This window comes from Nerophis lumbriciformis, linkage group LG01, assembly GCF_033978685.3.
Source record: "Nerophis lumbriciformis linkage group LG01, RoL_Nlum_v2.1, whole genome shotgun sequence".
NCBI classification, from domain to species: domain Eukaryota; kingdom Metazoa; phylum Chordata; class Actinopteri; order Syngnathiformes; family Syngnathidae; genus Nerophis; species Nerophis lumbriciformis.
Genome location: NC_084548.2, coordinates 18613553 through 18901910, shown reverse-complemented (window position 1 = coordinate 18901910; position 288358 = coordinate 18613553). Strand labels below are relative to the sequence as shown.

Sequence of the window (288358 nt, the reverse complement as noted above, 5' to 3'; positions counted from 1 at the left end):
CGAAGTTTTTTTCAAAATTTTACCCATCACGCAGTATCCCTAAAAAAAAGCTTCAAAGTGCCTGATTTTAACCACCCGTCCATTTTCCTGTGACGTCACATAGTGAAGCCAACACAAACAAACATGGCGAAAAGAACAGCAAGCTATAGCGACATTAGCTCGGATTCAGACTCGGATTTCAGCGGCTTAAGCGATTCAACAGATTACGAATGTATTGAAACGGATGGTTGTAGTGTGGAGGCAGGTAGCGAAAACGAAATTGAAGAAGAAACTGAAGCTATTGAGCCATATCGGTATGAACCGTATGCAAGCGAAACCGACGGAAACGACACAACAGCCAGCGACACGGGAGAAAGCGAGGACGAATTCGGCGATCGCCTTCTAACCAACGATTGGTATGTGTTTGTTTGGCATTAAAGGAAACTAACAAATATGAACTAGGTTTACAGCATATGAAATAGATTTGGCAACAACATGCACTTTGAGAGTGCAGACAGCCCAATTTTCATCAATTAATATATTCTGGAGACATACCCTCATCCGCGCTCTTTTCCTGAAAGCTGATCTGTCCAGTTTTGGAGTTGATGTCAGCAGGCCAGGGAAGCTAGGGTCGATAGGGGGTTTAGCTCGCTCATCTGCGGGAACAAAATGCCGCCATTGCTTGCCGTGCTACCGAGGTCCTTTGTCCCTGAATTGCTCACACACTCCGGCAGATTCAATGGGGGTCTGGCGGCAGATTTCTTTGACTTTATCGTTGCAAATGCATCTGTTTTGAGTGTCGCAGGATATCCACACATTCTTGCCATCTCTGTCGTAGCATAGCTTTCGTCGGTAAAGTGTGCGGAACAAACGTCCAATTTCTTGCCACTGTCGCATCTTTGGGCCACTGGTGCAACTTGAATCCGTCCCTGTTCGTGTTGTTACACCCTCCGACAACACACCGACGAGGCATGATGTCTCCAAGGTACGGAAAACAGTCGAAAAAACGGAAAATAACAGAGCTGATTTGACTCGGTGTTTGGGAAAATGGCGGATTGCTTCCCGATGTGACGTCACAACGTCATCACTCCGAGAGCGAATATTAGAAAGGCGTTTAATTCGCCAAAATTCACCCATTTAGAGTTCGGAAATCGGTTAAAAAAACATATGGTCTTTTTTCTGCAACATCAAGGTATATATTGACGCTTACATAGGTCTGGTGATAATGTTCCCCATTTAAAGAGGACCTACAGTATGATGATTTTAATCTACATTTAAGACACTTACTTGTGGCCTAGATAATGACGCGTTAACTGTAAGTTACTTTAACGGCGCTATTTTTTTTAGCGCGCAGTCATGCGTCCTGACTCTTTTCCTACCCTCAGTTGATTCCGTAGTGTGGAAAATGTAATGAAGTCAAGTTACTGTGCAGCCACAAGCTTTAAAAATAGCGAGCAGAAATGCACAACAAATAAATGACATTATGGAAATCTCAGATGCAAAGCCATGGCAAGTCGTTCTCCCGACAAGACTGGACTACTTTATCTTCCATCGCCCTGAGACGACATCATTGGAGCCAACGCCTGTTGGTTGACTTTGCCGCTTCAGAGAGGGGGAGCTTCACGTCCGTGTTTAGATTACAGTTGAGTGCATTAATAACATAAATTGTATGTTGTTACACTAACTGCTTTAGTAAACTGGAATAAAAGCTCAGCAGGAAAAAGACAGTTGACAAGAAGTTTAGAATCACCTTTCATGAGTTTCATCAAGACATCTTTTTTAATACCAATCACATCCTTTACAATAATAGCACTCCGCGTCACATACGGTATGACCACCATAATAAAATGAACAATGGTTTTACATTATGTTCAAGCCTTGTCAAAGATGTTTTGTAATGTAATCTCACTAATCTGTGATTTTTCTACCTCAGTAAATGTTTTGTGGCAGATTGAAATAAAGTGTACCGTATTTTTCGGACTATAAGTCGCAGTTTTTTTCATAGTTTGACCGGGCTCCAGTGCGACTTATATATGTTTTTTTCCTTTTTTATTATGCATTTTCGGCATGTGCGACTTATACTCCGGTGCGACTTATACTCCAAAAAATACGGTATATACTTTTGTAACCTATTCTGATTGATAGTCCTCAAATAGAGAATGTTTAGCAGACTGAATATTACATCGTATTAATAGAGAATGTTAAAGCATTGTCATGCAGAGATATAAATAACATTAACGTGTACAACATCAAATGCACAGAATATCAGAAGCATTTATTCAGGTAGAAATATCCCAGATTACATTACCAAACATCATTGACAATCAAAGCATGATCGTAACTACCGTATCTTTTGGAGTATAAGTCGCACTGGAGTATAAGTCGCACCTGCCGAAAATGCATAATAAAGAAGGAAAAAAAACGTTATGCAATTTTCATAAACTATGAAAAAAACTGCGACTTATACTCCGAAAAATATGGTATCTATATTTTGTATTATTAATGTGTGGAACTGGTATCTAAACATAGAAGTGTAGCTCCTCTCTCCTGAATGCAAGTGCTTTTATTAAAGGAATATATATTCTATATTCCTACAAAATACATAATCTGCAGGTATTTTTCTATTGTCATTAAAAGTGTGTTTATGTCCATTTTGTGTTGAGCTGTTTCAAAAAGCATAATGTTTAAAAAATATTTGATTAACTAATTATCCAGTCATGGTAATAAAAACTTGAAAATCATCTGCTTAAGGTACACTTATTAATGACGAAAAATTATATTGATCTGTAATTATTGCGATTAATTTTAAGTTAACTATGAACAAACTGTGAATAATCACAATGCAATATTTTAACTGTTTGACAGCCCTCGTAACAATCCCCTATCACAAATGGGCAAAAAAAAATCAGAACTGACCTGCAGTGTGAACATAGCTTAATACTCAAACACCTGCCAACTCACACTCCTTCCCTACTTGAGAAGTACCAGGTTAGAGGTTCCCTTTGTTAGGCTGATGAAATGACAGAGATGCATTTTTCCCTTTTTGTGTAGGTGCAACAACACAAAAATAATGGTGTAATGAAGAAAATATGATCAGTCGAGACAATGTGCTGAAATCCAATGATGTCTGTCTAAAACAGTGGTTCTTAACCTGGGTTTGACCGAACCCTAGAGGTTCGGTGAGTCGGTCTCAGGGGTTCGGCAGAGCCTCCGCCGCGGAGGTCAAGACACACCCGACTCATCGTGTAAATAAAAACGTCTCCCTATCGGCGTATCATGGATACCCCAGACAATGTTCCCTCTAATTTTCCATACACGTGAGCAAACGCAAAAACTCCTTGAGCATTCAGTGGAGCACATGTGAGCTACGTCAGACGTGCACCTGTCCCAAACCTGACTAAATAACAAACTGAGATAGGCTCCAGCACCCCCCAGCGACCCCGAAAGGGACAAGCGGTACAAAATTGATGAATGGATGGATGTTTTATTATTATAATGAAATGACAGCAGTCATTTCCATGAGATTATTTTCTAATATAAGTGTTTTGGCCCACTTACAATGACAATAACGTGTTTTTCATGAGTTGTGTACTAGTATTGTATGTCTGGGTGGAAAACGAAGAAAATGAACGGACTTTGCTGTGAAAACGACATGAGAGTGGCACTTGCCAAGGTGAAGCCGCGCATATCTGAACTGGTCTCTGAAAGGCAACAGCAGAAGTCACACTGGTTTGCAGGTGTGTAATTTGTTGTGAGTTCATGCACTGTGTTGGTTTTGTTCTTTGAACAAGGTGATGTTCATACACGGTTCATTTTGTGCACCAGTAAAAATGTCTTGAATTTGATGAAAAAAAAACCATTTTATTTTTCACTAAGAAGGGTTCAGTGAACGCGCATATGAAACCGGTGGGGTTCGATACCTCCAACAAGCTTAAGAACCACTGGTCTATAAGCAGAGTGGTGCAGTGCTGATCAGTTCAGTCCAGAACTGTTCACGTTGCATTTCCACTGTGATTCTCAATAAATTCAACAACGAAGAGCTACAGCATAGATCTTGTAGAAAGGCATATTTGTGATGTTCTGCATATACAGTTAGGTCCATAAATATTTGGACATTGACACAATGTTCAGTATTCCACCTCTGTACAACACCACAATGGATTTGAAATGAAACAATCAATATGTGCTTTAAGTGCAGATTGTGAGCTTTATTTTGAGGGTATTTACATCCAAATCAGGTGAACGGTGTCGGAATTACAACACATTTTATATGTGCCTTCCACTTTTTAAGGGACCAAAAGTAATTGGACAATTGGCTACTCAGCTGTTCCATGGCCACGTTTGTGTTATTCCCTTATTTATTTTTTTCATTTATTTCATTTACAAAGAGCAGATAAAAGGCCTAGATGGCATTTCAAGTGTGGTATATTAATTTGGAATCTGGGGAGGTCACCTCTCAATATGAAGTCCAAAGAGCTGTCATTATCAGTGAAGCAAGCCATCATTAGGCTGAAAAATCCAAACAAAGCCATCAGAGAGATGGCAAAAGCATGAGGTGTGGCCAAACCAACTGTTTGGTACATTCTTAAAAAGAGAGAATGCACTGCTGAGCTCAGCAACACCAAAAGACCACAGAAAACAAGTGTGGTGGATGACAGACAAATCCTTTATCTTGTCAAGAAAAACCCCTTCACAACAGTTGGCCAGATGAAGAAAACTCTCCAGGAGGTACAGTAGGTGTATATGTGTCCAAGTCAATAATTAAGAGACGACGTCCCCAGAGGAAATATAGAGGTTTCATCACAAGGTGTAAACCATAGGTGAGCCTCAAAAACAGGAAGGCCAGATTTGAGTTTGCCGAGAAACATGTGAAAGAGTCTGTGCAAATACCCTCAAATTAAAGCTCAAAGTCTGCACTTAAAGGGGAACATTATCACAATTTCAGAAGGGTTAAAACCATTAAAAATCAGTTCCCAGTGGCTTATTTTATTTTTCAAAGTTTTTTTCAAAATTTTACCCATCACGCAATATCCCTAAAAAAAGCTTCAAAGTGCCTGATTTTAACCATCGTTATATACACCCGTCCATTTTCCTGTGACGTCACATAGTGATGCCAACACAAACAAACATGGCGCATAGAACAGCAAGCTATAGCGACATTAGCTCGGATTCAGACTCGGATTTCAGCGGCTTAAGCGATTCAACAGATTACGCATGTATTGAAACGGATGGTTGTAGTGTGGAGGCAGGTAGCGAAAACGAAATTGAAGAAGAAACTGAAGCTATTGAGCCATATCGGTTTGAACCGTATGCAAGCGAAACCAACGAAAACGACACGACAGCCAGCGACACGGGAGAAAGCGAAGACGAATTCGGCGATCGCCTTCTAACCAACGATTGGTATGTGTTTGTTTGGCATTAAAGGAAACTAACAACTATGAACTAGGTTTACAGCATATGAAATACATTTGGCAACAACATGCACTTTGAGAGTGCAGACAGCCCAATTTTCATCAATTAATATATTCTGTAGACATACCCTCATCCGCGCTCTTTTCCTGAAAGCTGATCTGTCCAGTTTTGGAGTTGATGTCAGCAGGCCAGGGAAGCTAGGGTCGATATTCTTCTCTTGATCATCTTCGGTGGCATAAGGGAATCATCCAGGGGGTTTAGCTCGCTCGTCTGCGGGAACAAACTGCCGCCATTGCTTGCCGTGCTAGCGAGGTCCTTTGTCCCTGAATTGCTCACACACTCCGGCAGATTCAATTGGGGTCTGGCAGCAGATTTCTTTGACTTTATCGTTGGAAATGCATCTGCTTTGAGTGTCGCAGGATATCCACACATTCTTGCCATCTCTGTCGTAGCATAGCTTTCGTCGGTAAAGTGTGCGGAACAGACGTCCAATTTCTTGCCACTTTCGCATCTTTGGGCCACTGGTGCAACTTGAATCCGTCCCTGTTGGTGTTGTTACACCCTCCGACAACACACCGACGAGGCATGATGTCTCCAAGGTACGGAAAACAGTCGAAAAAACGGAGAATAACAGAGCTGATTTGACTCGGTGTTTGAGAAAATGGCGGATTGCTTCCCGATGTGACGTCACAACGTCATCGCTCCGAGAGCGAATAATAGAAAGGCGTTTAATTCGCCAAAAGTCACCCATTTAGAGTTTGGAAATCGGTTAAAAAAATATATGGTCTTTTTTCTGCAACATCAAGGTATATATTGACGCTTACATAGGTCTGGTGATAATGTTCCCCTTTAAAGCACATCTTGATTGTTTCATTTCAAATCCCTTGTGGTGTTGTACAGAGCTGGAATACTGAAAATTGTGTCAATGTCCAAATATTCATGGACCTAACTGTATATAGTACATATAGTACATATAGTACATATAGTAATGGGGACGGCGTGGCGCAGTGGAAGAGTGGCCGTGCGCGACCCGAGGGTCCCTGGTTCAATCCCCACCTAGTACCAACCTCGTCATGTCCGTTGTGTCCTGAGCAAGACACTTCACCCTTGCTCCTGATGGGTGCTGGTTAGCGCCTTGCATGGCAGCTCCCTCCATCAGTGTGTGAATGTGTGTGTGAATGGGTAAATGTGGAAGTAGTGTCAAAGCGCTTTGAGTACCTTGAAGGTAGAAAAGCGCTATACAAGTACAACCCATTTATCATTTATTAGTAGATTCCGGCTATTTGCAGGAGTTACAATTTGAGACCACCCACCAATGGCAAATAAAATGCAAGTAATTGAGAGGCCGAAACAAAATGGATCGATTCGATTCTTGGATAATTTGTGTTAAACACACACAATATATTTGTGTTGGAATGGATGACATTAAAATCTGAAAGTTTCAAAAGTAAAGTCAACATTTCATTTTTTTTTTTCGTCATCTGTTGATCGCCTGGCTGTCTATTTGGCACCAGAAACAGACAGAATCTTAATTGATCTAATCTGGTTTGCGCTCGCTATTTTCCACAGATACATTATAAATCCTCCCCCACTCCGCCTCTCTCCCTTTACCTCCCTCACGCTTTAACCCCCCATCTGCCCTGACCTACATGGTAGTCACATGGCCCCGACTCCCTGGCTTGTCATTTTATGGAAAATCTGCAGGAGATAAAGCCACGGGGTTTAAAGTGTTATCCCCGCCTGTCCTTTGAGAAGGGCTACACACTGAATGAGGTGTTATTGCATCAATGCTGTTGGACACTCACAGGCTGCAAAGAGGATATCTTCCTCTCTCTCTCTCTCTCTCTCTCTCTCTCTCTCTCTCTCTCTCTCTCTCTCTCTCTCTCTCTCTCTCCCTCCACCCCCATTCACTTTGATTGGATTTATTTGAGTGTCACCACTGTGACTTTGGGGGATTTTTCTTTCCCTGACACTGTCTTTGCATGCTTGCTTGGGTTATTTACTTAACTTGTCCAGAAAAATGAACTGTGATCCGCAGCCTACTAGGCAAAGACCGGTGCCTCATGCTAGTTTAGACACCTTTACAGGCTCACTCGCACTGGTCTGCTTACCTTTGCCTTGGCGCTGAGGGTTTAGTTTTGCACTGTGACCGAGTCCCCTTCACACTGTTGTCTGCCTGTACGTTTTTTTCTGCTGCCCTTGCCATTCAGCCAATTACTGCAAAAGAGCTTAAGCCATTTTATCTTACTGACACCCCTCCCCTCCTCCTCTCTTGTTCCTAGTATATGTTTATATACAGCTGTTATTTGAGACCTGAAGGATGCAATTTAAAGCCTCTGTTTTATTTATTTATTTATATATTTTAATTTTGTGATAAGTTCATGTGTTTGGTCATGAGTTCCCCACAATATCTGGTAGTGTAAAAACTTTTAGATTTTCAAATTTGATATTACTAAGAACCATATTTTTGGGGCTGAGTAGCCCAAAATTGTACTTTAATCAAAGTACCGTTACTTTAAACTAGTGTTTTCCCGATATCAATTTACTAAAATTATTATTACCGTATTTTTCGGAGTATAAGTCGCACCGGAGTATAAGTCGCACCTGCCGAAAATGCATAATAAAGAAGGAAAAAAAACATATATAAGTCGCATTTTTTGGGGAAATTTATTTGATAAAACCCAACACCAAGAATAGACATTTGAAAGGCAATTTAAAATAAATAAAAAATAGTGAACAACAGGCTGAATAAGTGTACGTTTTATGAGGCATAAATAACCAACTGAGAACGTGCCTGGTATGTTAATGTAACATATTATGGTAAGAGTCATTCAAATAACTATAACATATAGAACATGCTATACGTTTACCAAACAATCTGTCACTCCTAATCGCTAAATCCCATGAAATCTTATACGTCTAGTCCAGGGGTCGGCAACCCGCGGCTCTAGAGCCGCATGCGGCTTTTTAGCGCCGCCCTAGTGGCTCTCTGGAACTTTTTCAAAAATGTATGAAAAATAGAAAAAGATGAGGGGAAAACATACTTGCCAACCCTCCCGAATTTCCCGGGAGACTCCCGAAATTCAGCGCCTCTCCCGAAAACCTCTCGGGACAAATATTCTCCAGAAAATCTCCCAATTTTCAGCTGGAGCTGGAGGCCACGCCCCCTCCAGCTCCATGCGGACAGCCTTTTTTCACGACGGGAGGACAACAGGGTGACACGAACTAAATCATCCAGACTAGAGATAAATTGTATTATTATGTTTATCTTACCTCAAAATAAATATATTTATTAATAAAAAAAAAAAAACTAAATACATTTTCACTATTTTTTGCTGAAAACATCATAATTAATTGTATTTTTATTTGTATTTTTTCTGACTCCTTATTACATACAGCCATAGAATTATACAATAAAATAAACAAATTTGAAATAATTAATTTTAAATGATCATAATAATTCATTTAAAATGACCATATTTAATTATTGAAATAATTGCTTGTTTATCAACAACTTTAGCATTTTATTCATTACATTTTGAAGCTCTCAGAAGCCAAGTTATGTTATATTCCTTAATATTTATTTATGCAAGTGTGAAGTATCAATTATCTAAACACAGTTTTGTTTGCATATTTTCAGGATATATATATATATATATATATATATATATATATATATATATATATATATATATATATATATATATATATATATATATATATATATATATATATATATATATATACATATATATATATATATATATATATATATATATATATATATATATATATATATATATATACATATATATATGTATGAAATACTTGACTTGGTGAATTCCAGCTGTCAATATACTCCTCCCCTCTTAACCACGCCCCCAACCACGTCCCCACCCCCCACCCCCCACCTCCCGAAATCGGAGGTCTCAAGGTTGGCAAGTATGGGGAAAAAACATATATTTTTTGTTTTAATATGGTTTCTGTAGGAGGACAACCATGACACAAACCTCCCTAATTGTTATAAAGCACACTGTTTGTATTAAACATGCTTCACTGATTCGAGTATTTGGCGAGCGCCGTTTTGTCCTACTAATTTTGGCGGTCCTTGAACTCACCGTAGTTTGTTTACAATGCATGTATAACTTTCTCCGACTTTCTAGGACGTGTTTTATGCCACTTCTTTTTCTGTCTCATTTTGTCCACCAAACTTTAAACGTTGTGTATGAATGCACAAAGGTGAGTTTTGTTGATGTTATTGACTTGTGTGGAGTGCTAATCAGGCATATTTGGTCACTGCATGACTGCAAGCTAATCGATGCTAATATGCTATTTAGGCTAGCTATATGTACATATTGCATCATTATGCCTCATTTGTAGGTATATTTCAGCTCATTTAGTTTCCTTTAAGTCCTCTTGATTCAATTTATATCTCATGACACACTATCTGTATGTAATATAGCTTTGAATTTTTTGCCGTTCTGGTCGTGGAACGTGGACCAGCTCTATACTCTCGGCAGGGTCCTTGAGGGTGCATGGGAGTTTGCCCAACCAGTCTACATGTACTTTGTGGACTTGTAGAAGGCATTCGACCGTGTACCTTGAGAAGTTCTGTGGGGAGTGCGGGGTATCGGACTGTCTGATTGTGGCGGTCCGCTCCCTGTAGGATCAGTGTCAGAGCTTGGTCCGCATTGCCGGCAGTAAGTCGGACCCGTTTCCAGTGAGGGTTGGACTCCGCCAAGGCTGCCCTTTGTCACCGATTCTGTTCATAACTTTTATGGACAGAATTTCTAGGCGCTGTCAGGGCGTTAAGGGGATCCGGTTTGGTGGTGGCTGCAGGATTAGGTCTCTGCTTTTTGCAGATGATGTGGTCCTGATGGCTTCATCTGGCCAAGATCTTCAGCTCTCACTGGATCGGTTCGCAGCCGAGTGTGAAGCAACTGGGATAGGAATCAGCACCTCCAAGTCTGAGTCCATGGTTCTCGCCCGGAAAAGGGTGGAGTGCCATCTCCGGGTTGGGGAGAAGATCTTGCCCCAAGTGGAGGAGTTCAAGTACCTCGGAGTCTTGTTCACGAGTGAGGGAAGAGTGGATCGTGAGATCGACAGGTGGATCGGTGCGGCGTCTTCAGTAATGCGGACGCTGTATCGATCCGTTGAGGTGAAGAAAGTGCTGAGCCGGAAGGCAAAGCTCTCAATTTACCGGTCGATCTACGTTCCCATCCTCACCTATGGTCATGAGCTTTGGGTTATGACCAAAAGGACAAGATCACGGGTACAGGCGGCCGAAATAAGCTTCCTCCGCCGGGTGGCGGGGCTCTACCTTAGAGATAGGGTGAGAAGCTCTGTCATCCGGGAGGAGCTCAAAATAAAGCCGCTGCTCCTCCACATCAAGAGGAGCCAAATGAGGTGGTTCGGGCATCTGGCCAGGATGCCACGTGAACGCCTCCCTAGGAAGTTGTTTCGGGCACGTCCGACCGGTAGGAGGCCACGGGGAAGACCCAGGACACGCTGGGAAGACTATCTCTCCCCGCTGGCCTAGGAACGCCTCGGGATCCCCCGGGAGGAGCTGGACGAAGTGGCTGAAGAGAGGAAAGTCTGGGCTTCCCTGCTTAGGCTGCTGCCCCCGCGACCTGACCTCGGAAAAGCGAAAGAAGATGGATGAATGGATGGACCCCTTTAATGTCTTAATAAGTTACAACGTAGCAAGACTGTGTGCGCGATTGAGTGAGAAAGAAAAACAATACTACAGTTTGCACGACAAAAAAATGCACAATTTCCAGTCATTTATGACGTTATAGCAAGGCTATTGTTAGCTAATGTGCAGCAAAAACACAAACAACATCTACAACTTGCTGCATGTTTTCTTTAATTATTTTTTTGTAGGCGAAATTGAACATTTATACTGACGCAGTGCATGGTATAAATATTATTTCCCCTAGTCTGCAAGTAAACATATAAACGTTATGCCTCGTCTGACGTCAGGTCAGTTCTTCCAGTGTGTGGTTTGAGTGCGGCCATGTGACTTCCAGGCTCCGTTTGATTGGTTGAATGGAGTCAAACATCACTTGTGCCTACGTTGGATTGGTGAAACAGAGTCGTGTGACAGTGCTCGCTGGAAAAAAGTCTCTCTTAACAGTCTAAACATATTTAGATTATTGATAAATATAATGATTATATAAATAAATGTAGCGATCGGATTTAGACTCAATGTAACGGGGCACGCAAAAAAAGTATGTTGCATTAAAACTACTCTGATCAGTACAATTTATCCAAAAAATTACTTAAGTACAAACCCCGTTTCCATATGAGTTGGGAAATTGTGTTAGACGTAAATATAAACGGAATACAATGATTTGCAAATCATTTTCAACCTATATTCAGTTGAATATGCTACAAAGACAACATATTTGATGTTCAAACTGATAAACTTTTTTTTTTTGGCAAATAATCATTAACTTTAGAATTTGATGCCAGCAACACGTGACAAAGAAGTTGGGAAAGGTGGCAATAAATACTGATAAAGTTGAGGAATGCTCATCAAACACTTATTTGGAACATCCCACAGGTGAACAGGCAAATTGGGAACAGGCGGGTGCCATGATTGGGTATAAAAGTAGATTCCATGAAATGCTCAGTCATTCACAAACAAGGATGGGGCGAGGGTCACCACTTTGTCAACAAATGCGTGAGCAAATTGTTGAACAGTTTAAGAAAAACCTTTCTCAACCAGCTATTGCAAGGAATTTAGGTATTTCACCATCTACGGTCCGTAATATCATCAAATGTTTCAGAGAATCTGTAGAAATCACTGCACGTAAGCAGCTAAGCCTGTGACCTTCAATCTGTACTGCATCAACAAGCGACATCAGTGTGTAAAGGATATCACCACATGGGCTCAGGAACACTTCAGAAACCCACTGTCAGTAACTACAGTTGGTCGCTACATCTGTAAGTGCAAGTTAAAACTTTCCAATGCAAGGCGAAAACCGTTTATCAACAACACCCAGAAACGCCGTCGGCTTCGCTGGGCCTGAGCTCATCTAAGATGGACTGATACAAAGTGGAAAAGTGTTCTGTGGTCTGATGAGTCCACATTTCAAATTGTTTTTGGAAACTGTGGACGTCGTGTCCTCCAGACCAAAGAGGAAAAGAACCATCCGGATTGTTATAGGCGCAAAGTTGAAAAGCCAGCATCTGTGATGGTATGGGGGTGTATTAGTGCCCAAGACATGGGTAACTTACACATCTGTGAAGGCGCCATTAATGCTGAAAGGTACATACAGGTTTTGGAGCATCATATGTTGCCATCCAAGCAACGTTACCATGGACGCCCCTGCTTATTTCAGCAAGACAATGCCACGCCACGTGTTACATCAACGTGGCTTCATAGTAAAAGAGTGCGGGTACTAGACTGGCCTGCCTGTAGTCCAGACCTGTCTCCCATTGAAATTGTGTGGCGTATTATGAAGCCTAAAATACCACAACGGAGACCCCCGGACTGTTGAACAACTAAAGCTGTACATCAAGCAAGAATGGGAAATAATTCCACCTGACAAGCTTAAAAATGTGTCTCCTCAGTTCCCAAACGTTTACTGAGTGTTGTTAAAAGGAAAGGCCATGTAACACAGTGGTGAACATGCCCTTTCCCAACTATTTATGCACGTGTTGCAGCCATGAAATTCTAAGTTAATTATTATTTGCAAAAAAAAAATAAAGTTTATGAGTTTGAACATCAAATATCTTGTCTTTGCAGTGTATTCAATTGAATATGGGTTGAAAAGGATTTGCAAATCATTGTATTCCGTTTATATTTACATCTAACACAATTTCTCAACTCATATGGAAACGGGGTTTGTAAATGCTACTACCGACCTCTGCAAAGAACCTTTCTCAGTGGAATAGTGTGCATGACCTGGTAAGACGAGACAACCGCTGTCAATGCGATGTCAAATGTAATGCAGAGCCACAAAGCACCTGAGGAATGCGTCCAAAGTGCTCTGACATGTTGCATTCTGGTGCTAAAACGACCAGCGCCAATTCCCCGTAAAATATGGTGATAGAATCCAGGGGACTGCTGTGCTCTATTATTTTAGTTTGCATGAGAAGATTTGTTATGTGATTCCACAAAATGTACAATGGTCTTAAAGAAGAGAGAGAATAAACTAAGCCTTGCCTAACAGTGTGAACGGGAAGCAAAACTGCTTCATATGACAAAATAAAGACGTGAACACTCCGAGGGAACGTTAGAATTAGGGTCCTGAAAGATTCATGCCTCCATTTTATTTATAATTTGTTTTCTTTTCTTTATTGGAGTGGAGTTGCAACTGAATATTTGATGATCACTGCCTAGAAGTAAGGAGGTGATGTCAGCAAAGGAAACAAAAAAAAGCAAAGCGAAACAAGAGAGAAATGCTTTTTTGCCAAGTTTGCGCTTTCGAATAAACTCAACTCTCTTTTCACAAGTGGCTTGTTAATTAAATGAGAGGGGAGTTCACTATCTGCAGGTTGTGCTGAGCCCTGGCGAGGCGAGGGCGCGCTTCTCCGTATGCACAGTGCTGGCTGCCGGGCGCAGAACACCATCTGCATTTTGCTGTTAACGCTCCTTCACATCCGAGGGAGGATTAGGAGAAAATCCCCAGGTTTTTTTCACCCAGTTGACAAATATCAGATTTGTCTCTTAAAAAATTAGCTCCATCTATATCTCCTGCCATATGACACACAAAAAGATTATCGGTAATACCCAGCCAGCTTGAGTGTGGAAAAAGCAGATTAAAGTTTCAGTTTGGTCATATTTACCCAGACATTTCAAGTACGAGGCTATGCACGCGTTACACAGCAGACACACACACAAAGTGCCCCATGCATCCCCCCCCCCCCCCCCCCCCCCCCCACACACACACACACACACTGTCCTTACCTTCCACAATGTCTGCCTTGAACCAATTAGACATAACACCTAAATAATTTAGCATTTTCCAGTTGGGCTTTCTCCTCCATGTGTCTTTAAAGCGACACAGTTAGCTGCCAAATGGGGCTAAAGTGAATAAAAGCAGCAGGTGCCTTTTCAGATGAAGCTTTGTACTCTGCAGAGGCTGCTGGGCTGTTATTTTAGCGGCCCACTGGCGGGGAGTAGGGGGTTTGGCTGGGAAGTGGAACTGGCTGCTGACCTGAGACCTCAGCGCTGTCCTGTTAGCAGCAACATGCAAGGCCACTTAAACACTTGATTGGTGTTATGACCAGTGTACGCACAAAGTGAAATATGACTACCGTATTTTTCGGAGTATAAGTCGCACCAGAGTATAAGTCGCACCTGCCGAAAATCCATAATAAAAAAGGAAAAAAACATATATAAGTCGCACTGGAGCCCGGCCAAACTATGAAAAAAACTGCGACTTATAGTCCGAAAAATACGGTATATGTATATATTATATCGATCGATATCAAAAATTATTGATATTTTCAATGTCCAAGAGAAAAATATAATACATGTTAACATTTTTATTTCAAATGGAACCGCTGATTATCATCCCCTCCGCTATCAGGGCAGAAAGGAAAGGAAATGTCAACACAACACAAAATTAAGGAATATGTAAAAATGTAGCCAAAAAGTGCACAGTGTGAAAATGTAAACATAGAGAAACCTGAGAAGAACACATTTTCGCATGTTTACTGCCAAAAACATGCAAAAATGTGTAACATTAAATTTGGTCTGTTTTTCTTATTTAAGTATGGAAATTAGGGATGTCCGATAATGGCTTTTTGCCGATATCCGATATTCCGATATTGTCCTACTCTTTAATTACCGATACCGATACCAACCGATATATACAGTCGTGGAATCAACACATTACGGGACGGCGTGGCGCAGTGGGAGAATGGCCGTGCGCGACCCGAGGGTCCGTGGTTCAATCCCCACCTAGTACCAACCTCGTCATGTCCGTTGTGTCCTGAGCAAGACACTTCACCCTTGCTCCTGATGGGTGCTGGTTAGCGCCTTGCATGGCAGCTCCCTCCATCAGTGTGTGAATGTGTGTGTGAATGGGTAAATGTGGAAGTAGTGTCAAAGCGCTTTGAGTACCTTGAAGGTAGAAAAGCGCTATACAAGTACAACCCATTTATCATTTATTTATCATTTATTATTATGCCTAATTTGGACAACCAGGTATGGTGAAGATAAGGTACTTTTAAAAAACATTAATAAAATAAAATAAAATAAATAAATAAATAAAAATTTCTTGAATAAAAAAGAAAGTAAAACAATATAAAAACAGTTACATTGAAACTAGTAATTAATGACAATTAGTAAAATTAACTGTTAAAGGTTAGTACTATTAGTGGACCAGCAGCACGCACAATCATGTGTGCTTACGGACTGTATCCCTTGCAGACTGTAGTTATATATATAGATATATAATGTAGGAACCAGAATATTAATAACAGAAAGAAACAACCCTTTTGTGTGAATGAGTGTAAATGGGGGAGGAAGGTTTTTTGGGTTGGTGCACTAATTGTAAGTGTATCTTGTGTTTTTTATGTTGATTTAATAAATAAAAAAAATTAAAAAAACAATACCGATAATTAAAAAACGATACCGATAATTTCCGATATTACATTTTAACCCATTTATCGGCATCTCTAATGGAGATGTATTTTTATTTTTTATTTAGCCTTTATTTAACCAGCTAAAAATCCCATTGAGATCAAAGATCTCTTTTCCAAGGGAGACCTGGCCAAGAGGGCAGCAGCAATGTTACATTAATAACAGTAAACAACACATAAAACATCAAATTTACAACATTAAAACTTGCTCACATGACACATGTGCATACAGACAAGGTAGACTGCAGTCCTTTCACAGAAGCTTTAAACTCATTCAATGTAACAAAGGTTTGAAGTTGAATATTCGATTGTAGGTTATTCCAAGCCTTTGGTGCTGAAAACCTAAATGCTTTCTTGCCCAGTTCAGTTCTTACTTTGGGGACGACAAATTGCAGAACATTCATTGAACGAAGATTGTGACTTCCTTGTTTCTTTGTTAAAAGACAAGACAGATAAGATGGAGTGATACAAAGAATGGTTTTGGAGATGAAAACATATGAATGATTGAAGCGTCGAGCACATAAAGATGTCCAGTTAACCATTGAGTATAACACACAATGGTGAAATTGGAAATGAATTTATGTTATGCTGTAACTAATATTTAATTGTTATTAGACCAAATTATTATTTTAAAGTAGCACATTTTTGTTATATATTATTCATTTTATTTATACAGTCGTGCACTTTAGTTCCTACCTGTTGTTTCCGTACATCTGAATAAGGAACGGTCGAGGGTTGAAAAGAAAAGATGAGCGTGAGCGAAGGACTGTGGTCCGTTTGAAAAAATGTGGAGGTGACTTTCCCTGTTTTATCCACAATTTTTCCGCACTTTTAACTTTCTCTTCTCACTCCATGCAGAAAATCTACAGCAAAACAGCGAATTTGCGCGATCAAACATGATAGTTAATACTGTTATGCAATTGGCTGTTTAGGGTCCCTCCCATTGCTCATTGATCACGTCCTGTTTTGCTAAGACCGCAAGTTTCTTTGTTCATGCAACCAACCATGCTTCATTCTTTCTGTTTTTTCCCATTTTTCACATTAAAGGGGAACATTATCACAATTTCAGAAGGGTTAAAATCATTAAAAATCAGTACCCAGTGGCTTATTTTATTTTTCGAAGTTTTTTTCAAAATTTTACCCATCACGCAATATCCCTAAAAAAAGCTTCAAAGTGCCTGATTTTAACCATCGTTATAAACACCCGTCCATTTTCCTGTGCCGTCACACAGTGATGCCAATACAAACAAACATGGCGGGTAGAACAGCAAGGTATAGCGACATTAGCTCGGATTCAGACTCGGATTTCAGCGGCTTAAGCGATTCAACAGATTACGCATGTATTAAAACGGATGGTTGTAGTGTGGAGGCAGGTAGCGAAAACAAAATTAAAGAAGAAACTGAAACTATTGAGCCATATCGGTTTGAACCGTATGCAAGCGAAACCGACGAAAACGACACGACAGCCAGCGACACGGGAGAAAGCGAGGACGAATTCGGCGATCGCCTTCTAACCAACGATTGGTATGTGTTTGTTTGGCATTAAAGGAAACTAACAACTATGAACTAAGTTTACAGCATATGAAATACATTTGGCAACAACATGCACTTTGAGAGTGCAGACAGCCCAATTTTCATCAATTAATATATTCTGTAGACATACGCTCATCCGCGCTCTTTTCCTGAAAGCTGATCTGTCCAGTTTTGGAGTTGATGTCAGCAGGCCAGGGAAGCTAGGGTCGATATTCTTCTCTTGATCATCTTCGGTGGCATAAAGGGACGGTGTGAGCCAAGACATCCAGGGGGTTTAGCTCGCTCGTCTGCGGGAACAAACTGCCGCCATTGCTTGCCGTGCTACCGAGGTCCTTTGTCCCTGAATTGCTCACACACTCCGGCAGATTCAATGGGGGTCTGGCGGCAGATTTCTTTGACTTTATCGTTGGAAATGCATCTGCTTTGAGTGTCGCAGGATATCCACACATTCTTGCCATCTCTGTCGTAGCATAGCTTTCGTCAGTAAAGTGTGCGGAACAAACGTCCAATTTCTTGCCACTTTCGCATCTTTGGGCCACTGGTGCAACTTGAATCCGTCCCTGTTCGTGTTGTTACACCCTCCGACAACACACCGACGAGGCATGATGTCTCCAAGGTACGGAAAACAGTCGAAAAAACGGAAAATAACAGAGCTGATTTGACTTGGTGTTTGTAATGTGTTTGAGAAAATGGCGGATTGCTTCCCGATGTGACGTCACGTTGTGACGTCATCGCTCCGAGAGCGAATAATAGAAAGGCGTTTAATTCGCCAAAATTCACCCATTTAGAATTCGGAAATCGGTTAAAAATATATATGGTCTTTTTTCTGCAACATCAAGGTATATATTGACGCTTACATAGGTCTGGTGATAATGTTCCCCTTTAAGGAAAAACATATCGTCATAGCTCATTATGCAAATTAATCTAACATCACTGCCTCACAATACGAAGGTCCTGAGTAGTCGTGAGTTCAATCCCGGCCTCGGGATCTTTCTGTGTGGAGTTTGCATGTTCTCTAGGGTGACCAGGTGTCCGGATTTAGGCCGGACAGTCCGGATTTTTAATGCCCTGTCCGGCGTCCGGCGCAGCTTCAAGCCGGACACGTATTTGTCCTCCTTTTTGAGGCACATAGGTTTGAAGAGCGGAGTTTTTTCATCTTTGCTGGGCTGCAGCGCGATAGCCAATCAAAGACCGTAAAAATGCCCCCAACGCAGTAACGTATCAAATGATTGGCTAAGAGCTGTGTCGGATACAAATCTGCTTATCATTGGTTAAAAAAGTAAACAAGGGTCCATGTGCTGCTGCGGCATAACATTGACAGAAAGTTAGCATCATGCCAAAACGCAAGACCTCGTTTAATTCTGAATGGATAAAAGAGCACAAATTTATAACGAAAAGCAGTCGAGACTCATTCCATGGCTTCTGCACACTTTGTCGATGTGATGTCGACGTAAGTAGTCAGGGGAAAGCTGCAATTGAACGGCATGCGGGTACGGATAAACATAAAAGTAATAAACGTGCGGCAGGTTCCTTTTCAATGAGGACATTTTTTCATGAAGTTTCGTCGCCCCTGGATGACAAGATAACCGCTGCGGAGCTGTGCAATGTGTACCATGCTTTAAAGCAGTGGTTCTCAAATGGTACCCTGGGGGTATGTAATGTAATGTAAGTTCATAAACTGAACATCAAATCAAGTAGGCTATTCCATTCATTATCATAAACCCAGAGTTTCCCCCATGCCATGATGGTTTGACCCTCACTAAAATGTCTGTCAAAAAGAACTGTGAAAAGAAATGCAACAATGCAATATTCAGTGTTGACAGCTAGATTTTTTGTAGACATGTTCCATAAATATTGATGTTAAAGATTTCTTTTTTTGTGAAGAAATGTTTAGAATTAAGTTCCTGAATCCAGGTGGATCTCTATTACAATCCCCAAAGAGGGCACTTTAAGTTGATTACTTCTATGTGTAGAAATCTTTATTTATAATTGAATCACTTGTTTATTTTTCAACAAGTTTTTAGTTATTTTATATATTGTTTTCCAAATAGTTCAAGAAAGACCACTACAAATGAGCAATATTTTGCACTGTTATACAATTTAATAAATCAGAAACTGATGACATAGTGCTGTATTTTACTTCTTTATCTCTTTTTTTCAACCAAAAATGCTTTGCTCTGATTAGAGGGCACTTGAATTAAAAAAATGTTCACAGGGGGTACATCACTGAAAAAAGGTTGAGAACCACTGCTGTAAAGCATCACCAGTCCTACAGAAGTTTAGACTGCGGCATGAAAGTGGACCGGGAGATTTTCAGTGACTATCCCACAGCTAAAGGGATGGCCTGTGGCCGAACAAAAGCCAAGGCATTGTGCGAGAACGTCATCGCTCACTATTCGGTACAGGAACATACCGACTACATAAAAGAAAACAACCTACCCTTTTCCGTAGCAACCGACGCCTCAAATAAAGGAACAAACAAGTGTTTTCCCATTGTGGTAAGGTATTTTCACTTTGATGAAGGCATCCAACATGTCCTGTTGGATTTTTATAGCGACAGCAACGAAACGTCAGAAGCCATAACAAACCAGCTGCTGGCAAAACTTGAGATGTCTAGCTTAGAGGTGAAAAACATGTCTGCATATGCAGCAGACAATGCCAGTGTCAATTGTGGCAAACATAACAGTGTATCAGAAGCTAAAACTGAGCCAAAAAGATGTGCTCCCTGCAAACTGTTTGGCCCATATTCTGCATAACGCAACCAGATATGCAGCAAGCAGCCTTGATGTTGATGTGGAACATTTTTTGTGGCATTTTTTTAAAATTATATATGTTAACTGCATTTAAGTCCGCACATGTTATGCTTTGTGGCACTCTGCACTTGAAAAGATTCATCTCAGTGGTCACTTTTTGAACACCACAATGTATTGAATAAATACAAATACTGTTAACAAACACTTGACTTTAATATTTTTTCCTATTCAGCCACACAAACATCATCTTTAAACTACTCAAAATTGTACTATAAATAAGAGTATACCAGAGTCCTATGTACACCATAGTAATTTATTGATATGCCGCATAATGTCCTCCTTTTTGGTGTCATGGAAATGGTCACCCTAATGTTCTCCCCGTGACTGCGTGGGTTCCCTCTGGGTACTCCGGCTTCCTCCCACCTCCAAAGACATGCACCTGGGGATAGGTTGATTGGCAACACTAAATTGGCCCTAGTGTGGAAATGTGAGTGTGAATGTTGTCTGTCTATCTGTGTTGGCCCTGTGATGAGGTGGCGACTTGTCCAGGGTGTACGCCGCCTTCCGCCCGATTGTAGCTGAGATAGGCTCCAGCGCCCCCCGCGACCCCGAAGGGACTAAGTGGTAGAAAATGGATGGATGGATCATGGTAACCACACCCCCTCTGCAACAGGTATCTTTGCAGTCTAGGGGAAACCTAGACTTCCAATATAGAGTACAGGCCAAAAGTTTGGACACACCTTTTCAATCAATGCCTCTTCTTTATTTTCATGACTATTTACTTTGTAGATTGTCACTGAAGGCATCAAAACTATGAATGAACACATATGGAGTTATGTACTTAACAAAAAAGGTGAAATAACTGAAAACATGTTTTCTATTCTAGTTTCTTCAAAATAGCCACCCTTTGCTCTGATTACTAATTTGCACACTCTTGGCATTCTCTCGATGAGCTTCAAGAGGTAGTCACCTGAAATGGTTTTCACTTCACAGGTGTCATAGTTTTGAGGCCTTTATGAAAATAGAGAAAACGCATTGAAATGAGAAGGTGTGTCCAACCTTTTGTGGGGCGGTATAGCTCGGTTGGTAGAGCGGCCGTGCCAGCAACTTGAGGGTTGCAGGTTCGATCCCCGCTTCCGCCATCCTAGTCACTGCCGTTGTGTCCTTGGGCAAGACACTTTACCCACCTGCTCCCAGTGCCACCCACACTGGTTTAAATGTAACTTAGATATTGGGTTTCACAATGTAAAGCGCTATATAAATGTAATTCACTTCACTTCACTTTTGGCCTGTACTGTATGTATATATATATATATATATATGTGTGTGTGTGTGTGTGTGTGTGTGTGTGTGTGTGTGTGTGTGTGTGTGTGTGTGTGTGTGTGTGTGTGTCCATAATGCATGTTGTGATGCATTCAACCTCGCCGTGACCCATTTTTCCCCCCACACATATCCACTTTTTATTTCCTGAAAGCCTCTGGTCAGGATTTTAAAATCAACTTAGATCAGATTTTATCAGTCAACGTGTCTTTTTTTCCCTCCACTGTGGTTTGTGTTGTCATTTTCTGTCTTCCTGTATAGTCATACTCTACCCTGACTTGTTGCCTATTTTGTTACTGTTCATGCAGTCATTGGTCAAATATTATTATTTTTTTAAATTTATTTATTTATTTACATTTTGTATTTACATTTTTTTTTGTCCTGTCCAGCTTCTCAGGCAAATCATATAGTTGATGTAGATGCCCATATCGGCTGTTCAGATTGACTTTACAAAAGAGAAGTGTAGGATACTTCTCTTGTTGCCTTATTTGTATTTGACTTTATTAAATGTATTTATATTGGTCAAATATTAAAGTGGCACCAGTGATTGGCCATAATGTTGTTTAGTGATGGGTCCAACAATACTAATGCATTGACACTATATGAAACACAAGGAGTGATACTTTGTTCCTCGATGCCTCGATGTATGTTTCACTTTAAGAAAAAAAACATGTGACCTAATCAACTGCTCAATCAGTTGACTACAAAGTGTCAAACTGTGTTTATTAGGGAGCGCTTCTTCATTTCACGAGTGACAGCTAGTACTAAAATAAGTCGATGACAAGCCGTGTTTGACATCAGTATTTGTCGCCATCATATATTTAAAAATTCCAAAGTGTTGGATAATTTTGATCTTATAGCACTAAATAAGGTAAATGCTATTTTCCTGTTCACTAATTGGACCATTTACACAAGGTTTCATATTCCTTACTGTACAGCTATTTGTTTGAAAAAATGTGTCAGTGTCATAGTGTCAGTGTATTGTCAATACAGTCAGTAAGTGTGCCACGCACTCACTAAAATGTAATTTGCCCAAGCATGCAGCAGCGATGGGTGTATGTTCTTTTGTTGTCGTTGTATTTTTTTGTCACAGGGTTGTACTTCCTTATGTTGAGGTGATTTCATATACCGTACTAAATAATAATATGATACTTAAAGTACTTTAATTAAGTACAGCAAAGTTTTGGTTAAAAAAAAAAACGACATGGAAATAGTGACTTTAGTTTGTTTGTATTGCTTGCATGTATGTAGGTTTTTATGTACATTTTTTAAATTATTGTAAAACAGTTATGGTTTCTGCACTTTAAAAAACTCATGGTGGTACCTCTTATTTCCTGAAGAGACTCAAAGACCTTTGCAAATGGAAATGGAAGAAGATAAACATATTTAAACAGTCAATTACAAACAATAGTTTTTCTCTTAAGAAGCCAGAACAGATTACATGAAAGAGTATTGTTTGTTAATTTATTATTTTTTTATATATTTAATAATGTATTCATAAAACTTTAAAAAAATATTTTAGTGTGCATATAAGTACTTTTTGAGCACATTCAACAATACAATGATGACCGTGATATGAAATGTTTGTATCAATGCATCCCTACATGCATGGAAAGTTACTTCTACAGGCACAATAGTACAGTGGAACCGTGATTTACAAACTTGATTGGTTTTTGAACATGGTTTGTTAACAGAACATTTGTATAGTGAAGCAGAATAATTTCTCATAAGAATCAATGTAAACATGAATAATTCGTATTAGCCTCGACAAAAGTCCCTATTTTAGTAAAAAACTGCACACTTTGAAGACATTCTAATGTATATTTAGAATGTGTGTGTGTGAGTGTGTGTGTATAAATATATATATATATATATATATATATATATATATATATATATATATATATATATATATATATATATATATATATATACATACAGTACAGGCCAAAAGTTTGGACACACCTTCTCATTCAATGCTTTTTCTTTATTTTCATGACTATTTACATTGTTGATTGGCACTGAAGGCATCAGAACTATGAATGAACACATGTGGAGTTATGTAAAAAAAAAGGTGAAATAACTTGTTTTTTTTAAATAGCCACCCTTTGCTCTAATTACTGCTTTGCACACTCTTGGCATTCTCTCAATTAGCTTCAAGAGGTAGTCACCTGAAATAGTTTTCACTTCACAGGTGTGCTTGAAGCTCATCGAGAGAATGCCAAGAGTGTGCAAAGCAGTAATCAGAGCAAGGGGTGGCTATTTTGAAGAAACTAGAAAACATGTTTTCAGTTATTACATTTTTTGTGTTCATTCATAGTTTTGATGCGTTCAGTGACAATCTACAATGTAAATAGTCATGAAAATAAAGAATATGCATTGAATGAGAAGAAGGTGTGTCCAAACTTTTGGCCTGTACTGTATATATATCATCATAGGCATCCGTCCGTCAGTAGTGACGATGGGTTGCGCCTGGGGGAGTTCATTCTTTCTTGCAGCGGCGGCTGTGGCTGTACAGCCCCACTCTGGAGTGACAGTCTCTGGTGCAGTTGGCGCAAACGTATGTGGAGGGTTCTGACACAGGAGCAGGTACCGCGTCACGGAGTTTCCGCTTTTGTCTCCTCGCCTGCAACAAGGAGATGTGTTTCTCCTCGGCACGGCGGGTTCCTGTAGCAACAGTGTGCCTCCAAACGTCGCGGTCTTTTGCAGCTTCCTCCCAGTTGTTGTGGTCGATGCCTGCCTGTTTCATGTCACGTTTGCACACGTCCTTGAAACGCAGTCGGGGGCGACCAAGGGGTCTGGAGCCTGTTGACAATTCGCCGTACAGGACAGCTCTGGGGAGCCGGCTGGGGTCCATCCTGTGGACATGGCCAAGCCATCTGAGGCGGCGTTGGCTAAGCATGGTGAACAGGCTGGTGGAGTGAGCACGATCTAGGACTTCCATGTTGGGAACTTTGTCCTGCCATGAGATTCCCAGGATGCGGCGAAGACAGCGCAGGTGAAAGCTGTTTAGCTGTTTCTCATGTCTGGTGTAGGTGGTCCAGGCCTCGCTGCCATACATCAGTGTGCTAATGACGCAGGCTTGATAGACCTGGAGTTTAGTGCGTGTGGATAGCTGGTTGTTCGACCATACTCTTTTGGACAGCCTGGCCATCACTGTGGCGGCTCTCGCAAGACGGGTGGCACGTTCTGTGTCGAGTGACAAGTCACTGGAGATTGCGGATCCAAGGTATGTAAAGGTGTTGACACATTCCAGAGTCTGATTGTCGACGGAGATGGAGAGTGGAGTTTCAGCATCTTGGCCCATGACATTGGTCTTCTTTAGGCTGATGGTGAGACCAAACTCTTTACAGGCAGATGAAAGCCTGTCCATCAGCCTCTGGAGTCCAGACTCGGTGTGGGATGCTAGAGCTGCATCATCAGCAAAAAGCATTTCCCTCAGGAGGACACTGGTCACCTTGGTCTTGGAGCGCAAACGGGCAAGGTTGAAAAGTTTCCCATCAGCTCTCGTGTGTAGGGAGACACCTTCAGAACATGTGCCGAAAGCAGTAGACAGAACAAGGGAGAAGAAAATTCCAAAGAGGGTTGGTGCAAGAACGCAGCCCTGTTTTACGCCGCTGTGGATTGGAAAGGCCTCTGATGTTCCTCCTTCCCAACAGACAGAACCCTGTGTGTTTTCGTGGAATGATCTTATGACGGCGAGGAGTTTTGGGGGGCAGCCGATCTTTACAAGCATCTTAAAGAGACCATCTCTGCTGACAAGGTCGAATGCTTTAGTGAGATCAACAAAGGCGAGATACAAGGGTCTCCTCTGTTCCCGGCACTTCTCCTGCAGCTGCCGAAGGGTGAAAATCATGTCCACTGTGGATCTTGCTGCCCTAAAGCCACATTGTGACTCAGGGTAGACACGTTCTGCAAGGAGGTGGAGTCTAGCAAGGGCGACACGAGCAAAGACTTTCCCCACGATGTTAAGCAGGGAGATGCCGCGGTAATTATTACAGTCACTACGGTCTCCCTTGTTCTTGTACAGTGTGACAATCTTGGAGTCACGCAGATCCTGGGGGACGGCTCCATCCCTCCAACAGAGGCAGAGGAGATCGTGAAGGTGCGGCAGTAAGGAAGATTTCCCAAGTTTTATGACATCAGGTGTTATCCCGTCAGCACCTGGGGCCTTGCCGCATGCGAGGTTGTCAATAGCTTTGCTGAGCTCTTCCTGCGTGGGTTCCTTGTCAAGCTCCTTCATAACAGGCAGGTTTGCAACTCCATTCAGACCCTCCTCTGACACAATACTCTCAGTGGCATATAACTCCGTGTAGTGTTCGGCCCATCTTCCCATCTGCTTATTGCGGTCAGTGATGACTTCACCAGACTTGGCTTTCAGTGGTGCTGTTTTCTTGATGGATGGGCCGGTGGCTTGCTTTATCCCCTCATACATGCTCCTGATATCTCCCGTGTCCGAGGCCCTTTGTATGTTTGAGGAGAGCTCAAGCCAGTAGTTGTTGGCACAGTTACGTGCCATTCGCTGGGCTTCGCTCTTGGCCTTTCTCAAGGCGTCAAGGTTCCTCTGTGAGGGGTTTCCCTTGTGCTTGAGGAAAGCGGTACGCTTTGCCTCTATAACTGGCTCCATCACTGCAGCACTAGCCTCAAACCAGTCTGCATTTCTTCTCGTTCTCTTCCCATATGTTGCAATGGCTTGGTCGTAGATGGTATCACGCAAGCATTTCCATTTGTCCACAGCACTTTGCCTGATTGATGGTCCACAGAGTGCTTGGTCAAGGGAGGTAAGGAAGCGTTGTGTGACAGCCGGGTTGGTATAACGACTGGCATTGATGCGTGGACGGGCCTTCTGCTTGGTGTGATATATCTGTTTTGGTCGAAGCTTGACCTTGCTGAGGACTAGTGAATGGTCCGTGTCGCAGTCAGCACTGTGAAACGTCCTTGTGAGAAGCACGCTGTTAAGGGCCTCTCGCCTCGTGATGATGAGGTCGAGCTGGTGCCAATGTTTAGATCTGGGGTGTCTCCAGGATACCCGGTGCAGAGGCTTAGTCTGGAAGAAGGTGTTCGTGATGCAGAGCTTGTGGTAGCAGCACAGCTCTAGCAGACGTTGTCCATTTTCGTTCATGCTCCCCACTCCAAAGTGACCAAGGCAGTCTGGCCAGGATTTGTGGTCAGCACCTACCCTGGCATTGAAGTCTCCCAGAAGGAGCAGATGCTCATTTTTCGAGATGGTGGTGACAGCCGCGTCAAGCTCCTCATAGAACTTGTCTTTTGACTCTGGTGGTGAGCAGAGGGTCGGGGCATAAGCACACAACAGGTTTGCTGGTCCACTGCTGGTAGAAAGGCGGATTACAAGGATCCGCTCAGAGCCTTCTGTCGGTGGGTCCATCATGGGAAGCAGAGTGTTTTTCACTGCAAATCCCACACCATAATCCCGGGTTTCCTCCGCACTCTTTCCCTGCCAGAAGAAAGTATAGTGTTTTTCCTTCAGAGAGCCAAAGTCAGCAAGACGCGTCTCTTGGAGCGCAGCAATGTCGACATTAAGTCGGTGGAGCTCACGGTCAATGATAGCGGTCTTGCGCGAGTCGCCAATGAGATCAAGGCTGTCCAAGAGCCCTGTGCGCATTGTTCTGACATTCCAGCTTGATACTCGAAGAGCTGGTATCTTCGTTTTCTTTCTCTCAGTTTTCGCTTTTTTTCTGATCATCTTTGGTGCAATTGTTGACGTATGCTAGCCGTGCTTTACCCTATTCCCCGCCAGGATGATGCCGGCTCTGGCGGGTTGGCACCTAATTGACCGGGAGCTGCCCGGCTTGAGGCGGGCGGTGGCCAATCATTAGTCAATGATTCCTCCCACCGTCGAAGCTGGCGCCAATCAGGTGGAACTTAAGACTGCCAGCTTCCGTGTTGTTTCCTCCCTTTAGGGGGGAGGCTGGAGTGACCTCTCCGTGGCGCAAGCCTGGGCAGAAAGTATGGAGATCTTGGGTTGCCCAGACATCAAGATCCCCCTCTCGGCCGTGACGATGTGGCCCAGAGGAAAGCAAGGCAATACATCTGGCATCGGCTTGGCTGCAGGAGCTGCCGGCATGGGGTCAGCAATGACACCCAGCCGCCTCAGGGGCTCCACTCCTGATTTTCTGTCTGGGTTTACTCCCATAGCCTTTCCTTCTCCCAAAGGTACCACAAGGCAGCGGGTGGGGGGACAGGGGGGATGACGACTATTTGACCCATAGATGGGGCAGTGGTTGGCGGATGCCAGGGCGTGTCCACACACCGGTGGGCCTGCACACCTCGCCTCTGGGGCCCACTGCTGCTCCGAGATCCCCTACAGTTTAGCCGGAGACCGCAAGGTCCCAGTTACCGTGTGTGGCCGCGAGGAGGCACTGTAGGGGTCTTGGTGGTGGAGAGGCTGTGTACCAGCAGGAGGAGGCTTACGCACTCGGCTCCTCTTTTCACCCACCCAGGGGCTAGCTGGCGGCGATAGCTGTAAGCAGAGAGTAGCAAGCAGGGGAAGCATGCAGCATGCACTAACTACAAGCACTTCTGCCACATATCTAACGCACTGACGCATCACACGCACCCTGTGCGCGAGCACTCACACACAATATATATATATATATACTGTATATACACACACAATAAAGGTCCACTGTGGCATCTTTGTGTTTGTCACGACGTGGACTTAGGAGCAGCTTGCTGCGAGGCTTTCGCGGCTCGCTGCGAAGAATGTTTTCCCGTGGTGCAAGCGAACCAGACTGGACATGGCGTGAAGGTAAAGACATGTTTTTAATTCTGACTATAAAAAGAACAAACAAAAAGCGCGCACAAGGCAGAGATACAAACTTGGCTAAGAAAACAAAAACTGACACACTATGGACATGAAACAAAACTACACTTACTGTGACAAGAACTATGGCATGGACCGAGCAAAAACAGTGTATCAAATAGAGCAGAGCATGAATGCAGAGCAACAGGGGTATCATCAGGTAATGTCGCCAGGCCGACTACCCGCAACAACAGGCTTAAATAATAGTGACATGATTAACACCGGTGTGTGAGTCCAAAATGAATCCGGTGAAACCAATGAGTTGTCATGGTGACAAAGTAAGGGAGTGAAAACAGGAACTAAAAAAGTCCAAAAACCAACAGAACATAGCCAAACATAACATGACCAAAACACATGACAGTGTTCTCATGACAATGAAAGACTTGCTGCTGAACAAAGCCCCTACATTGATAAAATCCTCGAATTAAAGTTGCCGCAAGCCTGAGGCTAACTAGCTAAAACACTAGCTCAAAGCGGTTGTCTAGCAACCCGAAGCTTTACAGCAAGACTGTGAGAGTTTGGTTTTTGATTGATGGATTGAAGCTTTTATTAGTAGATTGTACAGTACAGTACATATTCCGTACAATTGACCTCTAAATGGTAACACCCGAATAAGTTTTTCAACTTGTTTAAGTCGGGGTCCACGTAAATCAATTCATGGTAACATGGTCACATTTAAAGTGTTTCTGAACACACAACGTGATCTCTAAGACAGGCGAACACAGCTCTGACCGGTGCAAGGTATGACAATTGTAGAAATAAACAAGTCAGAAGTGCCGCTCAAGCACTTGAAATGTCTGCACCCTAAACAGGATTTGACGTAGTGGGCCCTGTCTCTTCAATATGGGCATGCCACGTGTACAGGAAGTGATGTCATCAAAATGGCATGCAAAGCAGCATGCAAAATGATTGAATGAAGCGTTCGTACACCGAGACATGGTTCGCACACAGGGTCATGGTAGGTGCAATGTAAATGTTCGTATACTAAAAAGGTTGCAAATACTGTAGAGGAGTTCGTAAATCAAGGTTCCACTGTCTTGTAATTTAATTTAAACCTACTCAGTGGCCTAGTGGTTAGAGTGTCCGCCCTGAGATCGGTAGGTTGTGAGTCATACCAAATACTATAAAAATGGGACCCATTACCTCCCTGCTTGACACTCAGCATCAAGGGTTGGAATTGGGGGTTAAATCACCAAAAATTATTCCCGGGGCGCGGCCACCGCTGCTGCTCACTGCTCCCCTCACCTCCCAGGGGGTGATCAAGGGTGATGGGTCAAATGCAGAGAATAATTTCGCCACACCTAGTGTGTGTGTGACAATCATTGGTACTTTAACTTTAACTTTAACTTTAACATATACTTCCAAATGATAGCTGGCGGTTTTATATAACTTACAGTACATGCCAAAAGTTTGGACACACCTTCTCTTCATTCAATGCGTTTTCTTTATTTTCATGACTACCGTATTTTTCGGACTATAAGTCGCAGTTTTTTTCATAGTTTTCATAGTTTCATAGGGTGCGACTTATCCTCAGGAGTGACTTATGTGTGAAATTATCAACACATTAGCGTAAAATATCAAATAATATTATTTAGCTCATTCACGTAAGAGACTAGACCAGTGGTTCTTAACCTGGGTTCGATCAAACCCTAGGGGTTCGGTGAGTCGGGCTCAGGGGTTCGGCAGAGCCTCCGCCGCAGCGGTCAAGACACACCAGACTCATGAATTGATTAACGTGGACTCTGACTTAATTAAACAAGTTGAAAATCTTATTGGGGTGTTACCATTTAGTGGTCAATTGTACGGAATGTGTACTGTACTGTGCAATCTTCTAATAAAAGTTTAATTCAATCAATCAATCAATCAATCGATCGTGTAAATAAAAACTTCTCCCTATCGGCGTATCTCTACTGTAAAGTTAAAATTTGAATGACAATAAAAAAGAAGTCTAAGTCTAAGTATTATGGATACCCCCCAAACAATATTCCCTCTAATTTTCCATCTGATTTGAAAGTGTGTAATTTGTTGTGAGTTCATGCACTGTGTTGGTTTTGTTCTTTGAACAAGGTGATGTTCATGCATTGTTCATTTTGTGCACTATTAAAAAAAACATACATTTGTCTTGAATTTGAAAAAAAAAAAAAAAAAAAAACATTTTATTTTTCACTAAAGAAGGGTTCGGTGAATGTGCATATGAAACTGGTGGGGTTCGGTACCTCCAACAAGGTTAAGAACCACTGGACTAGACGTATAAGATTTCATGGGATTTAGCGATTAGGAGTGACAGATTGTTTGGTAAACGTATAGCATGTTCTATATGTTATAGTTATTTAAATGACTCTTACCATAATATGTTACGTTAACATACCAGGCACGTTCTCAGTTGGTTATTTATGCCTCATATAACGTACACTTATTCAGCCTGTTGTTCACTATTCTTTATTTATTTTAAATTGCCTTTCAAATGTCTATTCTTGGTGTTGAAAAAATGCGACTTATACTCCAGTGCGACTTATATATGATTTTTTCCTTCTTTATTATGCATTTTCAGCCGGTGCAACTTATACTCCCAAAAATACGGTATTTACATTGTAGATTGTCACTGAAGGCATCAAAACTATGAATGAACACATGTGGAGTTTTTTTTAAATAGCCACCCTTTGCTCTGATTACTGCTTTGCACACTCTTGGCATTCTCTCAATGAGCTTCAAGAGGTAGTCACCTAAAATAGTTTTCACTTCACAGGTGTGCTTGAAGCTCATCGAGAGAATGCCTGAAATAACTGAAAACATGTTTTATGTTCGAGTTTCTTCAAAATAGCCACCCTTTGCTCTGATTACTGCTTTGCACACTCTTGGCATTCTCTCAATGAGCTTCAAGCACACTTGTGAAGTGAAAACCATTTCAGATGACTACCTCTTGAAGCTCATTGAGAGAATGCCAACAGTGTGCGAAAAAGTAATCACAGCAAAGGGTGGCTATTTTGAAGAAACTAGAATATAAAACATGTTTTCAGTTATTTCGCCTTTTTTTGTTAAGTACATAACTCCACATGTGTGTGTGTGTGTGTGTGTGTGTGTGTGTGTGTGTGTGTGTGTGTGTGTGTGTGTGTGTGTGTATAAATATATATATATATATATATATATATATATATATATATATATATATATATATATATATATATATACAGTACATGCCAAAAGTTCTCATTCAATGCTTTTTCTTTATTTTCATGACTATTTACATTGTTGATTGGCACTGAAGGCATCAGAACTATGAATGAACACATGTGGAGTTTTTTTTAAATAGCCACCCTTTGCTCTGATTACTGCTTTGCACACTCTTGGCATTCTCTCAATGAGCTTCAAGAGGTAGTCACCTAAAATAGTTTTCACTTCACAGGTGTGCTTGAAGCTCATCGAGAGAATGCCAAGAGTGTGCAAAGCAGTAATCAGAGCAAGGGGTGGCTATTTTGAAGAAACTAGAAAACATGTTTTCAGTTATTACAATTTTTTGTTAAGTACATAACTCCACATGTGTTCATTCATAGTTTTGATGCCTTCAGTGACAATCTACAATGTAAATAGTCATGAAAATAAAGCAAACACATTGAATGAGAAGGTGTGTCCATATTTTTGGCCTGTCCTGTATGTCTTGAATGTACGTTACCCAGTTCTACTTGTGACAGATTGAGAGTGGACACACATGATTAAGATCCACCAGCATGCATCAGAGGGATTTAAACACCCACGTAAGATGCTCTTTAAGCCTCGGTTAAGTCACTTTGTTTTTCCTTACCTTTTCATTATCGAATGCATAATCATCATCATCTGCAGAGTGCAGAGTTGAAGGCCCGGTGCCCTAACTGGTGCCCTGGACGCCAACTTCCACTGCTTCCACTCAAGACCACTGCCCCACCCAGAGGTTGCTTTATGAACACAGGAGCCCCATAAATGAAATTAAGGTGTCAATTAGTCAATTACAGCATAATAACTCTGAGGGCAGACATTTAGAGACAGAGAGAATCTCAGCTAAGTTCATTTCCTGCGGCCCAAGAGCCTAGCGCTTGGCACACGTCACTCCCCACCCGGACTCGCTGAATAAGGGCCCCAGTGCTCTCCCTAATGTTATTTTCCCCTGGATATCTTTTTTGATCAACAATTTCCTTTCATGGGTTTGTTTTTCACATGCAGGCGATGCACTACTTCTCTACCCAATTTGGCCAGGGAGAATTTTATAATTTAGTAATTAAAATCTTTGTTAGGCTTTAGAAATTGCAGCTAATTGAATTTAATGGGGAGATGAATTTCATCTTTATTTGATTAGCGGGACCCCTGGCATAGGTATTTATGGAAAAAACTCTACAAAAATATGCTGCGTGGGCTAAGATGGCATAATAGAATTACACCTAATCCGATTTCACTGTCATGAATTTCACTCTAATTTCACTATAATTTTCCATTAGATAGCTGGTTTACAAATATTTGCTCATCTGCGATGGGAAAGGCTATCTGTCTAAAATGATTACCGAGCAAGCCTTCAGAAATATGTCCCTTTCCCCCCCCCTGCCCCCTCCCTTTTTAAAAACCAGATTGCAAGGGATCAAAATTAGGAAGATTGCATTATGTATGTCTGCATCCGGGAGAGCAATGGGGGAGATATGATGATTACGGCCGGGGGATGAAAGCTGTGTCAAGAAAAATATATTACTCTAAAACATAGGCTTGTTCTATCTACAAGATCTCTGCTCTCAGCACACTGCTGCCAAGTGACACACTATATCATAATTCATGCACCATATAAACACAAACAAAAGAAAGCCATTGCTGGATGTTATAATGTGACATATGCGTCATACAAACTTTGGTTAATTGCTTCCAAGTGTGTAACCATAATGACATTCTGCAGTGATTTTCCTAGCGTGTGTAAGTCGATATATACCCAGCAATTATAAAAATCAAATGGGATCGTGAAGAATCTCGTCAGGAGTGATGCAAATGTTGATCATCAAGAGCTGGTGGTGTATTGCCATCATCATCATCATCATCATGGTGCTGGTTTTAAGTTTGATATTCAGCTCAGCCCTGCCTAAAAATAAATATATAACGCAATATAAACAGACGTGAGAGGGAATAATATCCCACATCATAGGCAAACTCCAATAACACAAGGCTGAACTCTTGTTGAATCCCACTTTGAAAGCCCCTGCTTCAGAATTAAGCTTTTACACGTTCAATTTCCTACCAATTTGACAGCAACATGGCGTTGAATATCAAGAATAAACTTGCCCGTTGAAAAACACCAGACTCTTAATTTGTTGTTTAAAGTTTGATACAGTGAGAAGTGCATCCTGCCGCCCCATCTCCCCAAACCAGTGTTTTTCAACCTTTTCTTAGCCAAGGCACATTTTTTTCATTGAAAAAATCCTGAGGCACACCACCAGCAGAGAACATGCAAAAATTAAACTCAACAGCCGATATTGACAGTGAAAAGTTGTTCTCGCAATTGTTTGATATGAATTCAAACCATAACCAACCATGCATCACTATAGGTCTTGTCACGAAGTAGGTGTACTGTCACATCACGCCGTGACTTATTTTGAGTTTTTTGCTGTTTTCCTGTGTGTAGTGTTTTAGTTCTTGTCTTGCGCTCCTATTTTGGTGTTGATTGTCATGTCATGTACGGATGTACTTTGTGGACGCCGTCTGCTCCACACATCATCATCATCATTTCTTTGTATTCCTTTCATGAAAATGCATATATACAAGCCATATACAGTTGACACTTTCATTGTTTTTTTTCCGTGATCTGAAAGGAGCAGATGGAAGAATACTATTCTTATATTTATCTGCCCCCTTTTTAACACAAATTATTTAGATGACTTTATCACTGTTCCCTCCACCAACACCCGAACTCCAACATACTTGTAATTTTCGTTTAAGCATTTTCAAAATGACAAGTTCCAATCAAAATCAAAAATCAGTTTGATATAATTCCAGTTGTCTCTTTTTGTAACTCCTTTTCAATTCAAAGATATTCTTGCAACTTTTTAAGTCTTTGTCTAGAGAATTCCATGCTTTCACAGCAGCAACAGACAAGCACATTTGCTTCAAATTTGTTCGCACTCTTGGATATTTAAAGTCATACGGCCTTCTGTGATTCTCATCTTCCGACATGAACACAAATAACTTTTGTAAGTCCTTTGGAAGAACTTTATTTCTAACTTTGAACATTGCTAATAGAGTATGCAATTCTACAATGTCTTTTAGTTTTACTAATCCTGACCTAATGAAGAGTGGATTTGTGTGGTCTCTATATCCTACTTTAAAAATGATACGAATTGCTCTTTTCTGTGAAAGAAATAAAGGCATTATGTTGCTGTGATATGTATTTCCCCATATTTCTGCACAATAATTTAAATAACACACTGTAAGTCTTTGCTGTCGTCCAGCATTCTGTTTTTGTTTACTTAGCAGCCAGTTCAGTTTTAGCTTCGTTTTGCATAGCCATCCCTAAGCTTCAATGCCTTTTCTTAGCGGCACTAGCCTTTTGTTTATTTTTGGTTTAAGCGTAAGATACCTTTTTACCTGCAAACCATTGTCCTCATTCCCGACATCTACAAAGCAATTAGCCACCTACTGATATGGAAGAGTATTACATGGTTACTCTGCCGAGCTCTCGACAGCACAGACACTCAACAATGGTACATTTGCATTTGGTTTGCAAAAAATATTTTTAACACAATTACGTATTATGATGATAGTATATATCTGATAGTATATATCCGTATCATGAATCAATTTAAGTGGACCCCGACTTAAACAAGTTGAAAAACGTATTCGGGTGTTACCATTTAGTGGTCAATTGTACGGAATATGTACTTCACTGTGCAACCTACTAATACAAGTCTCAATCAATCAATCAAAAAGGTGAAATTACATAATCTCCCGCGGCACACCAAACAATATCTCACTGCACAATGGTTGAAAAACAACCCCAAACAACCTGTACTCTGCCCGTCGCCCACACTCACGGCCACTCCCTCCCTTTCCATTTGCTCACTCATTCTTTGGTCCGAGCTGCCGGAGACAGCGAGAGGGGTTCGAGGAACACAATCTGACTCCCGGCAAAGGTCAGATTTCTCACTCGGCATGTCTCTGGGCTTTGGGCACAAAAGCCACTGAATTCACATCTTTCAACTGGGCCGTTGGCCTTTGTCCTGGGAAAGGGAGGCTTGCGAGTGGGCCCTGCAGCAGACCAGCCCCTCCTGGAGTGCACTGTCAGGGGCAGCCAAACGTCTGGCCCCGCCGGCCCTTTGACTGATGTCCCCTGCCATGTCCCGTGCATGGCAGCGCACACACACCAACACACTCCACCTTGCCCTCAACATTCTCCCACATGAATCGTACAATACACTGAGGCCACATCAAACGAAAAGCCCCCACAGCTCCTTTTGAAAAGTAATAGTTTGGCCCCTAAGGATGGTAACGCCAGGGCCAGAGGGCTGTGCTGCATGTACCCTTTCCTGCTGAGGATTTTGCTACTTCAATAGAATTTGTCCCCCTAAATCCTCTTCAATGATAAGGTTAATGGCAGGGGTGATCCAACTCTTTCCACTAAGGGCCGCACTCTGAAAAATGAAAGGATTCGGGGGCCATTTTGATATTTTTCATTTCCAAAACCAATACAATACATATTGTAAACCTTGGGGCTCCCCTCAGTTTTGGTGAGTGTTAAAGGAGTCATTAAAATGTGGAAAATAAGTCACATATATTTTTTTTTCTATAGTTTAACTTCAGATCTATCTTGGCATAATTACAATTTTTCATATGTTCCATGCCCTTTTTTGTCAAGAAAACCCTATTTTTATGGCAATTTTTTTCCCCCAGAAAAAATGTTCCAAGTGGAATATTTGATGTTAAGTAATTTGTAAGTTATTTATAACAACATTGCTTTTGGTTCGGTATTGTTTTTTGAACAATGACAGTTTAAAAAAAAAAATCAGACTAACGTTTTTGGGTATCCAAAAGTGTTTAAAATAAGTTGATATATCAATATACATTATATTGCCAAAACTATTTGGCCACCTACCTTGACTCACAGAAGAACTTGAAGTGCCATCCCATTCAATCAATCAATCAATCAATGTTTATTTATACAGCCCTAAATCACAAGTGTCTCAAAGGGCTGCACAAGCCACAACGACATCCTCGGTACAGAGCCCACATAAGGGCAAGGAAAAACTCACAACCCCAATGGGACGTCGATGTGAATGACTATGAGAAACCGTGGAGAGGACCCTCCGCCCCCTAGGGGAGACCGGATGTCGAGTGGGTCTGACATAATATTGTGAAAGTCCAGTCCATAGTAGATGTAACATAATAGTGAGAGTCCAGTCCATAGTGGGGTCAGCAGGAGACCATCTCGAGCGGCGCAGAGATGTTCCCAACCGATGCACAGGCGAGCGGTCCACCCCGGGTCCCGACTCTGGACAGCCAGCACTTCATCCATGGCCTGTGTGTCTCCCCCTCCACAAGGGAGAGGGGAGCAGAGGAGAAAGAAAAAGAAACGGCAGATCAACTGGTCTAAAAAGGGGGTCTATTTAAAGGCTAGAGTATACAAATGAGTTTTAAGATGGGACTTAAATGCTTCTACCGAGGTAGCATCTCTAACTGTTACCGGGAGGGCATTCCATAGTATTGGAGCCCGAAGAGAAAACGCTCTATAGACCGCAGACTTTTTTTTGGGCTCTGGGAATCACCTTTTGCAGCTATTACAGCTTCAACTCTTCTGGGAAGGCTGTCCACAAGTTTGCAGAGTGTGTTTATAGGAATTTTTGACCATTCTTCCAAAAGCGCATTGGTGAGGTGACACACTGATGTTGATGGCTCTCAGTCTCCGTTCTAATTAATCCCAAATGTGTTCTATCGGGTTCAGGTCAGGACTCTGTGCAGACCAGTCAAGTTCATCCACACCAGACTCTGTCATCCATGTCTTTATGGACTTTGCTTTGTGAACTGGTGCACAGTCATGCTGGAAGAGGAATGCTCCAATCCCACATGGATTGGAGCATTGAATTGTCCAAAATGTTTTGGTATCCCGGAGCATTCAAAGTTATTTCCACTGGAACTAAGGGGCCAAGCCCAACTCCTGAAAAACAACCCCACACCATAGTTCCTCCTCCACCAAATTTCACACTCTGCACAATGCAGTCCGAAATGTACCGCTCTCCTGGCAACCTCCAAACCCAGACTCGTCCATCAGATTGCTAGATGGAAAAGTGTGATTCATCAGTCCAGAGAATCCATCTCCACTGCTCTAGAGTCCAGTGGCAACATGCTTTACACCACTGCACCCCACGCTTTGCATTGGACTTGATGATGTATGGCTTAGATGCAGCTGCACGGCCATGGAAACCCATTCCATGAAGCTCTCTGCGTACTGTGCTTGGGCTAATTGGAAGGTCACATAAAGTTTGGAGCTCTGTGGCAACTGACTGTGCAGAAAGTCTTTGCACTATGCGCTTCAGCATCAGTTTACATGGCCTACCACTTTGTGGCTGAGTTGCTGTTGATTCCCAAACGCTTCCATTTTCTTATAATAAAGCCGGCAGTTGACTTTAGAATATTTAGGAGCGAGGAAATTTCACAACTAGATTTGTTGCACAGATGGCATCCTATGACAGTTCCAATCTGGAAATCACTGAGCTCCTGAGAGCGGCCCATTCTGTCACAAATGTTTGTAGAAACAGTCTCCATGCCTAAGTGCTTGATTTTATACACCAAGTGATTAGGACACCTGATTCTGATCATTTGGATGGGTGGCCAAATACTTTTGACAATATAGTGTATATTGTTTTACTTTCGACGCTTAAATTTTTAGATCGGGGTCGCCAACTCGTTGATCGCAAAAATATTGAAAAAATAGATATGTATTAATATGACATCAGTGACACCCCCACCTGGAGAGTGACCAACAGACTTGCCAACAGGCACACATTTTAACCCCTGAACACGCCTCTCTTCAGCCTGTCATCACACGGCTCTCCAAACTACGGCCACCAGTGATGTGCGGTGAGGTTCATGGCTGGTGAGGCACTGACTTCATCACAGTCAGATTTACAAACATATGAACCCTAAAGAGTATCTTATTCACCATTTGATTGGCAGCAGTTAACGGGTTATGTTTAAAAGCTCATACCAGCATTCTTCCCTGCTTGGCACTCAGCATCAAGGGTTGGAATTGGGGGTTAAATCACCAAAAATGATTCCCGGACGCGGCGCCGCTGCTGCCCATTGCTCCCCTCTCCTTCCAGGGGGTGTTCAAGGGGATGGGTCAAATGTAGAGGACAAATTTCACCACACCTAGTGTGTGTGTGAGACAATCATTGGTACTTTAACTTAACTTTAACTTTACACATACAAACTGTAGCACACAAAAAAGCACATTTAATAAAAAAAAACGTGATTATGGTCTTACCTTTACTTATAAATGAAGTCCATGCGCAGCTCCTTTTGAACAAAAGCATCGATAACTTGTTTATAGAAGTCTTCCTTATCTTTCTTCAGTTTTAAAAGTCTCTCTGTCTCGATGGAGATCTTCCTTTAAGTATTACCTCCTGCTTCGATTGAAAGTCCAGTTTAGAAAACTGTTTTATTTTAGATATGTAATCCTCCATGTTAAAAGTTCAGGCGAGAGGAAAAAATAAACGATTGCTGCTAACTGTTGCTGCTTGTTGCCACTTCTTCTGCAGCCGAGTAGTCGCAAGAATGAGCTCTGGGATCACTACTACCACCAGGAGGCGGGATTACTGCGAGCCTCAGCCAGTGCGTCTTCGCAGCCGTTTTATGATTGCTCAGCACAAGAAATACGTTACACACATACAGTTGTTGACAAAATACACTGTACATTATATACCTCAGCTAACTAAACTATGGAAATGTATAATATAATTCATATAGCAATACGGTCTCACTGCACAGCAGGCCAGCAGTTAGCCTAGTCATTGAGCAATCCATGGTGAGGCTCAACTCAGTGACGTGCCTCAACTGGCTGCTGACTCACCGCAAGTCTCTTCTCAGTATTTGAACGGCAAATGTGAAAATTCAGCGATTTTGAATAAAAATAATCTAAAACTGATGAACTTAAATGGAAAATAACTTCATAGTATAATCACTGGATACATATAACAATTTAATTAAAAATATATATTTTTAAATTGTTTTTCTTTCCATGATGGCACGTGAGGCCCCGCCTCACCCGCCTCACCTGCCTCCCCTGACTGCACGTCACTGACGGCCACACACCCCCGAGCACGGCGGCATACTTCACCCGCTCGTATCGCCAATGCGCATGGCAATGACGTGCACAAACGTCATCGAGCTGCAACAATGCATTAGGGCTGCTTGTTTCAACAAATCATTTTCTACCATTCAACATCAAACCGCTCTTACCTAAGCCACGACCATCATCGCTCGCCTGCGACGGGAAGCAAACAAGCCAAATACTAAAGTCTGTGAACATTGCTCCAATTTATATACAAAAGTAAACATTGATATGTGCAAAGGCAGTAATATATATATAGATGAACAAAAATACTACGGTATTAGGAATATAATGACCATTAACAGTTAGCTTCTACAGCTGTAGTGCCTAAAGTGCGGCACAGGGTCCATTTGTGGCCCGTGACTCGTTTTTCAATGGCCCAAGGCACATTACCAAAAAAAAGTGGATTGATTAACGTGGACCCCGACTTAAACAAGTTGAAAAACTTATTCGGGTGTCACCATTTAGTGGTCAATTGTACGGAATATGTACTGTACTGTGCAATCTACTACTACAAGTTTCAATCAATCAGTCAAAGTGCAAAAATTGGTAAAACAGGAAAAAGCACAACAAGAAAAACATATATTATTATTGTAGAAATGTGATTTATTTTACCCTGTCAATGTCTACTCCATTTATTTGTATTTGTTTTTCACTTTCTCGTCTAGTCTTACCGAATAATTTTAGTGTTGCTTGGATTCAAAGATAGTCTGTTTTTGTCAAACCATCTCTTTAATTTATTGATTCATTTTATTATTATCAGCTTCTGTGTGTTCTATTCTGAACAAAATGTGGTTGTTTCATATTAAAATAGTACTAACTTAATTCCTTTGTAACTTAAACATAAGAATTATGAGATTGAACAAGTTTGGTCCCAGTATTCATCCCCGGGGTACGCTGCAAGACATATTTAGAGCTGCAGACGTGTGTTTGCCTAGCTTCATGTATTGCTTCCTGTTAGTTAAGTCGCTTCAAGACAAATGTTTGAATTAAGATATTATAATGAATTGGGTCAAATGTTTTTAAGTGCATAAACACTGCAGCTGCACACTGTTTACGATCAAGTGCATTGGTAATTTCCTCCATTATTTTGATTAATTTTCATTAATTTATGTTGAGATGTTGGCGCTGTATCCTCACTGGTGGTCCACAAGCTTTCCATTTTTTTTTATGAATATGTCTAATCTGTTGTTATATAATTTGTCAATGTTTTTCAAAAATTGAACGTAAGGAACAGGTCTACAGTTTGCAAAATGATGTTTGTCTCCAGCCAACTTTTTCTGTTTCCATATTCTTTGGAAATTTTGTTTGGATTGTTTTGTTTAGATTCACACATAATTATATCATAATTTTATTGCTGGTGCCCAATTTCTATGTGTATGTATCAAACTTCGACGACAGTGATACCTTGGTTTTTAGGAATCTGTTCTGAAACGTCAGACGGAAATTGAATCGAATGTAAACCGAAGCTTTTTCCCCACGGATAAAGTCCACAGTCGTTTTCCTTATTTAATGGTCTTTGAACAATTTTAATTAACCCATTCCTGAGCCATACATTTATTGGAAAAATAAATTTAAAAAGGAATTGTCACTTGAACCATGTAGTGTAAATCCAGCCTAAAACACCATGCAATACAAATACTTTCAGTTTTAAATTCAAAGCCAAGTTTTAACCAAAGAATGTCTGGGATATTGCTAATTATATTTCAAAGGTTTGCCAAAATATTGGATATTTGCATAGATTGAAAGTACACTGCAGCCATTAATGACTAAGTTAAAATAATATATAGTAATTTTGAATCTACTTACAACTAACCCATATCTAATACTGTGTTCACATGAAGTAAACATGTACAATAACCTTTAGGTTTGCAAGATCAAAAGACAGGCTAATTAATCAAACAGCAGTGACCACAAAAGTTAATCGTTTTTCAAAATTGTGCATCACGTATTGAAACGTCAAGCCAAAAAATGTCCCTATGTTATTTCTATGTCTGATCTTGTTTTTGATTTTTGGGGATCTAAAGCATTTTTTTATTGTAAACATTACATTAAAGCACATTTCACTTTGCAAAAAAAATCCTAATGCTGTTTTAAATTACACCATTAACATCACACTAATGATTATCCTATATATTGTTGATGCAGTCTCAGATTTGTGTCTACCTTTATATTAGTTATCAAACAACATAAGGGCAAACCTTTTTACATAAAAATGTATGGTTATGAATATGACCTGGATATATATTCTGCAGAATGTACTGTATGTCTCACTATGGAAACATATCCTTGAGGACTTCATCAGAATCCCAAATGACATTACATTGGGAGTTCATTTCCCAGTCATAGTGACTTCTTCATACAGTAATTAGTGTGTGAGATCCTGCTGTATACTCAAATCAGTGTTTTGCGTTGTTTTTCACAAAATTCTTACTTTTGAAAGGCAAATGGACAATATTGTTTTTGCTGTTTAAAACTAATCACCAGCTCTTTTTCAAAAGTATTAACACAAAGTTATTTCATCATTCGTCTTCATTTCAGTTAATCGCATCCGGATGACTACTAATACTTGGCAATCGTGTGGTAGAATAACCCGATTCACCAGCTGGATTAGTCCACAAATCCATCTGAAAAAGACTTTGGAGAATGATTGTACTGACATGTTGGACATAATTAGTCAATCATATCAAACAATGAGAGTAAACTAAATAGTGCAAGCTTGACAAGCAACCAGAAGTGGAGATGTCCCTTCTGTGAACAAAAAAAATATATTTCAGTATTTTTAGGAAATGTCTAGTTCTGATAAAAATGTTGCTTCTATCGACACACTTCGTATTGTTAGGTTGTTTCGTTATTAGGCCAGCCAATTTGTCCTAGGTCCTCCCAAAACCCTGGTCGAAAGTGCCCTGAACTCCTCCCCAGGGAGGCGTGTGGCGGCATCCTGACTAGATGCCCAACCCACTTCATCTGATTCCTCTTGATGTGGAGAAGAAGTGGCTTTACTCTGAGTTCCTCCCAAATGACAGAGCTTGTCACCCTATCTCTGAAGGAGATCCCCGCCATCCAACTATTTCGCCCGTTTGTACCCGTGATCTTTTCGGTCAATACCCAAAGCTCATGACCATAGGTAGGAGTAGGAACACAGATAGACTGGTAAATTGAGAGCTTTGCCTTCCAGCTCATCTCCCTTTTCACCATTATGGACCAATACAGTGTTCGCATCACTTAAACTCATCCACTTTGGGCAAGATCTTATCTCTGAAGCAGGGATGACTCCCCACCCATTCCAAGTGAAAATCATGGCCTTGGAGGTGCTGAGTATCATTCTCATCGTTCCACCCTCAGCTGCAAACCGATCCAATAAAATTTGAAGATCATGGCCAGATGAAGCCAGACAGACCACAGGATCTGCCAAAAACAGCGACTTAATCCTTCAGCCACCAAGCCGTATTCTTTTGACTGTCCCTAGAAATTCTGTCCATAAAAGTTATGAACAGAATCGGTGACAAAGTTCAGCACTGTATATGTCTAACTCTCACTGAAAACAGATCTGACTTACTGCTGGCAATGTGGCTCAAGCTCTGACTATGGTTGTTCAAGGAGCAAAAGACCTAAATTAAGCAGTCCGATACCACATACTCCTGTACCACTCTTCCCAAATTTCCCAAGTGACATGGTCAAATATCTTCCCCGAGTCCACAAAATGAATGTAGACTGGTTGGCAAACTCCCATGTACCTTCAAAGACCCTGCCAAGAGTATAGAGCTGGTAAACTGTTACACAACCAGGACAAACCTACTGTGCTCCTTCTGAATCCGAGGGTCAACTATCTGGTGAACCCTCTTCTCCAGTATCCCTAAATAGACCTTACAAGGAAGTCTGATTCATGTGATCACACGATAGTTGGAACACACACCCTTCATAAAAAGGGGAACCACCAGCCCCGTTTGCCAATTTAGAGGTGCCGCCCCAAATGTCCACGCAATGCTCCAGAGTCTTGTCAACAAAGACAGCTCCACAGCATCCAAGGTCTTAAGGAACTCTAGACAGATTTCATCCATCCCTAGTGCCCTGCCATCAAGGAGCTTTTTGACTGAAGCCCACCGTAAAGTATCCAGCCACTGCTTCCTCATAGGAAGACATGTCTGTTTGATTTCGGAGATTTTTGCAGTATTCCTTCCACTGGTCCACAGATCCCAAGTCGAAGTCAGCAGCACACCATCCCCACTATATGCTATGTTCACAGTGCCCTGCTTCTCCTTCCTGAGACAGCTGATGGTGGTCCAGAATCTCTTCGAAGCGTCTGGAAGTCATTTTTTTTATGGCTTGCCCAAATTCCTGTCCAACTTTTCACTTCGGCAACAGCAAAAGCTGCACACCACTTTGCCTGTTCCATGGACCAAAAATGTCAATTGGGACTCCTTCGGCTTAACAGAATTCCTCATGGACACCAGCGAGTCCTGGCTTTCCGCATCTACAGGAGCCAACCACCTTGCGGCCACCTCGACAATAGACACTTAACCCTCCACTCTGACTCAATGTCCGCTACCTCCCTCAGAACATTTCTTCCGAAAGTGATAATCATTCTGACATGAGACTCTGCCAGACGATCCGAGCAGACCCTTTAAAATGTGTTTGGGCCTGCTCGGTCTGATAAGCATCTCAACTAACTCACCACCAGGGGGTGATCCGTTGACAGCTCCAAACTTATTTTAATCGGAGTGTCCAAGACTTGGGGCCTAAAGTTTGAAAACACAACCTCCATGTATATTATCAGACTGCGGCCCAGGGTCTCCTGGTTCCAGGAGCCTGCATGAACACTCCTATGCTTGAACATGGTGTTGGTTATGGCTAATCTGTGACAAGTCAAATAACAAAGCAGTGCTTGGTCTCTGATCAGGCGTTCATCCCAATCATGCCTAATTTATGTAATGTACAGCATTTTCCTTGAAGAGTAGACTTAGGCTGAATTTGAATGATCCCACCCAACACTTGACTGTCCCTCTTGGCTCTAGCATCTAGTGCGATGGCGAATAATTGCAAATACGCCCTATGCATACGGACGTTTAAATGCTTTAAAATGTAATATCGGAAATTATCGGTATCGTTTTTTTTTTTTAATTATCGGTATCTGGTTTTTTTTGTTGTTGTTTCTCTTTTTAATAAAATCAACATAAAAAACACAAGATGCACTTACAATTAGTGCACCAACCCAAAAAATCTCCCTCCCCCATTTATACTAATTCACACTCATTCACACAAAAGGGTTGTTTCTTTCTGTTATTAATATTCTGGTTCCTACATTATATATCAATATATATCAATACAGTCTGCAAGGGATACAGTCCGTAAGCACACATGATTGTGCGTGCTGCTGGTCCACTAATAGTACTAACCTTTAACAGTTAATTTTACTCATTTTCATTCATTACTAGTTTCTATGTCACTGTTTTTATATTGTTTTACTTTATTTTTTATTCAAGAAAATGTTTTTAATTTATTTATATTATTTTATTTATTTATTTATTTTTTTAAAGTACCTTATCTTCACCATACCTGGTTGTCCAAATAAGGCATAATAATGTGTTAATTCCATGACTGTATATATCGGTATCGGTTGATATTGGTATTGGTAATTAAAGAGTTGGACAATATCGGAATATCGGATATCGGCAAAAAGCCATTATCGGACATCCCTACTGTTTGCCGGCAGTGACGTAAGGCGGATGCGACAAATGTTTATTTTCAAGATTGTGTCACACGCGATGTTCAGCTTTGCTTGTGATCTTCTTATTTTCTTTCGCCTGTCTTTATCAAGAAGAAGACCGTTTAGAAGACAACGTTTTTGGCGAAGTATGCAAGTGCTGGCGCATCAGCTCGCGGTATCTAAAATGTATTTCATTTTGTATTTGTGTTTGAAGCCAATATTTACGTGCAGTGGCTAAGGTTTGAAGTCTGACTAAAACCACTGGAGTCATTATTATGAAAAACCTTAATCGCGCTTATTACTTACATTTCTACGCTTCTCTGGTTTCCTGATCTGCCATCGTTCTCCTTGCACTCGATAGTGTCGGAAGGTACGTCGCCCTTCCCCCTAACTGGCGGATAATTCGAATGCCTCTTGATTAACGTGACCACGCAAAACCAAGGATGGAGGGCAAAAACAAGGGTGGAGGAGGGGCATTCGAATTGAGCTGATTTTTGTCCTGTTCGCCATGCTTTCTTCACCTTAACGCTCTTGGCTGGCGTTATACCCTACAGTATGGTGCAGTGTTGTGCTCGTACTTATACCCGTTATGTTGTCCTACTATTTATTTAATTCATTGAATAATATTTGCTTATTTACAGCACTGTCCATCACTCTCACTTTCTTCAGCCCCATGGTTGGGGAAAAAAAAGTGTTGTCTGTCCAGCTATTAGCTAATTATTTTTAAGTGAGATACCACATGACGGGCAGATGTTACGAAATGTATTGTTGCAATGGTACACCAACAATTGATTGATTGATTGATTGATATATTTTTATTTCAAATATGCATAAAAACAAGAGCAAGCCTGATCCAATAAAGTGCTATAGACTTAAAGGCCTACTGAAATGTGATGTTCTTATTCAAACGGGGATAGCAGGTCCATTCTATGTGTCATACTTGATCATTTCGCGATATTGCCATATTTTTGCTGAAAGGAATTAGTAGAGAACATCGACGATAAAGTTCGCAACTTTTGGTCGCTGATAAATAAGCCTTGCCTGTACCGGAAGTAGCAGACGAGTAGCGTGACGTCACAGGTTGTGGAGCTCCTCACATCCGCATATTGTTTACAATCATGGCCACCAGCAGCGAGAGCGATTTGGACCGAGAAAGCGACGATTTCCCCATTAATTTGAGCGAGGATGAAAGATTCGTGGAGGACTAGAGGGCAGTGGGAGCGATTCAGATAGGGAAGATACTGTGAGAGGCGGGTGGGACCTGATATTCAGCTGGGAATTACTTAAACAGTAAATAAACACAAGACATATATATACTCTATTAGCCACAACACAACCAGGCTTATATTTAATATGCCACAAATTAATCCCGCATAACAAACACCTCCCCCCTCCCGTCCATATAACCCGCCAATACAACTCAAACACCTGCACAACACACTCAATCCCACAGCCCAAAGTACCGTTCACCTCCCCAAAATTCATACAGCACATATATTTCCCCAAAGTCCCCAAAGTTACGTACGTGACATGCACATAGCGGCACGCACGCATGGGCAAGCGATCACATGTTTGGAAGCCGCAGCTGCATGCGTACTCACGGTACCGTGTCTGCGCATCCAACTCAAAGTCCTCCTGGTAAGAGTCTCGGTTGTCCCAGTTCTCCACAGGCCAATGGTAAAGCTTGACTGTCATCTTTCGGGAATGTAAACAATGAAACACCGGCTGTGTTATTCGGCACACCAGTCAGGGGGTGCATTCTACGGCGGGGGTGCCGCAATACACTGCTTCCCACCTACAGCTTTCTTCTTTGCTGTCTCCATTGTTCATTGAACAAATTGCAAAAGATTCACCAACACAGATGTCCAGAATACTGTGGAATTTTGCGATGAAAACAGACGACTTAATAGCTGGCCACCATGCTGTCCCAAAATGTCCTCTGTCGTCACGCGCAGACGTCATCATACCAAGACGTTTTCAGCAGGATATTTCGCGCAAAATTTAAAATTGCACTTTAGTAAGCTAAGCGTATTGGCATGTGTTGCAATGTTAAGATTTCATCATTGATATATAAACTATCAGACTGCGTGGTCGGTAGTAGTGGGTTTCAGTAGGCCTATAACAGCCTGGGGGGTATCTCAAGCTGGCTTGTTACTCAAATTGTTGCTTGCAATTTAGGGCAAAAAAATTGCCCTAGAGACTGCTTGTGTCTCAAAAAATTGATATGGTGGTACACTTGAAAGATGAAGTACCGCTGTACTATATTTAATGATAGTAGTGAAGCAAGTAAGCATTATATATTTTTTGTCAACCGTTTTGTCTTTAATGAACCTAGATTAGTAATAATTTTTTTAGAATTCAACCAAAACCTGTTTTATGTACATACTTGGGTTTTTTGCTGACAGCACTCAGGAACTGAAGCCAGCACGGTGTTTCATTGCATGCTGGTTCACAGTCATAAACTTGTCCATTTCCTCTTTTCTGCCTCCAGTAAATGTTGGTTAGACACTACCTTTATAAAATACTGGAGTATCCAGCCACATGTCAGATTCTAGACTTTAGTATTATCTTATCTTATAATTTTAAACTCTGCATTCTTTATACCAAGCCGTGTTTACAGTGTATGGGTATTATGTACAACTGGTCCAGAGGCATTTTGCATGCCAGTGCGGAAGAAACTGCCAGGCAAATAAGGGGTTTGACTTATAAAGTATTCATTGTCACCTGGTAACGGCCGGCGTTTATCATTTCACCTGAAATTACAACGAAAACTGATAGCTTATCAGAGGGAGGCGCTGAGATAAAAAAAAAAAAAAAGTTCTAAGGGAAGGTTTTGTATGACATGGGAACTCTTTTTGTGGGACGTTTGGAATTTAATTGCTTTAAGCTAAAAGTGCACAAATGTGATCTTTTCTGTCAACATGTGGTGATTTAAGGACAGCACACACCCAGTAATAAAAAAAAAATATATCAAGAGTGTTTTCTTTCAAATGTACAGTACCTCTTAAGGTACACTGCAAAAAGTCAGTGTTCAAAAACAAGAAAAAAAAATTAAAAAATGAGGGGTATTTTATTTGAACTAAGCAAAATTATCTGCCAATAGAACAAGAACATTTGGCTTGTCAAGACTTTCCAAAACAAGTAAAATTAGCTAACCTTAATGAACCCAAAAATACCTTAAAATAAGTATATTCTCACTAAGAACAAGTGCACTTTTCTTGGTAGAAAAAAAAAGAGACCTTTTTGCTCAATATGTCGAAAAATATTCTTAGATTAAGTAAATGCTAGTGCCATTATCTTGACATAATGATATGCGCTCGGCATTACATTTCTTGAAACCAGCAAACTTATACTAAAAACTGATTTATTGTTCTTAATGGAAAAGCAACAAGGAAACCGCTTGTTACTCTCGGGGATTCCTAGCCACTCAGGCAAATCATATTGTCTAAAAATGCATTTTTCCATCGATAACATGACATCATCGCACCAAGTGCGTGCTTTTTCAGTCAATTAGTGTGCATATATACAGCCCGGCCAAACATTTTTTAATTGTAATTTTGAGGAATTTATCTTAATGTGCATGAACTATTTCTGTTCAAAATTGTTTGAAATGTTAAATGTTTAAATATTAACTGTCAGTTTACTGTACTGTGCCAACTGTACTACACTATATGAGTTTTTTTCATGCTTGAAATAACAAATTATTACTTTAAAAAAGTAGTTTTATACTTGTGAGTGTTGATGACACAGCTTTGCAACAGTTGATATTATAGTTTCAAGCATGTTTTACTCAATATAGGTCATCAAATCTCAGAAAAGTTCAGCATGAATTAATAAAGTCAAGTCATGTCAACAAGCTGTAATATCTTACTGATATTATTTAGGACCAAAACCCTTAAAACAAGTAAAACACTCTAACATAAAATCTGCTTAGTGAGAAGATCTATCTTATCAGACAGAAAATAAGCAAATATCTCCTTTATTTCAGATTTTTTTTTTTTTTGTCCTGTCCAGCTTCTCAGGCAAATCATATAGTTGATGTAGATGCCCATATTGGCTGTTCAGATTGACTTTACAAAAGAGAAGTGTAGGATACTTCTCTTGTTGCCTTATTTGTATTTGACTTTATTACATTTATTTATATTATCATTTGGTGCAGCCGGGCCAGAGCAAGAGGGGATAGAATTTATTTGAGATATGTAATCTTACTTAGATTTCACTTTTTGCAGTGTAGAGGTAAATAACAATTGTTTTGTTCACCCAACGACTCCCCCTACAGTTGCCAAGTGTAATCATCTTGCTAAATAGTCGGTGTAAGTGTTGAATTTGTTTTTAGCTTCCAAAAAGCCAAGTGTTTGTGCTAAAAGAGTGTGGGTATTGAAATGATCAAGCATGCAAACCTGCCAAGTACTAGCATCGTGCCAGCATGACAAGTGTCCTGCCTGGTCCAACAATATAAAGTGATGACATTGATTCCTCCTTATTACAAGGCAGAGTTTCATCAAAATACAAATTTAAGCTAAAAATGAAATTGATCACTACATGCTTTTATTATTTAAGGTGACATTTTATATAGTCAAAACTCCCTTTTACGTACTGGAAGTGAAGTTTGATTTGATTCCACACACTTTAGTGCAGTGTTGCTGATGCATTAATACAGTGTTTTTCAACCACTGTGCCGCGGCACAATAGTGTGCCGTGAGATACAGTCTGGTGTGCCGTGGGAGATTATCTAATTTCACCTATTTTGGGTTAAAAATATTTTTTTCAAACCAGTAATTATAGTCTGCAAATTATGTGTTGTTGTCTAGAGCTTGGCAGAGTAACCATGTAATACTCTTCCATATCAGTAGGTGGTAGCCGGGAGCTAATTGCTTTGTAGATGTCGGAAACAGCGGGAGGCAGGGTGCAGGTAAAAAGGTGTCTAATGCTTAAACCAAAAATAAACAAAAGGTGAGTGCCACTAAGAAAAGGCATTGAAGCTTAGGGAAGGCTATGCAGAACAAAACTAAAACTGAATTGATTGATTGATTGAGACTTTTATTAGTAGGTTGCACAGTGAAGTACATATTCCGTACAATTGACCACTAAATGGTAACACCCGAATAAGTTTTTCAACTTGTTTAAGTCGGGGTCCACTTTTCAACCCTAAATTGATTCATGATACAGATATATACTATCAGATATATACTATCATCATAATAAAGTCATCAAACAAGATCATCACATTGAATTATTTACATTATTTACAATCCAGGGTGTGGAGGGGGGCGGGGGATGGGGGGGGGGGGGGGGGGGGTTCGGTTTGGTTGTTATCATCAGTCATCAACAATTGAGAACAGATAAATGGATATTGGAACAGAGTAGGTCTGACTTGGTAGGATATGGACAGCAAGTAGTGGGCAGAGAGAAAGAGCGAGAGAGCGAGATCAGAAGGCATAAGAAAAAGTATCTGCATTTCTGTATCTGAACTGGCTACAAAGTAAACAAAAACAGAATGCTGGACGACAGCAGAGACTTACTGTGGAGCAAAGACAGCGTCCACAATGTACATCCGAACATGACATGACAATCAACACAAAGAAGGATAAAAACAACTGAAATATTCTTGATTGCTAAAACAAAGTAGATGCGGTAAATATCGCTCAAAAGAAGACATGAATCTGCTACAGAAAAATACCAAAAAAAGAGAAAAAGCCACCAAAATATGAGCGCAAGACAAGAAGTAAAACACTACACACAGGAATAAATAAAAAAAGTCAAAATAAGTCAGGGTGTGATGTGACAGGTGGTGACAGTACACCTACTTTGAGACAAGAGCTATATTGATGCATGCTTGGTAATGCTTTAAAGTCATATCCAACAATTGCGACAACGACTTTTTATTGTCAACTGAGTTTCGTTTTTTTTAAATAATTTCTGCTGGTGGTGTGCCTCCGGATTTTTTCAACGCAAAAAATGTGCCTTGGCTCTAAAAAGGTTGAAAAACACTGGTTTAGAGCTCGGCAGAGTAACCATGTAATACTCTTCCATATCAGTAGGTGGCAGCCGGTAGCTAATTGCTTTGTAGATGTCGGAAACAGCGGGAGGCAGGGTGCAGGTAAAAAGATGTCTAATGCTTAAACCAAAAATAAACAAAAGGTGAGTGCCGCTAAGAAAAGGCATTGAAGCTTAGGGAAGGCTATGCAGAACAAAACTAAAACTGAACTGGCTACAAAGTACACAAAAACAGAATGCTGGACGACAGCAAAGACTTACTGTGGAGCAGAGACGGCGTCCACAATGTACATCCGAACATGACATGACAATCAACACAAAGAAGGATAAAAACAACTGAAATATTCTTGATTGCAAAAACAAAGTAGAAGCGGTAAATATCGCTCAAAAGTAGACATGAATCTGCTACAGGAAAATACCAAAAAAAGAGAAAAAGCCACCAAAATAGGAGCGCAAGACAAGAAGTAAAACACTACACACAGGAAAAAATCAAAAAAGTCAAAATAAGTCAGGGTGTGATGTGACAGGTGGTGACAGTACACCTACTTTGAGACAAGAGCTATATTGATGCAGGCTTGGTTATGCTTTAAAGTCATATCCAACAATTGCGACGACGACTTTTTACTGTCAACTGAGTTTCGCCTTTTAACGATTTCTGCTGGTGGTGTGCCTTTGGATTTTTTCAACGCCAAAAAAAAATGTGCCTTGGCTCAAAAAAGGGTTGAAAAACACTGCATTAATAGGTGTGTCTCGCTCCCCTCATTTGAATGGAGCCAGCACAGGCTCCTCCCCGAGAGAGTTGAAAGGCTAGAAAACTACAGGGATGGAAAAGGCCAGCCCACTGAGGGAGGGAGTAAAAAGAAAGAAGAAAAAAAAAAAAAAAAAAAGGAGTGCAGGGGGCTCCTCTGCCATAATTTCCTATCAGCCTATTGAGACAACATCACCAGCAGCTTGGTCTGTGGTGTGTGCATGGAAGCAAAGCAGAGGGCGAGAGAGAGGCAGAGAGAGAGAGAGAGAGAGAGAGAGGAGGGAAGGGGGAGGCTCCATATTCTCTCACCTACCTCCCCCCTACTGTCAAGCCACGGGAAGGAGGGGCCAGACCCGAAGCTGCCAATCAAATCTGCTCGTGGCAGCCGGCATTATCTCAGCAACAAACTATTGACAGATTACATGTCAAGGAGTTTAGTGCATGATTGAAGGAAGCCCTTTTTTTTTTCCCTCTTTTTTTTCTTATAGTCACTTTTCCGCGTTCTCTGCCCCTCCACTGAGCAACATTTGAATGACTTTCCAACAGAGTTGAGCAGTATTATGAAAGTTACATGTCTGAGAGGATTTAACTTCGACTTCCCTGAATATGGTGAGTACTTTTTTTTTTCCCCCCCTCACTTTGTCAGGTATGTTTTTTTTGTTGTTGTTGTTGTCACATTTAAAGACAGTTAAAGGTGTGCCCTTATCTAGTTTTAAGCGATAGTATGTGCCAGCAAATGCACCCATATAGATAGATCTATATGTATATATATATGTATATGAACACCCGTATTTACAGCTGCCCAAAGGTGACTGCAATATCAAATACGATCGCCTCTTTTCACTCGTGCAGCACACATGTGCTGAAAGTTCACAAGACTACTTTCATTTTCTGTAGCACAACTCTTGTAACTTGTATTTTTATCTTTTTTTTTTTTTTTTATAATTCCAACTCCTCCCTTCATAAAATGTCAGTTTTTTTATGTGCAGGCCAGCATATTTTACTGTACAAATACAGGTGTTGGTTTTCCCCACAGAGGCACTGACAATGCCATTAGGATACAATGAATGGCCTGAGGATTTGTTGCCAAGGGGACAAAGCAAACAAACTGTTTTGTTGCCACACATGTAAATGGCGAAGGGTAGAAACACGACCACCTTTCCAGGTATAATTCGGAGTGGCATGTGTTCCGTGCATCGACGCTCAAACTAAAAAAACGACTTTTATTTTAAAATATGGAGTGGGGTTTTTTGTGTGGTGGTGTGTGTGCGAATGGCACTGTGGCAAAAATGCTGTTCATTTAATAAAAGTCTCATTTATAGACAGCCTTTTGGTTAAGTAGTTTAGGGGATGAACTTGTTGCCCTATTTTGTGTGAATTAAAGCTACTGGGTGGGACTGGACTTTCTACTTTCGAGAAGGACTCATGCTCATAACTTATATACCACAGTAACATTTACTTCTTTCTGTTTTGTCTGTGAGTGTTATGTTTATACGGGTGTGTTTTCTGTTGGCGTTCACTGACTAGTGTATGTGGGTGTGTGTGTGTGTGTGTGTGTGTGTGTGTGTGTGGAGTAGTCTACTGTATATATTCCCTTATTTCAGACCATACCCCATTTATACGTTTTTACAGAACTTTCGGTTTTATATTTGCTGTTTAAAAAAGTAAATTGTACATTCTAACTATATGTAAACACTATACTGTTTATACACTGAATAATACATGTTATAGACTACAGAAAAAAAACAGTTCAGATGTTGAATTATTATCATGCAATTTTTTTAAGCCAGTGAACATTTTACCCAAGCTGTCTTTAAAAAATGTTTATACGACAATCATGAACTCTCTCTGTTAGTTTTTTGTTTTTTTTCCCCTCCCCATCACAAACACACTTCCGCTTGTCACGAAGAAGAAATTAAAGAGATTCTAAAGAGCAGTGTTGATGTTGCGTTTCAGGCCGTGACCACAAACTCGTGCGAGACTCAGACTCGTGGACACGTCCGTCATGCGCGGCCACTTTTAGTCCAACATGTCGCTCTTATCACAACACACCCTAATTTTAAACTTTTTGCCTGCATGGAAGATGTGTCCCCCCCCAATCCCCCCCCCGCTCGTCCCCCTTATGAGTCATAATTTTGATTGCCTTCACCCTCGTGGAGTTGTCTCATTAACCCTTTGTGGCCCTCTCCATCTTTTATAGCCTTCCACAAAACGGGGATGAAACGAGGGAGGAAAACAAGTCGAGGTCTGACGGGCCCCAATAACCTTATATCACAATTTAGCCATAACCTGAATCATTTTGATGTCTTAAGCAATAAAATATGCTGTTGTGCTCCTATTTCTCCTGCTCCTCCGATGACAGTAAATTTACATTTTTTAATTAAACTAGCCAGATTTTTTTTTTTTTTTTTTTTTTTTTTTTTATTGGGGGCTGGGCTATGCTAATGGGAATGTTGTGTACAGCAGATTAACAGAGTTTTGAAATAAATTTAACAGGCAGACATTTGGAAGGGAGGAAAAAAAAAAAAAAAAGTGAGTCATTGTCTTTAACCTCTTTCAAGCCGATTTCTCCTGGGGGTTCCTTGTATTCTGTGAGGAGCCTTGCCAGTGCACGGTGCGCCTCGGCAACCAGGTGATTAGCATTGCCCCTGTCAACCGCTAAAAACATTTAGCCTTCAACAAACATCTTGTGTTATTCTTCAAATCACTGCTAAATACATTCTTAAATTAGGGCGTGATTATGTGATGCAAGATGGAAACAAACAAAAAAAAAAAATGTATTATTTATTTGCATTACATTAAATAAGATACAATATTCCTGTATTGTCCTTGCATTTCAAAAAGTTTTATATATTTCATCTTTCTAGATGCATTTGAAGTAATTATTAGAATATATATTTTTGGGCTCAAAGAGAGGGACTGCATTAGGAATTAATTGTAAAATACAGAAGTTATATGTTTTGTAAGTTTTATAGTGTGTTTGATTGATGTAACGCGCAGCTGTGTGTGTGTGTGTTGCCTGGTTTCAGCAGAGCAGCAATGGGAGAAGAGAGGGGGAACACGGGAGACAAGGGGAGGGAGTAGTTGTGTGTGTGTGTGTGTGTGTGTGTGTGTGTGTGTGTGTGTGTGTGTGTGTGTGTGTGTGTGTGTGTGTGTGTGTGTGTTAGAGCGGGCAGAAAGAGAGGGACAGCTGAGTCCTGATGGAACATGTGCCTAGTCATCAGACACCCCGCACCATAATTACCTTACCCCCCATCTTTTAATACCCAAATCACACCAACTGGCCTTTTTTTTTTTTTTTTTTTCAAACGAGAAAGACAGAGGAAACACGTGAGATCAAACGTCGGAATAAAGTCCAGATGCACGTGGGCTGTCCTGTAGTCTTGCAAGGGTAGTCCAAGTGTTGGCGGCTACTTGATATGGGCCACGAGTAAGGCAAGTAGCATCAACACCCCCTTTCTTCATGGCTGTGCACTCATGCAAAGGCCGGCACCTAATTAAAACCTCAAAGCTCCTTGTCACCAATCTGGAGTAATGGTCTAATTAATACTCCTGGAAGAAATATTACGGAATGATAAACAGGTTGCACAATGGTATCTATTTTTATTTTTATTTTTTAATTGTATGCCTTTTTAGCACAAATCATGTGTTTTGATTAGGGCTGTCAAAATTAAAAAATAATCGCATTAGTTATGTATATGTTAAATACACTGTTTATTTTTCTGATGGTTACCTGAAAGGTGTGTGTTGTTATACGATCAGTGATTAGGTCAATGCAAAGATGAATGAAGAGACTCCGACTTTGGAAAAAAAAATGTGTGCGTTAATATAAAATGTTTAAAAATGTTTCCTGTATGACATTCTGATTATGAAATTGCATTTGTGTCCTAATTTGGAGGTATCCCCCCCCCCCCCCCAGTTTAATTTACATTACGCAAACAAGTAATAACCTGTGATTAATCATGATTAATGGCTTTTTGCCGATATCCGATATTCCGATATCGTCCAACTCTTTAATTACCGATACCGATATCAACCGATACCGATATATACAGTCGTGGAATTAACACATTATTATGCCTAATTTGGACAACCAGGTATGGTGAAAATAAGGTACTTTTTAAAAAAATTAATAAAATAAAATAAGATAAATAAATTAAAAACATTTTCTTGAATGAAAAAGAAAGTAAAACAATATAAAAAACAGTTACATAGAAACTAGTAATTAATGAAAATGAGTAAAATTAACTGTTAAAGGTTAGTACTATTAGTGGACCAGCAGCATGCACAATCATGTGTGCTTACGGACTGTATCCCTTGCAGACTGTATTGATATATATTGATATATAATGTAGGAACCAGAATATTAATAACAAAAAGAAACAACCCTTTTGTGTGAATGAGTGTGAATGAGTGTAAATGGGGGAGGGAGGTTTTTTGGGTTGGTGCACTAATTGTAAGTGTATCTTGTGTTTATGTCGATTTAATAATAAAAAAATTAAAAAAACGATACCGATAATAAAAAAAAACCGATACCGATAATTTCCGATATTACATTTTAAAGCATTTATCGGCCGATAAATCTCTAATCATGATTAATCCAATTTCAACTGTGTGACTAATTGGATGAATAAAAAATGGTAATTGACAGCACTATTTTTATTACAATGGGTTAAACAATTACATTTATAGAATTCAGAAAGTGTCTTCATGCATTATTTAGTACAAAAAAAAAAGTTTTTATACTCTTAAAAAAGCATCTGGTAACAAACATCCATCCCCTAATCTTTCATCTTTTTTTCCTAACTGGACTGCAAAACAAAAATTACATGCATTCAAGTAAAATGTTAAAAATTAAATAACATTTTTTTTTTTTTTTTTGGAACCAAGTAATAACCTGTGATTAATCAGGATTAATCACATTTCAAACATGTGATTAATCTGATTTTAAAAAAAGTATTATTTTACTGCACTGGTTTTAATATAATGCCTTTAAAAAGACTACATTTTGATGAATTGGAAAAAGGGATTTTGTAAAATAAACAAACAAAAAAAGAGGGAATATTATTTTCATACTTTTAAGAAGAAAAAAAAGAAAAAGCTTCCGGTAACTCGTGTCTATCCGCTAATCTTACATGCAAAATTCATATTTCATCGGAGGCAAAGAAAGAGGAACAATCTCCAGTCACTGATATGCTGTATAAGAGGGCAAAAGGGAAATTGAAGAGGTAATTAGCGGAGTGGAAGACTTTGCCGTGTTTGCCTGAAAGCGCGGTCTCCACCGGCCATGAATGAATTTGCATGCTCCGCTTATCGAGGCGCACTTATTAGGGGCGGCTGAAAGAGAGATTAAGCCGGCACAAAATGTGGTGACTAATCCTTTTAAACGTGGCAGTGGGGTCTTTAAGGTGCAAACCGGGGCGGCCAGCGCGCGTACGCTCGCTGTCGAGGAATGTGCAACTTTGATGCGAAGGATGGGACTTTCATCACCTGACCTCCTCTTATCTGCGCAAGCCTCACTTTTAGTCATTTTATTCATAATCTTGAATTTTTTTTAAAGTACTCGGCTTTGTTTCTAATGAACTTGTTTTAACACGGGAGCTTTTTTTGTTCCCCCCTCTGCGCTGGAAGTGAGAAAATGTTTGTTCTGCTGAGTTGCGCGGCCAGTAGCCCCGTCCTCATCCGTAATTGACTGCAAACAGGAAGGTCTAAACACTCGCCCTCCACTTCAGGTTCCCCCCCCACCCTGCTCGTGCTTCACGGTGACATTGAGGTCAGCAGCGATTCCTCCGCTCGGTGCGCGCTACATCTGAAGGCCAGCTGCTCATTTTTGTCTCTGCCAAGGCGAAGATGGAGGAACAGGAGAGAGCGAAAGGAGCAGGAGTTTGCTGTATTTCTTTCCTTTTTTTTTTGAGTGGGTAACTTGATAGGATTACATGGTTATGGAGCCTACACCTGTTAAGAGGCTGTTAGAAGAACAGTTGGCCGTGCAGCTAAGCTTTTTTCTTTTTTTTTCTTTTTATCCGCTGTCCATTCTGTGTTTTCCTGTGGGGATTTTACACAGAGTTCATTCCATGAAGTGCCCTGGGCCGGCCCTAGGCTTTGTGGGACCCTAAATCTTTTTTTTTTTTGTGGCTCCGTTTTGATCTTTGATATCAATTACCGTATTTTTCGGATATAAGTCGCAGTTTTTTTCATAGTTTGGCCGGGTTCCAGTGCGTTTTATAAATGTTTTGTTCCTTCTTTATTATGCATTTTCGGCAGGTGCGACTTATACTCCGAAAAATACGGTATATATTATTTTCATTAGACTCCTGAAAAAGGCCCCCACTCCAAACCACCCTAAACCTTTTTACATGTGCTAAAAAAAACAAGTCATCGACTTAATTTGGTTTGACACTAGCTTTTTAAAACAGGTGTAAATGTGCAAGTTTCCTTTGATGCCATAGTGCAAAGTAGAGCTTATTATGTACATCAGGGGTTCTTAACCTTTTTGACCCCAGGGCCTAACTTTTCCACTACAGTAATAAGTAATCTTTATCTTGATTTTAATCTTATTCAATAATTATATCTATCTTACTTACAGTTTAATAGAATACACCTTGTCAAATGATATGAGACGCTGTGTTAACCTCAAAGATTATTACCAAGGCTAAGGTCCAGCTGATTACAAAAATACATAATTACTAATCAAAAATAGTGAAAAAGAAGGGAGTCATAAAAACTGATTGAAAACAATTATGCAGTGCTAAAATAAATACATTCTAACTAAATTGATAATAAATAACATTCCATCCATCCATCCATTTTCTACCGCTTGTCAGTATGTAATATTATTATTAATAATAATAGCGATGATAATGTTTCTTACATCAACTGTTAATTAAATTTAAAGGCGAATGAAAATCATCTTCACCAATTTAGTCGTAATTTTGGCGCTCGAGAAATATTTCCGGGGCTTAAGTTCCAGACTTCTGTTTGTTTGAGATTGTCATTACTGCCACAAGTGGTGGAAAAGTGTATTACAACTGAGTACTTTGGCAGCCCATATGGACCACAGCTGAAAAAAAACTATATTTTTTGACGGCTCTCTAGGGGGCGCTAGCGGCCCAACAATGGGCCCCCGACCAAATATTAACACTGAATAAGTAATCTTTATCTTGATTTTAATCTTATTCAATAATTATATGTCGTTGTGGCTTGTGCAGCCCTTTGAGACACTTGTGATTTAGGGCTATATAAATAAACATTGATTGATTGATTGATTGATATCTAACTTACTTACAGTTTAATAGAATACACCTTGTCAAATGATCTGAGACCGTGTGTTAACCTCAAAGATTATTACCAAGGCTAAGGTCCAGCTGATTACAAAAATACATAAATACTAATCAAAGATTGTGAAAAAGAAGGGACTCATAAAAACTGATTGAAAACAATTACGCAGTGCTAAAATAAATACATTCTAACTAAATTGATAGAAAATAACATTCCATCCATCCATCCATTTTCTACCACTTGTCAGTGTGTAATATTATTATTAATAATAATAGTGATGATAATGTTTCTTACATAAACTGCTAATTAAATTTAAAGGCGAATGAAAATCATCTTCACCAATTTAGTCGTAATTTTGGCGCTCAAGAAATATTTCCGGGGCTTGAGCTCCAGACTTCTGTTTGTTTGAGATTGTCATTACTGCCACAAGTGGTGGAAAAGTGTATTACAACTGAGGACTTCGGCGGCCCATATGGACCACAGCTGAAAAAAACTATATTTTTTGACGGCTCTCTAGGGGGCGCTAGCGGCCCAACAATGGGCCCCCGACCAAATATTAACACTGAATAAGTAATCTTTATCTTGATTTTAATCTTATTCAATAATTATATGTCGTTGTGGCTTGTGCAGCCCTTTGAGACACTTGTGATTTAGGGCTATATGAATAAACATTGATTGATTGATATCAAACTTACTTACAGTTTAATAGAATACACCTTGTCAAATGATATGAGACCATGTGTTAACCTCAAAGATTATTACCAAGGCTTAGGTCCAGCTGATTATCAAAATACATAAATACTAATCAAAGATAGTGAAAAAGAAGGGACTCATAAAAACTGATGAAAAACGCAGTGCTAGAATACATTCCAACTAAATAATATTCCATCCATCCATCCATTTTCTACCGCTTGTCAGTATGTAATATTATTATTATAATAACAGCGATGATAGTGTTTCTTTCATAAACTGGTAATTAAATTTAAAGGCGAATGAAAATCATCTTCACCAATTTAGTCGTAATTTTGGCGCTCGAGAAATATTTCCGGGGCCTAAGCTCCAGACTTCTGTTTGTTTGAGATTGTCATTACTGCCACAAGTGGTGGAAAAGTGTATTACAACTGAGTACTTCTGCGGCCCATATGGACCACAGCTGAAAAAAAACTATATTTTTTGACGGCTCTCTAGGGGGCGCTAGCGGCCCAACAACGGGCCCCCGACCAAATATTAACACTGAATAAGTAATCTTTATCTTGATTTTAATCTTATTCAATAATTATATCTAACTTACTTACAGTTTAATAGAATACACCTTGTCAAATGATATGAGACCGTGTGTTAACCACAAAGATTATTACCAAGGCTAAGGTCCAGCTGATTACAAAAATACATAAATACTAATCAAAGATAGTGAAAATTAAGGTACTCATAAAAACTGATTAAAAACAATTACGCACTGCTAAAATAAATACATTCTAACTAAATTGATAATAATAACATTATATAATATTATTGTTAATAATAATAATGAGAATGTTTCTTACATAAACTGGTAATTACATTTAAATGCAAATGAAAATCAGCTTCACCACTTTAGTCATATTTTTTGCGCTTAAACTTTTCCATGACTTAAGCTCCAGACTTCTGTTTGTTTGAGATTGTCATTACTGCCACAAGTGGTGGAAAAGTGTATTACAACTGAGTACTTCTGCGGCCCATATGGACCACAGGAGAAAAAAATAAAATCATTTTGACGTCTCTCTAGGGGGCGCTAGCGACCCAACAACAGGCCCCGGCCAAATAATAACACTGAATAAGTAATCTTTATCTTGATTTTAATCTTATTCAATAATTATATCCAACCTACTTACCGTTTAATAGAATACACCTTGTCAAATGATATGAGACCATGTGTTAACCACAAAGATTATTACCAAGGCTTAGGTCCAGCTGATTACAAAAATACATAATTACTAATCAAAGATAGTGAAAAAGAAGGTTCTCATAAAAACTGATGAAAAACAATTATGCAGTGCTAAAATAAATACATTCTAACTAAATTGATAATAAATATTATGTAATATTATTACTAATAATATAATTCATTATTATTAATAATAATAATAATTATTCTTACATAAACTGTTAATTGCATTTAAAAGCGGATGAAAATCAGCTTCACCACTTTAGTCGTAATGTTTGCGCTCAAGAAACTTTTCTATGACTTCAACAGGTTTGAGATTGTCATTACTGCCACATGTGGTGGAAAAGTGTATTGCAGCTGAGGCTTATATGCACCACAGCTGAAAAAACTATATTTTTTGATGGCTCTCTAGGGGGCGCTAGCGGCCCATCAAAGGTCAAGAAACACTGATGTACATCATTATAACATTATTATTAGTGCATCCACTCAGGGTTAAGCCTTCCCTGTTTTTAAAAACTAGTGACGCCTCCGTTTCGAACTTGAATCAAGGTTCCTTGAACACGCCACAGTTATGCTGTAAGTAAACTTAAACATAAATTTGTCCGACGCTGCCACAAATGCATTCATCATATTTTTACCAAATGTGTGAATGCCAAAAAGTGAGCTTTAAAGACACCTGTGTTGAGTGAACCCGGGAAGTGTTCCATGCTTGCTTTGCCGCTACCGTTTTGCATTTTTTGCAAGGGGGTGTGGCCACAGTTACACATTCCTAATTTGATTCAAACAACCTTATTATTGAACTTTGACAACAAACGTGACAGAGCTACATAAAAGGAAACAAATCTCGACAAAAGCCCAGGCAACGATCACGTGGCCCCCCTAGTGGCTGTGGCCGGAATCACCCGCACTGAGTGTTTTTTTGCCAGGCAAGTGGCGCACACTGTCTGGTGACATGCGAGCGCGTGTCTGAGTGTCGGCCCGGGTCGCCCTCCCCTCCCCCGAGACTCATTGTCTCCAGTCCAGTCTTGCTTCCCTCTCTGACCTCCGAGGCGAGCGCGTTAACACGACACAGGCGGCGGGCCAAACAAAGAATGTCATTTTCGTTTTGTTTTTCCACAAGGGTGAGGGACAGGTGTTGGCAGAGTCATAAAATGCCCAAATACTGGTTAAACCAGACGATTTAAATGATTAAGGGTTCGGTTGAAAACATTTGTGCACATTTTAGGAGTGCCAAAGACATGTTGTCAATCAGAAATAGTTTCAGAAGGAGTGGGGAAATGAGTAATGCATAAAATGCCTTACTTGTTTTCTCTTGTTCGTCTATTATTCAAGAGGAAAACAGTGGTGAAGTATTGTCTCGGCCCTGGAGACAGTTTGGAAAGTGGCGATGAGAAAATCACATTGTGGCGCGACGTTTCCCACTGCCTTATTTGGCAATACGCAGCCCCCCGTTTAATATTTCTGCACCTGTTCCTCTATTGTGCCGGAATTTTCTATATTTGGCAAGAAGTTTATACTCCAAACTTCATATTCTCATGTCTATTTTTGTTCTGTTCCTCCCCCCCCCGCCCGCCCACCTCCCGCAGTTGTTCACGAGACAATATTAGAAAACAGGATTCAAAACCCACGAGGAGGTCGAAGCATTTCTCAGTGGGGACTTCTAAATGTCATGTATGATATTAACACGTCGCCTTTTACCACGGGGCGCAAATGATCCTCCCCCTTGAAGCGCAGGAGAAATAAAAAAAAGAACAAAGTTAATAGATATCTCGGGCTAACTTTTAATTGTTCTGATATGTAATCGCTAAATGACAATAAAAAATAAGGTGCACGGCCGCTTTAAAGGCTTTATCTGCTGCTCTGCGCTCAAAGTGTCATGTCCATAACAGCACCACCTTGATCTACAGAGTAAAATAACCGCTTAGGCTTATTGTTTGGACAATATTGGAACTCCCCCCCTCTGTTCCACTCCTCTCTCCCTTGATTCATTTCACCCACTGTCCTCGGCTGCTGGAAAATGGCGTTAATTTTTTTATTACCTGTTTGACTCTCCAGCCTTATTACTGTAGCCCCTTAATGTTCCCTGTAACCGTGGAAACCAGATGAATAAATGTCCGCCAAAGAAAATGAGATGATTAAACAGGTCACCCTTGCAAAACAAATTCGCCTGGTCGAGCGCAATTTGTGTACCGAGCGGCTGTCTTAACAGTTTGCTAACAAGGGGATTGTTTGCCAGCCTCGCTCGCAGAAGAGGGAATTGGGGGGGGGGGAGGAAGGGATGATTGAAGAGATAATATTTTAGATGGCCGTGCAATTTGTCTAATCTCTTTATTCTTGGTGATAGTCAGGTGTTTTGTGTATGATTTAAAGTTCCACCTTCGTCCTTTTTGTTAAATGGCGAGAGACACTTTTTGCTTCCTGCGCGCGTGTGCATATTTAAGCGACGCAGGTCCCATTTTAAATCATGTTGTTGTCAGCGGCATTTGGTGCGTGATTATCAGCAAGTGCAGTGGCAAATAGGAATCCTCTCATTTATGTGGCAACCAATCATTACTGCTAATTGTCCTTGAGGCCATCTGTACTGTATAGGCTGCCTCGTCCTCTGCCCGTGTCGCTGCCGCTGTGTTGGTCATGGATTTATAAGTACTCACCCAACTCAGCACAAAACGTCCGATGCGCTCAGCTGCAGTAACAAATGTTTTTTTATATATATATTTTTTCTACCTCTTAAATGAAATGAAAGCACCAACAGCAAGGATCATTGGGTTGGTGATTTCTATTCTGCTCCACCTGTAACATTCCACCAATCTCTGCTGTGTGGAACACTTTGGAATAGTTAACCCTCATCTGGATTGGGTTTGCACCCAGGTGCGTCAAAGTCATTGTTTTCCTGCCATTTACATATATATATATATATATATATATATATATATATATATATATATATATATATATATATATATATATATATATATATATATATATATATATATTAAGGTTGTACGGTATACCAGTATTAGTATAGTACCGCAATACTAATTAATCATATTCGGTACTATACCGCCTCTGAAAAGTACCTAAATTAGGAGCCTTTGTTTGCCCCCGCGACCCGACCTCGGATAAGCAGAAGAAGATGGATGGATGGATGGATGGATGGATGTTTGCTTACATACTAATAAAAGACACGTTGTCTTGTATGTTCACTATTTTATTTAAGGACAAACTTGCAATAAGAAACATGTGTAATATACCGTAACATTTTTTTGTTAAAATAAAGCCAATAACGCAATTTTTTGTGGTCCCCTTTATTTAGAAATGTATCGAAACGTATCGAAAAAATGTTGGTACCAGTACCAATATATTGGTATCGGGACAACACTAATATATATATATATATACATATATATATATATTAGGGTTGTACAGTATACCAGTATTAGTATAGTACCGCGATACTAATTAATCATATTCGGTACTATACCGCCTCTGAAAAGTACCTAAATTAGGAGCCTTTGTTTGCTTATTTACTAATAAAAGACAAGTTGTCTTGTATGTTCACTATTTTATTTAAGGACAAACTTGCAATAAGAAACATGTTTAATGTACCGTAACATTTTTTTGTTAAAATAAAGCCAATAACGCAATTTTTTGTGGTCCCCTTTATTTAGAAATGTATCGAAAAGTATCGAAAAAATGATACTAATTAATCATATTCGGTACTATACCGCCTCTGAAAAGTACCTAAATTAGGAGCCTTTGTTTGCTTACTTACTACTAAAAGACAAGTTGTCTTGTATGTTCACTATTTTATTTAAGGACAAACTTGCAATAACAAAACATATGTTTAATGTACCCTAAGATTTTTTTGTTAAAATAAAGCCAATAGTGCAATTTTTGTGGTCCCCTTTATTTAGAAATGTATCGAAAAGTATCGAAAACATGTTGGTAATTAATCATATTCGGTACTATACCGCCTCTGAAAAGTACCTAAGTTAGGAGCCTTTGTTTGCTTACTTACTAATAAAAGACAAGTTGTCTTGTATGTTCACTATTTTATTTAAGGACAAACTTGCAATAAGAAACATATGTTTAATGTACCCTAAGATTTTTTTGTTAAAATAAAGCCAATAATGCAATTTTTGTGGTCCACTTTATTTAGAAATGTATCAAAAAGTATCGAAAAAATGTTGGTACCGGTACCAATATATTGGTATCGGGACAACACTAATATATATATATATATATATATATATATATATATATATATATATATATATATATATATATATATATATATATATATTAGGGTTGTACGGTTTACCAGTATTAGTATAGTACCACGATACTAATTAATCATATTCGGTACTATACCGCCTCTGAAAAGTACCTAAATTAGGAGCCTTTGTTTGCTTACTTACTAATAAAAGACAAGTTGTCTTGTATGTTCACTATTTTACTTAAGGACAGACTTGCAATAAGAAACATGTTTAATGTACCATAACATTTTTTTGTTAAAATAAAGCCAATAACGCAAGTTTTTGTGGTCCCCTTTATTTAGAAATGTATCAAAAAGTATCGAAAAAATGTTGGTACCGGTACCAATATATTGGTATCGGGACAACACTAATATATATATATATATATATATATATATATATATATATATATATATATATATATATATATATATATATTAGGGGTGTAACGGTACGTGTATTTGTATTGAACCGTTTCGGTACGGGGGTTTCGGTTCGGTTCGGAGGTGTACCGAACGAGTACACATGCTAGCAGCGACCGGGCTAAGACAACATGTAAAAGCCAGAGCTGGAAGACCCTCCTGCCTCGTTAAGATCTCCCGTTTGGGAACACTTTGGCTGCGCGATACAACAATGGAGGACAGAGGTTTGCCGACATTGTTCAGCAGTTGCTTCTGACAACACGTCAAACATGTGTTGCACCATTCCTGCTTCCGGCTCCCAGACCGTAGTTGAGGAGCGCAGGGGAGACACTCCTCCAGGGCCGATGTATTCTCGGGGGCAACACCCTTCACTTTACCCGGCAGTGGGTCTTCACAGCTCCGGACTCCAGGGTAAATGACAAGTCCGGCGATTAGTTGCAAATCGTGGCTTTATTGAGGTCTTGCACACAGCCAATCCAACAAAACACTAGCCACTCCCCGCACTCACGCTACCGCTCCCTCACCTCGCTCGCCCACACACTCACCTCACATGCTAACCCATTTGAAGCGTCACCACCGATTTCAAACAGCCTCTCCTCGGCGAGTCAGGCAGGGCTAAAGCAATAACAAATGTTTTTATAGAAGCAGATATAAGTCCATATTGCATTAAAAACTAGATTTTGACCCACTTCTATGGTGGAAGAACAATGAGGCCATATATATCCTCTTTCTGCCAAGTTAGCCAGGCTGGGGGGGGGGGGGAAAGTTAATCTGAGGCTGAGTTGAATTGAAACTGGTTAATGTTGCACTTTTTATATGTAGAAGAAAAGTTTTGTCATTTTATTTAATCTGAGCAACAACTTGAGACAGTTTAATGTTGATTAACGTGGATCCCGACTTAAACAAGTTGAAACACTTATTGGGGTGTTACCATTTAGTGGTCAATTGTACGGAATATGTACTGTACTGTGCAATCTACTAATAAAAGTCTCAATCAATCAATCAAAAAAAGCACTTTATATGTAGAAATGTCTTGTTAAGAAACCATTCTGAGCCTTATCTTATTTTATTTTATATATGTTGACCACATTAACCCTGGCAATGGACCCTGTGTGTGTATATGTATGTTATGCCATCGTTTACAAATTTGGTGAATAAATAACCAAAAAATGTATATCTTGTTGTTTTCTTACTGTACCGAAAATGAACCGAACCGTGACCTCTAAACCGAGGTACGTACCGAACCGAAATTTTACACCCCTAATATATATATATATATATATATATATATATACATATATATATATATGTGTGTGTATATATGTGTATATATATATATATATATATATATATGTACAAGCTAGTCTGTCCGCAATAAGAGGATAAAGGAAAAAGAAGGAGCTTATTGATTAAAACGTCGGACTACGATGGCGGACTCGCTTTGCCATATTTGGAGATATACGCTGACACCACCGATGGGGAAAAAAAACGTCACAAATTCTAAACAGCTCGTTTGAAGGAAGTATAAAAGAAGACAAGATTGTTTCATAAATATATCCGCTATGCTTCCATGGTTTAATACACAAGAACAGGTACCAATAAGTAAGAAAAGTTGATTTTGCTAAATAGGTCCCCTTTAAGCATTTACTCACAGCACCAGCATTTTATAAAAAGTGTTATGATTTTATAAGAAAGTTATGTACAAGTTTTACTTTTCCATCTCATTGCCCATATCTGTTGTGCGTTCACAGACCCTTGATTAAAGTTAGAAACAGGTTTCAAAGACAGGGGGCCCTTAACTCCCAGTATATGCACTAAGAATAATATATTAATAATAATAATGGTGTATTATTATGATTCTTATTACGCACTATTGGTAATCATATGTGTATCAGCTAATCTCTACTTTACACTCTAAAGTAACGAGAAAATTGACATATTTATAATTATATTTATGTTAATAATTACAGGTTACATGATGTTTTGAATGCATTGATCTTTGTATTGAATTTGTTGGCACTATTTAAAAAAAAAAAAAAAAATTTTTTTAAACAAATACAAATTATTTTTTTGGGGGGGGGTTTCTAATTATGTTCAAGATATGTTGATCCCGTCTTTAAAAAGTGAAAAACCTAATCAAGGTTTTTACGTGTGATTTGAAAAGTTGATTTCAACCTTTTCATGCAAAAATGTGTTTTTTAGTGCATGAACACCTTTCAATCATGTGTGTACGGGGCAGTGATGTTGGGTTTAGGGTGAGATGAGGGGCCGTTTACAAGTCTTGTGAATGGGGGCTTAGAATGTGGTGCTACACACCTGTTTGCACCATTTGGAGTGCAGGTGGGCTTGCCCAACCGCTCCTTCAAAAAACATAATTGTCTCGTATTAAGTAACAAGAGTAAATGTTCTACACTTTGTTGGTTATTACAGTGAGAATCAAAAGTAGTTTGTAAAATGTCAATGGAATTAATGAATAACAGGAAGATTTATATGACATTTTTATAACAATCTCATTCCCCACCCTTTCCTGCTCCGTCTCCAATAAGAGAATAAAATAGCAGAATTCTTTAACTTTTCACTTAATCACTTTTGGCTTATGGAAAAAGGTGCGGTTTGATCCCCGGCCAGCATCAGAAATGGTATTTGGTGTAAACAAGTGTGAGGGTGCACCTACAGTAATACAAACCCTGTTTCCATATGAGGTAGGAAATTGTGTTAGATGTAAATATAAACGGAATACAATGATTTTCAAATCCTTTTCAACCCATATTCAATTGAATGCAGTACAAAGACAAGATATTTGATGTTCAAACTCATAAACTTTTTTTTTTTTTTTTGCAAATAATATTTAACTTAGAATTTCATGGCTGCAACACGTGCCAAAGTAGTTGGGAAAGGGCATGTTCACCACTGTGTTACATGGCCTTTCCTTTTAACAACACTCAGTAAACGTTTGGGAACTGAGGAGACACATATTTTAAGCTTCTCAGGTGGAATTGTTTCCCATTCTTTCTTGATGTACAGCTTAAGTTGTTCAACAGTCCGGGGGTCTCCGTTGTGGTATTTTAGGCTTCATAATGCGCCACACATTTTCAATGGGAGACAGGTCTGAACTACAGACACGACGTCCACAGTTTCCAAAAACAATTTGAAATGTGGACTCGTCAGACCACAGAACACTTTTCCACTTTGTATCAGTCCATCTTAGATGAGCTCAGGCCCAGCGAAGCCGACGGCGTTTCTGGGTGTTGTTGATAAACGGTTTTCGCCTTGCATAGGAGAGTTTTAACTTGCACTTAAAGATGTAGCGACCAACTATAGTTACTGACAGTGGGTTTCTGAAGTGTTCCTGAGCCCATGTGGTGATATCCTTTACACACTGATGTCGCTTGTTGATGCAGTACAGCCTGAGGGATCGAAGGTCACGTGCTTAGCTGCTTACGTGGAGTGATTTCTCCAGATTCTCTGAACCCTTTGATGATATTACGGACCGTAGAGGGTGAAATCCCTAAATTCTTTGCAATAGCTGGTTGAGAAAGGTTTTTCTTAAACTGTTCAACAATTTGCTCACGCATTTGTTGACAAAGTGGTGACCCTCGCCCCATCCTTGTTTGTGAATGACTGAGCATTTCATGGAATCTACTTTTATACCCAATCATGGCACCCACCTGTTCCCAATTTGCCTGTTCACCCGTGGGATGTTCCAAATAAGTGTTTGATGAGCATTCCTCAACTTTATCAGTATTTATTGCCACCTTTCCCAACTTCTTTGTCACGTGTTGCTGGCATCAAATTCTAAAGTTAATGATTATTTGCAAAAAAAAAAAATGTTTATCAGTTTGAACATCAAATATGTTGTCTTTGTAGCATATTCAACTGAATATGGGTTGAAAATGATTTGCAAATCATTGCATTACGTTTATATTTACATCTAACACAATTTCCCAACACATATGGAAACGGGGTTTGTATTAGGCAAAATCATCAGGCGATATTGTTACTGTGGTGACCCCTAACGAGAAAAACTAAAAGACATTTATTTTATTTGCACGAAAAAAAAATGTTTTTGAACAGTTTGTTGCCATGTATTTGAATTACTGCAAAACACCCGTCTAATTAGGTTTAGGTTTCTGTCAAACTTACATCACACAAATACGTATTTTTTAGGGAGTGGGCAACCCTGTGTGTAGACAGGATGGTGATAGCATGACATCATATCGACATGACAACGTATAATCTGCCAATCCATTCAACAAAGAAGAATGCGACAGTTGTACCATGACATGACCTATAAAGAGAATCCACAAAAATCATAATCCACGATATTTTTATATCTTGTATTTATACAGTTGCACAGAAAGGACATCATAAATTATACTGTCACCTGACAGATTGGTTGTACTGGTGCCTTTCTACCACTTTTGATAATGGAGGTACTGAATCAACTGGGTAATACCGTATTTTTCGGAGTATAAGTCGCACCGGAGTATAAGTCGCACCGGCCAAAAATGCATAATAAAGAAGGAAAAAAACACATATAAGTCGCACTGGAGTATAAGTCGCATTTTTTGGGTACATTTATTTGATAAAACCCAACACCAAGAATAGACATTTGAAAGGCAATTTAAAATAAATAAAGAATAGTGAACAACAGGCTGAATAAGTGTACGTTATATGAGGCATAAATAACCAACTGAGAACTTGCCTGGTATGTTAACGTAACATATTATGGTAAGAGTCATTCAAATAACTATAACATATAGAACATGCTATACCTTTACCAAACAATCTGTCACTCCTAATCGCTAAATCCCATGAAATCTTATACGTCTAGTCTCTTACATGAATGAGCTAAATAATATTATTTGATATTTTACGGTAATGTGTTAATCATTTCACACATAAGTCGCTCCTGAGTATAAGTCGCACCCGCGGCCAAACTATGAAAAAAACTGCGATTTATAGTCCGAAAAATACGGTAGTTAACTATCATACACAGTAGGGAAAGGATACAAATGGCCCCGTGCCTGCGTGGATCTCACATGAGAGGAAAGTGGAGGGTTAATCATTTTGCGATGCCCTGCTAAAAATAATGGAAAGGGTCACTCTACGTAGCAACTGACGCTGTGGTCAAAATTTGAATAGCCACAAAACACATTTTAAAGGGGAACATTATCACCAGACCTATGTAAGCGTCAATATATACCTTGATGTTGCAGAAAAAAGACCATATATTTTTTTAACCGATTTCCGAACTCTAAATGGGTGAATTTTGGCGAATTAAACGCCTTTCTTTTATTTGCTCTCGGAGCGATGACGTCACAACGTGACGTCACATCGGGAAGCAATCCGCCATTTTCTCAAACACATTACAAACACTGAGTCAAATCAGCTGTTATTTTCCGTTTTTTCGACTGTTTTCCGTACCTTGGAGACATCATGCCTCGTCGGTGTGTTGTCGGAGGGTGTAACAACACGAACAGGGACGGATTCAAGTTGCACCAGTGGCCCAAAGATGCGAAAGTGGCAAGAAATTGGACGTTTGTTCCGCACACTTTACCGACGAAAGCTATGCTACGACAGAGATGGCATAGAAGAATATCGACCCTAGCTTCCCTGGCCTGCTGACATCAACTCCAAAACTGGACAGATCAGCTTTCAGGAAAAGAGAGCGGATGAGGGTATGTCTACAGAATATATTAATTGATGAAAACTGGGCTGTCTGGACTCTCAAAGTGCATGTTGTTGCCAAATGTATTTCATATGCTGTAAACCTAGTTCATAGTTGTTAGTTTCCTTTAATGCCAAACAAACACATACCAATCGTTGGTTAGAAGGCGATCGCTGAATTCGTCCTCGCTTTCTCCCGTGTCGTTTTCGTCAGTTTCGCTTGCATACAGTTCAAACCGATATGGCTCAATAGCTTCAGTTTCTTCTTCAATTTCGTTTTTGCTACCTGCCTCCACACTACAACCATCCGTTTCAATACATGTGTAATCTGTTGAATCGCTTAAGCCGCTGAAATCCGAGTCTGAATCCGAGCTAATGTCGCTATATCTTGCTGTTCTATGCGCCATGTTTGTTTGTATTGGCATCACTGTGTGACGTCACAGGAAAATGGACAGGTGCATATAACGATTGGTTAAAATCAGGCACTTTGAAGCTTTTTTTAGGGATATTGCGTGATGGGTAAAATTTTGAAAAAAACTTCGAAAAATAAAATAAGCCACTGGGAACTGATTTGTAATGGTTTTAACCCTTCTGAAATTGTGATAATGTTCCCCTTTAAGATAGTCAACACTCTGCTGCCATTTGGCGGCTAAAGTGAATAGTGCACTTCCCCAGTTTGTCACGTTTCACGTGTCAGGTAAACGGCGACAACTGGGGTTGAGCTGTTGAGTATACCAGTTCTGGCTGGGAAGCTGGAGCCTATCCCACTGATCTGACACATACAGACACAAGGCTTTTTCAGGGGTACCCTGCAACCTTTGTGCTGTGCGAGGCAACAGCGTGAGCACCGTTTAAGCCACATAACTAATCAAACATGTTAAAGTCCGGGATGTGGCTGCGGTGTTCTTCATGGAGGGATGCCAACGCGTGTGCCACTTAAGGGTGTTGCCTGTTTGCACTGATGCACCACCAGCACTTAACGCCTTCTTGCACGTCTCGCTCATGCAGTTCTAACCTATCCTGTTGCATCTCCCAAATATCTGTCCCGGCTTTTGGCCTTGCAAAGACCAAGTGGCTGTAGGTATTTTTGTGCTCGGATGAAGCATCGCGGGCAAGCCTTGTTTTTTTTTTTGTTTTTTTTTCCACTGGCACAGGAGGTATTTCATCCCAATACCAGGACACTATAGCTCAAAACTGAAAAGCACTTATGCATTATTGATGTTTTAATTTGTGCAAATGCCCAAGTCTTTGTTAAGTGATTATAGTGCTAGGGAGATAACAGGGGAGGTACTTTACTATGAAACAAGAGCTTGCTTGCCGGCCGCACTGGGAGCCCATTGGACTAAATCTAACAAGCTTCTACTCTGCTTAGTGAGAGTTGGCTCAAAATATAAACTTGTCTTAGATAAGAAAAGAATCAGCCATTGATCTTTTGGCCTTATTTCAGGTACACTTGTCCTGTTTACAACGCAGGGTTTTATAGGTCTTTTACATCCCTTATCAAAAATTACTTGACGCAAATACAATAGATGTGACCTGAAAAGGCCCCATGTGCAAATAGTCCTCGTGGCACACTGGAGCAGCTGACCTTGGAGATGGAAAGTATTCCCAGTTGTAACGCTTGCAAAACAAGCCAATAAACGAATGTGCTATTGAAAAGTTTGGGTGAATATGAAAGAGATGAGAAGTAATGATTAACTCAGAACAAAGCTTATCTAGGATGACGTTTTTGATATGCAGTAATTCCTATATATGCACTTCAGTCTCCAACTCAAACCACAATTAAATATGTATTCTTACATTTTTATCGTCACTTGATCAGGTTTTTTTTTAGGGGGCTTTTAACTTTTTTTTTTTCATCTGGGGCGTCACTCATTTTCATCACAGTCACAGCTGCCCTCAGTGTGCAAAACATATACTGTCCCTCGCCACATCGCGCTACCAATATTGCCTTTTCACCCCGTCACAGATTTTTGAAAAAAAATGTTAAAGGGGAACATTATCACAATTTCAGAAGGGTTAAAACCATTAAATATCAGTTCCCAGTGGCTTATTTTATTTTTCGAAGTTTTTTTCAAAATTTTACCCATCACGCAATATCCCTAAAAAAAGCTTCAAAGTGCCTGATTTTAACCATCGTTATAAACACCCGTCCATTTTCCTGTGCCGTCACACAGTGATGCCAATACAAACAAACATGGCGCATAGAACAGCAAGCTATAGCGACATTAGCTCGGATTCAGACTCGGATTTCAGCGGCTTAAGCGATTCAACAGATTACGCATGTATTGAAACGGATGGTTGTAGTGTGGAGGCAGGTAGCGAAAACGAAATTGAAGAAGAAACTGAAGCTATTGAGCCATATCGGTTTGAACCGTATGCAAGCGAAACCGACGAAAACGACACGACAGCCAGCAACACGGGAGAAAGCGAGGACGAATTCGGCGATAGCCTTCTAACCAACGATTGGTATGTGTTTGTTTGGCATTAAAGGAAACTAACAACTATGAACTAGGTTTACAGCATATGAAATACATTTGGCAACAACATGCACTTTGAGAGTGCAGACAGCCCAGTTTTCATCAATTAATAGATTCTGTAGACATACCCTCATCCGCGCTCTTTTCCTGAAAGCTGATCTGTCCAGTCCAGTTGTAAATGCATCTGCTTTGAGTGTCGCAGGATATCCACACATTCTTGCCATCTCTGTCGTAGCATAGCTTTCGTCGGTAAAGTGTGCGGAACAAACGTCCAATTTCTTGCCACTTTCGCATCTTTGGGCCACTGGTGCAACTTGAATCCGTCCCTGTTCGTGTTGTTACACCCTCCGACAACACACCGACGAGGCATGATGTCTCCAAGGTACGGAAAACAGTCGAAAAAACGGAAAATAACAGAGCTGATTTGACTCGGTGTTTGTAATGTGTTTGAGAAAATGGCGGATTGCTTCCCGATGTGACGTCACGTTGTGACGTCATCGCTCCGAGAGCGAATAATAGAAAGGCGTTTAATTCGCCAAAATTCACCCATTTAGAGTTCGGAAATCGGTTAAAAAAATATATGGTCTTTTTTCTGCAACATCAAGGTATATATTGACGCTTACATAGGTCTGGTGATAATGTTCCCCTTGAAGCATATTTAAAGATAAATGTATCCTCAGTTAAAGAGGCAACATTTACACGGATAACTTTCCACAGTATTTTACACAGTATATCCCTCTTACTGTATTGTTCTATCATAACAACAACATGACTGCAAATTGTTCGTTATTTCTCTTGGACTGCTTGTGTATATCAATCAATCAATCAATCAATGTTTATTTATATAGCCCTAAATCACAAGTGTCTCAAAGGGCCGCACAAGCCACAACGACATCCTCGGTACAGAGCCCACATAAGGGCAAGGAAAAACTCAGCCCAGTGGGACGTCGATGTGAATGACTATGAGAAACCTTGGAGAGGACCGCATATGTGGGTAACCCCCCCTCTCTAGGGGAGACCGAATGCAATGGATGCCCGCGCTCCGTGGGTGTACGTTTTGAGTGACTTGACGGAAACACCAATCATTTTATTTGTGCCGTTAAAAATAAGTCTTACATAAACTTTGTAATTGTGAAAAATATAGACAATTGTCAAACACAGGTGTTCTGTTAAACCACTAATGGTAATATAAGTGGTGGTGGTGGTGTTATATTGTTTGATTCAAAAAATGTTACTGTGAGGAAGTTGCAAACAGCACCTTTAAGCTTTTTCAAGCATAGAAATGGCTACATCAAAGGTGCAAAAGTGTTGAGAGGGCTTTCATAATATTGAAAAAAACATATCTAGAAGGTCCTAAACAGGTTTTTATGTTTCAAGCTATGAAAATATTTGTCTTAAAATTAATGATTCCTACTTGCGTAAATTCATTTATCGCGGTCATATTCGGAACCAATTAACAGTGGACGACTGTAACGATATGAATGTAAAATTGCCTCATGATGATATTCAATTGTTCTTTAATTGTATTATTAATATTATTATCATTATTGTTTACCAACAAACTGATGGAAAACTTGCTTTGAAATCACAGATCAAGGCATACTTGCCAACCTTGAGACCTCCGGTTTCGGGAGGTGGGGTTTGGGGGGGGGGGGGGGGGGGGAGCGTGGTTGGGGGCGTGGTTAAGAGGGGAGGAGTATATTTACAGCTAGAATTCACCAAATCAAGTAAATGATAAATAAATAAATGATAAATGGGTTGTACTTGTATAGCGCTTTTCTACCTTCAAGGTACTCAAAGCGCTTTGACACTACTTCCACATTTACCCATTCACACACACATTCACACACTGATGGAGGGAGCTGCCATGCAAGGCGCTAACCAGCACCCATCAGGAGCAAGGGTGAAGTGTCTTGCTCAGGACACAACGGACATGACGAGGTTGGTACTAGGTGGGGATTGAACCAGGGACCCTCGGGTTGCGCACGGCCACTCTCCCACTGCGCCACGCCGTATTTCATATATATATATATATATATATATATAAGAAATACTTGACTTTCAGTGAATTCTAGCTATATATTTTTATATATATATATATATATATATATATATATATGTATATTTTATTTATTTATTTATTATATATATATATATATATATATATATATATATATATATATATATATATATATATATATATATATATATATATATATATATATATACATATACATATATAAATAAGAGAAATACTTGAATTTCAGTGTTAATTTATTTACACATATACACACACATAACACTCATCTACTCATTGTTGAGTTAAGGGTTGAATTGTCCATCCTTGTTCTATTCTCTGTCACTATTTTTCTAACCATGCTGAACACCCTCTCTGATGATGCATTCTGCTTCGTCTCCTTGTTGTGTGCGCAGTTGTGCACTGCACTCTCTAAAAGCCCTAGATGTTATTGTCACATATGCATGTACAGTAGATGGCAGTATTGTCCTGTTAAAGAGTGTCACAACATTGCTGTTTACGGTAGACGAAAACGTGACTGCTGTTGTTGTGTGTTGTTGCCGCGCTGGGAGGACGTTAATGAAACTGCCTAACAATAAACCCACATAAGAAACCAAGAACTCGCCCTCGATCATTCTACAGTTATAACGTCATTGGGCAGGCACGCTGTTTATATTGTGGGAAAGCGGACGTGAAAACAGGCTGTCGACACGTCACTCAGGTCCGCATGGATTTCGGGAGATTTTCGGGAGAAAATTTGTCCCGGGAGGTTTTCGGGAGAGGCGCTGAATTTCGGGAGTCTCCCGGAAAATCCGGGAGGGTTGGCAAGTATGGATCAAGGTGACAAGCAGATATTAAAGTTCACCTATTGTAGAATTTATTTCGAAAAGGGTTACAATGACTAAAAAATACATATGTAAGTAATTCAATCGCCCGTCTTGTATCGCTGTTAATTGGTCCCGGACTGCAAAGCAAGAATCACTCATTATAATTCTAATATTTTCATAGATAGAGCATAACAAACTGTTTACTACCTCCTTGATACATTTTTCAACATCCCTTTAATCACCGTCACAGTCTTTTAATCCAAGATAGTAATGCTGCCCTTGGATGAGCCAATCAGTAGTCAAAATGCTGAACAGTATTGGTCTCATCTAGTGGCCAATACTACTGTAGCCTCAATATGTTTTGTTTATTTGGCTTTTTTTATGCTTGAAAATGCCTATCTTAGGCCAGAAAATTGTAGAATATATATATATATATATATATATAAACATCTCCAAAGAAAGCGATCTGGTGAACCTGCAATATGTATACTGTGATATTGCAAAGGATGACTGTAAGTTTATGCGTAAAATAATCAAATTATTGTCAGTTAAGAAGAACTACAGCTACATGCAGAAAAAAAACCATGTCAAAATTGAGCTAGATTTAGCAAGAAAGATGTTTATTTCCAGGCTTTGACGGGCCACATGATGTGGCGGGCCAGATGTGGCCCCTGGGCCTTTAGTTTGACACCCGTGATCTAAGTTTTGGCCATTTTTTTCAGCATTAGTCACTTCCCTTTTCACTTTTTGGCTTTATTCTGGAGGAGACACAGCTTGAGTTGAACCAGCCTCCTTCTTCGAGGTCCCCAGTGTAGGTAGTAACACACACACACACACACACACACTCTCACACACACACACACACACACACACACACACACACACACACACACACACAGTGTCTGCCGTCCCAAAGCATTTACTGCTTTATTAAGCTGTCTCATGAACCCACCAGCAGAACATGAAAATAAAGGGAGGGAGGGAAAAAAAAGGAAAAGCCCATATTACTTAAATGATTTTATGTCATTTGTGGACTAGAAAATGCTAAGCTTTATTGTGTGCACGGGAAAAAAGGAGCCTGCAGAAAGAGGAGAGAAAAAAGATATTGGCTTACAAATTCAGAATTTCAATTAGCGTATGTAATCTGAACCTGCTGGCTTTGATAGGCGCTTTTTTTTTTCATTTTTTTTTTTTCACTTAGAATACAGCAGCACTTGTAAAACATTAATTAACCAGACTTAAAAAAAAAAAAAAAAAAAAAAAAAGGAAGTTAAGTGTAGTTTAAACAGCCTTTCCCCCTTTACGGAACAAAAACAGCTACCTCATAACCACAAAAAAATAAATGTCCGAATTGACTTACTAATACATGAAAGAGTCGCCTTTGAGAGGATGATATCATGTGAGAGCTCAGCCTTTTGCTGCTGAATTGAAATGCATCCCAGGATCAGTGAAACCTAAGCTGTACGCAGGAGAATGAGCCGCTATTTTACTGCCTTTCTGCCTGACATGAGTTAAGACTCTATTTTGGATCACATTGCTTACCATTGATTATGAATTATTTAGCTGACTTGGTAATTGACTGCCAGGATAATGTCATTTCTACCTATTGTAAAAAATAAAATAAAAAGTATAACCCTTTGTCTCAATAAGCACATTTAGATTGAATGTTATAACCGTCTCTTTTTCAATATAAAACGCTGCCGTTTAGCCCCAACAGAGCATTTATACCAAGTCCACGGCGAGATAATGTCTCAGGTATAAAAAGGGGTGTTAAGGATGAGTCTACTTTTCAACTATTATGGAAGAAATGAAGATTTTATGTGGAGTATATAGTAAAAAAAAAAAAAAAAACTGTCCCACTAGTGCACATATGATCTTGCAAAGACTATTGTAAATCCTCTGGCAGTGGTTGCTGAGTACACATACAGATGATACATTAAAACTGCCATACCTCGCACACCCAGCAAAGCTAAAAATCAATTGGAATGGATAGTTAAGCTGGCCCCTAAAAATCAATGAGCAATTCATGTCCTTGATCACAGCGAGTGTCATCCCTCTCAATGTTAGAGGCTGCCCGGGGAACGCACATACTCTTCGCTATTTACTCGCATTCAGCACAAATTCTTACGGGATCGCACGGCACGGCTTCGGAACAAATTATTTATTCCAGGACGGTGTTGAATGACGTTTGGCGATTTTCTAAAGGCCATCTGGTAAATAAAAGGCTGTAGTCAAAATAGCCGTGTCAACTTTCAGGTTGTTTTTAAACTCTGCAAAATGATGCAATCCAAGGACATTATACACCAGGCCTGGAAAGTAGAGATGACCTTACACACACACACACGCACACACACACACACACACACACATATGCACACACAGAAGAGGATGAAAAGTGTGTTTCAAAATAGTAATTTTGCCCTTATTAATGCCATTAGTGTAACAGTCATAGTCGATCAAATCAAGGGATGACCGTAGCTACTCCTCTGTCTCTGCGCTGTGACGGGATCATGTCAGGAACAATTTGGGCATTTTGAGTTGATGAGGGAAGTTTACTGTGCGGTCGAATCCTGCAAACCAAAGGATGCCTACTGCTTCTTTTTATTCCCCCCCCCCTTATCTTCTTATCACTTTGCCCGGACTGTTTACCTCTGCTATTTTATCTGTATAATCTTCCACCAGAATATTAGAAACGTCGTTAACATTGTCTCTTTGTATGATGCCTTGGTCTTTTTGACAGAATGCAGGTAGGCGCAACAAGTCGGGCCTCATATTGATTTCAAAAGTGGAGTTAAAGTGTCATTTTTTGGGGATGTCAAAAATAGCGAGTTAACTCATGTGATTAATCACAAAAAAATTCATCATGAATGTGGGATCTGAGCCGAGGATGTCGCTGTGGCTTGTGCAGCCCTTTGAGACACTCGTTATATATAAATAAACTTTGATTGATGATTGATTGAACACAGATTAATCACGCAGCTGAATTCGACCAACATCGTCCTTCAATGCAGCGCATTGAAGTGAAACATTTGTTCCTGTATGACATTTTTGAAGTTATTTTAAATTAAGCAGGTGAGTAATAACCTGTGATTAATCATGATTACCGTATTTTTCGGACTATAAGTCGCAGTTTTTTCCATAGTTTGGCTGGGCTCCAGTGCGATTTATATATGTTTTTTTCCTTCTTTATTATGCATTTTCGGCAGGTGCGACTTATACTCCGAAAAATACGGTAATCCAAATTAAAGTAAAGTAAAGTTAAAGTACCAATGATTGTCACACACACACTAGGTGTAGTGAAATGTGTCCTCTGCATTTGACCCATCCCCTTGTTCACCCCCTGGGAGGTGAGGGGAGCAGTGAGCAGCAGCGGTGGCCGCGCCCGGGAATCATTTTTGGTGATTTAACCCCCAATTCCAACCCTTGATGCTGAGTGCCAAGCAGGGAGGTAATGGGTCCCATTTTTATAGTCTTTGGTATGACTCGGCCGGGGTTTGAACTCACAACCTACCGATCTCAGGGCGGACACTCTAACCACTAGGCCACTGAAATTCTCAAGTGTGATTAATTTGATTTAAAAAAATATATATAATTTGGCAACGCTAGTATGTTTTATTTGTTAACTTCGTCTTATTTGACTAGATGAGTTAAAAATGTTAGTCCTGACATTCCGTGCGTTGCATGGATGGTGGGGCCCCTCAGTACATCACGGACTTGCTATGCCCTTACTATTCAGGGCGTGGCCTCCGGTCTTCAGGCCAGGGTCTTCTAAAGATCCCCAAAACTTGTTTTAAAACCCGTGGAGACCTGGCATTCCAGGCTATAGCTCCCAGACTCTGGAACAACTTGCACCAGTCCCTCCGTGATCTTGACTGTGTTGAAACTTTTAAGAAACATTTGAAAACTTCTCTTTTTAGTAAAGCTTTTAGTTAATGCACCTTTTAACTATCATTTTTAATCCACTGTGTATCCTTTTTATGATGTTGCCCCCTGTTGTTTTAAATTGAATTGTTGTTTTACTTCATCTATGTTTTGTACAGCGCTTTTTGATTTTATCTGTGAAAAGCGCTTTATAAATAAAATGTACATACTTACTTCTCAAACTTTTTCCACCAAGTGCCACCATAAAGACTAACATTAAAATACAGTAGCGTAGTAGGCCTAAGTATTTAATAAAAACAACACAGAGGTATTATTTAACAAGTACCTTTAATATTTTAGATCAGTGTTTTTCAACCTTTTTTGAGCCACACCACCAGCAGAAATCATTAAAAAATTAAACTCAGTTGACAGTAAAAAGTCGTTGTCGTAATTGTTGGATTTGACTTTAAAGCATAACCAAGCATGCATCACTATAGCTCTTGTCTCAAAGTAGGTGTACTGTCACCACCTGTCACATCACACCCTGACTTATTTTGACTTTTTTGCTGTTTTCCTGTGTGTAGTGTTTTACTTCTTGTCTTGCGCTCCTATTTTGGTGGCTTTTTCTCTTTTTTTGGGGTATTTTCCTGTAACTGTTTCATGTGTTCCTTTGAGCGACAATCAATAATATTTCAGTTGTTTTTATCCTTCTTTGTGTGGGCATTGTTGACGGTCGTGTCATGTTCGGATGTACTTTGTGGACGTCGTCTTTGCTCCACAGTAAGTCTTTGCTGTCATCCAGCATCTGTTTTTGTTGACTTTGTAGCCAGTTCAGTTTAGTTTCGTTTTGCATAGCCTTCCTAATGTCATGACTTGGACTGTGAGGGTTTTGTTTTCCCGAGATGCAAGTAAAGCTGGATCGGACATGGCTTGGAGGTGAGTACATATTTATTAAAACACTAACAAACTACAAAAAAGGAAACAAACAAAAAGCGCGCACAATGGCGGAGAACAAACTTGACTAATGAAAACAAAAGACTCGCACAAAGGCAATTAACTATGAACACGAAACAAAAACACTTACTGTGGCATGGCATGAAGCATGAACTATGGTAAACAGGAAAATCATGGGTAGCAGAGGTAGTATGGATGGATAATGTCACCAGGACAATCAACAGAAACAAACAGGCTTAAATAGCAGTGACATGATCAGTGACAGGTGCGCAAGTGCAAAGCGTGAGACAGGTGCGTGACATGAGGACAGGTGAAAACTAATGGGTAGTCATGGAAACAAAAACAATGGAGCGTAAACAGAAACTAAAGAGTCCAATATTAGATACCTTTTTACCTGCACCCTGCCTCCCGCTGTTTCCGACATCTACAAAGCAATTAGCTACCAGCTGCCACCTACTGATAGGGAAGAGTATTACACGGTTACTCTGCCGAGCTCTAGACAGCACCGACACTCAACAACAACACATCATTTGCAGACTATAATTACTGCTTTGCAAAAAATATTTTGAACCCAAATAGGTGAAATGAGATAATCTCCCACGGCACACCAGACTGTATCTCACGGCCGCGGCACAGTGGTTGAAAAACACTGTTTTCGATTGCACACAGTTTGAACAGTAACATAACATTACATTGAATTTCGGAAAATGCAACGCTGTACTTTAATCAAGTGATTCTAGTTTCACAGTTTGATAATCACTGAACCAGACTATTAATCAAACATTTTCCACCACTGGCTTCATAATGAAAAGTCAAAGTATTTTGATATATTTTTTATTTGTGCTCTTCCGGGTATACATTCTCGTCTAACAAAGATTGGTTAAAGCCGTCCTAGGTTTGGGCCTGCTATTAGTAGAAGTGATCCGGTCTAAGAGAACTCCAGTATTTTTAACCCAGATTTAGATAACGGTGCTGTGACAAGCCACAATCAACTCCCGAGTTATTTCGGGCCCTTCCTGTCACTCACACGTCCAACCAGGCTTTAAGACCAAAGACCAGATCAGAGCAAAGCTACATCTCAAATTATGTTTGTGCAACCACATATTTTTAACCTTCACATCCAAATTTCTCTCCTGTTGAAGCCTTTGGACAGCGTGCAACAGGTGGTGATGTTTTACAGCCTATTACTCTGGTAACATTTTGAAAGGGTCATTCAGTCCCGCTCGCTAAATACCTCATATTTGGGGAGAGGGCCTTGGAAACAGTTGTCGCCGAGAGGATCGGTTGAACAGTTGCTGATCCTCCTTCACTGAGGTGAGAAATATTCCAGCAGCTGTCTTTTGGCCTCTTTGGGCTTTTTTCCTCCTCATTTCCAATAAAGCAGAAATGAGTGTTTGTGGCAACTGGGAAGGGGAGGGGCCAACGGATGCTGCGTGCCCTGTCAATCACAATGTCAACCATGTGTGTCCTCCTCCAGCCGGACCCTCCCTCATCGCATATCATGCACTGTGCCCGGGGCCCCGCTATCCTTTGGGGGGGGGGGGGGGGGGGGGGGGGGGTCAGGGGGGGGCATGAAGTAGTGCATGAAAAATGTCAATAAATGACAAAAATGGTGGGGGGTTTTACCACAAACGTTTTTCTAGCCCCTTCCTGCTTTGTCATTGATAACAATGTAATGGCACATTGAGTTTGAGTTTGAGTTTATTTCACAATTTCCAGTTTCTCCTTTCAACATGTTTGAAAAGGAGTAGGAAGAAGCAGAGCTTATTTAATCCTACCCCTTTTCTTTTACATTTACGCTATAATTATGTTACATTTCTTATTTTGCACTAAATAATAAACTTATTGAACCATTCAGTTCCCACGGATTAATTTTTACTACAAAAGAGCCAAGAGCCTTTATTGTCCAAGGCACCCAGCATGAAAATGGTGTTTTCCTCTCTCTGCGGTTTAATCACATTATAGTACATAACAGTTTTTTCTTATCCATAGGGCCTATTGTTGAGCTGCAACGTCCCCTGGAGAGTAGCAAAAAATATATATATTTCTCAGCTGTGGTCCGCAGTTGTAATACACGTTTCCACCACTTGTGGCAGTAATGATAATATCAAACAAGTAGAAGAAATCTGGTGCTAAAGTTACAAAGAAGTTTCTTAAGTGCAAAAATTATGACTAAAGTGGTGAAGCTGTATTTCCATTCACACTTTAATTCATTGGCAGTTTAGTTAAGAAACATATTCATTATATTAAGTACCTTCTTATGCAGTAAAATCCTGGGTAAGATTACTATTTCAGTGTTAATACAAACCCCGTTTCCATATGAGTTGGGATATTGTGTTAGATGTAAATATAAACGGAATACAATGATTTGCAAATCATTTTCAACCCATATTCAGTCGAATATGCTACAAAGACAACTTTTTTTTTTGTGCAAATAATCATTAACTTTAGCATTTGATGCCAGCAACACCTGATCAAAGAAGTTGGGAAAGGTGGCAATAAATACTGATAAAGTTGAGGAATGCTCATCAAACACTTATTTGGAACATCCCACGGGTGAACAGGCAAATTGGGAACAGGTGGGTGCCATGATTGGGTATAAAAGTAGATTCCATGAAATACTCAGTCATTCACAAACAAGGATGGGGCGAGGGTCACCACTTTGTCAACAAATGCGTGAGCAAATTATTGAACAGTTTAGGAAAAACCTTTCTCAACCAGTCATTGCAAGGAATTTAGGGATTTCACCATCTATGGTCCGTAATATCATCAAAGGGTTCAGAGAATCTGGAGAAATTACTGCACGTAAGCAGCTAAGCCCGTGACCTTCGATCCCTCAGGCTGTACTGCATCAACAAGCGTCATCGGTGTGTAAAGGATATCACTACATGGGCTCAGGAACACTTCAGAAACCCACTGTCGGTAACTACAGTTGGTCGCTACATCTGTAAGGGCAAGTTAAAACTCTCCTATGCAAGGCGAAAACTGTTTATCAACAACACCCAGAAACGCCGTCGGCTTCGCTGGGCCTGAGCTCATCTAAGATGGACTGATACAAAGTGGAAAAGTGTTCTGTGGTCTGACGAGTCCACATTTCAAATTGTTTTTGGAAACTGTGGACGTCGTGTCCTCCGGACCAAAGAGGAAAATAACCATCCGGATTGTTATAGGCGCAAAGTTGCCTATCTAAGAGCCTATCTCAGCTGCATTCGGGCGGAAGGCGGTGTACACCCTGGACAAGTCGCCACCTCAGACTGATGAACATTATCACATAATTTATTCAGAAAGTATAAATAACGACAAATAAAGGCAACATGTGAGTGTAAAAAAAAAAACAACAACATTAAGATTTGTACATTTTCAGAATGTGCTTAGTGTATTTTTAAACAAAGAAAACAATCTGAAGTTGTCTTTATTTTTAAGTTATCGTGCCGTGATTTTACCAGCCCGGCCCACTTGGGAGTAGATTTTTCTCCATGTGTCCCCCCGATCTAAAGTGAGTTTCACATGCCTGCTCTAATATAACAATGACAATATAGCAAAAAATGTTAAGAACCCCTGGTGTATCTAATATCATACCAAAGACTATAAAAATGGGACCAGTTACCTCCCTGCTTGCCACTCAGCACCAAGGGTCGGAATTGGGGGTTTAATCACCAAAAATGATTCCCGGGCGCGGCCACCGCTGCTGCCCACTGCTCCCCTCACCTCCCAGGGATGTGAACAAGGGGATGGGTCAAATGCAGAGGACACATTTCACCACACCTAGTGTGTGTGTGACAATCATTGGTACTTTAACTTATAAGAATGACAATATCGCAGTAAGAAAGTTTAAAAAATAAGGTGCATAAGCATATAAAGTAAGAGAGGCAAGGCATCGAATCAAATTCAAGTTTGATTCAAACAAGTATAATTGTTTCATAACAATAAAAACAAAGTTTTGTCATGAGGCTCTCAAAATAAAATGTTGCTTAGGACCCCAATTTTGCTCAAGAGCCACGGTTAGCGATTCCTCTTTTTTGGTAAAGTGTCTATTTTTTTTTCTTTTCCGCGACTGCACCGTCCTTCTCCTTCCCACTTTCCCTCGCTCCCCCCCCGATCCATCTGCATCATGTCGATCTGTCAGACTGCCAGTGTCTGTTCCAATTAGATTCCACTTAATTCACGTAACCTCGATTAACACGCAATCAAGCCCAGATAAATCACGTCCTTTAAGTTCCCCGCTCTGCCTCTCCTGCGTTGCTGTGCATCACTCACTTTTCCCCCCCAACAAGCGTCTTTCCTCCGCTCGTTGACTACCACTTCTCTTCCGCAGGTGATTCCTTTTATTTATTTATTTTGTATTTTTTTCTCCCAAGCTCCTCTTGAGTTTTGCCGCTGCCCTCTCCCCCTTGAAAATGGAGGTGTTCTAATTACATCTTTGTTGAAAAAAAAAAAATAGATAAATAAATAAAAGGCTACTAAAGACACCCCGTGCCTGAGGAGGCTGTGTAGTCTATTGTCTCTGTGACCTTTTTAGCCAGCGGACAATTGGTTTGACTAGATTACAAATTAAGACACGGCACCAGGCACTTAGAAAGCGGGAGAGTAGTTGTGACGACCACCAGGCCGTATATCCAAAGCTTTCAACATTGGCGTTGTTAGGCCTATTTTAGGGGGGCTCAAGCCCCCCTAAAATATTCTTAAGCCCCCCTAAATAATTTGGTGTTGTTTTTTTTTTTTTACAAATACATGCCGACATAGTCATTATAAAGTGGCCCGAATATGAGTTTAAATAAATAATCATATAACCTGTTATTATTCACTCGGTTTCCCCTCACTTCGTAGCGTAAGGTAGTGTGTCGGTATCCAATCCATTCCACTTGTTCATATAGAAAATGCCCACATCACTCAAATTCCAGTCCGCATTTTCTCTGCGACCTTGCTTGCGGTCCTGCAGTTGTACGAAGCACATTATCTTCCTTTACAATGAGTGAAGCGGCACAAAACCTTGTGTGTGCAATTGTAAATAATTTAGTTTTTAAGTTTTGTGTTTCTTGTAGAATCTATATAAAGTAATATACATTAGCCTATTGTTAAAATAATGAAAAAAACATAATTAAATATATTTGTTTTAATGTATTGTTATATTAATAGCTGTTGTATTATTATAGGATGGCTTGTTAAACATTTCATAGGATTTTCAGAGGGAGGAAAAACCAAGACATTTAATATAAAATGCAAAATGAATAAATACATAAAAAGAAAAAGAAAAAAAATGGTTAAAAGCCATCGTCCCGGGGAGCATTTCATTTCGTCCCATGCATTTTTTTTTAAAATAATAATAACAATGAATAATTTCTAAGTCTTTGTTTGCCGTTTGTGAAGTTTTGTGCTTGTGCGTAACGTTCGCTCGCATCCTGTGCATCTCCTGGGGGCTAAGCCCCCCTGTCCTTAAAAGCTAGTGACGCCCCTGGCTTTCAATATTATCATTTCGGACATGTTGTAATGAGAAATGGAAATATGTGATGTATCGTATTGAGATTGTATACAAGTTCCAAATAAAACTCAACTCAAATGCCACAATGTCTGGCACCACAGGCTTTCAGAAAAAAATGAAGGATGCGGGGCACCACGTTGATACATTTTTTATTAAAGATGCTAAAAGCAAACCGATGTGCGTTAATATACTCTAAGCCAGTGGTTCTCAAATGGGGGTACGCGTACCCCTGGGGGTACTTGAAGGTATGCCAAGGGGTACGTGAGATTTTTTTTTAAATGTCTGTCAAAAAGAACTGTGAAAAGAAATGCAAAAAATGCAATATTCAGTGTTGACAGCTAGATTTTTTGTGGACATGTTCCATAAATATTGATGTTAAAGATTTATTTTTTTCGTGAAGAAATGTTTAGATGGATCTCTATTACAATTCCCAAAGAGGGCACTTTAAGTTGATGATTACTTCTATGTGTAGAAATCTTTATTTATAATTGAATCACTTGTTTATTTTTCAACAAGGTTTTAGTTATTTTTATATATTTTTTTCCAAATAGTTCAAGAAAGACCACAACAAATGAGCAATATTTTGCACTGTTATACAATTTAATAAATCAGAAACTGATGACATAGTGCTGTATTTTACTTCTTTATCTCTTTTTATCAACCAAAAATGCTTTGCTCTGATTAGGGGGTACTTGAATTAAAAAAAATGTTCACAAGGGGTACATCGCTGAAAAAAAGGTTGAGAACCACTGCTCTAAGCTATGAACAAAACATCAGGGTCAACTTTGTGGGATAGGTGACTGTCAATCTTGGTAAAAAGGATAGGACTCGAATGCAGTAGTAGGGAACTTTGACAGGCTTTTATTTTGACAGCTTCCTTTCACCTCCAAAGTCAAGGAATTACAATATATATATTAACCAAAAATCTAATCGGCTAAAAAGGTTCCAATAAATAGGAACAACGGAGGAAAACACAAAAGCAAAAACGAACTATAATCGGCGCCGTATATGCTATAAAATGTATTAACAAAAAACACTCCAACAGGAGGAAGAAACAACAGCTATGAACAATTCTACACTATCTAATCTAATAAAGTTTAACAAAAATTGTCACTCAAAAATTTGAGGAAAGAATAAAAAATAACTGATAACTCACCACTTCGGCTGAATAAACTAAATAACAAAAAAATCACTCTGCTGAGGAGGAAGAAAGGAAAACTCAAAATAGCAACGAAGGGATTCAGGATCAAGGAACATAAGCACGAGACGCGGCAAGGTAAGATAAGGCATGGACATGGATGCTAGAGAGCACGAATAAATGAGACAATCTGGCACAGAACAAAGGGAGGAGTGGGCTTATAAGACACATGAGGGTAATAGGGAACAGGTGGAAACAATCAGGGAACAGGGATGACGTCAGACTGATGACACAAAAGGAAAGGCAAGTGACCTGAAACGAGAGGAGAGTTACTTTTCAAACTAAAACATGCAAATCACAAGACGGAAAAAACCAAGACAAGACATCCGTCACCGCGGTGTGATAGTGACAAAGAAAGTGAGTTTGAGAAGCACTGGATTGGAAGGTATATGAGCATGTGCGGTCAAAATTAATTGTCTGATTAATATATGCATGATTAATGCAATATTTTTTGTGTTCAATCTCATGAGTTATCTTATTTTTGACAGCCCTAGTTAAAGTTAAACAATAAAATGCCACTGATAGTCGCACACACACTAGGCGTTGTGAAATTACCCTCTGCATTTGACCCATCCCCTTGTTCCACCCCTTGGGAGGTGAGGGGAGCAGTGAGCAGCAGCGCCTAACTGGTTTCAGTGGCCCTGTGGTTAGAGTGTCCGCCCTGAGATCGGTAGGTGGTGAGTAGGGATGTCCGATAATAGCTTTTTGCCGATATCCGATATTCCGATATTATCCAAATCTTTAATTACCGATACCGATATCAACCGATACTGATATATACAGTCGTGGAATTAACACATCATTATGCCTAATTTGGACAACCAAGTATGGTGAAGATAAGGTCCTTTTTTTAAAAAAATAATAAAATAAAATAAGATAAATAAATGAAAAACATTTTCTTGAATAAAAAAGAAAGTAAAACAATATAAAAACAGTTACATAGAAATGAGTAATTAATGAAAATGAGTCAAATTAACTGTTAAAGGTTAGTACTATTAGTGGACCAGCAGCACGCACAATCATGTGTGCTTACGGACTGTATCCCTTGCAGAATGTATTGATATATATCGATATATAATGTAGGAACCACAATATTAATAACAGAAGAAATAACCCTTTTGTGTGAATGAGTGTAAATGGGGGAGGGAGGTTTTTTGGGTTGGTGCACTAATTGTAAGTGTATCTTGTGTTTTTTATGTTGATTTAATAAAAAAAAAAACGATACCGATAGTAAAAAAAACGATACCGATAATTTCCGATATTACATTTTAAAGCATCAGGCCGATATTATCGGACATCTCTAGTGGTGAGTTCAAACCCCGGCCGAGTCATACCAAAGACTATCAAAATGGGACCCATTACCTCCCTGCTTGGCACTCAGCATCAAGGGTTGGAATTGGGGGTTGAATCACCAAAATGATTCCTGAGCGCAGCCACCGCTGCTGCTCACTGCTCCCCTCACCTCCCAAGGGGTGGAACAAGGGGATGGGTCAAATGCAGAGGGTAATTTCACCACACCTAGCGTGTGTGTGACAATCAGTGGTACTTTAACTTTTCAACTTTAACTAGGGCTGTCAAAAATAAGATAACTCATGAGATTGATCACAAAAAATATTGCGTTAATCATGCATATACACAGATTAATCAGACAATGAATTTCGACTGCACATGCTCATATACCTTCCAATCCAGAGGTTCTCAAACTTTTTTCACCAAGTACCACCTCAGAAAACGCTTGGCTCTCCAAGTACCACCTTAATGACCGACATTGAAATAAAGTAGCGCAGTAGGCCTAGGTATTCATTGAAAACGTGGCAGAGGTTGTATATTCAATTCTTTCAGCCACTGTAACATTACACACAGTTTGAACAGTAACACTGTGTTTGAATATAGAAACATAAAACACTGTACTTAAGTAAGTAAGTAAGTGCATTTTATTTATAGAGCGCTTGTCACAGATAAAATCACAAAGCGCTGTACAAATTATAGGTGAAGTAAAACAACAATTCATTGTAGAACAACAGGGGCAACATCATACAAAGGATACAAAGTGGATTAAAAATGACAGTTAAAAGGTGCATTAACTAAAAAGCTTTACTAAAAAGAGAAGTTTTCAAATGTTCCTTAAAACAGTTAAAATCACGGAGGGACTGGTGCAAATTGCTCCAGAGTCTGGGAGCTGGAATGCCAGGTCTCCACGGGTTTTAAAACGAGTTTTGGGGATTTTTAGAAGACCCTGGCCTGAAGGCGGGAGGCTGCGCCCTGAAGAGTAGTACTTAAGTAATTAATCAAATATTTGGCGTGCCACTACAGTAGATATTACGCATACCGCAGTTTGAGAATCACTGTTCTAATCTATCAAAACTAAAATTGCATTTCTGTCCAAATATGTGGGGCCTTTTTAGTAATACTTCTGATTAATCATGTATTAATCCAAATTTAAAACATTGAATAATCTGGTTTAAAAAATTAATCGTTTGACAGCACTACTAATAACATATCTCATTAAAAATGATTTATATTTTTCAATCAAAAAACGAGTTGCAGGCCAAAATTGGCCCCCTGGCCGCACTTTGGACTCCACATAAAGGAACATGTGTTTTCATGATAACTGCAGGCAATGGCAGAATGGTAAAAAAAAAAAAAAAAAAAAAAAATCAATGTAGATTACAATACACCCATGAATATAATTCTTTCAACAAAGTTAATAATTCACACTCCTTATGCTAATCGGAAAGAGGAATGTTAAATAACCCATCGGCAAAAAAAAAAAAGTAAAAAAAAAAAAAAAACACCAAGCAAAGGGAAACAAACCGGGGGCACCGAGAAAGCACACGCAGCACTCATGGGGTCTTCTTTTATTAATCGCGGCTAAAAGTGCTAACATTGACATGTTGAACAGATTAGCCTCTTTAATAACGGGGCGGGTCAACATGGCTACTGCTGCTGATCCACGAGGATATCCTGCAGGGAGGTGAATAGGCTGCGTTTCATATCCTGACCTGTACCTCCACGGGCCGGGCCCCTGCAGAACACTCCGTCCAAATTGTTTGTTCACTGCAATTTGATAAACACGTTTCCATGCCAGTCTTTTTTTTTTTTTTGATACCTTTAGGCGAGTCCTTTTTAGCCCTGTTCTTTTCACATGGAAAACGTGCAGCCGACGTCACACTTGTTCGGCAGGAACCGGTCATCTCTGTGAAAGCAATTAGGAACATGTGCGTGTTTTATTTAATTAGTATTGGGCGCAAACACAATGACTATTGAATAAACACCCGATAGCCTGCGCTCGCTGTTTTTTCCATGTATAAACTCTGCCCTCTTCCACAACAATGTCGCACTGTCTCTTTAAAAAGAGTGACAGTTTTGACTGTAAGTCGAGCTGTTTTTTTTTTTTCTCTCTCTCTCGTTCCCAGAGAAAGAGAGAGAGAAAAAAAAAGAATAACGCTGATGAGTTTTAACAGCTTCAGCCAGGCGATGGGCAAATATAATAAGTGTTTTTGTAGATGCCACCAATGATCATCTCATGGAGGCATTTGGGGTGAATGTAGAGGATTTAGAGGCTTGCCTCCCATTGTGCTGACATCACCCTTTCACAAACCAAATTAAATCATGGCTAAATCATCTGAAACTCTCCCAGAGTCTGTCTCAAATGGCTAAACAATGAAAGTCTGGGAACATTTTCAGGGCAATGCTGTGTGTGTTTGGGTGTACGTGCGTATGTATATGGGCATGAGTGTGTTTTGTCATTGGGGGTTGGGGCCATTATGTTAAAATGGGGCCAATTTTGCTCCCATGGTGAATAATGAGATAAGGCCATAAATGGCCACCTAACCATAAACGGGTGTTTATCCAGACTGCTCACTTTACTTTCATTTTTTTAATCAGATTTATCACACTTTTGAATTTGAATTAATCATGATTAATCACAGGTTATTACTCGCTTGCATGATTTAAACCTAAAAAAAAAAAAAAGCCCAATATTTGGACACAAATGCAATTTTATTCTCAGAATGTCATTCAGGAACACTTTTTTATATGTCTGACTTGGGTATTTAATAGGGGTGTGGGAAAAAATCGATTCGAATTTGAATCGCGATTCTCACGTTGTGCGATTCAGAATCGATTCTCATTTTTAAAAAATCTATTTTTTTTAATTTTTTTTAATTTTTTATTTTTTTTAATTAATCAATCCAACAAAACAATACGCAGCAATGCCATAACAATGCAATCCAATTCCAAAACCAAACCTGACCCAGCAACACTCAGAACTGCAATAAACAGAGCAATTGAGAGGAGACACAAACCAAAAGTAGTGAAACAAAAATGAATATTATCAACAACAGTATCAATATTAGTTACAATTTCAACATAGCAGTGATTAAAAATCCCTCATTGACATTATCATTAGACATTTGTAAAAAAGAACAATAGTGTCACAGTGGCTTACACTTGCATCGCATCTCATAAGCTTGACAACACACTGTGTCCAATATTTTCACAAAGATAAAATAAGTCATATTTTTGGTTCATTTAATAGTTAAAACAAATTTACATTATTGCAATCAGTTGATAAAACCTTTACAATTATAAAAGCTTTTTACAAAAATGTACTACTCTGCTTGCATGTCAGCAGACTGGGGTAGATCCTGCTGAATCCTATGTATTGAATGAATAGAGAATCTTTTTGATTCAGGAAAAAAATCGTTTTTGAATCGAGAATTGTGTTGAATTAAAAAAAAAAAAGATTTTGAATCGAATCGTGACCCCAAGAATCGATATGGAATCTAATCGTGGGACACCCAAAGATTCACAGACCTAGTATTTATTTGCTTAGAACTTGCAAACAGTTTTATCTAAAGTCTTGCATGCAGGTAACCATCCGTGGTTATAAATAAATGATAATGATAAATGGGTTGTACTTGTATAGCGCTTTTCTACCTTCAAGGTACTCAAAGCGCTTTGACACTACTTCCACATTTACCCATTCACACACACATTCACACACTGATGGAGGGAGCTGCCATGCAGGCGCAAGGGTGAAGTGTCTTGCTCAGGACACAACGGACATGACGAGGTTGGTACTAGGTGGGGATTGAACCAGGGACCCTCGGGTCGCGCACGGCCACTCTTCCACTGCGCCACGCCGTCCTAAAGTAAAGGAGCATGCACGGTGAATATACTGTATTTTGTGTGATTAATCTGCATATATACATGATTAATGTGATATATTTGTGTGGATAATTAACTTGTTAACTTGTTATTTTCGACACATCTCATTTTAATACTTACCGTATTTTTCGGAGTATAAGTCGCGCCGGCCGAAAATGCATAATAAAGAAGGAAAAAAAACATATATAAGTCGCACTGGAGTATAAGTCGCATTTTCGGGGGAAATTTATTTGATAAAAGCCAACACCAAGAATAGACATTTGAAAGGCAATTTAAAATAAATAAAGAATAGTGAACAACAGGCTGAATAAGTGTACGTTTTATATGACGCATAAATAACCAACTGAGAACGTGCCTGGTATGTTTACGTAACATATTATGGTAAGAGTCATTCAAATAACTATAACATATAGAACATGCTATACGTTTACCAAACAATCTGTCACTTCTAATTGCTAAATCCCATGAAATCTTATACGTTCTAGTCTCTTACGTGAAAGAGATAAATAATATTATTTGATATTTTACGGTAATATGTTAATAATTTCACACATAAGTCGCTCCTGAGTATAAGTCGCACCCCCGGCCAAACTATGAAAAAAACTGCGACTTATAGTCCGAAAAATACGGTAATCATTTTTGTTTTGTTAATAACGCACTACAGTATGTAGTTGGAGCTACATTTTTTTCTAGTCAATTAAGAAAGAAAAAAAAAGATGTTTAAAAAAACAAAACCTTCTAATTTTGGATTCATTTTTAATTCAATAACACATATTTTTGACAGCCGTGATTTTATTAGTTAATTTTTTTATCGTGTTTAATAAGAAGTACATCTGTTTCTAGCCAATCAAGAAAAAAGAAAAATAATTTAGAAATTATGTATAAAAAAATAAAACCTTCTAATTTTTGATTCAGTATTAATTCAATAATACATATTTTTGACAGCCCTCATTTTAATACTTAATCACTTTTAATGTGTTAATAACGCACTACAGTATGTAGTTGGGAGTAAAATTGTTTCCAGTTATTCAATAAAAAAAGAATGTTTAACTTAGAAAGTATGTTAAAAATAAATAAAACCTTCTATTTTTTATTTCATTAATAATTCAATAACACATATTTTTACAACCTTAATTTTAGTATTTTTGTTGTATTAATAAGGCACTACAGTACAGTGTAAGGAAGTACTATAGATCATAATCTGACTTTTCCTAGCCAATTATGAAAAAAAAGTGTACATTCAAAAAATGTATATAAAAAAATATTCCTAATAATTTATTAGATACAATAAAATAATATTACAAATAATTATACTGGTATATTATGTTTATTCATAGCATTTTTTTTTTAAACTTAGGACAAAAAAATCCACTGTTGTAAAATATAATTTACAAGTAAAGAGAGAACCTGTAAACAATGTTTGGATCCAACACAGGACATTTCTGCAACTTATATTGACACGAAAGGTTTACCTCTAGCCTACGTCTATCTTAAAAGGCGAATACAAGCAAAAGGCAAATACCAAGTCACTTGCCCCAAAACAAGAACCCTACAAGTAAGTTACCAGGTAGACTTTGAGGACGCAGACACTGGTATCATATTTGCTTGGCATGAACGTCACCTATAGGATAAGCTGCTGTACGTCGCGTGCTGAAGTTTGCCACCTGTGACCTTGTGAAGTAGTCAAGAAAGAACGTGAGTCAGTGTGGAGGTGCGCGGAGGTAGTGCATGAGGAGGGCGTGGGTGGGCGGGGGGGAGGGGGGGGGTGAGGTAGCTGCTCGAGGCCTCAACTCAGCCCTTGTGTCCTGATGTGACAGGATTAGATAAGCCCCGGTGAACATGGCTGGTACTGCGTGGTGTCTTTGAGTGTGTGTCGAAACGGGAACCCAGAACTGCTGCTCGCCACCAGCCGAGCCAAGACAAGACATGAGAGATCAACAGCGAGTGGGCCCGTCGCTGCCATTAAGCTTCCATCGTTACCCTACTCTTCCACCGACGGGAGGGGCAGTCGAGATGGAGGAGGGGTGTTTGGGACGCAGTCGGGGGACAAGTGGGCGGGCAGCTGGGGCTAAAGTGAACGTGAGGAGGGAAATGATCTTATTAAATTGAATTAAAGAGGCAGTCTTCATTTACCGCAAGAATGATGGATTTGGTTAATTAAGTGTTAATAGGGACTGGTTAGAGAGGGCAGAGAAATCCACTGATTGCAGGTCACTTGTTGGGAAATATTTCAGAAATATTTCCAGAATGTAACAGATTTGCTTTCTCCTTTTTTTATAAGTTGAGCTGAACGCGACAACAAAAGCAATGGTGTGGGTTTACTGAGGATATAGTAGTGAGTGCATTATACCAGTCTAATGCCCTCATCCCGACTATCTACCCTATTTTTCGGACTATAAGTCATACTTGCCAACCTTGAGACCTCCGATTTCGGGAGGTGGGGGGTGGGGGCGTGGTCGGGGTGGGGCGGGGCGTGGTTGGGGGCGTGGTTAAGAGGGGAGGGGTATATTGACAGCTAGAATTCACCAAGTCAAGTATTTCATACATATATATATATATTTATATATAGATATATAGATATCTAAATCCTGAAAATATGCAAACAAAACTGTGTTTAGATAATTGATACTTCAAACTTGCATAAATAAATATTAAGGAATATAACATAACTTGGCTTCTGAGAGTTTCAAAATGTAATGAATAAAATGCTAAAGTTGTTGATAAACAAGCAATTATTTTAATAATTAAATATGGTCATTTTAAATGAATTATTATGATAATTTAAAATCAATTATTTCAAATATGTTTATTTTAATGTATAGTTCTATGGCTGGATGTAATAAGGAGTCAGGAAAAAATACAAATAAAAATACAATTAATTTTGATGTTTTTAGCAAAATATAGTAAACATGTATTTATTTATTTATTTTTTAAATTAATAAATATATTTATTTTTAGGTAAGATAAACATAATAATACAATTTATCTCTAGTCTGGATGATTTAGTTCTTGTCACCCTGTTGTCCTCCCGTCATGAAAAAAGGCTGTCCTCAGTCAGGTCCGCATGGAGCTGGAGGGGGCGTGGCTTCTAGCTCCGGCTGAAAATCGGGATATTTTCGGGAGAATATTTGTCCCGGGAGGTTTTCGGGAGAGGCGCTGAATTTCGGGAGTCTCCCGGGAAATTCGGGAGGGTTGGCAAGTATGCTATAAGTCGCAGTTTTTTTCATAGTATGGCCGGGGGTGCGACTTATACTCAGGAGCGACTTATGTGTGAAATTAATAACACATGACCGTAAAATATCAAATAATGTTATTTAGCTCATTCACGTAAGAGACTAGACCAGGGGTTGGCAACCCGCGGCTCTAGAGCCGCATGCGGCTCTTTAGCGCCGCCCTAGTGGCTCTGTGGAGCTTTTTCAAAAATATATGAAAAATGGAAAAAGATGAAGGGAAAAAAATATATTTTTTGTTTTAATATGGTTTCTGTAGGAGGACAAACATGACACAAACCTCCCTAATTGTTATAAATCACACTGTTTATATTAAACATGCTTCACTGATTCGAGTATTTGGCGAGCACCGTTTTGTCCTACTAATTATGGCGGTCCTTGAACTCACCGTAGTTTGTTTACAACTTTCTCCGACTTTCTAGGACGTGTTTTATGCCACTTCTTTTTCTGTCTCATTTTGTCCACCAAACTTTTAAGGTTGTGCATGAATGCACAAAGGTGAGTTTTGTTGATGTTATTGACTTGTGTGGAGTGCTAATCAGACATATTTGGTCACTGCATGACTGCAAGCTAATTGATGCTAACATGCTATTTAGGCTAGCTATATGTACATATTGCATCATTATGCCTCATTTGTAGCTATATTTGAGGTCATTTAGTTTCTTTTAAGTCCTTAATTCATTTTATATCTCATGACACACTATCTCTATGTAAATAAATAAATGATAAATGGGTTATACTTGTATAGCACTTTTCTACCTTCAAGGTACTCGAAGCGCTTTGACACTATTTCCACATTCACCCATTCACACACACATTCACACACTGATGTAATATGGCTTTTAATTTTTTGCGGCTCCAGACAGATTTGTTTTTGTATTTTTGGTCCAATATGGCTCCTTCAACATTTTGGGTTGCCGACCCCTGGACTAGACGTATACGATTTCATGGGATTTAGCAATTAGGAGTGACAGATTATTTGGTAAACGTATAGCATGTTCTTTATGTTATAGTTATTTGAATGACTCTTACCATAATATGTTACGTTAACATACCAGGCACGTTCTCAGTTGGTTATTTATGCCTAATATAACATACACTTATTCAGCCTGTTGTTCACTATTCTTTATTTATTTTAAATTGCCTTTCAAATGTCTATTCTTGGTGTTGGGTTTTATCAAATAAATTTCCCCTCAAAAATGCGACTTATATATGTTGTTTTCCTTCTTTATTATGCATTTCCGGCAGGTGCGACTTATACTCCTGTGCGACTTATACTCCGAAAAATACGATAATTATGGCGGTCGCAGTGTGTGTGTGTGTGTGTGTGTGTGTGTGTGTGTGTGTGTGTGTTCTGGCAATGCTTACTTAATGGGGACATCGGTCTGTTTAAACAGTCACCTTTAGGGGACCTCTGACGGTATGGGGACAAAAAAACAGGTCCCCTACAGGGCAACCTTTTTAAATGATAGTCAGATCCACTCTGAAGATGCCTAAGTGACATTTTCATACAGCATGATTATAAAACATGATTACCTTAAAGTAGAATTCACATTCAGAATTATCCATCCTTCTATATATGGTAGTTGGAGTTGCAGACAACTTCATTACTGCTAATTAGCAGTTTTCAGTCATGTTACAGAAGATGCAGGATTCACTTTAACATTTAAGTGGTGAAACTTCCTATAAGAGGATTGATTGATTGATGGAAACTTTTATTAGTAGATTGCACAGTGAAGTACATATTCCGTACAATTGACCACTAAATGGTAACACCCCAATAAGTTTTTCAACTTGTTTAAGTCGGGGTCCACTTAAATTGATTCATGATACAGATATATACTATTTTCATAATACAGTCATCACACAAGATAATCATCACAGTTTATAGATTGAATTATTTACATTATTTACAATGTGTGGGATATGAAGGGGGGGGGTTAAGTTTGGTTGGTATCAACACTACAGGACAGCTGTAGTGCTGTATTCTGAGGATCATGTCATATGTCATTTGAACTTCTTTTTTTTAAATGGTCCTCAGTAGTCACGCACAAATTTGTGTGAATTATGCAAAATTATTTAAATTTGGTCCCCATGAACCATATTAAGTCTTTTTCCCCCAGAGTCCCTAATAAGAATGATCAGCACATTACTTCATCAATCCAGAGATTTAAAGCGGTGTATGAGCTAACTGAACAGTGGCCATTTTACCTAAAAAAATGTTATGCCTCCACAACCTGTAGAAAGGGTGGTCCCCACAAGTACCGTATTTTTCGGAGTATAAGTCGCGCCGGCCGAAAATGCATAATAAAGAAGGGAAAAAAACATATATAAGTCGCACTGGAGTATAAGTCGCATTTTCGGGGGAAATTTATTTGATAAAACCCAACACCAAGAATAGACATTTGAAAGGCAATTTAAAATAAATAAAGAATAGTGAACAACAGGCTGAATAAGTGTACGTTATATGAGGCATAAATAACCAACTGAGAACGTGCCTGGTATGTTAACGTAACATATTATGGTAAGAGTCATTCAAATAACTATAACATATAGAACAGGGGTCACCAACCTTTTTGAAACCAAGAGCTACTTCTTGGGTACTGATTATTGCGAAGGGCTACCAGTTTTATACACACTTAAATAAATTGCCAGAAATAGCCAATTTGCTCAATTTACCTGTAACTCTATGATATTATTAATAATTAATGATATTTATCTTTGTGGAAACTCTGATCACCTTAATGATTTCTCACAATAGATATATATATAGAAACAGATAAATATCAATATGCAACACTTTATTTTTATATTTTCTCTAAGTGCACATTTTTTCAAATTGAACATTTTCAAATGATCACTTCTAAGACAGTCTTGTGAAATCACAATATCCCATTTTAACTAGCTAGCCCAGGGGTTGGCAACCCAAAATGTTGAAGGAGCCATATTGGACCAAAAATACAAAAACAAATCTGTCTGGAGCCACAAAAAATTAAAAGCCATATTACATACAGATAGTGTGTCATGAGATATACATTGAATTAAGAGGACCTAAAGGAAACTAAATGACCTCAAATATAGCTACAAATGAGAAATAATGATGCAATATGTACATATAGCTAGCCTAAATAGTATGTTAGCATCGATTAGCTTGCAGTCATGCAGTTACCAAATATGCCCGATTAACACTCCACACAAGTCAATAACATCAACAAAACTCACCTTTATGCATTCACGCACAACATTAAAAGTTTGGTGGACAAAATGAGACAGAAAAAGAAGTGGCATAAAACACATCCTAGAAAGTTGGAGAAAGTTATACATGTAAACAAACTACGGTGAGTTCAAGGACCACCAAAATTAGTAGGACAAAACAACGCTCGCCAAATACTTGAATCAGTGAAGCATGTTTAATACAAACAGTGTGATTTATAACAATTAGGGAGGTTTGTGTCATGTTTGTCCTCCTACAGAAACCATATTAAAACAAAAAATATATATTTTTTCCCCTCATCTTTTTCCATTTTTCATACATTTTTGAAAAAGCTCCAGAGAGCCACTAGGGCGGCGCTAAAGAGCCGCATGCGGCTCTAGAGCCGCGAGTTGCCGACCCCCGAGCTAGCCACTAACATTTTTTAACAAATCATGAATTACTTTTGCACCATGTTTGTACAAATAATAATAACTCATGTAAAATACAAAAGTCAACTCTCAAATTTTTAAATAAATCATGTCACACTTTGAACTGGACACCAGATCTGTTATCTGTTTCTTTGTCAGTTAGTGAAGACCAAGTCTTTAAAATATTTTCTTGGATTTTTATTGGAGTTTTGTCTCTCTTAGAATTAAAAATGTCGAGCATAGCGACACCCGCTTGCTAGTAAATAAATAAAATTTAAAAAATAGAGGCACTGGTAAGTGCTGCTATTTGAGCTATTTTTAGAACAGGCCAGCGGGCTACTCATCTGGTCCTTACGGGCGACCTGGTGGTGACCACTGATATAGAACATGCTATACATTTACCAAACAATCTGTCACTCCCAATCGCTAAATCCCATGAAATCTTGTGTGTCTAGTCTCTTACGAGAATGAGCTAAATAATATTATTTGATATTTTACGGTAATGTGTTAATAATTTCACACATAAGTCGCTCCTGAGTATAAGTAGCACCCCAAACAAAGAAAAAAAACTGTGACTTATAGTCCGAAAAATACGGTAATGATCAAAAACTTGGTCCCCATTCCAAATGATAACCAGTGTGTGTGTGTGTGTGTGTGTGTGCGTGCAAAAAAAAAAGAAAGAAAAAAAAAGCACAATGCGGTGTGTTTGTGCGCCTACGTTTTCACTTTGGTCATTGCACAAACGCTATCTGCATGTCCTTAATTCTGGATGATGTGCAGGCCTGGGGCGGTGTGTGTGATGGAGAGGTTGCCCATGTGCCAAGTTGGAGTGATGAGGTGGAGGGGGCCATGTGCCGGCCCCCCTTCGCCCCTGCTGAAACAATCCCAGTGCGGCCCGCCCGCTTACGCCGATGTCGTGCGTCGCCACTTCTCACGCGGGAGCCAAGTCGAAGGCGAATAGTGTCCGCAAAGGAGCCAGATTTATGAGCGCGGTGCGAGGGGGTGGGGGGTAATCTGGCGCTTTGGAAATAATAGCTAATCCCAGGGAAGAACTTTAAATAGCTTCATTTACTGCCTTGATAATTCTGTTTCTTCATTATGCATCTCGGGTATATTTCCCCCTGTGTTGTTCGAGTGATCACTTTTGATGCACACGCTGAATGGCGGCCGTTACGTGTACACCTACCTGCACCCTTATTAGCAAGAGGATCAAATCATTCGATGCTACTTTTCCCCTCTCAAAAAGGGATTTAACGCCGCCGTTGCAGAAGCCCGTGCGCGAGTGAGTGGAAAAAAACAATCTCATCAAGCAGGAGGCCGTTTGCTTAGCAAGAGCTGACAGTCTTTGTGTATGTAAATGAAGAATTTAGACTAATGGAGTTGAACCATTTCTAATTTTGTGATGGCAAGAGGATTTTGATTGAAAGTAATTAAGCAAGCTAGCTGTAAAATTAATTAAAGCAAAAGGAGGGGTGGGGGGTGGACTTTTATTGGATTGGATAGCGATATAGCTGCTGTCAGGCAAGGGGACAAATGGGGGTGACCTGGATTCTCTGCCCTCCCTCCTCCCACTCGGGACTTTTATGTCACTTTAATCTCCTTAGAGCGGCTGGTGTGCATTTGTTCGAAATAATCAAGGAAATATGGTCAGAAATTGTCAGCTTTCAGATCTAATTTACCTGACAGCCTAGCAAGTGTGTGTGCACGCACAAATATGTGACAGTGGCAGGTCCCTTTTTTTTTCTTGCCCTCTCCTCAGCTTTGTGGAAAATGCTTTTGACAGTCTTGAAAGCATCTCGGTTGTCAGAGGGCAGGGCAGGGAGGAGGGTGGAGGGGGCACAGGAAGTTTAAGATGGACATTTCAATGAGGCATGTTTGGCCTTGGATTAGCACCTCCAACCCCGGTGTGTGTACATTAGGGATATTCAACTAAATTGATTTGGGGGCCACATTACCAGAAAGCTAAGGACCGGAGGGGCTGGACTTTTCACTTCACTTTTTCTTATTTTCTATATTCCCAGAACCAGCGTCCTCCACAGTAGACATTTTTTGCTGCTGTTTTTAAGGACCTTCTGCAAAAGTGTGAGTCACAAGTCAGTGAACTCACAGGCCACCAGTTGAATAGCCCAAATAAAGAAAAATAGAGGATCTAAACAGGAACTTTGAAGAAAACTACCAAATTTTTCACACCATAAGCCGCATCCGTATATGTGTTGCACCCACTAAATTTTAGAAATACAAAAATATTTTTTCATATATTAGCCGCACTAGACTATAAAGCAGGGGTGTCAAACCTACGGCCCGAACAGGTTTTAAGTATTAAAATGTGCTTCTTTTTTGGGGGGGAACGAAAGAAACTGCTGTTCTAAATGTGTCCACTGGATGTCACAATAGCAATTCTGTTAGGCAAGCAAACGGGGCCAAGCAAGAGGTACACAGTAAAGGGGGACTGTGGCTCCTGTTCCTCGACCCACATGAAACTTAAAACCTGTCGTTTTATGTCTTCTGCTTTGAACACATCGTCATTTGGCACCGTCATTGACCCAAAATGTCTCTGTCAAACACGAGAAAAGTGAACTTAAAACTAGAGATGTCCGATAATATCGGCCGATAAATGCGTTAAAATGTAATATCGGAAATTATCGGTATCGTTTTATTTTTTTATTTTTTTATTTTTTTTTATTAAATCAACATAAAAAACACAAGATACACTTACAATTAGTGCAGCAACCCAAAAAACCTCCCTCCCCCATTCACACTCATTCACACAAAAGGGTTGTTTCTTTCTGTTATTAATATTCTAGTTCCTACATTATATATCAATATATATCAATACAGTCTGCAAGGGATACAGTCCGTAAGCACACATGATTGTGCGTGCTGCTGGTCCACTAATAGTACTAACCCTTAACAGTTAATTTTACTCATTTTCATTAATTACTCATTTCTATGTAACTGTTTTTATATTGTTTTACTTTCTTTTTCTTTCAAGAAAATGTTTATTATTATTAAATTATTTTATTTTTTTTATTTTTTTTTAAAGTACCTTATCTTCACCATACCTGGTTGTCCAAATTAGGCATAATGTGTTAATTCCACGACTGTATATATCGGTTGATATTGGTATCGGTTGATATCGGTATCGGTAATTAAAGAGTTGGACAGTATCGAAATATCGGATATCGGCAAAAAGCCATTATCGTACATCCCTACTTAAAACCCCCTTTTGAATAGTTTTTACCTCCGTTTCTTACGGTTTGTTGAGTTAGCTCTAGATTGATATGTGGACATGACAAAGGAGGTATTAGATGCCTAGAAGAGTTTCAATCAGTCAACCAATGTTTACTTATTCGGCCCTAAATCATAAGTGTCTCAAAGGGCTGCACAAGCCACAACAACATCCTCGGCTCAGATCCCACATCAGGGCAAGGAAAAACTCCACCCAATGGGATAACAATGAGAAACAAGGTTCAATCCAAGAAAGACTGTCACTTAAAGTTTAATCCTGGCTTTGTAGATACACTGAGACAAAGTCTAAGCTCATTGTGTTTTTGAAACTGCACCAATTTCCTCAGAATTTCCAACCAACTTGAAGTGTTCTGTCCAGAGGATTATTTGTGATTTGTACCTTTCAGAATATTCTTGTTCTATTTTTGGCCAAAGTAAAACAAAGAAAACAACCTGGAGTTGTCTTTATTTTTAAGTTATCATGCCATGATTGTATCATTCCGGCCCACTCGGGAATAGATTTCCCTCCATGCGGCCCCTGAGCTAAAATGGGTTTGACACCCCTGCTATAAACCGTAGATAAATATTGGTAAATTGTGAAATGAGATATCTACATAGAAAGATTTTGTAAATGTTTATTTACTTACCTTAATTGTTTCCAATTGGTGCCTCTAACAGGGTAGTAAAATGGCTGATCAAACAAAACAAAAAGGTAACTATTGTCTTTATTCATCCTTTAGAAGATGAATAAGATGTTCTCCTCTTTTAACAAGGTTCAAGATGTTTATCAGGATTATTCTTCCCTGCACTTTGTAAAGACTTTGAGTTTGAACAGTTTTTTAAAGTTGATCATTTCAGTACATTGTTTGATTTATTTGCTTAATCCAGTCCATGATTTAGCCGTTAGCGGGAAAATCCATAGATTAGCTGCACCTTTGTATAAGTCGCAGGGTTCAAAGCTTGGGGAAAAAAAGTAGCGGAAAATACGGTACTGGTATAACTAAAAAAGTTGACTACTGACTACATCTGAACAACAACACCTTAGTTACATAAATCAAATTAGGAAAAATGGAGAGGGGTGCCTTGAGTAATGCCTACAATATTTAAATAACAAGTTTGGACCCCAGTGTGCTATATTTGTTAGCAAGTTTAAAATGTCAATAAAAATGTGTTTACAGTGGTCCAAGTTTCTCTATGCAACAGGAGCAGTCTTGTGTTTTTAGGAATTTGCTGCAAAATTTATTTTTCTCCCATATTTTGAACTGAACTTGGGGTCCGATGTAGTGTCATTCCTGGGCCGGATTTGGCCCCCCGGCCGCCCTTTGAATAGCCATGTGTTCATGCCTAAATCTCTGTAAGATATGAAGATATATTTGGACTGGTGTACCTGCGCTTCCCCGTTGCTGTTGTCTGCAGATTGGCCCAAACGAGCAGAAGCAGATTAGCGCCATGACAAAGCCTGTTACAGCTACTTAACCACTGACAAATACGATTGGACAATCTTGCACAAATAACTTGTGTCCCTTTTGTTTCAAAATGATTCCATATTTGTGGATGTACAATCCACACCTCAACAGCGGCAGTGTTGAAAATATCAACTCCTCCCTGTGCAATGTGTGCTAAGATAATAAGCCGCCATAAAATAGCCCCACTAATGTCCCGCGACATCTATATGGCTTGGAGCTGTATGGGGTCCATATTAAAGGTCCACGGGGTTTCCAATGATTCCACAGTGGGTGAGATGCCACTTCCTCTTAAAGCTTCTTAGTGCTTGCCGGTGTTTGTGGCCCAGGGTCTCAGTGTGGCCCTCAGTACCCCCTGAAGAGACAGTTAATTAAGGTCTAGGCACCAGACAACACTGCTGGGACTCCCAGACACCGCACCGCCGTCCTGCCTTTGGCGCTTCCCTCCCAGACCCGAGCCCCACCATCAAGGCCTTAACAGGATTAGGAATCTTCTGAAAACCTGGCTTTGTGAAAAGCCAGCGCATCTGTCCAAAAGACCCCAACCTCTGTGCCCCCTTGTTTTATCAATTAATGTAATAAAAGCTGGAACAAAGAGCTGTCTTTCCCCTGCTCCGTAATTAGAGGGGGAGATCTCCAGAGGACTGGCATTCCTCGGTCCCGAAAACATGATTCTCACTCCCAATCATCTTCGCGCCCCCCCCCCCCCCCCTCCCCTTACCGCCGCCACCGCTCAAGCGGAACATGGCTCCTCGATGTATAAGGGTGATAATGTAAATGCGGCGTACTCATGACAGGAGAAGAAGTAGTCGCAGCCCATTCTACGCTAGTTTTATCTAAGTGCGAACAAATGGATGCAACATTTCAGAGAGTGATACATTATTAACTCTAATTGATTCCTTTACAACACCATACCTTCGCTCTCACCTCCGCTAAGGCTCGAACCAGCTTTTGTCGCTGTCCCCCTTCTAACACGTTACGTGTCACTGAACACTGTTAACAAATGTGAGAAATATTCACCTGAATTGAGAATATTAGGTGCAAAAGGTGACAACTTTGCTATGCGTGCGTGTCTTTGTCTCGGTCTTCTACTTCACTGTGTCTACAGGAGTGTGAAAATGAGAGAGAGAGAGAGAGGGGATTGGAGGGAGCGCCTACTTTCACAAGCACTGGAGCTTTCAATAGAAATTAGTTTTACAACATATGCAAATGTTCCCCCTTGCGAACGGGGTCTTTAAGTGACAGGTTGATATGTGATTAAACGACAATTAGAGCGCTGAAAATACGTGTCGGCAGTGGGTCGAGCGCACGGCGGCTCGGATGGAAAGGCAGCACTGGGGAAATGGGAGGTGTTTCAAGGTGGAGCTACGCCTCGAATTGGCAACAAATTAGGGGTGAGAAGGGGAACGAGGTTGCGCAACAATAGAAGTTTTGTTTTGATGATAAAAGCAGCCTTATTGGGATTCCATGATCGCATTCAACAAGTGAACATTAAAGGCCTACTGAAACTCACTACTACCGACCACGCAGTTTGATAGTTTATATATCAATGATGAAATCTTAACATTGCAACACATGCCAATACGGCCGGGTTAGCTTACGAAAGTGCAATTTTAAATTTGGCGCGAAATATCCTGCTGAAAACGTCTCGGTATGATGACGTCAGCGTGTGACGTCACGGATTGTAGAGGACATTTTGGGACAGCATGGTGGCCAGCTATTAAGTCGTCTGTTTTCATCGCAAAATTCCACAGTAATCTGGACATCTGTGTTGGTGAATCTTTTGCAATTTGTTCAATGAACAATGGAGACAGCAAAGAAGAAAGCTGTAGGTGGGAAGCGGTGTATTGCGGCCGACTGCAGCAACACAAACACAGCCGGTGTTTCATTGTTTACATTCCCGGAAGATGACAGTCAAGCTTTACCATTGGCCTGTGGAGAACTGGGACAACAGAGACTCTTACCAGGAGGACTTTGAGTTGAATACGCAGACACGGTACCGTGAGTACGCATGCAGCTGCGGCTTCCAAACATTTGATCGCTTGCCAGTACGTGCGTGCCGCTATGTGCATGTCACGTACGTAACTTTGGGGACTTTGGGGAAATATATGTGCTGTATGAACTTTGGGGTGGTGAACGGTACTTTGGGCTGTGGGATTAAGTGTGTTGTGCAGGTGTTTGAGTTGTATTGGCGGGTTATATGGACGGTAGGGGGGAGGTGTTTGTTATGCGAGATTAATTTGTGGCATATTAAATATAAGCCTGGTTGTGTTGTGGCTAATAGAGTATATATATGTCTTGTGTTTATTTACTGTTTTAGTCATTCCCAGCTGAATATCAGGTCCCACCCGCCTCTCACAGCATCTTCCCTATCTGAATCGCTCCCACTGCCCTCTAGTCCTTCACTCTCACTTTCCTCATCCACGAATCTTTCATTCTCGCTCAAATTAATGGGTAAATCATCGCTTTCTCGGTCCGAATCGCTCTCGCTGCTGGTGGCCTTGATTGTAAACAATGTGCAGATCCGGTCCGTGGGACAAATTTTCAAGTGTTGACCGGTCCGCAGCTACAAAAAAGTTGGGGACCACTGCGTTAATGTACTCGTAAGTTGTGGTACCACTGCCTTTTAGAGGGGAACTGCACTTTTTTGGGATTTTACCTGTAATTCACAATCCTTATAAGAGACAAGACCATGTATGTTTTTTTTTAATGAATTCTAACTCGTAAGTAAAAGTTAGCTTACAATGTAGCCAATGGAAGCCATTAAGTCATTGCGTCTATTCCGACCATAAAACCAACTAAAAAATATCCAAAAAACGCCAACAATAATCCATTTATATTTCGTGACCTGAACATTAACCAAATATTAGCAATATTGTTATTCCAATGACTAATTGATCAAGAGAGTTAACTTCCTTATGCTGCTGTATTGGTATCATCAGCTGGTGAGCTGCTTTCTCGCCACAGAGCTTGTGAAAGTTAATTCTAGAATATAAATCATGTCTCTCACCTTGATAATAGAAGGTTGTGGCCATAAACCAAGAAGTTGGCACACTTTGAAAGCCAATTTAAACCCAGAAATGGTGAAAAAGACCCCAAAAGACGCTCGGTTCCACCCCCCTTTTTCCTTCGTAAGTGTTATGAGTCAGTCTTTGTCGAAACAGGAATATATCAACATCCCAGTGAGAGAAGACATTGTACAGTAAGTGATGTTTTCTTTTGTTGGCTCTCATGAAATGTGCCATGATTAGTAGTGTCGTTGTTGTTGAAGGGCCTAGTGGTTAGAGTGTCCGTCCTGAGATCGGTAGGTTGGGAGTTCAAATCCCGGCCGAGTCATACCAAAGACTATAAAAATGGGACCCATTACCTCCCTGCTTGGCACTCAGCATCAAGGGTTGGAATTGGGGGTTAAATCACCAAAATGATTCCCGGGCGCAGCCACCGCTGCTGCCCACTGCTCCCCTCACCTCCCAGGGGGTGATCAAGGGTGATGGGTCAAATGCAGAGAATAATTTCGCCACACCTAGTGTGTGTGTGACAATCATTGGTACTTTAACTTTAACTTTAAAAGCGAATGTTGTGTTGTATTTGTGAAATGAATGCACTGCCGCATGCTTAAATGAGCAAAATATGTAAATATAACATGTTATTATAAATGTGCCTGTTACTACATTACGTTTGTATTTAGAGTGTGTATATAAAACATGGATGGAAGTGTTTGGATGTTTTTGAATTGCTTTGTAGATAGAATAGTGCGTCTCCCATAGGGTACATTAGAAGCTGATTTTTGCTACCATTGATTTACTAGTTAGAGTGCATAAAAACAAGAAAAACTTAAGTGATTTAGTTTTACATAAGGTTTCTGAATCATAGCCAAAATGTGAAGAAAAAAAAAGTGCCGTTCCCTTTTAACTCTAAACCATGAGGTGTTTCCCGTCAAACACAACAAACGCTGCTTCCAGGCAGACACATGAAAGGGCTCACGCGTATTCTGGCAACAGATGGCCTCATCCTTTTAATCCCCTCAGATGCTGCGGTGGACAGTGGCTCCTGAACATCTCACAAGCTAAAGCATTAGCAAAATCTGAGCTACTTTTCGTTTAAGTGACCCCAATTTGCCAGGACGATGTCAGCTGTCGGCCCTGGTTAGGACACTGAAGGGCATACGTTTCTGGTTCTGCTTGTTGACGTTGAGCTTCACTCCACAAGTGGAGGTGGCGAAAGATGCGTTCAAAGGTAGCAAAGAGGTTTAGATTTTCATCAATGAAGGTAAAGGTACGATGCACGACTCTTTTACAGCACAAACTTCAATAGAAATACAACTTTGCAGGTGTACGTTATGACTGGAACATTTTTTTAGTCATATTGAAAGACCACCTGGCCTGGACCTCCAGTTTGATGAAAAAAAACCACCAAATTGTAAAGCGAACGAGCTGACCCGAATTAGCGCAAACCCTTTCAGGGCAATGTATCCTCACGTGAAAGCTCGGGGAGGGGATAATCATCGCTGAGATTTGCTCACGTTTTCTGCAGGTCTGCTGAGATGCATGTACGTCGCTAATGGGATTGGGCTTTTTTTTCCCCTCCCCTCTATCCCTCTCCTGTGGCGATATGGAGCTGCCAGCTGAACTTGAACGGATACGCACGCTGCTGAGTCGAGCACTGGACTATTTCAAGACCGAAATGCGATTGTTTTAATACTTTAATCCACCTGTCCTTGGCATTCAGAATGTTGCAGAAGTCGCTTAATTATTTCAGTCGCCTGGTCGGAACACAATGGAGACAGCAGCGATCCCTTACTGATTTAATAACTTCCCAAATTGTTCATATTGGAAAATTAGGTGCTTTATTTACTTTCCTCAAGCCTCCCGAATGTGTAAGTGCTCCACTTGACAAAATATCCGCTCTAATTGAAATATTAAAAATGCATACACGCAAGGAGGAATGCGAAATAGTCAGAATCAGGCAAGTCGTTTCCTCAGATTTATCCCAGGATCCAACCCCAATAGTATGCAAACACAAATATTTTCTTTTAATTAAAAAGACCTCATCTCGCTATATCCTCCCCCAAGACCGCCGCCGGCTTCCCACCAATACACACACACACTAAGAGGGTACTTTATCTACATGCTACACACACATACATACAGGCAAATTTGAGAAAAGTGATTATTTTAATTGTGTTCTGAACCATGGATTCCTCTTGACTGGCTGTTAATCTGTCAGGGCCGGGTTGTCAATTAAGAAGCGGGGACACCAGCAGTGACGGCTGTCCGGTTCACTGATAGCCCCCTGAGGGACAGTTAACCCTCACACACCCCCAGAAAAAAAAAAAACCCTCCTCCTCAGTCCAGTGCAGCCAATCACGACCGACGACGGCACCAAAAAATGGGCAATGCAGGATGGCGGATATTTGCGGTGGGGCTGGTCATGTTGGCATGTGTGTTTAAACGCATGGTTTTGTGGGGCGGGGGGCTTGATAGTAATGCATGTTGATGGTTTCAGCGATTCTTCATTTCAGAAGCAGGGGCCTCATTAACTGCAGTCTTCATCAGGCCAGCGAGCAGCGGGCACATTAGGGGTCCACAGGAAGTCGGAGTACAGCAGGAGAGTGCATTAGGGAGGCCTGGGGAGACACACTTCCCCTCAGTTCCACTTCCAGTGCGTTTCTATATCTTAATGTAGCTTTCAGAGGAATTCAGATAGAGGTCAATAATTATGCTCTTTAAATTATTCAGTCGAGGTCCTCTGTAATTGTGCTTTTTAAGATGCTCGGACATCGACATTTTACTGGGCCTGACCGGATGAGGAGGAAGTTTATGTGTCTCTTTCCTCTTCTACCCGCTGGAGTCATCACCATGACAACACATGTCATCACCCAACGGACGAGTAAACAGCTTGGGTGAGCAAAGCTGTCATCACATTAAGTTTCTTAAACATTGCGCAAGGGCGGAGTTGTCAGAGACGACCGGCCCGCAAAACGTGTGGGAATGTTTTGTTTGGGACACAAGCGTGTTATTTTTGTCGCGTCGAGAAGAGGGAAGCCCAAACTGCAAGGGTAGCAAAAAAGAGGAATTCGGCCAGCCAACCCGACTTTCACCCCAAAGCCTGCAGCCCCCAACCCCCGACGGCTACGTTCGACTGCACATGATAACACTGTCTGTCATGATTAGCACGCGCTTGTTACTATTCATTTTGGGCCCTATTCTCTCATGTGCTTACGTGAAAAAAAGTGCACCGCTGAGTGAATTCTCCCCCACGATTTAAGTCTCTCATTCAAGATGCGTGTTCAGGGTGGAGCTCCCCTTATTTTTTTTTACATTTAAAACACTTCCTTGTGGTCTACATCAGTGTTTTTCAACCACTAGTGTGCCGTGACATACAGTCTGGTGTGCCGTGGGAGATTATGTAATTTCACCTATTTGGGGTAAAAATATTTTTTGCAAACCAGTAATTCATACTTGCCAACCCTCCCGAATTTTCCGGGAGACTCCCGAAATTCAGCGCCTCTCCCGAAAACCTCCCGGGACAAATATTCTCCCGAAAATCTCCCGATTTTCAGCCGGAGCTGGAGACCACGCCCCCTCCAGCTCCATGCGCACCTGAGTGAGGACAGCCTTGACGGGAGGACAACAGGGTGACAAGAAATAAATCATCCAGACTAGAGATAAATTGTATTATTATGTTTATCTTACCTAAAAATAAATATATTTGTTAATTAAAAAAAAAAAAAAAAAAAAAAAATTTTTACTATATTTTGCTAAAAACATCAAAATTAATTGTATTTTTATTTGTAGTTTTTCTGACTCCTTATTACATCCAGCCATAGAATTATACATTAAAATAAACATATTTGAAATAATTAATTATAAATTATCATAATAATTCATTTAAAATGACCATATTTAATTATTAAAATAATTGCTTGTTTATCAACAACTTTAGCATTTTATTCATTACATTTTGAAGCTTTCAGAAGCCAAGTTATGTTATATTCCTGAATATTTATTTATGCAAGTTTGAAGTATCAATTATCTAAACACAGTTTTGTTTGCATATTTTCAGGATGTAGATATATATATATATATATATATATATATATATATATATACTGTATATATATATATATATATATACATATATACAAAAAATACTTGACTTGGTGAATTCTAGTTGTCAATATACTCCTCCCCTCTTAACCACGCCCCCAACCACGCCCTGCCCCACCCCCGACCACGCCCCCACCCCCCACCTCCCGAAATCGGAGGTCTCAATGTTGGCAAGTATGCAGTAATTATAGTCTGCAAATAATTTGCCGTTGTTGAGTGTTGGTGCCGTCAAGAGCTCCGCAGTGTCACCGTGTTATACTCTTCCATACCAGTAGGTGGCAGTTGGTAGCTAATTGCTTTGTAGATGTGGGGAACACATCTTGTGAGACGAGGGTTTGTCATTATATCTAATGCTTAAACCAAAAATAAACAAAAGGTGAGTGCCCCTAAGATTGAAGTGCTTTGAAGCTTAGAGAAGGCTATGCAGAACGAAACTAAAACCTAACTGGCTACAAAGTAAACAAAAACAGAATGCTGGACGACAGCAAAGACTTACTGTGGAGCAAAGACAGCGTCCACAAAGTACATCGGAACATTACATGACAATCAACAATGTTCCTTCAAAGAAGGATAGCAACAACTTAAATAGTTTTGATTGCTAAAACAAAGCAGATAGCGCGTAAGGAAGACATTAAACTGCTACAGGAAAACACCATATGAATATGAATTGATTTAAGTGGACCCCGACTTAAACAAGTTGAAAAACTTATTCGGGTGTTACCATTTAGTGGTCAATTGTACGGAATATGTACTGTACTCTGCAATCTATTAATAAAAGTCTCAATCAATCAATCAATCAATCAAAACAAAACAGGAAAAGCCACCAAAATAAGAGCGCAAGACAAGAACTAATACACTACACACAGGAAAACAGCAAAAACTCAAAGTAAGTCATGGTGTGATGTGACAGGTCGTGACAGTACACCTACTTTGAGACAAGAGCTATAGTGATGCATGCTTGGTTATGGTTTAAAGTCGTATCCAACAATTGCGACAATGACTTTTTACTGTCAACTGAGTTTAGTTTTTAATGATTTCTGCTGGTGGTGTGCCTCCACATTTTTTCAACGCAAAAAATGTGCCTTGACTCAAAAAAGGTTGAAAAACACTGGTCTACATAACATGTAATGGTGGTTGTTTGGTCAAAATTTGCATAGTTATGTTTTACAGACCATCTTCAATTCGCTTTCTGTCTTACTTACTCAGCGTCTTCTCCCCACCAAGTTTGTTGCAGTTTTTATCGCCCCCGTACTAATGACAGATATAGGTTGAACCTTTACGCTACTTTGTATTAGAAATGACAACAGCAAAGGATTTATGTGCATGTACGAGCAAGTCTGCCCCACAACTGTGTCGCATGACGCCGATATTTGGCCTGTTCCCAGAAATGCAAAAAGCAGAGGAAGGTAGGTTGCAGGTAAAAATTATTTAATCCAGTGACCAAAAATAAACAAAAGATAAGTGCCCCTTGTAAGGGCACCGAAGCATAGTGAAGGCTATGAAATACGAACCTACTTCTGAATGAATGCTGGAGCACAGCAAAGATTTACACGCAGAGATGTGCGGCAGGAGAAACGTCCAGAACAACGAAAACCACCACTCAACTTAAATAGTTGTAATTGTCAATAGGATTATGGTGTGTGAAACATCGCTCAAAGGCAGGAGTCAAGTTGCTGCAACGAAACACAGAAACGGAAGTGCCACCAAAATAATAGCACTAGACAGGAACTAAAACACTTAACACCGGAAAATACCAAGAAACTCAAAATACGACATGATCTGAAGTAACAGATCATGACAACGACAAGAGATAGAGAAAAACAAGGAGCTTATTGACTACAGCGTCGGGCTACAATGGCGGACTTGCGCTAAGCTCTCCGGGTAAAACTTTAACATATATGGAGATGTCCGCTGACGAGACAGGGCAGAAAACATCACAGGATAGACAGAATTCCCAAACGGCTCGGTAAGCGGAAGTATGACGGAAGGCAAGATTGTTTTATAAATGTCTCTGCAATTCCTCAACGGTGTGATTTGAAATGTTCGGGACTTACTGGGATTCCAAGTAGGCCTACACATAGGCAGGTACCATTAGGTTAGACAAGTTGGTTTTGCATAATAGGGTCCTTTTAAAAGTACTGCCTTGATTAATATAGCCTTTTCAAATTCAAAGTGTTTTTGCTCCAATTATTCATGATTGATTTCACGATTTCAATGACTTCCACACATGTTTGTCAAATTCCACTGTTTTCACACCGCCAATAAACAGGCGTCATTAATTATCCCGCCTTCATTCCAGACTTAAGCGCTTTTACCTAACTTAAGGGTGGTTAAAAAAAATATTTTTTTTTAAAAAGGGGCATATGATTAATTTAGTCTTTTCTGACATATAAATGTTGCTCGATTGTTAGCTACTCATGTGAAACAATGCCAACGCATCAAATTATAAGGTTCATTCATTTTGACTGTTTTGGATGCCTCTGGTTTTGCAGTCTGGCTATGTTGTGGTGTTACAGTAAGGTGAAAGTACTTTTATGAGGAAATACAAAAACCAAAAAAAGATTGGATAAAGTATTATTTTCATGGAATTGTGACATGTGAATAATAACACGAGGTGTGACATAAATCCTGCTATAAGCAGCTTTTTTTTACGCTGCTCTGAATTGATCTATTGTGTACCTAATGTGAGTCAGGAGTAAATATAGCCGTAACAACTTTTAAGATATATACCGTATTTTTCGGACTATAAGTCGCAGTTTTTTTTCTCCAGTGCGATTTATATGTTTTTTTCCTTCTTTATTATGCATTTTCGGCAGGTGCGACTTATACTCCGGTGCGACTTATACTCCGAAAAATACGGTATTTAAAAAGTGTACATTTTCAAAAGATCAGCTATGATACTTTTGGAGAGGGTGGGGGTGTGGTTTCATTTGCAATCCGGGAATTCCTCCAGAATCGAAAATCTTGCAGACAGACTCAAAAAAAAAACGGGTTATAAAAGGGACTGTGGAGCAAAATTTACACCAAAGCATTCCCATATCTACAGTCGCAATCAAAAGTTTACATACACTTGTAAAGAACATAATGCAGAGGTGGGTAGAGTAGCCAGAAATTGTACTCAAGTAAGAGTACTGTTACTTTAGAGATTTATTACTCAAGTAAAAGTAAGGAGTAGTCACCCAAATATTTACTTGAGTAAAAGTAAAAAGTATGTTGTGAAAAAACTACTCAAGTACTGAGTAACTGATGAGTAACATACACACTCATATCATATATATATATATATATATATATATATATATATATATATATATATACATACATACATACATACATACATACATACATATACATTGATATATACAGTATATAATTTATATGTATTTATTTTGCTGTTTTTGTTTACATGTTAAAGGTGTTTTAATGAATATACATGCATGTTTAACATATAGATTCCTTTCTTTCATGAAGACAACAATATAAGTTGGTGTATTACCTGATTCTGATGACTTGCGTTGATTGTAATCAGACAGTTGTGATGATAACGTCCACGTTTTCAAATGGAGGAGAAGAAAAGTTCCTCCTTTCTGTCTAATACCACATGAAAGTGGTGGGTTTTTGGCATCTTATTTGTCCAGCTTCCATATTCGTTTTTATACACTTTACAAGAAATATATTGGCGTCAAACTCCGTAGCTTGCTAGCTTGTTTGCGCTGGCTTTCGGAGACTCTTGTTTTGAAAGCGCAGGCGCGATGGAGCGGCACTTTTATTGTGAAGACAGGAACGTCCTCGTGCGGTTGAAATAAAAAAGTATATTTTTTCCTTCACACTTTTGATTGATTGATTGGAACTTTTATTATTAGATTGCACAGTACAGTACACATTCCGTACAATTGACCACTAAATGGTAACACCCGAATAAGTTTTTCAACTTGTTTAAGTCAGGTCATGTGACCACCTGGCTCTGTTTGATTGGTCCAACGTCACCAGTGACTGCATCTGATTGGTGGAACGAAATGAAACGTCACCAGTAAGGCAGGCACTTTGACGGTCTGTCTGACAGACCAAAACAAACAAAGCGTGCATTAACAGATCGATAAAAATTAGTAGCGAGTAGCGAGCTGAATGTAGATAAAAGTAGCGGAGTAAAAGTAGCGTTCCTTCTCTATAAATATACTTAAGTAAAAGTAAAAGTATGTTGCATTAAAACTACTCTTAGAAGTACAATTTATCCCAAAAGTTACTCAAGTAGATGTAACGGAGTAAATGTAGCACGTTACTACCCACCTCTGACATAATGTCATGGCTGTCTTGAGTTTCCAAAAATTTCTACAACTCTTGTTTTTTTTTGTGATAGAGTGATTGGAGCACATACTTGTTGGTCACAAAAAACATTCATGAAGTTTGGTTCTTTCATGAATTTATTATGCGTCTACTGAAAATGTGACCAAATCTGCTGGGTCAAAAGTATACATACAGCAATGTTAATATTTGCTTACATGTCCCTTGACAAGTTTCACTGCAATAAGGCGCTTTTGGTAGCCATCCACAAGCTTCTGGCAAGATTTGGTCACATTTTCAGTAGACCCATAATAAAGTTATAAAAGAACCAAACTTCATGAATGTTTTTTGTGACCAACAAGTATGTGCTCCGATCACTCTATCATAAAAAAGTAAGCGTTGTAGAAATTATTAGAAACTCAAGACAGCCATGACATTATGTTGTTTACAAGTGTATGTAAACTTTTGACCACGACTGTATATCCATATTATCTAGACCAGTGATTCTCAAACCATGGGCTCCATCTAGTGGTACGCCAACGTATCACTGAATTAAATATTCCAACACGGTGTAACTGTTCAAACTATGTGTAATGTTACAATGGTCAAATACATTAAATATAATTGTTAAATAAAACCTCTGCCTTGTTTTTAATGCATATTTAGTTCCACTACGCTACTGTATTTCAGTGTTGATCATGATTTTGGTACTTGGAGAGCCAATTTTTTTTGAGGTGGTGCTTGGTGGAAAAAAGTTTGAGAACCACTGATTTAGACCACAAGGAAGTATTTTAAGTGTAGATTTAAATCATCATAGGTCCCTTTAAGTGTGAATGAGAGAATAGGGCCCTTAGTCACTGAGGTGTAATATTGATATCAGTTTGGGAGAGGCACTGACAAACAGTGTGGCACACCTGCAGTGTCAAAGACTGCACTCTTTTGTCGGTGCCAGGACAAGTCTATAATTACCGTCTGACGATTCATAGTGGCTCCATTAAAATAGTGTTTATCCTGTCGCCCGTGTTCCTGGCATGTTTTGCACCCAGACAGCCGACGCGGAAGAATCGCAACTCAGAAAAAAATAAATAAATCATCCTTTTTCGCCTGTCTTCCTCTTTCATGCCCGTCAGTTGAGAACCGTTGCCTTATAAAAGAAGATATGCCTTTTTGCTCCCCTCTGACACACCCACGCACAAATAAACATAAAAAGCTCATTTGTTAGCGCATTGGTTTCAAAGGCTGGAGAATATTGTCGGGGAGGGCGGGAGGTGGGGGTGTCGGTGGAGTAATGCTTTGTCAAATGTTGACATGTGTTGCAAACATGGGGCCTTCAGCAGCAGTGCTTGGTGGGGCTGCTGCGGCACATTGTTGGCACATGAAGAGAGGATGCTTTGAAACAAGATTAGCCTCCAAATGGCACTGCCTGACCCCCCCTTAATACCGCTGTGCATAATGTGTGCGCCTGCACCAAGATGCTAAATGCTCAAGTGAGATCTTCCACGGGATCTGCTGCGAGGCCTTCGTGTCTGGCACGTGGTCTTATTGGGCTTTGCTGGCCAGGAAGCGCACTTCGCTGTCACTGAGGCGTCCTCCCCCACCCCTCTCCTCCTCCCCTTGGCTTTGGGTCAGGGTGACACTAGGCAGGAGGATGGAAAAAAAAAAAAAAAAAAAAAAAAAATCCGCCGACACCCTGCCCCTGCAAAAATTAATAAAAATTGGAAAACAACATGCAAGGTCCGCTTGATACAAGAACACTTGCAATATGCTGATGTTTTGTTTTGCACACTGTGTTTCCTAAATTGCCTTTGACTGCGTGCATCAGTAATGAAACTTTATGTCCTTGAGGAGAGGGCAGCAAGTCCGTTCCAGTTAGGACCAGGACGATCGCTCCTGTCTTGCTATTGTACCACTTTTTTTCTTTTTTTTCCTTTCTTTTTTTCTCGTCCCAAGTCCTTATGAATAAATGAAGCACATGAAGTCATTTTTTTCCATATTTGCGTAAATTGCTTTAAAAGCATTTTATCATGTCATAAAAAGCGCAATTGATCTGCTGGGCTTAGCCCATTGGACAGCTGTGTGTTTTGTTAATGGCCACTTTGCTCCAAGCAGCTTATTAAAAAATTTATATATAAATGCGAAAATTACATAAATTATTTACATACAGTAAGCATTTTTGTTGTTGTTTTAGTCTGGCAGAGGAAGAGGCTGCTATCAGTATGGAAATTCACCACAGCGTGATATAGTAATATATCTGCCCAGGCACACATGTGTCCTCCTCATACACTGGGAGAGAGGGGGGGGAAGAAAAAAAAAGTATATATTTTTTGATGACTTCGTTTCAGCTACCACGGAATGTCACCCATATCCCGGTTGATTGTACTTTCGAGTTTTATGATGTTTTTCCATTGATTTGTTTCCCCGGCGCAGCTGCCGACCTCTATTGAGGGACGAACATAATCAGCGCTGACGCAAATTAGATGGTTATTCGTTTCGAAAATTGACAGAAAAACAATAAAAAAGATGAAATGCTCCCAAATCAATAGATATAATGAAATTCAAATAATCCCAGAGATGGGGTCTCCATGGCAACTGATAATGTGGAAAAGAAAACAATTTAATAAAGGACAGACACGCTTTGAAAACAGATTGGTGAGGGAAAGGGTCGGCTGTAAAGCGGGGGGGGGGGGGGGGGGGGGGGGGGGGGGGGGGGGGGGAGGAGGGGGGTTGAGGCTCCTGTGCTTGCTCTATAGCTTGTTTCCCCCGGCGTGTGAAGGATCTGTGTCTGTCCCAAGGACGCGGCAATAATTAGAAAAGCTTTCAGGCCAGAAAGTGCAGATTCAGGTTTTAATACACAAAATTATTTCACAGGGGCAGTGAATCGGAAAACCATTTGTTGGTGACCTTCCCGAAAGGCCTCCCCCTCCCCGGCACGGGGCAAGATGGAGGCTATGTGGCAGCACGGCCTGAGTTATAGCATATTTGTGTTTTTATAGAGGCATGGGGAATGGAGTTGAGGAGGGGGAAGGGGTGTGGGGGTAAAATGCGTGTGTATGATTGTGTGTGTGTGTGTGCACAAGGGGATGGGTCACATAGAGACCTTCATGTCTCGAGTGTGGAGTTTTTCCGGGCGGGGGGGGTTTGCGCAAAGCGAAAGTGAGGCGGCGACAGACAGCGGGAAGTTGAAGATCCGGCTTTATTTACAGATCAGTTGTCAAAAGGAGCCGTTTAAGGGGAATGCACCCGTTCCTGCGCCGTGACAGGCGGGGTGAGCAAAAGGCAAGCACGAACCTGAGTGCGAGATAGTCAAACACAGACTTTTTTTTTTTTTTTTCCTTCTGTTGAAGACACACAGAGCAGAGGGTGGCGAGGGAGGCGAGTGGGTGTTAAGTGACTTCATTTGTAGTCTATTTAAGGTATGTTTTACGTGTCCTCGTGCTGCTCCTCCATCACCTAATACAGCCTCCGTCTTCCACTTTCAGCAAGCCAGCGCATTATTTCCCCTTTTTTTTAACACGGATGGTTTTCTCTGCCGCGGCCCGAATCGGTCTGTGATTCCAGCCCTTCTGACGAAGAGGCGATAAGAGAGCGGCGTTCTTATCGTGGCCGCAAGTAGGCACACGTTATTCAACATCCGCGTCCTGCTCTTTTCACATCCTTTCTTGCTTTATTGCACTCTTTTCAAAGTTGTCTGACTGCAGGGCGTGGACTCCTGGCCACCATTTTTGTGTCATTAGAAGGCTTTGTTTGATTGAAATAAAGGTGTTCCGCCCTCTGTTCAAATGATAGCAAATCCAGGATATCACGTCTTGGCTGCAGATACCCTTATCCTGTTCCAGGTGGCAATAAATAGCAAAACAAGTCCTCACACAAACTTTGACCTGATAATTGCACTTTTCATGCCATCAGCTCTTTCTGCACTATAAATCGTTTTAAAAGTTGAGCAATATTTGTTATCTCCCAACCGGAATCTTGACAACAGCCGAGTGCCGTTCTACCGCTAATGAGACATCGCACTCCCGTGCCGAATCTAAAACAATATTTTTGTCCTTTTTCCCCCGCGTGATGTTTTTAAAGCAAACACGTTAAATTTGGCGTTAACAAGACGCAGCGCATAAGAGACAAACACGGGCTTGTTTAGACTCCTGACAGTGACATTCAAAACGTATCATCCCCGCAGGACTGTGCAGATACACCAGATGACCGGGACAGCTCATATGCTTCAGGATTGATATTGCAATGTGAAAAGTGACCCTCATGTAGGAGAGAAACTAGAAATTCCCCACCGCAGACTAGCTGAGAGCCTTCAAATCTAACAGGCCGGTGTCAATGAGCACTGCCTTTTTTAACTATAAAAAAACCCCTCAAACTGATAGACCCAGGAGGTTGAAATAGGAGAGCCAGCAGGCATTGGTGTGTCCTTACACACACACTACACACAGGGCACAAAGCACTTGTTATCACTGGTAACAGCAGCACAAAACAGTTGATGGCTAGTGTTGTGTACCACAGTGTTTTTCAACCTTTTTTGAGCCAGGGCACGTTTTTTGCGTTGAAAAAAATGCGGAGGCACACCACCAGCAGAAATCATTAAAAAACGAAACTCAGTTGACAGTAAAAGTTGTTGTCGCAATTGTTGGATATGACTTTAAACCATAACCAAGCATAGCTCTTGTCTCAAAGTAGGTCTACTGTCACATCACGCCGTGACTTATTTTGAGTTGTTTTGCTGTTTTCCTGTATGTAGTGTTTTAGTTCTTGTCTTGCGCTCCTATTTTGGGGGCGTTTTCTCTTTTTTTGGTATTTTGGTGTAGCAGTTTCATGTCTTCCTTTGAGCGATATGTCCCGCATCTACTTTGTTTTAGCAATCAAGAAGATTTTAGTTGTTTTTATCCTTCTTTGTGGAGACATTGTTGATTGTCATGTCATGTTCGGATGTACTTTGTGGACGCCGTCTGCTGCTCCACAGTAAGTCTTTGCTGTCGTCCAGCATTCTGTTTTTCTTTACTTTGCAGCCAGTTCAGTTTTAGTTTCGTTCTGCATACCCTTCCCTAAGCTTCAATGCCTTTTCTTAGGGGCACGCACCTTTTGTTTAGTTTTGGTTTAAGCATTAGATCCCTTTTGACCTGCTGTTACCGACATCTACTAAGCTATTAGCTACTGGCTGCCACCTACTGATATGGAAGAGTATTACACTAGACAGCACCAACACTCAGCAACAACACATCATTTGCAGACTATAACTACTGGTTTGCAAAAAATATTTTTTACCCAAATAGGTGAAATTAGATCATCTCCCACGGCACACCAGACTGTATCTCACGGCACACTAGTGTGCCGCGGCACAGTGGTTGAAAAACTCTGGTGTACCAGTTGAAATGTGTGTGTGTGTGTGTGTGTGTCCTGAAAAACAGCTGGTGTTGCACTGTAACACAGTGTGTGTGTCTGGCGTATGGCATTCTCATCGAAGAAAAATGTTAAATGAACTTCTCTCACTTCATCAGACTTTGTGTGTGTGTGTGTGTGTGTGTGTGTGTGTGTGTGTGTGTGTGTGTGTGTGTGTGTGTGTGTGTGTGTGTGTGTGTGTGTGTGTGTGTGTGTGTGTGTGACCAGAAACAAAGGTCCCCTCTTGACAGTTTAGCCTGATACGTCCCCAGTTGGTAAGATTGGCGCGTGTGTGTGTGTGTGTGTGTGTAAGTTTGTGTGTGTGTGAGAGAGAGTATACCATACACTTCAGGGACCAGGAGTCAGGGCAAAGCCTGGTCCAACTGGACTGGAAAGGGCCGAGGGCCAGCTCCCTGAACACACCACCCTCTTTACACCTGTCACACACACAAAAACAGCTCACAGCCGTGCTGCTCAGCACAGGGTTCTCATTGTAGCGGTGACAGGAGGGCGCCCGTTAAGTGGCTCTCTCTTCCTGTGTGTGTGTGTGTGTGTGTGTGCGTCATATATTGTGTGTGTGTTTGTTGTTCCTCGCGTGGCTGTGGATTGGAGAAAGGGCGATGAAGGACCCCTACTGGTAAAGTGGGTAAACTTGCACAGCCACGACATCTGTGCTCATAGGAGGAGGAGGAGGAGGAGGGAGTGGAGATAGACAGCGAGAGAGGAGGAGTAGGAAAAAGGAGAAGAGTGTGAAGGAGAGAGGGAGGGAGGGCAGGAGGAGAGAGAGAGCAGAGCCCCGGCGTTGAACAGTTGAGGAGAAAATGCCTTGCTTTGTGGAGAGAATCCTTCCAGGGCAGGAGGGAGAGGTGAGGCAGAGCAGGGAGGGCGGTCTGCTGCCAGGTAAGACTCTCACACACAACTACAACACACACACACACATTCACACACACACACTCTCCTCCCCTCCCACCCCTCACAGACACACAGTGCGAGCTGGAGGTGAGCTGCTGTGCTACTAGTTGCAGCTGGCGATGTGTGTGTGGTGTCAAGGAGGGAAGAGAGAGAACAGGTGTAGGTGTTCAGCTTGCTGTTTGTGTTTGCTCTTATGATAATAGTGATGACACACTGTCACATACAAAAGTTTCATGGAAATTTCTGGTTTCTCAATTTTTCGCTTTCTTAAAAGTTTTGAATTTTCACCCACTTTTTACCAACTTTATTAAGAAGGAACTTTTACACCACATTGTTTGTTTATTTACTTCCACAAACTTTATTCAGAATATTTATTTTTTTGTTTGATTTCTTTACTTTTACACCACAGTTGTGTTTATTTGACAGGCTAACAACAGTTTATTTCCACTGCTGGAAAGTAACTAACTTTATTCAGAGGCAACTTTTTTTTTTTTTTTACTTTTACACCATAGTTGTTTATTTCATTATTTCACAGGCTAAGAATTTTCTGTTTATTTCCACTGCTGGAAAGTAACTAACTTTATTCAGAAGCAACTGTATTTATTTTATAATTTTTTGACTTTTACACCATAGTTGTTTATTTCATTATTTCACAGGCTAAGCACATTCAGTTTATATCCACTGCCGGAAAGTAACTAACTTTATTCAGAAGCAATTGTATTAATTTTATATATTTTTTTACTTTTACACCGTAGTTGTTTATTTCATTATTTCACAGGCTAAAAACTTTCAGTTTATTTTCACTGCTGGAAAGTAACTAACTTTATTCTGAAGCAACCTTACTTATTTGATCTTTTTTTTTTTTTTTTACTTTTACACCCCATATTTGTTTATTCCACAGGCTAAAAAAAAACAGTGTATTACCACTGTAGAAAAGTAATGAACTTTTTTCAGAAGCAACTTTATTACATTTTTTGTTTTCTTTACTTTTATGCTGTAAGTTTGTTAAATTCACAGGCTAAAAATATGTCATTTAAATATTTTACACATGCATTTAAATGTGACAGATTTAAAGTTATTTTAGGCCTATAAGTAAGGTAATTTTAGTTATTTATAAGTTAATTAATTTAATCATTGAAATGTATTTTTCCTAGTACTTCCATGAAAGAAGGCTACTTCAATGAATATCAATCCACAAGTTAAATATAATTCTGCAAACACAGCACTTTTTTTTTTGCTTACCTTAATTTTGCTGTCAAACGTACTTTAGTAGGAAGTGAGTTTTCCTTAAACTATATTATTTTGTATGTCGGTTTTCTGCTCAAGTAAAGGATTACTATTCTCCGTCCACCACTAATTACATATTATTTTACTTTATTGCAAATGCATTTGATATTTTATGAAGCCCCTGTTCAAGCCGTGGCAGTGATTAAAGGCTACACCAATACATGGTCAAAGTGCACCGTTGCTCAGGCTAAAAAGGGAAATGATTCAAAAGCACCTTAAATCTCACTGCTCTAATGTCGTGTGCAGATGTTTTTTTACGGAGCCGACATCGAAATAATTTGCAGTGTGGAGATTGATTTGGCGGTTCAGGCGCAGATGTTGTGATGGAGAGGTTTGTCATCTGAGGGATTTTCCACTCTGCTGATGTAAACACTGTCTGGGGCTCCGGAGTCTTTTTCTTCGAGGGGAGAGAATCCTCCTCGTGTACAATTATATATATTTTTTTGGTTAAATAAACACAGTGTCTGCGAGCGTAAACACAGATTAACATGCGGCCCTGTGGGTGTCTGCCTCAGCCTGCTGCCACAATGTAATCCTTGTAAGTCAAGATAAGGGGCAAAGTTGGTGAACTTTTTGCTCGCTTTAATTGAATAAAAAAAAAAAAAAAAAAAAAAAGAGTATACATGTAGGAAAGCAGTTTCTTGACTGAGAAGTAAAGTCGGCCTTGAACTTGGCTTGTGTTACCATGGCGATCCTGAAACCTGGACTGTGTCTACCAGGACTGCTCTGGTTGCTGTGCACCAGCGCGTGTGTTTGCTATTTAACTTTTTGCGTGTGTGTGTGTTTGAGCAGTGGGAGGTGGTAGCTGCATTCACCAGAGAGACATTGAAGTAAGCAGACATTTCCCCCTCTGTTTTCACTCTGACCTGGTAGGAGATTGATGACTGAATTGTGGAGTACATGTTAACAGTAACTGGTGATTTATGAAGATACTTAGGGTAAGTGAGGCCGCACAGGATGGAGGAAGAAAAAACATATAGCCTTTTAAGTTAATGCAAAAATATAGCCATTTTAAATAATTACGGTTATTACCGTATTTTCCGGACTATAGAGCGCACTGGTATTTAAGCCGCACCCACCAAATTTTAGAGTAAATACTGTACATATTTTACATACATTCTCCGCACCGGATTATAAGCCGCAGATACTGTATGTATCAGTACGAAAGATTTTCTAAAGGTTTATTTACATACCCTAATTGCACACAGCAGTAAAACGGCTGCTCAAACAAAACAGAAGTCATCGTCATAGACCCACTAGCGGCGAAGGCTAGCTCTCCAATCAGCCAAACAGACTCAATAACTCTACGGTGACGTGTTAGTGAATGTACTAAACTGAAACAATACAAAAAGAATGCCATTGTCAGGTAATGATACTCACACGGACACTTGTAAACATGTTAGCATATTAGCTAATGCTAGCTTGATTACAGTACAATAGCACGTAGAAATATGTATAAAAACACTCCTACAGACATCACACACAGGACGGTTTAGTAAGTATGAATTGTTTTAGTTATACTGTAAACTTACAGACGTTGCATGGAGTGATAGATGAAGAATCCTTTCGACGAATAGTAGACGGAACGGGATGTACTTTCGGTCTAAGGCACCAAACAAGAAGTATGTTTATACCCGCAGCACCTGCAGTGAATGAACTCGTCCAAAAGATGGTGTCATAGAGCAAACAATAACACACCTTTTCAGTGTCTCTGTCGGTGTTAAAAACTATTTGTTGCATACAAAACATTATGGCCGTCATCTAGGAAAAATCCATAAACTATCCGCACCATTTCATACGCCGCAGGGTTCAAAGCAGAGGAAAAAGTAGTGGCAATCATCCATAAAATGATGGTAGTACTGCCGGGTGCAGTTGAAGTGTAGAGTGAGGTGCGTTCTTTCCCCTTGGCCACATTTGACGCCGTTCACGAGCAGGTTTGGTGCATGGTAAATAATAATTTGGTGAGGCGTATATAGTGGGAATGAATTAAGTGGCCAACTTCAAATAATGGAGAAAAAAGTACTTGTTCCTGTGGAAACCACAGTGGAAAAGCTGTCTTGGACGACCTCTTGCACTGCAACAAGTGCACTGTGTGTCTTGGCTGCCCCACTTAGCCTGAAATCTCGCAGTGAGTCTCTATATGCAATTTTTGATTCATTCCCCTTTTCTTGGCTGCTGAGTTCCCAGGATATTATTATTCACCGGGGTATCCACCTCGCTATTCAGATTGTTGAATTTAATTCACTCGTACGTGATCTATGGCGTTTTTTTAAGCTAGAAAACAAATTGGGAGAATACGGAAGAGGGCTTCCTGTGGAAAGAGGAATAGGCTTCATTTTTTTTTTTTCAGAGCCACCTCTGAGTGACTGAGTGAAATGTTTCCCCTCTTCGCTCAGGGACAACTTTATTTCTTACCGGGGATTTAACACTCACTCAGTCCCCTCATAAATACAGCGTCCCTCAGCCTTTTGCTCGCCATAACTCACGCACTAACTCTCCAGCTAACTAAACTCGTATAGCAGAGCCAACGCTTGTTTGTCTTTTACCTCCTCAGCCTCTCCCTCTCTTTCCCCGTCCCTTAAGCTGATTTACACGGGACACAATCTCCTCCGACTGCCGCCTCACCGGGTGGCTCCGCTGATCTCCTCGGTCCACCCGTGCAGTGCGCTTTATAAGAAATGGCCAATTGAATATGAGCCAACCTAATCTCCTTCAGGCTACTCAGAGTCAACCTAACGCCTGCACAAAGGCGTGTCGCCGCACAAGTCAGGTCTCTCAAACTATTGCCACGGGTTTCATCTAGTGATACGCCAAAGATTTCATTCATTATTTAAGTATTATTTTCCTATATTCAAACTAGGGTTGTACGGTATACCGGTATTAGTATAGTACCGCGATACTAATGAATCATATCCGGTACTATACCACCCCCCCTAAACCCCGTCGTCGTCACGTTGTGTCATTGCTGGATTACAAGCAGAGGAGCATGTTCGGCAGCGCACAATCACTGAGTACTTACAAGCAGACAAGGTGTGTAGACAGACAAGGGAGAACGGACGCATTTTGGCTTAAAGATTAACGATAAAGGTGAAGCTATAACACTGAAACTCCCTCAGGAAGAGGTGCTTTAAGACAGGGCCAGCGAGCTAGCGGCTAAAGTTTTAGCTATTTCTAAATCACTAATCCTCGCCTCCATGGTGACAAATAAAGTACGTTTCTTACAAGTATCATCCATGCAGGACGAGGAATAGCTAAAGATGCTTCACTACACACCGTAGCTCACCGGCGTCAAAATGTAAACAAACGCCATCGGTGGATCTACACCTGACATCCACTGTAATGATACCAAGTACAGTATTTTTGGCATCATAACTAGAGATGTCCGATATTTTCATCCTGCCGATATTATCGGCCAATAAATGCTCTAAAATGTAATATCGGAAATTATCAATATCGTTTTTTTATTATTAGTATCGGGTTTTTTTTTGGTTTTTTTTGTTTTTTTAATTAAATCAACATAAAAAACACAAGATACACTTACAATTAGTGCACCAACCCAAAAAACCTCCCTCCCCCATTCACACTCATTCACACAAAAGGGTTGTTTCTTTCTGTTATTAATATTCTGGTTCCTACATTATATATCAATATATATCAATACAGTCTGCAAGGGATACAGTCCGTAAGCACACATGATTGTGCGTGCTTATGGTCCACTAATAGTACTAATCTTTAACAGTTAATTTTACAAATTTTCATTAATTAATAGTTTATATGTAACTATTTTTATTTTGTTTTACTTTCTTTTTTATTCAAGAAAATGTTTTTAATTTATTCATCTTATTTTATTGTATTAATATTTAAAAAAAGGACCTTATCTTCACCATACCTGGTTGTCCAAATTAGGCATAATAATGTGTTAATTCCACGACTGTATATATCAGTATCGGTTGATATTGGTATCAGTAATTAAAGAGTTGGACAATATCGGAATGTCGGATATCGGCAAAAAGCCATTATCGGACATCCTTAATCATAACATATTCTTTTGGGTTTTTTTAAATGTATATTATGTTTTTGAACTCAGGAAATATGTCCATAGACACATGAGTACTTTGAATATGACCAATGTATGTAACGACTTGGTATCAGATTGATACCCAAATTTGTGGTATCATCCAAAAGTAATGTAAAGCATCCAAACAACAGAATAATAAGTGATTATTACATTTTAACAGAAGTGTATACAGAACATGTTAAAAGAGAAAGTAAGCAGAGATTAACAGTAAATGAACAAGTAGATTAATAATTCATTTTCTATCACTTGTCCTTAATAATTTTGACAAAATAAAATAATGGAAAATGACACAATATGTTACTGCATATGTCAGCAGACTAATTAGGAGCCTTTGTTTGTTTACTTACTACTAAAAGACAAGTTGTCTTGTATGTTCACTATTTTATTTAGGGACAAACTTGCAATAAGACACATGTGTTTAATGTATTTTTTGTTAAAATACCTTCCGCTCGAATGCAGCTGAGATAGGCTCCAGCAACCCCCGCAACCCCGAAAGGGACAAGCGGTAGAAAATGGATGGATGGATGGATAAAGCCAATAATGCAATGTTTTGTGGTCCACTTTATTTAGAAAAGTATCAAAGTATCAAAATCATTTTAGTACCGGTATGGGTACTAAAATATTGGTATCGGGGCAACACTAAATCAAACACAGTGTTGCTGTTCAAACTGTGTGTAATGTTACAGTTGTTTAAAAAAACCTCTGCCTTGTTTTTAATAATACTTAGGCCTACTACGCTGCTGTATTTTAATGTTGGTCATTATGGTGGGGATCCAAAACACACCGTCAAGTGTAATGTGCAGTAGCCACTGTGGCTGAAATACTTGTGGTCTTGGGTCAGGTTTTATTTCTCCTTACCTGAATGATGTGTGGACGCTTTATCGTGATCCCAAATGTTCAATAAATAGTGGGCAGAGAACAGCTGATAAACTTTAACGGCTGTCTCTTTTCAGCTGACGAGAGCGCTCAGGTGGGTTCTTTTACACTGGCGGAAGCATCTCGAGCCACATTTCAACTAAGTTTGATTTTCCACTGTACGGTTTGGAACGATAAACCCTGGTCTGACTTGGGTTTCCGATGTGAGGTGTTTAGGCTGGCTGGCGACAACCTGGACATAAATAGCGTGACATCATGCCAGGAAGTGTGTACAGTACAGTGCTGCATGATTGATACAACACCGTCTCACACTGCTCACACTATGTAATCCTCACCACACTCTGGCACGCTTTTCTATAGTCCAGATCTAGTGTAAAGTCTCTATGATGTACACTTTCTTTACAAAGAGGACTTGAGCACGGTACACGGGCATCCAGTCTGGAGGAGTGTTTCTCTAACTTTTTTCACCAAGTACCATCTCAGAAAACACTCCATAATGACCAACATTAAAATAGAGCAGCATAGTAGGCCTAAGTATTCATTAAAAACAATGCAGAGGTTTTGTTTAACAAGTATATTTAATATTTTTGGCCACTGCGACATTGCACACAGTTTGAACGGTCACACTGTGTTTGAATATAGTAAAATAAAACACTGTACTTTAATCAAGTGAATATTTGGCGTACTGGCCACTTCACTGGCCTAGATAGATCAGGGTGCAGCCCATAGCTACCATATTTTTTTAACTATGAGTCGCAGTTTTTTCATAGTGCGGGGGTGGGGGGGGGGGGGTGCGACTTATACTCAGGAGCGACTTATGTGTGAAATTATTAACACGTTAGCGTAAAATATCAAATAATATTATTTAGCTCAATCACGTAAGAGACTAGACGTATAAGATTTCATGGGATTTAGCGATTAGGAGTGACAGATTGTTTGGTAAACGTATAGCATGTTCTATATGTTATAGTTATTTGAATGACTCTTACCATAATATGTTACGTTAACATACCAGGCACGTTCTCAGTTGGGTATTTATGCCTCATATAACGTACACTTATTCAGCCTGTTGTTCACTATTCTTTATTTATTTTAAATTGCCTTTCAAATGTCTATTCTTAGTGTTGGGTTTTATCAAATAAATTTCCCCCAAAAATGCGACTTATATATGTTTTTTTTCCTTTTTTATTATGCATTTTCGGCAGGTGCGACTTATACTCCGGGGCGACTTATACTCCAAAAAATACGGTAATTTGTAAAAGGCCCTCGGCACAACCGTTACCGTTCTAATATTAGCACGCTAGCTTTTTTGCAAATTTTGCAGGTATAAACGTCAGCGTCAAATATTTTGTTACCTGGCAAATGAAACCTCTTAGCATGCTAATGTTAGTTTGCTAGCTTTTTAAAATCAACAGAGTCATATATTGTGTTATTCACTAATGTTAACTATAAGCATGTCATTGTTAGCATGTTAGCATAGTACTGCTAGTTTTTTTTAAGCTCACACACACAACTGCAGGATCAGTACTTGCGTTGCACAGATAGACGAGAATCTATCTAAACTAGGGATGTCCGATAATGGCTTTTTGCCGATATCCGATATTACGATATTGTCCAACTTTTTAATTACCGATACCGATATCAACCGATATATACAGTCGTGGAATTAACACATTATTATGCCTAATTTGGACAACCAGGTATGGTGAAGATAAGGTACTTTTAAAACAAATGAATAAAATAAAATAAGATAAATAAATTAAAAACATTTTCTTGAATAAAAAAGAAAGTAAAAAATATAAAAACAGTTACATAGAAACTAGTAATTAATGAAAATTAGTCAAATTAACTGTTAAAGGTTAGTACTATTAGTGGACCAGCAGCACGCACAATCATGTATCCCTTGCAGACTGTATTGATATATATTGATATATAATGTAGGAACCAGAATATTAATAACAGAAAGAAACAACCCTTTTGTGTGAATGAGTGTAAATGGGGGAGGGAGGTTTTTTTGGGGTTGGTGCACTAATTGTAAGTGTATCTTGTGTTTTTTATGTTGATTTAATAAAAAATAAAAAAAATGAATAAAAAACGATACCGATAATAAAAAAAACGATACCAATAATTTCCGATATTACATTTAAACGCATTTATCGGCCGATGATATAGGCAGGCTTATATTATCGGACATCTCTAATCCAAACGTGTGTTTGTCAACTTCTGGGATGGTTCAGAAATAACAAATATTAGACACACCGATTCAGCAACATCATTTTATAATTGTATAGCTGCTGGAGGACTTAAGTGGCTGATTAAAACAAATTCAATTGATGCGTTTTGGTGTCCTTTAGTATTTTTGAATGCCGTTCTTTTTTTCACATAGGATATATATTATTAAAATATTTCTTACATGGAAAAAAAAATATATATATATATATACTATGCAATGTTTTTATTCTTAAGTAAGTGCAGCCTCTTTCCAATGAGCACACCTTTTGCTGTAAAAAAAATAGATAAAATGTAGATGCATTGCAGAACTGCTTCTAAAATCAATCAATCAATCAAAGTTTACTTATATAGCCCTAAATCACGAGTGTCTCAAAATGCCCATAAAATGTGGTAAATGTCTCCTGCTTGTTTGAAAACATAGCAAAACGCCACAGATGATAACATGAATGTGCAGTAAATGAGAGTGTCTCCGTGGTGATGACCCATGTAGTACACGCAAAACCTCACTTAAATAAGGCGGCCTGCACCACTTTTCAATTGTACACACAGTCTTAGTAGATCACCCACTAATAGTACACGCTATTTCATAGTTTCCACACGCTGTTTAGACTTAGACTTAGACAAACTTTATTGATCCACAAGGAAAATTGTTCCACACAGAGGCTCTGTTTCAAAGGATGGAAAGGGTAAGGATGGAAATGATAATGCAGGTATTAAGCAGACTAAAAATGTACCATAGCGCGTGGTATTTGGATCTTGGCATATCAAGCCGTAAGTGTAATAGTACAATACAACAGAACTGTTTCCACTTCATGTTTTTCATTCAGATTGTCACAAACGATTGGCCGTCAACCAGTTGGTACTGGTATCTGTTTGTGTAGCCTTTACAACTTTTGACAGTGGATACGACATGCGTACTGTACCAAGGTGTAGTACAAAGTGCGAGCCTTAACTGATCTGGCACCAGTTGGCAGGTTGGGAGGAGACTTTCTTTGCTTCTGCAAGGGTTCTTGTATGAGTTGCTAACTGCCTTCTGGCACCTTCTGTTCTCACTGTTCTGTCCCAAAGGCCTGACTCTGACATCTCCTTAAGCATCTAAAGACCCTCTGAAGTCAATATCACCCATTCCGACGTCTCATGGCAGTTTGTTGTATTTGCGTTTGAAAACACAGTCCCTGCTCGGAGATATTAGCCTCAGCACTTGTTGTCAGACGGCGTTCGTCCTTTTCTCCCCCGTCTCCCTTCTCTCCTTGCCATCCTTCCTGCCTTTTTGATCTCGCCATCAAATCTTCCCTGCTTTTTGTTTTTTTATGAGTGACGTTTACCCAAGAGCGACTAGGGAACCGGCTGGCGTAAGACGACGTTTGAGAAAATGCGTTTTAGCAAGCGATCACCTTTGATAAGACCAAAGTTCCGTTGGGAGAGGGAGAAGAAAGGCAAGGAGAAGAAGCGTTGTTGGTAATGGGGGGGTTGGGCAAAAAAGGCCTTGCGGGAGGGAGCATGGCTGTGATCCCAGCCTGGTAAAGCATCATTTGTACAGTACAACAAATAGTGCAGTGGCACATCAAGGCTCGCTCTGCTCTTGTCCACCCAGAGGACTGATCAGGATCTGGGATAGCACACCGTGCCTTTTATTGCCCACCTGCTGGCCACCAAGTCATCTCATAACGCCACGATGGCAGGGCAGTGATACACTGTCACACTCACAGGTGCCTCCATCTTTCCTAGTACTTTTTAGTCGTTACACCACTTGGAAAATGGCATTTTACGACCGAAAAAGAAGGAACAATAAGAGGAAGTGGATCTTTGCACAAAGAAATGTTAACTTTAGTAATTACTACCTCCACAGAGAAGTGGTAGAGAGGACAGGCAGGCAAGTACTAGGAGGCCCTGTGTGCAGATAATGATGGGGTATCATTGGAGCTCTGACATTGTTCATCTTGGAAAGCTCTGCGGTGTGTGTGTGTGTGTGTGTGTGTGTGTGTGTGTGTGTGTGTGTGTGTGTGTGTGTGTGTGTGTGTGTGTGTGTGTGTGTGTGTGTGTTCACATTTGCTGCAAAGTGCAACCTTTACAGTGCTTAGGTGTAGTGTACATTGTCAGTTGCTCTTTATATTATCCCAAAAAATAACCCCTTTAGTATATCAGTATGTGGAATTAAATTATGGAACGGATGAACCAAAGAAATCAAACAAAGCACCAATAGGATTCAGTTTAAGAGACTGTTCAAACTACAAGTGTTCACAGAGTACACAGAACAAGAATTATGATGAACATCTGGAACCCTTGGTTTGACAAAAACAGACTATCGTTGAATCTCAGTAAAACTAAAATAATGCTATTTGTTAAGAGTAGAAGAGAAAGTCAAACACAAATACGAATAGACGGAGGAGAAATTGAAAGAGTAAATGAAACCAAATTTCTAGGTATAATGATTGATGATAAATTGAACTGGAAATCTCATGTTAAAAAATACACAACATAAAGTAGCGAGAAACACGTCAATAATGAATAAAGCAAAACATGTTTTAGACCAAAAATCACTTCATATTCTCTACTGCTCGCTAGTGTTACCATATCTGAGTTACTGTGTAGAAATATGGGGAAATAACTACAAAAGTGCACTTCATTCACTAACGGTGTTACAAAAAAGATCAGTCAGAATAATACATAATGTTGGATATAGAGAACATACAAACCCTTTATTTATTGAATCAAAAATACTGAAATTCCACGATATAGTGAATTTGCAAACAGCTAAAATTATACACAAAGCAGACTATAACCTGCTACCCAAGAATATACAACAATTCTTCTCAAAAAAAAAGAGGATAAATATAATCTTGGAGAAAAATGTAATTTAAAACATTTGTATGCACGTACAACACTTAAGACCTTCAGTATATCAGTATGTGGAATTAAATTATGGAATGGATTAAGCAAAGCAATCAAACAAAGTACTAATATGATCCACTTCAAGAAGTGTTTACAAAGTACAAAGAACAAGAACCATGACAAACATTCTCAATTTATTTCATCCATCCATTCATTCATTCATTCTCAAAATAGTCTTACTCTAATCTTACTCATCTCATCATATGAAATATGACTTACTTCACAAATTATTATTATTTATTTATTTTTATTGTGATTACTTATGGAGTATATTGTGAATAAATTGTGAACAAAAAGTGAACAAAATTTTTTTAGCAACTGTTATGTAAAAGAAAAGGGGTATGATTAAATAAGCTCTGCTTCTTCCTACTCCTTTTCGAACATGTTGAAAAGAGAAACTGGAAATTGTGATGTATCGTGTTGTATGCATGCATGTTCCAAATAAACTCAAACTCAACTCAACTCAACCCTTCCAAGACTCTGCATATTTGGGTTGTACTTGTATAGCGCTTTTCTACCTTCAAGGTACTCAAAGCGCTTTGACACTACTTCCACATTTACCCATTCACACACACATTCACACACTGATGGAGGGAGCTGCCATGCAAGGCGCTAACTAGCACCCATCAGGAGCAAGGGTGAAGTGTCTTGCTCAGGACACAACAGACATGACGAGGTTGGTTCTAGGTGGGGATTGAACCAGGGACCCTCGGGTTGCGCACGGCCACTCTCCCACTGCGCCACGCCGTCCCTTATATATTTCAGTCCAGTTCAGTTCAGTTCAGTTTCAGTTTATTTGGAACATGCGTACGATACAATGTAATGCATCACACAATGCCAGTTGTTTCATTACAGCACCTCCGAAAAGGAGTAGGAAGAAGCAGAGTTTATTTAATCCTACCCCTTTTCATACCATAGCAATTTTATCCAATCTACTTGTTTTTTGTAACGGAACAGTGAACAAAGAAATAATATACCATAGTAAGCATACAAATATTAAATTCATAAATAATATTTGTCTCAAATAAATAAAAAAAAAGGGGGGAAAAAAGGGTTCCAGATGTTCATCATAATTCTTGTTCTGTGTACTTTGTGAACACTTGTAGTTTGAACAGTCTCTTAAACTGAATCATATCGGTGCTTTGTTTGATTTCTTTGGTTAATCCGTTCCATAATTTAATTCCACATACTGATATACTAAAGATTTTAAGTGTTGTTCGAGCATACAAATGTTTTAAATTAGATTTTCCTCTAAGGTTATATTTCTCCTCTTTTGTTGAGAAAAATTGTCGTACATTCTTGGGTAGCAGGTTGTAGTTTGCTTTGTACATCATTTTTTCTGTTTGTAAATGCACCAAATCGTTGAATTTCAATAATTGTGATTTAATAAATAAAGAGTTTGTATGTTCTCTATATTATATTTATTATATTATATTTATAATGTTATATTTATTATATTTGTATAGTATGTTATGTTGTATATTTAGTTCATTGCTTTTGTATTTTTTTTCACAATGGAAGTTCAATCGTTGACATGGATCATTTCATTGTATGACTTTTGTGCGATTTGTGTGGACTAGAACGGTATCAAAATATATTTTACACACTACCAAATGAACTGAACTGGCCATGACTATGATTAAACCCGAGGTAAAAAAAGTAGTAGGAGTGCTGGAAATAATTGATTTGCATCAAAATCGTCATTCATATTTGTTACAATTCTGACTCAATTAAAACAATTCAGGAAAATATTTTTTATAAAAGTTGTTTGGGCCATTTCCACGCCTACTCGTCACCCATATAAATCATACGACAGTCGCCGAAGGAGGAGCTTTGCAACCTGTAACCTGTTTTAAAAGGGACTTATCATAATTTGCACAACCAAATAACATATTGCAAAAATTGTATTGAATCGACAATCGATCCCAATGGATCGTCACCCCAAGAATCAGAGTTGACTTTTACAGTATATTGTTTTAGGGCTGCAGCTATCAATTTTTTGAGTAATCGATAGCTATTCATTGTTCTTTTTGATTATTCAGTAAAAATACACTTTATAGCCTCAATGCATCCATCCATCCATCCATTTTCTACCGCTTGTCAATCAATCGATCAATCAATCAATGTTTATTTATATAGCCCTAAATCACAAGTGTCTCAAAGGGCTGCACAAGCCACAACGACATCCTCGGTACAGAGCCCACATAAGGGCAAGGAAAAACTCACCCCAGTGGGACGTCGATGTGAATGACTATGAGAAACGTGTCCCTTTATTATAGTGAAAATGTTCATCTTAGATTTTCAACTTCATTTTTTAAATAAATTCAAACATCGAAATAGAAATGTTGCACTTTTAAAGGGGAACTGCACTTTTTTAGGAATTTTGCCCATCATTCACAATCCTTATGCAAGACAATAACACATACATTTTTTTGCATTCTAATTAGTAAATAAATGCTATTAAAAGTCCACTGATAATGGAGCTTATGGGAGTCGATCTAATTTGCCAACAAATCCCTTAAAAAAACATCCACACACCTCCATTAAAGTTTTATATACATAATGTAAGTATATATATGTATTGTAGTAACAGGCGCATTCATAATAACATTTAATATTTATGTATTTTGTTAATTTAAAGCATATGCGGCGCAATAGCATCAAAAACGCATCACAATGTTCGTTTTTTTTTCCGCCAAGAAACAATAAAACATCACTTACTGTACAATGTCTGCTGTCGTTAGGATGCCGACAGCTCGGATGTTCATATATTGCCATTTAGATGAAGAATGACTCGTAATCCTCACAAAGAAAAAAGGGGTGGAACCAAGCGTCTTTTCGTGTCGTTCTCGCCATTTCCGGTTCTAAATTGTCCGTCAAAGTGTACCAACTTGTCGGATTACATCCTCATCCAGGTGAGAGGCATGATTTGGGATCTACAATAAACTTCCACGAGCAGGGAAGCGAGGAAAGAGGTTATCACTCAATGATGTAAACATAGGCACAAACGCTAGTGATCATGATGGCGCTAAAAATTGTTTGTCTGCGTTAGCACTTATAATAACAATATCAATAATACTTGGTTAATATTTACGTCACAAAATCAATCAATCAATCAATCAATCTTTATTTATATAGCCCTAAATCACAAGTGTCTCAAAGGGCTGCACAAGCCACAACGACATCCTCGGTACAAAGCCCACATACGGGCAAGGAAAAACTCACCCCAGTGGGACGTCGATGTGAATGACTATGAGAAACCTTGGAGAGGACCGCATATGTGGGTAACCCCCCCCCTCTAGGGGAGACCGAAAGCAATGGATGTCGAGTGGGTCTGTAAATGAAAAATGTAAATGGAGTATTGTTGACGCTTTTTGGATGTTTATTTTTTGGGTTTTATGGGCTTAATAGTAGAGCACCCGTTGGCCCCGCTGTAAGCGGACTTTTATTTACGAGTTAGAATGCATTAAAACATGTATTTCATAATGATTGTGAATGATAGGCAAAATTTAAAAAAAAGTGCAGTTCCCTTTATACATGTGTGCATTAATAAAAAATAAAGAGAAACAACTTTCAGCTGTTCGCCACCACACAAATCAGATACTATGTGCCGGGCAACCAGCGTGGTCCGGGGGTTGTATCAATTTTTATTAGTTACATTCATTAAATGATTAATCTAAGCAACATAATATAAATTGAAGCATCAAATTAATCGATTAATCCAAATCTTATCCGACCCATTACATCCCTGCTTGGCACTCAGCATCAAGGGTTGGAATTGGGGGTTAAATCAACAAAAATGATTCCCGGGCGCGGCCACCGTTGCTGCTCACTGCTCCCCTAACCTCCCAGGGGGTGGAACAAGGGGATGGGTGAAATGCATAGGGTAATTTCACCACACCTAGTGTGTGTGTGACTATCAGTGGTACTTTAACTTTAACTATCCTATAAAGTATACCAGGTTACAGACTGGGTTTGCTATTATTTTTTATAATTGCTATTATTGGGACGGTATAGCTCGGTTGGTAGAGTGGCCGTGCCAGCAACTTGAGGGTTCCAGGTTCGATCCCCGCTTCCGCCATCCGAGTCACTGCCGTTGTGTCCTTGGGCAAGACACTTTTACCCACCCGCTCCCAGTGCCACCCACACTAGTTTAAATGTAACTTAGATATTGGGTTTCACTATGTAAAGCGCTTTGAGTCAATAGAGAAAAAGTGCTATATAAATATAATTATCTTCTCTCTTCTCTCTCTCTTATTAAAATGTACTTTGATGTAAAACTTTAATATTTCAAAGATTCTTTACGTTCTAGGGCAGGGGTCGGCAACACGCGGCTCTAGAGCCGCATGCGGCTCTTTAGCGCCGCCCTAGTGGCTCTCTGGAGCTTTTTAAAAAATGTATGAAAAATGGAAAAAGATGAGTGGAAAAAAATCTATTTTTTTGTTTTAATATGGTTTCTGTAGGAGGTCAAACATGACACAAGCCTCCCTAATTGTTACAAAGCACATTGTTTATATTAAACATGCTTCACTGATTCGAGTATTTGGCGAGCGCCGTTTTGTCCTACTAATTTTGGCGGTCCTTGAACTCACCGTAGTTTGTTTACATGTATAACTTTCTCCGACTTTCGAGGACGTGTTTTATGCCACTTCTTTTTCTGTCTCATTTTGTCCAGCAAACTTTTAACGTTGTGCATGAAAGGTGAGTTATGTTGATGTTATTGACTTGTGTGGAGTGCTAATCAGACATATTTGGTCACTGCATGACTGCAAGCTAATCGATGCTAACATGCTATTTAGGCTAGCTATATGTACATATTGCATCATCGTGCCTCATTTGTAGCTATATTTGAGGTCATTTAGTTTCCTTTAAGTCCTCTTAATTCAATTTATATCTCATGACACACTATCTGTATGTAATATGGCTTTTAATTTTTTGCGGCTCCAGACAGATTTGTTTTTGTATTTTTGGTCCAATATGGCTCTTTCAACATTTTGGGTTGCCGACCCCTGTCCTAGGGCATAAAGTACACTTAAAGGGTATGGACATTTTGTTTTTTCCTACAGTATTTTTCGGAGTATAAGTCGCACTGGAGTATAAGTCGCACCTGCCGAAAATGCATAATAAAGAAGGAAAAAAACATATATAAGTCGCACTGGAGCCCGACCAAACTATGAAAAAAACTGTGACTTATAGTCCGAAAAATTCGGTACTTTAAACTGGAATAAGTGCAAAATACAGTATACTTCGTAGTAAAAAGTTGCCTAGATGGGTATGAAAGCCTTTTTATACACCAGGGTATATATGCACTATCCCCAAATAAACCCCGCAGTATAAAGCAAGCATTTTTTGGTGCGTGTGATAGACAGCCAAAACTGATATGGGCATTCGAGGTTGTTTTTATACATCAAGTTCTATCCATGGATAACTCCTAAATTATAAGTTGTTGAATGTTTTTCACCCCAGGGTATGAACTGGACCGGCCAAGAATTTTCCTCCGGATGTTATGCACTGTAATTCTAGTTATAATACGTCAGTCATGTAAGAGTCACAGTTTTCGGAAACACCGCTCATCCCCTCAGGTCTTCCCTATCAAGTCTTCAGTGAAGAAAGCAAGAATGGCGAGAAGGGGGAGGGCAACGGAGTCCAACTTTCTATGCGCTGCCCTTTTTCCTCTTCTTCCTATTTGAAGTTGTAAGACACTCTCGTTTAAGCCTCATCGCGCGGCAACACAGGAGAAAGCGTAATGAATATGTATTACCATGGCAGCATATGGCAGCAGTAGCAGTGGGACGAGGTGTGTCCAGAAGGTAGAGTGCTGCCGATGCATTATTCTCTATTCAAATTAGCAAAAGGTGTGCAGCACCTTCTCAGACGGTTCGCGAGTAGTCGAAGTAGAAGAGTCGAGCTGTGCGAAAAGTGCCGAAAGAGGCAGTTAAAAAAGTCGAAGGTTTTCTTGACGTTCTCCTCCTCCGAAGCAAGCACTTGGTGACACAAACGTGATTAAAAGTGATATTTCTGACACATTAGGATGCACACGGGAAGTAACCTCCTCTAAAGCGTTCATTATTAGATGCATGACAGACCTGAATATTTATAAAATAGCTTTCAATAATTAATTGCAGCAATCTGCTCCTGTAATTCATCAGATTTGCACTTCAACGGAGTATCCGTTTTCACTTTAAAATAATAATAAGAGGAATATTAATGTTGCAGAAATGTAAAACGAGCCGCTGTGCGTGCAGCGCTCAGGCTTTTCACATTCGCTCGCCACTTTTTTTTCAGGTGAAGTTTGATTTTGAGCTATCAATATAGCAGTTTGAAAAGCATCAGTTGTTTGTGCGTGACAGTTTAGTGAGCGGCTTCTCACAAGCGGCGTGAAGATAAAGATGCAGGAAACAAAGAAGGTTTGGTGTAGAATGCTCAAGTAGTTTCGGTGGTTTTTATCAAAAGACAATTTATTTGTTTGAGTCAACTTAACAGTACTTCCTTTTATACACCAAGACCCAAAATAGGCATGTGTCTTTTTTTTTTTTTTTTTTGTGCTCTGCTAGTTTTTTTTTATTTTAGTTTTTTTTTCCCTTGTCCCATTTTGTGAGCAGTGTTTTATCACACCTTCAAACGCCGTCACGGCACATTCCTCATTCCATTGAACACCCAGAAACGACATTGTTCCTGTTTCAGGTAAAAACTGCAATGTTTGATTCCCACTTCAGTAAAAGGTTGACGGTTTCGGTATTATTTTTTTTCATTTTTCACACATTAAATGTCACTGTTTAGAGCAAGCTTCTCCAACTGTAACTCACCACCAGATTCTGACTAGCTCACTAAAGGTTACAATAATATTCACCTCAACTCTTAGTATTTTCACAACTGTTTCTTTTGACACATTACCACACAATGACTGCACTGTTTGAGTTAGTTAGATTATTTTACTAATTGACTAAGTATTAACTATTGTTATTGATTAATCAAGTAATCAGATAAAACACTTTATAGCCTCAATGCATATTTAGATTTTTTTTTGCCTGCCATAACAGTAATTTTGTGTTTCTAATAACACATAATCCATCATCAACATTGAAATTGCACTTTTAACATGTGTGCATTGATTAAAATATGTTAAAACTCTCCACTATTAGTCGCCACACAGATGATGGCACCCACACATAACTGCGCTCTATTGCATTGGCCGTGCGGAAAGTATGTCTGCGTATTTAAAGTTCCAGACTGGATTTGATAATTTTTTATTAGTTACACTCATTAAACGATTAATCTAAGCAACATAATGTAAATCAAAGCTTTTTTCTAATCAATAATCGTTGCTGCCTTAGTTTGAGTGGAGATCTCCGCTCGGGATGGTCTCCTGCTGGCCCCACTATGGACTGGACTCTCACTATTATGTTAGATCCACTATGGACTGGACTCTTACTATTATGTTGGATCCACTATGGACTGGACTCTCACAATATTATGTCAGACCCACTCGACATCCATTGCATTCGGTTTCCCCTAGAGGGGGGGTGGATTACCCACATATGCGGTCCTCTCCAAGGTTTCTCATAGTCATTCACATCGACGTCCCACTGGGGTGAGTTTTTCCTTGCCCTTATGTGGGCTCTGTACCGAGGATGTCGTTGTGGCTTGTGCAGCCCTTTGAGACACTTGTGATTTAGGGCTGTATAAATAAACGTTGATTGATTGATCTGCTGTATAAAAAAAAAGTATTAAAGTTAAGTAAATGTTGCCAGTTATATAAATAACGTTGTCTTAAAGTAGCTCTGATGAAAGTTAAAGGCCCCTTTGCTAAAGAGGGCTCAAATTTCAGCAAATGATGTGACTCCAACCCATTGGCGTTGTTAGGCATATTTTAGGGGGGCTCAAGCCCCCCTAAAATATTCTTAAACCCCCCTAAATAATTTGGTGTTTTTTTGTTTTTTTTTACAAATACATAGTCATTATAAAGTGGCCCGAATATGAGTTTAAATAAATAATCATATAACCTATTATTATTCACTCAGTTTCCCCTCACTTCGTAGCGTAAGGTAGAGAGCCCCTTTAGTGCGTCAGTATCCAATCCATTCCACTTGTTCATATAGAAAATGCCCACATCACTCAAATTCCAGTCCGCATTTTCTCTGCGACCTCGCTTGCGGTCCTGCAGATGTAAGAAGCACATTATCTTCCTTTACAATGAGTGAAGCTGCACAAAACCTTGTGTGTGCAATTGTAAATAGTTTAGTTTTTAAGTTTTGTGTTTCTTGTAGAATCTATATAAAGTAATATACATTAGCCTATTGTTAAAATAATGAAAAAAACATCATTAAATATATTTGTTTTATTGTATTGTTACATTAATAGCTGTTGTATTATTATAGGATGGCTTAGTAAACATTTCATAGGATTTTCAGAGGGAGGAAAAACCAAGACATTTAATATAAAATGTAAAATGAATAAATACATAAAAAGAAAAAGAAAAAAAATGGTTAAAAGCCATCGTCCCGGGGAGCATTTCATTTCGTCCCGTGCATTTTTTTAAAATAATAATAATAACAATGAATAATTTCTAAGTCTTTGTTAGCCGTTTGTGAAGTTTTGTGCTTGTGCGTAACGTTTGCTCGCATCCTGTGCATCTCCTGGGGGCTAAGCCCCTCCTGTCCTTAAAAGCTAGTGACGCCCCTGCTCCAACCAATCAAACGTTATATATTAATATTAGCACTTTTCTAGCACAGGCAAGTTGCACCACAAAGTCCTTTACACACTGGTGGGTAGGAATTATGCTCGAAACCGGTTTTCCCGGTTGTTCGATAAGAAAAGAACCGAGTCCTCGGACTCGAATCCCTTTTTGAAAACCGGTACCTGTTATCGAGACCACTATAGTAAAGAAAAAGAGTTGGTTCTTTATTCGAATCCCTGGGAACGAATCCCGTCCCGACAAGAAATGCCCCGTGAGACATCACAAGAAATGACGTCACGTAGCTCAAAACTGACGGCTCTGGACGAAAGCGTGCAGGTAGGAGATGATGTATTTCTCATAAATCATACACATTACAACAGACAGGAACGAAACAAAAGGAAAGCGTGCCGTTCGCACGAGAAGCTAAAGCAAAAACTTACTTAGCACAGGAATATGAGAAGCTAAGGTAACTTTAGCACAGGAATCATGAGCTCGAAAACCAGACTGCCAACGTAACTGTTGCAAATGCAAACAATGAAGCCACGACGAGTGACCGGAAAAGGCAGGCTTAAATAGAGTCTCTGATGAGCAACAGGTGCGCGTACAAGGCAGGTGAAAATCATAAGTAACCATGGTGACTAAAACAAACCCCCGAAGTGCACAAAACAACTAAGGAAGTCCAAAACTAACAGAACATAACTAAACAAAACATGATCCGACAAATATATACATCATTTACTGACCTTTTTATAATAAAATATCAGTGAATTAGTATATACAACAGTTTTGTACTATGTAATTAATTAATTCAGTCATTATTAATATACTGAGATGAAGAATATCTTATTTTCAATAAGGTTGAAAGTATTTCTCATATTTATTCTTCTTTGTACTTTGTAAGCACTATTTATTTGAACAACCTCTTAAACTGGATCATATCAGTACAATGTTTAAGTTTTTTACTTAATCCATTCCATCATTTAATTCCACATCATTTTAGCTGTTTGCAATTTTACCAAATCATCGAACTTTAATATTTTTGACTCAATAAATAAAGTGTTTGTATGTTCTCTATATCCAACATTATGTATCAGTCTAATTGATCTTTTTTGTAACACGGTTAACGAATGTAGCGCACGTTTGTACCGTATTTTTCGGACTATAAGTCGCAGTTTTTTTCATAGTTTGGTCGGGCTCCAGTGCGACTTATATATGTTTTTTTCCTTTTTTATTATGCATTTTCGGCAGGTGCGACTTATGCTACGGTGCGACTTATACTCCGAAAAAATATGGTAGTTATTTCCCCACATTTCTGCACAATAACTCAGATATGGTAATACTATAGTAGCGAGCAGTAGAAAATGTGAAGTGATTTGTTAAACCAAATATTGTGTTTTTTTCCATATACAACAACCTATATGGACTCGATAAGAGAATCGATAAGGAACCGGTTCGATAAGAGGTTTCGATAATAGGCTCGAACTCGATAATTTCTTATCAAACATCATCCCTACTGGTGAGTAACTAAAAATGATCTAAACAATAATATAAAATACATGTAAAAAAAAAAATAGACATGATTACTAAGTGAATAAATAAAACAGTGAGTATAATAGTAGTGATAATAGCAATAAGTATGATAGACCAGTGTTTTTCAACCTTTTTTGAGCCAAGGCACATTTTTTGCGTTGAAAAAATTCGGAGGCACACCCCCAGCAGAAATCATTAAAAAACGAAACACAGTTGACAGTAAAAAGTTTAAAGTCAATAGTTGGATATGACTTTAAACCGTAACCAAGCGTGCATCACTATAGTTCTTGTCTCAAAGTAGGTGTACTGTCACCACCTGTCACATCACGCCCTGACTTAGTTTGAGTTTTTTGCTGTTTTCCTGTGTGTAGTGTTTTAGTTCTTGTCTTGCGCTCCTAATTTGGTGGCTTTTTCTCTTTTTTTGGTATTTTCCTGTAGCAGTTTCATGTCTTCCTTGACCGCTATTCCCCACACCTGCTTTGTTTTAGCAATCAAGAATATTTCAGTTGTTTTTATCCTTCTTTGTGGGGACATTGTTGATTGTCATGTCATGTTCAAATGTACTTTGTGGACGCCGTCTTTGCTCCACAGTAAGTCTTTGCTGTCGTCCAGCATTCTGTTTTTGTTTACTTTGTAGCCAGTTAAATTTTAGTTTTCTTCTGCATAGCCTTCCCTAAGCTTCAATGCCTTTTCTTAGGGGCACTCACCTTTTGTTTATTTTTGGTTTAAGCATTTGATACCTTTTTACCTGCACGCTGCCTTCCGACATCTACAACGCAATTAGCTACCGGCTGCCACCTACTGATATGGAAGAGTATTACACGGTTACTCTGCCGAACTCTAGACAGCACCGACACTCAACAACAACACATAATATGCAGACTATAATTACTGGTTTGCATAAAATATTTTTTACCCAACTAGGTGAAACTAGATGATCTCCCACGGCACACCAGACTGTATCTCACGGCACACTAGTGTGCCGCGGCACAGTGGTTGAAAAACACTGTGATAGACAACAACAGAATAAAAATCAAGAACCTATGAAGAGTTTAAAATGATCAATAAAAAGCCTGATTAAAGAAGTAGTTTAACTTTTTTTTTGTATATTTTAATGGTCTCTGTAGTCCTGAGGCTACGACCACAACAATAATAACAATGTTAAAGGACATTTTTTTTGTAAAGACATTTGTATCTTTAAATGAGCTCTTGCCTTGGATTGTATTAGATGTGCATATGTTCAATGCATGACACAAACAGTTGCTATTCTCTAAGCGTGCACAATAATCATACTGCAGTCGTCCTTATTAGGAATGCGAGAGACAAAAACAAAGTATCTAACAAGGGGCCTATTAAACCCCACTAGCAGGAAGTCATACTTCCTCTGTCCTACAAAGCAACTATTTTGATCAAATTTTAATCGTGCACCGGTACAATAGAAGTTATAGGATATGTGAAGCACCTGTTAGATCTGCAGTCCTAAAGTATGTCAGGATAAGCAAATATTTTAAAGGCAACCAGGGATGAGTGTTGTCAGCGCAGGCATCCGCTCTGGAAATACATGTTTTTCTATTTTTTTGTCTTGGTCTCCTGCCACCTCCTCTCAAGAAGAGAGGAACAGTTGATGTTGACAGAAGGGGTGATGAAGATGGAGGTCAACGACACGTGATGCAAAAAAAAAAAAAAACTCATTCCCAGAGAATGTTTAAAACAAACAAAATTAAAAGGTAACCTTGGAAATCAATTAATCAGTAGCTGGACGTTTAAGGAGTGGTACGAAACTCCCCCCTTTCCTTCCAGGCTGAGTCCGCATGAGGCTTTATTTGTTTATTTAATGGTGCCTTATTTGCTGTCAAAATGTCCTCAGACTCGTATTAGAGGAATGCCACAGCTCGTTTCTTTGTGGTGGCGTTGGTACGCCGCTGACGGAGGGCATGTCCAAAGATTTAAACAGCCGCCTTTTTAGGCCTCACATTAATGTCGTTGATGGACATTATTTGGCCTGACAGGGCCTCCATACAAGGTTAACACGACGCTCGTCGTCGAATAAAAAACCCCCGTGAGGATGACGATGATGATGATGATGTTTGCTTGTGAGCGTGATGCCAGGTGGAGACTTCCAGACGTAATTGATAACTAATGGAGCAGCCTGTGCTGGGTTTACCCTGGAGGGTTGACTGTGTGTGTGTGTGCATTTTGCTGGGTTAAATAAACCCCAAATGATTACGACACATTCCAGTCAAGGTCGGCTGACCTCTCAGGCCATCAGCTTATTGTCTTTAGTTGACAGCATCAAAGTGTGTGACGCACACACACACACACCTTCTATCGTTCTCCACAAAGACAAAGTGAGATCCCCGTGACCAAACTACAAGTGAAGCAGTTAATCTGTGTAGATATTAGCTGAAGGGCCCTCCAGAGGTGCGCCGTTGATCCCTCCTCCCCGCCTCTCCACCGTACTACCCAGGATGCCACAGCCGCGCAGGAGGGGGACACATGCGGCGGTTATATGCTCATTTAGCGCCACGCTCGCCTCATCAAATTGCACCCCTGCGAACGTCTCCAACGTGAACGCGGAAGCCGAGCTCCGAAACAAAACCACAGGATTAAATTTCCCCTGTTTCCCCCCTCGGCGGAAGTGTGCGCCCATTGTGTGTTTAGTCAAAACTTCTCTTTTTTTAGGGACCGCAATGTCCCTTTAGGACAGAGGACCCTATTGTATTTGTAAGGTTTTATTATTATTATTATTCCGCCGCCTCTTTGAGCTGGAATTTGACCCCCTTAACATGCTTCAAAACTCACCAAATTTGAAACACACATCAGGACTGGCAAAAATTGCCATCCAAACAAAACTCTAAATTGCGCTCTAGCGCCCCCTAGGAAGAAAACACAGACAAAACTACCTGTAACTTCCAGTGCGAATGTTGTAGAGACATGAAACGAAAACCTCTATGTAGGTCTCACTTAGACCTAGATTTCATACATCAACTTCCTTCAGCAAAAATCAACAGTAAGTTTGTAAATCCCCCTTCAAAACAAAAGTTTTGTAAAAACAGTCAACTTTGCCTCTTTGAGCTGTAATTTGACCCCCTTAACATGCTTCAAAACTCACCAAATTTGACACACACACATCAGGACTGGCGAAAATTGCCATCTAATAAAAAAAACAAAACTTTAAAACTCAAAATTGCGCTCTAGCGCCCCCTAGGAAGAAAACACAGCCAAAACTGCCTGTAACTTCCAGTACGAATGTCGTAGAGACATGAAACAAAAACCTCTATGTAGGTCTCACTTAGACCTAGATTTCATACATCAACTTCCTTCAGCAAAAATCAACAGGAAGTTTGTAAATCCCCCTTCAAAACAAAAGTTTTGTAAAAACAGTCACCTTTGCCTCTTTTAGCTGTAATTCGACCCCCTTAACATGCTTCAAAACTCACCAAATTTGACACACACACATCAGGACTGGCGAAAATTGCAATCTAATCAAAAAAAAAAACTTTAAAACTCAAAATTGCGCTCTAGCGCCCCCTAGGAAGAAAACACAGACAAAACTGCTCCTAGGAAGAAAACACAGACAAAACTGCCTGTAACTTCCAGTCGTAGAGATATGAAACAAAAACGTTTATGTAGGTCTCACTTAGACCTAGATTTCATACATCAACTTCCTTCAGCAAAAATCAACAGGAAGTTTGTAAATCCCCCTTCAAAACAAAAGTTTTGTAAAAACAGTCACCTCCGCCTCTTTGAGCTGTAATTTGACCCCCTTAACATGCTTCAAAACTCACCAAACTGGACACACTTATCAGGACTGGGGAACATTGCGATCTAATAAAAAAAGCAAGCCCCAAAACTCAAAATTGCGCTCTAGCGCCCCCTAGGAATAAAACACAGACAAAACTGCCTGTAACTTCCAGTAGGAATGTCGTAGAGACATGAAACAAACACCTCTATGTAGGTCTCACTTAGACCTACATTTCATAAATTGACAACCCCCAGCAAAAATCAACAGGAAGTTTGCAATTCCCCCTTCAAAACAAAAGTTTTGTAAAAACCGGTCACCTTTTTTCAAACATTATCTCCTCTGAGCGCGTTTGTCGTGTCGGCTTCAAACTAGCACAGGAGAGAGATTGAACCCTTCTGATTAAAAGTTGACAAAAAAGTTTTAATTACTGCTCCGGTTTGGATTTTATGTGCCGTCAAAGTCGGTCCCGTCCATCGCTGCTTGCAGCTTTAATTTGTTTTTGTTATTGCAGGACTGGTGAAAGTGAAACAAGTGATGTCATCACGTGGTTCCAGCTGTGCGTCCAGATTTGACGTACAATATTAACAAGTTAGCAAGCACGTGTGCTGTGAATTACCCAAAGCAGCGAACGGAATTAAAAAGTTGTGTTTCCGCGCAGGCCTGTCACAACGCTTCTTGTCACTCATGTCTTAAAGCACTCCAGGCCGTGTGTCCTCTGCCTCGGAAAACACCATAATTACCCTGTTTGTGACCAAGCCCAGGGGCGTATTTGTCCGGAGCTTTGCCCTCAAGTTCACTCCCCCCCCGCACTTGAACTGTACATTGTTTTCTTCAGCCATTGTTTCTTGCTTCAACCCCGCAGCGTCTTATTTGTGTTTTGTGGCGACATCCCGGCACGTGCCGCTCAGCTCCAGGGCTCGACTACGATAACAACCTCTGATGCGAAAACGGGCTCTTTGAGGGTTGGCACTGATGGCACAAAGTGTGCGAGGTCACATCCTGGTCACACAGTGCTTTATTGACAGGTCATTGAAAAATGTGAGTTTGTGTGGGGGGGGAAAAAAAAAAAGTACGTTCTGCCTTTGTGTGCCAAGCTTTTGAACAAAGCATTGATCCTGCAACACAAAAATCCATTAGAAATCCCGCTGGTAAAAAAAAAAAAAAAATCCACAAATGATGGAAGTTTCCACTCTTGCTCACATGTCCGATAATCAAACTAGTTAGAGCATAGCAGTGCTATTCAACATGCGACTCAGTTCAAATTTGGGAGACCAACATTTTTACAGCAAATTCCTTAAATCACTTGAGTGCTCATGTCGTTTAGAAGAACTTGGACCACTGTAAACATATTGGAAAAACTTTGCATTGACATTTTAAACTTGCTAGCAAACATAGAACACTGGGGTCCAAATTTGTCATTTACAGAACTGAGGTGTTCTTCAAGGCACCCCTTTAAGTCCTCTCCTTTTTGGCAGTTACAATCTTCTTTTTGTAATGTGATTTATGCATGTCAGTAATCATTTGTGCACCTTTTTTAGTTATAGTAGTGCTGTTCCTCAAGGTTCTCCTTTAGATCCTCGCTTTTTCATCGTTTGGGCTAGTCAACTGGTGGCCCACGAGTCCAGTTCAAAAAACATTTTGTATCTGATTCTTAAAAAACTGCTGTCATACAGATGATCTTTGACTAGCATTTTTGCTGAATGTCCTTAAAAACAGCAGAGCGCTCCTGTAACCAAATACATCAACCAAAATAAAATGTCTACTGTAGATGACTCTGGTTTCTCCGCAACATAAATGTGAAGGGAGAAGTCCGGCCCCCCGTGTCTTTAACTTTCTGGAAATGTGTCCCCCAAAACAATTTAGTTGAATATCCCTGAACTACAGTGTGACAGAAATCAACAAAATCTTGATGCCATTTGACAGCCATTATATATATATATATATATATATATATATATATATTATATTATATTTACAGTTCAGGCCAAAAGTTTGGACACACCTTCTCCTCATTCAATGCGTTTTCTTTATTTTCATGACTATTTACATTGTAGATTGTCACTGAAGGCATCAAAACTATGAATGAACACATGTGGAGTTATGTACTTAACAAAAAAAGGTGAAATAACTGAAAACATGTTTTATATTTAGTTTCTTCAAAATAGCCACCCTTTGCTCCGATTACTGCTTTGCACACTCTCGGCATTCTCTCGATGAGCTTCAAGCACACCTGAGAAGTGAAAACCATTTCAAGTGACTACCTCTTGAAGCTCATCGAGAGAATGCCAAGAGTGTGCAGAGCAGTAATCAGAACAAAGGGTGGCTATTTTGAAGAAACTAGAATATAAAAGATGCTTTCAGTTATTTCACCTTTTTTTGTTAAGTACATAACTCCACATGTGTATAAGTACTTTTTGAGCATATTCAACAATAACGTGATAATAATGATAACCGTAATAATTGTGATCACAATAACCGTGAAAGCAAATGTTCATATCATTGCATCCCTCAAAGGCAAAACTTTGTGTCAGCTCTGTTTTATAGGTTACAAAGCGTATTATTATTTTCAGCTGTTTTTTATTACATTACATCTTGTTGCTTTTTTTTCCTGACATTTTTACTTTTTTTTTTTTTTTTTCATTTTGACAATATACTGGGGGCCAACAAAATTCGAGTCGTGTGACGCGAATTACTTTAAACCCCCCTGCTTTACTTCCTACAAGGGATGTCCGATAATGGCTTTTTGCCGATATCCGATATTCCGATATTGTCCAACTCTTTAATAACTGATACTGATATCAACCGATACCGATATCAACCGATATATGCAGTCGTGGAATTAGCACATTATTATGACTAATTTGGACAACCAGGTATGGTGAAGATAAGGTACTTTTTAAAAATAATAATAAAATAAGATAAATACATTAAAAGTCGCAGTTTTTTTCATAGTTTGGCCGGGGGTGCGACTTATACTCAGGAGCGACTTATGTGTGAAATTATTAACACGTTAGCGTAAAATATCAAATAATATTATTTAGCTCATTCACGTAAGAGACTAGACGTATAAGATTTCATGGGATTTAGCGATTAGGAGTGACAGATTGTTTGGTAAACGTATAGCATGTTCTATATGTTCTAGTTATTTGAATGACTCTTACCATAATATGTTACGTTAACATACCAGGCACCTTCTCAGTTGGTTATTTATGCCTCATATAACGTACACTTATTCAGCCTGTTGTTCACTATTCTTTATTTATTTTAAATTGCCTTTCAAATGTCTATTCTTGGTGTTGGATTCTATCAAATAAATTTCCCCCCAAAAATGCGACTTATATATGTTTTTTTTTTCCTTCTTTATTATGCATTTTCGGCAGGTGCGACTTATACTCCGGTGCGACTTATACTCCGAAAAATACGGTACATAGAAACTAGTAATTAATGAAAATGAGTAAAATTAACTGTTAAAGGTTAGTACTATTAGTGGACCAGCAGTACACACAATCATGTGTGCTTACGGACTGTATCGCTTGCAGACTGTATTGATATATATTGATATATAATGTAGGAACCAGAATATTAATAACAGAAAGAAACAACCCTTTTGTGTGAATGAGTGTGAATGAGGGAGGAAGGTTTTTTGGGTTGGTGCACTAATTGTAAGTGTATCTTGTGTTTTTTATGTTGATTTAATAAAAAAAATAAAAAATTAAAAAACGATACCGATAATTTCCGATATTACATTTTAACGCATTTATCGGACATCTCTACTTCCTACATGTTTTGTGTCATCACTACTGGATGCCTGGTTTTATGAAGCCGTGCAGAAGCACCTTTGTGCACTAAGCAAAGTGAGCCGATTTACATTTGGGGAGGGGAACAGCGTCCTAAGACTAACTAAACCGGTTCCTTCAGGAAGACACTTGCGCACAGGTGGGCCGGCAGAGTTCAATATGCTCTGCCAGCCCTTCTACCAGCGCTCGTTATCCCCCAAGCTCCCCCTCCCACTTCCCACTTCCCACCCTCCTTAGCCATCGTTACTGCTTCCTCTCTAAATCCCCACTTCACATAAACTTTACCTCTGATGTGCCCACCCCCAAACCTTCATCTATCATCTAGTTGGCAATGGCATTGTTTTTAATCATCAGAACCTCAAAATTATTATTACCGCTTCTGATGCGGCAATTAAAACTTCAGGTCAGAGGCACAACGAGCGGTGATCAGCAGCCGAGCTGAGAAGTTTTAATTAGACGATCAGAACCATTAATGCACAAAAAAAAAAGGTGTGCGCTGGGAAATTAACGGGAACGTCTTAATCAGGGTTAGCGACTCCGAAGAGGAGTCAAGTGAACAGAGAGCAAAAAACAAATCATTTCCGCACCACTGGGACAAAACTCAATTAAATATGGATGCGGAAAAATGGAAATTTCTCGGCATCGGCTTCACAGACTCCTAGGAAAATGTGGCAAAATCTCACGGCGGGGTCGACGACCTCGCTTATTGTTATTCTTGTGTAATAAAAATGAGAAAGGGGGCCAGATGCTGGGGTCCGCGTGTCATGGCGTACCTTCCACTTGACTTCCTAGCGGTTCCTCTCGCACAATTTCAAACATCCTCTCTACGCCGGGCTCTATAACTTGGATACCACGCTCCATCAAAAATATATCAAAGGTTAAAGGAAGTACACACTTTATCCACCAAAGATTCATAAAGTTATAAGCTCGGGCAAATCTCAGTTGCATATTGTAAAACAATCTTCGTCTCCCAGACCCTGTTTGTATTAATTAAGTCGAGATATTGCTTACTTATTTGCCTCCACGTACATTCTTAGTAGAACTTAACAACACATGCTGGAATAGTTGGACACTTTTTGTGAAAATGCACGATTGTTCATAATACTTAAGAGTCCCCTCGCTACTTTCTGGAGCAGGGGTGTCAAACTCATTTTAGCTCAGGGGCTGGACTGTTAAAATCATGGCATTAAAACTAAAAAATAAAGACAACTACAGATTGTTTTCTTTGTCTTACTTTGGGCAAAATTACAACAAACACATTCTGAAAATATTACAATAAAAATATAGCAAAAAATACCGGCAGCGGTAAAGTTTAGATCCATGAAGGAAAGAAGAAAATGATTGTTTATAACTGAATACATTTACATATGCATAAAAATGTGTTTTCTCTTGTATTATTTTTTTAATGAATTAAGTAACGTTTATGACAACCTTTTTCCAAAACACAATATAGAATGTGAGATATAACAGGATAATGCATACCATATATCATTTGTTTTCAAAACGGTTGCAAAAAAAGTGGGACCCCAAAGATTTACTGTGGGACCCCATTGTTATGACTTGATGGGGTACCTGGGACCCCATTTTGAAAATTCCTAGCGTCTGCACTGATGGAGTATTGGTGCGTGCAAAAGAGCAGCAGGCGGCTGTGGCCTGCGGGCCAGTTCCAATACTAATCATCCTGGGGGCTTTACATAATTCATTCGTGGGCCGGATTTGGCCCGTGGGCCTTGACTTTGACACCACTGTTCTAGAGCCTATACCAGGAAATTACATAATAATTAATAAACTGTAGCAGCATATTGAATAAGGAAAATTTCAAAACGTTTTTTTCTTGCTATAATACCTTTCTTTACACGGTATTGTTATATAATTGTATTTTCTACCGCTTGTCCCTTAAAAAATACCAATATCGCAATATGACACCGTAACATAATAGGTAGGGATGTCTGATAATGGCTTTTTGCCGATATCCGATATTCCGATATTGTCCAACTCTTTAATTACCGATACCGATATCAACCGATATATGCAGTTGTGGAATTAACACATTATTATGCCTAATTTGGACAACCAGGTATGGTGAAGATAAGGTACTTTTTTTAAAAATTAATCAAATAAGATAAATACATTAAAAACATTTTCTTTAAAAAAAAAAGAAAGTAAAACAATATAAAAACAGTTACATAGAAACTAGTAATTAATGAAAATGAGTAAAATTAACTGTTAAAGGTTAGTACTATTAGTGGACCAGCAGCACGCACAATCATGTGTGCTTACGGACTGTATCCCTTGCAGACTGTATTGATATATATTGATATATAATGTAGGAACCAGAATATTAATAACAGAAAGAAACAACCCTTTTGTGTGAATGAGCATAAATGGGGGAGGGAGGTTTTTTGGATTGGTGCACTAATTGTAAGTGTACCTTGTGTTTTTTATGTTGATTTAATAAAAAAATTTTAAAAAACGATACCGATATAAAAAAAATCCGATACCGATAATTTCCGATATTGCATTTTAACGCAAGGCCGATATTATCGGACATCTCTAATAATAGGTAATGAAAAATACTGTGTTTTCCCGACTATAAGCCGCACCAGTATATAAGCCACAACCACAAATCTATAGAAGAAAAAAAAAAAAAATGTATTGTATTAGCCACACCGGACTATCAGCCGCAGATGTATACCGCTACGTTGTGAAATAAGATATTTACCTAGAAATATTTTGTAAATGTTTATTTACATACCTTAATTATTTCCAAACGAGGCCTGTAAACAAAACAGAAAAGTCAATGATGTCTTTATTCATCCTTTATGAGATGAATAATATGTTCTCCTTTTTTAATTCGGTTCAGGAATCTTCATCCTTGTACTTTGTAAACACTTTGAGTTCGAACAGTTTCTTAAAGTGGATCATTTTAGTACATTGCTTTATATCTTTGTTTAATCCATTCCATGATTTAACTGTGAGCAAAGAAAAATCGATAGATTAGCTGCACCTTTGTATAAACTGGACAGTTCAAAGCGTGGGGAAAAATAGTGACTTATAGTTCAGAAAATAGTGTATTTAAAAACCCATTTCATCTAAAAAATAAAAAAATAAAAAAATATTAAGACATGTATACATGTTAGTATTTCCCCGCTGGTGTCATTGTACACACGTTTGGTTTCGATTCCCATCCGGAGTTGCATTTGGAAATGTTAATCCAAAACCACAATGCGCTTGACTCGCTCTGATGACCCCTGACAAGGAAAGGCCAAAATTGGAAAAAAAAATCTTCTGAAAAGATTGGATATGGCTGAAGTCAGACAAAAGTAAACCCAGCTCGTCACAGCCGTCATTAAAATTCCCACATCCTTTACTCGAGAGCTGCCTTGATTGCAGTCTCTGCTCGTTCACACAAATGATGCACTTCCAACTGCGTTATTAGGATTCGAAACGCCACTTGATTGGGCGTGATATGATTCTGCCACACAAACACAGCGTCTACATTAAAAAAAACAAAAAAAAACGGGAAGGACTGTGTCTCCTTCAACTCCAGCATAAGTTCTTAACAGAAAGAGGGAATATTTAGAACGTATTCCTGTCTTTTTCCTTCGGTTTTGGCCTTATAAAGACAATAAACGGTTCTGGTTCGCAGCTCTGGGCTGTTTCCAGTAAAATAATGTCACATGTAACATAAGCAGTTGGAAAAATGAGTTTCAGATGTTGACTTTTTTTTTCTCTTTTTTTTCTCCCCCTTCACTAAGGCACAATGCTGACTGGGCTGTCAGCTCATTGACAATTAGTACACGAGGCTAAAACAAAGTGTAAATATGTCCGGTCCACATGACAGCCTTGTTTTTTCTCTCTGATATTCACTAATAAGGCAGAACGCTTACTGGACTCTCTGGGAGGTTGGGGGAGTCGGTCCCACGGGGAAGAGTTGTTCTTTCATGTTGGTCCCCTTAGATTTGATATCATTGTACGCTATCATGCACACAAACGACTTGAGGTAAACAGCTTAGTGTTACCATAGCGATCAGTAATGTAAGCAAAAAAAGCTGCTGAGGACAGAAATTATAAATAATAGCGCAGACAGCTTCTGTAAACCATCCAACCTTAACACGGTCCTCCTTGGGGGCTTTTAAGTAAGTTCTGCTCGCGTTTGTTGTTAACAGAAAATCCAACAGAAATAGCCTCTGCTGTGGTTCTTAACCTTGTTGGAGGTACCAAACCCCACCAGTTTCATATGCGCATTCACCGAACCCTTCTTTAGTGAAAAATAAAATGTGTTTTTTTTTTCAAATTCAAGACAAAGTTATATGTTTTTTGTAACACTTTAGTATGGGGAACATATTCTAAGTAAAAAAGACTCACCGCATTTTTCGGAGTATAAGTCGCACCGGAGTATAAGTCGCACCTGCCGAAAATGCATAATAAAGAAGGAAAAGAACATATATAAGTCGCACTAGAGCCCGGCCAAACTATGAAAAAAACTGCGACTTATAGTCCGAAAAATACGGTAATTTAGAGTTATTTGGACACTAGGGGAACATATTCTAAGTAGAGATGTCCGATAATATCGGCATGCCGATATTATCGGTCGATAAATGCTTTAAAATGTAATATCGGAAATTATCGGTATGGGTTTTTTTTTATTATCAGTATCGTTTTTTTATTATTTGTATTAAATCAACATAAAAAACACAAGATACACTTACAATTAGTGCACCAACCCAAAAAACCTCCCTCCCCCATTTACACTCATTCACACAAAAGGGTTGTTTCTTTCTGTTATTAATATTCTGGTTCCTACATTATATATCAATATATATCAATACAGTCTGCAAGGGATACAGTCCGTAAGCACACATGATAGTACTAACCTTTAACAGTTAATTTTACCCATTTTCATTAATTACTAGTTTCTATGTAACTGTTTTTATATTGTTTTACTTTCTTTTTTATTCAAGAAAATGTTTTTAATTTATTTATCTTATTTTATTGTATTAATAAAAAAATTAAAAAAAGGACCTTATCTTCACCATACCTGGTTGTCCAAATTAGGCATAATAATGTGCTAATTCCACGACTGTATAAATCGGTATCGGTTGATATCGGTATTGGTAATTAAAGAGTTGGACAATATCGGAATATCGGCAAAAAGCCATTATCGGACATCCCTAATTCTAAGTAATAAAGACTTAATTTAGAGTTATTTGGTTAGGGTTATTTGGTTAGGGCCAGGGTTAGAGGGTTTTAATAAGGCATTAATAAGTACTTAATAATGACTAGTTAAGAGCCAATATGTTTCTAATTTGCATGTTAATAAGCAACTAATTAATGGTGAATATGTTCCCCATACTAAAGTGTTACCATGTTTTTTTACTGGTGCACAAAATGAACCGTGCATGAACATCACCTTGTTCAAACAAAACCAACACAGTGCATAAACTCACAACAAATTACACACTTGCAAATCAGTGTGACTTCTGCAGTTGCCGTATCCGTAATACGCCGATAGGGAGAAGTTTGTATTTACACGATGAGTCGGGTGTGTTTTGACCTCCGCCGAACCCCCGAGGTCGACTCACCGAACCCCTAGGGTTCGATCGAACCCGGGTTAAGAACCACTGCTCTAATGGAAAGAAACAAGTGTGCAGGGGTCATTTCCTACCAGGATTTGGGGGCTGTGATGCAAAGGAAATTGGTAGTTAAAGCATGAAATACTGAATGCAGTTAACACAAAAAAATGACCTCCACTGCAACACCCAAATGACCCCAATCTTCCTTGGGAGGGTACTTGTAAAAATAAAAAAAATAAAAAAAAGTTGGAAATTTATGTCTTCCACTTCCTAATAGTTTCTCCAGCTGGTTTTGCCCCCCCACCCACCCACCCTCCAAAATGGCTGTCCTCTAAAAAGGTGACCCTTTCACCCCCGCCTGCAATTGTCTCACACTAAAATTGGTGGCGTAACGTGCCGTTGATGCACGCTCCCAAGCACCACTCTCAAAACGACATCATTCCTGATTTCATTGTTTCGCAGAGGAAGTCTGCAATGTAAATACAGTAACTGAGAAAGCATGTGTGGCGAGCGCGGCTCGCATTGTCCGCTGACGGGGGTGATTTGTAAACTCCCTCCGACGGCGTATCCTCTTAATGATTCTTTGCAAAAGAAAATGAAAACCGGATTTTATGTTGCGCCAGCGTGATTTACATAACGCCGGCGAGGGCTCACGCGTGATTGTGTTGCGTTTTATGGCCGAGGGGGAAATGAAGTGGCTCGTACTTGTTATAGAAAGTCAATTGAGTCTTAAAGATAGAACTTTGCAACCTATGATATCACGCATTCCTCTCCTGCTGAACCGGTAGCTTAGCATATTATGTTAGGCAAGATGCAGAGTCAACACAACAGGAATAAACATCTCCTGGCTCCACGCCGCCCGGAGCTTTACGCGAAACGCAATGAAAAAAACAGATCACAACTTTTAAAAATATCCCGAATGGCGCGTTTACTCCTGGGTTATTTACAGCCGCGATAAAAAATCTGGCCTTGAGTTGGAGTCTGCAAAACGCCGTGGCAAGGTGAACTTTGGTGGCTCTGGAAATAAAGTGAAAGGTAACAGAGTGCACTTTCTGCCCTAAAAAGGCAGCTCAGGATATGGAATGCCACAGGCAGCTGTTCCTGCCTCATCAGAGGACATGTTATAAAGATAGCCCCACTTGGGTTGAAATAATGCCACCCATTCCAGACCCAAAGCACACTCTATCACGCTCCATTGTTAGGAGAGGCTGTAGCGGGGAGAGCAGTGACAGCGGGCCATGCTGCACGTCCCTGTAAAACAAGCTTATTGGCTGCATGACGTCTCACTTTATATGGAACACAGCATTTCTAAATCCGCCGGTCGAGATGCAAAATAAATTCTGTTCATCATGAAGCAGGCACATAGCGGATTCACAATTAAATTGGTGGTTACATTCGTAATTTATGTGTCTACATATTTGATAATTAACCTGTTAGATACTAGATAACCTACTCAGTGGCCTAGTGGTTAGAGCAGGGGTCACTATCCTTTTTGAAACCAAGAGCTACTTCTTGGCATACTTGCCAACCCTCCCGGATTTTCTGGGGGACTCCCGAAATACAGCGCCTCTCCCGAAAACCTCCCGGGACAAATTTTCTCCCGAAAATCTCCCGAAATTCAGGCACACAATATAAACAGCGTAACTGCCCAATCACGTTATAACTGTAGAATGATCGAGGGCGAGTTATTGGTTTCTTATGTGGGTTTATTGTTAGGCAGTTTCATAAACGTCCTTCCAGCGCGGTAACAACACACAACAGCATTTCATCTACCATAAAGCAGTTCGTCTGCCGTAAACAGCAATGTTGTGACACTCTTAAACAGGACAATACTGCCATTTAGTGCATTTGATGAAATCACATTTTGCGTGCCACACAGCAATGCATCATCAGAGAGGGTGTTCAGCATGGTTAGATAAATAGTGACAAATAGAACAAGGATGGACAATTCAACCCTTAACTCAACAATGAGTAGATGAGTGTTATGTGTGTGTATATGTGTAAATAAATGAACACTGAAATTCAAGTATTTCTCTTATTTATATATATATATATATATATATATATATATATATATATGTATATGTATATATATATATATATATATATATATATATATATATATATATATATATATATATATATATATATATATGTATATGTATATATATATATATATATATATATATATATATATATATATATATATATATATATATATACATACATATATATATATATATATATATATATGAAATACTTGACTTGGTGAATCCTAGCTGTAAATATACTCCTCCCCTCTTAACCACGCCCCCAACCACGCCCCCGCCCCGCCCCGCCCCCCACCTCCCGAAATCGGAGGTCTCAAGGTTGGCAAGTATGCTTCTTGGGTACTGATTAATGCGAAGGACTACCAGTTTCCATCCATCCATTTTCTACCGCTTATTCCCCTTGGGGTCGCGGGGGGCGCTGGAGCCTATCTCAGCTACAATCGGGCGGAAGGCGGGGCACACCTTGGACAAGTCGCCACCTCATCGCAGGGGCTACCAGTTTGATACACACTTAAATAAATTGCCAGAAATAGCCAATTCGCTCAATTTACCTTTAACTCTATGTTATTATTAATCATTAATGATATTCATCTTTGTGGAAACACTGATCATCTTAATGATTTCTCACAATAAATATATATAGAAGCAGATAAATATCAATATGCAGCACTTTATTTTTATATTTTCTCTAAGTGCACATTTTTCAAATTGAACATTTTCAAATGATCACTTCTAAGACAGTCTTGTGAAATCACAATATCCCATTTTAACACTAACATTTTTTAACAAATCATGAATTACTTTGCACCATGTTTGTACAAATAATAACTCATGTAGAATACAAAAGTCAACTGTCAAATTTTTAAATAAATCATGTCACACTTTGAACTGGACACCAAATCTGTTATCTGTTTCTTTGTCAGTTAGTGAAGACCAAGTCTTTAAAATATTTTCTTGGATTTTCAAATTCTATTTGAGTTTTGTCTCTCTTAGAATTAAAAATGTGGAGCAAAGCGAGACCAGCTTGCTAGTAAATAAATGCCAGTGGGCTACTCATCTGGTCCTTACGGGCTACCTGGTGCCCGCGGGCACCGCGTTGGTGACCCCTGGGTTAGAATGTCCGCCCAGAGATCGGTAGGTTGTGAGTTCAAACCCTGGCCGAGTCATACCAAAGACTAAAAAAATGGGACCCATTACCTCCCTGCTTGGCACTTAGCATCAAAAGTTGGAATTGGGGGTTAAATCACCAAAATTATTCCTCGGCGCGGTCACCGCTGCTGCTCACTGCTCCCCTCACCTCCCAGGGGGTGAACAAGCGGATGGGTCAAATGCAGAGGACAAATTTCACCACAACTAGTGTGTGTGTGTGTGTGTGACAATCATTGGTACTTTTAACTTTAACTTAGTTGATGATTAAAGTTTGATCAATTATTTATTTATCTTAGCAGGAAATGGCCCACAAAAGTGAAGATTTGGAGGAAGAAAACAATAAATAAAAAATATATACAGTACAGGACAAAAGTTTGGACACACCTTCTCATTTCAATGCGGTTTCTTTATCTTCATGACTATTTGCATTGTAGATTGTCACTGAAGGCATCAAAACTATGACACCAGTGAAGTGAAAACCATTTCCGGTGACTACCTCTTGAAGCTCATCGAGAGAATGTCAAGAGTGTGCAAAACAGTAATCAGAGCAAAGGGTGGCTATTTTGAAGTAAATAGAATATAAAGCATGTTTTCAGTTATTTCACCTTTTTTTGTTAAGTACATAACTACACATGTGTTCATTCATAGTTTTGATACCTTCAGTGACAATCCATCTTCTTCCCCTTATCCGAGGTCGGGTCGCGGGGACAGCAGCTTAAGCAGGGAAGCCCAGACTTCCCTCTCCCCAGCCACTTCGTCCAGCTCTTCCCGGGGGATCCCGAGGCGTTCCCATGCCAGCCGGGAGACATAGTTCTCCCAACGTGTCCTGGATCTTCCCCGTGGCCTCCTACCGGTCGGACGTGCCCTAAACACCTCCCTAGGGAGGCGTTTGGGTGGCATCCTGACTAGATGCCCGAACCACCTCATCTGGCTCCTCTCGATGACAATATGATGGCTCCTCTCGATGTCCTTCAGTGACAATATACAATGTAAATAGTCATGAAAATAAGGAAAACCCATTGAATGAGAAGGTGTGTCCAAACTTTTGGCCAGTACTGCATACATGTGTACACATTACATTGTTATAATAGATACATAATTAACAATTATTATGATTGGATATTAAGAATATGTCAAAGTTTGACTCCTTCCATGATTACTTCCATGACAACTTCCTTAAAGTGGTGTAATCAATCATAAATATCAAGTAGCTAAAACGCACCAAACATGGATAAGTGCGGAGAATGTTTTACATTTTTCCCATCATGCATTGCAGGGGAATTAAATGGGTGTACTTTTTAATGATGTGTTTTGCGTGGACATTTTTTATAATGTCCACAAAATTCAGTAAGCAGGTTGTGTTGACTTTGTGTGACTCTGTGTTGACTTTTTGTGTTAGTTTATTTGCGCCATGAGTGGGAAACTAGCACAATTGAGTCATATATAAAAATGCTGTGCTGTGTACAATCAAATGTTGATTCATGGTCATTAGCCTGAATTACTCATGTTGTCCATCAGATTGTAGCAAATTTACCGCATTTATATTGTCATATATTTCAAATTAGATAGATGGATAGTATTTTATTGATTCCTTCCGGAGAGTTCCCTCAGGAAAATTAAAAATTAAGTCGGAGGTTCCTTTTTAAACTGGTCTCGCGGGCCAAACTCAACATGCCAGCGGGCCACACTTGGTCCGCATGCCTTGGTTTGGATACCCCCTGCTCTAAATGATAAAGTGGCCTCCATAGATTGATGCCAATCGTAATAGTCAATGTGAGTAATCCAAACACACTCAAACTGCCTTTTATTTTGTTGTCAGTCCACATCCAGAGTTTTTCAAGACTGTGCTCCCCTCCCCTTGCTCAGTGGCAGGACCACAGCCTTCCGAGGTGAGGGTGGAGATAACATTTCAGTGTCTCTAAGGTGCTGTCATGTGAAGGATTATGTAGCCAGCTTGTACTGTAGTACTGATACATATCTGGCTGTGGTTTCAGCTGCCACTGCTTTTTTCTTCCCGCTTTTCCCCCACTCCGCCACCCCGAGCTGCCCGCGGAGGTGCCGCTCGGAAAGATACGTAGAGTATCTCTGTGTCCTCAGTTTTGTGCTCTTATTTTGAAGTGCTTTGAGGGAGGGCTTATTAATAGCAGCAGTTACCATTCAAAGTCAGTTTGTTTTTTTCCCCCATTGTGATATTTGAAATCAGATGTGGTTTATAAGCACGTCTAAATGTGACACCTTACAACTGTGCCATCAGCAGTGTCCTCACTTACGGCTTTTTAGTGTGGTTTGCTAGCTGCACTAAAGCGAACCAACAGGCCCTCCAGTGAGTGGTTAAAGCGGCGGGGAAAATATAGGATACTCCCAGAGATGAGTGGCATGTACACAACTCGCTGCCTAAAGCGAGTACACAACATCCTGAAGGACAGATACCACCCAGCACATGGCCTCTTCAATCGATCTATACCTCTGGAAGGAGGTATAGATCGATTCGCGCCAGGACCACCAGAATGTCTCACAGTCTGTATCCCCATGGTTTGCTAGCTGCACTAAAGCGAACCAACAGGCCCTCCAGCGAGTGGTTAAAGCGGCGGGAAAAATATAAGATACTCCCAGAGATGAGTGCCATGTACACAACTCGCTGCCTAAAGCGAGTACACAACATTCTGAAGGACAGATACCACCCAGCACATGGCCTCTTCAACCTGCTACCCTCTGGAAGGAGGTATAGATCGATTCGCGCCAGGACCACCAGAATGTCTCACAGTCTGTATCCCCAGACTGTGAGACTGCTAAATTAACAGCCTGCCCCTTTGCTGCTCCGGACCATCTTATTACCTCACTCTTCACCACCTCAATAATTGTGCATCAACGTAACACCCATCAGACATCTGACTGTCCCCACCCCCACATCCCTCTATTCGCCATCTTCCTAACAATGCTAAACTGTAAACTATGGTCAACCTGCACTTCAATGCAGTTTCTATGCCGCTGGACAAAGCTCAAACAAAATCTCGTTGACATGTATGACTTAAGTGTTATTATGACAATGACAATAAAGGAATTGATTGATTGATTGATTGATTAATGGTCCCTTTTTGTTCTCCTCCATCAGCTGAAAGGAGTTTATGCACTGAAACGACCTCAGGAAAACCCAAGATGGCTGCCAAAAGGAAAGGCGGCCTAAAACTCAATGCTATCTGTGCCAAGCTGAGCCGCCAGGTGGTCTTTGACAGCAGCTCCCAGAACGCAGAAGGAGACCAGAGCGTGGCTGAAAACAGCGAGCGCGGCAGTTCCCACTACGACGACAACGACACCAACTTCCCCGAGAGCCTGAGTTTGAGTCAGAGCCTGGAGGAGGACCAGAAGAGGCGCGAGGCCATTGAGAAGTGGGTGAACGGCGAGTACGGCGAGGAGCCACTGCCGCTGGGGTGCGGCGACGAGCAGGAGCACGAACTCAAAGACGCCAACGATGAAGACAGCCCTCCCGTGGGGGTCTACATGGTGCAGCCCAAAGGCTGCAGCGACGACGAGGACAACGGCGAGGAGGCGGAGCCCTTTGCGGGCTCTCAGGATGGCAGCTACCACGACGACAAAGATGCTGACGACGGGCCTTCAAAACCTGACGCCTACATGCCACCGAGCGAGGCCCAGACCCGCCAAGCATCTTTCTCCTCTCCAGGTACGTTTGAACTCTTCATCCTCCAATCACGTCGCTGCTGCTTTAAACCGTCTTGCCCTTCAGAACATTCCACTTTAGAGTATTAAGGGGCAAAGGCTCAGGCTGTGTGAATGTGTGTGTGAGTGTGAGTGTGTGTGTGTGTGTGTGTGTGTGTGTGTGTGTGTGTGTGTGTGTGTGTGTGTGTGTGTGTGTGTGTGTGTGTGTGTGTGACATTGCCACATGCACGTAAGCTTAAGTGTGCCCATTATTGGAGAGAGACACTCTAGAGTTACATTATGAATAGTCAGTGACATTATTACCCTAAAGACAGATTCAACTGGCGTGCTGGAGGGCGAACATAGGAACTTGTCAGTGTGTGCTAAACTGCATGAAGAAATTCATAAATGGAATAGGCTTACAGCGAAAAGGCCTTTGCAGCAGCTGTGGGCCAAGAGCACATGGCGGGGCCGGGCTAAGCTTCATCTTACACTCAGGATTACATATTGAGTCTTTGATTGTGCCTATACAAGCTCACTAAAGCTCGCCACTGCAGCACCATCAGCGTGCTTGACAAGCACCGTTATCAAATACAAGACATCAGATAGAATGTAAGCAAAGAATAATCACGAAAGCAGATGTGATAAGTGGCCCTGGAAATGGCAGATGCAGAAGACAGGAAGCGCGAATCCGCTCCAAAGGTCTGACTTTCCCATTCATATTCAATACTGTAACATTGAAGCAAAGTTAGTAATCATATATCCTCTTGAGTTACAGTGGAACCTCCATTTAGGAGCTTAACTGGTTCTTGAACATGGTTCGTGAATAGAAAAGTTTGTATATTCAAGCAAATTTCTCCATAAGAAACAATGTAAACATGAATAATTGTTCAAGCCTCAACAAATGTCGATATTTTAGTAAAAGTTTGTACACTTTGAACACAGTATATATAAAGTGCTACGCGGTACTGTATATCAAACAAACATAACAAGGGGGTGATCGATCGGCGTTTTATTTAATACCAAAGCCGAAACAACGACAACCAGCTGAACTGTCACTAGCCCTGTGGTGCTCTCACAGTTTGAAATCACAAAACTCCTTAACTTTACCAGCCGGGTCGCTACAATTAGGAATTAAAAAAAAAATTCACTTTACCTTGTTGATAATCTTCTAGTAACTCATATTGAGTTAACAAAACTAGAAAAATGTTGTTAAGAGCAGACAACTAAGAGTAGCGAGGATGAAACATTAATGTACTGAGACAAGGTCTGCACATGAAAAGCATATTTTTATTTGGTTTGATGTTCGTAAATTGAAAAGTTCGTACAGAGATGGGTTCGTAAATCAAGGTTCCACTGTACACATTTCGTTAAAAAAAAACAGCCCTTTTTAGATAAAACACAAATGTCCACTGCAGAAGACGCTGGCTCTCAACAAGTTAGATCAGTGGTTCTTAACCTGGGTCCGATCGAACCCTAAGGGTTCGGTGAGTCGGCCTCGGGGGTTCGGCGCCGCCTCCGCCACGGAGGTAAAGACACATCCGACTTATCGTGTAAATAAAAACTTCTCCCTATCAGCGTATTATGGATACCCCCAAACAATGTTCCCTCTAATTTTCCATCTGATTTGCAAGTTGTTTGATTGATCGATTGAAACTTTTACTAGCAGATTGCACAGGAAGAGAATACATTATATGAAACAGTACAGTTTACACAGTACAGTACATATTCCATACAATTGACCACTAAGTGGTAAAACCCGAATAAGTTTTTCAACTTGTTTAAGTCGGGGTCCACGTTAATCAATTCATGGTAATGTGTGTAAGGTGTGTAATTGGTTGTGAGTTCATGCACTGTGTTGGTTTTGTTCTTTGAACAAACTGATGTTCATGCACCAGTAAAAAAAACATAAAAAAAACATATGACTTTTTCTTGAATTTGAAAAAAACTAAACATTTTATTTTTCACTAAAGAAGGGTTTGGTGAATGCGCACATGAAACTGGTGGGGTTCGGTACCTCCAACAAGGTTAAGAACCACTGAGTTAGATGAAGGAGCACAATGATTCCAGTTGTACAATTCAACATGTCCGAAAAGGAGTAGAAAGACTCTTCTTCTTACGTCTCCATGCCTTAGCAATTACTGATAGTTTTCTCGCTTCCTGAGTTGAAATGTTGCCATTTTCTAATAGGTAGAGACAGAATAGTGCATGTGTATCCCCTAAATTGCCCCCAAAAACGGATTGACTCGCTGGAATATAAAGACAATATAACATACATCCATAAACGTGGATGCATATGCAAATATATTTATCTGTACAGTAATCTATTTATTTATACCTGCACCTTATTACTCTTTTATCCTGCACTACAACGAGCTAATGCAACGACGTTTCGTTCTTATCTGTTCAAATTTTTGAATGACAATAAAAGGAAGTCTAAGTCTAAGTAACCTGCTGGGGTGAAAGAAAGGAAGAAGAAAAGCACAAAACGTGGCTTTATACCTTTTTGTTGACTGTAAAAACTTTATTTGAACAAAGCTGTCAGCAGTTATTACGTCAGGTTTTTTTCTTTTTAGTTTTTGCATTAACTCTTGTTTCAACTCCCACTCCTATGTGCTTACACTACATGTAAGGCATAAAATCCTTCATGTTATTAAGCAGTTCAGCAAAAGCGGCTTCTCAGAAAAAAAAAGACCTGTGCGGTTTGTTGTACTTCTTGTATGACTGTCATTTTGCAAAAAAGATCGACACGTTTTACCTACACTTCATTTCGTTTCCCTGCGAGTTATTTGTTGTTGATTGTAAGTAGGGCATCTATACTTCTACCATTCTACTCAGTGCACAATTAAAACATTTCTCTCTCTTCCCCGCGCTCTCTCTCCGCTGTCGTTCAAAGGCTGATGCGGAGTGCACATAATTATGCATATAAACATAGTGGCTTAATTATCTCTCACAACATCAGTGACAATGTAATTAACAAACATTGCAAGATCAATGTGAGAAAGTGCGACCTTCAAAACATTTAACTCCTCACACTGATGCGTCGTGCAGGATTTCCTATCAGTGCAAAAGCCTGGAATAGTTTTCTGAGATCATTTAGATGTTGCATTAGAGCCCTTGTATAAGCCAGTCAGTGGGAAATACAGAATGATTAAAAAGACGCTTAAAGCAATGACGGAGATGCTCAAAAGGGCCAAATGAGTTTGACCATGACTTCCATTTAGAATTTTAAGCCCACTGTAAAATGTTTTTGTTCATTTAAATGTATTACACACCAACGAACTGAAGTTGTTTGTGTATCAAAGGGAAAAAAATACAAAACAGATACAAAACAATTACTAAGCACAGAGTACACAAAATGGGATTTAAAATTATTTCAACAATTTTCCCTAAAATACTACACATTGAGGCTATAAAGTTTATTTTTTCAGAATATTCAATAAATCGAACAAACTAATCACTAGATTACTCAATTACTAAGATAATCGGTAGCTGCCTGCAACCTTAAGTAAGGAAGAGTTGTTTCAATCAAGCAATCAATCATATAGCCCTAAATCACGAGTGTCTCAAAGGGCTGCACAAGCCACAACGCCATCCTAAGTCTCAGATCCCACATCAGGGCAAGAAAAAACTCAACCCAATGGGATAACAATGAGAAACCTTGGAGGGGACCACAGATATGGGGACCTCCCCACTGGGCGACCGGTGCAATGGACGTCGAGTGGATCTAGCATAATATTGTGAGAGTCTAGTCCATAGTGGATCTAACATAATAGTGAGAGTCCAGTCCATAGTGGGGCCAGCAGAAGACCATCCCGAGTGGAGACAGGTCAGCAGCGCAGAGATGTCCCCAACCGATGCACAGACGAGTGGTCCACCCTGGGTCCCGACTCTGGACAGCTAGCGCTTCATCCATGGCCACCAGACTTGTGTCTCCCCCTCCACGAAGGAGAGGGGGGCAGAGCAGGAAAAAAAAAACGGCAGATCAACTGGTCTAAAAGGGGGTCTATTTAAAGGCTAGAGTATACAAATGAGTTTTAAGATGGGACTTAAATGCATCTACTGAGGTAGCATCTCTAACTGTTACCGTTTCATATTTATTAATTTTTTGTGTGGGTTTGTTTTGCTCCAGGCCTCTCCCTGTAGTTTTTGTTTAATGTAAATGAATTTTCACATTAAAGGAAAGTAGAATTTTTGACATTAAAGTCAAAAACTAAACTTGTCGATGTTGTGTAAATATTTTTAGACAACAATATTTATTTTAAAGCGACACCCACAACCCTCAATTGATTATTTTAGTAATCGAGTAATCTATCGATTTGTTCGATTAATTAAGTAATCTGATAAAGCACATTTTATAGCCTCTATGTGTATGTGTATATATATATATATATAAATATATATATATATATATATATATATATATATATATATATATATATATATATATATATATATATATATATATATATATATATATGTATATATATATATATGTATGTATGTATGTATATATATATATATATACGGTATATATATATATATATATATATATATATATATATATATATATATATATATATATATATATATATATATATATATATATATATATACATACACCCACCCACATGTACATACATACATACATACATATATTTTTAAATTAAATCAAATATCTACTAAAGCACCCTCACAACACGCTCTCATGTGTGCTCTATTGCAGCGGTCGTGCGTATACTATGTGTGTGGTATTTAAAGTTCCGACACGCCATGCAGTCAATGTATGATAATTTTTTTATTAGTTACACTCATTAAACGATTATTCAAAGCAACAGAATATAAATCGAATATTTTTCTAATCAATTAATTATTGCAACCCAAAAGCAATTGTCAAGAGGTGTCCTGTCTGGACCATTAATATTACAAGCCCTACAATAAATATATATATATATATATATATACCTATTTATATATATATATACCTATTTATATATATAAACATATTTGATGCAGGAGTAGATCTTGCTTAGATTTTTGGCTGAGACCAGGGATTTTGGGCTTGAAAAGGTTGGTGACCACTGCTCTAGATCAACTTCAGATTTATCCGTCAATTATAAGTTTTTATAATTTCCCTGTTTTCTTATGTTTTATGCCCTTTTTGTCAGAGAAAACCTTGTTTTATATATATATATATATATATATATATATATATATATATATATATATATATATATATATATATATATATATATATATGTGTATATTTACATAATATTTGTTTTTTAAGTTATTTCAATACTTTGGCATATTTTAATCACAGACAATTGACTATAATGATACAATAAATGTGCTTTAAAGAAATGCTGCATTGTTTTTAGCAAAGGGCTGACGTAGAGCGCCAAGTGACAACCTTGCTAATGGTGTTCCAAATCCAGATTAGTCCATATATAGCCACTAGCATGCACCTTTATCATCAGCGACACCTCTTGCTCTCCTCCCCGTAAGCGCAACAGCTATGGCACACTTATGCCCATATTTGGTGAGCCTATAATGTCTATCTGTTCTCATATCTGTGAGGAAAAATGTTGCCTAATTGTCTCAAACACAGAGAAGGCCTTTGTATGTCTAAAAGTAAAAAAGGTTTGGGATCGTTCCAGGGACGCAAATGAGTAAAATAAAAAAATACAAATCTCAACAATCTTAAAATGAGAAGGGTTGAATAGAACTTTTACTGGCGGGCTTTGCTATTTCCCAGCAGTGAGAAGCAGCCTGATAGTCGTAAGTGGAAAAGTCATTTGTAGTGTGTTTTCAAAAAGGTTATCTCCTGTGTGCGGCAGCCCTAATCCTTTCAAGCCTAATCATTGGCCTAGCATTGATAGCATGTCACATGACTCCCTCTTTAAATACCTGCTCCCCCCACCACCCACCCTCACACTTTCTCAATGATGATAATACCATATGTAAATAAAAATGTGTTGGCACTACCTGAAATTAAATATATATCATATATATTTTTACGCGACACACAAAGTCAATACAGATTAAACATAAGTGGGTCAATATTTACATAAGTGATTATCATATATGTTTATTTTTCAAATGAGCAATTTGGTCGTAGGATTTTCACTCCAAAGATGCTGTGTGAAACTCTTTGCTTAAATCTCAAGTGTAGTATTATATGTTATGTCTCATACCCGTTATCTGCCTTAACGTCAGAGATATCTGACCCACCACGTCCTGAAATGACCTGGACAAAATACAGCAGTACCAAAGTCCGTTACACCTGTTTGAATGTTTATTCAAGCACCGTTTTTGGATAGAATAGAATAGAACAGAACAGTCAACATGAGGCAACTCTAGTTTCCGTTCATATAAAAACATGTGACTCATCCAAGTCATACCCTCGGACCCATTCATCCACTCCTCCTAAATGTTTCATGCCCTTTTCGATCCAGCAGATAATCTTTCACACGGATCCACAACGCAGAAGAGCGACGGCTAAAGCGGCGGGTGGAAATTTGGGGATTATTTTACATGCTGTGCAGGAGATGTGAAAAGCAGAGTGCAGCAACTCATTTAGCAATAACGGAGAAATTGGAGACAGGAGCTGAAATATTTGTGTATTAATTACACGGCTGGTAGGTGGTAGAACCTCGGACCGGCTTTAAGTGGGCTCTGTGGATAAAAAAGGAAAAAAAGCATTCCTTTTTGATATTTCAAGATGTTTTAGCGCCTTATTTCATGGTTGTGCCAAAGATGATTTAGGAGTGGAAGACGCTGACTCAGCTCACAAAGTGACACAACATACCGTCTTTACAATACAATCTGAAAGATTAACATCATATTTTTCATATGTTGTTCAACCTTTACCACATTAGAATGTAATAAGAATAATAACCTAAAGTGCATACTTTAGGTTAGAAAAGTGCACAATTTTAAATGTAAAAAATGTACATAATTCATTAAAAAGTACATTTTTGTCAACTTTTCTCTGGGGGGGATCCTGTCTGTTAAATATCCTGAAGCCTTGAACATTTTTTTTTTTTTTAAATATTCTATATGTTTATGGACACTCTTTTCATATAAGGTATAGAAAGCATGATTAAGAGAATATCTAAAGGTTTGTTTGATCAAGTCAACCTGCACATTCTGCAGCAGCATAATGACAAACCAAAACAGGAAAAGCGCCACCTCAGACTACCTGCGAGTGCAAACCAACTAAATACACACCGTTTTTTTCAAAAGCGGCCGTGTAAGTCACTTGATCTGTTGAAAAATAAAAACAATGTCTGAATAATACAATTTGACGTACACTAGTAACACACCGTGCGTGCCAGAGCTCTTAACTCAAAACACTTGTATCGCAAGTCGACGTCTCCCATTGAAATGAATTGAAATCAAATTTTAACATGTACCATGTTACATTGAAAAGAAAACCAAACTAGATAAGAAATGTTGTATAAAAACAATACAAGAAAATGTACTACTAACAACTACAGTAGTTTTATGAAGTAATGTAATACTAATTTACACATGTACCTTGGAGAGTGGACTTTTACAGGATCTTCTTCCATCTGCTCGTCTGTCAAACACACCGTCAGCAGCTTTTCTATATTTTGATGGATAAATGTCTGCCGTTTAGATATTATTTTAACATTCTTCGCGGCAGTTATCGACTCATTCTGCTTCAGTCTGGTGCAGACTCGCTCGAATTGCTTCGCCGAGTTGGCGACACGCACGGTCAGGTTTTTGATGATAAATTTCTTTAATTCAACGAATAGCATCCACAGCCTCTTCTCGCCGTTCAGACTCACTTTCCTCCTTCCCGAGGTTGGGAAACAATCGAAACAAAACGATCTGTAGTTACAAGTTAATGCTAGCGAGTAAGACAAGTTTTTTCCGATCTTTCGTTACGGGGTTCACTGTGACGTTTGCCACGCCAACTAATGGCGGGGATGCGTAACTCAAATGTTTGCTTGCAACTTAAACCATAACCATACCATGAATTGACTTACGTGGACCCCGACTTAAACAGGTTGAAAAACTTATTCGGGTGTTACCACTTAGTGGTCAATTGTATGGAATATGTACCGAACTGTGCAAATTACTAATAAAAGTTTCAATCAATCAATCAAAAAAGAACTGAGAGTCAGCTCTTATCTCAAAGCACCATTTTTTAACGTAATTTTTTATATACATGTTACAGGTTATATATCTTTTATTATTGAATGTATCAAATGGGATGAATATTTAATGGACCACAACGGAAACAAGCCTTTTGGCTTTTTGTGCCATCCATTTGCCTTTTTAAAGCATTACATGGATTCAATTCTTTAAGATGTCAATAAAAATCTCAATCAATCAAACTCATGGGTTGAAGTAACACTGTAGGTCGGTACGAAATTAGACAATATGGTTTTGATACCATCCAAAGTGACACAATTTAAAATGGGTTGTGTAAGTTGACATATGACCCTTCCACTCTTTCAGGGGAAGCATCTGCCCTCCGAGACTATGCGGCCAACACGATGAACGAGTTTTTGGGAATGTTTGGCTATGACGACCATCAGATGCGGGATGAGCTGACCAAGAAGATCAGCTTTGAGAAGCTCAAAGCCGCTACCTCAGATCCCTCATCCCTCAGTAGCGAGGAGGCCTCTCGCCGAGCCCGCTTCTCCAAGTACGAAGAGTACATCCGCAAGCTTAAAAGCGGCGAGACCCTACCTTGGCCCATGCATGCTTCCCCACCCAAACCAGATGACCTCAACTCAAAACTGTCCCAAGACAAAAGTCCAACCATGCTTCAGACCTCCGGGTGCCTCCCAGGGACCGAGGCCCAGATCTATCCTACTAGTTTGGATCACAAGCAGCAAGGAGCCCCAGCGGGTGCCGCACAACCATCCAATCCCTCTCACATGCAGAACATGGCCTCCCGGGCCTCCAAGTATGACTTCTTCATTCAGAAACTGAAAATGGGTGAGAGCATACAGCCCAATGGTAATGCTTTCAAACGACCCTCTAAGTATGACCTGGAGAATGTCAAGTTCCTGAACCTCTTTAAGCCAGGTGAGGGAAACCCCGACATGGGTGGCGCCATCGCCTTTAAGACTGGTAAAGTCGGCCGCCCTTCCAAGTATGACATCAGAACAATCCAGAAGCTGATGCCAGGAAACCCTGAAGGTTCCCTGATGCCCAACATCCTCGCAACCGCACCGGGGAACCCTGGAGCTCCCGGTGTTCCCACCATGGGTGCCACTGGGGCCACCATTGCACCGGGTCTCACCGTGGACCAGACAGGCCATATAAGCTTCACAGCTGACTACCTGAAGTCCAGCTTTTCCAAGACTGACTCCATCACCACTGGCACCGTGTCCTCCGTTAAGTAAGTCTACTCGCACATTCCTCTCACTCTTGCATTTCAAGACAGATTGAATACATTTTACATTTAGAAAGCCTTAGTTTATTTAGTAATTTATTAACTTATTCATTTAGTCTATTTTTTTTATCTCACCTAAACAATGCAATGAAAAGCCCTAAACTTTTCATTTTCATTAATTACATTGTTGTAAAGATAGATATATATCCATCCATCCATCCATTTTCTACCGCTTAATCCCTTCGGGGTCGCGGGGGTCGCTGGAGCCTATCTCAGCTACACTCGGGCGGAAGGCGGGGTACACCCTGGACAAGTCGCCACCTCATCACATTCACACACTAGGGCCAATTTAGTGTTGCCAATCAACCTATCCCCAGGTGCATGTTTTTGGAGGTGGGAGGAAGCCGGAGTACCCGGAGGGAACCCACGCAGTCACGGGGAGAACATGCAAACTCCACACAGAAAGATCCCGAGCCCGGGATTGAACTCAGGACTGCTCAGGACCTTCGTATTGTGAGGCAGACGCACTAACCCCTCTTCCACCGTGCTGCCGATATATATATAAATAAATAAAATGTCTTTATAAAGACATTTATTTTTTTGAACAGATACTGTTTTATTTACTAAAATAAAACTTCAGGTTCATATAAAGTGCGGAAGTTAAGACATCAACAATTAATAAGTATTGAATGTTGAACTTGTTGCTTTTCCTCTGTTTCAGATAATATAAAATAAATATAACAGAACCCATCAATCACACTGCTAGCATGTTAACAATGGTGGTTTAAGAGAACATATTTAACAAATACGGCAATTAAAACAACATTCCCCCCTTGTAAGTGTGCTCTAGTTTTAAATATAATATACACACAATTTTACAAGTAATATATAATCCTATATTCATGCACAGGTGTGTTATAAGAGAATTAAGTCAGCTTCACCTGGTGGTGATGCCATTTGTCCATAGCTTGTCTAATAGAGGGATGCACGTTACTGTAGAAAAAAAATAATCATTGTTTACTCTTCGCTAAAAACATTCAAGCTCAGACAAACCATACACACATTCATCTTTAAAATGTATTATAACACATTCTACACTATTTGTTCGATATAATTCATCCTATCTCCGCTATTTGAAGCTGCTAATGTCACCATCCTAGTCTCGTGACAGAGTGAGACCTCTCTTTTGCCGTGGCTACATATCATCGCTATGTCGCATGGCGGTAATGGTGTTCCTCTCAGTCAAGCGCCTGCAGGCCCACATAGACAGTAACGTTGGAAATTTAAATGTTACCGTTGTGCGTGATTTGTGGCGGGGTGACCCCAAGATGCAGAGACAGTAGGCGAAGTGCAGAAATAATGTATTTTATTTATTTCCAAAGAGGACACCATTACCATCAGTCGACGAGCCACTGTCGCAAGGAAGGCAACACTGGCAGATAAACCCTCCTGATTAGTGGTCAGGAACAGGTGAGCCAACGTAATCACTAATCAAGAGCAGGTGAGGAGAAGCAACGCTCAAGCCAGAGGTAAAGTGGCTGAGAAAGAGGGCAGACAGGAAATGGAATGAAAAATAAGAGCGCTATACATATAAATACTGTACAACCTGACATCAATTTTTAGATTAACACGATCAAAACAGGTAACGCACATAATTCATCACAATTTCCGTGATATTTTGACACGCCTAATATTGCAACAAGATGGCAGGCTCCAAGTTTTGACGCTTTTGGAAGTAGACTGAGAAGAGTTACAGTACATATATATCAGTGACGTGCGGTGAGGTTGATGGCTGGTGAGGCACTGACTTCATCACAGTCAGATTTACAAACATATGAACCCTAAAGAGTATCTTATTCACCATTTGATTGGCAGCAGTTAACGAGTTATGTTTAAAAGCTCATACCAGCATTCTTCCCTGCTTGGCACTCAGCATCAAGGGTTGGAATTGGGGGTTAAATCACCAAAAATTATTCCCGGGCGCGGCGCCGCTGCTGTGCACTGCTCCTCTCACCTCCCAGGGGGTGATCAGGGGGATGGGTCAAATGCAGAGGACACATTTCACCACACCTAGTGTGTGTGTGACAATCATTGGTACTTTAACTTAACTTTAACTTTACACATACAAACTGTAGCACACAAAAAGCACATTTGATAAAAAAAAACGTTATTATGGTTTTACCTTTACTTATAAATGAAGTCCATGCACTGCTCCTTTTGAACAAAAGCATCGATAACTTGTTTATAGAAGTCTTCCTTATCTTTCTTCAGTTTTAAAAGTCTCTCTGTCTCGATGGAGATCTTCCTTTAATTATTACCTCCTGCTTCGATTGAAAGTCCAGTTTAGAAAACTGTTTTATTTTAGATATGTAATCCTCCATGTTAATAGTCCAGGCAAGAGGAAAAAATAAACGATCGCTGCTAATTGTTGCTGCTTGTTGTCACTTCTTCTGCAGCCGAGTAGTCGCAAGAATGAGCTCTGGGATCACTGGCACCCTACCACCAGGAGGCGGGATTACTGCGAGCCTCAGCCAGTGCGTCTTCGCAGCCGTTTTATGATTGCTCAGCACAAGAAATACGTTACACACATACAGTTGTTGACAAAATACACTGTACATTATATACCTCAGCTAACTAAACTATGGAAATGTATAATATAATTCATATAGCAATACGGTCTCACTGCACAGCAGGCCAGCAGTTAGCCCAGTCATTGCGCAATCCATGGTGAGGCTCAACTCAGTGACGTGCCTCAACTGGCTGCTGACTCACCGCAAGTCTCTTCTCAGTATTTAAATGGCAAATGTGAAAATTCAGCGATTTTGAATAAAAATTATCTAAAACTGGTGAAATTAAATGGAAAATAACTTTATAGTATAATCACTGGATACATATAACAATTTAATAATTTCTTTTTACATTTTTTTTCTTTCCATGATGGCACGTGAGGCCCCGCCTCACCTGCCTCCCCTGACTGCATGTCACTGATATATAGATACAGTGACACCATAAGATGAGACAAAGGTTGCAAGCTCAGCGGTTTTTATTCAGCGTTCCTCAAAGGAAGAGACTGTCGATCCAGTGGCGCTCACGCACTCGTGGCTGCTACAGCGAGTCAGCCAGTCCAACGTAAAGGTAATTGCTACCTCCGCGGCAGCCAACAGCACTGCAGTGTGAAATAGCGCGTGGAGCCCAACAGGTCCGCGACATGATGAGTTGCGAAGGCACATGAAGTGTTTACCCGCTGTAGCGGCCCCGTGGAGACGGATTTAGCACAGTCATCGCAAAGTGACTGACTTGGTTGGTTTTCGGCGACGGTGTAACCAGTCTCCCTTTAATTACTTCGGAGTCCATGGCTAACCTCCCTGCGAGTCACGGGGGCAGACGCGACGCTGCCTGACGAGCAAGGCAAGCGAACGAGGGGTTTGGGGAGCGTGTCGGCGTCCCGAAACACTCTCACAGTCTGTCTGATTGGTTTTAATCTTGTTTCTGGTTAGGCGAGACCTATCAAAGGCCCCATCCTGGGGGCCCTTAGGCGCTTCTGCCTTAGGGTCTGGTATTCATTGGCTTTGGGCCGCACTGTACTGTAGTTACAAGCCTGGCTAAATGACCCGACTAGTCCGGGGGATGCTCTAACAGGACATCTCCCCCTCTGGGCTGGATTAACCTCAGGTCATTTGCCGTGTGGTGCCTCACATGCTCGTGCTGTCGGGGACCAATGTCATGTTCTCAGTTATAGTACTGCTGCTGGACTCATATCCCTGGATGTAAGTAAAAAGGCCCCATAGAGAGGATTAGAGAATGTTATTTTTCTTCCTCCTCCCCATTATCCAATTTTGCATATAAGCACTCACCAAAATACCCCCATAAAAGATTGATGTCTTTTTTTTATTTATTTTTTTGCTCCTGTATTTCTCCTTTCATTGGATGAAAGGCGATGCATCAAACATGCGCTTATTCTATCTCTGATTCATGCGGCACGGGGAAAACTCTGTTCTGCCACAAGAAAATGTGAATTGATAGCCGAAAGTTTCCCCAAGTAAATATTGTGTCACTTTATGTTTATTAACACCAGGCAGCTCGAACCCGCCATTAATCCTGTCCCTTTTGTGTTCGCCGCGACATTAGGAATGGCCTGCCACCAGATAAACCTGCCAGCGACGACGTCAACCTCTACCAGAAATACATCGCCAGGTATGCAAATCCCTCAACGGACCGTGCTTAGCACCAATGAAACAATACATCCAAACAGACAAACCATTTCCTTTCCACTGATGGTCTTTTATTCAGTGGTGTAACTAGATTATGCTGTGAAGATGCTCCGTGTGCAGTGAATTGATTAAGAAAAGACTTCAATTTATGTGGCGAGAGGGATGAAGGGTAATGAAAAAGAAATGGCTCGATTGTGCCTCTGACTGTAAATGTTTGAATACGTTCCCAGGGTGTGTATCAGCAATAAAACTCTCAGAACGTTTACTTATTCAGATTAAAACCTAACTTTTGTGACGCGGGTAATCACTTTAGTCCGACGTATAAGGTCTAGCAAAATGCGACCAAATTCTAAGATGTTACAAGATAGCGGCAACAGTGGAGAATGCTGGTACGGTGGTACCTCGGTTTTCTTTAGTAATCTATTCCAATCTCTTACGAAAACCGTAATAAAGTTAAAGTTAAAGTACCAATGATTGTCACACACACACTAGGTGTGGCGAAATGATTCTCTGCATTTGACCCATCACCCTTGATCACCCCCTGGGAGGTGAGGGGAGCAGTGGGCAGCAGCGGTGCCTCTCCCGGGAATCATTTTTTGGTGATTTAACCCCCAATTCCAACCCTTGATGCTGAGTGCCAAGCAGGGAGGTAATGGGTCCCATATTTATAGTCTTTGGTATGACTCGGCCGGGGTTTGAACTCACAACCTACCGATCTCAGGGCGGACACTCTAACCACTAGGCCACTGAGTAAATAATGCTAAATCAATTAATCCGACTCAGTAACCCCTAAAAATTAACACAAAACACATTTTATGGAGAATAAGTGGAGTTTTGCATGCAGAAAACAAGGCAATATACTTACAAATGATGAATTGAATGAATAACATTAACAATAACACTTTTACTCGCGTGATTACTAAACTATTTCACTATCACCAAAAATGATTCCCGGGCGTGGCCACCGCTGCTGCTCACTGCTTTCTCACCTCCCAGGGGGTGAACAAGGGGATGGGTCAAATGCAGAGGGTAATTTCACCACACCTAATGTGTGTGTGTGACAATCATTGGTACTTTAACTTTTTTTTTTTTTTTTTACATGAACTGATGCAATGGATGGATGGATGGATGGATGGATGGATGGATGGATGGATAGATAGATAGATAGATAGATAGATAGATAGATAGATAGATAGATAGATAGATAGATAGATAGATAGATAGATAGATATGCGTTAGGTCAGGAAAAAACACAGAGGCTATTTCATCCCTACAAGCCTGTTTTGCAGGTTTCTCTGCTCTTCAGGGGATTTCATGAAGAGCAGAGAAACCTGCGAAACAGGCTTGTAGGGATGAAATAGCCTCTGTGTTAGGTCAGGAAAAAACACAGAGGCTATTTCATCCCTACAAGCCTGTTCCACAGGTTTCTCTGCCCTTCAGGGGATTTTATGAAGAGCAGAGAAACCTGCGAAACAGGCTTGTAGGGATGAAATAGCCTCTGTGTTTTTTCCTGACCTAACGTATATTCCGCTCTACCCCGCTATTGAGCACTGTATAACGGATAAACCACAGCAGAAACCTTGACTATAGATAGATAGATAGATAGATAGATAGAAAAATACTTAAATAAATCTATTGGGGAAATTTAGGCACAACACGTCACACTGTCGTGACTCCGCAAACCCACTGCATGCTACAACTTGCAACTGTTGTTTGACCCCGTGGGGGGTTAATTTGCAGTTGTACTTGAATCAGATTGATAATGAACAATCAATATCACTTTTACCTGTGTGATCATACAATTTAATTCACAAGAGCTGATGCAATCGCACACATGCTCAAGACAACAAAAAAGATAGATAGAGTGGAGGTTTCTGTGGTTTATCCGTTATACAGTGCTCAATACCGGGGGAAGAGCGGAATATACGTCAGGTCAGGAAAAAATACAGACATTTCCCTGCACTTCAGGGGATTTTATCCCCTGAAGAGCAGGGAAACCGCTGCAAAACAGGCTTGTAGGGATGAAATAGCCTTTTTACCTGACCTAACGTAGATAAATATAGACAGACAGACGGACATACAGACAGATAGATAGATAGATAGATAGATAGATAGATAGATAGATAGATAGATAGATGGATGGATGGATGGATGGATGGATGGATGGATGGATGGATGGATGGATGGATAGATAGATAGATAGATACTTTAATAATCTCATTGGGGAAATTTAGGCACAACACGTCACACTGTCTTGACGCCACAAACCCACAGCAGCATGCTACAACTTGCGACTGATGTGACCCCATGGTGAATTAATTTGCTGCTGTACTTGGATTAAATGGATAAATAAACAATTAATATCCCTTTTACCTGTGGGATCACACATTTACATGAACTGATGCAATCACACGCCTGCGATGGATAAGTAGACAGATAGATGAATAGACACTTGAATTAGGCACAACACGTCACACCGTCGTGACCCCGCAAACCTACATCTGCATGCTACAACTTGCAACTTTTGTTTGACCCCCATGGTGGGTTAATTTCCAGCTGCACTTAATAATAGATAAAAAAACTCAACGCAAAAGAACCGAGTAACTACCGTATTTTTCGGAGTATAAGTCGCACCGGAGTATAAGTCGCACCTGCCGAAAATGCATAATAAAAAAGGAAAAAAACATATATAAGTCGGATAAAATATGAAAAAAACTGCGACTTATACTCAGTGGCCCAGGGTTAGAGTGTCCGCCCTGAGATCGGTAGGTTGTGAGTTCAAACCCCGGCCGAGTCATACCAAAGACTATAAAAATGGGACCCATTACCTCCCTGCTTGGCACTCAGCATCAAGGGTTGGAATTGGGGGTTAAATCACCAAAAATGATTCCCGGGCGCGGCACCGCTGCTGCCCACTGCTCCCCTCACCTCCCAGGGGGTGATCAAGGGTGATGGGTCAAATGCAGAGAATCATTTCGCCACACCTAGTGTGTGTGTGACTATCATTGGTACTTTAACTTTAAAATACGGTATTCTTTGTTTGGCCACTTTTCAGATTTTGTTACGCATAACGTTCACCTGTATGTCAACGGAGGGGGAAATTTTGGTGAACATGTGAAGATTAAGGCCTACGAAAAGCGAGGTACCACTGTACATATTTGAGGAAAGTATTAAAAAATCCAGGGCTGAGGCGCATAGTTCGGTAGTTTTATAACTGTTTTTCACAACTTTGCCTATCTTATCTACATGGACCTTTTCAAACTAGTTGTAATGACTGTGACACAGGATATGAACGCAGAGGTTTTCTTTAGGTCTGACATTTATCGTTGAATACAGGACTCATAAAAAAAGTCAATCAGTGACAAAAGCATCAGGGGAGGTGTCTTTCCATGGCCCCAGAACAATACCCCCACCCCACCCCTTTCTGGATTCATTTCGAGCTGATGCTCAAAGGTGATTATCACTTGTTTGTTTATTCCGTCTAAAAAGAAAGAAAAACAGCATTTGAAAAGCCGAAGTGGCTTTGGCGTTAATGATTACTTCGCCAAGCCATAACATGAAGGGCACAAATCAAAGCCTTGGCACTGACACACAAACACACGCACACAAAACCTCTTCCTTGGACTGATTACATTTTGCAAGAAGATTTAATTAAGGAATTTTTAATGAGGCTTCTGCTGGCACTGCCAAGAACTGTTTTGATATTTGCGCTGCATAATGCATAAAATTTGTCTAAACATCTCGGCAGTTGATGCACGGGGAGGCTGCAGATAAGCTCAGATACAGTTTCAATTTCCGCGTTGGGTTGGAGGGGGGTGAAAAAAGAGAAAGGAGGGACGGAAAAATGGGAAAGGAGAGATCATAAAAAGGGCAAATGTAGCACAAAGAGTGGGAGGCGGGAGCGGGGATGGGTCCTCATTGGGGCTAATGAGCGCACGCAGGTACTAAAACCAGCTTTGCACAATCCTTGTAAAACGGGCCAAAAAAAAAAAAAAAGTTGTCTCGACGCGATGCATTTGCTGCCCTGCTCTAGTGTTTAGTCGCGGTTTTCCCTCTTGCTTTCATGCACCCACGAATTGCCTCGCCACTTTGATCTGTGTCTCTCTATTGTAACTGGAGATGCGCCGCAATCTCTGCATCGCGGCAATATTAATATTTAATCTGCAGGCTGAATAGCGGCGGCCCATTAGGCCCCCCTGACGCGGCAAGTGGGAATTGTCCAGAGGCAAAGTGATACAGCTGGGCAATGAGCGGCGGGGGGCGGGAGGGTGATGGGGGGGTAGGGTGACGTGAAAGACTAGTGTATAAAAAGCACAAATGTTTGGGACATATGTCGCCTTTATTGCTTTTTTTTTAACCCCGTATTTCGAGTAGACACTTTCACTCACACACAACTTTGAAAGGAAAAAAAAAAAAAAAAAAAGAGTAGTGGATATGCCGTTCAATTAGCTTAATGAACTCTGCAAAGTGATCTGTAAACGCAGCTCTGGGATAATCCGAACAAGGAAAAAACAGAAAGAGAGATGGAAAATATATTACTTAGTCCCCTTCACCCCTCCTCCTCTTCTCCTATTGCACTAGCAGATGGAGTTCTTGGCAGCAGCGGTGCAATGTTTATTTGTGTGTTTTCACTGGTAATTGGAGGATTTTAACAGTCATCATCGTCTGGCTTATAATCAGCGCCATAAAGTTGCTGCACTGTAGCAGGCAGCGGCCCGCAGTGAAGAATAAAAATCCCAGCACATTGTTCCTACAAGGCAAAACGTAAGAAACCCTTTCCTCAAAAATAATACGATAATTACAGCAAATTGAAGAGGGGGTTTTTACGGCGAGCAGACATAACGCATCAGGGGGGCTTCAGTGTGTAATAAGTGTGTCTTACGGCTGCTTTGGCAATAAATGGAGATAATTTGGCTGAAATTGGTGTGACAGACTGGTAAATTGTCGCAGCGGTGTGTTGAGAGCGCCGGTGGGTTCGGGTGTGGGGGGGGGCGGCGTTACGTTGAAGGTGAGGCGAGCGTCGTGCCTTTGAGAAGTCGCTCGCCTGTTTTATTGCGCCTGCTTTCACTGTTGACAGGCTCTTTGATGGCCTTTATTGGCACACATCTGTCCCAAATAGAAGGAGCCGCCTAAGCCCGCGTATGCACCATGCAAGCAACAATGTCGTGTACGGGCAGTGGTCGATTTAGGGGTCTTAGGAAAACACACCTGGTTAGTTGAAGGGCGCACTTGTAACCCGGCTATCTAAAAAAAAAACATCTGAAAGAGGCGGGTGTAAGGGGCAGCATGGTCGCTCATGCGCAAGCCCTCGACCTGGACAAGTGCTGTATTATAATCAATGATAAACAATCCACCTTGCATAAAAGGAATAAACTGACATCAATTTCCAGTGCTTGCTCATGCATGTGCTCCACGTAGACATATACCCATAATTCACCTTGTTGCCTCCCCGTTATTAATGATAACCACCACCTTGCGTGACGGAAAGACTCAAAATAGCACAACAAAGTATTTGAGCCACTGCACTTGCATTATCTGCTTTGCTTTTTTAACTGCTTCCACAGATGTTGCATGAAATACATTGTCCCAGGTGGGGCGGGGGGACGTGAAAAGGTGATTTATTCGCTCTATTCATAAGTTTTTTTGTTCTATTATTGTTTTATTTTCAGGTTTTCTGGAAGTCAACACTGTGGACACGTGCACTGTGCCTACCAGTACAGGGAGCACTACCACTGCATGGACCCTGAGTGTAACTACCAGGTGAGCGTGAGTAATTTATCACTTTTTGAACATCACTCAATGAATACTTTACCTCTGATAAGTAAAAAGAAGCTGATATCATTAATGTTAGTTTCGTCACGGAACGGAAAGTGACACTGGGATGTCCGACAAACATTATAACGTGTCATCTTTTCTTTATTCATAATATCCTGACACATTTTAAGTCGTGATGAGTTTGTTAGCCTGTGGTTTTCCAAACAGAGCAGTTCCGTTTGCAAGCATCCTCTGGCTACTGTTGTTCTTATGAATACAATTAGTTTTCTTATTTATCTGTTTAATTATATTTATTATTTAAAAACAGGAAAATGGCTGCCATTTCGCACATCTTGTTCTTGTCTCTGAGATGTATGGAGACTAAATAAAGAAAAGTAAATACCGTATTTTTCAGATTATAAATCGCAGTTTTTTTCATAGTTTGCGATTTATACTCTGGAGCGACTTATGTGTGAAATTATTAACACAATACCGTAAAATATCAAATAATATTATTTATCTCATTGACGTAAGAGACTAGGCGAATATCAGCAATCGTCACACACACACGTCAACCAATACAAATTTGGCGGGGGCGGGTCATTGAAGAAGTGCATTGTGAAAAAAAAAGATGCTACCTGCTACTACTTCCGTACCTATGAAAATTGATCATTTCAACATTGGCTGTGACTTATGTAAACTGAGAAGGGCTGAACAAAAATGGCGCCGAAAAGGAAATCATATACTGCAGGTTACAAGATGGGAAGTCGTGAAATATGCAGCAGAAAATGGCAATCGAGCAGCAGAAAGAAAGTTTGGAGGAAGCGAGAAACTTGTAAGGGACTGGCTAAAAAATTCCCCAAAAAATGCGACTTATACTCTAGTGTGACTTATATATGTTTTTTTTCCTTCTTTATTATGCATTTTCGGCCGGTGCGATTTATACTCCGGAGCGATTTATAATCCGAAAAATACGGTAATCGATGCAGGACTGGGCTTTATGGGGGGGGGGAAAAAAGCATTCTTTTTTTTTTTTCAATTCCATTTTCATTTGCATTTTATTCACTTAATATTAAATAAATTTAAAAAAAATGATACAATGCTATTTTTAGCTATTCAACTCAGAAGACTATTAGAGCCATATTTCTAATTCTTCATCTTATTCAAAGTCATAACTTTTCATCATCATGATTGCCAAGTTTGTTCCATAAACACGCCTGATTGAAATGCCTCTTTCTATTGCCACGGTTTTAAACCTCGATTTTTTTTAAATCTCAGTTCCTTGTAGGTTATAATTACTTCCTATTTTTTTAAAATCTGATTTGAATGTTGTTTTGTAGATTATTTCAATGCTCTTTGTACATATGTTTTAGAATATTGTAATCTACTAGTTGATTAAAGGGGAACATTATCACCAGACCTATGTAAGCGTCAATATATACCTTGATGTTGCAGAAAAAAGACGATATATTTTTTTAACCGATTTCCGAACTCTAAATGGGTGAATTTTGGCGAATTAAACGCCTTTCTATTATTCGCTCTCGGAGCGATGATGTCACAACGTGACGTCACATCGGGAAGCAATCCGCCATTTTCTCAAACACATTACAAACACCGAGTCAAATCAGCTCTGTTATTTTCCGTTTTTTTGACTGTTTTCCGTACCTTGGAGACATCATGCCTCGTCGGTGTGTTGTCGGAGGGTGTAACAACACGAACAGGGACGGATTCAAGTTGCACCAGTGGCCCAAAGATGCAAAAGTGGCAAGAAATTGGACGTTTGTTCCGCACACTTTATCGACGAAAGCTATGCTACGACAGAGATGGCAAGAATGTGTGGATATCCTGCGACACTCAAAGCAGATGCATTTCCAACGATAAAGTCAAAGAAATCTGCCGCCAGACCCCCAGGAAAAGATAGCGGATGAGGGTATGTCTACAGAATATATTAATTGATGAAAATTGGGCTGTCTGCACTCTCAAAGTGCATGTTGTTGCCAAATGTATTTCATATGCTGTAAACCTAGTTCATAGTTGTTAGTTTCCTTTAATGCCAAACAAACACATACCAATCGTTGGTTAGAAGGCGATCGCCGAATTCGTCCTCGCTTTCTCCCGTGTCGCTGGCTGTCGTGTCGTTTTCGTCGGTTTCGCTTGCATACGGTTCAAACCGATAAGGCTCAATAGCATCAGTTTCTTCTTCAATTTCGTTTTCGCTACCTGCCTCCACACTACAACCATCCGTTTCAATACATGCGTAATCTGTTGAATCGCTTAAGCCGCTGAAATCCGAGTCTGAATCCGAGCTAATGTCGCTATAAATTTGCTGTTCTATCCGCCATGTTTGTTTGTATCGGCATCACTATGTGACGTCACAGGAAAATGGACGGGTGTATATAACGATGGTTAAAATCAGGCACTTTGAAGCTTTTTTTAGGGATATTGCGTGATGGGTAACATTTGGAAAAAAACTTCGAAAAATAAAATAAGCCACTGGGAACTGATTTTTAATGGTTTTAACCCTTCTGAAATTGTGATAATGTTCCCCTTTAAAATATCAGTAAGATTAAGTTTCATATCACTTGATCTTTATTAATATCAAGATTTGTTTTTAAAATGTTGTTAAACTGCCAGTTTTAGAACATCTGTACTAAAAACTAAATAAACCAGTGAAGAGCTATTTTTGTTATTAACATACTGAGTAAATTATAAAGCAAATTCTAGATAAACATAGAAAAAATGTTTGAAATTTTTACTCAACAGTTAATCAAATGTAAAAAAAATATATAAAAACATGTTTTCATTATAATGCTATTGTATGCATGTTCGAAATTAACTGAACTGAACTGAACATATGTTGTTAACAAAATTACGACTTGCAGAAGTGCATTATACTTACCGTATTTTTCGGACTATAAGTCGCAGTTTTTTTCATAGTTTGGTCGGGCTCCAGTGCGACTTATATATGTTTTTTCCTTCTTTATTATGCATTTTCGGCAGGTGCGACTTATACTTCGGTGCGACTTATACTCCGAAAAATACGGTAGTAGCAATGCAGATAGTTCCAAGTTAAAACATCAGTTTGTTGGTTGCACCACATGTCGCCTCCAAGTATGGTCATTTATTTCATTTCTGTGGCAAATTAAGACCTTAAATGGAGCAGGAAAATGTTGATTCTGATTGGCTGTTGTCACGGACCTTGCCGCCATGTTTGATCGGTTAGTATTCTCACTGGTGATTGATTGATTGATTGAAACTTTTATTAGTAGATTGCACAGTTCAGTACATATTCCGTACAATTGACCACTAAATGGTAACACCCGAATAAGTTTTTCAACTTGTTTAAGTCAGGGTCCACGTATATCAATTCATGGTAATCACCGGTGATCACCGCAATCGACCTGAAATGTTTCACAATCATCGATCAAAAGACATAAAATCGCCTAGAACCTGTCCAACACATGTAGACGTGTCAAAGGCGATATTCTCACTGCAGGTCAATTACGATTTTTTTTGCCCACATGTGACATGTATCTGATTTCTTATGTCAAAGTGAACAGTACAATTCCGAAATTTCCAAATCTGACCCAGGTCTTTTTCGTATGTGGCTATAAATCAGTTATGTAGTCGGACTGCAGTCTGAACGATCAATTTGTTATCAAAAAGCGATAATTTGTCGGCAAACTAAACGTTCACGAAAAGAAATCGGGGACGAATGAGCAGAAAACGTGAAAAAAAAAAAAAAATGTTTTAGAACTCACGTCTTTGACTGCTTGCCTACTTTTCCTTCTTAATCTCCTTTGCCAGTGGTTTTAAACTTTTTTCACCAAGTACCACATCAGAAAAATCTTGGCTTTCAAGTAAATACAATAGCATAGTAGGCCCAAGTATTCATTCAAAACAAGGCATAGGTTTTATTTAACAAGAATATTTAATATTTTTGGCCACATTATGCACAGTTTGATCAGTAACACTGTGTTTGAATATAGGAAAATATAGTCCAAGATGTACACTGCCTTCTGCCTGAGTGCAGCTAGATTAGGCTTGAACTGCACTCGGGTCAAGCGACCCCAAGAGGGACAAGCGGTAGAAAATGGATGGATGGAAAACACTGTACTTTAATCAAGTGATTGCCTGTTTTAAGCCAAATACCGTATTTTTCGGAGTATAAGTCGCACCGGAGTATAAGTCGCACCTGCCGAAAATGCATAATAAAGAAGGAAAAAAACATATAAAAGTCGCACTGGAGCCCGCCCAAACTATGAAAAAAACTGCGACTTATAGTCCGAAAAATACGGTAATATGAATGACGGGTTGAACAAAATCCTTTAAAATTGCTAAAAAACCGTGGTTGAGATTTACTATAATTGGAGCCATGTTTACTCAACACAATTCAGAGTGTGTGAAGTCCTGATGTCAGGAACCCATTTCGTTCACATTAAAAATATATTTTTTTGTAATATTATTGCTTTAAAAATATTTGATCAGAATCAGAATTAGGCATCAATGCTAAAACTTTTTTTTTTTTAAATGACAGCAATCCTTGCTTTAGTTGTGTTTCCCTTCCTTTCGCTGCAATTTTCTGAATGAAGCCACCTGAGCTGTAATCTCCCATTTGTCTGCCACCGAGCAGGAGAGATTACCTCTCAATAAATATTGGTTATGAGGTGGAAAGCATTACAGATCCAAGCTTTCAGGTTTCTGCTTCACAGTCTGATGAGAAGCACTCTGGGAGGAATAGAAAGGAAAATCATTTCATGTCATCATTTAGAGCGTTCGTTCGGGTTATCATGGCAATTTCCACGCTCCGCTCCTCGTTTCTCCGCAGCTTCTGCACAAATACCCTCTGCGAGTGTGGATGTCGATTCCCTGAAAAGGAGGGAAAAAAAACCAGGCAGGCAGTGATAACTCATGAAATGTTACATGACACACACTCCTGGAATATTATCCCATTGCCAGCCTCTGGCCCACTGGCTGAGTCCGAACATTCTCCTTTCATGGGCTTGCACATGAGGGACGGTGCGTGCATCTTGCCACACTAGTGGGAATCCTAAAATAAATTGTAGCAAGTGGCTCCCAACCTTCATCGCCACTCAACTGAAAATGAGATCTTTTTTCCCTGTCAGCTCCCTGCATGGCCTATTTTGGACAGCCTGCTGGATCGAATATACCGCGGTCGACATCAGCGTGATGCTCAGACTCCAGCAGGCTTTTTTTTTTTCTCCTCTAATTGAGCTGAATATTGAAATCCTAATGAAGTGTTTACTCTTAAAAGAGTCAAACATCTTAAGCGATAGGCGGCGGGAAACGGGCCAAGAGCGCCGAAGAAACACTTTTTATTTTTCCGCCAGTGGAACACGCGACACAAAGCAATTAGCCTACTTTGTAGAGCAATTAGTTGCTTTTCAAAATGCTTCTTTCTGATGTTTTCTCCCTCAACTGGAGATGAATATGGATTGAAGACAGAAGTGTCTCATTGATTTGCGCGTCTCCCGTTACAGTTTCTCTTACATCAGCTTAAGGCCAATTACAGCAGATTTGGTTGCTGCGAGTCTCTGAGGAGTCACTTTTCTGCTTTCGAACTGCTGCATGTGGGAGGGATCGTTTATTTAGTCATTTTACACGCGAGGTCTCTTAGCGTGTGCACTCATCGTAAACGACAGCAAAAGCAAGTGTTCATGAATTGCAATTCCACTCTCCACAATTGAAAGTGAAACCTTATCTCTGCAAATTGAAAGGGAAAGAAAATGTCCTTTTTGGTTGGCTTATTCATTTGTCTTCCTTCTTTTACCCTCGTGCACACCTCTGATAAATTGTTTACATGCACTCATATTTTTCTAAATATCGCACATGTCATCGTATTACTTTTGCTTACGTTATTAGCACAAGGGTTCTCAACCTTTTTGACCTCAGGGCCTAACTTTTTCACTACAGAGGGCAACTATTAAAGGGGAACATTATCACAATTTCAGAAGGGTTAAAACCATTAAAAATCAGTTTCAAGTGGCTTATTTTATTTTTCAAAGTTTTTTTCAAAATTTTACCCATCACGCAATATCCCTAAAAAAAGCTTCAAAGTGCCTGATTTTAACCATCGTTATATACACCCATCCATTTTCCTGTGACGTCACACAGTGATGCCAATACAAACAAACATGGCGCATAGAACAGCTAGGTATAGCGACATTAGCTTGGATTCAGACTCGGATTTCAGCGGCTTAAGCGATTCAACAGATTACGCATGTATTGAAACGGATGGTTGTAGTGTGGAGGCAGGTAGCGAAAACGAAATTGAAGAAGAAACTGAAGCTATTGAGCCATATCAGTTTGAACCGTATGCAAGCGAACCCGACGAAAACGACACGACAGCCAGCGACACGGGAGAAAGCGAGGACGAATTCGGCGATCGCCTTCTAACCAACGATTGGTATGTGTTTGTTTGGCATTAAAGGAAACTAACAACTATGAACTAGGTTTACAGCATATGAAATACATTTGGCAACAACATGCACTTTGAGAGTGCAGACAGCCCAGTTTTCATGAATTAATATATTCTGTAGACATACCCTCATCCGCTCTCTTTTCCTGAAAGCTGATCTGTCCAGTCCAGTTGGAAATGCATCTGCTTTGAGTGTCGCAGGATATCCACACATTCTTGCCATCTCTGTCGTAGCATAGCTTTCGTCGGTAAAGTGTGCGGAACAAACGTCCAATTTCTTGCCACTTTCGCATCTTTGGGCCACTGGTGCAACTTGAATCCGTCCCTGTTCGTGTTGTTACACCCTCCGACAACACACTGACGAGGCATGATGTCTCCAAGGTACGGAAAACAGTTGAAAAAACGGAAAATAACAGAGCTGATTTGACTCGGTGTTTGTAATGTGTTTGAGAAAATGGCGGATTGCTTCCTGATGTGACGTCATTGCTCCAAGAGCGAATAATAGAAAGGCGTTTAATTCGCCAAAATTCACCCATTTAGAGTTCGGAAATCGGTTAAAAAAATATATGGTCTTTTTTCTGCAACATCAAGGTATATATTGACGCTTACATAGGTCTGGTGATAATGTTCCCCTTTAACACTGAATTATTCATCTTACTCTTGGTTTCAATTTTATCCAATAATTAGATTTAACCTACATGCAGTTTAACAGGATAAACCTTGTCAAATGATGAAAGCATGTGTTAATCACAAAGATTATTGTCAAGGCTTAGGTTAGGCTGATTACCAAAATAAATACAAATCAAATATAATGCAAAAGTAGTGACTCATAAAAATGGACAAAAAATATATTTACATACATTGACGCGGTGCTAAACTAAACCAATTCTAACCAAATTAATACATAATAATAATATTAAGTGCAAATGAAAATACAGTTTTACCTCGTTAGTCATATTTTTTGTGCTTAAGAAATTTTTCAATGACTTAAGCTCCAGACTTCTTCTGCCACAAGTGGTGAAAAAGTGTATTACAACTAAATACCGCACATACCACAGCTGAAAAAATATTTAAAAAATTTAGCGGCCGAACAATGGAAACACTGCATTCGTAGATACAGTCGTCCCTCGTTTATAATAAAATGTATATATAAAATATAATACCATAATGTCTGGTCAGGACCCGGATGTAGAGACATCGGAGAAGGCAGCTTTTGTGAACATTGCGGTAAAAGTGAATGGAACAATAATGAAAAAGTCGAAAGTTCTTATCAAAAGATGCCACAACGCCGCAAACTGAACAAGGATCGACTTGTACTTTCTGTCCAGTATACAGGTACATGTGTAATGGATCTTACATTTTTTTCATGACGGCCTTAAAAAAAGTCTTAAATAGTTTGACCCAGGATAAATGAATTTCTGCGACGTATAGTATTTAAAAATAAAGTTAATATTTGAATTAGAAAAAAAAAGTTTCCAGCCTTCTAAATAGTTTTTTTTTTTTACTTTATTAGAGCCCTCTAAACATGAAATATCACCCATATAGTCACCATGTCTGTTTTTATATATATATATATATATATATATATATATATATATATATATATATACATATATATATATATGTATATATGTATATATATACATATATACATATATACATATGTATATATGTATATATATATATATACATATATATATATACATATATACTTGTCCAAGCCTTGGACACAAGGCTTGGTGAGCCTTGTGTCCAAGGCTCACCAATGTGGAGGTATGGTATTTATGAAGAAGTGGTTGAAGATGAAATCCATAAAAAATTAGGTGAACTTGAGATTGTCGGGGTGAAGACATAGTCGTGCCAAGATTAGCCAGTAGTAGAGATGTCCGATAATATCGGCCTGCCAATATCATCGGCCGATAAATGCTTTAAAATGTAATATCGGAAATTATCTGAATCGGTTTTTTTTGTTTTGTTTTTTTTAATTAAATCAACATAAAAAACACAAAATACACTTACAATTAGTCCACCAACCCAAAAAACCTCCCTCCCCCATTTACACTCATTCACACTCATTCGCACAAAAGGGTTGTTTCTTTCTGTTATTAATATTCTGGTTCCTACATTATATATCAATATATATCAATACAGTCTGCAAGGGATACAGTCCGTAAGCACACATGATTGTGCGTGCTGCTGGTCCACTAATAGTACTAACCTTTAACAGTTAATTTTACTCATTTTCATTAATTACTAGTTCCAATGTAACTGTTTTTATATTGTTTTACTTTCTTTTTTATTCAAGAAAATGTATTTAATTTTTTTATCTTATTTTATTCTATTCATTTTTTTTAAAAAGGACCTTATCTTCACCATACCTGGTTGTCCAAATTAGGCATAATAATGTGTTAATTCCACGACTGTATATGTCGGTATCGGTTGATATCGGTATCGTTAATTAAAGAGTTGGACAATATCGGAATATTGGATATCGGCAAAAAGCCATTATCGGACATCCCTAGCCAGTAGTGTTGTTGCTTAGTAGTGTTCATCCTTGACCCGGAAGCGGAAGTCCCGTTATCTTCATCGACCGCCACAATAAAATACCACATAATACATCAAATCCATGAGAAAAAACATAAATTACCACTTAATTTAGTTTGAAAACATATAAAATATGCTTTAAAAAAAATCTGCCATGTAGTGGACGAGAAGCAAACAACAGCGGTGTTGAGAAAATGTTTTAGTGGAAAAGAAAACTAAACATGCGGGAGGTCTGTTCTGTTTCTTGGACAGGACACATAGAGATGGAAAAACATATTTTCGGACACCCCCTTGTCCTTCCACAATATTAATCTCCTCAAATGCCAACCGGCGTGTGCGTGTTGCAGCTGCTGTTTGCACGTAGACAATGTGACAAGTTGCTGATTCTGTGACTGGTTTAAATAAGCACTAACCTGTTGCCTTGCATTCTTCCCCTTGCCCCCCTCCCCCCACCCCCACCCCACCCGCTACCTCTTCACTCTCCGTTTGCAGAGGTTTACCAGTAAGCAGGATGTAATCAGGCACTACAACATGCACAAGAAGAGGGACAACTCCCTGCAGCATGGTTTCATGCGCTTCAGCCCTCTGGATGACTGCAGCGTCTACTACCACGGCTGCCACCTCAATGGCAAAAGTACACATTACCACTGCATGCAGGTATACAACACAACAAGCAAACACACACTTACACACACCTATTTGTCCTGACAGTACAATAAGTTGTTGTGATGATACAGTAGTACCTCAACTTATTTGTGTTACTTACTTCTGTGATGTTATTACCATCCAACTGTGGCATGCGCACAATAACAACGACGTGCCAAATGCAGCGAGATGAATGCATTTTTTTTTTTTTTTTGGTGCGGCATTGTCCACCACACAAAGTGTACCTAATGTTGTGAGCAGTGAATCTTTATACTGGTTATGAAGTTTATTTTAGATTTTCAGAAAAAAAAAAAAAAAAAAGTAATTTATTTTTTTCATGAATTTATTAATCAATCAACAAAACAATACACAACAACACTACAACAATGCAATCCAATTCCAAAACCAAACCCGTCCGAGCAACATTAAGAACAACAATAAACAGAGCAATTGAGGACACACAAATCCAAATGTAGTGAAACAAAAATGAACATTATCGACAACAGCATCAATATTAGTAACAATTTCAAAATAGCAGTGATTAAAAAACCCTCATTGATATTATCATTAAAAACATTAATAAAAAAGAATACAAAATTTAGAAATGAGCAATAGTGTCACAGTGGCTTACACTTGCATCACATCCCATAACCCCGACAACACACCGCGTCCAACATTTTCCACAAAGATATTATAAGTCATATTTTGGTTCATTTCATAGTTGAAACTAAATTAAATAATGGATCCCATATTACAATATATGACTCATTATTATCTCAACTAAAAATGGTGTTGATGTTCATCTTCAAGATATATATTTTAACAGTGTACATTTTCAAAAGATACATTCTGATATTTTGGATAGGGTGCGGTGTGGCTACATTTGCAATGTAAATGCCACGCCTCCACAAATAAAAATCTTACAGACAGACTCAAAAAACGAGTCATAAATGTGACTGTGGAACAAAATGTATGCACAATCTACACCAAAGCATATCTAATAGATATTATCTCGGCCACAAGGAGCAAACAATTCAACTTCAAATGTGATACTAATATGTGATACAAACTCATTACATGCAAAGTGAGCTATGTCAAGCCTTTATTTTTTTTAAATAATTTTCATGATCACACAGTACAGTTTTTGAAAACCTAAAATTTAATTTGAGGTTTTCATAAGCTCTAGCCTATAATCATCAAAATGTATATGAAAAGAAGACTTGAAATATCTTGAGTTATATATATATATATATATATATATATATATATATATATATATATATATATATATATATGTGTGTATACATATATGTATATATACCTGTATATATATATACACATATGTAGACTGTATATATATATATATATATATATATATATATATATATATATATATATATATATATATACTGTATATATATATATACATATTACATATAGTATGTATAAATATATATACATATTACATATAGTATGTATACATATATATATGCATATATATTGTATATTTATGTATATATATTGTATGTCTATGTATGTATGTATGTATGTAAAACTGAAATAATTATACATATATATATATATATGTGTGTGTGTGTTTGTGTATAATTATTTCAGTTTTTATACAATTTCTTAATATTTTTGGAGAGTGTATGCAGCATCAGTAGCTTAAAAAAACCTATAAAGCCAAAATCACTTACCGTATTTTTCGGAGTATAAGTCGCTCCGGAGTATAAGTCGCACCGGCCGAAAATGCATAATAAAGAAGGAAAAAAACATATAGAAGTCGCACTGGAGTATAAGTCGCATTTTTTGGGTACATTTATTTGATAAAACCCAACACCAAGAATAGACATTTGAAAGGCAATTTAAAATAAATAAAGAATAGTGAATAACAGGCTGAATAAGTGTACATTATATGAGGCATAAATAACCAACTGAGAACGTGCCTGGTATGTTAACGTAACATATTATGGTAGGAGTCATTCAAATAACTATAACATATAGAACATGCTATACGTTTACCAAACAATCTGTCACTTCTAATCGCTAAATCCCATGAAGTCTTATACGTCTAGTCTCTTACGTGAATGAGCTAAATAATATTATTTGATATTTGACGGTAATGTGTTAATAATTTCACACATAAGTCGCTCCTGAGTATAAGTCGCACCCCCGGCCAAACTATGAAAAAAACTATGATTTATAGTCCGAAAAATACGGTAAAAAAAATACAATTTAAGTGTCCTCTTTTGGGGAAACCCGTCACACTCTTTGCACAGAAAAGTGCAAACTACTGTAAGAGGTCTTTAAAAATGACTTTTGGCAGAAGTAGATAAAGGAATGAACAATAAAGATTAAAATGGATGCATACACACCAGGCAGCTGCTCCCACCTCTTCACTCTCTCGCTCCTTAATTGGCATGGATGAAATTCAGTTAGGTGTTTATATAAACTTACACATTTTTCATGTTTTAGTACCAAGCAGACAGGTAAAGATTATCCACCCTTCTGGATTTGTTTAATTTTTTAAGCACATCTGCTTAATTTCAGCGTGTCGTTTTGCTCAGCGCCAGCGTGGCAGCAGCAGCAGCGCTTGAGACCCATTCTTATTCCAACGTCCTCCAACAATGTCATTGTTATTAGGACATTTCAGTTCTTGTTTTAACTGTGCTGACAAGCTGCAGATGTTGGCATCAGCACGCCGGATTTAGCGAGGAAAACACAGAGTGGCATTTTTTTCATTGTTTGACTCAATATGGAGAAGTTGCCCAGTTTGTGGGGGTGAGAAACGGCAGGCATGACAAACGTGCTGATTGTCATTCAAACATCACCTCAGCCCTAAGGGCTCAACGTGGGGCCGTCATGTTCCACTTTCCGTTACAGTAAGTTTGTCATGACCTCATCCTTCAAATGTGAGGGGAAAGTACTGTAGTTTCAGGTGCCTCTAGCTTCTTGAAAGCTGCATTGCTTTCAATAGAAAACCACAAATTAAATGTTGAACTTGAAAAACCATTTCCTGGCCATTTTCTCAACCACACAAAGTAAAGTAGCTTATTTGACTTTTCACATCAAATAAAAAAAAAACCCGTTGGGCCGCACTTTGTCTTTGCTCGGCAGGTGGGCTGTAGCAAGGTGTACACCAGCACTTCCGATGTCATGACCCATGAAAACTTCCACAAAAAGAACGCCCAGCTGATCAATGATGGCTTCCAGAGGTTCCGTGCGACTGAGGACTGCGGCACAGTCGGGTGCCAGTTTTATGGCCAGAAGACGACACACTTCCATTGCAGGTAAAGTTCTGGGAAAAAATACGATTTTTTTTTCTATACATTTCCATTTCACACAGTAACATTTTAACCTCAGAAGCAGAAGGTTATGTTATTACGTGCATCAAGCATTTTTTTTAAAGCCTCCTCCAAGCTGTGGCTGCTGTTTTCTTTTTTGTTTGTTTGTTTATGGACAATATGCCTGTTAAATTATTCTCAAGAAATCCGTGGGTGAACAAGATTTAACTAACAGCTCATTTCCACCTCAGTCCTTCATTCAACATCACTTGACATACAATATACAGAAGAGAAACCAAATGACACAACTACTGAAAGCAATACAATGACGGCTTATAAAATGGACATATATCCACTTAAAAACAACACAACACAAAACAGCAACATATACTGTGTAAAAAAAAAAAAAAAAAAACACATCACACACGAGCCCTCGCACATTTATACACCTCTTCTAACAATCACCCCTCATTCAAAAATTGACCTACAGGAGACAAATGCTCATTTATAAAATGCATATGCTGGAAAGTGTAAGTCATAAAGTGCATGGGCAAATCAGCCTACAATTCCTAAAATGCCCAATATACAGTGAATAGATGACAAAACACCTGCATTGAAAATGCAGTTTATACCTACTCAGTGGCCTAGTGGTTAGAGTGTCCGCCCTGAGATCGGTAGGTTGTGAGTTCAAACCCCGGCCGAGTCATACCAAAGACTATACAAATGGGACCCATTACCTCCCTGCTTGGCACTCAGCATCAAGGGTTGGAATTGGGGGTTAAATCACCAAAAATGATTCCCGGGCGCAGCCACCGCTGCTGCTCATTGCTCCCCTCCCCTCCCAGGGGGTGATCAAGGGTGATGGGTCAAATGCAGAGAATCATTTCGCCACACCTAGTGTGTGTGTGACAATCATTGGTACTTTAACTTTTTAACTTTATAGAGTGCGTGCTCAAAACCTATAATTTACACAGTCACTCAATGAATACATGAGTTTAAAAGCCATGCCAAACTACCTATGCTATGTACTGTATATCTCATCTTATCTTGCTGTCAAATTATATTTTTGTATTATTTTATTTAAAAACATTTCATATTAATCACACTTTTGAATGTGGATTGATCATGATTAATCACAGGTTATTATTACTATTATTACTTACGTATAATTAAAATTAACTTAAAAAAACAAACAATATTTAAAGTTAAAGTACCAATGATTGTCACACACACACACTAGGTGTGGCGAAATCTGTCCTCTGCATTTGACCCATCCCCTTGTTCACCCCCTGGGAGGTGAGGGGAGCAGTGGGCAGCAGCGGTGCCACGCCCGGGAATCATTTTTGGCGATTTAACCCCCAATTCCAACCCTTGATGCTGAGTGCCAAGCAGGGAGGTAATGGGTCCCATTGTTACACTCTTTGGTATGACTCGGCCGGGGTTTGAACTCACAACCTACCGATCTCAGGGCGGACACTCTAACCACGAGGCCACTGAGTAGGATTTGGACACAAATGCAATTTTATTGTCAAAATGCAATGCAGGAACTTTTTTTAAATTGTTTTACTTCAATTCACATAACACTCACCAACAGTTTTATCTAAAGTCCCGTCAGGGTGAAATTTGCCAGTGAGCACACCAGTCGGGGTTTCCTCACTCATACTTGCACTGACCAATGCATTGACCTGATCACTGACCCTATCCTATAATTACACACGCCGCCTTTCAAGTAGCCATCGGTGTTTATGTGAAAGCAGTCAAAATAAATGGTTTGATTAATCTGCGTATATCTATCATTAATGCAATATTTTTTGTGATTAATCACAAGTTAACTTTTTGCTTTTGTCAAGAAACCAAAAAGGATTGTCGCCATTGTCTAGTCTTTGACTTAGGTGAACCCCCAAAGCACGCTGGTGCACCGAGGCATCCGTGTAGCAGAACATCTCTTCATGCAGCCCTTCGAGACGCTCGTGATTCAGGGCTATATAAGTAAACATTGATTGATTGATGTTCCGTTCTTTCCTAAGACGCCCCGGCTGCACGTTCACCTTCAAGAACAAGTGTGATATCGAGAAGCACAAGAGCTACCACATCAAGGATGACGCCTATGCCAAAGACGGCTTCAAGAAGTTCTACAAGTATGAGGAGTGCAAGTACGAGGGCTGCGTGTACAGCAAAGCTACCAACCACTTCCACTGCATCCGCTCGGGCTGCGGCTTCACCTTCACCTCCACCAGCCAGATGACCTCCCACAAGCGCAAACACGAGCGCCGACACATCCGCTCCTCCGGCGTCATTGGCCTCTCTTCCACCTACCTGGTGCCAAAGGACGAGCCGGAGGAATCCAGCAATGACGACCTGATGGACTTCTCGGCCATCAGCAGCAAGAACTCCAGTCTGAGTGCCTCGCCCACCACCCAGCAGTCCATCACTGTATCCCACCTCATGGCCACACCCACTACTGCTGTCTCCTCTTCCATGTCGGCGGGCCTTACCCTTAAGCCCTCGCCCTCGCTACCCAGTGCGGGTCAGCGAATGTCTAACCTGCTGTCACAGACCCTGCCCAGCAACATGCCAGTGGCCCTCGCTCTGTCCAACAGCTCCATGGCTGCTTCCAACCCCTTCTTCCCCATCATACCGAGAATGCCTCTCCAGCCTCCTCCACAGGCGGCTGGCCTGGTATCAGCTGTGTCATCTGGGGCCCACTCTATGCCCACTGACTCGCTGACTCAAGGCTGCTCCATGGCGGGGACAGGAGGGCTCATGGCGTCTACTCCGACCTCTTTCGCCACCTCCTCCATTATGGAGAAGATCTCAGCCAGCAAAGGTCTGATATCACCTATGATGGCCAGGCTGGCTGCCGCTGCCCTGAAGCCTTGCAATGGACAAGACACAGGTGGGTCACTCCGACATTGTTTACCCCAACTTGCTTTTATAGTAGTCACCAGTACATGAAAACTTTTGGAAGCAATAGCAGTCCATTTGTGCAGTTCTCACCGAGGCAGGGGTCTTAAACTCAACTTATCTGCGACCCTACGGACAAATCTTCACATTTAAAATTACGTGACTAACTTCTTCAACTAATTTTACCTGGAGCTATAGTAACCTAAGCTAAGCTAGACCTGCAGGTTGGATGTCCAATTCAGATTTTTTTTTTTTTCAAATCCGATCTTTTTAGTGGCTGTTCAAATTCATTAAAGGGGAACATTATCACCAGAAATATGTAAGCGTCAATATATACCTTGATGTTGCAGAAAAAAGACCATACATTTTTTTAACCGATTTCCGAACTCTAAATGGGGGAATTTTGGCAAATTAAACGCCTTTCTATTATTCGCTCTCGGAGCAATGACGTCACGTTGTGACGTCACATCAGGAAGCAATCCGCCATTTTCTCAAACACATTACAAACACCGAGTCAAATCAGCTCTGTTATTTTCCGTTTTTTCGACTGTTTTCCGTACCTTGGAGACATTATGCCTCGTCGGTGTGTTGTCGGAGGGTGTAACAACACGAACAGGGACGGATTCAAGTTGCACCAGTGGCCCAAAGATGCGAAAGTGGCAAGAAATTGGACGTTTGTTCCGCACACTTTACCGACGAAAGCTATGCTACGACAGAGATGGCAAGAATGTGTGGATATCCTGCGACACTCAAAGCAGATGCATTTCCAACTGGACTGGACAGATCAGCTTTCAGGAAAAGAGAGCGGATGAGGGTATGTCTACAGAATATATTAATTGATGAAAACTGGGCTGTCTGCACTCTCAAAGTGCATGTTGTTGCCAAATGTATTTCATATGCTGTAAACCTAGTTCATAGTTGTTAGTTTCCTTTAATGCCAAACAAACATATGCCAATCGTTGGTTAGAAGGCGATCGCCGAATTCGTCCTCGCTTTCTTCCGTGTCGCTGGCTGTCGTGTCGTTTTCATCGGTTTCGCTTGCATACGGTTCAAACCGATATGGCTCAATAGCTTCAGTTTCTTCTTCAATTTCGTTTTCGCTACCTGCCTCCACACTACAACCATCCGTTTCAATACATGCGTAATCTGTTGAATCGCTTAAGCCGCTGAAATCCGAGTCTGAATCCGAGCTAATGTCGCTATACCTTGCTGTTCTATGCGCCATGTTTGTTTGTATTGGCATCACTGTGTGACGTCACAGGAAAATGGACGGGTGTATATAACGATGGTTAAAATCAGGCACTTTGAAGCTTTTTTTAGGGATATTGCGTGATGGGTAACATTTGGAAAAAAACTTCGAAAAATAAAATAAGCCACTGGGAACTGATTTTTAATGGTTTTAACCCTTCTGAAATTGTGATAATGTTCCCCTTTAAAAAAATGGGAATTCCATTGTGAATGCAATGCACAATAAGTTGCAGCTGAAGTAAAGATAGCTTCAGCTCTAGTCGGCCTCGGTACTGGCGCATTGCTGGCAATTTGAAGGATTTTGTGCCATCAAAGTCAGCATTTTTTAAACCGACTTATTGCACGTAGAACGTTAAGAAGGAAGAGGACAAATATTTTGGCTCTGACAGTTTTACGGGATCATTTGCTTCAGTGTCTGCTTGAAGAGCGTGTCTGTGGGGGAGCAGTCGGAGACAGGAGCGGTGGAACTTTCTTGTGAGTTCCGAAAACCTTTTATTTTCACCTGTTTTGTGCTGCGCTGCTAACTATTTATTTTATAACCGTCTATTTTGGCAAATTATTACGACGTTTATGGCTTTTTGATGACGTTCCGGACAGATGAATGCGACATGAGCGCGGGAGCGTTCTCATTGAGGACACATCACATATATATCCGATTTATTTACACATGCAAAAGAGGCCTGGGTCGGATATGAAAAATTTCGAATTGCACTGTTAACACTAACTTGAAAAAAACCCGATGCAGGTCGTATATGAGCAAACAAATTGGAATTGACTTGCAATGTGAACAATGCCTTTATCCATCCATCCATCCATTTTCTACTGCTTATTCCCTTCGGGGTTGCGGGGGGCGCTGGAGCCTATCTCAGCTACAATCGGGCGGAAGGCGGGGTACACCCTGGACAAGTCGCCACCTCATCGCAGGGCCAACACAGATAGACAGACAACATTCACACACTAGGGCCAATTTAGTGTTGCCAATCAACCTATCCCCAGGTGCATGTCTTTGGAGGTGGGAGGAAGCCAGAGTACCCGGACGGGAACCCACGCAGTCACGGGGAGAACATGCAAACTCCACACAGAAAGATCCCGAGCCTGGGATTAAACCCCAGACTACTCAGCAACTTCGTATTGTGAGGCAGACGCACCAACCCCTCTTTCACCGTGCTGCCAACAATGCCTTTAAATTATTTGAAAAAAATATATCAATATAATTATATTATATTCTGACAAAATGTTCCACAGCAGATACTTCGATAAACTTTAGCTTGCTTACAAGCAGTTGCTCTTTGATTAGGCTAACAGTAACTATGAGGGAACTCATATTGAACTTGTCAACAGATTAGAAACAAGAGGAGGCCATTGCTCAACATAACAGTCTGACTCACAGTGTCATAAAAGAAATAACGCTGTAACCATCACATGCAACAGGTAGATAACATTGACAGGGCTACTGGGGGAGGATAATAAACAACTTTGTTAACTCTAAACACGGACTTTGAGAAACTATTTACAGAAAAGTGCTGAAAAGCATACTGGGAGTGCTTCCAGTTGGTTCCGAAGCATTTGTTTTGTAAAAAGTTACATGTTAAAGTTACAAGTTATTACTCCCCATAGTAGTGGTTACCCTTTGCAATTTTTGCACTCGCACCGTGATTGTAGTTATTGTTTTTTTTGTAGTGGGATTTAGATGATGATGACGCCTCAGTGAGTGTATCTATATCAGGGGTAGGCAACCTATGGCTCTAGAGCCAGATGTGGCTCTTTTGATGACTGCATCTGGCTCTCAGATAAATCGTAGCTGACATTGCTTAACACGATAAGTAATGAATAATTCCGCTGGTAATCACAGTGTTAATAATAACGTTCAAAATATAAAACATTCTCATGCATTTTAATCCATTCATCCATTTTCTACCACACCTTTTCAAGAAGTCGCATTATTGGTAAGAAGTATTTTATTTATTATTGGTTCGCTTCAGAATAACAATGTTATTAAAAAGAACAAGAGACTTATTACACTCTTAAAATGTTGGTCTTACTTAAAAATGCACGCATTTAGTTGTATTCAGTGTTAAAAAATATAATATGGCTCTCACGGAAATACATTTTAAAATCTTTGGCTTTCATGGCTCTCTCAGCCAAAAAGGTTCCCGACCCCTGATCTATATCGACATCGCACTGATACTGTGTTAGTGTCTCATAATGATCACTAAGTCACTGAATACTAACTGCATTTTATTTGTACTTTTTTGGTTAGTAAGTTCCCCATCAGCTGCTGAAATAGTTGTACCTAAAGGGACAAGCTGTAGAAAATGGATGGATGGATGGATGGATATTCTTCTTTGTGTCTTTGATACACTTTGATACATGTACAACATTAAGGCAAAAGGAAATACACAAATAATTATACATGACAATAACACCACATTCAAAATAAAACAGCTCCAGACTATTTATATACAATAGTTAACAACAATGTCAGATTGCACAATAGCCATAACATTTTTTATTTTTTTTTAAAGTCCAAACATTACTAAAATGTACAGATTGTTTGCGTACAATAGTTTGAAAAGAAAATGATAGTTGTCTTGTGTAGGTATAAAACGTCTGAATTCAAGTAGTCACAAAATCCCCAAAATTGCAATATTAAGCAAATTATATATATATATATATATATATATATATATATATATATATATATATATATATATATATATATATTTTTTTTTTTTTTATATATATTTATTTATTTTATTTTTTCAATTATTAGTTATGCAGAAAGTAATGGAAAACGTGCAACTTTGGTCAATGAGCCAAATTGTAAACAAGAAAAGAGGAACATTTATCTTATTTGGCACTATATAATAAAAAATAACCCCACACTTCAGAATTATCCTTTTTTTTGTTGTTGTTCTATTTAGATCAATGATGAAGACAAAAACCGACGTCAAACATCGATTAATTTAGTACAAATTGGCAGTTGTGTGCCAAAAGAAGCACTTCCTGATAATCACAGTCTGGCGCTTCACAGTCAAATGACACATCAGATGTATCAGTCCCATGTTTTTTTTCTTAAAGTGACACCCATGGAGGCATCTTGGAACACGGAGTCACTCCATGGGTTTCTTGATGCATCAGTATCTTTTGACTCACTACATGGAGAAGGGATAGGATTAAATCAACTCTTCTTTTCGTACATTTGAATTGTGCAGCTTTTTTTTATGTGTTGTTGCTTAATATAAATGGTTAGGCATGTCGGAAACAATAAAACCATGAGCAAGGCAGAGAAAGTGGCACATTCAAACTCACCGGTAGCATGTTGCTCTGCCGGGCTCGTTGTGTGTGTTGGCGATAGTAAGCGAGATAACCATAATCCATTTGGAGATAAATGCGTTGACAGAGGAGAGTAGACCCTGTAAAAGTCTTTTACGATGTTTAGCACGCAGGGAGGGCTCCTGGGGCCTGTGTGGAAGGTGGTTCCTCATCACCAGCCCTCTTATCTCCTTGTCTGTCTGCGCCCGTTCCAAGCAAATGGAGGTGGAATCAAATTAAGTCGAGAAAATACAAGAACACAAAAACATGTTATTTTTGGTAACCGCCATGCTAACTGATTTCTGGAGGAAAACAACAGAAATCAGTCGGGCAGAAATGACAGTTCCCAGACTCGCACTTGCACGCATGAGCAAAGACACGCCTTTTGAAATTCACACAGTTTGTATTTAGCATAAACAGAATCCATGTCAATTTTTGAGGGGTAATTGCCCTGTTTGGGTTTATCTTATTGTGCCTGGTGAAAATGAAGGATGTTCAAGCATTTAATTCACGGATATTGATTTGATTTAGATTTATTGGTCCCCTTGGGGAAATTCATTGTCACTGCCGTACATTTAAACACTAGACATTACACATCACAAAAAAACAAAACAAAAAGACATCATACATGACCAACACACATTTACAGGCTTGTCAGACAGGTCGGCCGGGCCTGCTGTTAAGGGCGGCTATAGCTGCAGGGATAAGACTTTTCCTGAGGCGGGTCCTCCGGAATTTGATAGTTCTGTACCTGCGCCCTGATGGTAGTGGGATGATGTATTGGTGTAGTGGGTGAGTGATATCCTGGACTATTGTTTTTGCCAGTCGGGTGATGGACCTGTGGTTTAAGTCTGAAATGTTGGGTGTGGGTAGGCTGATGATTTTAGCTGCTATGTTTGTAATGCGTGTGAGTTTGGTCCGGTTGGTTACAGAAAGCATGGTGACAAAACATGTGGAACAGTACAGAAGGATGGGTTGAACAATGCTTTGGTAAAGTAATAACAGGAGATGAGGTGCAACGTATAGTCCTTTAAGTTTCATATTCAACTAAATTGTTTTGCTGGCCACATTCACAGAAAGCTAAGGACTTCTTTAGTCTCATTTTGTATATCCCAGAGAACCAACATCTTCTACAGTACACATTTAATTTTTGTCTATTTATTTTGTCAGAGTAACAGGAGCGCTCTGTTGTTTTAAGGACCTTCTGCAAAAAACCTACCGTATTTTCAGGGCTATGAAGCCACACCTACCGAGTTTTAGAATAAATAGATATATTTACATATATTAGCCGTGCCGGACTATAAGCCACAGATATATACCAATACAAAAGATTTTGTAAATGTGTGTTTTTTTTGTAACCTTTAATTACCCATAACGTCCCTTTGAGATTAAGAATCTCTTTTTCAAGGGAGTCCTGCACATTCATACACCAGAGTAATTGCCACTGGGAGCAAAGTGGGTAGAGTGTCTTGCCCAAGACACAACAGCCATGACTAGCATAGCAGAAGCTGGAAACGAACCTGGAACCCTCAAGTCATACCTCGATTGTTTCCAAACAGTGCATGTAACAAGGCAGTAAAACGGTTAATCAAACAAAACAGAAGTCATCGTCCTGGACCCACTATCTGCGGTAGCTAGCTCTCCAATCAGCTAAACAGACTAAATAACGCCACAGTGACATTTTGGTGACTTTACGAAACTGAAACAATACAAAAGAATGCCATTGTAAGTTAAAAATACACTTGTTAGCATATTCGCTAATGCTAACGATGCTATCTTGCGTGCATTACAATAGCTCGTACAAATATGCACGAAAACATTCCTACAGACCTCACATATGGTACGGTTTAGTAAGTATGAATTGTTTTAGTTATACTGTAAAACATACAAACGTTGCTCGCATTTCGAGCAGAAACGCTATTAACGAATACTTCCTGTTCAAGGAACAAAACAGGAAGTACATTTTCAACCCGCAGCACCTGTCCTGAGTGAACTTGTCCAAAAGATAGCACAAACCATAACTGACCTTTTCAGCGTCTCTGTTGGTGTTCAATGAAAACTATTTGTTACATACAAAACAATATGGTCGTTAGCAAAGAAAAATATATAAATTAGCCACACTGTTTTATATGCTGCGCGGTTCAAAGCTTGGAAAAAAGTAGGGGCTTATAGTCCGGAAAAGACGGTAGTCAAAGATCATCTCTATGACAGCACTCTAGTGTTCTAAGAATCGGCTGCAAGAATTTCAACAAATGGCTACTGACTGCATCTGAAGTAAACAACCTACAGGAACACCTTAATTACCTAATTCACATTACGAAAAAATGTTGTAACTGCCAAAACGGAGAGGACTTAAAACGGTGCCTTGAGGAACGCCTCAGTTATGGAAATATACAAGTTCGGACCCAAGTTTTCTATGTCAGCTAACAATGTTAAAATGTCAATGGAAGGATATGTTAATGTGTTTACAGTGGTCCATGTGCACCCTAGTGGGTTTTGGGATTTTCTGCAAAAATGTTTTGAACAGAACTTGGGCAGGATTTAGCCCCCGGGGCCGCCAGTTGAGTAGCCCTGGTTTAATTGATAATTCCCCGCAGAGTCTAAAATGCTCCCATATGGGACCCCCTGAGATGAGCTGGAGCAGGTGGGGTGCAGATTGAACAAGGGAGAGAGCTCCTCCGGATGTTGGGACGAGGAAGGATTACAATTCCTGGTGGCGTTCCCGGAGCAAGGCGGACCCTGGGAGAGCTCTGGGGGTGGGGGGTTTGGAGGCTGAGCCCAGCCCAGGCTGTCAGGCTGGGCTCCACCTCTGTGCTTCCAGCAGGTAGTCACACTTGCTGGGAAGGGGCCCCCTGTTAAGGGCGGGGCCTACACAGATGGTGCCTTCACCATTGAGCGGCCGCGGCTCAGATCTTTGCTTTTTGAAAAGAACTCCCACGTGTAACGTACATTTAACATATCGTATGCTGAGTGCAGACACAGGATGAGCTGTGGTTTTTATTTCTCGTTGTTTCATCGATGTGTGCACAGGACATTTAAGGCTATAAGGTAGGAGAGGAAGTGGTTTTTGCTGCAGAGTCAAAAAACTAAATGCTCTTTGTGGCTATTTTCATTGACACTTTTTTCTATTACAGTGAGTTGTGCTCATTTTTTTCTTTTTTTCTTCCACTTTCCCTGTTTTTAATTAATGTTTCTCTCTAATTTACCCCTACGTGTTTTTGCCCAGAGATTCAAGCATATGAAAGGTTTACTAATTAGACACACAGTACAAATGATCTTCCGCAAGCTCTGTATCTTATCCCCAGCAATTACATGAGGGCTACATTATTCTTGGATCATTTCCAGAAAGAAGCTGCTTTGAGTCAAACTCATTTGTACTCCCTCTTTGGGTAGAGGGAAGAAAAAAAGGAAAGAAACGTGCACATTATTCCACTCTCCACAGATTTTGAAAGCATTCTTTAATGTACGGTATTTTTCGGACTATAAGTCGCAGTTTTTTTCATAGTTTGGCCGGGGGGTGCGACTTATACTCAGGAGCGACTTATGTGTGAAATTGTTAACACATTACCGTAAAATATCAAATAATATTATTTAGCTCATTCACGTAAGAGACTAGACGTATAAGATTTAATGGGATTTAGCGATTAGGAGTGACAGATTGTTTGGTAAACGTATAGCATGTTCTATATGTTATAGTTATTTGAATGACTCTTACCATAATATGTTACGTTAACATACCAGGCACGTTCTCAGTTAGTTATTTATGCGTCATATAACGTACACTTATTCAGCCTGTTGTTCACTATTCTTTATTTATTTTAAATTGCCGTTCAAATGTCTATTATTGGTGTTGGCTTTTATCAAATAAATTTCCCCAAAAAATGCGACTTATATATGTTTTTTTCCTTCTTTATTATGCATTTTCGGCCGGTGCGACTTACACTCCGGATCGACTTATACCGTATTTTTCGGAGTATAAGTCGCACCGGAGTATAAGTCGCACCTGCCGAAAATGCATAATAAAGAAGGAAAAAAACATATATAAGTCGCACTGGAAACTATGAAAAAAACTGCGACTTATAGTCCGAAAAATACGGTACTCCGAAAAATACGGTATCTGCTGATCATGTGTTGGGAAGTCAATCAATCAATCAATTAATGTTTATTTATATAGCCCTAAATCACAAGTGTCTCAAACGGCTGCACAAGCCACAACGACATCCTCGGTACAGAGCCCACATAAGGGTGAAGTGAATGATATTTATATAGTGCTTTTCTCTAGTGACTCAAAGCGCATTAACATTGTGAAACCCAATACCTAAGTTACATTTTCAAACCAGTGTGGGTGGGTAAAGTGTCTTGCCCAAGGACACGACAGCAGTGACTAGCGGGGATCGAACCTGGAACCATCAAGTTGCTGACTCGGCCACTCTACCAACCGAGCTATACCGTGTTGATCCTCCATAGTCGCCTATCATTTCAGATGATTTAATTGTCACTGACATGAATGGCTGGTTCATTTTGGCCGTGCTGGGATCAAGTTGGGGGTAGGGAAGACTAGACGGTGACCTCAAAGTAGATGTAAAATTAAGATTGTATTGGTCCGCCCCCATTCCCCCACCAACAAACCCCTCCAACCACAGCCATGGCCGACATTGACACTTGCCAGTCTCCCAGCTTTTAGCTGACAAGGCCCAAGACTGGCCTTTCTACTTGTATTCTGCCTGATATGTCTGTGGGTCATCTTGTAAGGGGGAGGGGGGTGGATGGTGGTTGCGTTCCCCCCCGCTCACGTACGTTTGTCTTGTTTTTTTCCCCAGCAGTAAAAAAAAAAAAAGCCCATTGGCTGCACAAGGATGAGGGTTAAGGGCACACACTTGGCTGCCCATGACCTTGCCTGTCACAATCCTTCAACACAAGCCCCCAATTCCTTAACACGTTCTACATCATATCAAACCCTGCTGGTGCTCTTCAGTTTGTGGTGGCTGCACCAGGGGGCATAAGGGCTATGCTGGGGTCCGGGGCTGGGGGCGGGGGGCATGCCTGCAGAGGTCCCAGTTTTGAAGATAAAACCCCACTTATATGTCCCTAAAGACTTGGCTTCTCTACATTGCCCCGGGACAAATTAATATTTCAACCCTTTGGGGATTGAAGGAGAGAGAGTTCACCTTCCTGTCAGCAATTTTACTCCACAGTGTCCCCCTGGTCTTTGTTTGTAGGGGAAGATTTGTGCTATTTACTAGAAAGCAGGCATTTATTTTTGTTTTTCCACAGATAAACCTCACACACACGCACACACACACACACACTCACCTAGACACAATCCACACAACGTAAACTACTTGTTATCTTATTTTCTCTCTATACCAGTGGTTCTTTACCTTGTTGGAGGTACCGAACCCCACCAGTGTCATATGCGCATTCACCGAACCCTTCTTTAGTGAAAAATAAAATGTTGATTTTTTTCAAATTCAAGACAAAGTTATGTTTTTGGTAACACTTTAGTGTGGGGAACATATTCTAAGTAACAAAGACTTAATTTAGAGTTATTTGGTTAGGGTTAGAGGGTTAGGGCCAGGGTTAGAGGGTTAGGGTTATAATAAGGCCATGCTGAATAAGGCATTAATAAGTACTTAATAATGACTAGTTAAGAGAAAATATGTTACTAAATTGCATGTTAATAAGCAACTAATTAATGGTGAATATGTTCCCCATACTAAAGTGTTACCATGTTTTATTACTGGTGCACAAAATGAACCGTGCATGAACATCACCTTGTTCAAAGACAAAACCAACACAGTGCATAAACTCACAACAAATTACACACCTGCAAATCAGTGTGACTTCTGCTGTTGCCGTATCCGTAATACGCCGATAGGGAGAAGTTTTTATTTACACGATGAGTCGGGTGTGTCTTGACCTCCGCCAAACCCCTGAACCCGACTCACCGAACTCCTAGGGTTCGATCGAACCCAGGTTAAGAACCACTGCTCTAGACTATGTTTAATTGTGTTTGTTAATTTACTGCCTTAAGTGAGAACCTTGCATAAGCCTTTTTGGGTTTCTTTTCTCACCTGCACTTATTTCTTATTTCTTATTACATATTTCTCAAGACTAATTTCTTGTCTCCATATTTTTTTTACAATATTACTACCTCTTGTACTGTTTATATTGTGCGAATAAATACTAGGGATGTCCGATAATGGCTTTTTGCCGATATCTGATATTCCGATATTGTCCAACTCTTTAATTACCAATACCGATATCAACCGATACCGATATATACAGTCGTGGAATTAACACATTATTATGCCTAATTTGGACAACCAGGTATGGTGAAGATAAGGTCCTTTTTTTATTTTTTATTAATAAAATAAAATAATAATAATAAATAAATTAAAAACATTTTCTTGAATAAAAAATAAAGTAAAACAATATAAAAACAGTTACCTATAAACTAGTAATTAATTAAAATGAGTAAAATTAACTGTTAAAGATTAGTACAATTAGTGGACCAGCAGCACGCACAATCATGTGTGCTTACGGACTGTATCCCTTGCAGACTGTATTGATATATATTGATATCTAATGTAGGAACCAGAATATTAATAACAGAAAGAAACAACCCTTTTGTGTGAATTAATGTAAATGGGAGAGGGAGGTTTTTTGGGTTGGTGCACTAATTGTAAGTGTAGCTTGTGTTTTTTATGTTGATTTAATAAATAATTAAAAAAACCGATACCGATAATTTCTGATATTACATTTTAAAGCATTTATCGGACAATAACATCGGCAGGCCGATATTATCGGACATCTCTAATAAATACATTTTAAAAAATAGATCAACAATTAACTAAATAAGTGTGTCTCAACTGTTGAGTCTTTACCTTGTAGACATGTGAAATTGACGAATGAGTTAAGTTTTTTGAACGACTCTTTTAAGCAAAATTGGGGCTCTAAACATAATATATTTTTAGGCCCACTCTACTCCAATCACAAAAGTTTAAAAACTATTTTTATTTACAGTAGGAAGGGAATTTATATGGCCCATTTGTCGCGGTTTACCTGACACATGACACTTGACAAATTTGCACTTTAGCTGTTGGATGGCAGTAGAGTGTTGAATATCTTAAAATGTGCATTGTGTCAATTCCAACTTTGACCACAGCATCAGCTGCTATGTAGTGTGGCGATTTCCATTATTTTCAGCAGACTGCATTGCTAAATGATTAACCCCCACCTTCCTCTCACGCGAGATGCACCCAGGAATGGGCCCATATGAATCCCTTCCCTACTTTATGTCAAACATGTTTTATGATTTTATAATCAGAAATCATAATTTTAATGTGCTGAAAGGAATTAATGGGAAATAATAATAATTGTTCAATAATTTATGTTTTTAATGCAAAATACCAGTTTTATCACTGGAAAAAAAAAAAGGTAGAAATTAAGTGTGATTGCTGAAAAGCTTTAAACTGAAACACTGGCAGTTAGCATGGCGTCAAGTAAGAAAATATAAGACTCTCGGGTTCATACCTGTAAAATGAGCTAAAAGGAAAAACAAGCTAATAAGAATGCTAACAATTAGCATATGCGAAATAACAACATATTTAACTCTGAGACATACACCTATAAAATTAGCTAGAAGGCTAGCATGCTAACATGCTAACAGTTAGCATACCTAAAGTAATAAATGGCCGGGGGCACTTTGATACATTTTGTTCATTTAAAGATGCAAAAAGCAAACCAATTGTATGCTCCAAACCAAAAACATTCATGTTAGTTTTTTTGTTAAAGGTGCCAAAGAAAATTAATACAGTATGCAGCTGGGATAGGCTCCAGCGCCCCCGCGACCCCAAGAGGGACAAGCGGTAGAAAATAGTTGAGTGTAATAACTAACGTATTATTGGTCACAGAAAATAATGCATTAAATGGATTCATCACAGAATTGTTGTGACTGCACGTGCTCCTTTACCTTCTAATCGGTTTTAACTATAAAATGGTATTTCTGTCTAAATATTGAGGTCTTTTTAAATGAATTGAAATAATGCAAGCAAGTAATACAATTAATCATGATTAATCCAAATTCAAAAGTGCGATTAATCTGATTTATTTGACAGCAATTCTAATTGCATATACCATTAATGATTCATTTATCTTTCATTTACAATCTGCCGAGGGACAAAAAAACCCCAACTCCAGTCACTCAAATGTTTTTAATCTGTATACTACGATTATCAAAATGATTAAGAAGTACATTCTTGAGATGCAGTATGTGTGTGTCTAGTGATGACCAATTTGTCTTTAAATGGTGATATTGTGTCCTGTCACAAACCAGTTGAAAACCACTGATTTGAATAATTGCAAATGCAGCATCAGAATTATTTTCCACTTAATGTTCTGCAAATTCTCAGTGGAGAAGGCATGATTGGTAATAATGCGATCCATGCCAATGCCATTGATGGCTTCATCTGATGCAAAATGCTCTAAATACCTATTTGGATCAGAACGCAATTGAGAGGTTGCACTATTTGAACCGATCTGATTGGCTGTCATCTCCAATCTGACCAACACAGCACCCCTGTTCCTCGTGGGTACGCTCGGCGGTATCGGCTGCAGCACGTCGCCGGGCCAACGAGAAGCACGGGGAGGGTGGGGGGTGGTGGGGGGGTGGCGTCCAATCTGAGGCTGCCACTTTCCCTCAGCATTAGCATCTCACTTAATGACCAGTTAAGAGGCAGCCCAGCAAATGAGTTGTGACAAGTCCTGTAGAAAAAGGAGTCTTTTTCCCTCATATCTCCCGCCTCTCCATCACCATTTAAAAGGCCTGACATCATTTCACAATAATTATCACTCTAAGAACTCTTTTCGGGCCCGGGACTGAAGTCAGATTGGATCTCGTCATGATAATAGTGCTGACCAACAATCACGTTTTGTTTCTCTTCTCTGCTACATCCTCAGGGAGCGGGCAGCCGGCCTCAGTCAACCAGTTTAATCTGGTTCAAGTGAAGCAGGAGCCATTGGAAGCCACCTCGGGGGCCTCGCAGGAGTCTACACAAGAGCAGAGTTTGGACCTGAGTCGGAAAGAGAGCAGGTATTTGAAGATTTTTTATTTAAAAAACTAATTTATTAAAATCCTCCACATTTTTGTTTGAGAAAGATGTTTGTCTAAACCAGGGGTGTTTGTTACAAAATGTTTTCTTTTGAAAAAACAGACATTACATATATTTTAAAGCAAAACTTAGTGTTAGCTTTTTGTTAGAGATAACAAAGCGTACTGTTAGTTATTACAGTGCTGTGCAAAGTGCGACCAGGGGGCCATTTGCGGCCTACAGCTTGAGTTTTGTTGGATGTCGGACAAAAAACAACAGCAAAAGTGAGGAAAAAAAGAGCAAAAATACATAATCTAAAGCAGGGGTCCCCAAAATTTTTTGACTCGCGGGCCACATTGGGTTAAAAAAAATATATATATATATATATATATAAACAGACATGGTGACTATATGGGTGATATTTCATGTTTAGAGGGCTCTAATAAAGTTAAAAAAAAAAACTATTTAGAAGGCTGGAAACTTTTTTTTTCTAATTAAAATATTGACTTTATTTTTAAATACTATACGTCGCAGAAATTCAATTATATATATGTAGATGGATAGATAGTACTTTATTGATTCCTTCAGGAGAGTGCCCTCAGGAAAATTAAAATTCCAGCAGCAGTGTACAGAATTGAGATCAAATTTAAAAAGTTAAAAGTAAATAATGGGGGAATAAATGGAAACAAAATAGAAAAATATTACAATAGAATAAAAATAAAAAGCAAAAATGAGAATAAAAATATAACAGTAAAATAAGAATATAACAAGAGAAACTAGGCAGTAGTGACCATGTTATGAAAAAAATATATATACATATATACATTGTCTTTATAATCCGTTTTGTCATTTAACGTCAATTAACATTGATGTTCATCAACATTTAACATTGTCACGTTATCGATGGGAAAATTCATTTTTAGACAATATGATTTGCCTGAGCGGCTAGGAGATACCAAGAGTAACAAGCGGTAGAAAATGGATTAGAAAGGAAAGATTGAAAAAAAAAAAAAAAAAAATTACTTGGGACTTCCTGTGGGCCGGATTTTGGATGCTGGGGGGCCGGATCCGGCCCGCGGGCCGTAGTTTGGGGACCCCTGATCTATAGGGAAAACGCTCAAACACTCAAAGTTTGAAATAACGCGGATGTTGGGTCCATAAAATACCGATCGCGTTATTCCCAAGATCGCTTTACATAGAAATTCTTATTTGTTACCCTTTTTTTTTTTTCAAAAGAATACAATAAAAATGATCCCCAAACCAAGTTTAATGACGAAAAAGACAACATTTCACAATGCATGCATTATCCTGATACTTTGTGTTGTTTATGCAAGTAGTAATATGTTACTGTTGTGAAATAAAAAGTTCACTTATTATGTAAACTGGGTGCATTATGAGGCAAATATAAGTTAAAAAAAAAACTACTTTTAAATAAAAAAAACAATTGCGGTTCACAGCATGATTACCTAATAAAGAATGTTGTTTTATATGGGATCGCACTTTATCGAACTTTGAGTGCAACACATAATAAGAATAATGCAATTTGTTACAATCATTTAAAGTTAAAGTCCCAACGATAGTCACACACACACGAGGTGTGTTGAAATTATCCTCTGCATTTGACCCATCCCCATGTTCACTCACTGGGAGGTGAGGGGAGCAGTGAGCAGCAGCGGTGGTTGCGCTCAGGAATCATTTTTGGTGATTTAACCCCCAATTCCAACCCTTGATGCTGAGTGCCAAGCAGGGAGGTAATGGGTCCCATTTTTATAGTCTTTGGTATGACTCGGCCGGGGTTTGAACTCATGACCTACCAGTCTCAGGGCGGCCACTCAGTGGCCTTGTGGTTAACAAAGATAGGGTCTAAACCAGGGGTGTTCTTTAAGGGCTGCATTACAAAATGTTGTTTTTTGTAAAAACAGACATTACATATATTTTAGGACAAAACTTTTTTTTTTAGCTTTCCTCATTAATACACAATGTCTTTGTAGATTTTGTTTTACAAAATAAAACAATATCAAAAAGGCCCCTGTATACTTTTCAACAAGATTTAACACACTTGAGCTTTTTTCTCATTACACTCTGTCATTTTGCTCTTTTATTTTATCTTATTTTACATTTTACTGTTGTTCTTTTCACTTTGGACACCCTGGTCTCATCCTTCAGTCTTTTTTTTTTCTAACAAGACAGCGTTTTCATCTTCATTACAGCGGCACACCTCGCATGATAAATAGTAATATTTACTGTTCTCATGCAAATCTTTACTAAACATTGTTCATTTTCCTTGTTCCAGTAATGAATCAAATGGACACGCTGTACCAGGGAATGCATCTCTTTTATCCTCGCTTATGAATAAGGTAAGATCCATCCATCAAAGCCCTTTCATCCCAAGACAAATTAGCGGCACACGGCGGGGCTTGTTTGTTTTTTAATGTTTCACCGCTAATAAGATGAGTTTGTATCATTTAAATTTTCCTGCCATTTTTCACACGGTGTAATTTTCATCGCACCTCACACGAATTAATATAATGAAGTATAGTAGCTGGCTGCTACGCCAGATATATGGCGCTGTTTGTTTTTTGATGAGCTGTTTTCAACTCGGGGGTCCATTTTTTTTCTTTCCCTTTATGTTTTTTCCTGCGCGCCTTGTCAGGCCCTGCATTTATCCGCAGAGTTTGTAATTTATTTGATTAACAAGCATCTGAAGGAGGCGCTGCGGTCATTTTTCCAACAAGTCCAAATGTTAGTCTATGGAAATGTAGATGTGTTTTTTTGTGAAGATTGAAAGGGACAATATCCTCCATCACATTAATGACAGGTCAGCTCCCCATTTCTTTTACACACAGGCAGTCCGTGTCATGGTTCTCAGCGTCTCCCAGGGACTTTTCCTCCCTTTTCACTGAAGCCAGAGAGCTTAGAAACAAGCTCGTCATGTCATGTCGGCTATTGGAGGTGGATTCAAGCCACCACATCACATTAAAGGGTTAACAGAGGGTCCCACAGGAGGCTTGGCAAACGTTCCTGGCCTGCACTCAAGCAAAAAGCTGGATGTTTGTAAAGCCATTTTGGCTTTTATTCCCTTTGCCAAATGTGGAGGGGTTTTTTTTTTTTTTGTTTGTTTTTTTTTTGCTTGTGTGTAAAGTCTCACCCCACGCTGAACATATTGGAGAGCCCAGCATGCTCACTTTAACACCTGAGATTTTTACACCGTGTGTCTTTTTGTAGATGTCACAGGTGAACCCTGCTCTCTTCAACGCCATGCATCTGAAGACGGAGCTGGAGGCCGCTCATGGCGGGCATACCTCCGAGGCGGCCCAGCAGTACCTGAACCGAGCTCTGAAGAGACCCTTGGTTGACAAACCCAGTGAGATCTGGAGGACTTACCTCCGCAGGTAAAAAAAAAAAAAAAGCCGTGCAGGAAGTGAAGCGTTTGAGCCATTTTAAAGAGTAACTCAGCAGCACTTTTATCGTCATTCTTTCAGTCTCTTTTTACAGATTTTTTTCGCATTCACCTACCGTATTTTTCGGACTATAAGTCGCAGTTTTTTTCATAGTTTGGCCGGGGGTGCGACTTATACTCAGGAGCGACTTATGTGTGAAATCATTAACACATTACCGTAAAATATCAAATAATATTATTTAGCTCATTCACGTAAGAGACTAGACGTATAAGATTTCATGGGATTTAGCGATTAGGAGTGACAGGCTGTTTGGTAAACGTATAGCATGTTCTATATGTTATAGTTATTTGAATGACTCTTACCATAATATGTTACGTTAACATACCAGGCATGTTCTCAGTTGGTTATTTATGTCTCATATAACGTACACTTATTCAGCCTGTTGTTCACTATTCTCTATTTATTTTAAATTGCCTTTCAAATGTCTATTCTTGGTGTTGGGTTTTATCAAATAAATTTCCCCAAAAAATGCGACTTATATATGTTTTTTTCCTTCTTTATTACCGTATTTCCTTGAATTAGCGCCGGGGCGGTAATTAATTTAAAACCTCTTCTCACTCCGGCGCTTACCAAAGGCTTGCGGTAAATTTAGGCCTGCGCTTATAAATTTGAGTGTGATGTAAGGATACCATCATGAAAAGCACATTTAATAAAAAAAAATGTTATTATGGTGTTACCTTTACTTATAAATGAAGTCCATGCGCCGCGCCTTCTGACCAAAAGCATCGATAACTTGTTTATAGAAGTCTTCCTTATCTTTCTTCAGTTTTAAAAGTATCTCTGTCTCGATGGAGATCTTCCTTTAATTATTACCTCTTGCTTCGATTGAAAGTCCAGTTTAGAAAACTGTTGTTGTCACTTCTTCTGCAGCCGAGTAGTCGCAAGAATGATTCCTGGGATCACTAGCGCCCTCTACCACCATGAGGCGGGAGTCATTTAATGACTCATATTTGACACACACAGCTATATTAATAAAACATGTTTACTGTTCTTTTCAGCATATTCAATAGCTTGGACCTTAAATCCTACTGAATAGCTCTTTATCTTCTTCATTTTATGCGATTTTGAATTATTGAAATTAGCCTCCTCCATTTTGGAAAATGATGCCTTGAAAGGTTAAGTGTTACTCGTGACGTGACGAGTTTGACCCGGCGGTAAAACGAGGCATATGCTAATTATTCTGCGAAACGAGTTTGACCCGGCGGTAAAACGAGACATGCGCTAATTATTTTGCGAAACAAGTTTGACCCGGCAGTAATTCTAAGCATGCACTAATTATTTTGCGAAACGAGTTTGACCCGGCGGTAAAACGAGGCATGCGGATAATATATACCCGGCGGCAATTCAGGGAAATACGGTATGCATTTTCGGCCGGTGCGACTTATACTCCGGAGCGACTTATACTCTGAACAATACGGTACCTCATAGGTGTCAAAGTCAATTATTGATGATATTTGATTAGTATTAGAACAGGTCCGCTGTTTTGCACTTACCAATACTTCATCAGTGTTGGCGCTAGGGATTTTCAAAATGGGGTCCCAGGGAATACAGTACATTTTTGGGGTCCCACTTTTTTGTAACCGTGTTGAAAACAAATGATAAATGTATGCATTATCCTGTTATATCTCACATTCTATGTTGTGTTTTGGAAGAAGGTTGTCGTAACCTGCTCAGTGGCCTAGTGGTTAGAGTGTCTGCTCTGAGATCGGTAGGTTGTGAGTTAAAACCCCGGCTGAGTCATACCAAAGACTATACAAATGGGACCATTACCTCCCTGCTTGGCTGTCAGCATCAAGGGTTGGAATTGGGGGTTAAATCACTAAAATGATTTTCCGAGCGCGGCCACCGCTGCTGCTCACTGCTCCCCTCACCTCCCAGGGGGTGGAACAAGGGGATGGGTCAAATGCAGAGGTTAATTTCACCAAACCTGGTGTGTGTGACTATCAGTGGTACTTTAACTTTATAACTAAAAAATAATACAAGACAAAGTTATAAACAGTTATTCACTTTCTTTCTTTTTTCCTTCACGGATCTAAACTTTACTGCCGGTATTTTTTTTCTATATTTTTATTGTAATATTTTCAGAATGTGTTTGTTCTATTTTTGGCCAAAGTAAGACAAAGAAAACAACCTGAAGTTGTCTTTATTTTTTAGTTTTAATACCATCATTTTAATAGTCCGGCCCGCGTGTGCACAGATTTTCCTCCATGGGGCCCCTGAGCTAAAATGAGTTTGACACCCCTGCAGCCTACATAATTGTATTCGGATGTGCCAAAGCTTTTTGTGGCCCTAAACACGATTTTGGTTTTTAATACTAGTGTGAATGCTGCCATAGTGAGTATTCACACTGGCATCACACTTCGAAGTTTGTAGGTGTTACTTCATGTCTAGAGGGCCTTCTTATTGTTAACAAACGTATTTAGAAGGTCGTAAAGATGTTTTTTATGCTCTTTCTATGGAAATATTTTGTTTAAAATGAATTATACAGTAAATACATGGACAAAATGTATTCACGCCGGCCAGGCCTGGAACCAATTAACAGCAATAAATGAGGGTTTACTGTAATTTTCCAGAAGTAGATTTGGCTATAAGACACACCCAACAAAAATGCAGTTCAAGTATGTTTATGAATATTTTTAATATTTTACAAAATGTGAGTGTGAAAGTTGTCTATCTGTGTTGGCCCTGCGATGAGGTGGCGACTTGTCCAGGGTGTGCCCCCCCCGGACAAGCGGTAGAAAATGGATGGATGGAAGTTATGTGAATATTTGTACATGTTTACTTATAAGAAATCAGTAAACACCTTGAACAATAAACAAAAAGACTGCGTCGACAACTACAATTCAGTTGAATCCAATATGTTCAAATTATATTCACATATATTCAGATTGTATTCCAGACAATGTCCAAGGTTTATATGAAAATGTAAAAAAAAAAATAGATTGATATATATAGATTTGAAGTCTCCTAATGTAGTGAAGCCAATTCAAAACGTTCATGTCATTTTGGCATTAAATGAAAAAGTAAACAAAACACAAAAAAATGGGCAAAAACTATGAAAAAACAAATGTTTTTCAGACATTGTATATTTAGGGAAGAGGTTCTGTTACAACATAAACTTAAATAGTGCGCTTGTTTTATGAATACGGCCGTAAAGCTGTCAACATGACGCTTTTGAAGGGACGCTAAATTAGAACTGATCTCTGTGGGCTTTTGAATGGACACAATGCTGCTGTAATAAACTGAAACTATCACAAAGGACACTGCTGAATAAAAGTTTGGCAGAAGCATAGTGTGATTGTATTCATGAGGCAATTCAGTCCATCAAAGTAGAACAAATGTTGATGAATTTTATTACAACATGCTGTAAATTATTTTTAAAATTTCACATAATGCGCCAATAATACTCAATACCGTTGTTACAGGTCCCCACATTCTTTGATTTTTTTTTGCGAACGGATGGAGTCTTAAAAGATAGTCAATATTTCAGAATAATTCCCATCATTAAAGTATTATTGGGGTAAACTTACAACATTATTCTGATTCACATCTTATCTTATAATTGCTACCGGTGATTGTTTGCTTGATGGAGAGAAAAAAAAACTATGTTAACGAGCCAGTGTTTTGAACAACTCTTTTAAAGGAACAGCTATACATCTATTCTCTAATGCAGGGGTCCCCAAACTTTTTGACTCGGGGGCCACATTGGGTTAAAAAAATTAGGTCATTAGGTTTATTATTTTATATATATATTATAAAATCCCCTGAAGAGCAGGGAAACCTGCGAAACAGGCTTGTAGGGATGAAATAGCCTCTGTGTTTTTTTCCCCCTGACCTAACGTATATTCCGCTCTGCCCCGGTATTGAGCACTGTATAACGGATATATCACAGAAACCTCCACTATATATATATACACACATATACGTTGCGTCCACTTTAAACAAACGCATTGAACTGGTCTCATCATGCCGACACAGAAGCAAGGCGCTATCGTGCAACAATGGCCACACCCCCATGTAATGTACCCTATATATATATATATATATATATATATATATATATATATATGTATGTGTGGGAAAAAAATCACAATACTATTTCATCTCTACAGGCCTGTTTCATGAGGGGGGGTACCCTCAATCATCAGGAGATTTTAATGGGAGCATTCGCATACCATGGTTTATATAGGGCACAGAGTGGGTGGGTACAGGCTGGCCTAGGGGCGTGGTGATTGGCTCATGTGTTACCTAGGAGGTGTTTCCGTCTATGGCGGCATGTTGTTACAATTTCGCTGCGCTTGTTGAGGGATGACAGGTCTGGACGGTAAATAATAAACAGTTTCTCTTTCAAGCATAGGTTGCATCTTTTATTACCACTATTGTAAGGTGTGCTGGATGCAAGAATTTGCCATGTTATTGAATATTCAACATTATTGTCTTTGAGGTCCCAAATGTGTTTGCTGAGTTCTGTGTAATGGGAGCATTCGCATACCATGGTTTTATATATATATATGTTTACAGACACTTCAATAAAATCCCCTGATGAGCAGGGAAACCTGCGAAACAGGCTTGTAGAGATGATATAGCCTTTGTGTTTTTTATGACCTAACATATATATATATATATATATATATATATATATATTCACATATATCTTCAGAGCGCGATAATGTCATGTTATCGATGGGGAATTCATTTTTACACTATATGATTTTCCTGAGTGGCTAGGCGACACCAGGAGTAACAAGCGGTAGAAAATGGATTGGAAAGGACAGATTTTAAAAAATTATAATAAAAAAAAAAAGATATATATATTTTTATTTTCATTTTTTATTTGGGACTTCTCGTGGGCCGGGTTTTGGACGCTGGCGGGCCGTAGTTTAACACCGATATACTGCAGATGTCTGAATGTGCTGTGTACAAAAACTACTGCACTCCTCGGAAAGCCCCAGCAACGCTTTAAGGGAATCTAGTCTGACGTGAATTTGAAATGATTTGACACATAACATCAGTTGTTTTATTGGTTGGAAATACTTGCGACCTTACAACGTTTCCTCTTTGTCTACGTTAAGATTTGACACAGATGACTTCTGCGAGGCTCAGTGTGACTTCCTGCAGAAAGTGCACTTCCACTGTCTGGTGGAAGACTGCGGCGCTCTGTTCAGCACAGTGGATGGAGCCATAAAGCATGCTAAGTAGGTTCCACAGCGTTTCCAAAGAAGTATCCCCGCCGCCATTGATCAGACTAAAACAAGCTCCCGTGTTGTTTGTAGCTTTCACCTCAGAGCTACTCTGAAAGTGAAGTCGGAGCCTCCGTTCGGCGAGGGCAAGGTGTCCGGCGAGGGAGGTCCTCTGCGGCCCGCCGCGCCCGTCTCCATGGCCAACAACCCCTCCATGGACCTGGCTCACCTCCCACCCTCCGGAGGATACAGCTCCCCTCCGCCCTCCCTTCTGGCTTGGAAGCAGCTGACTGGCAGCATCCCTCAGATGCCGGCCTCCATGCCCAACCTGCCAGCCAACTCCCCTTTGGCCACCACTTCGCTGGAGAATGCTAAGCCTCAAGTCAAGCCTGGTTTTCTGCAGTTCCAGGAGAAGTATGGCATACCTTTGTTGACCATATGCAACATTTTTAGGGGGGAATGTACAGAAAGTGAAGCATTAACAGATTCCATGCAAGCTTTTTAACTATTTTTGTATGTTTAAACCTAGAAATCATGATTTTTGATACTTGGTGCCGCCTTGGAAATATGCTAATGTCTCTTATGTTAGCATGCTAATGTTAGCGTACTACCATTTTATGCTAACTTCTTAGCTAATTTTGTGTGTTTACACCTAAAAACAGTGCATTTGTTTTCTTGGCGCCATCTTAGAAGTATGCTAACTTGTCTCATGTCATCATGCTAATGTTTTATGCTAGCTTTTCAACTAATTTTGTTTGTTTAAACCTAAAAATCATGAATTTGGATACCTGGCGCATCTCATATTAGCATGCCAATGTTAGCATGCTAACATTTTATTCTAGTTTTTTAGCTAATTTTGTAGGTTTACACCTACAAATAGTGCATTTTTGTATTCCCTCTTATCCGGTCACGTGCTAGCATGCTGACGTTACCATGCTAATGTTTTATGCTAGCTTTTTAGCTAAATGTGTTTGTTTAAGCATAAATTCCTGGATTTTGATACGTGTCCCCTTTTTGGAAGTATGCTAACATCTCCTATATTAGCATGCTAACGTTTTATGATAGTTGTTCAGCTAATTTTGTATGTTTACGCCTGCACCTTTGCTTTCCAATCACTTGTCATGCAGCAACTGGTTTAATTATATACATTTTTTATTTTACCATAAAAGTGCCCACAATAATATTTCTAAGTATGTGGGTATCACCTTTTTTTTCATGTATTAGTTTGAAAACAGAGTTTATATCTCCACTTTGTTATCGTACATGGCTTGGAGCTTGCACAATGATTATAAATACAGTGGAACATAGACTTATGAACTTAGTTGGTTCTTGAACGGAGTTCGTAAAAAGAAAAGATTGTATATTTAAGCAAATTTCTCCATAAAAAACGATGTAAACATAAATAATGTGTTCTAGCCAAGCTTGAAAACAATATAAAGCACAATACAGTACTGTGTATCAAACAAACATAACAAGGGATCGATGCATCAACTTTCCATTAAATAACAAAGCCAAAACATGACGAGCTATACTGTTCTCATTTATAGCAGTCCTGCTGACACGCAAACACATTGTCACTAGCGCTGTGGTGCACTCACAGTTAAAAATCACAAAACTCCTTAACTTAAACAGCCGGGTCATTGCAACGGTTAGAAATAAAGAATAAAATCCTGTTTTCCGTGTTGGTGGGTCTTTCTAGTGTGCATCGTAAAAAGGTTATAAACCACACATCTCTTATCCATTGCTTTCTTTGTACTCATATTGAGTCCACCAAACAAAAACATGCTGTAAAAATGCTACAAAACACTTACAAAAATACACAAAGTAGAACTTATAGCACAGTAGCTAACGACAGCACTGCTCTGCACCGGAGATCGGTCAGCCCGCCCACAATGAATGTGCTGCTGGGCACAAAATGGCTACGTTGCAAGGCCGACAAAGAGTGGATGAAACATTCGTACACTCAGACAAGATTCGTATGAGATTTGTGCGTCTTTTTTATCCGGTCTGTGGTTTGTAAATGTAAAAAGTTCATTCAAAGATGTGTTTGTAAAAGGAGGTTCGTTCGACTGTACATATATAGCCTTCTCGTTAAAACCAGGGTACCATCATTTTTTCTGGCAAACACTATTAAAAACATTACAACTTGGCAGAGTATCCTCTATCCCCAAATGAAAGAAGTTTCCTACCAATTACAACATGTACATTTCATCTATTGGGTGAGAAGTGGTGGGTCATTGATATGAGTTTTAAAACATCTTATACCCGTCACTCTTATTTTATTTTTTTGTCTATTTCGGCAAATGACTGACATTTTTCGCTTTTCATGGTGGATTTATGGCCACATACGGACTTCCATGCCTCCTACCTGTCTCATTAATTTTTTTTTTTAAAGATTTTTGATCAAACTTCAATTTTATTTGATGCACGTTTTGCATCAAACAAATACATGGGAAAGAAAGTGTTCAATAATAACACATTTAACACCAAAATTGTAATTGACCTGCACAGTGAATATAAGTTTGTGCAAAATCCTACTAAATTATCATGAGATATATTTCCCACAAATCCAAATGTTTTCCCTAACTCCTCTCTGTATGTTTCATTCATCCAGTGATCCGTGTCTGGCAACGGACTGTAAATACTCCAACAAGTTCCACTTCCACTGTTTGTTTGGAAATTGCAAGTACGTGTGCAAGACCTCTGGCAAGGCCGAGTCCCACTGCTTGGACCACATCAACCCCAACAACAACCTGGTCAACGTCCGGGACCAGTTCTCTTACTACTCCCTGCAGTGTCTATGTCCCAACCAGGTGAGTGCACCGCCATGATACCTGCTGTCACCGAGCCCCTCTCCTTCCGAGCGTGAAGTATGCTGCCTATTACAGCACCATTTGAGGTGATTTGACTCAAGGCTTTCACAAACGCTGCTCAGTGTCTTCCATCTCTGCCGAAAAAGGCAGTCTAGTCACCCCAGTAATGCCTGTTTATATGTCAATAATGTCATTTTGACTGCCGCATTCTCCTCTCAGAAAAGGCCAATTTAGCTGATATTACCCAATAAATCATTGTCACTGGCTCGGTAAACAAGGCTGTCTGCAATAGGGCAAAAATCAGGGGAATGCTCGGCAAATGAAACCTAAATGGCAGCCCCCTGCCTGCTCTCATGAGCCCGTATTTGGAAAAGCGTTTAAATGAATTCATTAATGTGTCGAAAATCACCCCCCATTCTCAGCGCCTCTCTGTCCTCCATCCCTCCTCCCCTTAGCCTCCATCTCCTGAACTCAGCAAATCTTATTTGGCTCAGTCCTTTGGGATGTGGCGCTCACCAACAGATGGTGGTGTGCAGACATGTTCGAGAGGGGGGCCTTGGAAATACAATGGCCTTTTCTTAGATGGTGGGCATGACCCTGGGGGGTCATCATTATTAATGTTAGAGAAAGAGGACTGGTTAAAGGGTAACATTATCACAATTTCAGAATGGTTAAAACCATTAAAAATCAGTTCCCAGTGGCTTATTATATTTTTCGAAGTTTTTTTCAAAATTTTACCCATCACGCAATATCCCTAAAAAAAGCTTCAAAGTGCCTGATTTTAACCATCGTTATATACACCCGTCCATTTTCCTGTGACGTCACATAGTGAAGCCAACACAAACAAACATGGCGGAAAGAACAGCAAGCTATTGCGACATTAGCTCGGATTCAGACTCGGATTTCAGCGGCTTAAGCGATTCAACAGATTACAAATGTATTGAAACGGATGGTTGTAGTGTGGAGGCAGGTAGCGAAAATGAAATTGAAGAAGAAACTGAAGCTATTGAGCCATATCGGTTTGAACCGTATGCAAGCGAAAACGACGAAAACGACACAACAGCCAGCGACACGGGAGAAAGCGAGGACGAATTCAGCGATCGCCTTCTAACCAACGATTGGTATGTGTTTGTTTAGCATTAAAGGAAACTAACAACTATGAACTAGGTTTACAGCATATGAAATACATTTGGCAACAACATGCACTTTGAGAGTGTAGACAGCCCAATTTTCATCAATTAATATATTCTGTAGACATACCCTCATCCGCGCTCTTTTCCTGAAAGCTGATCTGTCCAGTTTTGGAGTTGATGTCAGCAGGCCAGGGAAGCTAGGGTCGATATTCTTCTCTTGATCATCTTCGGTGGCATAAGGGACGGTGTGAGCCAAGACATCCAGGGGGTTTAGCTCGCTCGTCTGCGGGAACAAACTGCCGCCATCGCTTGCCGTGCTACCGAGGTCCTTTGTCCCTGAATTGCTCACACACTCCGGCAGATTCAATGGGGGTCTGGCGGCAAATTTCTTTGACTTTATCGTTGGAAATGCATCTGCTTTGAGTGTCGCAGGATATCCACACATTCTTGCCATCTCTGTCGTAGCATAGCTTTTGTCGGTAAAGTGTGCGGAACAAACGTCCAATTTCTTGCCACTTTCACATCTTTGGGCCACTGGTGCAACTTGAATACGTCCCTGTTCGTGTTGTTACACCCTCCGACAACACACCGACGAGGCATGATGTCTCCAAGGTACGGAAAACAGTCGAAAAAACAGAAAATAACAGAGCTGATTTGACTCGGTGTTTGAGAAAATGGCGGATTGATTCCCGATGTGACGTCACAACGTGACGTCATCGCTCCGAGAGCGAATATTAGAAAGGCGTTTAATTCTCCAAAATTCACCCATTTAGAGTTCGGAAATCGGTTAAAAAAATATATGGTCTTTTTTCTGCAACATCAAGGTATATATTGACGCTTACATAGGTCTGGTGATAATGTTCCCCTTTAATACATCACAGATACCGCACAAATCGGTCCCCTAGAGGCCGTGAGGAGCATATGAGATGACATCTTCCTCATTTCTTTCACCATCTCGTATTTTGTCTGTCAACCACGCCGATGGAACGTCTTGTTTGTGTCGTCCTTGCAGCACTGCGAGTTCCGAATGCGGGGCCACTATCACTGTCTGCGGCCCGGCTGCTACTTCGTCACCAACATCACCACCAAGCTTCCGTGGCACGTCAAGAAGCACGAGAAGGCCGAGCGCCGCGCCGCCAACGGCTTCAAATACTTCACTAAGCGGGAGGAGTGCGGACGGCTGGGTAAGAAAGCATCTCCAACAATGACGACTGATTAGGGGGTGATGTGAAGGCGCCTTGTGTCGCAAAAGCACCTCATGTAGTAGGGCTGGGCGAAATGGACGAAAAAGTATATCTCGATATATTTTTACTTAAACTCAATATTCCATATACAGTATATCTCAATATATTTTCCGGTGAAAGTATACATATAAAGATATTCATTTTTTAGCGGGGTTCAGTGAAATTGAAGTGAATGACAACTGTACTGTAAAAAGTCTGTGGCACTTTTATTAACCCAGTTAGTCAAGATGGGTATTAACTAGGGATGTCCGATAATGGCTCTTTGCCGATATCCGATATTCCGATATTGTCCAACTCTTTAATTACCGATACCGATATCAACCGATACCGATATCAGCTGATACTGATATATATAGTCGTGGAATTAACACATTATTATGCCTAATTTGGACAACCAGGTATGGTGAAGATAAGGTCCTTTTTTAAAATATTAATAAAATAAAATAAGATAAATAAATTAAAAACATTTTCTTGAATAAAAAAGAAAGTAAAACAATATAAAAACAGTTACATAGGAACTAGTAATTAATGAAAATGAGTAAAATTAACTGTTAAAGGTTAGTACTATTAGTGGACCAGCAGCACGCACAATCATGTGTGCTTAAGGATTGTATCCCTTGCAGACTGTATTGATATATATTGATATATAATGTAGGAACCAGAATATTAATAACAGAAAGAAGCAACCCTTTTGTGTGAATGAGTGTAAATGGGGGAGGGAGGTTTTTTGGGTTGGTGCGCTAATTGTAAGTGTATCTTGTGTTTTTTATGTTGATCTAATAAATAAAAAAAAATTAAAAAAACGATACCGATAATAAAAAAAACGATACCGATAATTTCCAATATTCCATTTTAAAGCATTTATCGGCCGATAATATCGGCTTGCCGATATTATCGGCCGATAAATGCTCTAAAAGCCCTAGATGTTATTGTCACATATGCATGTACAGTAGATGGCAGTATTGTCCTGTTTAAGAGTGTCACAACATTGTTGTTTACGGCAGACGAACTGCTTTACGATAGACGAAAACGTGACTGCTGTTGTTGTGTGTTTTTGCCGCGCTGGGAGGACGTTAATGAAACTGCCTAACAATAAACCCACATAAGAAACCAAGAACTCGCCCTCGATCATTCTACAGTTATAACGTGATTGGGAAGGCACGATGTTTATATTGTGGGAAAGCGGACGTGAAAACGGGCTGTCGACACGTCACTCATGTCCGCATGGAGCTGGAGGGGGCGTGGCCTCCAACTCCGCCTGAATTTCGGGAGATTTTCGGGAGAAAATTTGTCCCGGGAGGTTTTCGGGGAGAGGCGCTGAATTTCGGGAGTCTCGGGGTTGGCAAGTATGGTAACTTCTCTTCTGACAAGCCGAAGAAAAAGCACAAACGGGCAGATAACTTATCCCGTGACGCTCGATGCACAATATGCATGACACAAATGTTTTTTTCATGAAAAAGTGAACCAAATTCTGAATGACTCGGTCTTGCTTTTCTGCTCGGCGTGTCCAATCGTCAAAGATGTCAGGGAAGTGTTGCTACGACAAGGAGGGCGTTCTCCGCTTTATTTGTCTTCCTCGCAAAGACACCTCAGGTCCCCAAGGTGGTCCGACTGTAGCAGCAATAACATCAGTGGGCATCCGGCTTTGTTTTCCTCTTCCTTTTTTTTTTTTTTTTTTTTTGCCCCTGTCAGAAATGAGCAATTAGGTTTGTGTTTGTTAATTAACCGGCTTGTCTGGTTTAGCCTGTTTGCGCTGGGAAGCTGCGCCTCACAGCCGCCGCTGCCATCACGCACAAATGAATTAAAAGTGATCTGTTTTGTCGTACTTTTTTTTTTTTTTTTTTTCCCCCGCAGTTACACAAGCTTTTCACTACGCCGAGACAAAGCAAACAAAAACAAGCCCTAAACAGCTGTTTTTTGTCCCCAGCCTGATCTGCCAAGTGTATTGTTTGAGCTGGGGTGTGTTGGAGGGGAACAGAGAGGATTAACATGGCTAACACTCCCGTCATAAAGAATTGATGGCTTGCCAGTATCCATGGCAGCCGCGTTAAACTGATGATGTTACCTGGCTTCTATGTCACAAAAGGCACGCCGTGTCACGGGGGTTGCTGTTATTTGCTCAACTTTAAAACGCTATGTGTGTGTGCGCTGTTTGATGACACACGCGTACGCTGCCCTCAAACCCGGGTGCCATGGTTACTGACATGCTAGCACCTGCCCAGCATGTTACTCAATTATTCCTGCCTGCCTTTTATAAAAGAGTATTTGATTAAGCGGCACAAAATGGAACATTCATTTAATTTGAAATCATAAAGCAATTAGGGCCTAAAAACAGGGGGAAAGAGCAGAAGATGTCGCAGGCTGCAGTTCAGAAAAGGGAACAAAAGCGCAAACAACAATGGAGACACTTGGAAAAATGAATTTAATACGGCAATAATTGTGTATTTACTTTGGCTCGCAGGGGTGTGTGTGCATTATTGGCCCACCCAAAATGAGAATTTATTTATGTAAATTCCTAATTGAATAAAGCATGTCAGTGTAATAAAAGAGCTCCACAGGTTTAGTGCATAGAAGCCCTGACTTGCTCAGTGTGACACTCCGGTGATCTAATATTCCTCCTACGTGTCACAGCTTTATCATGGTATTAAAAAAAAAAAAAAAGTACAAATATTGCACTTTGCCTGATCTAATCAAAGGAACCCGTGTCACACTCGTAATATTTGGCCTTTTAGCACAATACTCTTTGGAGCATGTTTACGACTGTTGTTGTTTTTGTGTGTGTTGCCAGGTTGTAAATATAACCAAGTCAACAGCCACTTTCACTGCATCCGCGAGGGCTGCCAGTTCTCCTTCCTGCTCAAGCACCAGATGACCTCGCACGCACGCAAACACATGAGGCGGATGCTCGGCAAGAATTTTGATCGAGTCCCGTCCCAGGTACAATGAGACACAATGTGACTTTCACGAGGTGGTAATTACGCAAAAATATGTGAAGTGCATCAGGTGCCAAGTGCCTCACAGACACTCTTTAATAAGCGTTTAACTTTTTATGTGTTGAAAAGAAGTGTTTTAAACTCATTTTTACTCCGGATTCGCTGCTTTGTGCTAACATACACACAGGTAGACAGCCAGTTGTTAGAAGTCATGCTTTCAGAACAGAGGTTTGCAGTAAATAATGAAGACCATCATTAAAACATGACACATAAATGAATACATAGTTTTGCAGTTTTTATTTGACATTTTAGAGGGAACAAATATACATAATAAGTCGCAGTTTTTTTCATAGTTTGGCCGTGGGTGCGACTTATACTCAGGAGCGACTTATGTGTGAAATTATTAACACATTACCGTAAAATATCAAATAATATTATTTAGCTCATTCACGTAAGAGACTAGACGTATAAGATTTCATGGGATTTAGCGATTAGGAGTGACAGATTGTTTGGTAAACGTATAGCATGTTCTATATGTTATTGTTATTTGAATGACTCTTACCATAATATGTTACGTTAACATACCAGGCACGTTCTCAGTTGGTTATTTATGCCTCATATAACGTACACTTATTCAGCCTGTTGTTCACTATTCTTTATTTATTTTAAATTGCCTTTCAAATGTCTATTCTTGGTGTTGGGTTTTATGAAATACATTTCCCCAAAAAATGCGACTTATACTCCAGTGCGATTTATATATGTTTTTTTCCTTCTTTATTATGCATTTTCGGCCGGTGCGACTTATACTCCGAAAAATACGGTAATAGAAATATAAAGATGACTGTTGAAATAGTGCAAACCTTAAGATAAAGACAGAACTACAAAACATAACTAATATATATATTTATAAACATTTTTAATTTACTTTTTATTTTACTTAATTTGTATTGGAATATTTAGAGCAGATGTTTCAAACTCATTTTAGATCAGGGGCCACATGGAGAAAAATCTACTCCCAAGTGGGCCGGACCGGTATAATCACAGCAGGATACCTTAAAAAATAAAGACGACTTCAGATTTATTTTTGTTTTGTATAAAAATAGAACAAGCACTTTCTTACATGTTGCAGTTAATAGTATTCTATCTTTATTTGTCGTTATTTATACTTTCTGAAAAAATGATGTGATAATGTTCATCAGTCAACTCATTGGTGTTAATTTTCAATCTATCAAGATAAAAAAAATGATATCAAAATCAAATTACAGGATGTTATTTATGTAGTTTGATCATTTTCCTCGACTGATGTACTAACATCATGTGGTTTATTTTGTACATATGTAGCATCATCTACAAAGATACAAAGAATTGCTACAATTAGAACAGCTGATTCTTTCATTCAAAAATTTCAGGTTAATTTTTATACTTAACTCATCCCGCGGGCCGGATAAAACCTGTTCGCGGGCCTGATCCGGCCCTCAGGCCGTACGTTTGACACCCCTAATTTAGCGTATGTGATAAATGTATGAATATATCTTAGTTAAAATAGTGCAAAACTTAAGAGAAAGAAATAACTACAATTGTATTTTGTAAAAAAAACAACAACAACGACAAATAACAATAATAAACAAACAAAGCAAAATATGCTTGTGAGAACATTCTTTGTTTTTTTCAGTGGTATCATCACAAGGGTGCTTCCATACTAAACATAAGTATTTTTTTTTTCCAAATAAATTGTCCACTTCAGCCATCTTTTCTTTAACCAGTCTTTCACTCAAATGTAATACAGTTCATGAGTCATGTTTTCCATTGTCCATATTTCCTTTATAATGTGCCACCGATTCCAAATAGGAATCGGTATCAGTGATCTTGTGATAGCTTTTTTTTCTAGGAGCCGTAAAAAGCACCTTAGCCAAAAACGATCCTCCGTCCATACCACTGACACAATATGTCCCATACTCATTAATCTCACTTGTCATTATATCCCAGTACTTTGAACATACCATGAATTGATTCACGTGGACCCCAACTTAAACAAGTTGAAAAACTTATTTGGGTATTACCGTTTAGTGGTCAATTGTACGGAATGTGTACTGTATGTGCAATCTACTAATAAAAGTTTCAATCAATCAAACATAACTGAGTTTACTTCCTCCCAAAAGTATTTCAGTGTTGCGCAACTAAAACAATACGAGCATTATGTAAATGTGAGATGTGCCTAAAATATTCATAATTGTTTACTTTGAATTAAAAGTTTTTCCAAATGATACAGTTTTTAAGTTTTTTCTAGATATATAATATATAGAAAATAAGATTTAAAACATGAAAAAATACATCGAAATGATACAAATAAACATATAATATAAATACCAAGATGGAAAAAAGTAAAACTGTAAATCATGTGTTAGAAAATATATTTTATTTATTAATAAATGTAAAATGTATTTATATATATTTATTTATTTTATATATATATTTATATATTATTTATATATATTTATTTATTCATATATGCACCTTATTGCTTTTTTTATCCTGCACTACCATGAGCTTCTGTAACGAAATTTCGTTCTTATCTGTGCTGTAAAGTTCAAATTTGAATGACAATAAAAAGGAAGTCTAAGTCTAAAAAAATAAAAAATGTTTTGCTAGTTTACAGGTCATCCGTGTATGCAGATTCAAAATTAAAATGAGGGTATTTTTATATCATTGTTATTACTTTTGTCTTATAAGTGACAGCTCTACACCGAACAGACCAAAAACACTTATGATATTTGAGTGTGTCTGTGGCCCACTCATTGAGGGCCACATCACTCTTACTAACAGTGGAAAAAGTATGAATATAAATGTATAATAGCCTTATAACATGTTTGTCATCACTTCTGAGAATGAAGAGCATAGAAGAAAAGGTCATTTCCGACATCAGTATTCAAGGACAACTTTAAAACAAGTGTGCATATCAGTGGTGGGGGTTAAACTATGGAATTCTCTTTACAATGAGATAAAATATTGTAAAAATATATTCCAATTGAAAAAATATATAAAGACAGAACAATAAGATCATATGGACAGCCATAAGTGTTTACATTTTGCTTTATATTTATTATTTTACTTATTTTTTGCCTGGTATCATCCCGTGAGATGTATATTACTTTTTTTGTTTTTTTTTGTTCGGTTTGTACTTGTTTTGCACTTGTGTTTTTTTGTGTGTTTTTTTGTTTGTTTTCGTTATATTTGATTGTAATTATTGATTTATATGATATCATTAAGTAAGACTACGTATTATGTTGAAGAGGCCAGGAAAATATAAGATTTTTCTTCATCCTGCTCCTTCTCAGGCATTGGTGTGTAAATGTATAATAGAATAATTGTGGTATAATTGTCTATCGATCAAAGATGCACATCAATGAAGGAGATAAATAAAAATGAATGAAAAAAAAAAATTATAACATTATTACACAATTCTCTATGCATTCAGTTATTAAACAAAATAAATATGTACAAATTGATAAATAACTTAGTTTGAAATCATAAGTCAGGATGAAAAGCAGAGTATCCCCAAGATGTTTGGAATATATGATAGTGTGATGTTTTTTTTGCATTTTTACATAATATTCAAGTTTTTAAGACGGGCAGTTGTATGCAGTACATGCAGTTTTTCTGTCAAAATTGAATGAAGGAATAAGTTTAGTAAGACAGATGAAGTGCTTTATTGACACGTTATTTCCAGGCTTTTAATGGGCCACATAAAACGACGACACGGTTGAGTATGAGCACCTGTGATTTAATTGTGGCTTTTCTGGTTTTGTGCCTTCTTCTCCTCATCTAATGGCACAAACACCTGTGCAGCATGCAGAAATGTTTGACCGTCGTCTTTGCAGGTGATGCCACTCGGCCAGAGGACAGATGAGATGCACGGCACGATGTCGGGGCCCATGGGGGCCCACTCTGACATCACTTCCAGCTACTCCTCCGCCACCTTAGACGACGCAGATGATTACGTGGACTACATGGGAGGCGGGGGAAGCCCCTTGGGGATCTCATCCGAGTCCTCCAACCAGGACCGCAGCTGCACCAGCACCCCCTTGGGCAATGAGGGCTCCCCAGCAGGTGAGACACATGGAAACATGCATTGTCATGCCACACTCCTTATCACCAGCATGATATCATAACATAGAATCAGCGCCATGGCAACAGTGTTGAGTTACGGATAAATTCTGCTTGGTCATCTTCATGAAGCATAAAAAAAATGTTTGGAATTGTGACTTTTTGTCCACTTTTTCTGCACTTTTAGTCAAATAAGTTCACAATTCTCTGTGGGGTGCTTCCTCTATCATCATTGTTTTTCTGCCTTACTTGTCTTCAATGGGTCTCATTTTGTTTCATTCTCTTATCTTTGTCTTCCCTTTTTACCCCCCATCCCTCTATGTGTGTGTGTGTGTGTGTGTGTGTGTGGGTGTGTGTGTGTGTGTGTTTCCTCCCCTTCCTCCTGTCCTCCCTTCACCCTCTTTACTCACCCTGTCTTTCCAGGACAAGGCTACCCCACCACCACCTCTGCTCCCACCACCCCTGCTGACACTCCTCAAAACGCACCTCCTTCCTCACCTCCTCCAGCTCCTCCTCCTCCACCGCAGCTTCTACCTCCTCCTCTTTCCGTTCCTCAGGCCGGCCTGCAGGCCCAGGCCTCATCCTTATCTCCCGCTCTCCTCCGACATCCCCTGCCCTCGCTCCCATACCTCCTCGCTCCATCCTGTCTGTCATACTCTCTGCTCAGCACCTCTCTGGGAGCCACTCGGAGTGTTGTCATGCCAACCAACACACCAGCTTTCAGCCCCATCATTGCCACTCCGTCTCCAGTTAAAAATGACGTCCCTATAGTGCAGGATGCTGCAGGTACTTACATCCCCAAACACTGCAGCTGTCAATCTCTATTGAGTCCTGTGCTGTTAACATTTCTATGTACTTTCATGCAAAGACCACATCATAAATAGGCTTTTCCAGCAAGATCAACTCACTCTTGTCTATAGTACAGCATGGATGACTTGGACTAAAGTATTGGGACATCTAGCCGTAACATACAGGAAGTGAACATTAGAGCTGTGAACATTTGGGCACCGCACGATTCGATTCATTTCTTGGGGGGTAACAATTTGTTTCAAAATCGATTCTCATTTCAAAATCAATGTTTTTTTTAACAAAATTGAGTGCCAGTTCTATGATAAACTACATTCAGCCATAAAATAGATAAACATATGTATATGTTTAGTTTTAGAGTGTAGATCCGTTGCAGAGGCCTTGCAGAAACTATGTCTGTGTATTCAAAGTTCCAACTATCAATTATCATTTGTTATTAGTAATACTCATGAAACGATTAATCAAAGCAACAAAATATAAATTGAAGCATTTTTTTTTTTAATCCATTAATTGTTTTAGAGTGCAGATGCTATTGCAGAGGCCTTGCGGAAACTGTTTATGCAGTCCAGATTTTTTTTAACCTTTTTATTAGTCACACTCATTAAACGATTAATCGAAGCAACACAATATAAATCAAATCTTTTTCTTTTTTTTCATTGATTGATTGTTTTAGAGTGTAGATCTGTTGCAGCCTTGCAGAAACTATGTCTGTGTATTCAAAGTTCCAACTATCAACTATCATTTGTTATTAGTAATACTCATGAAACAATTAATCGAAGCAACAAAATAGAAATTGAAGCATTTTTTTTTTTTAATCCATTAATTGTTTTAGAGTGTAGATTTATTGCAGAGCTTTGCAGAAACTGTGTCTGTGTATTCAAAGTTCCAACTATCATTGTTATTAGTTATACTCATTAAACGATTAATCGAAGCAACAAAATATAAATCAAAGTTTTTTGTTTTTTTTAATTGATTAATTGTTTTAGAGTGTAGATCTATTGCAGAGCTTTGCGGAAACTGCATCTGTGTATTCTAAGTTCCAACTATAATTTTTTATTAGTTATACTCATGAAACGATTAATGTGTGAAGTGAAGTGAATTATATTTATATAGCGCTTTTCTCTAGTGACTCAAAGCGCTTTACATAGTGAAGACCCAATATCTAAGTTACATTTAAACCAGTGTGGGTGGCACTGGGAGCAGGTGGGTAAAGTGTCTTGCCCAAGGACACAACGGCAGTGACTAGGATGGCAGAAGTGGGGATCGAACCTGCAACCCTCAGGTTGATGGCACGGCCACTCTACCAACTGAGCTATACCGCCCCAAATCAAAGCAACAAAATATAAATTGAAGCTTTTTTTTTTTATCTATTAATTGTTTTAGAGTGCAGATGCTATTGCAGAGGCCTTGCGGAAACTATGTTTATGCAGTCCAGATTTGTTTTAACCTTTTTATTAGACACACTCATTAAACGATTAATCGAAGCAACAAAATATAAATCAAATCTTTTTCTTTCTTTTTTATTGATTAATTGTTTTAGAGTGTAGATCTGTTGCAGTGGCCTTGCAGAAACTATGTCTGTGTATTCAAAGTTCCAACTATCAACTATCATTTGTTATTACTTATACTCATGAAACGATTAATCGAAGCAACAAAATATAAATTGAAGCATTTTTTTTTAATCTATTAATTGTTTTAGAGTTTAGATGCCATTGCAGAGGCCTTGCGGAAACTATGTATGTGTATTCAAAGTTCCAACTATCAACTATCTATCATATGTTATTAGTTATACTCATGAAATGATTAATCGAAGCAACAAAATATAAATCGAAGCATTTTTGTTTTTATCGATTAATTGTTTTAGAGTGTAGATCTATTGCAGAGCTTTGCGGAAACTGTCTGTGAATTCAAAGTTCCAACTAGCATTGTTATTAGTTATACTCATTAAACGATTAATCGTAGCAACAAAATATAAATCAAAGTTTTTTGGGTTTTTTAATTGATTAATTGTTTTAGAGTGTAGATCTATTGCAGAGCTTTGCGGAAACTGCGTCTGTGTATTCTAAGTTCCAACTATCATTTGTTATTAGTTAAACTCATGAAACGATTAATCGAAGCAAGAAAATATAAATCGAAGCTTCTTTTTTTTAATCGATTAATTACTCGATTAATGTCTATGCAGTCCGGATTTTTTTTAAACATTTTTATTAGTCACACTCATTAAACGATTAATCGAAACAACAAAATATAAATCTAATCTTTTTTCTTTTGTTTTAATTGTTTTAGAGTGCAGATGCTATTGCAGAGGCCTTGCAGAAACTATGTCTGTGTATTCAAAGTTCCAACTATCAACTATCATTTGTTATACTCATGAAACGATTAATCGAAGCAACAAAATATAAATTGAAGCATTTTTTTTTTTAATCCATTAATTGTTTTAGAGTGCAGATGCTATTGCAGAGGCATTGCGGAAACTATGTCTGTGTATTCAAAGTTCCAACTATCATATGTTATTAGTTATACTCATGAAACGATTAATCGAAGCAACAGAATATGAATCAAAGCTTTTTTTTCTAATCGATTAATTGTTTTAGAGTGTAGATCTATTGCAGAGCTTTGCGGAAACTGTGTCTGTGTATTCAAAGTTCCAACTATCATTGTTATTAGTCATACTCATTAAACGATTAATCGAAGCAACAAAATATAAATCAAAGTTTTTTGTTTTTTTTAATTGATTAATTGTTTTAGAGTGTAGATCTATTGCAGAGCTTTGCGGAAACTGCGTCCGTGTATTTATTCAAAGTTTCAACTATCAACTATCATCTGTTATTAGTTATACTCATGAAACGATTAATCGAAGCAACAAAATATAAATCAAAGCTTTTTTTTTGTTTTAGAGTGTAGATCTACTACAGAGGCCCGTAGAAACTATGTTTATGCAGTCCAGATTTATTTTTTTTACATTTTTATAAGTCACACTCATTAAACGATTAATCGACGCAACAAAATATAAATCAAATCCTTTTTTTTTATCGATTAATAGTTTTAGAGTGTAGATCTGTTTCAGAGGCCTTGCAGAAACTGTGTCTGTGTATTCAAAGTTCCAACTATCAACTATCATTTGTTATTAGTTATACTCATGAAACGATTAATCGAAGCAACAAAATATAAATTGAATCATTTTTTTTTTTATCTATTAATTGTTTTAGAGTGCAGATGCTATTGCAGAGGCCTTGCGGAAACTATGCCTGTGTATTCAAAGTTCCAACTGTCATATGTTATTAGTTATACTCATGAAACGATTAATCGAAGCAACAAATATAAATCGAAGCATTTTAGTTTTTATCGATTAATTGTTTTAGAGTGTAGATCTATTGCAGAGCTTTGCGGAAACTGTGTCTGTGAATTCAAAGTTCCAACTATCATTGTTATTAGTTATACTCATTAAACGATTAATCGAAGCAACAAAATATAAATCAAAGTTTTTTGTTTTTTTTAATTGATTAATTGTTTTAGAGTGTAGATCTATTGCAGAGCTTTGCGGAAACTGCGTCTGTGTATTCTAAGTTCCAACTATCATTTTAATCGAAGCAACAAAATATAAATCGAAGCTTCTTTTTTTTAATCGATTAATTAATCGATTAATGTCTATGCAGTCCGGATTTTTTTTAAACATTTTTATTAGTCACACTCATTAAACGATTAATCGAAGCAACAAAACATAAATCAAATCTTTTTTCTTTTTTTTAAATAGTTTTAGAGTGTAGATCTGTTGCAGAGGCCTTGCAGAAACTATGTCTGTGTATTCAAAGTTCCAACTATCAACTATCATTTGTTATACTCATGAAACGATTAATCGAAGCAACAAAATATAAATTGAAGCATTTTTTTTTTTAATCTATTAATTGTTTTAGAGTGCAGATGCTATTGCAGAGGCCTTGCGGAAACTATGTCTGTGTATTCAAAGTTCCAACTATCATATGTTATTAGTTATACTCATAAAACGATTAATCGAAGCAACAGAATATGAATCAAAGCTTTTTGTTTTTTTTAATTGATGAATTGTTTTAGAGTGTAGATCTATTGCAGAGCTTTGCGGAAACTGCGTCTGTGTATTCAAAGTTCCAACTATCAACTATCATTTGTTATTAGTTATACTCATGAAACGATTATTCAAAGCAACAAAATATAAATCAAAGCTTTTTTTTTTTTAATCGATTAATTGTTTTAGAGTGTAGATCTGTTTCAGAGGCCTTGCAGAAACTGTGTCTGTGTATTCAAAGTTCCAACTATCAACTATCATTTGTTATTAGTTATACTCATGAAACGATTAATCGAAGCAACAAAATATAAATTGAAGCTTTTTATTTTTATCTATTAATTGTTTTAGAGTGCAGATGCTATTGCAGAGGCCTTGCAGAAACTATGTCTGTGTATTCAAAGTTCCAACTATCATATGTTATTAGTTATACTCATGAAACGATTAATCGAAGCAACAGAATATAAATCAAAGCTTTTTTTTTCGAATCGATTAATCGTTGCAACTCTAGAGTGTTACACGTCCTTTTAGTGCCTAAAAAAACAGGCCATCTTCATCATCCATTAACAAGCCAGTTATTTTAATCACGCCTCAAGTTTTATGGAGGCCCACTGTTTCCCATCATGCAATAGGGTATCACATCATTAGCGGTGACCCCAAGGTGGAGGCCCCCTCGTAAAGTAGGGCGCAGATAAGAGGGTCGGTCAAGACCCGCATCTCCGTCTCTGTTTGGAGGCAGGAGACACGGCGTAAAAGTGTCATGTTCCAAAGTCAATCTTTCACTTTGCCTCCTCTTTGAGTCATTATGGGAATTAGGAGCAGGACTTTGTGGCTGTGCGTGCTTACTCAGCTGTGAAGCACTCCTGGCTGAGTAAGGTTGGACATTAGCAGGAACATCTCGCTGCGTGATTATGGAGTTTGTGGCTTTCACTTTGAGAAGCAACTGATTACACTTTAATGTGCTTCCTCCAGGAAACACCATCTCCATCCCCACCGCCGCCGGAGCCAAGAAGCGCTTCTGGATCATCGAGGACATGTCTCCGTTCGGCAAGCGGCGCAAGACGGCGTCTTCGCGCAAGATGCTGGACGAGGGCATGATGCTGGAAGGCTTCCGTCGCTACGACCTGTACGAGAACTGCAAGGACTCGGGCTGCCAGTTCTCCCTGAAGGTGACGCACTACCACTGCACGCGCGAGAACTGCGGCTACAAGTTCTGCGGCCGCACACACATGTACAAGCACGCCCAGCACCACGACCGCGTGGACAACCTGGTCCTGGACGACTTCAAGCGCTTCAAGTCCACGCTCAGCTGCAACTTCCCCGACTGCCAGTTCTCGGGCAACAGCACCCACTTCCACTGCCTGCGCTGCGGCTTCCGCTGCACCGACAGCACCAAGGTGACGGCGCACCGCAAGCATCACGGCAAGCAGGACGTGATCAGCGCCGCCGGCTTCTGTCAGTTCAGCTCCAGCGCCGACTGCGAGGTTCCCGACTGCAAGTATAAGCTCAAGTGTTCCCACTTCCACTGCACCTTCCCCGAATGTAAGCACACTGTGGTGGGAATGTCCCAGATGGACTCCCACAAGCGCAAGCACGAGAAGCAGGAGCGAGGCGAGCTGCCGCCCGTCTCACCCAAACAGGAAGGCGTGCACCACTTGGCCTCCCCCGCCGCTTCCGTGCTCCTCACCACGTCCTCGCCCGCCCGCCTCCACGGCCTGACCCACGCCATCAACAGCAGCGCCCCTTCCATGCTCTACTCCGCCGGCGCCGCCGACTACCACCACCACCCGTACCCGGCCCCCATCAGCCTGGACAGCTCCCTCAACCTGGGCACGGACACCAGCGGCTCGCTCTTCTTCCTCAAGAACGCCGCCGGCCTGGGTCTCAACGACTCTCTGGACCTCAGCAAGAAGCTGCACCAGGAGGCGGCGCGGCGCACACCCGGCGTGCTGGCGGCTCAGGACGACACCACGGGAATGTCTGGCGAGGCCGAGGACGACATGTCGCCCGAAGAGGGGGTGCGGGCCGAGGAGGAAGAAGAAGAGGACGAGGAGGAGGATGACGAGGAAGACCTCAACTCTGACTCCAACGACGATTCGATGGCGGAGCCCGACGGGGAGAAGGACAACGGGGAGAGTTTTCGTGCTTCCCTCAACCACGCTGACACTTCCCAACTGGAAAAACAAGACGGCGACCCGTGATGGCGAACTCGGGCGGTCGTAGACGAGCGAGCGGGAATGAAAGTGTTCTCGTTCATCACGTTCGGGGACTTCACACGACAGCAGCCAGGACGATAGGAAAGAGAAAAAAAAAAAAGAAAAGAAGAGGAAAAACACCACGGCCCAAAAATGATTTATGATGATGTTTACAAGATGACCAACATTGTTAATTCAATTATGCATTCAAAATATGAACAGAGACACACAGAATCAAACCGCCGTTTACACGCGGGTTGGGGGGTTGGGGGGGGGGGGGGGCCATGTAAAGCATCAGTCGTTTTGTGAGCGTGCATGTTTGACTTTAATTTATTACTTTTTTATTTTTCATGTTTTTTGGTGTGGAGAAAAAAAAAAAAAAGAAGTCTCCCGATATAAGTATCTATGTACGTGTGTGTGCGTGCGTATGTGTGTGTGCGTGTGTGTGTGTGCGTGAGCATAGAAAAGGAACTTTGCAACATGAACTGAAGGGCCGAGCGCACATATGAAAAAAAGAAAAAAAGGGAAGTGAATCACTAAAGAGAAACAGGATGTTTGATTTTTTTTTTCTTTATCATTATTATCATCATTATTATTATTATTATTATTATTATTATTATTATGAGACAGCAAGGGAGGGAGGGGTCACACGTTCCTCTCTCTAAGACATTTTGGACTGTGGATCTTTAGAGGCGTCGTCGTCGTCCTCGCTCTCTCGTGACATTCTGCTAGTAAAGCCACCAAAAAAAAGCAGCCTGTGTAATTTAAACCCCCCCCCCTCCCAAAAACAAAACATGCCCCCCTCCCCTCCCCAAGGACCGCCGCCATGTTGGCGGTGGAAACCAACTCCGTGTGTGGACAGTGCACTTTTCTACGAGCTGACCGTGACGCATATACAAAAGGCGGTGGATGACTTGTGTTTATTTTTGTTACCATTTTGCATCATGTTGTTTTGTTGCCGTCAGTGAGACGCATATCAATCCGTAAGCTGATCCATAGAAGAAGGGGGGCGGGGGGGCGGATGTTTTGCGTCAGGGTGTGTATTTAATTTTGAAAAAATGTACAGACCGAAAACTGCCTCAAACGGCGTTGTTTTTTTTTTTGTTTGTTTTTTTGTTTGTTTTTTGGGAGGGGGCCACTGTCACGGCTGTCATAGTCGAGCTCCTGTTGTCACGCGTTTTATTTAATATTTATGTGACCTTACAAAAAATGAGAATTTCTAGGGTGTTATTGCACTTTTTAGTTTCATTTTTACCAGTCTGGGGATTTAACAAAAAAATATATAAGATATATATATATATGTATATATATATATATATATCTGTTAACAGGGAATTTGCTTTAAAAGATTGTTTTTAGTTCACTTTGCTTTAATGCACAAATAGATGTTAGTGTGGAAAAAAATATTGTTTTGTGATTTATTTAAAAACAAAGATAAGACTGTTTTTTGTTTTGCTTTCTTTTTGTCGATGGGAATATTTGTTAGCAAGCGAACGGACGTGCCAGTTAAATGGCAGGCGTGTGAGGAAACACTAATAAGGACTGTGATTTTAATTTTTTTTTAAACTTGATGGCGATGCTCTTATTGTCGTGCTAAATTATGAATCTGTCGCTTTGGTTTGTTTTGAGAAAATATGTACGACTGAGGGGCGGACACACTGGTCATAAAGTATCTCCTGAGCTTGGCATTGGAAATAAATATTCATCATATAGGGAATAAAGATGTGTGTAGGTGATTTTGCTCCACATATTGTTTTGAGAATAAAAAAAAAAAAATTTAAAAAAAAAAGAGGTTGTACAGTATTTTCCTCTGTAAAAACAGCAACAACAATGAAAAAACGTAGAAAAGAAAATGAGGAAATTCTAAGGAAAAAAAAAAGACAAATAAAAAAGCAGGAATACAAATAACGTCATAGTTTGCGTGTGTGCGTGACATTTTTTTAATCATCACAAATTCATAAGGATTTCTATAATGTCAAAGCTGCAACACAGCGATTGGATCCATGCATTAATGTGTCTTCTTTTATTTCAATATTTCTTTCATTTGTCATTTCCGTGTGCTTTTTCCTTCCCCTGATGAATTGACTTTGTTTGCCGTGGACACGTCTCGTTCACCGGCTGTCTCCCGGGACTCTCTCGCCAAGCAGGGGATCTTCCTCCACCCCTTCTCTCCTTTTTTTTGTCCCCTTTTGCTGACACAACTGTAGGCGCTGGGAGACAATAATCACTTGAATTGACTTTCTACGTGTGCGTGTGTGTGTGTGTGTGTGTGTGTGTGTACGTGTGTGGCTGTACAATTGCAGGACTTGTAAAAAGTTGGAAATAAAGAAAGTATAATTATAATGACCACATACTGTACATGTAGTGCTTGTCCGGGACACTTTGGGTGGCATGTCGGGGAGGGGGGGTTAGTGTCAAAGGTCACAGCGGTGCACTTGCGGGCCCTTTTCTAACTGCCATTGACACTACTGGAGTGTGTGTGTGTGTGTGCGTGTGAGAGAGACTAAAAAAAACACACACACCAGAGGCTCTGTCCCAGCTGTTGGCGGCTTCGATTCATATTTCATGACCTTGTGCCCTGCTTTGTTCTGCTCTGAATCCATCTGGGCCGTTTTTCTGTCTCAGACTTTGAATGTAGAATAGGAGAAAAAGAAAACGACGAGTCGTCATTCGAGCGGGTCGAGCAACCTGACGCTCGTGTCACAATCATTTCCTAATTTTGAGTTCTACGGTTATCGTCATGTTTGGCCATCGTTAGCACGAGTCGCAAAACCGGAAAGCAAAACACACTTAAAGAGTTAATCTGCCTTTTTGACATAAATCATGATTAATTAATAAAAGTTAATTTGATTTTTAATTGACTTTCCATAAATCAGAGATGTCCAATAATGTTTTTTTTGCCGATATTGTCCAACTCTTAATTACCGATTCCGTTATCAACCGATACCGATATATACAGTTGTGGAATTAACACATTATTATGCCTAATTTTGTTGTGATGCATTAAACAATGTAACAAGGTTTTCCAAAATAAATCAACTCAAGTTATGGAAAAAAGTGCCAACATGGCACTGCCATATTTATTATTGAAGTCACAAAGTGCTTTTTTTTTTTTAACATGCCTCAAAACAGCAGTTTGGAATTTGGGACATGCTCTCCCTGAGAGAGCATGAGGAGGTTGAGGTGGGCGGGGTTGAGGTGGGGGGTGTTGTATATTGTAGCGTCCCGGATGATAGGGCAGGGCGATATATCGAGTTTGTAAGATATATCGATATATTTTTAAACAAGATATGAATTAAAAAAATATCGTAATATCGATATAATTTATTTCACGTTAAAATGATCAAACGCCGCTTATTTGTTGTGTTCCTTGTTCTCCACCGCTCCCCTAAACCCCTCCCCTTCCTCCTTCCAAGACGTGCTTGCACGTATACAGTAAGAACATCTATGATTGGTTGGTTGCACATATGTCCGATAATGGCTTTTTTGCCGATATCCGATATTCCGATATTATCCAACTCTTAATTACCGATACCGATATCAACCGATACCGATATATACAATCGTGGAATGAACACATTATTATGCCTAATTTTGTTGTGATGCCCCGCTGGATGCATTAAACAATGTAACAAGGTTTTCCAAAATAAATCAACTCGAGTTATGGAAAAAAATGCCAACATGGCACTGCCATATTTATTATTGAAGTCACAAAGTGCTTTTTTTTTTTTTTAACATGCCTCAAAACAGCGGCTTGGAATTTGGGACATGCTCTCCCTGAGAGAGCATGAGGAGGTCGAGGTGGGCGGGGTAGGGGCTAGCGGGGGTGTATATTGTAGGGTCCAGGAAGAGTTAGTGCTGAAAGGGGTTCTGGGTATTTGTTCTGTTGTGTTTATGTTGTGTTACGGTGCGGATGTTCTCCCGAAATGTGTTTGTCATTCTTGTTTGGTGTGGGTTCACGGCGTGGCGCATATTTGTAACAGTGTTAAAGTTGTTTATACGGCCACCCTCAGTCTGACTTGCATGGCTATTGACCAAGTATGCGTGCATTCACTTGATAGATATTATGTGACTGGGCCGGCACGCAAAGGCAGTGCCTTTAAGGTTTATTGGCGCTCTGTACTTTCTCCCTACTTCCGTGTACACAGCGGCGTTTTAAAAAGTCATAAATCTTACTTTTTGAAACCGATACCGATTATTTACGATATTACATTTTAAAGCATTTATCGGTCGATAATATCTGCAGTCCGATGTTATCGGACATCTCTACTATAAATATATAAAAGTATTCATCATATTCTCTTCATGTCATATTAGGCTCCAGTGTGGCTGTTTTTAAGTTAGAGCTTTTATCCAATCAGAATTTAGCTAGCTTGTTGCCAGCGCTGTATGAATACTGCCGGAACCAACGTTAGCGGCGGCTGTGCGGTGTAAACGAACGGATGACATTCAGTTAACGGATGAGATCACAAGTTGTTGACAGTAGCCCATCTAGGCAGTCTTATGTTGAACGTGACTGTGATTATGATTGGATACTCACTAAGTTGTCACTCCCAAGTATCCAATCACAAGTTGTGATTTTTACGAAAGCAGAAAGTGGCACCGGAGCCATACCCGGCCAGCGGAGAAATCAGCGGTACTCCCTTTTTTAACCAACAAAGAAGCAGAGCAAAACGTTCATTAAGTGGTAGATATATATTTGCAAGGCCATTTTCAGGAAGGATATTTAAAAGAGTCCTGGCGGTGAAATGGTTTGCCTGCCACTTCCACTCGTATAACCAACTATGAGCGATACCAATGGCTTATACGGCATCAAATGGCCGCTACAAATTGTGAGTTCAAATATATTTTTTCACATTTAATATGTTTTTTCACAATTACTTTTGTTTTGACAGTACCACGTCCGATGCAAAAAAAATAGCCCGTTTTGTACACTAGTGACAAATTGAGTTGATTCAATGCCCAGGTGTGTTTCTGTATAGTATTTTTCAAGCCGTGGACATGTGGCGACATGAATGATTGTATTTTGAGAGGTATTTAAGTAGGACATCACTGAAGGCCAAGGTGGGAAATGCACGGCCCGCCACTGCTTTTTAGGTCTCCAAATTAAAGGGGAACATTATCACCAGACCTATGTAAGCGTCAATATATACCTTGATGTTGCATAAAAAAGACCATATATTTTTTTAACCGATTTCCGAACTCTAAATGGGTGAATTTTGGCGAATTAAACGCCTTTCTAATATTCGCTCTCGGAGCGTGACGTCACATCGGGAAGCAATCCGCCATTTTCTCAAACACATTACAAACACCGAGTCAAATCAGCTCTGTTATTTTCCGTTTTTTCGACTGTTTTCCGTACCTTGGAGACATCATGCCTCGTCGGTGTGTTGTTGGAGGGTGTAACAACACGAACAGGGACGGATTCAAGTTGCACCAGTGGCCCAAAGATGCGAAAGTGGCAAGAAATTGGACGTTTGTTCCGCACACTCATTCACACTCATTCACACAAAAGGGTTGTTTCTTTCTGTTATTAATATTCTGGTTCCTACATTATATATCAATATACATCAATACAGTCTGCAAGGGATACAGTCCGTAAGCACACATGATTGTGCGTGCTGCTGGTCCACTAATAGTACTAACCTTTAACAGTTAATTTTACTCATTTTCATTAATTACTAGTTTCTACGTAACTGTTTTTATATTGTTTTACTTTCTTTTTTATTCAAAAAATTGTTTTTAATTTATTTATCTTATTTTATTAATTTTTTTAAAAAGTACCTTATCTTCACCATACCTGGTTGTCCAAATTAGGCATAATAATGTGTTAATTCCACGACTGCATATATAGGTATCGGTTGATATCGGTATCGGTAATTAAAGAGTTGGACAATATCGGACTATCGGATATCGGCAAAAAGCCATTATCGGACATCCCTAATAAAGATCTAAAAAAAATTATTCGGGAATGTCCGGCGGGCCAGATTAAAACGCTTAACGGGCCTTAATTTTCACAGGCTTGTCATAGAGGAAACATTTTTTTTAATGTTTTACTTGAATGCACATTATTTACTTGCTTAAAACTTGATACCACTTTTATCTGAAGTCCAGTCAAAGGTTACTGTGAAGCGATATAAGGCACCTCAATTATCTTTGTCCTGACCACAGAGCATATAACAACCTGTGCCACCTTTCAGGTAACCATCTGGGACTAAGGTAAGAAGACAAAATGTATTTATGAGATTAATCTGCAATATTTTTTCGGGGATTAATCACGCAAGTTAACCTGTTATTTTTCACGGCCCTATTTATTTTTTCATCAGCCCACCGTGTGCCAGGTGTGTGCCTGTGTCCCCTTGTCTCCAGCTGTCCCCGTCCTTCCTCCTTCACTTCCTTGTGAGGTTTGTTTTTTTTCACTATAAAAAAAGAAAGTAAAGGCCTCGCCATCTGCCCGCCAGCTGGCATCCTGTATATAATCAACCAGATTAAAAAAAGAAAAAAAAAGAAAGATGAACATGAAAATTATATTACATGAAAATCAGACAAAAAGGACCTCTGAATGGTGTGTGGGCTTCGACCGTATAAGAAAAGGACGCACCATTTACTTAAAAAATGGCGGGGAAATGATAAGTGGTCAGATGTATTTTTACTGACATGAAAGGAAAAAGTCAAAGCAGCAACAATTCAACCTTTTAAACAGTGAAGCATCGTGACATATATATATATATATATATATATATATATATATATATATATATATATATATATATATATATATATATATATATATATATATATATATATACATATATATACATATTTATATATATATATATATATATATATATATATATATATATATATATATAAACATTCTGTATGTATGTATGTTAGGTCAGGAAAAAACATCCTTACAAGCCTGTTTCGCAGGTTTCACTGCTCTTCAGGGGATTTTACATACATATATACATATAAATATACAGGGGCGCCGCTAGAGATTTTGGGCCTCATGAAAAGAATCTTTACAGGGACCCCAACACAGTGTCATTATTTTTTCTGTATTATAATTTCATCATCATTAGGGGCCTCTCTGGGCCCCCCTCCATCATGGGCCCCTAGAATCCGTCTCCTTTACCCCCCCTTTTCGGTGCCCCTGTAAAATATATATAAAGCAGCATGGTGGAACAGGGGTTAGTGCATGTGCCTCACAATACGAAGGTCCTGAGTAGTCCTGAGTTCAATCGGGATCTTTCTGTGTGGAGTTTGCATGTTCTCCCCGTGACTGTGTGGGTTAGACAAACTTTAATGATCCACAAGGGAAATTGTTCCACATAGTAGCTTAGTTACAAAGGATGGAAAGGGTAAGGATGGAAAGGATAATGCACACAAGGGTACAGAAAGAGGGCGAAATCAAAAGGTACAAAGTAGACTAAAAATGTACCATAGTAACAATATAAAATATAATATATATCTAATATTTACATATTATATATACAGTATGTAATATATACTGATATATTATATTATTATATTATATTATCCATCCATTTTCTACCGCCTGTCATATTATATTATTATATTACATTATATTATCATATAATATATAACAAATCCATATTACCATGTACAATATTACAGATATAATCTAGAGCGGATTCGTTGGATTTGCCTTATTTCTTTCGGATTATAATTAAAAAGAGATGTAAAATTGTCATTTTAACATTGACACCGGCCACACAGGTGTAAAAATGTCACTCATAAAATGTAAAAACGATAAAACATTGAAAGACTTAACCACTGAGTGCCATTCTTGTTGTGTCAGCACAAGGCCCCAGTGGAGCGGGCATAGAAACATGGCGTCATGGACCGTCTGCAGCACCAGTTCGTACAAGTCCACTAAAGCACTGACACCGGGTGCTTGGCGTGCCAGGAACATTCTGACTGCGAGCGGTGAGAGGCAGCGACATTCTGCCGCCTGACAGGTGTGTGGTCACATGACGCCTATAAGGCAGATCAGGGCCCAAACAGATGAAGCGCTGCTTAATGGCAGCTTTTATTAAGTTCACAAAGCATGGGGGGAGGACACACACACACACACACGCACACACACACAGAAAGCAGGTGGCTGTGTACGCTCACACACACCAGAGTTTTTCAACCTTTTTTGAGCCAAGGCACATTTTTTTCATTGAAAAAATCCGGAGGCACACCACCAGCAGAAAACTTTAAAAAATTAAACTCAGTTGACAGTAAAAAGTCGTCGTCATAATTGTTGGATATGTTTCAAACCAAAACCAACCATGCATCACTATACTTGTCTCAAAGTAGGTCATGACCTGTCACATCACGCCGTGACTTATTTGGACTTTGCGCTCCTATTTTGGTGTCTTTTTCTCTTTTTTTGGTATTTTCCTGTAGCAGTTTCATGACTTCCTTTGAGCGATATTTCCCGCATCTACTTTGTTTTAGCAATCAAGAATATTTCAGTTGTTTTTATCCTTCTTTGTGGGGACATTGTTGATTGTCATTTCATGTTCGGATGTACATTGTGGACGCCGTCTCTGCTCCACAGTAAGTCTTTGCTGTCGTCCAGCATTCTGTTTTGATTTATTTTGTAGCCAGTTCAGTTTTAGTTTCGTTCTGCATAGCCTTCCCAAAGCTTCAATGCCTTTTCTTAGGGGCACTCCCCTTTTTTTTTTTTTTTGGTTTAAGCATTAGACACCTTTTTACCTGCACACTGCCTCCCGCTGTTTACAACATCTACAAAGCAATTAGCTACCGGCTGCCACCTACTGATATGGAAAAGTATTACACAGTTACTCTGCCGAGCTCTAGACAGCACCGACACTCAACATGTTTCATGTCTTACCTTTGAGCGCTATTCTTTGTTTTTGCAATCAAAAATATTTAAGTTGTTGCCTTCCTTCTTTGTGTGGGCATTGATTGTCATGTCATGTACGGATGTACTTTGTGGACGCCATCTCTGCTCCACGCGCTGTAAGTCTTTGCTGTCGTCCAGCATTTTTTGTTTTGTTTACTTTGCAGCCAGTTCAGTTTTAATTTCGTTTTCCAAAGCCTTCCCTAAGCTTCAATGCCTTTTCTTAGCGGCACTCGCCTTTTGTTTATTTTTGGTTTGAAGGGGAACATTATCACAATTTCAGATGGGTAAAACCATTAAAAATCAGTTCCCAGTGGCTTATTTTATTTTTCGAAGTTTTTTTCAAAATTTTACCCATCACGCAATATCCCTAAAAAAAGCTTCAAAGTGCCTGATTTTAACCATCGTTATATACACCCGTCCATTTTACTGTGACGTCACATAGTGATGCCAATACAAACAAACATGGCAGATAGAACAGCAAGGTAGCGACATTAGCTCGGATTCAGACTCGGATTTCAGCGGCTTAAGCGAAATTGAAGAAGAAACTGAAGCTATTGAGCCATATCGGTTTGAACCGTATGCAAGCGAAACCGACGAAAACGACACGACAGCCAGCGACACGGGAGAAAGCGAGGACGAATTCGGCGATCGCCTTCTAACCAACGATTGGTATGTGTTTGTTTTTAAGTGTTGTAATGTTTTTAAGCTAAATTATTGGTAAACACAGTTTATGTATAATAATTTACGTAAAACCGCGAGTAATGAATAAAGTTTTCATCAATTAATATATTCTGTAGACATACCCTCATCCGCTCTCTTTTCCTGAAAGCTGATCTGTCCAGTTTTGGAGTTGATGTCAGCAGGCCAGGGAAGCTAGGGTCGATATTCTTCTCTTGATCATCTTCGGTGGCATAAGGGACGGTAGAAGCAGTGTGAGCCAAGACATCCAGGGGGTTTAGCTCGCTCGTCTGCGGGAACAAACTGCCGCCATTGCTTGCCGTGCTACCGAGGTCCTTTGTCCGTGAATAGCTCACACACTCCGGCAGATTCAATGGGGGTCTGGCGGCAGATTTTTTTGACTTTATCGTTGGAAATGCATCTGCTTTGAGTGTCGCAGGATATCCACACATTCTTGCCATCTCTGTCGTAGCATAGCTTTCGTCGGTAAAGTGTGCGGAACAAACGACTGACCATTTTCGTCGGCTTTCCCCACACTCTCGTATTTTGGACAAATTTCGTCCAATTTCTTGCCACTTTCGTATCTTTGGGCCACTGGTGCAACTTGAATCCGTCCCTGTTCGTGTTGTTACACCCTCCGACAACACACCGACGAGGCATGATGTCTCCAAGGTACGGAAAACAGTCGAAAAAACGGAAAATAACAGAGCTGATTTGATTCGGTGTTTGTAATGTGTTTGAGAAAATGGCGGATTGCTTCCCGATGCGACGTCACGTTGTGACGTCATCGCTCCGAGAGCGAATATTAGAAAGGCGTTTAATTCGCCAAAATTCACCCATTTAGAGTTCGGAAATCGGTTAAAAAAATATATGGTCTTTTTTCTGCAACATCAAGGTATATATTGACGCTTACATAGGTCTGGTGATAATGTTCCCCTTTAAGCATTAGATACCTTTTGACCTGCACGCTGCCTCCCGCTGTCGTCTGCATGTTGTGATCATGACAAACCATCATCGTCTCACACGAGCTGTTCCCGACATCTACAAAACAATTAGCTACCTGCGCTGTACAGACACTCAACAACGGCACATTAATTGCGAATTATAATTACTGGTGTGCAAAAAAATATATTCAACCCAATTAGATTGGCAACACTAAATTGGCCCTAGTGTGTGAATGTGAGTGTGAATGTTGCGATGAGGTGGCAACTTGTCCAGGGTGTACCCCGCCTAAGGGATAAGCGGTAGAAAATGGATGGATGGATAGGTGAAATTACAAAATCTCCCACGGCACACCAGACTGGATCTCACGGCACACTGACTGACACACACGGCCGCAGATATGGTACAGTCAGGTCTGACAAGACTCATGGAGCGTCGCTCCCAGACGTTCTCCACGAGCTTCCTGCTGAACCCTGCGAGACGAGCTAAGTAATGCAACCGCAACGTGTTGGTGTGAAAGTCTGAGTCAGGTGTGATCATGGCAATTATCATCCTACAGTCAGCATGAAAACCATGCCCATGGCTGACTTAGTCGCCATGATATCACGATACGGGACGTGTGTTTGATGAAAACAACACAAATAACAATAATTCACCTGTGGGACCTCAATAATTCATTTATTTACTTTTCAGCCGGTAAAAAAAAAAACTAGCGTGCATGTGTCCATATATATATATATATATATATATATATATATATGGACACATGCACGCTAGTATATATATATATATATATATATATATATATATATATATATCCATCCATCCATCCATTTTCTACCGCTTATTCCCTTTGGGGTCGCGGGGGGCGCTGGAGCCTATCTCAGCTACAATCCGGCGGAAGGCGGGGTACACCCTGGACAAGTCGCCACCTCATCGCAGGGCATATATATATATACATATATTGCGCTCTACTACGGTATCGAGCACTATTTTTTGGATAACCTTATTAAGACATATATATATATATGTATATATATATATATATATATATATATATATATATATATATATATATATATATATATATATATATATATATACAAACCCCATTTCCATATGAGTTGGGAAATTGTGTTAGATGTAAATATAAACGGAAACAATGATTTGCAAATCCTTTTCAACCCATATTCAATTGAATGCACTACAAAGACAAGATATTTGATGTTCAAACTCATAAACTTTATTTTTTTTTTGCAAATAATAATTAACTTAGAATTTCATGGCTGCAACACGTGCCAAAGTAGTTGGGAAAGGGCATGTTCACCATGGCCTTTCCTTTTAACAACACTCAGTAAACGTTTGGGAACTGAGGAGACACATTTTTTAAGCTTCTCAGGTGGAATTATTTCCCATTCTTGCTTGATGTACAGCTTAAGTTGTTCAACAGTCCGGGGGTCTCCGTTGTGGTATTTTAGGCTTCATAATGCACCACACATTTTCAATGGGAGACAGGTCTGGACTACAGGCAAGCCAGTCTAGTACCCGCACTCTTTTACTATGAAGCCACGTTGATGTAACACTTGGCTTGGCATTGTCTTGCTGAAATAAGCAGGGGCGTCCGTGGTAACGTTGCTTGGATGGCAACATATGTTGCTCCAAAACCTGTATGTACCTTTCAGCATTAATGGCGCCTTCACAGACGTGTAAGTTACCCATGTCTTGGGCACTAATACACCCCCATACCATCACAGATGCTGGCTTTTCAACTTTGCGCCTATAACAATCCGGATGGTTCTTTTCCTCTTTGGTCCGGAGGACACGACGTCCACAGTTTCCAAAAACAATTTGAAATGTGGACTCGTCAGACCACAGAACACTTTTCCACTTTGTATCAGTCCATCTTCGATGAGCTCAGGCCCAGCGAAGCCGACGGCGTTTCTGGGTGTTGTTGATAAACGGTTTTTGCCTTGCATAGGAGAGTTTTAACTTGCACTTGCAGATGTAGCGACCAACTGTAGTTACTGACAGTGGGTTTCTGAAGTGTTCCTGAGCCCATGTGGTGATATCCTTTACACACTGATGTCGCTTGTTGATGCGGTACAGCCTGCGGGATCGAAGGTCACAGGCTTAGCTGCTTACGTGCAGTGATTTCTCCAGATTCTCTGAACCCTTTGATGATATTACGGACCGTAGATGGTGAAATCCCTAAATTCCTTGCAATAGCTGGTTGAGAAAGGTTTTTCTTAAACTGTTCAACAATTTGCTCATGCATTTGTTGACAAAGTGGTGACCTTCGCCCCATCCTTGTTTGTGAATGACTGAGCATTTCATGGAATCTACTTTCATACCCAATCATGGCACCCACCTGTTTCCAATTAGCCTGTTCACCTGTGGGATGTTCCAAATAAGTGTTTGATGAGCATTCCTCAACTTTATCAGTATTTATTGTCACCTTTCCCAACTTCTTTGTCACGTGTTGCTGGCATCAAATTCTAAAGTTAATGATTATTTGCAGAAAAAAAAAATGTTTATCAGTTTGAACATCAAATATGTTGTCTTTGTAGCATATTCAACTGAATATGGGTTGAAAATGATTTGCAAATCATTGTATTCCGTTTATATTTACATCTAACACAATTTCCCAACTCATATGGAATTGGGTTTTGTATCTCAGTAAGATATTACAGCTTGTTGCTAAAATTTGATGACCTATATTGAGTAAAACATGCTTGAAACTAGAATATCAACTGTTGCAAAGCTGTGTCATCAACACTCACAAGTATAAAACTACTTTTTTAAAGTAATAATTTCTTACTTCAAACATGAACAAAAAAATCATGACTTTGACACAATTGTGTCTCAAAATTAAAACAGATGGACTTTGCTGTTTTATTTTCAATGAAACAATAGAAAATACGTACTCATATAGTAGTACAGTTGGCACAGTACAGTAAACTGACAGTTAATATTTAAACATTTAACATGTGACATTTTTAACAATTTTGAACAGAAATAGTTCATGCACATTCAGATCAATTCTTCAAAATTACAATAAAAAAAAATTTGGCCGGGGTCCGGGCTGTATATATGCGCACTAATTGACTGAAAGAGCACGCACTTGGCGCGATGATGTCATGTTATCGATGGAAAAATGCATTTTTAGACAATATGATTTGCCTGAGTGGCTAAGAGACCCCGAGAGTAACAAGCATTTGCCTTGTTGCCTTTCCATTAAGAACAATAAATTAGTTTTTAGTATAAATTTGCTGGTTTTAAGAAATGTAATGCCGAGCGCATATCATTATGTCAAGATAATGGCACTAGCATTTACTTACCGTATTTTCCGCACCATAAGGCGCCCTGGGTTAAAAGCCGCGCCTTCAATGAACGGCATATTTCAAAACTTTGTCCACCAATAAGCCGCCCCGTGTTGTAAGCCGCATCTAACTGCGCTAAAGGAATGTCAAAAAAACAGTCAGATAGGTCAGTCAAACTTTAATAATATATTAAAAACCAGCGTTCTAACAACTTTGTTCACTCCCAAAATGTACGCAAATGTGCAATCACAAACATACGTATATCAACATGGACAGAGCTGCGTGAAAAAAGCCACCCGGCCTCTTCGCGTAAACTTAAACTTACCTTAACCACTCGCTCATCTTTTCTTCATCCATCCCTTCGAGTTAGCTTTTATGATGACGCCGGCTGGAAAGGTCTCTTTTGGCAAGGTCTTCCTTTTGAATATCACCACGGGTGGAAGTTAGCATGGCAAGCTAGAACCACAGTGAAGGATGACTTCTCATTCTCTGTGGTGCGAATATTCACCGTACGTGCTCCCGTTCCACAGTGCGGTTCACAGGAATATCAGTTGCTGTGAAATACGGTAGTAATCCGTGTGCGGATGGAGAGATTGCGTCTTTTCATGAACCGGATCCTTGTCGCTTAGTAGGAGCCATTTTGTGGTCTTTACAGATGTAAACAGGAAATGAAACGTACGGTGATATCCGCGCGTTTTTTCTTCTTCTTCCGGGGGCAGGTGGTTGCTTACAGTAGAAGAAGAAGCGCTTCCTGTTCTATGGGGGCGGGTGCTTACCTTGGCGGTTGCTTGCGTAGAAGAAGAAGCGCTTCCTGTTCTACCAGGAAAAAAGATGGCGGCTGTTTACCTAAGTTGCGAGATCGAAACTTTATGAAAATGAATCTTAATATTTATCCATATATAAAGCGCACCGGGTTAAAAGCCGCACTGTCAGCTTTTGAGTAAATTTGTGGTTTTTAGGTGCGGCTAATGGTGCGGAAAATACGGTAATTTAAGAATATTTTTCAACATATTGAGCAAAGAGGTCTCGTTTTTTTTCTACCAAGAAAAGTGCACTTGTTATTAGTGAGAATATACTTATTTTAAGGTATTTTTGGGTTCATTGAGGTTAGCTAATTTTACTTGGAAAGTCTTGACAAGCCGAATTTTCTTGTTCTATTGGCAGATAATTTTGCTTGGTTCAAATAAAATCCCCTTACAGTTTTGTTTTTGACCACTGACTTTTTGCAGTGCAGGGTTGAAGGGGAACATTATCACCAGACCTATGTAAGCGTCAACATATACCTTGATGTTGCAGAAAAAAGACCATATATTTTTTTAACCGATTTCCGAACTCTAAATGGGTGAATTTTGGCGAATTAAACGCCTTTCTAATATTCGCTCTCGGAGCGATGACGTCATAACGTGACGTCACATCGGGAAGCAATCCGCCATTTTCTCAAACACCGAGTCAAATCAGCTCTGTTATTTTCCGTTTTTTCGACTGTTTTCCGATCCTTGGAGACATCATGCCTCGTCGGTGTGTTGTCAAAGGGTGTAACAACACGAACAGGGACGGATTCAAGTTGCACCAGTGGCCCAAAGATGCGAAAGTGGCAAGAAATTGGACGTTTGTTCCGCACACTTTACCGACGAAAGCTATGCTACGACAGAGATGGCAAGAATGTGTGGATATCCTGCGATACTCAAAGCAGATGCATTTCCAACGATAAAGTCAAAGAAATCTGCCGCCAGACCCCCATTGAATCTGCCGGAGTGTGTGAGCAATTCAGGGACAAAGGACCTCGGTAGCACGGCAAGCAATGGCGGCAGGTTGTTCCCGCAGACGAGCGAGCTAAATCCCCTGGACGTCTTGGCTCACACCGTCCCTTATGCCACCGAAGATGATCAAGAGAAGAATATCGACCCTAGCTTCCCTGGCCTGCTGACATCAACTCCAGGGTATGTCTACAGAATATATTAATTGATGAAAATTGGGCTGTCTGCACTCTCAAAGTGCATGTTGTTGCCAAATGTATTTCATATGCTGTAAACCTAGTTCATAGTTGTTAGTTTCCTTTAATGCCAAACAAACACATACCAATCGTTGGTTAGAAGGCGATCGCCGATTTCGTCCTCGCTTTCTCCCGTGTCGCTGGCTGTCGAGTCGTTTTCGTCGGTTTCACTTGCATACGGTTCAAACCGATATGGCTCAATAGCTTCAGTTTCTTCTTCAATTTCGTTTTCGCTACCTGCCTCCACACTACAACCATCCGTTTCAATACATGCGTAATCTGTTGAATCACTTAAGCCGCTGAAATCCGAGTCTGAATCCGAGCTAATGTCGCTATATCTTGCTGTTCTTTCCGCCATGTTTGTTTGTATTAGCATCACTATGTGACGTCACAGGAAAATGGACGGGTGTTTATAACGATGGTTAAAATCAGGCACTTTGAAGCTTTTTTTAGGGATATTGCGTGATGGGTAAAATTTTGAAAAAAACTTTGAAAAATATAATAAGCCACTGGGAACTGATTTTTAATGGTTTTACCCATCTGAAATTGTGATAATGTTTCCCTTTAAGGTTCGGAGTTATGTTGAGGGTCTGACTCCAACAGCTGATGTTGATGTCTGTTTGTTTACTGTGGGCAATATTGCAAAAAGTAAAATGTGTGCCGGAAGAGACAATTTGCATAAAGTGAATGGTTCCTTTCCTTCTCCCAGACAGTGTGCAGCTGTGTTATTGCACTTTATCATATACACATCACGGCTGCCTCAATCATTTCAGTGGCTCAGTTGTAGATCTCTGTCAGCAAAGACCTCCTTTTAAATCCTGCGCCCTCTGCAATGATGCCCATTTATCTATTTTTGCATGTGTATGGGCTTATTTTGGGAAGACCTCGGTCACACACTCAGAAAAAGGGACGGCGTGAAAAAAAAGCCGCATGGCCATTGGTAGCAGCTGTTGCCGCTGAGGCTCCTTGGAGGAAATGGCGAATTGGACACACACTCATCCAATTTAGCATTAACAAGACCTTATTGGATGCAGGGCCACGAGAGCGCATGTGGCTTTGCCTTATGTGGTCGTGTTTGGACCTGCTGCTGCTTCTCGTCAACGTGTGAGCGCGGCTTGCCGAGTTTAGAGTTTGAGGCGAGGTGCTCTGCTTTTTTTGCAATAAATCACCTCACGTCTTCCTGGGAGATAAAGATTTTTTCATGTAAACTTCAAGTGTTTGAGAGGAGCTGATATGACAAGAATGTCCTTGGCTCAGCAACTGTCACAAATACAACTATTCACTCAGAACTGGAGGAAAACCCATTTTTTTCTACAAAGATCTGTAAAGGTTGTTGAGTTCTTTTGTCAAGGAAGTACTTTGACTGTCATGTGATGAAAACAGGATCATCTTGTCGTTTTATCAATGGAGAGAAATGTCTGTCTTTTTATTCAACCAAACAAAAAATTATTTGCAACCAATCAACAGAATGCAACCCAAAAAAATTTGCAACCAAAAAACTTTTATAATAAAAAAAATGATGTATGGCATTTTGCAACCAAAAAAAGGATTTTTAAACAAAAGTACATTTTTGTAATCAAAAAAAGGATTTAAAACAAAAAAAAAAGTATTCGCCACCAAAACAATGTGCAATCAAAAATTGTTTGTAATGAAAACAGATTTGTACCCCCAAAAAAAGATTTGCAGCCAAAAAGGGATTTGTAACCAAAAAAAAAAAAGATTTGAAACCATAATGTAATAAAGAATATGTAATAAAAGAACCATAAAAATGATATTCAACAAAAAAAAAAATTTGCAACCTAAAAGGTTTTTGCAACCCAAAAAATCTTTCATACAATAAGTCGTGGTCAAAAGTTTACATACACTTGTAAAGAACATAATGACATGGCTGTCTTGAGTTTCCAAAAAATTCTATACTGTACACACATTATATATATATATATATATATATATATATATATATATATGGGCTTCACGGTGGCAGAGGGGTTAGTGCATCTGCCTCACAATACGAAGGTCCTGAGTAGTCTTGGGTTCAATCCCGGGCTCGGGATCTTTCTGTGTGGAGTTTGCATGTTCTCCCCGTGACTGCGTGGGTTCCCTCCGGGTACTCCGGCTTCCTCCCACCTCCAAAGACATGCACCTGGGGATAAGTTGATTGGCAACACTAAATTGGCCCTAGTGTATGAATGTGAGTGTGAATGTTGTCTGTCTATCTGTGTTGGCCCTGCGATGAGGTGGCGACTTGTCCAGGGTGTACCCCGCCTTCCGCCCGATTGTAGCTGAGATAGGCTCCAGCTCCCACCGCGACCCCAAAGGGAATAAGCGGTAGAAAATGGATGGATGGATATATATATATATATATATATATATATATATATATATATATATTATATATATATATATATATATATATATATATATATATATATATATACAGTATATAGTGTGTGTGTGTATATATATATGTATACATATATACAGTATATATATATACATTATATATGTATACATATATACTGTACAATATATATATATATATATATATATATATACTGTACAATATATATATATATATACTATGGATATATGTATACATGCTGTATATACTGTATATTTATATATACATATATATATATATATATATATATATATATATATATATATACTATGGATATATACTATGGATATATGTATACATGCTGTATATACTGTATATTTATATTTATACATATATATATATATATATACATACATATATATATATATATATATATATATATATATATATATATATATATATACTATGGATATATACTATGGATATATGTATACATGCTGTATATACTGTATATTTATATTTATACATATGCATGTATATATATATATATATATATATATATATATATATATATATATATATATATATATATATATATATATATATATATATGTCTTAATAAGGTTATCCAAAAAATAGTGCTCGATACCGTAGTAGAGCGCAATATATACTGTATATTTATATTTATACATATGCATGTATATATATATATATATATATATATATATATATATATATATATATATATATATATATATATATATATATATATATATATATATATATATATATATATATATATATGTCTTAATAAGGTTATCCAAAAAATAGTGCTCGATACCGTAGTAGAGCGCAATATATGTATGTGTGGGGAAAAAAATCACAAGACTATTTCATCTCTACAGGCCTGTTTCATGAGGGGGGGTACCCTCAATCTCCAAACACATTTGGGACCTCAAAGACAATAATGTTGAATATTCAATAACATGGCAAATTCTTGCATCCAGCACACCTTACAATAGTGGTAATAAAAGATGCAACCTATGCTTGAAAGAGAAACTGTTTATTATTTACCGTCCAGACCTGTCATCCCTCAACAAGCGCAGCAGCGAAATTGTAACAACATGCCGCCATAGACGGAAACACCTCCTAGGTAACACATGAGCCAATCACCACGCCCCTAGGCCAGCCTGTACCCACCCACTCTGTGCCCTATATAAACCATGGTATGTGAATGCTCCCATTAAAATCTCCTGACGATTGAGGGTACCCCCCCTCATGAAACAGGCCTGTAGAGATGAAATAGTCTTGTGATTTTTTTCCCCACACATACATATATATATATATATATATATATATATATATATATATATATATATATATATATATATATATATATATATATATATATATATATATATATATATGTATGTATGTATATATACATGTATATATGTACAGTATGTATATACACTATATTGCCAAAAGTATTTGGCCACCTGCCTAGACTCCCATGTGAACTTTAAGTGCCATCCCATTCCTAACCCATAGGGTTCAATATGACGTCGGTCCACCTTTTGCAGCTATTACAGCTTCAACTCTTCTGGGAAGGCTGTCCACAAGGTTGCGGAGTGTGTTTGTAGGTATTTTCAACCATTCTTCCAAAAGGGCTTTGGTGAGGTCACACACTGATGTTGGTCGAGAAGGCCTGGCTCTCAGTCTCCGTTCTAATTCATCCCAAAGGTGTTCTATCGGGTTCAGGTCAGGACTCTGTGCAGGCCGGTCAAGTTCAACCACACCGGACTCTGTCATCCATGTTTTTATGGACCTTGCTTTGTGCACAGTCATGTTGGAAGAGGAAGGGGCCCGCTCCAAACTGTTACCACAAGGTTGGGTGCATGGAATTGTCCAAAATGTTTTGGTATCCTGGAGCATCCAAAGTTCCTTTCACTGTAGCTAAGAGTCCAAGCCCAACTCCTGTAAAACAACCCCACACCATATTTCCTCCTCCACCAAATTTCACACTCCGAAATGTAACGATCTCCTGGCAACTTCCAAGACTCAGACTCGTCCCAGACTCGTCCAAAGCGTGATTCATCAGTCCAGAGAACAAGTCTCCACTGTTCTAGAGTCCAGTGGCAACGTGATTTACACCACTGCATCTGACGCTTTGCATTGGACTTATGGCATATGGCTTAGATGCAGCTGCTCGGCCATGGAAAACCATTCCATGAAGCTCTCTGCGTACTGTACGTGGGCTAAGTGGAAGGTCACATGAAGTTTGGAGCTCTGTAGCAACTGACCCCTCTCTGTCAGTTTATGTGGCCTACCACTTGGTGGCTGAGTTGCTGTTGTTCCCAAACGCTTCCATTTTCTTATAATAAAGCCGACAGTTGACTTTGGAATAATTAGGAGCGAGGAAATATCACGACTGGATTTGTTGCACAGGTGGCATCCTGTGACAGTTCCACGCTGGAAATCACTGAGCTCCTGAGCGCGGCCCAATCTTTCACAAATGTTTGTAGAGACAGTCTCCGTGCCTAAGTGCTTGATTTTATACACCTGTGGCCGGGCCAAGTGATTAAGACACCTGATTCTGATCATTTGGATGGGTGGCCAAATACTTTTGGCAATATAGTATATATATATATATATATATATTAGAGATGTCCGATAATATCGGCCTGCCGATATTATCGGCCGATAAATGCGTTAAAATGTAATATTGGAAATTATCGGTATCGTTTTTTTAATTATCGGTATTGTTGTTTTTTTTGTTTTTTTTTAATTAAATCAACATAAAAAACACAAGATACACTTACAATTAGTGCACCAACCCAAAAAACCTCCCTCCCCCATTTACACTCATTCACACAAAAGGGTTGTTTCTTTCTGTTATTAATATTCTGGTTCCTACATTATATATCAATATATATCAATACAGTCTGCAAAGGATACAGTCCGTAAGCACACATGATTGTGCGTGCTGCTGGTCCACTAATAGTACTAACCTTTAACAGTTAATTTTACTCATTTTCATTAATTACTAATTTCAATGTAACTGTTTTTATATTGTTTTACTTTCTTTTTTTTATTCAAGAAAATGTTTTTAATTTATTTATCTTATTTTTATCTTATAAATGTTTTTTAAAAGTACCTTATCTTCACCATACCTGGTTGTCCAAATTAGGCATAATAATGTGTTAATTCCACGACTGTATATATCGGTTGATATCGGTATCGGTAATTAAAGAGTTGGACAATATCGGAATACCGGACATCCCTAATATATATATATATATATATATACATATGTACATAAATACATGTACGGTATATGTATATGTATGTATATATAAACGCATAAATGTATATATTTTGTACACATATTTTTTACATATATATAATATTTTTTTCTTAATTAGTGCACTTAAAAAGACATCAATATGCTTAATCGATCATGATGGTTTTAACATTTCTCCTCCTCCCTTCTCACACAAACAACTATTCCATGTTAGTGCACATGACTTGCTTTAGGAAAGCATAAAGTTTCTTCTGCCAAGGAAAATGTGTCCTGTCCGTGTATTAAGTGTTTTTTTTTTGTTGTTGTTGTTTTTTACAATGCACAACGGTGTACAAAGATTAAAATCAGGAAATAAAATATGCTAATCCTGATGCAAAAGTTTATTTTGAAATCCGTCATTATGCTAGAAATGTGCTTCTATATGTTTTCAGGCTACAGCTATAGAAACAAGAGTGTAATGTTATACAGGGTTATTTGGTAAACAGACACTTGTCCACTTCCAAACATGATTTCCAGTGGAAATATTGGCAGTGAAGCAGCTGTCAGATACATAAATGTTTACTGAGAAACACCAAACATTGTGCTCTATTTGTTTGACTTCTACCTCAAGGTTCCCCTTCGTCATAAATTATCCGTTCCTAGAATTAAAGCTGACTGTGCCAGCATGACAAACCGCTGGTAGCAGACACAAAACAAGTGCATCAAATAAACACCAACTGGACCTGACCTCATTGTCACGAGTCTGACCCAAAAAGGAGTGATATCAATGTCAATATATGGAATATTCCAGTGAAAGTGCCACCGTGAACTGACTGACTGTGAAGTGAAGCCTCAATGACTGCTTTCCTGGCAAAATGAGAACTTCTTAAGTGCTAAGCTGTAAATTTGCTTAATTTGACATTAGTCTGAGGAGAATGGGATCATTTTCTTGCAGCGGAAAAAAAAAAATCTGGCATCGAAGCTGACAAAACGTTGGAGTGTTACTGCTGCGGGATGATGGCTGTAACACAGCGGACAGTGTTTGACGGAGCTGTAAAAACACTCCACTCTGGCACTGGACTGCATGACTCACTGCAAATGTAAATGATGGAAATGAAACTTCCCACGAAAGACGCTTGAGGCGGGTCAAGATTTACACTGTAAATCCAAAACTCTCACTGGTGCAATTTGTTTAGGTTATTTTTGACGGATTGTATACATAATACATAGGTTGTATGTACAATGAATGCATTGTATATGCACAGTAATACATACAAAACCCAAAACCAGTGAAGTTGGCATGTTGTGTAAATTGTAAATAAAAACAGAATACAAAGATTTGCAAATACTTTTCAACCCATATCAATTGAATAGACTGCAAAGACAAGATGTTTAACGTTCGAACTTAAAAATGTTGTTATTTTTTGCAAATATTAGCTCATTTGGAATTTGATGCCTGCAACATGTTTCAAAAAAGCTGGCACAAGTGGCTAAAAAGACAGAGAAAGTTGAGGAATGCTCATCAAACACTTATTTGGAACATCCCACAGGTGAACAGGCTAACTGGGAACAGGTGGGTGCCATGATTGGGTTTAAAAGCAGCTCAGTCATTCACAAACAAGGATGGGGCGAGGGTCCCCACTTTGTCAACAAATACGTGAGCAAATTGTCGAACAGTTTAAGAACAACATTTCTCAACCAGCTATTGCAAGGAATTTAGGGATTTCACCATCTACGGTCTGTAATTCATTAAAAGGTTCAGAGAATCAGGAGAAATCACTGCACGTAAGCCGCTAAGCCCGTGACCTTCGATCCCTCAGGCTGTACTGCATCAACAAGCGACATCAGTGTGTAAAGGATATCACCACATGGGCTCAGGAACACTTCAGAAACCTACTGTCAGTAACTACATCTGTAAGTGCAAGTTAAAACTCTCCTATGCAAGGCGAAAACCGTTTATCAACAACACCCAGAAACGCCGTCGGCTTCGCTGGGCCTGAGCTCATCTAAGATGGACTGATACAAAGTGGAAAAGTGTTCTGTGGTCTGATGAGTCCACATTTCAAATTGTTTTTGGAAACTGTGGACGTTGTGTCCTCCGGACCAAAGAGGAAAAGACCCATCCAGGTTGTTATAGGCGCAAAGTTGAAAAGCCAGCATCTGTGATGGTATGGGGGTGTATTAGTGCCCAAGAAATGGGTAACTTACACATCTGTGAAGGCGCCATTAATGCTGAAAGGTACATGCAGGTTTTGGAGCAACGTATGTTGCCATCCAAGCAACGTTACCATGGACGCCCCTGCTTATTTCAGCAAGACAATGCCAAGCCACGTGTTACATCAACGTGGCTTCATAGTAAAAGAGTGCGGGGACTAGACTGGCCTGCCTGTAGTCCAGACCTGTCTCCCATTGAAAATGTGTGGCGCATTATGAAGCCTAAAATAAGACAACAGAGACTGTTGAACAACTTAAGCTGTACATCAAGCAAGAATGGGAAATAATTCCACCTGAAAAGCTTCAAAAATTGGTCTCCTCAGTTCCCAAATGTTTACTGAGTGTTGTTAAAAGGAAAGGCCATGTAACACAGTGGTAAAAATGCCCCTCTTCCAACTTTGTTGCAATGTGTTGCCGCCATTAAATTCTAAGTTAATGATTATTTGCCAAAAATTACGTTTCTCAGTTCGAACATTAAATATCTTGTCTTTGCAGTCTATTCAATTGAATATAAGTTGAGAAGGATTTGCAAATCTTTGTATTCTGTTTTTATTTACGATTTACACAACGTGCCAACTTCACTGGTTCCGGGTGTTGTATGTATTACTATGCATATACAATGCATTCATTTTATATACAATATGTGTATTATGTATACAATCTGCAATAAGCAATATAGGCATTCGCCATGTGGCGCCCAGGGACAAAAAATCTGGGTCAAAGGTCAACAGTTTGTTCAGTGAAGTCATTCACTATGTTTCCATGCACTAAATTAGTCTGATTTCTCAAATAGTTCGGTTTTTTTTGTATTTTCACACCTACATGTCCATGCACTCTTTCTAATGCGACTATTGGTCATACGCCAGATCAAATACAGGACTTTAATAAACTGGATTTTCAGACAAAAACGGAGGTGATCATACAAAGTTTGTTTTCATGGAGGACAGATAGTTTGTGTACTTCACTAACAAATATTGTGTATTCCGTCACGTGACTTTTTCTTGTAGGTGAAAAACTGTGGTGGTACAGCACCCCCATTTTTTTAATATATTTTTTTTCAAATCACCTGACATGTATACTGTGTATATGTACATCATTTATCCATTTTTTTTAAACATAATTTTTCATATACATGTTACAGGTTATATATATATTTTATTATTGAATGTATCAAATGTGATGAAAAGGATATCAAAAAGACATTTTTTTTAATGCCATGCTGGTGATCCGCGGTCGACCGGTAGGTCGCGATTGACATAATGGGCACCCCTGGAAACAACAGCATCAATGCCTCACTGCTGAAGGTAATGTTAAAATGATTGGTATCATCCAAAAAATACCTTTATAACAGTTCCATGGACAAATATTCATATTAAAGTTATGTTACCATTTTTTGCGACGTTCACCCTTTGACCTCACGCCACTGCAATAAATGTTTATTTTGTATTTTGTCTAGTCCCTATTAAAGTTACATTTACTGGCTCTACGTTCCTATATTTTTAGACTTTATAGCCACATATTTGTTTGAAGATAAGTTTTCTTCTTCTGTTGCTTCAATGTAACGTGTGTGTCTCGCTGCCCCTGCAGAGTGGAGGAAGTACTGCAATAACAAGCACTGCTACACTTAGTCTGAATGTTAACATTATTTGGGTGATGTTTTTTTGGCGCTATAACATTTTAACCAAAAAAGGAGCAAAAAGACGTAAACTTCTGTTAATATTATTACCGTATTTTTCGGACTATAAGTCGCAGTTTTTTTCATAGTTTGGCCGGGCTCCAGTGCGATTTATATATGTTTTTTTTCCTTCTTTATTATGCATTTTCGGCAGGTGCGACTTATACTCCGGTGCAACTTATACTCCGAAAAATACGGTACACAAATACAATGTAACAGTCTTGTCATTCGGGACGAAGGTTACAGTTTCTACTTAATTTGTGTCATCTCAACATCTCATTTTTAACATGTTTTTTATTGTCGCAGAAGTGCCAACAGAAGTTAACCACTGTAATACTTGAAAATAGAGATGTCGATAAATGCTTTAAAATGTAATATCGGAAATTATCGGTATCGTTTTTTTCATTATCGGTATCGTTTTTTTTATTTGATTTTTTTTATTAAATCAACATAAAAAACACAAGATACACTTACAATTAGTGCACCAACCCAAAAAACCTTCCTCCCCCATTCACACATAAGGGTTGTTTCTTTCTGTTATTAATATTCTGGTTCCTACATTATATATCAATATATATCAATACAGTCTGCAAGGGATACAGTCCGTAAGCACACATGATTGTGCGTGCTGCTGGTCCACTAATAGTACTAACCTTTAACAGTTAACTTTACTCATTTTCATTAATTACTAGTTTCTATGTAACTGTTTTTATATTGTTTTACTTTCTTTTTTATTCAAGAAAATGTTTTAAATGTATTTATCTTATTTTATGAATTTTTTTAAAAAGGACCTTATCTTCACCATACCTGGTTGTCCAAATTAGGCATAAATATGTGTTAATTCCACGACTGTATATATCGGTATCGGTTGATATCAGTATCGGTAATTAAGAGTTGGACAATATCGGATATCGGCAAAAAGCCATTATCGGACATCCCTACTTGAAAACAAGAAAAAAACTTCCTTAGTCATTTTCAAAAGCACAATCAGCACCAAGGGTGAGAAAACATTTACAACCAAGCCATAATTTATTTTAAAGACTGCACACGCATTGTTCTGTGGGATTTACAGCTATAGTAACAAAGCAATGCAGATAGACACTGATTATAAAGGTGTGGTTCATTAATTATTGTCCTTGGACTTTAGTGGCTTTATGATTCTCATCACATAGACTCTGAGCAGTCGGTCTCGATATAAAATATGCCCTTTTTTGGAAGAGTCATCAGAGTATTGGATGACAGGAATGAAACTAAAATGATTACAAAGCGGATTGCAACAAAGTTAAACATTTCCTCTTGTACCTTGAGTTATGAGTGCCCCAGGCCTGTGAGTTTTTCGGGATCAAAGCTTTTTCTCAGCTAAAATTTGGGTTAAGAGCCTCCACACCGCTACGTGGTGTAGCAAATGTTAAAAAAGTTAAAGTTAAAGTACCAATGATTGTCACACACACATTTGGTGTGGCAAAATTAGTCTCTGCATTTGACCCATCACCCCCTGGGAGGTGAGGTGAGCAGTGGGCAGCAGCGGTGGCCGCACCCGGGAATCATTTTTGGTGATTTAACCCCCAATTCCAACCCTTGATGCTGAGTGCCAAGCAGTGAGGTAATGGGTCCCATTTTTATAGTCTTTGGTATGACTCGGCCGGGGTTTGAACTCACAACCTACCGATCTCAGGGCGGACACTCTAACCACTAGGCCACTGAGTAGGTCTTGTCACAGTGAATCTCGCAAGAGCCAACAAAACATCTGTGAGAGAGCGACATAACTTAGTTTTTCCAACCATAACAAGGAAGAAAGTGAGTGTGAAGGAGTGGAATTAAAGAAAACATCCAAAACATGACCGAGCGTGTAATTGACGAGCAATTCAGTGTATCACTGCTGATCTGCACCATAATGAAGCAGAGTGAATCTAATGCCAGCCAAGAATGTTTAAATAACATCTAAACAGCAGACATGTATCCATGAAAATATGGAAACGCTGCTGATAGAGAAGCAGTTGGAAGGAGATAGTAGAGGAGTTCACTCTCCAATAATGCTTCACATTATTATTCGTGTAACGACCTGCTGGGGTTGATGTTGTGTTCGTGTGTGGGTGATGATCAGAGTTCCCATGGTTGTAATGTACCACACCTGGAAAGTGATTGGCTAATAAGGAGGAAGTGTTGTTGTTGCAGAAATAACAGCCAAGGATAGTTGTGCCTGTAAGAGGAATGAATATATGTGTTGGAATTGAGCTGTTAGCTTAAGTTGGTCACTAAAAGTAAAAAAAGAGCATCGGACTTTGTGTGCACTTCTTCTGGGTGCTACATTTTGGTGTCAGAAGTTGGATAGATGTCCTCGGGACCTTCCCCAGCACGGAATGAGGTAACCGCTACATCCTTACAGCCGTGGACTAATTTGCTAAGTGACCTGAAGCATACAGCCTGCCCGACCAAGAAACTGAAACTACTGCAGATGCGCTGTTGGAAAGACTGTTCAGCAGGTTCTGTGATCCAGAGATCATCCACACCTTTCAAGGCAGAAACTTTGAGTCAAGGCTTTTTGCAACGAAGAAACTTGGCTCTCGGAAGACCCGGACCATCTACCATTTCTGGGGCTGAGGTTGCCAAAGTAGTTAAAAAGCTCCCCGATGGCAGGGCCCTGGGGATGGATGAGATCCGGCCGGAGTTCCTAAAGGCTCTGGATGCTGTGGGGCTGTCTTGGTTGACGAAACATTGGGGGTGGTGCCTCTGGATTGACAGACCAGGGTGGTGGTTCCTCTATTTAAGTGGGTGAACTGGACGGTGTGTTCCAACTATTGTGAGATCACACTCCTCAGCCTTCCGGGGAAGGTCTATTCAGTTGTACTGGAGAAGTGGCTACTCCGGATAGTCGAACCTCGGATTCAGGAGGAGCAGTGTGGTTTTCGTCCTTGTCGTGGAGCTGTAAACTAAATCTATACTCTCGGCAGGATGCTTGAGTGTGCATGGGAGTTTGCCCAACCAGTTTACATATGCTTTATGGACTTGGAGAAGGCATTCGACCGTGTTCCTCGGGAAGTCCTGTGGAGAGTGCTCAGAGAGTATGGGGTATCGGACCATCTGATTGTGGCAGTCCGCTCCCTGTATGATCAGTGTCAGAGCTTGGTCCGCATTGCTGGCAGTAAGTCAAGACCCGTTTCCAGTGAGGGTTAGACTCCGCCAGGGCTGCCCTTTGTCATCGATTCCGTTTACAACTTTTATGGACAGAATATCTAGCTGCAGTCAAAGCGTTGAGAGGATCCGGTTTGGTAGCTGCAGGTATAGTCTTCTGCTTTTTGTAGATAATGTGGTCCTGCTGGATCCATCTAGCCAGAATCTTCAGCTTTCACTGCATCGGTTCACAGCCTAGTGTGAAGCGACTATGATAAGAATCAGCACCTCCATGGGTATCGCCCGGAAAAGGGTGTAGTGCCATTTCCGGGTTGGGGGGCAGATCTTGCCCCAAGTGGAGGAGTTCAAGGACCTCACAGTCTTGTTCACGAGTGAGGGAAGAGTGGATCGTGAATAGTCCACAGTAATGCGGACCCTGCATCGAGTTGTAGTGGCAAAGAAGGAGCTGAACCGGAAGGTAAAGCTATCAATTTACCTGTCGATCTACGTTCCCATCTTCACCTATGGTCATGAGCTTTGGGTTATGACCGAAAGGACAAGATCACGGGTGGCGGGGCTCTCCCTTACAGATAGGGTGAGAATCTCTGTCATTCAGGAGGAGCTCAGACAAAGCCGAGAGGAGCCAGATGAGGTGGTTCGGGAATCTGGTCAGAATGCTCCCCGGACGCCTAAAGTGCTTAGGGCGCGTCCGACCGGTAGGAGACCACGGGGAAGACCCAGGACACGATGGAGAGATTATGTCTCCCAGCTGGCCTAGGAACGCCTCGGGATCCCCCGGGAGGAGCTGGACAAGTACCTGGGGAGAGAGAAGTCTGGGCTCCCTTGCTTAGGCTGCCGCCCCCACGTCTTGACCTCGGATAAGCGGAAGAAGATGGACGGATTGTTTGAAAAGTGCGTAATAAGAAGAACATTTATATTTATATCTTCCACGGCGTGGCGCAGTGGAAGAATGGCCGTGCGCGACCCGAGGGTCCCTGGTTCAATCCCCACCTAGTACCAACCTCGTCATGTCCGTTGTTTCCTGAGCAAGACACTTCACCCTTGCTCCTGATGGGTGCTGGTTAGCGCCTTGCATGGCAGCTCCCTCCATCAGTGTGTGAATGTGTGTGTGAATGGGTAAATGTGGAAGTAGTGTCAAAGCGCTTTGAGTACCTTGAAGGTAGAAAAGCGCTATACAAGTACAACCCATTTATCATTTATCATTTATATTTTGAAAAACAGCCTTTTTTGTGCAACATGACTATTACGTACGGAGAAGTGCTAAGGTTGCATTCAGTACACTCTGAACGTAATATAAAGCTTAATTTCCTACTCCTGTTAACTTCCATACTTTTACAATATGTCTGAAAGAGCCCACAGAGCCTCCATTTCACCGCTCGTGTGGCAGTCTTTAAAAAGGCTGCTTTCAGAAGCACAGCTGTGGCCTTCATAAAACCGAGCAACAGGTGTGTGTCATGTGTGTGCTAATCTTCCACATTATGGTTGTTGATAACAGACACTGGCCAGGCTGCTCACTTAAAACTCTGTCATTGAATACGGAATACATCAGCAATGGGATATTCGCAGCATGAAGAAGCAAAAGGTTGGGAAGATTCTGTTGGGGCTAATTTTAGAAAAAGTCCATCATTCACTGCAGGGTTTAGTTACCAGAAGAATTCTGTCTGAACCGCAGACCCTGCGAAACAAGACATTGGCTGGACCACCAAAGGATTTTGGGATTATTCCGTTTTTCTTTTTTTCTTTTTTCTTCCTTGCCCTGGCGCGCCTCCTCTCCAAAGGCATGTAAATGTGGATTGTATTTCGCTGTGACAAGGTGCCAATTTTGGAGGAGGCTCCAGTCCGACCTCCCTCTTTTTTTGCAGAACGCCCCAACTTCACGGGGGTTCTTGCGGTTGAAGGTAAAAATAGTGTGAGAGGGACACAAATGTGACCTGACAGCTGCCACAAATCAGCAAATTGGAAGTCCTTGAAGATTTACCGTAATTTTCGGACTATAAGTCGCAGTTTTTTTCATAGTTTGGCCGGGGGTGCGACTTATACTCAGGAGCGACTTATGTGTGAAATTATTAACACATTACCGTAAAATATCAAATAATATTATTTAGCTCATTCACGTAAGAGACTAGACGTATAAGATTTCATCGGATTTAGCAATTAGGACTGACAGATTGTTTAGTAAACGTATAGCATGTTCTATATGTTATAGTTATTTGAATGACTCTTACCATAATATGTTACGTTAACATACCAGGCACGTTCTCAGTTGGTTATTTATGCCTCATATAACGTACACTTATTCAGCCTGTTGTTCACTATTCTTTATCTATTTTAAATTGCCTTTCAAATCTCTATTCTTGGTGTTGGGTTTTATCAAATAAATTTCCCCCAAAAATGCGACTTATACTCCAGTGCGACTTATATATGTTTTTTTCCTTCTTTATTATGCATTTTTGGCAGGTGCGACTTATACTCCGGTGCGACTTATACTCCGAAAAATGCGGTACAAATAAATGGAAATACCTATTTTCCATTTAAATGTTATTCAGAATGTACAGTAAATGCTGTTAAAAGTGCTTGGAAAATAAATGAAAACAACATTTTTATTTTATTTTATTTTTTCATTTTATTTTTATTGACATCCAGCATCAGACATTCCTATCCATTACATCATATTCACATCAATCATATATCTATTGTCTGCCCTAAATGTCAAAATATTTTTGTTTATATCCCACCCATACCACTCACCCCCCCCCCCCAAAAAAAGAAAGAAACAACAAAAAAAACAAAGTAATATCTACAACAACATTGTAAATACGTGAAATCAACACAAGATATTTTTCGTAATAAACAAGTTCTATATTAGACTGTGGTTTTTAGTACGCCTCACTTTTCTATTAACATTTTCACCAAAATCTTGCCCAATATTTGTACATGTTACAAACTTTACGTGCAAACAAAATAGTAAATTTTCTTGCGTATCATTCTACAGAATAAAGTACCCACATAATGCAATCTCTGTGTTGTTGTTTTTTTATTTTTATTTTTTTTATTTTTTTTTTATTTTTATTTTTTATTTTTTTTTATGTCCTGTCCAGCTTCTCAGGCAAATCATATAGTTGATGTAGATGCCCATGTCGGCTGTTCAGATTTACTTTACAAAAGAGAAGTGTAGGATACTTCTCTTGTTGCCTTATTTGTATTTGACTTTATTAAATGTATTTATATTATCATTTAGTGCAGCCGGGCCGGAGCAGGAGGGGATAGAAAGAGAAAAAAAAAGAAGACAGAGGGGGAAATTGTGGGGACAAGAGGGGGATTAGACAGAGAGACAAAAACAACAACAGCAAACAACAACAACAACAACAATAGAGCAACATCAGCAAATATGACATGTGCAAATATGATGGTAAAAGTAATAGCAAATAAGCAGTTAGCGAAAAATAAAAAATAATACAGAAATGACAATGAGCATTATTACACTACAAATGGATCAATACAAATACCAATAGAAATAGCGCTATTGATAATGAACAATACCAATAATTTACCTTTATTATCAACAATACAGTTGTTTAAATGCAACAATACATATACGTAATGATAACTTGAGATACGAAAGAATGCAGAAAAATGGAGGGGGAGAAAGAGAAGCAACCTACATTAACCTTGTAGATTGTTATAGTCACAATAGGTTAAGCTTTGTCAGTGTGCCATGTGTTACACCCAGTTTACCCTAGGGCAACAACGTTAATATATGTTTGATGAAACGTGATTATGTGCATGAGTGTAAGTATGCATATGTACTTGTATATGTACAGAATGTGTATATGTGTTTGTACAATGAATGTATATGTACAGAATGTGTATATGTGTTTGTACAGTGAATGTATATGTACAGTATGTGTATGTGTATGTTTGTATATTGAATGTGCGTGTGGATGTACGAACATTAGGTAGGTAAATATGTACTGTATTTGTGTATGTATGTGGGAGCGTAGGTACCTATGTACGTATGTGAGCATATGTGAATTTGCATGTACAATACATTCGACTCCCAGAGTGCGTGGGAGCCAGAGCACGGCCCCATCACCCCCGAGAGCCCAACCCACAAACAGGAGGCGTGGTGCCCAGGGAACCAGGGACCACCGCCCCCACGCAGCCAAGCCGGCCAGCGACAGGAACCCCAGAGCCCGACCCACCGTACCGCCCACAAGGGCCAGCAGCAGGCCGCAGACAGACGCACCCGGCAGAGGACAGGGCACGAGAAAAGCAGGGGACAGCCAGACCCCAAGCCAGCGAGAGACCACACCCCACACGGGCAGAAAGGCGAGACGCCCCGCCCGAGGGACCCAGAGACTCCCCGCAACCGGACGGGAAGACCGCCCCCGCCCCACCGGCAACCGGGCCCCCACGAGCCCACCCCCAACCCCCGGAGAGCGCGGCGAGGCCAGCCCCCGGCCACCCCACCCAAACCGGCCGCCGCAGGACCACCCAGGCACAGGGCCACGGGAACCACCCACCCCACCCGCAGGGACCCCAACGATGGAGATGGAACAACCAGCAACCGCCCCGCCGAGCCCCCCCCCTGAGGGAGGGGAAAAATTAAAAAATAATATTAATAAAATATATTTAAAAAATAAATAAATAAATAAATAAATTAATTAATTAATTAAAAAAAAAAAGAATTAAAAGAAGATCACAGACATGCTGACAAACAAGGTCACTACCCCAGCAACTGGCCGACTCGCAGCACCTCGGAATACCTTGCAGCACCAAGCTACCACAATAGACGCAGGGACTAGGCCCAACAGGCCCCAACCAAGACGGGCACCCGGAAGGGATGGACAGCGGGACCCAGGAGCTCCAGACACGCAGTTCGGATGCAGTAGCCTGAGGCGTCGACCCCCGTCTGACAGGCAGGCCCAGAGCGTACCCCCAGAAATATACATACATACATACATACACACATACACATACACATACACACATACACGTATACATACCCACACATACACATATATACATATACATACACATATGTACACATACACATATATAAACATACATACATTGTTGTTTTTTTAAAGGGGAACATTATCACAATTTCAGAAGGGTTAAAACCATTAAAAATCAGTTCCCAGTGGCTTATTTTATTTTTCGAAGTTTTTTTCAAAATTTTACCCATCACGCAATATCCCTAAAAAAAGCTTCAAAGTGCCTGATTTTAACCATCGTTATATACACCGGTCCATTTTCCTGTGACGTCACATAGTGATGCCGATACAAACAAACATGGCGGATAGAACAGCAAGTTATAGCGACACTAGCTCGTATTCAGACTCGGATTTCAGCGGCTTAAGCGATTCAACAGATTACGCATGTATTGAAACGGATGGTTGTAGTGTGGAGGCAGGTAGGGAAAACAAAATTGAAGAAGAAACTGAAGCTATTGAGCCATATCGGTTTGAACCGTATGCAAGCGAAACCGACGAAAACGACACGACAGCCAGCGACACGGGAGAAAGCGAGGACAAATTCGGCGATCGCCTTCTAACCAACGATTGGTATGTGTTTGTTTGCCATTAAAGGAAACTAACAACTATGAACTAGGTTTACAGCATATGAAATACATTTGGCAACAACATGCACTTTGAGAGTGCAGACAGCCCAGTTTTCATCAATTAATATATTCTGTAGACATACCCTCATCCGCTCTCTTTTCCTGGGGGTCTGGCGGCAGATTTCTTTGACTTTATCGTTGGAAATGCATCTGCTTTGAGTGTCGCAGGATATCCACACATTCTTGCCATCTCTGTCATAGCATAGCTTTCGTCGGTAAAGTGTGCGGAACAAACGTCCAATTTCTTGCCACTTTCGCATCTTTGGGCCACTGGTGCAACTTGAATCCGTCCCTGTTCGTGTTGTTACACCCTCCGACAACACACCGATGAGGCATAATGTCTCCAAGGTACGGAAAACAGTCGAATAAACGGAAAATAACAGAGATGATTTGACTCGGTGTTTGTAATGTGTTTGAGAAAATGGCGGATTGCTTCCCGATGTGACGTCATTGCTCCGAGAACGAATAATAGAAAGGCGTTTACTTCGCCAAAATTCACCCATTTAGAGTTCGGAAATCGGTTAAAAAAAAAAAAGGTCTTTTTTCTGCAACATCAAGGTATATATTGACGCTTACATAGGTCTGGTGATAATGTTCCCCTTTAAATATGACTGCAAAATAAACCTTGATGGGGCCAAAGTACTTTGATAAAGAAGGTGAGCAACACTATCAAATTCAAGAACTAGAATCAAAGTACAAATGTATCACTCACCTCCTTTCCTCTCTCCACTCATCGCTGTCTTCGCCAACCAGAGTCTCCATTAAAGATAAACGTGATGATAAATGTCAATTTATCTATTTTATTCTTCATTTATATGCATTTTTCATTGTTTTCTAAACTAGAATTATTCTCTACAATGTTAATATTTTGAGTGTCTGGATTTACATGATTTTTTAGGGGAATAATTGCAAAGGTTCTCGTAGAAAATAAGAAAAATATTCTGCTGACACAACAATTTCACAAGTTGTTGTTCTGTAGTAAAAAAAAACAACCTAATACAGCGCATACAGTACTATGACTATAGTTTATAAAAATATCATGTCAAAAACCATTAAAATATATTTGAGTACGATAATGGCGGTCACATCATTACAGTTTATCACAATAATGCAAGTATGCCCCCTATAGGCAGTGACCATTATAGTTGGCTACATTCTCATGAACATTATATTTTTTCACATGACTGCATGTATTTATTTAGACTTAGACTTCCTTTTTATTGTCATTCATATTACTGAAAGCTTCTAATTTTCCTGAACCACTGCACATAAAAGGGTACAAAAAAACGTACCTTCACTGTGTTGCCTGCTGTATATTTCCTGCTATATATTTCTTAAGTACAAACGTTTGTAAACCCCCATAAGTCTGACTGAAAAGTACCGTATTTTCCGGACCATAGGGCGCACCGGATTATAAGGCGCACTATGAATGAATGGTCTATTTTCGATCTTTTTTCGCATATTAGGCGCACCGGATTATAAGGCGCATTAAAGAAGTCATATTATTTATTTATTTTTTCCTAAATTGATAACACTTCCTTGTGGTCTACATCAGTGTTTTTCAACCTTTTTTGCGTTAAAAAAATCCGGAGGCACACCATCAGCAGAAATCATTAAAAAACGAAACTCAGTTGACAGTAAAAATTCATTGTCGCAATTGTTGGATATGACTTTAAACCATAACCAAGCATGCATCAATATAGCTCTTGTCTCAAAGTAGGTGTACTGTCACCACCTGTCACATCACACTGACTTATTTTGACTTTTTTGCTGTTTTCCTGTGTGTAGTGTTTTAGTTCTTGTCTTGCGCTCCTATTTTGGTGGCTTTTTCTCTTTTTTTGGTATTTTCCTGTAGCAGTTTCATGTCTTCCTTTGAGCGATATTTCCCGCATCTACTTTGTTTTAGCAAACAAGAATATTTCAGTTGTTTTTATCCTTCTTCGTGGGGACATTGTTGATTGTCATTTCATGTTCGGATGTACTTTGTGGACGCCGTCTCTGCTCCACAGTAAGTCTTTGCTGTCGTCCAGCATTCTGTTTTGATTTATTTTGTAGGCAGTTCAGTTTTACTTTCGTTCTGCATAGCCTTCCCTAAGCTTCAATGCCTTTTCTTAGGGGCACTCACCTTTTGTTTATTTTTGGTTTAAGCATTAGACACCTTTTTACCTGCACACTGCCTCCCGCTGTTTCCGACATCTACAAAGCAATTAGCTACCGGCTGCCACCTACTCATATGGAAGAGTATTACACAGTTACTCTGCCAAGCTCTAGACAGCACCGACACTCAACAACAACACGTAATTTGCAGAAAAGCCGCCGGCTTCGCTGGACCCGAGCTCATCTAAGATGGACTGATGCAAAGTGAAGTGAAGTGAATTATATTTATATAGCGCTTTTCTCTAGTGACTCAAAGCGCTTTACATAGTGAAACCCAATATCTAAGTTACATTTAAGCCAGTGTGGGTGGCACTGGGAGCAGGTGGGTAAAGTGTCTTGCCCAAGGACACAACAGCAGTGACTCGGATGCCGGAAGTGGGGATCGAACCTCAAGTTGCTGGCACGGTCGCTCTACCAACCGAGCTATACTGCCTATAAGTGGAAAAGTGTTCTGTGACATAAAAAAATAGATATGAAGTTGATCTAAAGATTTACGCGTCGAAGGTAAAAAAAATAATAACATATATGACTTACTTTTAAGACTTTAGTCGCAAAAACTCTTGCGGATCCACGGGAACTAAAAAATACACCATGCACATTTTGAGGATTCCCAAGGATTAAGCAAAACGTCTTTCCAGGGACTATACTTGCACAAGTCAACCCATTCTCCTATTTTTGACATGTTTTTAACCCTTGTGTGGTGTTCAGGTCTGTGAGACCCGTTTTCATTTTTTATTAAAAGAAAAATGATACAATTAATTAATTTTTCAAACTGAGACTCACTGGCTTTGGCTCATTTTCTGTGAAGAACATATATCAGAATACATATTTAATGACCACACACCATACACCCTCCCCCTACACATTTCTATTACATATAAGATGTCCGGGTCCACCGGACCCGGGGCTAATAGAAGTGTGGAAATTGATGTTCTGTGTACCACACGCACCCACCCACCCACCAACACACACAGACACACACACACACAAACACACAAACACACGCACACGCACAGCAGGCCTAGACAGGAGGAGAACAGAGTGTAGGTACACAGAACATCAGAGGGTCAAATGTGCGAGAAAATGAGAGCAGACGGTGTTGACAAAGAATGTTGCAACCTTATGTGGGAACCGCAGGTGCAGAAACACAAAAGAAGAATCCCTGCGGGATGCAGAAACTGGCAGATAAATTTCCATGCAACGTTCATATTGTTGTTACTCAGCCAGCGTTTGTGGGTCTGATGGACCCGTTGCATTTTGTGTTTTTTAATGCCTCACAATCAAACACTTTTATGTTAAAATACTGAACAGATGTTTATTGGGATAAGGTAAACATCTGTTCAGTATTTTAACATAAAAGTGTTTGATTGTGAGGCATTAAAAGCCACAAAATGCAAGGGGTCCATCAGACCCACAAACGCTGGCTGAGTAACAACAATATGAACATTACACAAGGGTTAAACAAACATTCAATATTTCAGAAGCAGGACGTGTTGGTCAAGGTTTAAATCCGTTGATCAAATTTACAAAGGAGTATTGGAGGCACACTACAAATTTGACTTCTCATCCAGCCCACCTCCACTATTGTGCCTCAGGTGTTCATCAGTCTCCAGTCCAATATATACAAACACACCTGTTGCCTCCGTTCCGCCTGCAGCTGCAGTTTCTCCGCAGGGTGACAGGTCAAACCTCAGATAATTAAATCTCCTCACCAGCATGCACACTTCTAATGCTGCTTTTGTATCATTCATGCTTTGTTTGCTTTCACCGTCATGACAGATCATTACTGCACCATGCTCTCATTTTACCTGCTTATTAGGCAACTGAGCTTAGCGTTTCAATCCTTGCATACACGACAGCCTTTTGGACCTAAAAGAAGTGCCTCGGTGAAAACCAATTTTCTATTTTTTTTTTTTTTTTTTTTTTTCCCTCAGTGTACATGAATGAAGGTGTGTGTTGCTGAACCCGACTTGGACATTATCTGGACTGGACCTGTTTTTAAAAAAAAAAAAAAACTTTAAACGAAGCTAATTTCATTTACAACCAGGTCTGGTGAAGATAAGGTCCTTTCTTTCCTTTTTTTTTTTTTTTTTTTTTTTATTTTTTTTTTTTTTATAGATAAGATAAATAAATATTTTCTTGGATAAAAATGAAAGTAAAACAATATAAAAAATAATTACATAAGGGAGGGGAAAAAAAAAAAAATAGTAATTAAATGAAAATGTTAGTGGACCAGCAGCACAAACAATCAAGTGTGCTTCAGGGACTGTGTTGTGTCCCTTGCAGAAGTGTTGTCCATGTTGTGGGAACCAGAATATTGATAGCAGAAAGAAACAACCCTTTTTGTGTGAGTGGGTGTGTATGAGTGTGAATGGGGGAGGGAGGTTTTTTTTGGGGGTTGATGCACTAGTTGAAAGTGTATCGTGTGTTATTTTCTATGTTGATTTAATAAACCCCCCCCCCCCAAAAAAAAAAAACCAAGTGATGACAAAGTGCCGACGTTGCAGAATTTACCGTATTTTTCAGAGTATAAGTCGCACCGGAGTATAAGTCGCACCTGCCGAAAATGCATAATAAAGAAGGAAAAAAACATATATAAGTCGCACAAACTATGGAAAAAACTGCGACTTATAGTCCGAAAATTACGGTACTGGACAAAGAACACTTGCCGACCTTGAATGGTCAAATGTCCGCGTTTTCAGGAGGAAGGTGAGGAAGAAGCCAGCATGGAACAGCTGTTCACTGAGCCACTTTTAGCGAGGCAGTCATGGAAAGCTTTTAAACAAGTTCTTACATCACCGCGGAGGCACTTTTGAGGGAAGTCATCAGTCAAAGAAACACGAAGCATGTTTAAGGAGCCAGAATGGCACTGGTCATAGAACTGGGAGGTTTATGCTCTCAGTGGATAAATGTGAAAGGTAAAAGTGCTCTGCTGTAGAAATTCAAGCAAGAGATAATCGTTTTGCCAACACACTTAAAGACAGAAGTCATTTTTAATACAAGTTTGACAATATATTGAAGGACTCAATATATTTTTTAAATTCAGGAACAATGTGGTGCACCTATTTGAACATTACACATGGATTTTAAAAAGTACCTCAGTTTTTGTCCGTAATCTGTTTCAAAAACTCCAACAAAAAATGTATAGTACAATAACCAAAGCAACTTTTCCCATATGAAATGGTCTAAACTAGAGATGTCCGATAATATCGGACTGCCGATATTATCGGTCGATAAATGCTTTAAAATGTAATATCGTAAATTATCGGTATCGGTTTCAAAATTATCGGTATGGGTTTCAAAAAGGAAACTTTATGACTTTTTAAAACGCCGCTGTGTACACGGACGTAGGGAGAAGTACAGAGCGCCAATAAACCTTAAAGGCACTGCCTTTGCATGCCGGCACAGTCAAATAATATCTACGGCTTTCCACACACACAAGTGAATGGTCAACAGCCATACAGGTCACACTGAGGGTGGCCGCATAAACAACTTTAACAATGTTACAAAAATGCGCCACACTGTGAACTCACACCAAACAAGAATGACAAACACATTTTGGGAGAACATCCGCACCGTAACACAACATAAACACAACAGAACAAATACCCAGAACCCCTTGCAGCACTAACTCTTCCGGGACGCTACAATATACATATGTGATTGAATGCTGAAAAAGCCCAACTGAAATGCTGCAAGTTAACATTCTAGTCAGATAGGGTCAGGTAACAAAAAATATGACTCTATGTGCAAAAGCCAGCATGATAATGTTATCATGCATCAAGTACCATAATAAATGACTCTGAGTTGTATAACTGCATACTCGCCAACCTTGAGACCTCCGATTTCGGGAGGTGGGGTGGGGGGCGGTGGCGTGGTTGGGGGCGTGGTTAAGAGGGGAGGAGTATATTTACAGTTAGAATTCACCAAGTCAAGTATCTCATATATATATATATCATACTTGCCAACCTTGAGACCTCCGATTTCGGGAGGTGGGGGGAGGGGGGTGGGGTGGGCGTGGTCGGGGTGGGACGGGGGCGTGGCTAAAAGGGGAGGAGTATATTTACAGCTAGAATTCACCAAGTCAAGTATTTCATATATATATATATATATATATATATATATATATATATATATATATATATATATATATATATATTTATTTTATTTTTTTAAATTATATATATATATATATATTTTTTTATATATATATATTTTATTATATATATCCATCCATCCATTTTCTACCGCTTAATCCCTTCGGGGTCGCGGGGGGTTTATTATATATATATATATATATATATATATATATATATATATATATATATATATATATATATATATATATATAAAATATTAAATAAATATTTTAAAAAAGTGCTTTCATCAAATGCACTAGATGGCAGTATTGTCCTGTTTAAGAGTGTCACAACATTGCTGTTTACGGCAGACGAACTTCTTTACGGTATACAAAAAAGTGACTGCTGTTGTTGTGTGTTGTTGCCACGCTGGGAGGACGTTAATGAAACTGCCTAACAATAAACCCACATAAGAAACCAAGAACTCGCCCTCCATCATTCTATAGTTATAACGTGATTGGGCAGGTACGCTTTTTTATATTGTGGAGGACCTGAGTCCGCCTGAATTTCGGGAGATTTTCGGGAGAAAATTTGTCCCGGGAGGTTTTCGGGAGATGCGCTGAATTTCGGGAGTCTCCCGGAAAATCCGGGAGGGTTGGCAAGTATGATATATATATATATATATACCGTATTTTCCGCACCATAAGGCGCCCTGGGTTAAAAGCCGCGCCTTCAATGAACGGCATATTTCAAAACTTTGTCCACCAATAAGCCGCCCCATGTTGTAAGCCGCATCTAACTGCGCTAAAGGAATGTCAAAAAAACAGTCAGATAGGTCAGTCAAACTTTAATAATATATTAAAAACCAGCGTTCTAACAACTCTGTTCACTCCCAAAATGTACGCAAATGTGCAATCACAAACATACGTATATCAACATGGACAGAGCTGCGTGAAAAAAGCCACCCGGTCTCTTCGCGTAAACTTAAACTTACCTTAACCACTCGCTCATCTTTTCTTCATCCATCCCTTCGAGTTAGCTTTTATGATGACGCCGGCTGGAAAGGTCTCTTTTGGCAAGGTCTTCCTTTTGAATATCACCACGGGTGGAAGTTAGCATGGCAAGCTAGAACCACAGTGAAGGATGACTTCTCATTCCCTGTGGTGCGAATATTCACCGTACGTGCTCCCGTTCCACAGTGCGGTTCACAGGAATATCAGTTGCTGTGAAATACGGTAGTAATCCGTGTGCGGATGGAGAGATTGCGTCTTTTCATGAACCGGATCCTTGTCGCTTAGTAGGAGCCATTTTGTGGTCTTTACAGATGTAAACAGGAAATGAAACGTACGGTGATATCCGCGCGTTTTTTCTTCTTCTTCCGGGGGCGGGTGGTTGCTTACAGTAGAAGAAGAAGCGCTTCCTGTTCTATGGGGGCGGGTGCTTACCTTGGCGGTTGCTTGCGTAGAAGAAGAAGCGCTTCCTGTTCTACCGGGAAAAAAGATGGCGGCTGTTTACCTAAGTTGCGAGATCGAAACTTTATGAAAATGAATCTTAATATTTATCCATATATAAAGCGCACCGGGTTAAAAGCCGCACTGTCAGCTTTTGAGTAAATTTGTGGTTTTTAGGTGCGGCTAATGGTGCGGAAAATACGGTATATATAAGTATTTCTTATATATATATATATATATATATATATATATATATATATAAGAAATACTTGACTTTCAGTGAATTCTAGCTATATTTATTTTTTTTATTTTATATATATATATATATATATATATATATATATATATAAAAGAAATACTTGCATTTCAGTGTTCATTTATTTACACATATACACACACATAACACTCATCTACTCATTGTTGAGTTAAAGGTTGAATTGTCCATCCTTGTTCTATTCTCTGTCACTATTTTTCTAACCATGCTGAACACCCTCTCTGATGATGCATTGCTGTGTGGCACGCACAAAAGTGCTTTCATCAAATGCACTAGATGGCAGTATTGTCCTGTTTAAGAGTGTCACAACATTGCTGTTTACGGCAGGCGAACTGCTTTACGGTAGACAAAAACGTGACTGCTGTTGTTGTGTGTTGTTGCCGCGCTGGGAGGACGTTTATGAAACTGCCTAACAATAAACCCACATAAGAAACCAAGAACTCGCCCTCGATCATTCTACATTCATAACGTGATTGGGCAGGCACGCTGTTTATATTGTGGCAAAGCGGACTCAGGTCCGCATGGAGCTGGAGGGGGCGTGGCCTCCAGCTCTGCCTGAATTTCGGGAGATTTTCGGGAGAAATTTTGTCCCGGGAGGTTTTCGGGAGAGGCGCTGAATTTCGGGAGTCTCCCGGAAATTCCGGGAGGGTTGGCAAGCATGATAACTGCAAAATGAGCTACAACATCTAGAATGCTATACTTACTTTAGAATGCATCAAGTGTTACTTCTAGACTGTCTATTAACATATTCTTGTCTTGAGGTGCCACATACGAGAAGAATATGCAATAATTGACTTGAAAAATAGTTGGCTTTCTGCAGACAGACTCAGGGCTTTTGTCTACATACACTATATTGCCAAAAGTATTTGGCCACCTGTCTTTACTCACATATGCACTTGAAGTGCCAGCTCATGGAATTGTCCAAAATGTTTTGGTATCCTGGAGCATTCAAAGTTAATTTCACTGGAACTAAGGGGCCAAGCCCAACTCCCGAAAAACAACCCCACACCATAATTCCTCCTCCACCAAATTTCACACTTGGCACTGGCAACCTCCAAACCCAGACTGGTCCATCAGATTGCCAGATGGAAAAGCGTGACTCATCAGTCCAGAGAAGGCGTCTCCACAGCTCTAGAGTCCAGTGGCGGCGTGCTTTACACCACTGAATGCCACGCTTTGCATTGGACTTAGTAATGTATGGCTTAGATGCAGCTGCTCGGCCATGGAAACCCATTCCATTAAGCTCTCTGCGTACTGTACGTGGGCTAATTGGAAGGTCACATGAAGTTTGGAGCTCTGTAGCAACTGACTGTGCAGAAAGTCTTTGCACTATGCGCTTCAGCATCCGCTGACCCCTCTCTGTCAGTTTACGTGGCCTACCACTTGGTGGCTGAATATAATAATACTCATGTTAGCATGCTAACAGTTACCATGCATCAAATGCCATTATGGATGCCTCTGAATTGTATAACTGACAAATTAACTGCAAAAGCTAATATGATAACATTAGCGTGCTAACATACTCACGCTAGCGTGCATCAAGTACTATAATATATGAGTTTGAGGTGAATAACTATGAAATGAGCTATAAAAGCGAGCATGCTAACATCAGCACACACTAGGGCCAATTTAGTGTTGCCAATCAACCAATCCCCAGGTGCATGTCTTTGGAGGTGGGAGGAAGCCGGAGTACCAGTACGCAGTCGCGGGGAGGACATGCAAACTTCATACAGAAAGATCCCAAGCCCGGGATTGAACTCAGGACTACTCAGGACCTTTGTATTGTGAGGCACATGCACTAACCCCTGTTCCACCGTGCTGCCCATCAAATAAATATACCCGGTAACAACATTATGTTGTCAGTCAAAACTAAGTAAGGGACAACGGGGTTGTTTATACTAGTTTGACTTGCTCATCACATCCACTTTAAATTGAAGCATATGCTGAAGTGTATCCTTCTCACTTTCCAACTCATTAAAGATACTATCAAAGACAATCTGACACATTGTGTAGCAGCCCCATTAAAGGGATGGCTGTCACAATATCATTTTATTAGGGAAAAGCGTGTATCCCAAAAAGGCAAGAAGGCAGCAGTACTAAATGTGAAAGTTAAATTGTACTGACAAGTTGACAAATACAGTGTCAGAGCTTGGTCCGTATTGGCGGCAGTAAGTCGGACAGGTTTCCAGTGAGGGTTGGACTCGGACAAGATTGCCCTTTGTCACCGATTCTGTTCATAACTTTTATGGACAGAATTTCTAGGCGCAGTCAAGGCGTTGAGGGGATCCGGTTTGGTGGCTGCAGGATTAGGTCTCTGCTTTTTGCAGATGATGTGGTCCTGATGGCTTCATCTGGCCAGGATCTTCAGCTCTCACTGGATCGGTTCGCAGCCGAGTGTGAAGCGGCTGGGATGAGAATCAGCACCTCCAAGTCCGAGTCCATGGTTCTCGCCCGGAAAAAGGTGGAGTGCCATCTCCGGGTTGCGGAGGAGACCCTGCCCCAAGTGGAGGAGTTCAAGTACCTCGGAGTCTTGTTCACGAGTGAGGGAAGAGTGGATCGTGGATCGTGAGATCGACAGGCGGATCGGTGTGGCATCTTCAGTAATGCGGACGCTGTATCGATCCGTTGTGGTGAAGAAGGAGCTGAGCCAGAAGGCAAAGCTCTCAATTTACCGGCTGATCTTCGTTCCCATCCTCACTTATGGTCATGAGCTTTGGGTTATGACCGAAAGGACAAGATCCCGGGTACAAGCGGCCGAAATGAGTTTCCTCCGCCGGGTGGCGGGGCTCTCCCTTAGAGATAGGGTGAGAAGCTCTGTCATCTGGGGGGAGCTCAAAGTAAAGCCGCTGCTCCTCCACATCGAGAGGAGCCAGATGAGGTGGTTCGGACATCTGGTCAGGATGCCACCCGAACGCCTCCCTAGGGAGGTGTTTAGGGCACGTCCGACAGGTAGGAGGCCACGGGGCAGACCCAGGACACGTTGGGAAAACTATGTCTCCCGGCTGGCCTGGGAACGCCTCAGGATCCCCCGGGAAGAGCTGGACGAAGTGGCTGGGGAGAGGGAAGTCTGGGCTTCCCTGCTTAGGCTGCTGCCCCCGCGACCCGACCTCGGATACGCATAGAGCATCTTGACACAACAAGAAACATATTGCCGGACAATTGTACGGTGTATGCGATATATTTTGTATGAATTTACAGTATGACTATCTGTGACAAACCAACCCCGACTGATTCTTGCTTGGGTTTCAGGTTGTTTTTTTTAGTGCCATCCAAAGTTCAAAGCCTCTTAAGTCATACAGAGATATGAACCGACATTTTCTCGGAGAAAGACAATACTTCAAAGGTCACGCATACAAATAAAACATGGCAATCATGTGGTTTCTGTGATGCTACCTCAGAGGAGTAAAAAGTTGCCAGAGGCAGAGTGTAACGATAACCACAGAACAGGAAATGGAAATTGTTGTGACACAGGGAAGCAGGCCACTCCGTTTTGTTCTGGTTGCTCGGTACAATAAGGCTGCAATGTCACCTTTTTATAAGAAGAATTGTGAGATTGTACCGTGCTATGTGAAGAGACTCACCTCTGAGGCACACAAAGCAATGCACCATCAAAGATAACGTGAGTAGTGATTTTGTTGTTTGTTAAGCATTTGTAAAACTTTACACAGGTGTGTATTTGATCGTGTATGTGTTTAATGTCATATTACATGAAGGCAAATTATATGTTATAGAAAATATTTTTTATTACTTCCAAGAGGTCAAAGTGTCTCAATTTTGAGCCACCACCTGCTTTTCATTTCCAAGATGAGGATGTAGGACAGGGAGCCCAGGGGCCAAATCCGGCCTCTTTTTCCGGTCCATTGTTTTTCCTGCTTTCCCTATCTGCGCCTAATGACTGAGCTACGTTATGTCATTTCTTGTGATGTCACACGGGGCATTTCTGGTCGGGACGGGATTCGTTCCCAGGGATTCGAATAAAGAACCAACTCTTTTTCTTTACTATAGTGGTCTCGATAACGGGTACCGGTTCTCAAAAAGGGATTCGAGTCCGAGGACTCGGCTCTTTTCTTATCGAACAACCGGGAAAATCGGTTTCGAGTATCATCCCTGGTTGCAGCTCGTTTACTTAAGCAGCAGTCAGTAGTCATGTGCTCAACTTCTTTAGTTATACTAGTGGTGTTCCTCAAGGTTCTAGTTTAGGTCCTCTCTTTTTCATCATCTGGGCTATAAACTGGTGGCCCGGAAGTTGAACTCCAAAAAGACTTGAGAGCCTCACATTTTAGCAGAAGAGTCTTAAAACACTAGAGCATACTTGCCAACCCTCCCGAATTTTTCGGGAGACTCCCGAAATTCAGCGCCTGTCCCGAAAACCTCCCAGGACAAATATTCTCCCGAAAAACTCCCGATTTTCAGCCGGGGCTGGAGGCCACGCCCCCTCCAGCTCCATGCGGACCTGAGTGAGGACAGCCTTTTTTCACGACGGGAGGACAACAGGGTGACAAGAACTAAATCATCCAGACTAGAGATAAATTGTATTACTATGTTTATCTTACCTAAATATAAATACATTTATTAATTTAAAAAAAACAACTAAATAAATGTTTACTATATTTTGCTAAAAACATCAAAATTAATTGTATTTTTATTTTTTCTGACTCCTTATTACATCCAGCCATAGAATTATACATTAAAATAAACATATTTGAAATAATTAATTTTAAATGATCATAATAATTCATTTAAAATGACCATATTTAATTATTAAAATAATTGCTTGTTTATCAACAACTTTAGCATTTTATTCATTACATTTTGAGTTAAGTTATCTTATGTTCCTTAAGATTTATTTATGCAAGTTTGAAGTATCAATTATCTAAACACAGTTTTGTTTGCATATTTTCAGGATATATATATATATATATATATATATATATATATATATATATATATATATCTAGTGTGTGAATGTGAGTGTGAATGTTGTCTGTCTATCTGTGTTGGCCCTGCGATGAGGTGGTGACTTGTCCAGGGTGTACCCCGCCTTCCGCCCGATTGTAGCTGAGATAGGCTCCAGCGCCCC

The 288358-nt window shown here is 39.7% G+C and overlaps 1 protein-coding gene across 6 annotated transcripts; it reads left to right on the top strand.

The window, feature by feature from the left end:
- The first annotated feature begins 52138 nt into the window (after window positions 1–52138).
- Window positions 52139–243583, top strand: casz1 (castor zinc finger 1). Of its 6 annotated transcripts, none has more exons than XM_061976565.1 (19): window positions 52139–52806; window positions 163964–164530; window positions 172999–173890; window positions 178013–178078; window positions 183765–183861; window positions 193325–193489; window positions 196598–196770; window positions 198792–199660; window positions 213193–213325; window positions 215617–215680; window positions 216549–216715; window positions 221857–221979; window positions 222058–222378; window positions 224579–224777; window positions 226923–227094; window positions 229943–230091; window positions 233966–234194; window positions 234615–234977; window positions 240010–243583. In XM_061976565.1, the coding sequence occupies exons 1-19, from the start codon at window positions 52758–52760 to the stop codon at window positions 241236–241238; spliced, it is 6027 nt and encodes a 2008-aa protein (XP_061832549.1). In that variant the 5' UTR covers window positions 52139–52757; the 3' UTR covers window positions 241239–243583. The 6 variants fall into 6 exon arrangements, with proteins under 6 accessions (XP_061832549.1, XP_061832542.1, XP_061832532.1 ...); XM_061976558.1 differs by lacking the exon at window positions 52139–52806 and adding an exon at window positions 119727–122949 and having other exon boundaries at window positions 183765–183855; XM_061976548.1 differs by lacking the exon at window positions 52139–52806 and adding an exon at window positions 119727–122949.
- Window positions 243584–288358: the final 44775 nt, after the last annotated feature.

What these genes read in the sequence shown, in the direction of transcription:
- casz1 (XM_061976548.1), top strand. Translation starts at nt 122,871, where the DNA reads ATGCCTTGCTTTGTGGAGAGAATCCTTCCAGGGCAGGAGGGAGAGGTG. An exon ending in TACCAGAAATACATCGCCAG is followed by an intron (nt 178,079 to 183,764) that starts GTATGCAAATCC and finishes TTTTATTTTCAG; the next exon opens with GTTTTCTGGAAGTCAACACT. An exon ending in TGGAGGACTTACCTCCGCAG is followed by an intron (nt 216,716 to 221,856) that starts GTAAAAAAAAAA and finishes GTCTACGTTAAG; the next exon opens with ATTTGACACAGATGACTTCT.